This window comes from Coccinella septempunctata, chromosome 3 (assembly GCF_907165205.1).
Source record: "Coccinella septempunctata chromosome 3, icCocSept1.1, whole genome shotgun sequence".
Taxonomy (NCBI): domain Eukaryota; kingdom Metazoa; phylum Arthropoda; class Insecta; order Coleoptera; family Coccinellidae; genus Coccinella; species Coccinella septempunctata.
The window spans coordinates 6,383,549-6,671,906 of record NC_058191.1 but is presented as its reverse complement, the minus strand read 5'-3'; the positions used below and the strand labels follow the sequence as shown (position 1 = coordinate 6,671,906).

The 288,358-nt window shown below is 35.9% G+C and overlaps 2 protein-coding genes across 8 annotated transcripts in view; one reads left to right on the top strand and one right to left on the bottom strand.

Annotated features, from left to right (window-relative positions):
- LOC123310230 overlaps positions 1-3,645 on the bottom strand; it is a 6,893-nt gene extending 3,248 nt beyond the window's left edge. The window contains exons 1-2 of the mRNA XM_044893680.1: positions 3,324-3,645; positions 1-3,236 (exon numbers count right to left, since the gene is read on the bottom strand). The exon at positions 1-3,236 is cut by the window's left edge and continues 3,248 nt beyond it. Coding sequence (XP_044749615.1) covers positions 1-2,509 — 2,509 coding nt within the window. The 5' untranslated portion in view covers positions 2,510-3,236; positions 3,324-3,645. The remainder of the gene's footprint in view (positions 3,237-3,323) is intronic.
- Positions 3,646-78,444: 74,799 nt separating this feature from the next.
- Positions 78,445-277,549, top strand: LOC123310231 (leucine-rich repeats and immunoglobulin-like domains protein 1). Of its 7 annotated transcripts, none has more exons than XM_044893685.1 (6): positions 78,445-78,505; positions 145,100-145,117; positions 195,349-195,385; positions 210,319-210,375; positions 270,143-271,618; positions 275,777-277,549. In XM_044893685.1, exons 5-6 carry the CDS (start codon positions 270,154-270,156, stop codon positions 276,493-276,495), a joined length of 2,184 nt encoding a protein of 727 aa, XP_044749620.1. In that variant the 5' UTR covers positions 78,445-78,505; positions 145,100-145,117; positions 195,349-195,385; positions 210,319-210,375; positions 270,143-270,153; the 3' UTR covers positions 276,496-277,549. The 7 variants fall into 7 exon arrangements, with proteins under 7 accessions (XP_044749620.1, XP_044749622.1, XP_044749616.1 ...); XM_044893681.1 differs by lacking the exon at positions 78,445-78,505 and adding an exon at positions 92,946-93,293; XM_044893683.1 differs by lacking the exon at positions 78,445-78,505 and adding an exon at positions 139,070-139,156.
- The last annotated feature ends 10,809 nt before the right edge of the window (positions 277,550-288,358 follow it).

The window sequence follows — 288,358 nt, the reverse complement described above, 5'->3', positions numbered from 1 at the left end:
TTATTTTCTGAAATTGCCAAAACTCTTTATTTACATTGATTTGGCGGTACATTTGTTTGATATCGCAAGTAAAGCAGTAACGAAAGTAGCGAAAATTAAGTAGGAGACAAGATATATCTTTTTGAAGCTTGGGTCCAGTATACAGAGTATCATTCAGAGAAACACCTTGAACGTCACGTAAACTGGCGTCGAATACTACTCGAATTTTGTAAATAACGGAAGAATTTTCAATTTGTTCTTTGAAAATTGCATGATGTGAAATATAGTATGAAGTAGGGGATTTAAATTCTGATGTTGGGACTGGACTCATATGCTCTCTGTTGATATAATCTGTCATGAATTCCACGTATTTTCCTTTGAGGTTTGGATTTTTCAGGAATCGATTTTCAAGCATACAAAATCTTCTATAGGCCTGAGTGTAGGTATCACAGAAAGACGGATTCTGTATTCGGAAAGGAAGAGGAACTGAGAATCTGCCTGTAGGCTCCCGAAAAGTCAAGGAAGAATAAATTTTCTCGCAAATTTCATCCTCAGGTGATACACAAGGAGGTTGAGGGACATTTTCGACCTCCCAAAACCTTCGCAAAATATGATCCACATTTAAATCCACAGACGAATGAAGAGATGTCAAATGGCATTTTTGAGGAGATGTAGAGGTTCGTCCTTGAAGAACGTATCCATAGATGGTCTCCAAGGCTACCGGTTGATTGGGTCCACCAAAAATTCGTTTGGACCTCAAAAGGAAAGGAACTAACTCAGCTCCTATAAGCATATCTATAGGACCTGGTTGATAAAATTTAGGGTCCGCTAATTTGAGCCCATGAATATGAGTCAAATCTCGAGGATTAATATGAAATTTGGGTTGGTTCGAACAAACCTTGGGTATGATAATGGCTTCAAGAGAGAAAGTTGGACCAGACTGATCACAGGGCTTGATAAGGCAAGAAGTTGTACCCTGAGTGGTGGATGATGTCATCCCATTTAGCCCTTCCACAGGTATTGATATCCTTCTTCGAGGAAGTCCCAAACGTCTAACACAAGTGTCGGAAATAAAGTTTGCCATAGACCCTGTATCCAAAAGTATGCGAATTTTCTGGAAATTTCCGTTGAAATCCTTAACATGTATCACACAAGTAGATAATAAAATCGTTGTTAATGTTGAAGCCGTAGAAGAGTTTGTACTGACGAGAGATGTTGGAACAATAGATTGAGTTTCCCCCACCGAGTTGACGGGTTCACTCTGATTGGATGGCTGAAGTGAAGGACTTGAACCTTTTGATGATTTATCGAAATGCAGAGTAGTATGATGTGGTAATTTGCAAATTCTACATTTATGACTAGAACTACAATTTCTGACAGAATGAGGAGAAATCAAACAATTAACGCATAGATTATGTTGTTTGACCAAAGAAAAACGTTCTTGGGGAGTTTTGGCTAGAAATGATTGACATTTGTATAAGGGATGAGAAGACGAACATAAAAAACACTTAGTGCTTTGGCCAGATGGACCAGGCTGGGACTCGGAAGCAACGAAGCTAGCCACAGGCCCTCTACTAGGGGCTCGGGAAACCCGCTGAGGGATCCCACTGTTTGCATATTGCAAATTGGAAGTAGTGAATTGTACAGATTCCAAAGCTGTACATTGTCTCTCTAAAAAGGTAACCAACTGTCGATAAGTAGGAATCTCATGATTTACACTATTTTCTAACTCGAAGTCAGTACGTGTTTTAACATCTAATTTGTTCATAAGCATATTAAATAATAAGAAATCCCAATGATCGACAGGGAAATCGAGAACACGTAAAGCGGCAACATTTTCCGTAAATATATTTAAAAGATGTCTTAATTTCACAGATGTCGGTTTCTGTACTGGTTGGGCATTGAAAATATCATTATAATACTGACTGGCAAGTATTCTTTTATTTTGGTATCTTTTCTCTAAAATTTCGTATGCAATTTTATAATTTGCATCAATGAGAGGAATGCCTTTAATAAGTGCTAAAGGTTCGTGACTAAGGGATGTTAAAAGATAACGAAACTTTTCAACATCAGACAAATCAGTATTTTCATGAATGATGCTCTTGAATAAGTCGAAAAAGCTAGGCCAATCTCGAAAATTGCCTGAAAATGTTGGAATAGAAAGCTTGGGAATTCTGGCTGAAGGCTTGCAAGGTTGTAAACTAGTTTTTGATGAAGTGTTTGAAGAGGTTCCCGCAGAATTTTTCAATAACAAATCATGTTTAATTGATTTCACGTAGTAATATGCCTGATCAGCCGCGATTCTGAGTTTATCGTACTCTGAAAATTCTTCATCTGAAATTAAACCAATGATTGTATTGTGTGATGATCGAAAATCCTCATAAGCGCCTTCTATTTCATCAGCTCTGGCTAAAAACTGCGATTTATAAGATTCATTTGTTGATGCCTGAATGCCTATTTCTTGAGCTTCCTTTAAACGCGAATAGGCTGTTTGGCGCAGTAAATTAGCTCTAGTTAATTTGCTGGACATTATGAATCAATATAATATAATAATCTGATATAATAAATATCCGAGGTAATAAAAAACTGAACAATGTAAATCGATTGCTAGATTTATGAAACGTGTATTAATAAATGTGTGGAAAAGGAAAACTAGCGTTTACTTCAGAAGATATGGTCGACAGTTGAATAATACAATATGATCTACAAATTTTCAAAATGTACAATAGTAAATGAAATCTGGTGTAAGTACGTGATGAATTGCAGTAAATATGGGTCAATAATGAATGATATTCGAAAATTGTTACCCAGTAATTACGATTGATATCAAAAGCAAGTAATAATATTCGAAAGGAAGTAAAGATAAGTTGAAAAGTATGTAAATAATACACTTCAAACAGCTCCCGAAGGCAAAATACAGCGACCGCAACAAAATGTTGAACTGAATAATTGAAAATATTGAATTTGTCATCAAAATAGCATCCACTGTTTGAATGAAGAGATATTATAAAAGATGAAGACAAATTGAAAACATTCGTTTTATAATTCCCGTTGTAAACAAAGATGAAAATGCACCATGCGCGCTGTGACCCTGACCTTGAACCGGTCTGCCCGTGAAATGAAATGATTTTCACAAGAGACGTATGTCGCAAAAAATAAATGAAAAAAGGTAAATTTTGGCCAAATTAAATTATGAATGAATTTTTCTGAAGGAAACAATCCGGCTCGAAGGACCAATGTCAACGTAGGAATGAATGCTGGTTAAAAAAAAGAAAGAGAATAATTATGAAACAATATACGAGCAAGTACACCTCGAAGAGAAAAAAAATAGGGCAACTGCTTACCTCGTTATTTTCTTGATTCCTGGATGTTCGGAGTCGTGTAGCTATGGATCACAGCAATGGATCGTATTTTCTGATTGTCGTAGTAAATATTAATAATAATTTATCGAGCGAGAGTACTCTCTAGTTCGGCCGTAAGAACAATACTGATTCCACATATGTCCGAAAAAACAGCAGTTGCGGATGTTTTCGTGGTGTAACTTGCAATCACCGCGAAATTCGAAAATTATTGACGGAAAACAAATACTTCTTAATTTAATTTGGCCCATAAAAACAAATAACAAAATTTTATTGATAGTTTTATGAATTAGGAAATTTAGATTCCCAAACAGAGAGTTAGAAGATGATTGTGAACTTCAACAATTTGGTTTTACAAAAAAAAATCTCACTCAAATATTTATTTCGACCAACTGTATCGTAGCCAGAAGATAGCACCACTGTTGAGAAAAAGACTTCGAATAAATGAGACTTCTCTGTTGAATAGAAGAGTAGAAGTAGAAGATCAAGCTATGAAAACAATCAATCGACCCTAAAAAACTTTGGTAATCGATATGATTAGATTTCATTCAAAATCTTGACATGTAAAACGAATTCACCTTTTGAGTTCATTGAGGATAATTATTAGATGAAATACCGAGTGAAACACTGTGGATAGGCCGAATAATCCTGCCATATTCTCTTTGAAAAATGATTAAGCTCTGATCTTGCAATTCGAAGTTGCGTTACAAAAGTAGCCTTCCACAAAAAATAAAACTTTTATAGGGTGGTGAAACAATTATAAGACGTCATTGAAATATAAGTCTACCTCAACCGAGACACCAACGGTTTCAATCATTGTAACTTTGTCTAGCATGCAGTTCTCAATAGTGGAGTTCAATTTTTCAGTTTGCTACTCATTATATGAAATGCTCGGTAAAGCGGGTGTTTCACCTAGATAAATTACCTGAAACGCCATGGCTAAAAAAGCCGCGAGACTTCATCAGTAAAACTTAAAATAACAAAACATCCTCGAAAACATCTGTGATGATGAAGAAAGAAAGGATATAGGATCAAGACCCCGCCTAAGACTAAAAATATTCCCGAATTGAATTTGATGTTAATTTGCCTCGAAACGATTGAACTTTTATCGGAGTCGTTAAGAATGCAAGGAATTTAAAGCAAAAATTTGAATGTGAGATTTTCGTGCCCCCGAATTATCAAAGAGGTATATAAAGTTTGAATGCTACAATAATAATCCCTTTCAAATTTCGCATTCGGCAACAGCGTAAACACTGTCTGCAATCTCACCTTTCATGTCAAGGTTAATACTGCACGTGGAACAGGTTTAAATACTGAGTAGTTTTCAACAAACTGCATCATGCGAATAGCAGTAGACAACATGAAACTGAAAAGTTCGAAAATCAGTTGCTTTCCATCACATTTACTAGAAGGTTATTAAGACATGTGGACAATGGTTCTTGAAGACTAATAAGAGAACGTTTGTAATCGGGAGTGAGATCTTGAAATATATCTTGGAGCTTCTGATTACGAAATCTGTAGATGTGAACGTGAAAAGTGTTCTAACTTTTGGACGATACTCACTTGCTTCATATAATTTGATAAACAGTGAAGATACAATTTAAATTCCTTCATTTCCATATCTGCTTATTCGTTTTCGACCAATGTAACTTTAGAAATTAATTTATGTACGATTTGTTCGTGTAGATATTTGAAATGAAAAAAATTTCATTTTTCTTCTAATGAAGACGAAATGTGATATTGATGTTTGTTGAACAGAAAACGTTTTCATCACCACGGATCATCAGAAAACGAATAAAAATGTTGAAAATTACTTATTCAGCTTCTCGTTCAGCTTATTCAAACTATGTTTTATCAGTTTACTTTCATTCACAATTATTTCTTTATACAACAGAGAGCAAAATCGTGGTGACACTAATACTCACAAAGATGAAGTAAAAAAGAGTATGAACATGTGGACCAGTGAAAAGAAATAATAAGCTACATCAAACAAACAGAAATAATATACCAAAATAGTTCTGTAACATATGAATGCTTACTAAAAAACTAAAATGAGTATTCTAGAGACACCAACTGGAATGCCATGATTCCCTATAAGCTATGTGCTCGGAGGTGAGCATTCTTGTTCCTGTCGAGTAAAAACAGGAGTTATCCACTTCTGTATAATCACAAAGAATCTTGTATGTTGATATGATATCTCCTCGCAATCGTCCACGTTCAAAGCGTAGTGTGGAGTAGCCTACTTTCTACATCCAGGCTGACTCACTCTGCCCATCACCTTCTCTATAGCCTGCCGGAGTCCCTATAGAAAAAAGTATTTCAAACAGGTCCTTCTTATTCAAGGTTCCTTCTCCCTTGCACTTTTGGAGGTAGCTGGACGAGACAATCAAGGAGACACAAAGCTACCGGTGTGAAATTAGCAGACATCTTTAGTAGTTTGCAGCCAGTGTCTGCTAGAAAATCAGTGGTTCCACGATCGATCGACAACTTAACGATCATCTTTGGTACAAATTTTCAAACATTCGAGTTAAAGATAAGGCAGGGAAAAACGGGATTATTGTCGAATCGTGCGCTTGCGTGAGCTTGTGGTGGACTATTTGTACTGATCGGTAAACTGACAGCGGAAGTAGGTCTCGGAAATGAATAAATTGTTCAAAACTCGGTGTGTTCATGCATTGTTAAACGATATCACAGAGATTTTTTATTTGAAGAACGTTGAAGTGCGAAATGGATATCCGAAATACAAGATGTATTTAGATGGGGCTTTTTTCAACAGAAACAAGAACTGGTCAAAATAAAAAGGGTTTCACCAAAACAGAAAAAAATTGTAACTCGATGTTATGATCTATTTATCTCGCCAGCTATGGTACGAAATAATGCATTTATTTCTACTAGGTATGTGCATGCCTCACTCTCATTTAAATCAATCATTCGAGCCCTTTCACATTGTAAATGAAATCACAACATGGTGATAAGCTTTGAATTCTTGCTACTAACAAATATCATGGAAGTTTGACATTGGCAGTCATACTGATCATTGTATTATCTATTCTTCGTGAACATTCTATAGTAGGTAAACCTTCGTTTATAGGAGCGTGAAAATGATGGAAATCGGCAAAACGAGAATACTTCTAGGCCCACTGAGATTTTACTGAATCCTTATTACTATACTGAGAAGTATAATAACTTCTTTGGCCTTGTTTCACACCACAAATTCGAGTCGAGTTCAACATCAAACCTAGTTTTACCTGCCGAAATTGTACCGAATTATCAAAAGTTGAGCTGCGGGTTCAAACAAAGTCAGCTTGAACAACTAGGACTTAGTCTCTAGACTGACATTATTGAATTGTCAATTTCATATTCCTATATTTTCACTTACAGTATACCGAGCAGTATACAATACTGGTTAGAAGTCTGGAACATCCGAGGGAACATCCTTGTATTAATTGAAAACTAGAATGATTCTAGGTATCGCTCCGATCCAGCAGTTCTGTGAACTCATCGGCTATCAAACATCACAGAAATGTATTCATGTCAATGGAAAAATTATTGAATTCAGACAACATAACCTAATAATTACGAAAAAGCTTCATTACGAATTTAAATTCCATCGAAGTATGGGTGTATATTGATATTCGCGATGCATATTTTGGAACATGAAATAAATATAAATTACAAAAAGCCTTTTTATTCATTGACTTCCCAATTTCTATCGAGCCATAGACAAAGATTGCTAATATACTATTTTATAAACTCCGATATGAAGTATGTAGAGAACTATCAATATTCCATAGTTATCCATATTTTCTTCGCACTTCCACAGACTTATATTCGTGTAATGTAAAGGGCATGTTGTACAACAAAATTGTTTGTTCACTATCGATATTTCATATCGAAGTTGTTCTGCAATATCTTGAATGTTAATTATCGACATTGATTTATTTCATTATGTATTTTCTAAAAATAAGCAAGTTTCATTTCGTACACGCTGTATAAAACTCGTGAAAAACCTTTGTGGAGGCTTGTCCAGAAACATGAACATCAGAAAAATTTAAAATTGTTTAAGAAGCTTTCAATGAAGGTAATAATTAGTCCCGAAAATAACCGACTTATGACAGATATTTTTTGTATAAGAGATATCCTGCTTAAAGGTAAAGGCCACTGAATGGAGACCTGAAATTGATTCTCACTATACAGTAAGTTATTTAACCACTACCTTGTTAGTTATCACAATGCTATATATTCCATTCGATGAAGCTATACTTCACAGGATTGTATATACTACTGGAGAAGGATAGTTCTCTAACTATCTCCCCACCCCACGTGTATGCAAAATTACGTAATTCAGCTTAATCCACAGACACACCACCCCAATCATACGTGTGCCGTAAGGACCAGGTGTTAGTGGCATATGTTCCCTTCTCCGATCGATGGGGTTCGTCTAGTTTCTATCGAATGGTTTTGTAAATGGTTCTGTGTACATAAACGCCGAAAATCGAGGATGGGATAAGGTTTCTCAGCAGCTGGCTATCGAAGAATTCGATGATGCTGAATTGAATTGGGGGGATTCTATTGATATTGTTTTCCATTTCTATCGATATGGTTTCGAAATCCAATTACGGAGTGTCAATTGAACACATGATAGGATCGGAACTGAGCAGGCATATCATATTGTTTAAATTTCAATGCATGAAACACGGCGTGAAATGACTTCAACGCTTAGTCCGAAGAATTCATTTATTTATTCATTTTCCGAATAGAACATCCTCAGGTATGAAACTCAATTTGATGTCCAAATATTACAAAAGGAGAATAAGAAACATTCAGGTTGGTGATACAGCAAAAAAACGGGAAGAGGAAATATAAAAAATATAAGAATAAAGTATTTTGATACGAACACAAAACAGCATAGAAATTTTTGAAAATCAATAATTATTAATATCAGAACGCGCAAGATAAAACATTATGAAATATGTCACATGATTCAATTGAGTCTTCTGAAAGATTTGAGCGTGAGGTTGAAAATATCAACGTTGATTTTCCGTTCTTTGGTAACTCCAATATTCCTCAATGGTGGTGAAATATTGATTTGTGTTAGACACCACAAGCCCGGTAAATCAATCAAACCTTCCCAGTACAAGAAAATTACATCTGAATGCCTTCTTCGATCATCAGTCAACTAAAACCAAATCGAGTACCAAACATTCTTGTCACGCCTTTAATGCTCGCAATGAATCCATACATTTTCGATGTTGTTGCAAGTAAATAATTCGCACGTGAGACAAATGTGAATCTTTGATCGAAAACTGTGCCCAGATCCTTAAACTCTATTCATCTATTTATCTGCTCAACACAATACCCTTGAGCGTATATTCTTTCAAATAACAGGATGATAAAACAGGCATTGCAGTTTGGATTTAGATTTTAGATTTATTTAATTTCTCTCTGTATACAGGGTGATTTTTGAAGTGTTTCACTAGACGTATTCGAGGAAGGCATTGTGATACAGAATCAAGATTTCGGATTTGCGTTTTAGAGTACATGAACATGAATTGAAGAATTAATATTTTCAATCGGAAGCTACTTACGAATACAAAGTTACGAATGTAACTTTGTATATGTATACATATTCGAATTATTCGTTTAATTCTACATTGATTTGATGTATGATATGTGCAACCACTCCAGCGATTTTTGAATTAAAGCCTTATTATCAAATTAAAAAGAATGTCACAAATTAGTGTCCATATCTTCAAAGTTCCTCATTGTAAGAATTGATTTTTGCGGAAGTGGAATAAGTGAAAGTACGCTGATAGTGTTTCTTGTATAACTTATGAGGAAATATTATACTGAGGCAAACAGGGCTCTAAAGTGAGCCTCAATAAAGCTATACAATTCCTTCCTCGAATAAGTGTAATATAACACTCAAAAAATTACATGTATAGTGCCGCTTTATGTATCAAGCGAGGTATCAAGTTTCAAAAGTGATAACGCCTTGACAGCTCCCTTGACAGGGATACAATGATTACAATAATATATTAATAAAAGGATCTATGGTTTACTTCAAAATGCTTTATTGTCCAAACGATCGCACCAAATTGGACAATTCTTTTTTTGTTGTGTTTATTATTGATAGGGCAAGGTTTATATAACAAAATATTCCCGAAAAAATTGTACAGAACAGAAAAAAAGGCATTCCTTTTTCTTACGACCAATCGAGCAATCACGATGAGTTAGTTATTATTATCTACCCTAGAAATAATTTAAATGGCAAAACTAGGTTTGCCGGGTCAGCTAGTAAGAAATAATTCAGATGCATACCACTTGCTGATATGAATATTAACAATCCTGCCTCTAACAGAACCACTGAACGTGCTCCCATCTCCTCGATTCTTACACGCATGTTTATTTATTTATTTATTATACATTTAGGTTGCGAACAGTACCAATGTACCAATAAAGCAACCATGTTGTCTACATTAAGCAGGCAGCGTACTGAATTGGAAAATATGGGACATAGTGCCATTGTCTTCGTCTGGGTTTCGATCTGAGTGTGATTGAACCGGATCTCGTTTCATACTGGGTACTACTCAGAAGCTACTACCAGTATTTAATTAGGGTATGACCATTCCAAGCGTTTTCCACCTGAAAAGGAGCTATGCTTATGGTTCGTATATGCACATTTGGTTACCAAGAGTTACCCTCGGAGTTACCAGAGCGGTGAGTACGGTTTCTCTGGTGACAGATATTGCACCCAATTATTCGACATACACGGACCGCCCACTTACTAATCAAAGAAACCAAAGTGCATATACTGACCAACGGACCATATCCTATGTTGCTATGTTGATCCGGAATTATCTCAAAAATAGAAGATTTTACGTGAAAGTGGAAGGAGAATGCTCCACAACAAGAGATATAGATGCTGGAGTACCCCAAGGGTCAGTGCTTGGGCCACTTCTGTACAACATATACATTCACGATATTCCGAAGAATCCAAGAACCATGCTAACGTTATATGCTGACGACCCAGGCATAGCAACTCGACACCGCAACCCAGAAGTAATAGAACGAGTTCTACAAGAAACGATTGACGAAACAAATGACTGGTGCATAAAGTGGAAAATCAAACGCAATGGACAAAAGAACCAAGCAATATTACTACAGAAGAGAAGACTGCGACCCACAACGAATCTAGGAGTTGACGGCGAAGAAATGAAGTCAAATATTTAGGAAAAACGCTTGACAAAGGACTTACTTGGAAAAGTCATATCAAACAAGCAATCGACAAAACGAAAGCAGCGATGAATAGACTCTACCCTCTAATAGGAAGAAGAAGCCACATGTCGAAAGAGACAAAATTGAACATAATCAAAGCCGTTGCTAGGCCTCAACTGACTTATGGATCAGTTGCCTGGGGTTTCGCGGCAAAGAGCCACATCAAAAGATTTCAAGCCACTGAAAACAAGCTGCTACGATGTGCAATAGATGCACCTTGGTTTGTCAGGAATAGACAGACTTATAGGGACCTAAAATGGGAAACCATAACGGAATTCATGAACAGAAAAGCAGAGAAATTATTCGAAACAGCGAAAAACCATCCGAATCAAGAACTCAGGAGACTAGTGAACTACGACCCAGAGGAAGACAAAAGGAGAATGCGAATTTACCGAAGGAGACCAAGAGATCAATTAAGAAGAGATTAAAATAAGAACATAAACTTATTGAAGAATCCAATAAAGTGTTACCCTATAGAGGATAAATACATAAATCCCAGCATGATAGTGTCCGAGAAGAAAACCGACTAAAAGATGAACGGTTTATAGGCAAATGCCCGGAACCAATATTCCAGAAGCAGTTAAGGGTTTTTAGTTGGTCTCGAGCTCAGGAGAGTGAGAATCCCCACACTTGTTCCCCCTCAGGAGAGGGTGGTTCGTCTGACTTGCAGATTTTCCCCCTGCTACACCAAAAAAAAAATATCCTATGTTGCTCAGAGGAGGTCATCTGCATCTGCTCTTTTTCGGTGGAACGTTCTCCATTTAGTTGTCCTGATGATGGCAAATTGGCTAGCTCAGTTCAGATTGTAACACTTGTTGATATTTATATCAGCTCTAAATGACTCTGCAGAGTGAGGTCCTGAACATAGAAGAACTAATGCAAGATTTGTTTGTCTACGATAACGTAAGTGTCTTTCTGACAACGATTAGGCTTCATTCCTTCCATAGCATAAAACACAATATAATTATAATAGATATATGGAGACCGTAAACTTTATATGAATCATATAAGTCGAGTCTGTAATGTGGACCTCACGCTACGCTAACACATCTATCGGCGAATTCACCCGCGGTAGCCCTCATTGATACAGAATCTGCGTGTCATGAGTGTATCTGAAATCTATAGCATGTCTACAACCTTGATTTTAATGAATTGCATATATACTTAACATCAAAGTGCCCCAAACAAGACTCGAGGCGGTTCAAGAGTAGGTTGCCCACTCGGTTGCCCATAATAGTCTCGACATACTGATAACAGATTTGCAGATAGCTCTCGATTAGTTCGACGACAAATTCCGAGAAACCGATTTGAGACAATATTGCTAGTAGTAATTCATTAAATAGAGTCTGTTGAGAGCTAGAGTTATCCAATCTTGTCTACGTCTACACCATTTGTTATGTCACCAATAACCATCTAATACTGCTGCTCAATAGCCTTTAAAGAATACACATTGTCTTGGAGATATTATAGTACTACATTCAATAACATATTCTTCTCAGTGGCCGCATCATTTTCAAAAATTTAACAGCATGGTAATATAATTTAAATGGGATAGAAATCACCAAGTGCCCATGACAATTTAGGAAATTTTCCTTTCGTTTCTGCTGAAGTCTTCGAAGGGCTTATTGGTTTTTGACTTGGTAACCCTATATGATATGCGCCAATATTCGGAAACCGGGAGATTCACTTTGGATTATATCCTTTGAAACCACAGTACAGAGTATCCCAAATTGCTTGATTTCAGCTGTTTCTGGTATTTTTAGACTATACCCCATTCACATTTATTTAAGCAGTCGGTTGGCCATGAAATAATTTTCTCAAGTTTTTGTAACTACAACGGAGTAAGGTTGGCACTCATGAAATGTCGTTAATGTCATAACGCCGTTGCCACAACTAATATCAATTATTATTACGAAAATGCCGAAAGTGATTGAAACAAGAGACAGGGTTTCAGGAAGTGCTATTTAGAATTCAGGTCCGCTCATTCAAATAGTTATACCCTGATTTTATAAAATCCACAATACGTCAGACGCTAGCGAACATATTCAAAGTAAGAGAATTTATATAATGTTTCATCTGAATCTAAACGACTTCAAAATCTTTTGTTCCTAGGGTAGAAAAGAAACAACTTTTTTTCAATTACTAATGCGTCTAGTCTGTAAGTACCAGAAACAGCCCAAATGGATAACTGCCATGATATGTCAGGTTATTTTGTAAATATATATGAATGTTTAAATTCGAAACGGAGGGACGGGATTAAGGAATTTCGGATTTGTACCTCTCCAACGATTAAAGCAGAGTTGAATGCAATTACGTCCGGCACTACGTACGTTGGTTCGACTGGAAATAATTAACCTACAACCTGCCGTGTCTATTGAATAACCCGTTGATTACGAGAGTTATGCTGTGAAACACGTCGGTGTGTAGTTCAAAAATTAGTGTCCCACCTTCATGGGACTCCGGACTTTGTATCGATCGAATCATATGAGTGGAAATGAGGGAGGGGGTAGAAGCGGAATTTCTTGGTGATGAATAATTAAAAAAAGATAATTGCGAAAAATGAAGCATTGGCCTTATTATTACGAAGATGTATCAATATCTAGTTAGCCTAGACCAGTTCCATGCATAAAAAAATATTGCGTTACCGTAGCAACGAACAATAACTCATCAGAAGTGTCAATGTGAAGTTTGAGGTCAAAAAAGTAAACCAGAGTTACGCAATAAATAAAAAGAAAGAAGATGTCCACCGAAATTATGGAAATCGAAAAATTGGAGTATCGCGCCATCACCAAGTACCTGCATTTAAACGGGTTAAGAGGTAAGCAGATTTACGAAGATATGCTTAATACCCTTGGTAATCAATGTCCTTCGTATGCGACCGTGAAAAATTGGACAACAAGCTTCAAAAGAGGTAAATTTTCCATTGAAGATGATGACCGATCAAAAGGCCAGTTTCTGTGTCAGTCTCTGAAAATATCGATGCAGTTCATGACATGATTTGATAAGACCGTCGAATTGGGCTGAAACGGATATCTGAAGCTCTGATTATTATTAAATAATCGTATTCGTATTAGCGAACGCGTTCATCATATAGTTCACGTCAATTTGGACATGAGAAAAATTGCTCCAAAATGGATGCCCAAATGTTTGAATATTGACCAAAAGCGTGCAAGGGTAGAAGCATCGCGTTCGGTCAATGCTAGATTTGAAAACGATGTAGCCGAATTGTTACTATGGACGAGTCTTGGGTACATTTCTACGATCCAGAAAACAAAGCAACAATCGAAGGAATAACGACACTCTGATTCTCCAAGAACTAAGAAGTTTCGTGTCCAAAAATCTGCTGAAACAGTTCTTGCTTCAGTTTTTTGGGATTGCCATGATTGATTTTTTGGATAAGGGTAGTACCTCGTGTAGGACAGTAACCAGAGATTACTATTCGACATTACTGATCACTCTGCAGGAAAAAATGAAAGAGAAAAGACGCGGAAAGCTATCCAAAGGTATTTTGTTTTTGCAGGACAACGCCCCTGCACACAAATCTCATGTTGCCTTACCAGGACGACTTGATGATCAGTTTTACTTACACTTTCTAAAGAAAAGCTAAGTGGGTGAAGATGTGCCAATTGCATTGAAGAATCGAATATGGTACATACCTACACGATGGAGTCCCTGCCCATTTCAGCGTAATTGACCGAAACATACAGTTTGTCATAATCGTTAGATAGACCTCAGCGATCAGATATTTCAGCATTTTTTGAAACTTTTTAAGCTTTTCACTCCCAATCTCTGGAACAAAATGAATAAAAAAATTGAAATTACCTATCAGCTCCTGCGCAAATTCTTGCACTAATCTGTCAGAAGCAAATCAAGTAGAAAAATTGTTGCCTCATTCAAAAAACGATATTTCAGTTCTGATGAGAGTTCTGAATATTTCTCGGCGAGTTCTACAGAATATGTCAAGTGACTTTTATCGAAAAAACAAAACTTTTCAATTTATCAGCAATAATAAGGTCCGAAATTTGAAAACCAATATATCTCATGTCGACAAAACTTGATATCAGAAAAGCTCTGAATAGCGCTCGGAGACTGAATTTTATCAAAAAACCAAAACGTTACAATTTCATTCATTCATTGCTGAATCTCGTTACCGAGAATAAATCTACAAAAAGACCATCGGTGCGATCAAACTTATAATTTCTTAGGGCTAATTGCGACTGTGTGCCCTCCCTTGACTGGAGAGACCCAACCGTGACCTACAGATCCTTCCACACTCTGGGCATGGATAGTCACCAACCAGATCTGGCCGCCGCTGTATTCTTCTCGAGCCTCCATTGTAGCTGTGAACCAAAGACCTTCACTGTGATCTGTCTCACGCTAGTTGTTCCCAGTTATGTTTGGCATCAACTGATTTAATTTCAATTTATCAAATTGATAGCAGAAGAGTTCTGATGGGAGTTCTAAAAAGCGATGAAAAGTTTCGTTTTCTCGATTAAACTCTCTGGACATATTTTGTAGAACTCACGAAGCTCTGTTCATAACTCTTCTGAGGTCAATGTAATATTTGTTTTTCTAATTTCTGGCCTCATTATACCTGATAAATTCAAAAGTTTTACAATACTTCTATCCTCAATTTGTCCTACCCATCACTTTTAGCCACCGAAGTGATCGACTGGCTTAGTGCAGAGAATAGCGGAACTGTAACCTTGAATAAAAAATATTATATACAATTATGAATCTCTTATTCTATATGGCGTGCCTTTGGCAATCAAATAGTGTGAAGGCGGGGTGAATGATCATTTTGTTGTCTGCAGGCATGTGCACTATACTGTCGGAATAATATTATAGTATGTGCTCACCTCTGGTATTTAGCAGACACTGTTTTTCAATTGGGGTAATATCACAATCTGCAGCTTGGGTTTCTGGTCACTTTAACTTCAAAGCCCAGAAAGTTCGCAGAGATAATCTGTTTCACGACTCATCTCTGTGTTGAATTTCTAACGTGAAATATTTTTTGCTCGAGAATGGCCCACAAACGTACAGTATCATTTGCATCCTTAGCATCCTTCAAACTCCTTCATCTGCCTTTCCGTTTCATTCCTTCATTGATATTAAAGCATATTATTGAAAGTCTCTCGCGGTAGAATTGAGTAAATGAAACCCGCAGTTCCACCACATCATTCATTAGGGAAAACACGATCGTCGATAAACCACCATGTCGAAAATCATTCAGCTATCGAACAAACTCCCAGATAGACCTTTTATCTCGGCTGTAAAAGCTGCTGCGTCTATATTCCCCCGAAATTTCTTCTGTTTGTTGATGCGAAGGATCCCGATTTATGTGAGACTTAGGCTGTCATTACCCTTCACAATCATCCTGAAGGGGGGTTTGGGTAATGATGTCCCCTCCAGAAAGGCGGGGCCCGAACGACACAATAGAATACCTCATTAGATTCGTCTTACGACCCCATCGGTTTTCACATTTACGAAGTAGGTGAGCGCCCATTTCCCTCGATGTCTTGGTGAACCCGAAAATTCATGAGGCAGACAAATGTGAAATTCTCCCGGTATCGCGGAGTGGATCTGGGTAGAGGAATATCTGGATAGGGTCGTCAGCGATGTCGATTTCGACTCGAAATTATCGATATTGAGGTTGGCAGTTTCGAATTGGTTTTATTGATTGATGTATACGCCTCCTGTCGTAAAATCAAGTGGTTAATAGAAGGAAGTGTATGTATAACTAGAAAAGTAAACAAATATAACAAAATGGCGTTACGTGTTACACGGACACATTTTAGTTACCTTAACTATGTTGGTGAATTAACCAACAGGATAGAGCAAATAGGAGTAATTCATTTCAAAGCCGATCGGCAGGCGATGACTTGATAGGTGGCACGCTCTAAGGTCCTTGTCCCACCAAAGCAACGCAACAGCTACGCGACAACGATCCGATATCGCCAGCGTGTATCTTTCGTGTTCATCCCATGTTTTCTATACACTATATTACCACTGACGCTACAGAAAGCATCGTGTCACCTTGTTGTTGCCGAGCAACAGGCAGTTCAATTTCTAAACAACAAAATCGTGTCGCTGTTGCGTAGCTTTGGTAGGACAACGCCGTAACTGACTGACTGATGCAGTAGCGTAGCATAGACTATTGGTAATGTTATAATGAAGATAATTTAAAATTACTTTTTTCGTCGACCTAAACAAAATATTACATTTCACGTACTAATTTCCGTTTGAAGGCGAGTATTTTTCGCACCGATTTACTTTTCGTACGTGATTGAATCCATTTTGTGAATACAGAATTTGATGAAACCATAAGTGCCTGTGACAATAACTGATATGTGATGTCAAATTAATTCTTACGAAATTTTACCAGTGAATTAGATACGTGGTCTGAATGTTGGTGTTCAGTATAATCAAGAATGGATAGTAATAGCGATATGAATAACAGTAACACTTCACCAGAGCTCAGGGAATTGGCAATTATGGATACCTAGATGGGGCCATAAAACGGGTAACTTCCTACTTTCATAAAGGTATGTGAAGTCGAGGAAAAAATGTAATATGCACCTCGGGAAAAACTATCTATATTGTCTCGCCTGCTTGATATCCTCGGCTATCAGTTTGCAGGCTCGACTGTAATAGACAGTCCTGGGTGCATAAAAAACTATTGTGCTTAAAGTTTGTAAATCATTAACTAGGTCACTGGAATAAGTTATGACTAGTCTTTCTTGAGTTAGTCAACGTGGGTGATGAATAGTAAATTATTAAATTTATTTTTCGGCACTGCCTAGTTTAATGATAGCTACGGTAATGCGTGGTAGTGCACTTTCTTTGCAATATCATCTAGGGTTCAACCCCTCCACGATAATTGGAATTGGTTTTTGGTTTTTTTCTTTTCTTCCGGTTATTCTATTTTTCGTAGTGAACGATTGGTTACGCGGGATTTTGTATCTACTGCAGCGATGATATCAGCAGAAATTTCACTCTAAGATCGTTCTCTCTTTGATATCTTCGTATTGACAATATATTTATTGAAATTTCTGAAAATGCTACTGTGTTGACAGTGCGGAATTCTCCTCAATTTGGGTTATCACAGCATATGCAAGTGAAAACTTGATTATGAGTTTCTTTCATGATTTTTTCAAATTCACCGCGGAAACTATTCAAAATCATCCTTCAAATATGGGGTTTTAAAATTTAAATCGCTTTGTGCGGAGTTTAAGATTTGGCAACAGCGCATACAAGACAATGAAAAGAACAATGTCCGATCAGCTTGTTTATAAAATAACAGCTGTTGATCTACAGGCGCGTACTTACTGGCGAGCTTCAACTGCAACCGGCCATAAAAATCCCATGAAATTTTACGATCTTCCTCGTTCGTCGCAGACTTCATAGACAGCCATCTTTGTCTATCTCATCAAGGTAATGCATTTGTTGTCCTTTATTATCAAGGCATATTTCAGTAGATGTTGCCAGCTTGTACAATTCTCACAAAACTAAAGCGGGTACTTTAAATACCCATTGTTATTTTTCATTTTCAAGTGCTTAAAATAATTTTTTTTTGGGAAATGGTTCAAATAGTTATTTCAAAATGTTACGTTTCAAAGTTATTTCATGAAAAATACATCATTTTCGTCGAAAAGAGTATTCCCTATCGGACGTAGGTTTCGGATATACGCAAACAAGCTGATTCACAAACGATTTATTTCGGTACAGTTTCGGATCCAATTTGATACTTCTTCAGGCTGCAATAAAAATTCAACATATAAGGAAAACACATTATGAAATACAAGGGCAGACTCACCGAGACAAATCAAAGCTACAATATCTCTTTCATCAATCATGAATAATTAAAATTCAGATATTGCTGTCTGAGACAAATAGTCAAAATACAAAAAATCAATTAAGTGAAATGCGAGGTGCAATGTGTTATAAATAAGACTATGTATCGATTGTCGGATAAAATGAATAAATTAATGAATGAATAAATTATTATGAACATAGTCGAGGAGATAAAATATAATTAATTAAGTAAAAATATCTAGAACACCAACATAAGTGTTAGATCATTGAACATGACGAATTTCACATTCCTACATTAAATGATTTCACAGAAATCGAGTCATCACAATAAAATATATCAATCTGTTCCACCGTATGCTTCTTTTGAAATAATCATATACTGCATTCACATTTATTTTAGCAGTCGGTTGGCCATGGAAATTTGACACATTTCACTCTGTATAATACGAAAATGTGGGGTTATGACGCTTGTCAAAACATTTTTCGGATTTAAATCAACGCTATGTTGCCCGTTCTACGTAAAAGTTTCTGTTATTACGTTTTTATCACAATGTCGAATCTCTTCGGAAAATATGTGACGAACGTAATTGAAGTTTACACAAACTGATTGAAGGCATACCAAATCCACTTATTTATTACATGGAAAATACAAGAGATCAGTATAATATCATAATATGCACTAGCTTGAGGAGAGGTAATGTTCGTTATCTTCTTTGGCTAAAGTTTGAATACGTTACATCAGTAGTAGATCTCAAAAATTTTAACCCGAAGATGAAATGCATATGATGCAGTGGTTGTGAATAGGCACATCTTGAAGGAATTAACAGATAATCACAAAAATGGTAAATTCTTCAACAAAAATCATCTTGCATCAATTGAAGTAAAAGGAATTGAAGGAAGTTTCAAGTCAAGATGAACTTGACCTTTGAACAAAAATTTCGCATGAATAAAAAATTTACAGGACAACTGGCTCGTATTTGTTGCTGTTCATCTTAATACATTGATATAATAATAATAATTAGGTATTTATTGGTACAGCACCTTGAGACATTTACAATGTATGGGACAAGTCGAATGAAAAATAGAAAAATCAATTCTCAGAAACTTATTCTACGATGACATTAATCAAAAATCCTGTAGTAACGTTTCGCATCAATTCACCCAAACATAAAATTCTCAAATGCCACCACTTTTTTGGGTCTTCCAATAGAAGGAAATTTTTTGTCATCCTCTTCATTCACAATCTTTCTGATTGTGGAAATATTCAGCTGAAATATAAGTCGTTTAGATTCAGATGAAACATTATATAAATTCTCTTACATTGAATATGTTTGCTACCGTCTGACGTATTGTGGATCTTAGAATGTCGCGCGGGCTATAACTATTTGAATGAGCGGAACTGAATTCTAAATAGCACTTCCTGAAACCCTGTCTTCTCTCTCTTTCAAACACTTTCGGCATTTTCGTAATGAAAATTGATATTAGTTGTGGCAACGGCGTTATGACATTAACGACATTTTATGAGTGCCAACCTTACTCCGTTCTAGTTACAAAAACTTGAGAAAATTATTTCATGGCCAACCGACTGCTAAAATAAATATGAATACAGTATAGGTACCTACATATAGTTTTATTTCTTCAAAAGCGCCACTTAAAATTATTGTCATATAAACAGGGTGTTCGAAAAAAAAAGCTGTTGATTCAGCCCTCATAAGGCGCATACTCACTGGCGAGCCTCAAAAGCAACCGACCATAAAAATCCCATAAAATTTTACGACCTTATCCTCGTTCTTCGCAGACTTCATAAACAGCCATCTTTGTCTATCTCATCAAGATAGTGTATTTGTTGTCCTTTATTATCATGGCATATTTCAGTCGATGTTGCCAACTTGTGCAATAGAAACGAAACGCTAAATTTTAAATACCCTTTTTTATTTTTTATTTTAAGTTCTTAAAATATATTTTTTTTTTACGATTGAAATGGTTATTTCAAAATGTGACGTTTCAAAGATATTTCATAAAAAATACATCATTTTCGTCAGAAGGAGTATTTCCCGAGGTATTCCCTATTGGTTGTGTTTACAGAGCCCGTGAATGTGAGTACGATACCAGCTTTTGAGATTCTCTCTTGCTGAACTCTCCTCATTGGATCCGAATGTCTTTCCATGTGTAGTGAAGTATGGTAGATGTAACATCCCTTTCAACTATTAGCAAAGATTCATTATTTCAACTCGCACATCGGAACAGATTTCGAAAAAATATCAGAACTTGATCAGAACAATCAAACTTCAATGTTTGCTGCGAGGTTTGTAGACATATCGCCACAGAAAGTGATTATGAAAGTTGAATTTGATTTGTTTTATACGGTTGTCGAATTTTAGTACCTACCTAGTGATACCGCGTCAAATTTCTTCTTGCAATCACCCTTCGAGTAGAGAAAGTAGAGTGGAATGGTTTTCGAGAACCTTCTTTTGTCATAAAATTTCATGCACTTCACTGAATTATTTGTTAAAAGAAACCCCAGAAGTGACATAAAGACATGCTACTTGAAAGGGATGAGGCTCCTTTTGTGTGAGTCGAGGGATAACAGGTGGCTGTAACTTTCGATTTCAACTCTTACAGGTAGAAAAACTGAGACCACTATCCTTTGCAACTGAACTTCGCACTCTCAGCAATGGGAGATGATAGAACCCTACAAGATCGAAATGTTGCAGTGCAATTGTAGGCAGTCGGAACAGATGAATAGAAAATTTATGTGTTCGGTATTCACTATTTTGAAGATCATATTTTTTATTAAAGTTGTCCACTCAAACTCAATTGAGTACCTTCATAGAGGAACACGGGTACATATGGGTGAACACTTCATCCTGGTGAATATCATATAATACAGTTTGTTACGTTTATGCCTGAGTCTAATGATAACCTTTCATATTCGATCAAAAAATAATATAGATATATTCTCTGAATGATTCTGTACAATTTTTCGATCTATATTTCAATTTGCTATTGAAGTTCGTTTTGTTTTTCACCTATAATTTCCCTATTGTAGACTTTCATTTCCAAAACTTTCTTAGAAAAATGGTTTCTTATTCCGTACGAGGATGTATTGATATCTAGTTAGCCTAGACCAGTTCCATGAATCCATGCATACAAAAAATATTGCGTTACCATAGCAACGGACAATAACTCATTAGAAGTGTCAGTGTTGAAGTTTGAGGTCAAAAAAGTAAACCAGAGTTACGCAATAAATTGATGTCCACCGAAATTGTGAAAATCAAAATATAGTATCGAACTATCATCAAGTACCTGTATTTAAAAGGGTTAAGAGGTAAGCAGATTTACGAAGATATGCTTAATACCCTTTGTGATCAATGTCCTTCGTATGCTACCGTGAAAAATTGGACTGCAAGCTCCAAAAGGCGTAGCAGTCCCCGAAATTATCGATGCAGTTCATGACATGATTTTATCAGACCATCGAATTGGGCTTAAACGGATATCTGAAGCACTCAATACTTCATACGAACGCGTTCATCATATAGTTCACCTCAATTTGGACAATTGCTGCAAAATGGATCTCCAAATGTATGAATGTTGACCAAAAGCATGCAAGTGTAAATAAGCATCGCGTTCGATCTGTGCTCGATTTGAAAACGATGTAGACTTCTTAAACCGAATTTTTACTATGAATGGGGAGGTACATTTGGTACATTTCTACGATTCAGAAAGGAATCAACAATCGATGGAATGGCCACACTCTGGTTCTGCAAGACCTAAGAAATTGCGTGTCCAAAAATCTGCCGGAAAAGTTCTTGGGATTGCCATGGAGTAATCATGATTTATTTTTGGGATAAGGGTAGAATAATAACTGGAGATTACTATTCGACATTGCTGACCGCTCTACGGGAAAAAATTTAAGAGAAAAGACGCGGAAAGCGCAGGACAACGCCCTTCACACAGATTTCATGTTGCCATGCAAAAAATTCGTTATTTAGGGTTTGAATTATTAGAATACCCCCCTTATTCACCAGATTTGGCTCTATCCGACTACTATCTCTTTCGTCAACTGAAAAAAAGTTCAAAAGGTCGTAAATTTTCTTCCAACGAGGAGGTAATAAAAGCTGTGGAGGTCTGGTTTTGAGATCAAGAAGAAACTTTTTTTTGTGAGGTCTAGAGACGTTGCAGGTTCGCTGTAATAAATGTATCCAATTAAGAGGAGAATATGTTGAGTAATAAAATATTTTGAACTTGAAATTTTGTTTGGTTCTATAGTAGGCTGAGAATTTTTGAATATATCCTTGTATATCCAATTCCATCAGCATTTTTTTCATTAGTTTCAATATTTAGTATGAAATATTATTAATTCTATCAACGACAATACATTTCAGAGCGAATATATGACATTTCTTGAACCAAACTGAGGCAAAATACTCTTGATTCTAGTGCAGTTCCAGAAATGACCCGTAAATTTCAACCTGTCTGTATTATAAAATCGGTAGCCATATACCTTCCTCAGCGAAATGACCCTCAACCATCAAATTCGATCCCTTCCCATCTGAAAGCTCATTTTCTATCAATTTCAGTGAAAGTATCAAGAATTGACGCTTACACATTTCGGTATAACGAGAATGGACAGAAATGCCGAAAGTTGTTAGGGAACGGGAAATTGATGCTGATCGCATTACTGCATTATTAAATCATGTCCCCTGACTAATGTCATTCTATAAACAACGTCCTCGGGAACGCCGTCACATCATCCGACGATTGATCTAAAAAATGGGTTTTTCCTCTTTTGTGACACGCAATGCTCAGTGCACATCAGCGAACCGTGTTTCGGCGCCAATTTTCGCATGAACGATTTACCAATTTTTCATTTTGGACTGAATGATTTATTGCTTCCAATTTTGCTGGGTTGATTGGCGTTATCATCGAGTTTTCCATAATTTAAGTCAGCAGGGGATTCTAAAAAGTCAAGGAGGATCATCATTGATCTGATCATGATAATTTTTCTTTCACAACAAAATATGCCCAACGTGTCTCTGACAATAAATTCATGTTAATCTGACAGTTTGCGATGTAGGGGTGGTCCTCGGGGTGGTCGTACAAATAAGTTGGAAATGGAAAAAAAAACTTTTTTCGAACGTGTCAAATTTTTAGAGGATATGTTAATTGGACCCAAAGGAAGCTACTTTTCAAGAGACTGACAATTCGGACGTATCGCAAGGTCACAACGGTCCTTTGAAAATGCAAAAAAAATGTTACTTATACATACTCGGCGTGTCAGATTTTTATACAGATGATTAATCTCGGTGTTGTAGACGTGTTGACCCATTAATCTGACACTAATCAGGTGGGTTTTCTCAATCTGACACTTTGAAGATGCTCACAAGGTATTTTTTTCAAATATCTTTCGACCTGTACCTCTAATCATTTTTGTATTCATTGTGAAAGTTGTAGATAATAAAATTCTATACAACTCTTGTCGGGAGCAATTCTACATGCTTGTTTCGTTTTCGAACTAGAGAGTGATGAGGGTGAGGAGCTTAGCCATACACGCGAATGGGCAAGGACAATGTAGAATCCTAATTCCGAGCCTAATTCTAATATGTACAAGGCTCGGTACAAGGTAACCCAAATTGCTTGATTTTGGCTGTTTCCGGTACTTCTAGACTAGATAGGTAAAAACGTTGAAAGGAGTTCTGGGCTCGATTTTCGTGAAAAGTCCATAACTGAAAACCGTTTCACGATATCTTCATTTGTCTTGAAGATATGACCAAATTTTTATATTTTGTCGATTTCGAAAATGTGCCGTATCTTCTTTATTTACCAAAATATCTAAAAACGGTAAAATCTTTCTACAGGCACTTTTTCCTGGGAAATACGATACCATATTCATATTTCTTATCTCTTGTACTAAGAGTGGAAAAAAAAAACTTCGTTACTTTGAATACGAATGCATTCGTTTTTTGGCCTCATATCATCCGAAAAAAAATTAGGTTTTCAAAACTATATATATGTCGATATATTACTTTCTTACTCAAGGCAAAATCGCCATTTTATTGAAATTTTTATATTTGATACAATTCTATGAAACCATTGACCTCAAAATTCTCCACTCTGAATAAATCTCCATCTCTATGATACGAATTGAAACTTTCCGTTCATATAATTTCATTTGTTAGCTGAAACACCTATAACTTCAATAATATCATGTAATTCACTCAATTGGAATGTTGCGGTAACTCTTTAAATGTTAAGAAAAATGGACTGTATATCAAAAGAAAGTTAAATTATGGAAAGAAAAAAAAAAAAAACTGAAATCAAGGTACACTAGAAGACTCAGACTCACCACAGGATCCTCCTCACACACCTGAGAGCTCTCTTCGGTGGGTTTTCTCCAGCAGACTGAATCCTCTTGTGGTCTTCCTTCACAACACTTCTTCGACCAAAACAAGGCGAAGATGATGAAAAGTGAATAAACGTTCCACAGCGTAAAAATATTTAATATTTAGAAAAAGGCGGTTATTAGCGAAAATAAAGTTTAGCGTTTTTCGAATCTAGAGATATATTTCGAACTGAACTCGATCACACACAATGTGTCCAGATGAAGTCCTTCAGATGCCGTTCAACTGGTGATCTTCTGGTCAATCTAGTGTACACAAGTTCATAATAATCTAAATCAAAACTAAAAGCTAAATATTACGGCAACATGGAATAAATATCAAACAGAATTTCTATGATAAATTTTAGTATAATTTATGAAAAGTACTAAAATTGAGTTCCATTTTTCTGTGAACAAATTCTACTTCTTTTTCTAACAGAATTCACTGAATTCAAAAGCATAACTGCCCTGTTGGCGTTCCTAACTCTACTCTAAATCAGCCCTATTAATGACTGGAGTCTTGAAAATTTCATTTTTAACATATCCCCACACGAATAAATCTGAAGGATTGAGGTCTGGTGATCTTGCTGGCCAGGCAATACCACCATGCGTGCCCTCCACTTATTCTCAAATAAACTATTCAATTCGATTTTAGTTCGTTGCGAATTATGGGCAGGTGCACCATCCTGCTGTTGAAAAAGCAATCTCGATTCACTGAGAGGAATATTGTCAATAAACTCCTCAACAAAATTTTCTGAAATATTCAAATAAGCCAAATTTTCTTCATATATTTTAGGTCCCAGAAAACTTCCGTTCACAATGAGGGCTACCGCGTGTGAATTCGCCGCTAGATGCGCTAGTGTAGCGTGAGGTCCACATCATAGACTCAACTATATGATTAATCATAAGTTTATGGTCTCCATATATCTATAATACTTTTATTGATATTACATGTTTTATGCTATAAAAGAAGTGAAGCCAAATCATTGTCAGAAAGGGACTTACACACATGCGCGAATTAAAAATACAAAAATAACGAACATGATATTGATTAGTAACCAAATATTTCTATATTCAATTTCTCCAATATTATGATCTGTGAAATGACAAGTTCCCGTCATCGTAGACAAACAAATCTTGCATTAGTTTGTCTATGTTCAGGACCTCACGCTACAAAGGCGCCAACTGGTGAGCAAAAAAACGGTAGCCCTCATTGCAAGCCATACATTTGTTGAGTTCCAGAATTACATCTCGGAGGAAAGAGAGCGAGCAGACTTTGTTCTGATTCGTAGATAGACGTAGATCTACGCTCTGATTGGACGGTATTGACGTAACAGATGGAAAAGATGGAAAAAATGCGATTCTGGAACGAGGCACTTGAATCCAAACCGTCCTTGCCTGTTTATTTGTCTACAAATATTTTCATTTTAGTTGGACCAATAGTGTTCATTATGTCTATTGAATAGCCCATCACTACTGATCCCCACTTCATCTATTTAAACTTATATGAACGGAAAGTTTCAATTCGTATCATAGAGATATAGATATATTGGTAGTGGACAATTTTGTTTTCAATGGTTTTTCATATAGAATTCTATCAGAAATGCAAATTTCACTAAAATGGTGATGGCAAATTTTTTGTTGGATGATATTTGTCCAAAAAAAAGAATGCATTCGTATTCAAAATAACGAAGTTGTACATCCATTGCCATTTCTCTCAAAAACCTTTGAACGTATTATAGAAAAAATTGCAATTTGTGAAAAATGTAGAAATCTAGGTACACTTTTTATAATAAATGCTTGATGCATATTTCTTATGATCATTCCTTTTTTTCAGATGAACACATTTCTGAGAACATGTTGTCCTGATTTACGTAAGTATATCATACTTTCCATCTCATTTTTCAAGTCTTTTTGAGGAATTGGTTGAAGGATATTCTTTGAAGTGCTTGCATTTTTCTTGATATATTATGAGCTTTGTTTTTGTTGAGTGATCGCATCTATATTCAGTAAATTCAATAAATGATAACAGGAATTTAGAATTTTCGAACAGGTGTATACTTTTATTCTAAGACATCTACAACTTTGCCAACGTTTCAGACATTATTTTCCTTTCTCAAGGCTGCAACGATACAAATGTAATAAATCAGGTACTCATCTAGACGAACAGACCTAATTCCTTGCCTAACTCTCACCTCATTATAACTCTTAAAAACTATTCTATCTCTGCAATGAATTTTGGTTTTGTATTTCGATCAGAGGTTAATTTGTTCATTGTTTACGAGGATGAATTGATAGTTATGAATAGTTAGCCTAGACCAGTTCCATGCTCAAATAAAATATTGCGTTTCCATAACAACTCATTAGAAGTATTAGTGTGAAGTTTGAGGTCAAAAAAGTAATCCAGAGTTACGCAATTAATTAAAAGAAAGAAGATGTCCACCGAAATTGTGAAAATCGAAAAATTGTAGTATCGAGCCATCATCAAGCAGATTTTAAGATATGCTCAATACCCTTGGTGATCAATATCCTTCGTATGCGACCGTGAAAAATTGGACTGCAAGCTTCAAAAGAGGTAAATTTTCCATTGAAGATGATGATCGATCGGACAGGCTAGTTTCTGTGTCAGTCTCCGAAAATCAGCTGGAAAAGTTCTTGCTTCAGATTTTTGGGATTGCCATGGAGTAATCATGATTGATTTTCTACGGAAAAAAAAAGACGCGGAAAACTATCCAAAGGTGTTTTGCTTTTGCAGGACAACGCCCCTGCACACAAATCTCATGTTGCCATGCAAATAGTTCGTAATTTAAAGTTTGAAATACTAGAATACCCCTCCCCTTATTCACCAGATTTGGCTCCATCCGACTGTCATCTCTTTCCTCAACTGAAAAAAATTTTGAAAGATCGTAAATTTTCTTCCAAGGAGGAGGTAATAAAAGCTGTGGAGGTCTGGTTTGCAAAGCAAGAGGAAACATTTTTTTCAAAAGGTCTAGAGACGTTGCAGGTTCGCTTTAATAAATGTATCTAATTAAGAGGAGAATATGTTGAGTAATAAAATATTTTGACATTGAAATTTTGTTTGGTTCTATGGTAGGCTAAGAATTTTTCAAAAATATCCTCGTATCTCATCTGTCCTATCTCAGTAACAATAATCAGTGAGTTGGTAAATCTGTTCATTCCTAACAAGTGGTCTTAGCAGTTTACATCATATTAAAAAAATCTATACAAAAAATAACATTTCAAAAAACAACAGAAGTTGATGAAGCATATAATCTGATTCGAGAAGTTTGATCCTATGATCAAAAATGTAAGCAAAAATTGCAGGCTGAAAGTATCACCGGAATGAAATGGTAAAAAAAATGGTAAAAACAACTATAGTCTATTTTCGAATGAACTCCCCTCTAAGTAACCCTATCGTTCTCTATTAGATAGAGAACTATTAGATAAAGAACGATAGGGTGTGTGAAATTGTATTCGTTTCGAGGAAGAGTGTAGAACTTTCATTCCTTCAACAAGCCGTTCGGTCTCACACATGATCACATATTAGGCCTGCCGCAGACATGCAACTTTTCAGTTGCGCAACAGTTTGATTGCAAGCGGTTCGAGGGCGCACACAAAGGCAATCGTTGCAACTTTTCAGTTGCATGTCTGCGCGGCCCCATATAAATTCATTGTGCTCAATTCTGCAACTAAAAAGTTGCAAAACTGAAAAGTTGCATGTCTGCGGCAGGCCTTACTGTGATCATCGATCAACGCAGAACATAATGAAACGAGAGAGTATCATTGTACTTTCCTTTGTAGAACAAGGATGGAACGAACTAATGTAGCTCTGCTTCGAAGCAATGTGTGTCTGAGTTTGAAGTAGGATGAAAAATTTAATGAAACGGTCAGAAGAATAGGCCCCCGAAACAATACACTAATGAGCACTTCTTTTGCCAAAGACTCACCGTCCCTATCTATAAAAATACGAATACAGCAACAAAATTTTTCATCTCCGAAAAATTGGCGGTTTTCAGCACCTTCTTTCTATAGTTATGAATTTATTATGAAGTATGAGAGCATGAAGGCCACGCTAATCCAATATCCCCAGTTTTTCATGCGGTTGAGAACCATTTCAAACTCGCATTTTTCAGTTCCAGTCTGTTGTGTTATGAATTTATCCAATTTCTCCTTCTGTGCGTGATAGACCTCGTGAACATAAACCTTTCACTATTATCAGCATAAAGTCCATATTTCCATGTTCCTTCCAAAACAAAATTCATAAAAGATGATTTATAGGAAGTAGCACAAAATGCTCTGCTTTTGTGTCAGCATCTGGTCTATCGTCTGAAGGCAAATTACTCAGATTGATGGCAGATAAAGCGAATAGAAAATTTTCCAGTCGACGTGATACGTTCAATTTTAGCGGTTATGGTATAACCGATTGGCCTCCGAAAGAGATAGGGATGCTTGTGTTTATTATTAGACCCTGTTAGATAAACAACTAGGGGAAAGGGCTCTAGGAGTTGGAAACTAGGGCTGGAACTTTGTCGAGATGCGGAGGGGCAATTTCCAGACCCAGTCACGACAGCCTGGCTTAAAGATTCATCTTGAATTTGGAGTTTGGACTATTTTCTATACAGAATGAGCTTTGTCTACTATTTTAGGAGGATTTGTTATTTGCACCAATCCATATAAGTTTTCCGAACTAACTATTCTTATAGCATTAAAAATGTCCACAATACGAGGATATAATGAAAAATTCTTAGCCTACTATAGAACCGAACAAAATTTCAATGTCAAAATATTTTATTATTCAACATATTCTCCTCTTACTTGGATACATTTATTACAGCGAACCTGCAACGTCTCCAGACCTTTCAAAAAAAAATTTTTCTTCTTGCTCTCCAAACCAGACCTCCACAGCTTTTATTACCTCCTCGTTGAAAGAAAATTTACGACCTTTTAAACTTTTTTTCAGTTGAGGAAAGAGATGATAGTCGGATGACGCCAAATATGGTGAATAAGGGGGATGTTCTAGTAATTCAGACCCTAAATCAAAATTTTTTGCATGGCAACAAGAGATTTGTGTGCAGGGGTGTTGTCCTGTAAAAATAGAACACATTTGGATAGATTTCCGCGTCTTTTCTCTTCAATTTTTTTCCCGTAGACTGGTTAATAATGTCGAATAGCAATCTCCGGTTATTGTTCTACCGTTATCCAAAAAATCAATCATGATTACTCCATGGCAATCCCAAAAAACTGAAGCAAGAATTTTTCCAGCAGATTTTTGGACAAGAAACATCTTAGGTCTTGAAGAACCAGAGTGCCGCCATTCCATCGATTGTTGCTTTGTTTCTGGATCGTAGAAATGTACCCAAGTCTCATCTCATCGGTTTTAGGCTAATTCGACGGTCTGATAAAATCATGTCATGAACTGCATCGCTATTTTCGGGGACTGACACAAACTGGTCATCACCTTCAATGGAAAATATACCTCTTTTGAAGTTTGCAGTCCAATTTTTCACGGTTGCATACGAAGGACATTGATCACCAAGCCAAGGGCATTTAGCATATCCTCGTGAGTCTGCTTACCTCTTAACCTTTTTAAATACAGGTACTTGATGATGGCTCGATACTCCAATTTTTCGATTTTCACAATTTCGGTGGACATCTTCTTTCTTTTAATTTATTGATGAGTCTGGTTTATTTTTTTACCTCAAACATAACACTGACGCTTCTTATTAGTTATTGTTCGTTGCTATGGTGACGAAATAGTTTTTTTATGCGTGAAACTTGTCTAGGCTATCTTGATATCAATACATCCTCGTACGTACCATATTCTGATGATTCCTAAGCATTGTGATAATAAATTTGCGAATAAAGTCAGGAAAATAATGAAGCTACAGGAAGTAATATTTACATATAACAACAGCATCTTCAGATTAAATAGATAATGGACAAATAAATATATTTGATCTTTATCCACCTAACTTACTTCAGTGAAGATATTCAGTAGAATTCATGTAAGTTATTCCACATGACGATTTTGTCTTTCATGTATAGAGTAGAATAAATGATAATGAAATCCTATTTATCTGCAGTCGTGTATATAGTAGGTACATATTTTATTGAGCATTTATCCCCATTCATTTAAACATCCTGATTTATTTTGTATGTGTTAAAAAATCGAGGGTGTTATGATTTTGTAATTAAAGAGTAGTGGACTGTATTAAAAGATAATTGAGTTGGAGATGGTATAAAAACATTTATTGAGTATCGTTCACAATCATAAAATGAATATGTCACCTGCATGAAGCTAATACAGTAAAAGCAACTAATATTAACCACATCTATAAACTCAGAGAGACAATATCCAACTAAAAACAAGAGATGGTCCAGAGCAGGTCAAATGAGAAGTCACTTGATGTCAGACTTAGACGTTGAGGAGTTCAATAAATTCAATATCAACACAACGGTTACACAGTGATAGGGCAATCAATTGAAAATTGATTGCGAGAGCCTCCTTTTTCTATCAGAAAACGCGAAGGTTAGAATACTGAATTTTAAAGAGAAGACGCGAGAGTACAGAGAAATAGGCCCGAGGTAAAACTGCAGTGTCTGATCATCAACGAGAAATCGATACATTAAATTTGAGTTGATCAATAATGTTAATGTAAGTATGAGCAGAACAAGAGTAACACAAGTTAAATGAGAAGCACAGAATTAATGAATTTGAGAAGCACTAGAATATTAAAAATAATATGAAAAGGGCAATAAATTCTAATTAAATGAGAAGTTCGATAATAATTAATTAAATGAAAAGGACAATCATAATTAATATGAGAAGAACATAGTATAATTCATATACATTGAGATGATCTTGAAGAGTGCAAAAATTTATCAATGAATTCAGCATTTACAGAGACGAACTGCCTACAAGCAAGCACGATTAGAACGTTCATCAGAAAAATAGAAGAAACAATTGATAAATTAAGAGAAGTCATGAGAGTACTGAGTTGAATAAATCTCTAATCGTAGATTTTGAGATGTGCTGAAGGCTGAGAAAACTAACATGCATGTTGAGTCCGATGAATGAATATAGAAGAGAAACAATGAGAGTACATATTATAAAGAGTAGACCATACCAAGTGAGTAGACATGAGTGTTCGAGCAGACTTTCCAGGGTGGAGCCTAGGTCGAGGTGTATCGAGCATTATCACTGATCACTTAACGAAACTTGAGGTGTTCACATCCTGTTCTGAGGAAAACAGCTACATCCAGGGTCCACCCTGGAGAATATGAGGATTCATTCATCTGAAACTCAACACCATGAATTAGTCATATGTATAACGAGGTGATCATAAGAGTTGTTTTAAAAATGATATGATTAAACTGATTCTAATAATAAAGAATATTACGAGAAGACAATGAATCAGATATCAATTTTATGGAGATGAACTTGAGAAGTTTCAATCCTGGTGCTACATACCCATTTTCATGTGAGAAGATCTAGAGAAGTCTGAAAATCTATATAAATTATGAAATATAATAAAATATATAGGTTTGAGACGACAATGGTTCGAGTTGAGTTGAGTGGACATTTCAGGTGAGCGGTGCTAGCAAGGATTATGAATCTATTTCAAGATTCTACAATCTCTTGCACGTGGACTTATTTCAGCAGAGTGAAATTATCATGAAAATGGAGTAATTTATAATTTTGAGCAGTCTGAGAGTACTTTACCTTATGCGATGAACAATTTAGCACCAGGATTGTGCGAGAAGACTTAAAAATTGAGAACAACTAAAAGAGGTGAACTTAAATTGAGGTGTTACAAATCACATTGATAGCAGCGCGAAGTCAATTCAACGAAGCTAACAAAGAGAGTCTTAAGAAAAATGTGTAATTGTGTGGTTTTTCACTCCTGAAAAACACTGAAAGTGGGGCCGCTGCGTCGTTCAACCAGCGCACCGCCGAATCGGGGTACCATACGCGGCCACCGGATTGGTCAGGAGCGTAGACTAGAGAGAGGTCGGAGGAGGACTTCGCTCAATTTTTAACAGTATGCAACTGAACAGTGAATTTTACCGAAAGTGCGTTGTAACGGTAAAGAATTCACTGCGCATGAATTCTCGAGTAAATTCTCTAGAGAATTATCGCCTGTTGCAAACAGGCTTAAGACACGTGCAGTTTTCTACTAGTCTAGACATTAGAATTGGAAGTGACTAAAAGAGGGGGTTCTCTATTAAAACTGAAACCGAAAAAAGTTCAAGAAGAGTCTGATAAAAGCTCTCTGTTATAACAATATATCACATGATCAATAAAATCAACACTTCTGATTCAATAATAATGATTCATTTATCCATAAAATTACATATTTGCATGCACACAGATAAATACATTTCAGTAATACAATAAATAACCTTGATAAATTTATGGACATGGATGCGAAACATATTGAATACAGCATCAAATGAACAAACTGTCCAACGAATATAAAACGAATCTGGATTTTAAATATGTTCAATTTCAATTGGAAACGCATTTTATAATTGAATTCCCATATATTTAGGTTATTTTTTGTATCCAGCACGTCATCGGAACTAATAGAACATGTGATTCGTCTGTATAGCACCATTCATGGTTAAAATTCAAAGGTAATCATTCATCATGTTGGCTTTGATATATTTCTTTATTTCGAATATTTTTTTCCTTAATTATGTTATAAATATGAGTCCGTTTGTTTGTTTGTCTTTACATAACTACGGAACTAGATATCCTTTTTTGATGGAAAATTTACTCTCGATAAGTTCTATAAAAAAGTCCGCAATGACAAATACCTTACCTTCGAGGATAACCCACGGTAACCAATTTTTACATTTTTAATTAAATTCAAAATAATATTCCATTTGAAGAGCTCTTTTGAGTGACATGGAAATTAGTAATGTATAAATGAATGTGGTCCTTATCTGCGGCATTAATTCTTGATGAAAATGTCCTTCATAGCATAGTTTTTCAACCTATATTTCGCGATAAATGACAGGCTCAATAAATACGACTTTGGGCAAGAAATGAAATCTGTCCGGGATAGCAGTGTAACGTGACTGCTACTGAGGCGAACTCATAAAAAAAGCACGTATACAGGGTGTGGCGTAATGAATGGATAATATGGTGCCTGCGGGTAGAGGACCTTATGGCGGTTCAGAAACATATATTTTATGTTAAGTAAAAGTCCCTTGGTTTTCGAGATATTGCTGATTTTCGAAAATTCAAGAAAATCACACTCTTCGCCACTCGTTTTGCAGGCAAGGCTCCAAATGAAGGAATTTTTTCAAACTGTTTTTTGGATAGTATTCCTGGATAGATGCGATATCGAATGTAAATTATTATTTTTGGGGCGCATGAATAGTTTTTCATAAAAAAAAGATCTAACTCAAATTTTCCGTTTTGCTTATTTATTTTTTCAGTTAGTTCAACCCAGCGTGGTGTTAAAAATAATATGGTTACCTGAGTGCCAAAGCAAGAGGAAACATTCCTGTTTCACTGAGATTCTGAAATGGAATAACTCACTCTATTTCCAGCATTAAATACAAAATAAATTTCTATTACAATGAGACAAGACAGAGTTTGATGTAAGCCTTTTTCTTTAATTTTTAGTAACTGAAATGAGACTTGCAAGCAGAATGAAGTAATTATTCATAAGAAGTTGTAAAGCATCTAGTATAGCTCCTGATGCCCACTTTGAACACTTTTTGTAAAACTCGATTCAATTGAACGATATTTTGAAATTGGTTCTTTTCTCTCGTATTCTTTCATTATTGAAGTTATGAAGTTAATAGTTTTTCAAGTAACGAAGTGAATTTTAGCACTTTTGTAAATAAGAAAAAACTATTATATTGTGTCAAGACCTTTGTCGCAAAAGTGCTGAAATTTAATTCATAACTTGAAATTAACTTGAAAATATTGATTTCACAACGTTGGAGTTCAATAATAAAAGAAAACGAGAAAAAAATAACAATTTTAAAATATCGTTTCATTGAATTAAATTTCACAAAAGATGCTCTAAGAGGCCGCCATGAGCTTCAGTACATGCTCTATACCTTCTTATAGATGATTGCTTCATTCTGCTTGCATTTTCCATTTTAGCTGCTAAAAATTTTAGAAACACTGTTTACATTAAACTAGGCGCTATCAAAGCACTGTATCTTAAGGGCGTTCATCGCCAAAATAGGTAGCACTATGATATTTCGCATATCCTGAAACTTCTGTGTACCAAATTCAGTGATTCTCGTCTGACTGAAATGGAGATAAGAGAAAATATTATTTTTGGAGGCAAATTTCAGGGGGATGTAACTCCGAAAAAGGGGCCTCCTTTTAAAAAATCAAAAATAGTGGTTGCCTTATTTTGTCTCGAGAATCATTAACCAAATTTTGTTACATTAATTTCGGTCGTCATCAAAAAATTCTTACTTAGGTACCTACTTCAATTTTTGTTTCCACGAACAAATACATGTGTGGAAGTATATGATAGATATTCATTTTGAGAATGAAGCACTGACTAAGGTCATTAATGTGGAATGAAATCCCAAACTGAAAAGGAATATATTAGCCCATCACCAGACAGGCGAGTAGTTGATATTAAGTTAGCCTTGAATTCAACTTCATTTTCAACTGTTAAAAAGAAATAAAACAATACCTAAACCCCTGGAAAATAACATCGGCGTAGAGAAACGTATCAACTTTCCCGGGAAATAATACGCAATCTAAATGTGATATATTCAGTGTTCCATCCAACAGATAATAATCAATGGTAGGTGGAGTTCGGAGTTTCGTGATTGCGGGGCTAACTTCGAACAATTATTAACCTTTTACTTGGTCGGTCCATTAAAATAAGCCGCTAATCGCACATCGTTTGTGCTGGAACATGTCGTGGGGTCGAAATGGAAATTAATTCGTATGCCACTTGGAACATTCGTTCATTGATTTTGTGTTAACGGAAGGGTGAACGCAGAATTTAACTGGAAACGAAAATGGGGAAAGTATTAATGAGACAATAAAGTATGTCGGGTATTGATTTGATTCACGTAAAACGTAGTATTGAATACTGCCTCACTTTTGGAGTTTTTCTGTAAAAAATTTCTTTCTCCTAACAGCACGTCAATTTGAGGTTCCAGGTTAATTGTTAACCTCATTAAATTCAAATGTAGATTGCAGGGACATCATGATGACAGTTCGAAGTAAAAATTTAATGTCATTGTCATTCTTGGAGGGGCTTTTGAGATTTTCTTCGAATAAATCCTTTTTTCTCATTTTTACTTGTTTTCTCTCAATTTTGAAGATTGCTGGTCGAAACTCGATTCAAATGTTTTAAGTATTATTATTATAATTTTAGATCAATAAATGTCATGAAGTATTGGTATTTATGAAAAGAATTCCGCCTACTTATGTTCTGAATCAGATGATAAAAGAGAGCAATATTTTTTGAATCCGAACTTCTTGGCTCACGATCATAATAGAAGGAAATAGAGCCGCAACTATGATATCTTGGCTTCTCCATTATATACAATGGCTAAAATTGCAACATTGATGCTAAGAAAACTTGTCCAAGTTGAACTGGGGATCAGAAATGATTTTCTGAATGAATTTTGTGTGAAAGTTATCGAAATTCATATGTATATCAACTGACAAGGTGTAAAAAGTCCTCTCTGGGGTAGACTGATTTCTTTTTATGTAGATACTTTCATTTTGAGCTTATATATCCAGGTTAGTCAATTCAAATTTTCATCATAGAAATACCTTATCATTTTGACAATTGGATGAATGTAGATTAGACTTGGATTCTACATCGACCTTGTCCTTTCGCATGTGTTGCTAAGCTCCTCGCCCATATCGCCCTCTAACTCGAAAACGATTAAAAGTATGTAAAATTGCTTCAGACAAAAGTTGTGTAGAATTGTATTATCTACAACTTTCATAATGAATTAAAAAAAGATTAGAGGTACAGGCAGGGGAATATTCGAAAAAAAAGCATTTTCATCATCTTCAAAGTGTCAGATTAAGAAAACCCCCCTGATTAGTGTCAGATTAATGGGTCAACACGTCAACAACACCGAGATTAACCATCTGTATGAAAATCTGACACGCTCGAGTATGTACAAGTAACGATTTTTTTTTACATTTTCAAAGGACTGCTGTGACCTTCCGTCACGTCCAAATTGTCAGTCCCTTGAAAAGTAGCTTCCTTTGGGCCCAATTAAGATATTCTTCAGAAATCTGACACGCTGGAAATTTTTTTTTACCATTTTCGACTCTTCCGTACGGACAGTCCCACCGCGCAAACTGTCAGATAAGCATGAATTCATTATCAGAGACACGTAGGGCATATACAGTATCTTAATCTGACACGCTCGAGTATGCGAACCTCATGCGTCAGCCAGAAACTCTTACGTACGTGGTATCTTAAAATTTGAAAACCTCTGAATAGACCTTCTTGAATTTATAGATTCTTTAAATGTGTAACCCTGAATCAAACTGTAGGAAATTTTTAATAAATTTGATATTTCCTTTTATATATCACATACCACATAATATAGACGCTACTGTTTTTGATCATCTTCATTACAGAATATTCCTTGATTCCTGAAAGAAAAGAGCGATATATTTCCATAGCAACACAATGCATCGAGAAAATTACAAAAATGTCCCTAGGTAATGAACTAGCAATACATTTAACTTAAAAAAGTTTTTTTTAATGTTCTCACTGTTTCTGAATTCTCAGTGAAAAAATCTTAAAGTTTTGATTTTTTGTGATTCCAAATGTTACCATCGCAAATACTAAATCATAGTTAAACATTTAAGACCCTTTCAATCTAGCTACGGTCCTGTCGATGATATCGGTTATATTTCATGAATTGTTAATCCTCATCACAGACCGAAATAATATTTTACCTAGAGTAATTATTATCTGGAATGATGGATGCAATTAGCCAGTTAGGAAACGTACAACGGACATAAAACAAACGCCAGTGTGGCATGCTATGGCCATCGCCCACTCGACCGCCATTACGACCACATTTAAAACACTAATGGGGATTTATTAAAATTAACAACCATGCGAAGTTGGCCTGGGACATGATATAGAGCACTCGAGAGTCTACCATATACGCTCGTACTTGCACCGTACTTTTTGAAACGTTTTTAATGCCATCTCCACACTTCAACTGATGATGATATACGCCTTACAGCATGATACATAAATTCAGAGTGAAATTGTTGGGTGCCGTTGAAGTAATACTTTTACCCTCTTTCGGATATACTTCCCACAACCGTTTCACAGCCTCTGTTCATTTCGCATCATAAAATCGATTCGAGCTTCGTTTGATATGAGTAAAGAAATTATTTTCATTTATTCAAAGTGACGTGTGATATTGTCAACTGAGAGTCTATTTTATAAGTAGCTATCTATTAAAGTTAGAACGGTAAAAAAATGGAGTAGTTTCTTCCTTGACTTCTACTTGAATCGTTAAACTCGGGATTTTACTAGCTAATGATATATATACAGGGTGGGCCATCCATAACTTCCCACCCCGAATTTTGAGCTTGGGTATGGAATAACGAAAAAACGCTCAGACAGGTCAAATTTTGTTGAAACGGGTAAAAATAAGGGTGTTCAAATGAGTTTGATATCACTACCCCTCTAGCCGCAACCCCTAACAGCTCTCATTTTTGAATAGGGAAAAGGGGTCGAGCTGCACCTTGTTGCGAAGGCAATTCAATTTCCTTCCTGCATGAGTGTCTTTCTGTTTTCACCGCTTTATTATTATACAGGGTGATTCAGTATTCCATCAATAACTTTCACACGCCGAATTAGGATCTTTGAGATGCAACAAACGCTCTGACGGGTCAAAAAAGGAATTCGATATTACTACCCCACTAGCTTCTCAGCGATATGAGGTCAGGTCTATTGTGAGTTATCAGTAGAGCTTGTGATGATCATTTTCCAATAAAGCATCCGGATGGTAATTGTAATGGGCAACCTCTTTTGACGTTAGAAGTTGAAGAAGTGAAGAATCTTGGCAACAGCATCGTGTCTATTTTTGTACTCCGTGCTTGCGAAGATCCGACATCCTCCAGTGATGTGCTGGATAGTTTCATGTGTCGCACAGCCATAACGACAGCTATCGTCCTTCACTGAGGCATCCTTAGCGATATATTTCAAGTAGTTCCTTGTTGGATTCACCTGATCCTGGATTTCGATTATGAAGCCCTCTGTCGCGAAGAACAACCTTCCGGAAGTCAACCAGTAGTTCGACGCAGATATATCGACGTTCTCATGATTGACCTCATTCTGGTGCCTTCCCTGCAAAGTTTGCCAATAAGTTTCTGCATTTTGCTTTCTGCAGAGTGTTCGACAGTTTCCAAGTGGTCCTGCTGTAGCTTCAACGGAGTAGAACTATCAGCAACACAAACTACTCGATGGATTTCTGACGAAGCAGCCGAAATATTTTCGAAGTCCTTCAATTTTCTGGGACATGTGGTTGGACAAGTCAAAAATTCCTCTACCGCCGAGGTGTCATGGCAGCTCTGTCTGTTCTATGGAGCTTGTGGGGTGATGTTTATTATGTTTAGTCAGCATCTTCCTTATTCTTCATTGTAGGGGGCTAAATCTGTGTTGGTCCAAGAGATTATAACGAATGCGTAGCTCAGTGCTGAGCAAGCGTAGGTATTAATCGCTTTGATCAGATTCTTGCTGTTAAGACCAGTTCTCATTATCCTCCTCAATAATCGGGTGAACTCCTCCGTTAAGTAATTCTTTCTTCATCCGGCTCTGATTGATTTTTCTTGCCTGTTTTATTTCTAGATACTTGTGTGTGTCTCCTTCCTTTAATGCTTCAATTTCTGCAGTTTGAATTTACCATCTTCTATTTTGCCTCTTGTTACGTTCAGAAGTCTAAATATTTCCAGTTCACACTTCATTTTCATATCTTCCGAGAATCCTTCTACCATTTTCAGCATCCGTTGCATATGGTTCTCAGTAAATGCGAAGAGTTTCAAATCGTCCATATAAAGGAGATGATTCAGTTTCATCATAGTTCTGCTGTCGCTCTTGATGGCAAAGCCATCCCTAAAATTGAGTAAAATTCAATCTATGTGACAGAGGATTCAGGGCCATACAGAACCACAGACGACTCAGCGAGTCGCCTTGGAAAATTCCGCGTCTTATTTTAATAGGTCCTGTTGTAATGGAACCGAGAATGGAACCATCTGCTGCTTTCATTCGAAGACTAATACACCAGGTTGACATGGCGTCTGGACAACGCCAACAATATTGGTCTTGTAAATCGCAAGAGCCATTCGTGAGGTATGGAATCGAATGCTTTCTTCTAATCTAGTCTATGTACGCAGCGTAAAGATTCCTTCGCTTGGAGAACGCTTGATTGCAGATAACTGAATCAATTATTAGTTGTTCTTTGCACTGTAATGAATCCCAGTTTTCTGAGAAAATTGGAGTTCATTTTAGTGCATTCCTTTCATTTCACATTTCCGCCTTTGAAAATATTTAATTCTCAAATATTCAGTACATTCATTCTGATAGGCAGAGTAAATGTGAAAAACCGTTTATCTGTGATTAACGTTGTTTTTCTTGCATGCCGTTGAAGATTTTGACGTTTTTCTGATGTTAATATGCGATAAACCGGAGCCGACGTTTTTCACTCTTGTTGCATTCTAAAATTTTCAGATTTTTAACGTGTGGGGGGATTTGCCTATAAAAGCAAATTTTCCCCTGCGACGGCCTCTCTTTTACACTTTAGTCTCTTTTGTCATTTGACGCTCTTTACTCTCTTTTCTCTTGTCTCTGCGATTGTGTGCCCGAAGAGCCGATCAGCGAATTTTGAATAAATTTTGTGTTACGAAAGTAGTGCTCTTAGAAATTAATTTTTATTTTTCGTTTTTTTTTTTCCGCGAGTGCCTAAAGGAGGTAGGTCCCCGTCTATACCGTTCAGTTTCTTTATTAGACCTACACCGGTTATTTCTTTGACACTGCTGTACTGTATCGTTTTCTGTTATCTTGTGCCGTACTTTACCCTGTTTCGCGAGTCTGACTTTTCCCTTCGCTATCAGTCATGGCGCGTAAGCCCTTGGGGTAGTGAAGAGGAAGTCCCGTCAACCCCCCTGTTCGCGTTCCCGCGTCATAAGTGTTGAAATAGAAATCTCTTCTTTTCTATCAGTCATGGTGCGTAAGCCCTTGGGGTAGAGAATAAGAGATACCGCTCGTCGTCAGTGAAATCCCGTAGATGCGCTCACAATAGACCTTTTATTAGCTATCAGTCAAGGAACGTAGCCCTTGGGGTAGCGAATAAAAGTCTCGAGTAGATCCGCCCTGGTTGTGTTTCTTTCGTTTCTGGAGAAATACAATTAATTACATCCCGATACCGTATAGCAAGTCACTTCACTTCGCGAGATCATCCTTAGTATCCATTTCGTCAGTTCTGGTTGGCGCATTTTATTGAAAAACCTTCGATTTTTCACTGTACCCGGTATAAACTTTATGAAGTGCTCGTGATCGGATCGAATTTTCCGAATGTATGTTTGCTGATCGATTCGCTCATATTTCACACCTACACATATTTCCGTTGTTTATATAAACAGTTTCCGAAGGTGTGAATAAACTTGTACATAATTTGATTTTGACTACTTCGTTATCGCTACCACCCTAGATAACAGCGAACTCTGTCTCCGACTAGCAGCTACTCTTGTAGGTTTGCTATTCTTCCTAGTGAAAAGAATAGCTGGCGCTCGAGATAAATGTCTCCGAGGAAACCACGTTACAGCACCCTCGGCTGTCTTTGGTGCATCCTTTCTGTTGCATGGCGATGATGTTTTTCCTTTCGCAATGGTTGTGAATTCGGTTTGAAATGCACTATGTGATTAATTTGTACATCGTTGGAAGACATGCTATTGGTCGGTACTTGGATGCGTCTTCTGTATTCCTTTGATCTTTAGGTAACAGGTATGTTGTGCCATGTGTAAGGAATACTGGCATTCTTTCAGGATTTTCAATGACATCATTTATTGCGGAGGTCAATTTGTCATGAAGGATCCAAAGTTTCTTGATCCAGAAGTTCTGCAATCCATCAGGCCCAGGTGTTTTCCAGTTGTGTACTCTTCTGATAGCTGATTTTACTTCTTCAATTGTGATCATGTCATGCTGCATCGGCTCATATTTTATAGCTTCAGATTTTTCATCTTCAATCCATTGAAATGAGGTTTCGTTGATAATTGATCAGTCCAGAATTGTTCAATGGCTTCCTTTGGAGGTAACTTCCCATTTTCTTCATCAGAGTATGTGAGTGACCGGTAGAAAGTTTCTTCCGACCTTTCGAATGAATTATTGTCTCTTTTCCGGCTATAATTGCTTTTATATCTCCTCAAGCGTTCTACATACAGACTTAACTTTTGCTTCAGAGTGTCGAGGCAATGGTGAGCTGTAGCATTCTTTGTCTCTCGTTCGTGTGTGTCCTGTTTCTATCCATGATTTCTTTGATAGCTTTCACAACCTTTCTTCTTATTATTATTGAACTCAAACTTAGGATATATGATGGCTACTATTAGAAAACTACGAACTTGAAAACATTTCTAACCACTTTTCTTGACCTGAGTTTGTAATAGGATTTTTTTAATTGAAGCTACACAGGACATACCGTTTTCGGGAAACGGCCAATCGCAACCCATAACGAATCGCCCCGTATAAACTTGTTTGTGCGTATGTTTATTGATTTCGAAGTTGAAGATACTGCAAACATACAATTAAACAAATTCGAAACGTTGTTGTCTACGTCCGTGGAAACTTTAGTCACCGTAACACAGCGGGGAATATTTGTTTATCCCATGAACACCCACCCGTAGAACTGGGAAACACGTTAAATCCAAACGCGTGCGTCGATCTGTATCGCAGCACAAGCTACCCCGACATTAATCTAGGTTTACAATTCGCAGGGGAGATATAGATCCAAAAACATACACATTTGTAGACGTTCGTTGCCGTTTTCATTCTGCAAACGTAACACCGGTGTCGGATGGGGGGGGGTAGCGGGTGACGGAGCAGAGGCCGCTGACCGAATTCGCACAGATCTGACGTGGGGGGGGATACGGAATGAAGAATGGCAAACTGGCGGTTTCGCGTAAACAAAGCCCGGTACAAACCGAATTGGGTTCCAATTTTCAGCCTACATCGGGATTGAATTCAGGAAAACATTGTTCGGTTTGAAATTAGCGGTTGCGGCATTCCTGAAACGCTTATCTTTATGTCGAGTACGTCCTAAATCAACTGGTAGGCAGAGAAAAGGTCTAATGGCGGGATACTTTTCAACATTCCCTTTAACGGCATGGTTTATGTTTCACATTTGGAATTAACAGTAGAACATCGATATTTTAATGAACGATGAATGGATGTTACATTTCCGTTATGTCTTTCGGAAGCATTTTTTATAGTCTAGCTGTACTGCCCTGCACACCTGTAGTCAGAAACTTTGTAGAGTCCCCTTTTTTCCAACAGTCCATTTCCTGTGAAAATCGGTCATACAGAAAAATTTTAAGAAGAGAAAAAGTCAAAAAAGTGAGATATTCAAAAATTACACACAGACACACCAATTTTATTTTCAATATACGAGAATGTATTGTTATCTAGTTAGCCTAGACCAGTTCCATGCATATAAAAAAGTATTGCGTTACCATAGCACTCATACTCATTAGAAGTGTCAGTGTGAAGTTTGAGGTCAAAATAGTAAACCAGAGTTACGCAATAAATTAAAAGAAAGAAGATGTCACCGAAATGGTGAAAATCGAAAAATTGGAGTATCGAGCCATTATCAAGTGCCTGTATTTAAAAGGGTTAAGAGGTAATCAGATTTACTAAGATATGCTTAATACCCTCGGTGATCACTGTCCTTCGTATACGACCGTGAAAAATTGGACTGCAAGCTTCAAAAGAGGTAAATTTTCCATTGAAGATGATGACCCATCAGGAAGGCCTGTTTCTGTGTCAGTCACCGAAAATATCGATGCAGTTCATGACATGATTTTATCAGACCGTCGAATTGGGCTAAAACGAATATCTGAAGCACTGAATATTTCATACGAACGCGTTCATCATACGGTTCACGTCAATTCGGAAATGAGAAAAATTGCTGCAAAATGGATCCCCAAATTTTTGAATGTTGACCAAAAGCGTGCAAGGGTAGAAGCATCGCCTTCGATCTGTGCTCGATTTGAAAACGATGTAGACTTCTTAAACCAAATTGTTACTATGGATGAGACTTGGGAAAATTTCTACGATCCAGAAAGAAACAAAGCAACAATCGATGGAATGGCAACACTCTGGTGCTCTAAGACCTAAGGAGTTTCACGACCAAAAATCTGCTGGAAAAGTTCTTGTCTCAGTTTTTTGGGATTGCCATGGATTGATTTCTTGGATAAGGGTAGAATAATAACCGGAGATCACTATTGGACACAACTGACCATAATAGGGGAAAAAATTGAAGAGGAAAGACGCGAAAGGCTATCCAAAGGTGTTTTGTTTTTGCAGGACAACCTTCTGCCCGCAAATCTCATGTTGCCCTGCAAAAAATTCGTGATTTGGGGTTTGATTTACTAGAACACCCCCCCTTATTCACCAGATTTGGCTCCTTTCGACTATCATACTCATACTCTCATACTCATACTCTTTTATTTCCCTCAAAAATTTACAGGGTGAGTCAATAAAAATCTATATAATATAAAAATATCTTAACTGTATAGGCACGATAACAACATAATCATACACACATAAGTAAATTATTCACATAAATTGAAATACGAAACTTTTGAGAACTAGAACTGGTGATTCATAAATTCATCAATGGCATAAAAGGCGCCTTCTAGAAGCAGACTCTTCAAAATCTTTTTGAAGGCTACACCACGAAGGGATATCACGTGATCAGGAAGTCTATTGTACATCTTTATACCATTAAAAACGTACATATTTTGTGTTCTTTTTATGCAGTGGATGGGAGTCACAATTTTATTTCTATTTCGGGTGTTGTGATCATGTACACTCGACTGCCTGGAGAGTTCCTCCTTCCCCAAATGTACGTGGAGGAGACACTCAAGCATGTAGCAGCACGGAACAGTGAGAACTTTGTACTTCTTGAATAGGGGTCTACAACTGCTCACCTGATCCACCCCGGCCAACAACCGCATCGCCTTCTTCTGTTTAAGGAAAACCTTCATAGCATCCGACGACGCTCCCCAAAGTAAGATCCCGTATGTCATTTTACTATGGAACTGAGCGTAATAGGTGAGAATATTCTTTATCTGTCGAATGGCGAATAATGATGTGGAGAGTCTCTTACATAACCCACTCACATGCTCAGTCCAAGTCAAATCTCCACTGATGCACATACCGAGCAATGAAACACTCCCCATGGCATGCCTTTTAGTAGTTATCATTAGTTTCTGTGTTTTTTCAGAATTTACTTTCAAACTGTTTCCACAGAACCATTCAACGGCGTCCTTGACAGATCTTTCAGCCTTGTGTTGAAGTTCTCTTTCATCATTTGCTCGATTCAAAAACGATGCATCATCAGCGAAGATAGTCTTGTTATCCGCGGCAACGTTATGTACCAAGTCGTCTGTGTAAATTAAAAACAGCAACGGACCAAGTATAGACCCCTGTGGCACCCCGGTCGTGATGCTTCTCTTGGAAGATTTTTTTCCATCAATGTCCACGATCTGGTACCTACTCAGCAAATATGATTTCAGCAATTCGAAAGATGGACCTCTGATGCCTAAGTAGTCTATCTCTAAGAGGATCTCATGGTTGACGCAGTCGAAAGCCTTCGTAAGATCCATAACAGTAAGCAAGGCTTCCCCTGATTCATCCAATGTCTGCAGGATAAACTCCATCATCTGTAAAAGAGCTGATATGTAGTAGTGGATCTACTTCTCCTGAAACCATGCTGGCGATCACTCAGCAGCGAACTGCCCTCCAAGAAAGAGACCAACCTTCGTTTTATAAGGGACTCAAAATATCTTTGACATGGCAGGAAGAATGGATATAGGTCTAAAATTGTGGAACTGTTCATGATCTCCTTTTTTATGGACTGGTATAACTCTTGCCAGCTTCAGCTCATCCGGGAAATACCCCTCTTGAAAGCAAGCATTAATAATTTCTGATAGAGGATCTGCCAAGTATTCAATTACTCCCTTTAGCAAGCTTACTGAGAAGCCATAAATATCTTCTGTTGATTTCTTCTTCATTTCTGATACAGCCCTCTTGACCTCCTCTGGTGTTGTTGGAGTTAGGAAGAATGAGCTTGGATTTCTAATAGACTTCTTCATCACCATGATGGCACTTCGTTTAAGGTCGCTGTTTTGTCCACACAGCTTTTCCGCTATTGTTGAAAAAAATACATTGAAGTCCTCCTCTGATAACATTATGTTGTTTTTTGTTCTTTTTCTTCCTCTCTGTTTCGAATTGATGACTTTCCAAATGGCACGATTTTTATCATCAGACTCATTTATCATCTGAGCATTTTTTGTTTTCACTGTTTCCTGGATCAGACTCTTCAGTTTCAAATTTTATCATCTCTTTCCTCAACTGAAAAAAAGTTTAAAAGGTCCTAAATTTTTTTCCAACGAGGAGATAATAAAAGATGTGGAGGTCTGATTTGTAGGTCTGGTTTGAAAGGTCTAGAGACGTTGCAGGTTCGCTGTAATAAATGTATCCAATTAAGAGGAGAATATGTTGAGTAATAAAATATTTTGACATTGAAATTTTGTTTGGTTCTATAGTAGGCTAAGAATTTTTCAATATATTCACTTAATTTATTATAACGTACATAGTTTCAAGACGAAAACCCTCCGTGAAAGTGTTTTATGTTCGCTAGTGGGAAAATAACTAGTTTCTAATTTTGACATATAAAGTGACATTTTTAAAACTCATTGACATTTTGAAACGTTTCACTTTTCGCAACCAGTTACGGAAAGTAAAATATTTCGCAACTGATGAAACAATTAACGATACTTGCTTTTATTCATTCATTCATTGCTGTATCCCGTTGCCGGGAATTAATCTACAAAAAGACCAAAAAAAGGAAAAACAAAAAGAAAAAGAAAAGAAAAAAAATGCGAACAGACTTATAATTTTTCAGGGCTAATTGCGAATGTGTGCTCTCCTGTGACTGTAAAGACCCAACCGTGACCTACAGATCCTACCACTTGCTTTCATAGCAACGGAGTAAAAAATTGAATAATTTCCGTCACTAGACGATTCCAAAGGAATCTCCGAGAGAAGCTTTTAAAGACGTTTTCGGTACTTTTAATTCAAATTCATAGCAACATAGAAAAAATATTGTTTGAAAAACGTTGGGAAACACTCATTATGAAAAATAATGCTTTTCCCAACTGTTTGCATTTTCCGCACTCGACAGCTTGCAATTCAGTCAACTGCAGTCTCTTGCGGAAAAGTATCACTTTCTACACTTGTTAGGAAAATAACTATACCTAACGTTACATACAGGGTATCCCAAAACTAGTGAATCAAACGTCACACCACGACAGAGTAGGTCAAAGACTATCGAATGACACCAATTACCACCATTAGTTGAGCGAAAATGTAGCGTTTCTGAAAAAACCTAACCTAAAGTTGCTGATTTTCTAACTATTTTTTCAATCACAAGGCCAATTCTGAGTAATAAAAATCGTGTAGGAAAAACAATTATTTTCATTTACATTTACTTAGGTTATCGATTAGTTAATCGATAACTTATAATAATTTCAATTAGGGGAGATAAAACAATAATCTTAGTTCAATATAATTTAAAAATCGATATCCTTCTTCACAAACTGGCCCTGTGATCAAGAAAAGTAGTTCGAAAATCGGGAACTTTAGGTATTTCAGTAAAATTCTGATTATTTTGGAAACAGTACATTTTCGTTGAACTAATGTTGGTATCATTCGAAAATATTTGGTCTACTCTATCGTGGTGTGACGTTTGATTCACTAGTTTTGGGAAACCCTTCAGTACAGAAGGTTTTTCCATCCATATTTGAAAGCTGAAATATCGATGTTGCTAAAATATCCATATATCGTTTGCATCCCTTCAACTAGGAAGTTTGCTGAAAACATTTCCGTTACATCTCAGTATTGGGATTCCACTGAGTAACTCCTACTCTACTTATCCTTCACAAACATCAATCCGAGCGTCATTCTGACACAGCATTCTGGTGATCTGTTGGAAACATTCTTCCGTCACTCCGCGTTGTCCGATAAATTCGTCGAAATGCTTGTCCCATGTGATTGTAGCTCACGTAAACTTCAGATCTTGTTTACATCCACTCCAACCGCCATTTGTAGCACCGTTCCCAGAAAATAATAACGGAGTTATGCCGAAGAAACGAGCACGATAATCTCCAAGTTCTGATGGGTTCCGCGGAATATGGAACGCAATACGGCAATCTCTGATATCCTGAGAGTAGGACGGGCGATATCAAAGCGAAATAATTCAACGTTTGTCATTTCCTCCGACTCGCTATCTCTTCGTGCGATTTCCAGCGGCGCAATCACGGGGTGAAAATTATATTCCTCGTAGAGGGTTGGTACGGCAACTGGAGCATTTCGCCATAAATTTTCCGCGACCGGGGCTTCGCATACTTCCCACATAAATCTGTCTTCACGCTCAGGTAACTCACGAAGTGACCCGTCTATTAATTCTGACTGTAGACTCGTATAATGTGCCATTATCGAGCTTCAGGGACTTTTCATACAACTTACGCACTATATCAAGGACTACCTTGGCGTATCAAACTGCTCAGCAATAAAAGATCCGATGGTATGAGAGATGTTCCAAGTCACGCTTGGTATCGTTACTTTGAAATACTTCGAAAGATGATTTTAGGGCTATACATGCAGTTTCCGAATCTTTTTTTGAATTGGGTCAATTTTAGGTCGATCGACATTTTGAATCTAATTTTATTATTTTACGTTTTTCTGCTTTTGTTTTCTCTCTATTTCAGATATAAGTTTTTGGCATCTTGGAGAAGACTTACTGAAAAAAATCAATTTTTGCAGTGCGAGATGCCCTTCAATATGAAATGTTTCTGCATATTTCGTTAAAAAATCTCGAAAGATCTTCAATGGATCATGGATTTGCAATTAACCGAATGTTTTGTAGGATAGTATTATAGGGAATTGGACTAGTAATTCAAGCATTTATTTCGTCGACGATTCAGGATCATTGATTCCTTTTTCAAGACTGAAATATTTATTCGATAAGAATAAGGGAATACATGTAAACTCTACAATTATTCCCTCGTTATAGTCGTTATATTTGTGATAGTGAATCTTAGATAACTAAAAGCAGTTTGGGATCAAGATCAGAATATTAGATTTGTCAGGAATTAAAATGTTCTTTCTCAATGCATGTGGAAAAGTCACCGAATGTCAATCTTTCACAAACGTCAACGTCTTAGACACATAGACTTAAAGTAATCCGGTTCACAGAATTAATTTTAAAGGTAGAGTGGTCTCATGACATAACCAGTTAATTGGGTAAACAATACAATATACAAATATAAGTTTGCATCAGGTTTTCATAAAAAGCAAGTATGAAAACTTGATGCAAACTGTGTGAAGATGAGGAGACGTAGTACTGATCTCTTTTGCTTATGCAAATACCAAAAAGTAAGTGCAAGTCTCACTCACACTTTATGGAATGCCATGTCATTCAAATCAGATTCTCAAAGTTATGGTCTTAAGACATGCATTATAATCAATTTTAGTTTGTTGAAAAAAATTGTTCAGAACTGAGTTTCTTTGAAAAACCTTTTTTTGTTCAATCTAGGAAATAATATATTCACCCCCGGTTTCATAAAGCTCGATCGGGGAATCAACGCTTGATTGGCGAATAAACGTCAATTTGTTTTCAATCAATAATTCAGTCAGGAAAATTTGGAATAACATTCTCCCACCGAATTATGATCTATATACGTCCATTCAATGATTCTCAGTTGCTACTTCTTCAATATATGTAGGAATGAAAAAGTTTTAGTGACTTCGTTTTTGAAATCGAGTAACTGTCAAATCGTTGATCGGGCAATAAAAGTTTTATGAAACCCGCTGTAAGTGTTATACCATTTTAGAATACTTCTTAAATTGAACTTAAGTCAAAATTCGCTAAACTGATGTAGCACAATTTTTTTCCAGTACAGTCAATTAAGGTTGGGCGATATAAGTATTAATTTTGAATACTTGATTCTGCAAAAAGTCACTTGATCTTCCAAGCTGGAGTAGTTGGCTTGAAAATGAAGGTTACGAAAGCAGTATTCGGGATAATATAGGAAAACTAAAATTTTCTTGAATGAAAACGAATGAAAAATACAATTTGAAAAACACAGGCCAAATCAATATTTTTCTGATGAATATTTGACTCAGCATGTTGACTGATTCCGGCTTGAATTGGACTTCTGGGACATTCTGTACAACAATAAAAATAATTTTTCAGCTAGGAATTAAGAAACGAAATTATCAAGAGAAACTATCACACCATAAACAGGTTGAGAGTTTGTAGAAGAAAGAATCAGGCTTATTCATTGTCGAATCGATTTGGCCTTGTCGCTCTCCACTTGCTATCATTATATGTATTGAGGCTGACCCAGAAGGGGAAATCTTATTCTCAATTCATGAGAAGGGTTAGAGAGCCAACTGGAAAAAAGTCTGGGTAGGTGCCTCACTAATCTTTTCTCTAAAACGTTAGCTTTTCTGTTTTGACTTCCTTCGTAAGCACTCATACTGATCGCTGTCTTGGGGTTTTTCGAACAACGATCCTACCTCTTTCAGTGAAACATTATTGAAATATACACATCGGCAAAATTAGGTGAATGAAACAAATCTCAACGAAGTTTTTAGTTCATTTTCTCTTGGACCCGTTGATTATTTATTTTAACTTGATGAAACAAAACTATTGAATTGCCAAAAATAATGAAAATCAATCTTTAATTCAGAACACTCTTTGTTGGTGAATCGTCGACAGACCAGAATGTTTACTAACACCAAGACGTCTTTTCGGAACATTTTCACTCTTTATTCCTTGTGATATAATATATTTAATCAACGAAAAACGGAAGAAGAGTAGGTTATGCTATGTCGAATAACTACCGAGTTTCTCTGGTGAATAAACAATACAATCTACAAAATGCACCAAAATATCGCTCCTCAAATTCGATTTGAATGTCAAAGGCGTTGACAACCTTTGTTCAAGGTGGGGAGGAATTATGTAATCCTAACCCTTTGCTCAGAATCGGGGTTGTTCAGATTTTGTAAAAATTAAAATAGTGTGAAGTAGTTGTGAAAACATATTATATTATAGCCATATTTTGGCGATTAAGCGTCTTAATCGATGTCTTAAAGCGTCTTTAAGCGTGACGTCATTAATTTTGTTGTCGCAAAAATAGAATATCGCTGATGGTTGAGTCATCTGTCGTTGTCATTAGACAGCGAATCGAATTGTGAATTTTTCAATTTCTGTTCTTTGGCTATTATTTGAAAAATATTTATTTATTCTAAATGATAATTCAGAAACTGCATTATTGGCAATAAAAGCACTCTTCCCTAGTAGAAATTCAAATCAAATTCGATATAAACAACATATTCTCCCTTCTTCTTTATATAACCTCTTTCCGCTTAAGACGACACAGGCCAGAGACAAGATGACTCTATGACACAGGCGCTCTCCACAGACCGCCAGGTTCCGCTTAAAGCGTCTTAAAGACTGACGTCATGACTTATTCGCTCGAATAGCACCGCTTAAAGACGCTTCACGCGTCTTAATCGCGAAAATATGGCTTATATATCGTTTACAATCATAAAATGAATAAGTCACCTGCATAAAGCTCATTCTGTAATAAATACAAATACTAACATCTATAGACTCAAAGTGACAATATTCAATTAGAAACAGAGATAATTCAGAGTACTTAGTACAAATGAGAAGTCACTTGAAGTCAGACTCAGAATTTGAGAAAAATCGATAAAAAAATTAACACAACGTTTACAGTGACAGAGCATTTAATGATAACTGATTACAACACGTGAGCATGATTAGAACGTTCATCAGAAAAATGAGGATGCAATTGATAAATTATGAGAGGTACCAAATGAGAGTACTAAGGAGGGAAACCACTAATTGTTGGTTTCGAGAAAATCAGAATGTTGAGAACTGATCTGTATATCGATCAAGATAAATGAATAGAAGGATATATCTATGAGAGTACAAAGAATAATGAGCAGATTATACCAATCGAGAGACTACACAATTACCAGAGCAGACCTTCCAGGGTGAAACCAAGACGAGAAACTGTCAGACAGTATCATGACCGATGAACCATATTTGAAAAGTTCACATCACGTTCTGAAAGAAAACTACTACTTCCAGGGTCCACTCTGGAGAACAAGAGGATTCATTCATCTGAAACTCGACAACAGTAATTAGTCATATGTTCTTGAGGGGTAAACATCAGAGTTGACTTGAAATATGAAATAAACTGATTTAAATAAATTTGATGATCATCAGAGAACAATAAATCAGCATTCATTATCAATGAGAAAGATATGAGAAAGTTCTTTTATGGTGCTACATACCAATTTCCAGGTGAGAAAATTTAGACAGGTCGAAAATCTAGTTAAGGTGTAAAATATAATAAAATATTCATTCATGATTGGAATGACTCGAGAAAAAATGTTTTTTTTTCATTTTGGGAGACATTACAGCACTCTAAATATCAATTGAAAATAACGTTAAGAGCTTTGCCATTCGAAACAATAACACGACAATCATCAGAAAACAATACTCAATAACAATATTAGGTAGGTAATAAAATTTTCAGTTCTGCTCAATGTCAATAACACGAGTAACAGCAGCGATCCTCAAACCGAACCCTGTTAAGCTACACATTCATACCAACAATTTTCAACTAACTACAAAGAGCGAAATGCCATGATATCATGTTTGTAATGATATTAATCTTCTGTCCATAGTGATGAAAATTGGGCTGATGATTATTCGACCGAAACTCATTTTATTGTCTATCAGTTGCATCCATAGGTGAAAATAGTCAGGTATCACTAAATCATGATTCTGGTTGAAATTCAAAAGAATCTACATCAAAGCATCTTCGCTGATTAAACTTCCCATACATCTATTATTCCCATGAAAGAGCCATCATCTCCATAGAACGTTGACGGCAGTCCCACTATATCGCCAAAGAGGGGTCTTCTGCCGAAGACCACTCGTGTGATCGCGACAAAGCCACCTATTATATCCCGTCGAGTGGCGCAGACCACTCGAAAGCGTGCGAAAGTATCATTCGTCCATCATAATCGTCTCAGGAAGCCATTTCTCCAGCGGCACCCTTGCCTAATTCATTGAAATCAAACGGAGAATCAACAGAATAATACGCGATAAAATACACTAATGACTCTCTTTGTACGTCTGGGAGCTGGGCCTGTGAAAGCGCCACGATGCCTGGGACCACGTTGATTTTCTGCTCCATTTGCTTTTCATCTTAAATGCCGGAAGGAAACGATTTGTCTTCGGAAAAATATGAGAAATTCAACGTGGATTCCTATGGAGTCGGTTATGCTTTCGATGCAATTTGCTTGTATAGATGTCGGTCGATATTGCTGCAGATTTACTGCTCTGTCAGAGAAAATATACGTATTATGTGAAACCACAAAATTGCATTTCGGTTTTTCAATAAATTCTTCGCAAAGCCTTTATGATTTCATTTCTACCAATCAGATATTCACTTACGAGTCTGTAAAAATAAGAATTTCGATAAAGTTTGATACACTTCGGTTCATTTCTTGGTTTAACTTATGTACAGGGTGATCGTCAGGGTGGCTGGATGCGGACTGCTATTTCGAAAAGGGTAACACGGGGAGTAGTAATGGTATTGACCTCGGTTTTTAAAATTATTCTATTATGGAGATATACTAGTTACTGATTACTGGATGTGTTGGACGGATAAATCAAACCTGCCACTGCGACCAAGTGGTCTATTGTTGCACACAGGCAAGCTCGTAGAGCTAAACCTCTGCCTCCAGTTCCACCCTGCTCGAAAAGGAGATGATGTTGCAGGGGGAGTGGTTCTTGAGTTCCCCCAGGACCATCTTCGGAGAGCCAAAAACTCCAAGTGTGACCCTGTCTGCCACCGGTCAGTCGCAGAGGATGTGCTCAATCGTTTCGTCCTCCTCTAAGCAGACTCTGCAGAGCCGGTCATTGTCGATGAGTTTTTGAGGATGGGCTCTGAGTCAACTGTCCTGTGAAAATAGCCATTGATCTCAGATTGGTACAAGAAAATTCTAGCCAACGACTGGTGTATGAGCTGGAAGGCACTGAAATGGCCCTCTGTAAGTGACGCAGTCCAGGACGGTTGCGCCAGTATTCTAGGACATTTTGCCTTATCCAGCTGTTGTTCCGTTCCCTGCTTAAGGAATTGAAAATTCCTATACTTGGTTCCGGGCCAATAAGCGCTGATGTTGCACCTTCTCTGGCTAGAGCATCCGATACTTCCTTGCCTCTGAAGCCCGAGTGTCCAGGTACCCAAATCAGTTGCAATCTGTTTGAGCTTCCCAATTTGGAGAGTTTAGGTCTGCATTCAAATACCTGTGCCGAGTTGCATTTGTCTGCTGCGAGATATTTAATGGCAGCTTGACGATTCGTTAGGATTTTTATTGACCTACCTGTCCAACCCATGTCAAGCAAATGATTGCGCATAGATCAATTGCGAAGATTATTGCCTGAAATGCTATCGCCGACTTTCCCAGACTGAGTTCAGTCAGCGGTCTAAGACTGTAGACTCCGGCTCCAGATCCGTGACTGGTTCTGGAGCCATCAGTAAACCAACAAGGTCCTTGTAGAATTGTAGAGATATAGTGGTGACTTATTCTGTAGGACGGAATGGAGACTTTCAACTTATGGCTGATAGGCTCATATTTCTTGACTCTATAAATTAGTCGTAGGCAGGAGTTTTGAACCTTCTAGACTCTACCAATATCCAGGAAAGTAAGACAAGTACCATGAAAGCTGTCGCACAAATAAAATGGAAGGGCAAAAATCATTAGCAATCTTAAAGCAAAATCCTGAGCGGTACCAACAAAATATGGCGACTCTTCTTATTTTTTTCGTGTGGTGCCTCCACCGGGCTTATAGCCCTTTGAACGTCCGCATGGAAAGATGCGCACCCTGAAACATACGGGTAATAATGCCACAAGTCGACAGAATATCTAGTAGGTGGTGCGTTGTCCTTAACTCTGTAAGTTTATTACTGATGAACAGAATTTTTTCAACATTAATTCCCATTTTATTCAAATAGTCATAGAACAGGTGACCAGTTATTTTAGCAGTCACCAGACTCAGTTGTTGATTCGGAAAAAATGGTGAAGTGAGATAGTATTTTTTTTAATCTCAAGAATCTACTTTTGAAATATTTGTACGAGTCTAACCCTACAAATCACCAGGAAAACGAACCTGTAGGGCAGAAGCTGGTGCCCTACTGGTCCCTTCTATGGAGAAGGCGTGCATTTACATCCTTTACCATCGAGGAAGTCCTCGCGTGCTTCCAAAACATTTTCCGGTTTCAGACTCTCAGATCTGTCTTCACAGCCCTGCATAACTGCGTGGGGGTAAACATAGCAAACACTCCATCGCTGCCGTGGGGGTATTTCTCAGAGTAACCGTGATGCTTAGGCAGGTTCTCCTCTGGCATTCAGTCATAATGGAGCGGTTACAGCTTCCTCATGGAAGCTCATCACACTAGAGATGCGCGTAGGTTAGGATAGCTCTCACCACTGAACACACCACTAAAAAATACAGCCAGGACATAATGTGTACCGACTCTGGTAGATAGTCCTATAGATTATGCTCATATACGAATGAAAAAGGACCAAAACATATTTTCGAAATTCCTTAAGTCTCATCAATCATAATTTCAATTTTTTTTTCTACATTTCAACACGAATAGTGCGAATTATCGGATGGTTTTTCTACATATCTCAGTGAAAAATGAGCATTATTTAATCGTGTTTCAGTTTCCGAAATTAATTTTCGAAATTTCTCCAATTCACTTTGTTTGAGATGAATATGTTATGAAACTAATATGAAAAATATTCAGTACCCATAGCATAGCCTATATTCAACCTGAATTTTCAAAATCCTTCAGATAGTGAGTTTAAGTTTTATGTATAGGTTGGCAAAATTTGTTTTCTACTGAAGGTATCTAGCAGCTAAAAGGAAACGTATGGCACATTACAATTTGTTGAAGGAGATAGATATTACTTGAGGGATGCGGGGAAAAGAATGTGTATAAGTAGGATACAGCAAAAGTTTCTTGTATATATGGTAAAAAACTCAAGTGATTGACTTCCATTTATACACCAGATAGATTCTGCTTGCCCTTTTCAAAAGTTTCTTGTATATCGAACATACGGATTTATTTATTTTACAAAAAAAAGTGATGAGAATAATGAGTAGTCTTGGATACAATCAAACTTGCAGGGGCGCTTTCAAGGGTAACGGTCTACTTACCATATATACACTATATATACAAGAGTGTTTGCTATTCATGAGAAGAAACACCCAATTTTTTCATAAATTCGGAAAAAAGAAATTCATTCATGCAAGTAGAAGTCTTGACTACATATACCCCAAATTTACTTTAACAACTAGTCAAAAACAAGCAGAATATATGTGCCTGAAATTATACAATTCTATACCAGATCAAAAAGATAGAAAACCTAAAATGTTAAACGCAGTCTATATAGGTTTCTATTAAATTTGGAACCATATAGTTTATTGAATTATGTAAGATGAAGAATGACGGAATCATTGACACTATTTCACCTCATATTATGTTGTACATATTGATTTGACTTGAAATAATGAAATATTATTATTATTATTTTTATTATTATAATATGGTGAAAACATTAAGTGATTAAATTTCATTTACACACCAAATAGATTCTGCTTGCCCTTTTCAAGGGAAACAACAATTTTTGGAATAATGGCCTAAGGTACAGGGTGATCAGAATTCATTGTCTACTGGGAGAACTATAGCGGCTAGAAGAAAACTTATGACAAATTTTTGACCTCTTTTTTTCCTGACTAATCCAAATCTGAAAACAGAACCAGCCTTTCACTGCTAGATTTGGAGGTATGAAAGAAATTGGAGAAATTGCCATTTTCAATCATGCTTGTTTCGTCCTCGAAAATGATTTTCACATCCTATAGGTACTTTTAAACTCTTGTATAAGTCGAATATGATATTCAATTTTTCGATCCAGCGATTTTCAAGTTATGGAAGGGAATCTTTGAAAAGTAAACTATGGTCGAAAGTTTTCTCATCGTGCTACAAATTTGCTGATTTCAAAAATGTATTATAAAGAAAAAATATGATTATCCCGGTCATATTTTGAAAAGAAATTTATTTATAGAATAGAATATTCGAAATACCCATAAAAAGTTCCTGTTGAATGTAAAAATCATTTTCCAGTATTATTTGAAACAAGCGAGTAATTCGGCATTATTGAAAATGGCAATTTCCGATTTTTTTTCATAACACAAGATCTAGAAATGATAGACCGGTCCTGCTTTCAGATTTGGAAAAAAGAGCTAGAAACTGTATTAATCATTTTTTTCTCGAGTTCTCCTCACTAATTTTGCCTACCCTGAACCTCGGAACATTCGGACCAAAATTGTTCTCACCCTTGATAAGGGCAAGCACAATCCATCTAGTGTATAAATGAATGCGAATCACTAGATGTTTCCACCATATATACAATAAACTTTTGCTGTATCCTACTCCTACTCATTCTATTTCCAGTATCCCTCAAGGAATTCCTATCCTTTTCAACAAATTGGAAAATAGTTTATTCATTATACGAATAGGTCATAAACATTGCCTCCCATCCGAGTCTAAATTATTCAGCCGTTCCACAGGTCAAGTGCTTCTCTGTTTGAGCAAGTATTTGCTCAGTTTTCCACAGTTTTATCCTCCTCGATGGCATTGAGAGAGACTACGGGACAATTAGCTATCCATTAAGGAGATGTAATTGAGTTATGTTTGAGCTACTGGAGTTCACTTCAAGTTTCTCGGACGATTTTACGGAATTCAAACTTCTTCGAATAGATTCATCCATGACTAACGAAATTCTTTTGCTTCAAAGAGCTACCTTTTTGTAGCTAACATCGCAGAAATTGGAGGAAGAATTCAGAATGGAAAATTGCGAACATTGCTGCTCAAGTTATTGCTCCTTTTATTTTTTTTTGTGATTAAATTTTGATCTTCATAACAATAACAATAACAATTCCACTTGCATATTTAGTGACATTCTGCCAATCAAAATCTCAGTCAAAATACTCAAACAAATCAAGCACTATTCTTTTGGAGTTCTGGAACGATTTGAAAGAGTTGTGGAGTTCCTGATAAGAATTTCTAATATTTCCGGTAAATCGTGGATTCTGAAGAAAAAAACGAATCAATGGCGTCGTTACTTCAGCAAAAGGTATTTCTGATGGTATTTTTCTACTTGTTACCTGAAGCGCATCAGAGCAAAAATCCGTACAAAGTTTATCACCGAACTTATTTGCGGAACTGTGCACTTATGGCTAGCAGCTCAGAGGCTCTACAGATAATGTTGGACACCTATAAAAATATATACGAAGATTTAGGCCTTAGACTCAATATTGACAAAACCAAAATCCTTGTAAGTCCGTAAGTAAACCTTCAAACAGATATCAGCCTGGAGGATGAAACTCTGTGACAGGTCGAGCAGTTCAAATACTTGAGAAGCTTCATAAATACACAGCGCAAAAAAATTATCGCACATTATGGAAATCTCAAATTTATTCAACAACTGAAGGTGTTCTCAATGATAATTATTTTTATCAGAATTATGCATGCATATGTTATCCACTTTCAACGCTTTTCTTCAATACAGATGTTTCTTCCCAGCAGGAATAAAAAAAGATGATATTATCAGATTTTGAATGTATTGGCTCCATTCTAAAATCAGTTGTTCTCGATCAATTTTAGTGATCAATAGTTTTTCTTTCGTTTGATTTTCTACACTCGATCGCTATGCAACGCGAAACACGCAATTTGGCAAGAGGCCCAGCTCTTACCCCAGCCCATCGAAGGGCGCGTTTGGATTTTGCGAGAGAGCATATCCATTGGGAAGAGGCCGATTGGGAAAGAGTTCTCTTCACAGATTAGTCTAGATTCTGCCTCTACCATTGTGATCGACGTTCCCTTGTATACATACGTCCACATGAAAGATATGCTCAGTGCAATTTCCTGAATACTGCTGGTTTCGGGGGGAGGATCGATTATGGTATGGGGTGGAATATTTTTGACTGCTCGCACAGACCTAGTGGTCGTTGATAATGGACCTATGAATGGTGATAAGTATATAAGGAATATTCTTGAAGAGCATGTAGTGCCATTTGCCCCATACATTGGTGAAAATTTCCAGACCCCATCGTGCGCGCATCGTTCAGGAGTTCCTTGAAGATGTTGAAGTCTCTCGAATGGAATGGCCAGCAAGAAGTCCAGATCTCAATCCGATTGAGCAGGTTTGGGACAACCCCAATAGAAGGCTGAGAAGTTCAGAAAATCATCCAGCTATTCTTAATTACTTAGGAATCCAACTCGGAGAAATCTGGGAAGGATTAGATCAGAACATTGAGATCACTCATTTTGAGTAGGAACCGTCGTTGCCGAGCTGTAATTATCGCAAGGGGTGGAAATACCAAGTATTATATCACTTATCAGCATTTCAGTATTTTGAAAATTGTTCATTTCTCTTCTTTCACATAAGATTCGGTGAAATCCTGAATTTTTCTTCCATTTAATATGTCTTGTTTCGTTCAAAACCTTCCCGAGAGAACATAAAAAATAAGTTATAAAGTCAATGTAGAGTTAACATTCATTAAAATAGAGATTTTCAGAATGTACGTTAATTTTTTTGCGCAGTGTACTTGGGCTAACCTGGACACAGAAATACACAAACGTATCAATTCGGCATTATGGGCATTCTGGAAGATAAAGGACAGAGTGTTTCAAAAATCACGACCTCAATCTGAAGACCAAGACAGCTGTTCACAAAGTAGTGGTATTCCCAACGCTTCTTTACGGAAGCGAAAGCTGGAGGTCCTACAGGCGACATATTAAACAGCTTGAACAAACGCAACAACGTCATCTAAGACGAATAATACACATCAGGTGGTTCCACAAAGTTTAAAAAGCAGAAGTCTTGCAGCGCGCGAGTTGTATAACAATTGAGACTCAAGTAACTAGGGCCCGACTCAGATGAAGCGGCCACATTCTGAGGATGCAATTCACACGTCTGCCAAGAATAGCTCTTTATGGCGAATTCACAGAGGGAGGTCGGAAACCAGGAGGCCAATAAAAGCGGTTTAATGATATACTGCATCAATCCCTAAAAACAGTTAATGCCAATCATAACTGGGAACAACTAGCGTTAGACAGATCATAGTGGAGGTCTTTGGTCAACAGTTATAATGGAGACTTGAGAAGAATACAGTGGCGACCAGATCTTGTTGGTGACTATCCATGCCCGGAGTCTGGAAGCATATGTTGGTCACGGTTGGGTTTGATCGCACCGATGGTTTTGTTTTTGAGTCTTTTTGTAGATTTATTCTCGGTAACGGAATGCAGCAATTAATGAATGGATGAATGTTACGACTAAAGATATGTGTGAGCATAAACTTAAGATTAGCCGCTAAACTTTGGTTTATATTCGAGTACCGGATAAAGTTCGATAAAATATTTATTTGGGTCTGGAAATTTCATCTTTAGCCGGCGAAACGCAACAGATAAAAACTTATTCGATGCATACGCGGTGTATGGTGCACAAGCAATGAATGCTATTTGGCATAATTAGGTTACATAACGGCCATTGGTTTTCAATTCAAACATTTGCAGAGGGTTTCACAAAACTCTATTGCCCGATCAACTATATGACAGTCACTCGATTTCCAAAACGAAATCACTGAAACCTTTTCATTTTTGCATATACATTGAAGAAGTATCATTTGAGAATTATTGAATGGAGTTATATAGATTTACATTCGATGCGAGAATGATATTCTAAATGCTTATGATTGAATTATCGGTTGAAAACTAATAGACATTCATCCGTCAATTAAGCGCTTATTCTCTGATCAAGCTTCATGAAACCAAGTCTATATGTGTTATATTCATCTGTTGAGAAAGTTCTGAGTTCAACCCCCCCACAAATGAGCCTAAGTTTTTGTAATCAATTCACACATACAGAAGTTAGATACAGTGTTTTTTCTGCAAACAAAAGTAAATTTTCCCCACCCCTCAATAAATAGAAACGACAATTTTTAATGGTGCTAATTTTTTCCAACTTTAATACGAGTATTTTTTCTAGAAAAAAAAAACGTATATTGCAAAAGTACTATATTGCGCAATTAAAAAAAACTATGAATTTAATAATTACAAACTCTTTTACAAGCTGACTTTGTTAGAAGAACTTTTTCCGAGTCATAGGACTTACGGTTTCCGAAATACGGCCGGCCACGCTTTATGAATCATCCTGTACGAAGGAGTCAAGTGCAGTCAGTTATCGGTGCATATAGCTACAAATCAAATCGGTGACTTGGCTACTTATGCAGGGTGTTTCATTGGGAAACGGAAATACTTAACAGGCGGATAGGTGGCACCCCATTTATTGGCTCTTACTGTCTTCGTAGCCGAGATACAGGTTGTTTTATGAATTTTGCTGTTTCTTCCTGAGGCCATATCAGATGAACCACCCGGTATATTTTGTTCATATTTGGCAAACGTGTTTCTTATTTCACTTTTACGTGAAAAATGTGTGCAGAAGAATTATCTGAATTGACGTGATTGAAGCATTTTTCACATTTTCATTTTTAAGCCGGAAAATCGAGTTGTAAATTTTCTTTGGACCACACTGTATAAGTAGTAAACGTATTCCCTTCCAGGCAACAATATAATTAATACAACAATGGTTGAAATGACATGCCTGGTAACAGTCATATCAAAGGATTCTTTCTGTATGAGACCCATTTGCTTATCACCATTCATTATAAAATGAATGGAGAAATGCGAATTATCTATTTCTTTATGAGAAAAATTCAATTTGCATTTTCTGTGAGAAAATTATACGGGATCTGTCACTTTCGCGATATCTGCTAACGAAAATCTCTGGTTTAATCGGGAGCGCCCCAATTTCAGCTCGATTTTGCATTTTTCGCGGCGTAAAACGTCAAATGCAGCGAGTTGTTGATTAATTCTTTATTATTACTTCGGAACAAATATTCCACAAACCGTTTCACCTTCAACCAACCTCAATGCTGCTCCACTTATCTTTCCGTTTTATAAACAACGTCAATTACACTGCTCCAATTCTGCATAATTGAAAACAAAGTTAATGATAAATTGGCGGTAATGAGACATACTGTAATTAGCCTCGAGTTCCTGGGGCGCCTCTCTGCAGCTTCTGTTCGGTAAACATCTAGGCGTATGAGATAATTCGTGTAATCATAATTGCTGAACTTGGTCGCCTTCATCCTTGCCTGGAGCCTATGTGTGATAGTGAAGTCGGTTCATTGGAAAAAAAGTTTTGATCGTTTTGGAGACAATATTCTGATAAACAACGAGAAATTGCTTGATGAACGGAAATAGTTTCTACATGAATATGAAGGAACAGGCACAAAAACACTCAGAAATTCTTATTGTACATATCTTTAAAATATAAAAAAACAAAATCGTTTCGAACTAAGAATTAGAACTATAAAAAAGATTTCAATTTTATTATTATTAATCATCAAACAGGAGTATCTGAAACTCTTGAGCAATTTTAAATAAGTCGGTAAATAATAGTTATAAAAAACCAACCAAATTGGAATAAGAAAAATTACGCCAACAATCTTCTAAACCATATCAATTAACCTTACCTGACTTCAGAGCTGATATCGATACGCCACTGCTAACAGACCCGGTTCTGTCTATTCTAGGGAATACTCCTTCTTACGAAAATGATGTATTTTTAATGGAATATCTTTGAAACGTAACATTTTGAAATAACCATTTCAACCGTTTCTCAATAAAATTATCTTAAGTACTTAAAAATGAAAAATAAAAATGGGTATTTAAAATTTGAAACGATTCGTTTCCATTGCACAAGTTGGCAACATCGACTGAAATATCCGTTGATGATAAAGGACAACAAATACACTATCTTGATGAGATAGACAAAGAGGGCGGTCTATGTAGTCTGCGACGAACGAGGAAGGTCTTAAAATTTTATGGGATTTTTATTGTCGGTTGCTGTTGAGGCTCGCCAGTGAGTACGCGCACTATGAAGGTTGCAAATCAACATCTGTTATTTTATAAACAAGTCATTCTTCTTTTTATTTTTTAGTAGGCGCTGTTGCCCAATCGTAAATTAGAAACGAAGCGATTTAAATTTTAAAACCTCATATTTGAAGAATGATTTTAAATAGTTTCCGCGGTGCATTTGAAAAATTCATGAATGAAACTCACAATTCTTCAGTTAAAACTTGCATATGCTGTGATCACCCAAATTGAGGAGAATTATAATAATATAATAATAAAGGGCCTTTATTTTGTACTCTATGAATACAATCATGAGGCGAAGTTTAGCCTATAGCTATTCTACTTAACCTCTTACAATAATTTTATCGAAAACAAATAAGAAAAAAAAAATTCTGATATAACATAACAAAACAAGGTGAAAAAAATATTTTACACAAAACTACAACTATACTATACTACAAAAACAATAATCCTTACTATTCTGAGAAAGTAGCAAGTGTTTTCTCAAATGTTTCCTAACACCATTCACAGATTAACTATCGAATAGATACTTAAAGCTTTTATATATACTGACAGCACAAAACGTGAAGGATCGCTAAAACGTGGCTGATCTAAATCGGGGCAGCATAAGCCTATTCCTATGTCTTACAGAACATCTCCTCGAAAGATAAGCTTATCACGCAAATGGAGGGTTTGACGAAGTCAAAATTTTTTAAATTGAAACAGCAAGCTGCAATCTGTACAAGCCATTGAGTTTTAACCACTGGAGTTCCTTTATTTGACTAGAGATCCTGGAAAACTTGTGCAAACCGAATATGAATTCACAACATGCATTTTGAACTTTCTGAAGTCGGTACTTAGTTGTGGAGTTCAAGCAAGGATAGAACAGTATCAGGCCATAATTCAAAATAGACAGCACAAGGGACTCGCAAACCCAGAATACGCCGATTCCTATATAGATGTCTCAGTGCAAGGTAAGACTTCTTTACGAGCAGCGCAACATGCTCAGCGAATCTCAGTCTGCAGTCGAAAATGATGCCAAGATTCCTGCAGCTGTTAGCAAACGGAATTCGCCATCACCCTTCCAATCTGCTTTAAACTGAATTGCAACTTCTTTCTACTCATACTCTTAATAGTCACAAAGTGGTAGTCTTATTTTACCATAAATGACATTGACTATTCAGTAAACAAAACTTTTGCTGAGCCATTTGGCTCCGATTCTGACTCAGAATGCTCACTAACAAGCGATAGAGAGGAACGTAAGTTTCAGTAAAAATATAAAATGATCAATGAAACTGAATCGACGTCCACTTATGGGAGTGAAAATATTAAATCTGAATCTGAAACCGTAGCTGCGAAAGCGGCAGTAAAAGAAAAAAGCAGCAGCATTCACCAATGCAAGATGTAGGTAGGAAGTGGTAGGTACTGGTGGCAATACTGACTGAAAGAAATTCTGTTATTCTCTCGAAATTCAGGTGGACGTGGACACAAGTACCAACAGCGAAAATAATAAATAAGCCAAGAAATACACATACAAAAGTATGCCTAAGTGGGAGCGCCTACCAAAGTAGCGTAGCACTGACATGACACATACATGACAAAGGCAATGCATAAGTGGGAGCGCCCACCAAAGTAGCGTAGCACTGACTTGGCACATACATGACGAAGGAGATGCATAATTTTCAGATATGAACTGAGAATGACATATTTCACGCAATTGACACTTCACTCAGATGTGCGATATGTGAAAATTATGATTCACCTTTGTCATGTATGTGCCATGTCAGTGCTACGTTACTTTGGTGGGCACTCCCCCTAAAAGTAAAAATTGCTAATCTAGATTCCAATTGACGTTTCAACAAGATTATCATCAATTACTTTCAATTCACTTATTTCTAGCAAAATTGTGTGCAATGAATAGAAATAATTATTTCATGTTGAAATAATTATTAGATACATTTTAGCGTATTCATGGTTATACAAGATTTCTTGATTTCTTGACAAGAAATCTTGGTACTTCTTGTCTTGTCTTGGAATTCTGAAATTACTTCTTGTCTTGATCTTGTCTTGAAATCAAGAGAAGACAAAGACAAGATCTTAAAATTTTCAAGAATTTGGCGACCCCTAGCTGCCACTCCAAAAATTCCCTTTTTTCGTGGGGAAATTGATCGGAAATATTAGCCACACTCAGATATTTCGTCTGATTCGACGTCCCTGTTGAACTTTGTGATTTCTAAGACGCTTTTCGCCTCAATTTGCACTCTCAATCAGTGCCAATTTGGAATTCGCAACATTGATGGACTCCCTATTACCGAAGGAGTAGGCGTTTCACCGCTCCCACTCGGGGCATAATAATTCAGGACGCTGTCTGTCGATGAGGCGATAGTTCCTTAACCGCCCAGGAAACATCAAGTGGCATTTTCCAAACTGCCACGCTCTAAATCGGCCGCATTAAACCGATTGAACATGATGAAGTATTCAGTCCGAGGTCGATGAAAAGCAAGTGAAGAACACGCGATGCAGAGAGTCTTCCAAAGCCTCTTCCACTTCGGAACTGGATCGGCAACTGCTTTAATCTGTTATCACTTCAAGGTGGAACCGTCCATGCAAGTAAATTGCGGCGAATTGCTGGGGCGGTTTCTCCTATTCAAATTCGCTTCTCTCGTACGCGGACTAGCGGATAATACAGATTTATGTCGTAGATTCAATGGCCTAGACGAGTGAAATCTCTGGCTGGATCCAGGTGGAATTTGCCGGAAATCTCTTATAGGTGGCGCGATAATCCTGGGTCATTTTGAACTTACACTCGGATATTCTAGATTGGCATGTTACATATACTGAGAATTTTTTTTATTTGATTCAGTACAGACTGTTTCGATATTTTGATAGGGGATATTGTTGACTTTTTCACTTCACATCGAATGGTTCATTGTTTCATTCGCACGTATTTTCATTTACATTAAATATATACATATATATATATATATATATAAGTTGCAAAAAAATAATCTTTTGGCCAAAAAAGAATTGTTAAGTTGAAAAAATACTATACGGGATGAGTCTTTAACTCGTACAAATATTTTAACAGTAGATTCTTGAGGTCAAAAGTGAAAGTGATTGAACTAAAAACCCTTTCACAGTGATAACTTCTAAACACCAATTTCTAGCAAAAGAACAATAATATTTGAGAGCTTTGAAGAGTAGAAATCGCTCAAATACCATAAAGCAGAGCTTGTTCTTAGGAATGAATAGAAGCAGTTGTGTTGAAATTGTGTGAAAAATTTTGAATATATACAATGAAAAAATGCAGTCATGTTGGAATTTGGCGATTCTATATATATTTCGAGGAGGATGTTCGGTGACACCATATAGAATGCTTTGTATGACTATCAACGCAAAGGGAATATCGGATTTATGTTTCTGTCTTGAGTATTAATAAAAAAAAAAACTAGTACGGAACAATTTTATTTAGATGAATAGGTATTTCTTCCTATAGAAAGTAAGTTGAGTGAATTATTATCAATAGGAAATTGAATATTTGGGAAAAAAATATTGAACAATATATAGAAATCAGATATGATATTGATATGCTTGAGGAGAGTACTGAAAGTTGGTAATCGACATTAACACTTCACATAAAAACACTTCAACTGTTGTTGAAATATGCTTCAAGAGTGTTTCTCAATATAACATTCAATCCAAGAAAAAATATACCACTTTGTTCTATTCTCATCTTTCAATCTTCACATTATTTAAAAACATGAGCACATTCTGGAATACATCTTTTCTTCTCATGAATCTTTCCAACTCTTCATGTAATTCGAATTTATCTGAAGAAAGAAATATCTTATCTTATCTTATCTTATCATTTGGAATATTTCATATAAGTAACTCCCGAGGTAACTCCTTTTTCGATCTAACTTCTTTGTCAAGATTCTGCCAAGAATTTGGTGTGTACTGAACTTTATTATGAAATGAATTTGAAACATTTTTCGAAGATATCCACTTCCACATTCTGTTTTCAGATAGATCACATAATCCAGTGTTATGTAGGAGTGAATGTGTAGAACGGAGTACTATATATTCTTAAAAAGCCCATTTGTATTTTCTCTTTCCATGATTACTCGGATTTAAAAAACAGATACTTGCGTAATTTCTCTCAAAAAAATCAATATTTTTAACGTCAAACGAGCACAGATCCTTATGTAGTGGGAATACTGTTGAAATCTGATATGAAATACATTTCTTTTTAATGAATTACAGGGAAACAATGAATATAGGACACAGGACATTGGAATAATTCAGGAGAATATAAACGGAAATCTGTTTGCAAGGCATAAAAAATCGTGCGATTCGGTGAACCATTGCGTCTGTACCCTCGTAGCCGAATTTCGTAGCTACGAGCTCCTATACATTCCCTAGATAAGTATTCCTTAACAAAGTGTACCTTTGTACGGTGAAAACGAATTTATATGAAGGGTAGTGTTAGGTACTCCCTAAAGCCAAGGAATACTTAGATAGGGGCTTGTTTAGGGATCGTTGGTGAAAACGGGCATAATCCTTCATTTAGGGACTACAAAGAGTTTAGGAATATAATTTGATGTGCAATAAATGGAATAAGTGTTCCAATATCAGAACTCGGGAATTTTTCTGAAGTCTGGAATTCAATATGGTTATCCGAAATGAAATCGCCTAATTTATAGCAGAACACTACAGAAACCTTCGAATAAGCTTTGTTATTCTCCAATATAGATCTGAATAAAGGCAAACAGAGTTTGTTTGGTGTAAAGAAATCAAACCACGCAAAAAACTATGAGCTTGGTAGTCCTGTATAGAAATGAATTAAAAACACAATTATTACATGAATGTTATTCTGTTTTTAGTTCATTATGAATTTTCATAAAAATCGGCCACATCCATTCAAAAAAAGAAGTACCTTGTAAAGCTCTCATAGGTCATTTTTAATTGGGAAAGCTGGCGTCTTTTTTCTGTTACCGGTGTGTTTTAAATGTTATATCTACTATAAAGTTACTAGGATTAGGTAAAGGAAAGATGGAATTAGAAGATCAAATGACAATTCGATAAATCACAAATCAACATATCTTATAAAAATAATTTTTCTCTGACTCTGAATGAATTTCACTGATCACTCTACCACAAAACTATCTTTATTAACCGAGTAGAGAAATTGAAGTACTAGAGAGAGGACGAAAGACTTCGTTTTTAGGTTGTTAGTGTATGTTTGTGTATTTCAGTCAATTCTGAGACCGGTGTGAACTTAGCAGCCACTTTCCAGCAGCCACTTCAGATCTAGCGGCCGTTTGACCAGTGGCGTCGGGTACTTTTTTTTTCGCGTACTGTGCTTACTGAAATCGGTATTAGGTCTCGGAAATGAATGAATTCTTTCAAACCTAGAGTGTTTATTCATTAGAAGATGATAAATACTATTTGAAAGATTTTTTATTCCAAGAATGTTGAAGTGTCAGTACCAGCCATAACATGGATATCGAAATATAATCGAAATTAGGTCTAAAAAATGAATAAAGGGTTTGAAATTCGGTGTATGTATTTATAAACCCTCAACGAACGATATTCCGAGAGCTTTTTCATTTGCAGGACTTGGAAGGGTGAATTTCAACCCCTCTCCTCAGAGTCCACAGAAAAAATCGAAAATAGGTCTTAAAAATGAATAAAGGGTTTGAAATTCGGTGTATGTATTTATAAACCCTCAACGAACGATATTATAAGAGCTTTTTCATTTGCAGGACTTGGAAGGGTGAATTTCACCCCCTCTCCTCAGAGTCCACAGAATAAATCGAAAATAGGTCTTAAAAATGAATAAAGGGTTTGAAATTCGGTGTATGTATCAATAAACCCTCAAGGAACCATATTCCAAAAGCTTTTTCATTTGCAGGACTTGGAAGGGTGAATTTCAACCCCTCTCCTCAGAGTCCACAGAAAAAATCGAAAATAGGTCTTAAAAATGAATAAAGGGTTTGAAATTCGGTGTATGTATTTATAAACCCTCAACGAACGATATTATAAGAGCTTTTTCATTTGCAGGACTTGGAAGGGTGAATTTCACCCCCTCTCCTCAGAGTCCACAGAATAAATCGAAAATAGGTCTTAAAAATGAATAAAGGGTTTGTAATTCGGTGTATGTATTTATAAACACTCAAGGAACGATATTCCAAGAGCTTTTTCATTTGCAGGACTTGGAAGGGTGAATTTCACCCCCTCTCCACAGAGTCCACAGAATAAATCGAAAATAGGTCTTAAAAATGAATAAAGGGTTTGTAATTCGGTGTATGTATTTATAAACACTCAAGGAACGATATTCCGAGAGCTTTTTCATTTGCAGGACTTGGAAGGGTGAATTTCACCCCCTCTCCTCAGAGTCCACAGAATAAATCGAAAATAGGTCTTAAAAATGAATAAAGGGTTTGAAATTCGGTGTATGTATTTATAAACCCTCAACGAACGATATTCCGAGAGCTTTTTCATTTGCAGGACTTGGAAGGGTGAATTTCACCCCCTCTCCTCAGAGTCCACAGAATAAATCGAAAATAGGTCTTAAAAATGAATAAAGGGTTTGAAATTAGGTGTATGTATTTATGAACCCTCAAGGAACCATATTCCAAAAGCTTTTTTATTTGCAGGACTTGGAAGGGTGAATTTCACCCCCTCTCCTCAGAGTCCACAAAATAATTCGAAAATAGGTCTTAAAAATAAATAAAGGGTTTGAAATTCGGTGTATGTATTTATAAACCCTCAACGAACGATATTCCGAGAGCTTTTTCATTTGCAGGACTTGGAAGGGTGAATTTCACCCCTATTTCTAATAATAAAGAAAACATCGAAAATACGTCTCAAAAATGAATAAAGGGTTTGAAATTCGGTGTATGTATTTATAAACCCTCAAGGAACGATATTCTAAGAGCTTTTTCATTTGCAAGACTTGGAAGGGTGAATTTCACCCCCTCTCCTCAGAGTCCACAAAATAATTCGAAAATAGGTCTTGAAAATGAATAAAGGGTTTGAAATTCGGTGTATGTATTTATAAACCCTCAAGGAACGATATTCCAAGAGCTTTTTCATTTGCAGGACTTGGAAGGGTGAATTTCACCCCTATTTCTAATAATAAAGAAAACATCGAAAATACGTCTCAAAAATGAATAAAGGGTTTGAAATTCGGTGTATGTATTTATAAACCCTCAAGGAACGATATTCTAAGAGCTTTTTCATTTGCAAGACTTGGAAGGGTGAATTTCACCCCCTCTCCTCAGAGTCCACAAAATAATTCGAAAATAGGTCTTGAAAATGAATAAAGGGTTTGAAATTCGGTGTATGTATTTATAAACCCTCAAGGAACGATATTTCAAGAGCTTTTTCATTTGCAGGACTTGGAAGGGTGAATTTCACCCCCTCTCCTCAGAGTCCACAAAATAATTCGAAAATAGGTCTTAAAAATGAATAAAGGGTTTGAAATTCGGTGTATGTATCAATAAACCCTCAAGGAACCATATTCCAAAAGCTTTTTCATTTGCAGGACTTGGATGGGTGAATTTCAACCCCTCTCCTCAGAGTCCACAAAATAATTCGAAAATAGGTCTTGAAAATGAATAAAGGGTTTGAAATTCGGTGTATGTATTTATAAACCCTCAAGGAACGATATTCCAAGAGCTTTTTCATTTGCAGGACTTGGAAGGGTGAATTTCACCCCCTCTCCTCAGAGTCCACAAAATAATTCGAAAATAGGTCTTAAAAATGAATAAAGGGTTTGAAATTCGGTGTATGTATCAATAAACCCTCAAGGAACCATATTCCAAAAGCTTTTTCATTTGCAGGACTTGGAAGGGTGAATTTCAACCCCTCTCCTCAGAGTCCACAGAAAAAATCGAAAATAGGTCTTAAAAATGAATAAAGGGTTTGAAATTCGGTGTATGTATTTATAAACCCTCAACGAACGATATTATAAGAGCTCTTTCATTTGCAGGACTTGGAAGGGTGAATTTCACCCCCTCTCCTCAGAGTCCACAGAATAAATCGAAAATAGTTCTTAAAAATGAATAAAGGGTTTGAAATTCGGTGTATGTATTTATAAACCCTCAAGGAACGATATTCCAAGAGCTTTTTCATTTGCAGGACTTGGAAGGGTGAATTTCACCCCCTCTCCTCAGAGTCCACAGAATAAATCGAAAATAGGTCTTAAAAATGAATAAAGGGTTTGTAATTCGGTGTATGTATTTATAAACACTCAAGGAACGATATTCCAAGAGCTTTTTCATTTGCAGGACTTGGAAGGGTGAAATTCACCCTTCACATGGAATATCGTTCCTTGAGGGTTCATAAATACATACACCGAATTACAAACCCTTTATTCATTTTTGAGACGTATTTTCGATGTTTTTTTTATTATTAGAAATAGGGGTGAAATTCACCCTTCCAAGTCCTGCAAATGTAAAATCTCTTGGAATATCGTTCCTTGAGGGTTTATAAATACATACACCGAATTTCAAACCCTTTATTCATTTTTGAGACCTTTTTTCGATGTTTTCTTTATTATTAGAAATAGGGGTGAAATTCACTCTTCCAAGTCCTGCGAATGAAAAAGCTTTTGGAATATGGTTCCTTGAGGGTTTATTGATACATACACCGAATTTCAAACCCTTTATTCATTTTTAAGACCTATTTTCGAATTATTTTGTGGACTCTGAGGAGAGGGGGTGAAATTCACCCTTCCAAGTCCTGCAAATGAAAAAGCTCTTGGAATATCGTTCCTTGAGGGTTTATAAATACATACACCGAATTTCAAACCCTTTATTCATTTTTAAGACCTATTTTCGATTTATTCTGTGGACTCTGAGGAGAGGGGGTGAAATTCACCCTTCCAAGTCCTGCAAATGAAAAAGCTCTTAGAATATCGTTCCTTGAGGGTTTATAAATACATACACCGAATTTCAAACCCTTTATTCATTTTTGAGACGTATTTTCGATGTTTTCTTTATTATTAGAAATAGGGGTGAAATTCACCCTTCCAAGTCCTGCAAATGAAAAAGCTCTTGGAATATCGTTCCTTGAGGGTTTATAAATACATACACCGAATTTCAAACCCTTTATTCATTTTCAAGACCTATTTTCGAATTATTTTGTGGACTCTGAGGAGAGGGGGTGAAATTCACCCTTCCAAGTCTTGCAAATGAAAAAGCTCTTAGAATATCGTTCCTTGAGGGTTTATAAATACATACACCGAATTTCAAACCCTTTATTCATTTTTGAGACGTATTTTCGATGTTTTCTTTATTATTAGAAATAGGGGTGAAATTCACCCTTCCAAGTCCTGCAAATGAAAAAGCTCTCGGAATATCGTTCGTTGAGGGTTTATAAATACATACACCGAATTTCAAACCCTTTATTTATTTTTAAGACCTATTTTCGAATTATTTTGTGGACTCTGAGGAGAGGGGGTGAAATTCACCCTTCCAAGTCCTGCAAATAAAAAAGCTTTTGGAATATGGTTCCTTGAGGGTTCATAAATACATACACCTAATTTCAAACCCTTTATTCATTTTTAAGACCTATTTTCGATTTATTCTGTGGACTCTGAGGAGAGGGGGTGAAATTCACCCTTCCAAGTCCTGCAAATGAAAAAGCTCTTGGAATATCGTTCCTTGAGGGTTTATAAATACGTACACCGAATTTCAAACCCTTTATTCATTTTTAAGACCTATTTTCGAATTATTTTGTGGACTCTGAGGAGAGGGGGTGAAATTCACCCTTCCAAGTCCTGCAAATGAAAAAGCTCTTGGAATATCGTTCCTTGAGGGTTTATAAATACGTACACCGAATTTCAAACCCTTTATTCATTTTTAAGACCTATTTTCGATTTATTCTGTGGACTCTGAGGAGAGGGGGTGAAATTCACCCTTCCAAGTCCTGCAAATGAAAAAGCTCTTGGAATATCGTTCCTTGAGGGTTTATAAATACATACACCGAATTTCAAACCCTTTATTCATTTTTAAGACCTATTTTCGATGTTTTCTTTATTATTAGAAATAGGGGTGAAATTCACTCTTCCAAGTCCTGCGAATGAAAAAGCTTTTGGAATATGGTTCCTTGAGGGTTTATTGATACATACACCGAATTTCAAACCCTTTATTCATTTTTAAGACCTATTTTCGAATTATTTTGTGGACTCTGAGGAGAGGGGGTGAAATTCACCCTTCCAAGTCCTGCAAATGAAAAAGCTCTTGGAATATCGTTCCTTGAGGGTTTATAAATACGTACACCGAATTTCAAACCCTTTATTCATTTTTAAGACCTATTTTCGATTTATTCTGTGGACTCTGAGGAGAGGGGGTGAAATTAACCCTTCCAAGTCCTGCAAATGAAAAAGCTCTTAGAATATCGTTCCTTGAGGGTTTATAAATGCATACACCGAATTTCAAACCCTTTATTCATTTTTGAGACGTATTTTCGATGTTTTCTTTATTATTAGAAATAGGGGTGAAATTCACCCTTCCAAGTCCTGCAAATGAAAAAGCTCTTGTAATATCGTTCCTTGAGGGTTTATAAATACATACACCGAATTTCAAACCCTTTATTCATTTTTAAGACCTATTTTCGAATTATTTCGTGGACTCTGAGGAGAGGGGGTGAAATTCACCCTTCCAAGTCCTGCAAATGAAAAAGCTCTCGGAATATCGTTCGTTGAGGGTTTATAAATACATACACCGAATTTCAAACCCTTTATTCATTTTTTAGACCTAATTTCGATTATATTTCGATATCCATGTTATGGCTGGTACTGACACTTCAACATTCTTGGAATAAAAAATCTTTCAAATAGTATTTATCATCTTCTAATGAATAAACACTCTAGGTTTGAAAGAATTCATTCATTTCCGAGACCTAATACCGATTTCAGTAAGCACAGTACGCGAAAAAAAAAGTACCCGACGCCACTGGTCAAACGGCCGCTAGATCTGAAGTGGCTGCTGGAAAGTGGCTGCTAAGTTCACACCGGTAATTCTGAGTTTTGTAAAATTTTTTTCGGATGAAAAGCAGATTACCGAAGTGAAGCACTCTCTACAGGTGTTAAAAGGTTGGCTATTTATGTTGTTTTTCAGTACATGGCTTGTGAAATTGGGAAATAGAGTGGATATTGGACTGTAGGCCTATGAATCACTCTTTATGTTTCTACACTGGTTGTATTGAAGTTATTTGGCTCTAATTTCATTCTTATGCATCACAAAAACATTATATTCGAATACATATTTATGTATATTTCGATTCAAATGTTACAAGATATATATGAAAGTAATTTTCTTCCATTACTTCATTCACCTGCTATGTGACATTGTCAGAAATGCAGAAATATATTATCTATTCTGAATTTCCACTCGAGAGTTTATGTTCAATTTTCATCCACTATCACATAATTATGATAAACGTTTTAGTTTTAAGTGAGCGAGTTTATTAGACCAAAGACAGATTCCATAAAACTTTGATTGGCTCAACAACGATTTTACAGTCATTCGGTTTCCAACATAAAAACGGTGAAACATTTTTATATTCGAATATATTGAAGAAGACTATTGAACATCAATAAATCGGCTCATACAAATTATAATTTGATGCAAAAATATAATATCCCGAATGCTCATAACAAAACTAGGTACTCACTGATTGAAATAAATCAATATGGCATCCATCCAGCTCGATAAATCCGACCATCAAAAAGGCAACAATCACCAACTAGTTAGGCAGTGCTTTTAATAGGAAAAAAGTCTATGAGTGTATAATTGAAGACAGCTAAATAAAAGTTGTGCTACATTTGTGCTAACTTGTGCCTACTTTAACCATCAAGATTTTCAGAAGAAATTTTTCTATTTTTTCATCAAAATATATTTCAAGGGCACATCCATTCGACAAAAGTCAGCACAAATGTAGAACAACTATTTAACTGCCCCTTATTATAGGTGGATCCGTAGTAATATCGTGACCCTAGAAATGCAGCACAAATTTTCCCAATAATTTTCGGGCATCTTCCAATAAAGTGGGCAATTCATTTCGAAGAAATTCTGAATAGATCAATTCAGGATCAATTCATCCTTCCATTCGATATTCCTGTTCAATAATTATGTTGAACTAGTACTGAGATGTGTCTTCCTCATTAATGGTGGGTTCATGCAGAATTCCCAAGACCTAAGATAGAAGACAGATATCAATTTAATCGAGGAATAACTCCCAATGATACTCCTTTCTTAGCTCTTAGTTCTTAGCAACTCTCCGCAAACACCCTGAATGAGGATTCGAAGTTCGAAGTTTGCCAGCTGTGTAGGTTGTGCATGTTGCAGTTTCCATCTCTCTTCATTGTTGATTCTTCAGTTTTATGTTGAAACGTTCATCGTCAGGTACATATCAAGAGTAAAAACCATCGACTTCTCTGTATATTTTATGAAGTTGAATTCACCTGTTCTCTATTCTAATAGTAATGACTTCGAATCCACAAAAGTTATTACCAAGCATTTTACCATTTCGAAATCTGTATAAATGGCGCATATTTCTGAAATGATTGGCCACTCAGACTTTTACATATACACACATTTTCTCACAACAAATGCTCAAACATTGAGACTTGAACTTGCGAATTTTTTTTAATAACGATTACAGATATTGATATTATTATATTATTTATTCGTTACCGTGGTTTTCAGAAACATAACTAGGTATTCAAAAAATCGTTATTTTGGAAAAAAAAAATTTGCGCAGAAGATATATTTTTTTTTATTTTTTTCAGAGTGCTCTTTCATGTAGTGTTTCAGGATTATCCATTTAGGAGAGACTGGTGTGGGTTGATACATGGAGAGGCTTGATAAAAGCTTATATCCGCGGTCTGTAGCCGTTTTCAAAAGTTATACAGGGTGTTCCATGAGTCGTTGGCCATAGCCCGATAGTGAATGCAGCTCATCCAGGCCTTGCAGAAAACTTGCCTATTTTGTATCCTAAGGCTATTAGTTTCGTAGATACGATGTGATTCATGAATATTGACCTAAATTTGCGATAGCCATAACTCTGTAGTGCAAGGTCCGATTTCGATCAAATTTTATGGGTTTTGTTCATTTCAGAAAGCTCTATCAAACGGTTCATGAAATATCAATATTTTCAGGGCAGTACCCAGAATATCATGATTTTTCATTCAAGCCCCAAAATCTATATTTTTTACATCCCTTACAGAAATTTCGTTATTGCCATGAAAAACTACATAGTTTATTCAAAGGAATTCAATTTTCACTTTGCATGGCACACTTGTCTCTGCCGAGATTCTGAATTATTTTGAATTATTTTCAATTCTTTCTCATTTTAAACTCTCAGCAGTCTCAGAAAATACTGAGTGTTCGTAAAAAAGTTTTTAAAAGTATGCATAGTCGAGCAGTGAATTCCTTTGAAATTACATATTGAATTTAGATACAAATGATGTAAACCCTCTTGGAAAATGTAATCCGTAAATGTATTTGCTTCATAACACACATAACTATTAAAATTTATTCTTCCGAAAAACCTTAATCTTTTTATTTTCTTTCGTAAAACAACAATGAAGGAACCGGACGATTTCATGTTTCATGTCATTTATTCGAAATGCGGTCCTGTTTTGATTCCTTTGGTGATAATATTCATTGTCTTCGATCGAGATTTTAAATTTTTTTAAATTGTGTCCAACTCTTTTTCGTTTTAAACCCGTAGTTCCCACTGAGTGTGCGAGAAAAAGTGACAGACACTTCTGACTTCACTAGAGCATTTGCGGCAGAGGATAAAAGAAGCCTGTGTAGAAACAAAATCCCGATATGATAAGAAGAGCAATAAATAAGCTGATTTTAAGCGCTAGGAAATGCGTCGAGATGAAGGAACTCGATTTTGAACATCTCTTATGATACTACATTTTCATTGTTGAAGAATAAATTTCAATACTTATGTGAAGCAAATACACTTACGGATTACATTTTCCTTTGTATCTAAATTCAATTATTTCAAAATAATTCACAGCTCGACTTTGCATTCTTTTGAACACTTTTTTACGAACACTCAGTATGTGCTGAGGGTTCAAAATGAAGAAGAATTGAACAGAATTTAATTGAAAATAATTCAGAATCTCGGCAAAGAACAATGAATATTATCACCGAAGGAATAAAAAAGGACCGCATTTGACATAAAATATGAATTCGTCCGGTTCCTATTTCCTTGTGACAAGTGTGCCATGCAAAGTGAGAATTGAATTCCTAAGAATAAACTATGTAGTTTTTCATGGCAATAACGAAATTTCTGTAAGGGATGTAAAAAATATAGATTTTGGGACTTGAATGAAAATCATGATATTCTGAGTACTGCCCTGAAAATATTGATATTTCAGGAACCGTTTGGAAGAGCTTTTTGAAGTGGACAAACCCATAAAATTTGATAGAAATCGGACCTTGCAGTTTGCAATCCAGAGTTATGGCTATCGCAAATTTCGGCCAATATTCATGAATCACCCCGTATCTCCGAAACTAATACCCTTAGGATAAAAAACAAGCAAGTTTTCTGAAAGGCCTGGATGACCTGCATTCACCATTAGGCTATGGCCAACGACTCATGAAACCGTTGTGTAGTTTGTTTGTGAAATATTGATAGAAGCGATGTGGAAAATGCAAAACATCTAGACCTTTTCATACTCATAAACTTTGAGAAATATCCGTAATCCATTTTCGAAAAGAATTGTCCGAACTTCTCTATGGAATCTATGTCGACTTCCACTTTTAGTTTTTATAACATTACGTACCTCTCGAACACCCTGAATATCCGATTAGACGGAATATAATTCTCACAACTTCAGCATTCATGAATCCTAATCACATTCATTTCGTAATCAATGACAATGCGGGGTTATTCTTTATTTGCCTTCCTACCAATCCGAAAGAACACAATAGAAACTTACAACACGTGCCTGAAGATTCTCTCCATTCAGAAAGAGCTATCCTATTATTATTTGAACAGAACAAAAGTATATATATTTTGTTGCTGATGCTCACTACATGTGTCGCTTGGCCATTCTGCATGCAAATGACAACAGATAACAGATAATGGAGTCTAGATATTCACCGAATAATTTTCTTATGGTAATTCAATGGGCTGCCTACGACAAAAGTATTTATATTTTTTTCTCTTTTCAGATTGGGATGAGGATTATCCGTGGTAGTCCATTGGAATCGAGAACATAAATTCGAATATTCGGTGAGTGGACCACGGAATGCATAATTTATCGAACCAACAGGCTGCTTGTATAATCCCTGTTTCAATGGAGCATGCGAGTTTCTTGGACTCAATAAACATTGTGAAATGTTTCAGGAGATTAATGGTTGTTATTTTTCTGTATCAGAGAAAGCTTTTCTCGCTTATTCGAATACTTCCGAATACAATTCTCAGTGTGAATCTGGGTTAACTGATGATTAAGTTCACCTGTAAATTTATGCAATGAAAGCAAACTACTTCATGAAATAAGTTTTGAATAAAAAATTTCAGACCGTGCTTCCGTAGTTAAGCACACTCCTCCCGCCTTCAAGAACTGTTGTACTCCGGATGTGATGTACAACTTTTTCGGTTCGTTTTGTCTACGGTCTACCTTTCTTTGAGTCAAATTTAAAGTTCAAAATCACTACGGATTTATCGGTGGAAATCTACTGAACATGCAATAAAAAATTGAAGAAATGACAGGTGAACTGCATGATGAATCATTGTGATGACCTTTGATATGGTTAAGCTAAAGGTTAAGTTTATAGTTATGTAAAGGTCCCTATTTACATGATATCTTCCTCAGGGCTCTGAAATGATAAAAAATTGAACAATCAAAAATAAAGAAGAAACACATCAATTATTGAAAATATGGAAATCCAAGTAGAGATATTTTCAAAAGAACCAAATAACAGCCCTGACTGCACAATATTTTAGTACTTTAAACTATTAAGAGAATAAAAACATTAGTAAAAAAATATACTACCTGTAACTTTCAATTCTAAGCCAACTGCTCCAGCTTGGAAGATAAGGTCTGTTCAATAAATTCCATTCGAAGCTGAATATTGACAAAGCTATCGCAAATTCACAAGATTTTGTTGAAGAGGCTCTATATAGAGACCGTGAAGTGCATTTTAGGACCTAGGTTGATATGAAGTTTTCTTTCAATATCTTTATGTTCAGAGCCTCATTTGTCTATGATTCTGACCATGAAGTTTAATAGACCAATGAATAATGACTCATAAATCACAAATGATTAATGAATGTTTGATGGACGAACGGTAAATAGTGGTTCATTTATACCACGTGATTAATGATTATCAAAATGCTCAAGGAAACGCATAGATTATATGATCACTGCATGGTGGATCAAATAATTATTATAACTCATCCGTAAAATACCCTTGACTCTTCACCCCTCGTCAATAAAATAAATTTTTTTCGTGACCCCTTCACATACGAGATAACAAAAATAAAAAACAAAACCATTCCAACGTTTTTCCTTGTTCGCCAATGACCTTGGACATCATCATATTTGTGGATCATTGATTTCTCGGAATATTGATGGTTATTCGTGAAGAAGAACGGCATCTGTGTTCGAAATATAGAACTAACCGACGATTTGTCGTTTTCCATAAAAATTACCCCCAATTTTGACTAGAACCGAAGTTCAAGAAAAAACTATTTTCCGTGCTTATTTTAACGGTACGGCAACACTCCTTTCCATTGGATACATAATATACAGGATTAGTCTCTGACAAATATTTCAACAGTAGATCCTTGAGGTCAAAAGAAACACTTTTTTCCTATACCATTTTTTCCTATTCGTCCCTGATAGAAAAGTATAGCCATTTAAAGTTTCCATAATGACCTGTGCCACCCTAGGAAAAACAAAATTTCTTTCAAAATAACTATCTAAATCTGTACACTAGACATCTGTGGATCTTTTAAAAAGAGTTGCATTAGGTCAAAGTACCTACCCAATTTTTCGAATTTCACAGATATTTTTATTTTTGAACATCTAATTACTTATTCGAAAACTGGGCATTATACGAGAAAATATGAAGAATACTTTTATTTCGATTACAGGATTAGTCTCTGACAAATATTTCAACAGTAGATCCTTGAGGTCAAAAGAAACACTTTTTTCCTATACCATTTTTTCCTATTCGTCCCTGATAAAAAAGTATAGCCATTAAAAGTTTCCATAATGAACTGTGCCACCCTAGGAAAAACAAAATTACCTTCAAAATAACTACATATCTAAATCTGTGACACTAGACATCGGTGGATCTTTTAAAAAGAGTTGCATTAGGTCAAAGTACCTACCCAATTTTTCGAATTTCACAGATATTTTTTATTTTTGAACATCTAATTACTCGAAAACGGACATTACATGAGAAAATATTACTATTTTTTATTTCATAAAACTTTCAAATATTCATAAGATAGCGACCAAATTAGTTAAAATGTTGGGTTCTTTGAATCTTTGGTATTTTTATGGTTCGTAACTTTTTTATGGTGAAACTGGAAGACGTGTGTGGTATCTTGTGTTCGAAAAAGATTCATCAATACATTCTTGTACTAGTCAAAGACTCACCCTGTATATATCTGGAACTAATCCATGTAAACTATTGACTCTATTATGCAACCGAAATCGTATCTCGAATGCAATTTTACACCTATATTGAAATGGCACTCACTATACGTTGAAATCCCTCTTTCGATTCAAAATGACACATTAAATCCCATTGTAAATCACGTATGTTATCGCAATGTGGCCTTTATTTGCTTCGAACCATATTGATTCATGGTGTGAGTGGTATTTTTATCGCAATTGTTGAATGCATGATCGTCTGCTAATATTTGCACTGATTAGTTTGTGTCCGTTACATTATAGAGTTTGTGAAATAGATTGGGGTGTATTTCTCGTTCTGTTAATATATTTTTTATTGAATTGATGTGGCAGTCACTTGATGGAAATTCATTATCGATCTAAAAGCAGTATTATAATATGATTTTCACTTTCATGTGTTGTCCAACCATGCCACGTAGGTACTTAGCTATCTTCACCCACCTGAAGATGCTACTGTGATAGCGAAACAAGTGTCGTGATTGAACAATCCACATATGAGTGAGAATCATATGTATACGATTATTTTCCCTTAAACTTGTGTTTAAGGGAAACACTTTTGGTCAGTCAAAATTTTGTGTTATAGTTCGGTGGTTTTTGGATCTGTGTGACATCTGGGTGCGGTATTTACATTGTTTTCAAAGTGTCAAAATATTCTCCCACGCGTGTTAATAAAGAAGCGGGCACAGATACATATCGAAAAGTTGTGAAACATGCGGAATTTTTTCACGTCTGCGTTTTGAAAATTTTCAATCATCAGGCATTTCAGCCTGTCATAGAAATTTTCCTGTTTGGATTACAGGAGTATAAAAATGAATAAGACTTTGAAATATACCATGCAACAAAGCATGTTCATTATTTATAACAGTTTGGAATAATAAAAGACTATTGTTCCTCCGTGTAATTCAAACATAATTTGTTAATATTTCATAAAAGTATTTATTGATCGAAAATATATTCCGTTCAGAACACACCAAATAAATGGCTGGAAGCTATGAAAGTGTTCCTTATATCTATTTCAACCTGATTTCATAATGAGTTCATATTGTTATGATCTAATTTCAAGTACGACTCTGTTCGAAACAAAATAAAACGCTCTGACCTTATACTCAAGTCATTGGCACGCCAGCCATATTGTCTTGAACTTTGATAGTGTGAATTCCAACGCAATGTAAACTGATGTTTTATCAGACAAACAAAGATCGGAATTTGTGGAAGCTACGTCTTTTAGGTGCATGCCATAATTGTTCAACGATGTGTTTTCGGACCCCTCTTGAATTTCGTTAGAGATCTAATTGAAATGGGAGGTCTGTAATATTGAACTTTTCATACAGGGTAGCCCACATAAAACTGGGCATAAAACAGTACCCACAGATTAATATGCCTGTAAGTATGAGAGTATGAGATTTCTCGAAAATCGCCAAGAAATTACAATTTTATTTCGAGGGAAACATCTTTTGATTTAGAATTCGTGAGTCTACGATTATCCCCATTATAAATAATTGAATTTTTTGTTCCACATTTTCTCTCGTATTTTGTAATATCAATTGTTACATCTTAACTATCCATGTCCTCTGATCAAATCTTAATTGTTACAAAATGTTGACAAAAACAGTGAAAAGCGTTAACAGAAACATGAACATTTGATGCACATAGAGTTAGTACTTCCAACAACTTTTTTGAAACCGAAATGACGCCAAACAGAAGTTGGTCTGCGTGTTCATATAGAACTGCAAAAACTCCAGAAAGATATACCTTGTATATTATTCAGAAGAACACTCAATACTTTATGATGATTCAATACAATTGATATACTTTCTGAAATATATTCTGACTGAGATGTTGGGCACCAAAAATGCGGAAAAAATTCCAACTGAAATTAATATTGAAACTTGGCAGGGTTCATTAGTTTTGTGTCTTAATTTCATTAAGCCTTACATTCGTACTGTGGAGACAAATATAATATATATTATAAACATAATAAGTTATGATAAGAATTAAATCAGACGCATATCACCCGTTGATATACAGGCTGGGCTTTTTAAAACGAAACAGAGATGAGATAACGGGCGGAATAAATTTATTTTGAAAAAATGCTCGGACACGTTGATTTTTGTTTCGAGGGGGACAACTTTCAAGGTTAAATTCCCAATTATATCGCTTCAATCCTTAGTGTTAGAACAACAACCCCTAAATTTTCAATAAGGAAGAGGGGGTAATTTTCACCTCATTTAGAAGGTTTTTTCCTCCTGAGTTCAGCTTATTGGTTTTTTCTTTATTTGATTCTTGAAATATTGACATTTGAATTTGAAACAACGATGGAATTGTCGTCAAGCAAGCTGTCTGAATCAATCGAATTTATTATTCATTTATTCTGTAGATTTGATGAAACTCCATAACTGCCATACACCAGACATCAAAATAATGTTCATTTCTCTCATCAACAATGAGGGTAGAAAGGTTTACGGATTTTAATTATATGTTAGAAACAGTGAATGAAAAAAAAGTGAATACAAAGTTAAAATTTTAACAATGAATACTAGTCTAAAAAAAAATATATCAAAATAAATGTTCAAACGGTCCTCCTCCCTCGCCCATACACATGTAGAGATTATGCTCGAATTTAGTCCTTACGTTTTGCAGCATTATTGGGTCTGCCACATTCCTCTATAATTCGTCGTAACTCCTCCAATGATGATACCTGTATAGCGTAGATATTGCACTTTAGATGACCACAGAGAAAAAAATCGAGCGGTGTAAGATCTGGTGATCTTGGTGGCCATTCTTTAGCACCCCTTCGTTCTATCCATTTTCCAGGAAACACTCTGTCCAAGAATTCTCGCACTTCTCGTGCATGGTGAGGAGGTGCCACATCTTGTTGAAACATAAAATGATAATCCAAATAACAATAATCATTTTCGATAATATCCATAATTGAAGGATATATTATATTTTCCAGCATTTGTAAATATTCTTCACCTGTTCCATCGATAAAGATTGGCCCAATGAGTCGATCACCATAAATACCAATCCATACATTCATTTTTTCTGGTGTTTGAGTATGGACTATGATAAACCCTTGGATTCCCATCTGACCAATATCGAAAATTTTGGCGGTTAACAGTTGAATTGACGAAAAAGGTACATTCGTCAAAGAAACAGATGTTGAAAGGAAAGTTTTCATCGGCCGCTATAAGGTCAGCCATATTTTCACAAAATTCTTGGCGTCGATCAAAATCATATTCATTCAATTCATGTATCCGATGAATTTTAAGAGGGTAAAATTTTATACTTTTCAGAATTTTTCGAATAACCTTTCTACTAATATTTTTGATATCGGTCAGTTTTCTCATGCTCAATGTCGGATCAGCCGTAACTTGTCCTAGAATTTCATCATCCTCATTTCTTAGACGGTTTTCACGGTTGGGATTTTTCATCTTATTGGCCACATTAATGAAATTTTTTTACTAGTTCTAAAACGTACATTCTGGAGCCGTGCTTTTCTGAGAAAGAATAAACCATTTTCACCTTAATTGTTGAAGAAAGTAATTACCAATAATAATTATTTCGTTGTCTAATGTTGACAGTTAACGGTTACCATCGTAACCACAGAATGAATTATTCAAATAATTGTTGATTTCACGTTGCATGGTTAGCGGAATGACTACTGTACGAAATTCCAAATTGAATATCTCGAAAACGAATGCATTAAATGAGAAAAAAATTAATACGCTGAATTCAGGTTAAAAAGGCATTTCAAATGTGGTATCATTCACTCTATCTTTCCTATTCAAAATTTAGGGGTTGGTGTTCTAACAATAAGGGTTGCAGCGATATAGTTGTGAATTTGACCTAAAAAGTGGTCCCCCTGGAAACAAAAATCGACGTGTCCGAGCATTTTCTCGAAATAAATTTATTCTGTCCGTTATCTCGTCTGTTTCGTTTTAAAAAGCCCATCCCGTAGACATCACAAAGTGTTACGTTCTGAATCGAATAAGCCAAATTGCCATAGTTCAGGACCCCGACGGAAAGACCGTCTCATCAAAGAAGGATAGATGCTGACCATTCATGGAACTGTTTCAATTTTTTTATGATCAAAAACTCATAAAAACTTTTCTTATCACTACTAGATACTTACTACAAAAGCAACTAGTACTATGGGTATTTTTTCTTTATTTTGAAGCCTAGGGAGTAGAAAAATCATAAAATCTATTTGTATCGATGAGAATGACAAGGTAATAGTTATCAATTATTATCGCATTCATGCCTCACTATTGTCTTCTTAATAATATCATATTAATATAAACTCTAATTGAAATTTTATACTTTCAAAGTCAAAATCTTCATGCTTATATATTTATTTGCGTGTTCGTCCATTACATTGATGTCAGTTTAACTCATTTCTGGGTTAAAAAATTTTATATTTATATATTTAATCTAGTGTTCGTTTATGTTAGACTTGGGCTGTGCGAAATGGCAAATTGTAACATCGGGTTTACTCTGTCAAATGACATACCCACCTGTCGATTACTTTATCACTGATAGTTGCTGTATAGTTGGTGATAGCATATTTCCTTTCTTCGGAAACCCCTAATTTTGTTTCTTATTTGAATAAATAATTGTTTTCCAAATTTTTCAAATTTTATATAATAAGATAATCAATCTCCAAGCCACATTTGTCATCATTATCTTAGAAAACTTAATTTAAGCCTTGAAAAAGGAGCAACTCATTCAGAAACGTCGGCAATGTTATAGTTTGCAATTTGATAATAATTCTGTCCAATTCCCTGATATTTTTATATTGTTTATTAGAATTTACCCGTTTTAAAACTTTTTCTGAGATCCCGGTCATATCAACATTTTTTAAGGAAATAAATATTACATCAAAGAAAAAGCGGTCTACCTGGTTTGAAACCTATTTGCTTCAAGAGAACAGTCGAATCCATCCTAGGACTTGTTGCCAATAAGGAAAATTATAATACTGCAAATTCTACAGTTTCAAAGGTTATTTATGCGTAGTGGTAGTAGGAATAATTTTGATCTGAATGAATAAATAATTGTAGGATACTCCAAGCATGACTACCTATCCATATTTTTTGTATAACAAAGGAGAAGGAAGAACGTAGTATGATTGATAACTAGCAATCTGAAACGAGCATTGACCCCTGTCATTTCAATTAAATTAAAAGGGGCAGTCTATACGAGAACTAATTGGATATGCAGCAGTCGTTTCATTTAGGTATACTTGCTCTAGAACAGTAGTGATTGGGAGACTACATTCTTAATGTTGTCCGTATCAGCCAGACACTGGGGCGTCCGGACGCCAATACTTGGCGCCTGTCAGCTGCCTCGAATATTTGGAGAAGGGAAACGAGTGAAAAAGTTTGTAAATAAGGATATATGTGCAGCATGTTGCACTCAAACGGGTCACTGGATTTTGAGAGTCAATAAAAATTGAGCAAAATTGAAAAATAAATAATTAGTATTTTCATATCCATATCCAAATATGCTTCAGAAATATTTATAGCACATAAGCCATGGCAAGTTGCGCACATTCAACTGGTTTTCGAAATTAAATGGATAGAGACAAATTCTAACCATTGTTGTTCATTCTAACATTTTTCTTTGTCTATGGTCTATGCTTAATTAATTCTCCCTCCATTCGAATATTCGTATATAATAGTGGTTTTATATTCATTTCAAGCAATTTTATTTTCATTGAAAATTATTCTGATGAACAAGTATTCATTGAATCATAGACATCATGTATATTTTCGAATGTTGAGATTTTATTTGACCTGTGATATCCAGAGGGTATGAAAAAACAGTTTGTCACATATTGTAAACAATAGGAAAACCTTTATATTAAATTAGTACCATCGGAACTCCATTTACATGTTTCAGCGTCTTTTTTAGTTATTGGTTGAGAAGCTATTAATTTTATTTTTTTCCGGAGACATATGCCTGCACATGGCATGGGCGTAGGCAGGGTCGAGTTTCGGGGGGGTTTGAAATGAAATTTTTCTGATTTTGATATATAAAATGAGACCCTTTGAAACTGATATTATGTAGCTATATTATTTGATTGTTTGTTTGAACCCCCAAACCCCCCCCCTGGCTACCCCCGTGGCACATGGTATATGCTTCCATTTAGTGGATAGGTTTGCGGTTAAATGGTTTCAGAAAAACAATTAATTTTATTTTCAGAAATTGTATAGGAAATAAATTGACGAAATTTAGTGTTTTTATTTTGAGTTATTGGTTGAAGAAATATTAATTTCATTATTCCAGACTTATGCCCAATTAACCCTGTATAGTGTATAGGGTGTTTTATTTGTTTCGGAGATTCCACAAATTTTTAATTTATGATAAGCAACATTTTCATACGCTGTATATCACAGGTCGATTGACGATTTTAGATGAGTTATATTGAAGAGTGAGTAACAACAAATTTCAAATGAGTAGACAGACTATTGAATGCTATACTGAATAACAGTTAAATTTTTTTTCCATTGGCCCATTGAATTTTATTTCTAGCTCCTGGGACTTTTCTTAAAAAAATGATAGAAATAAGGAATTATACAGGGTGATTTATTGGGAAATGCTCATATAAAGACTGAAGATAGACGACATCGAAGTGCTTCTTCTAAATCACCCATATTTTATAGCTCTATTGTCCGCCTTTATTACAAAGATAAGGGTGATTTATTTATTTTGCTCATTAATTCAATTAATTTTAGCTGATGATACACATTTTTCTAATATTGGTTCCGTATATGTTTTGTCCACAGTGGAGTCTACAAAATAATAACGAAAGTCTTAGTTCATGTTCGGCCTTAAAAAAATTCGAAAATTCGATAAGTTTCGAGTCGAAACAGCAGCCTGTATGTCATTATTTTTAAATTTATTCATAAATTTGGAAACACCGAAAAAAATTTAAAACTCAACGTATTTCTTTTTCCCGCATCTTTTTCACTATTCGATCTGAGTCGAATCTCATTTTTCCGGTGGCAGAAAATTGAAAAACAGATTGTCAAATTTTACTTTTCAGAGTTTTTCCATAAAAACATCCACTTCTCCATATTCTCCTAATTACTGGATCCCAATTTCATTGACAAACTAAAGGACATGTGCGTTATAGGGAAAAATTATTATTATCAATAAGTCTCAAACACCCCTTATCCGTAAGAAAATTATCATAAAAATCCTTCATTGTACTACATCAAAGATAAAAATGGAAAATTAGAATGTTCATTCCGTAGAAACTATAACTTCATTTTAAAGGAAAATAATGTTGGGAGAAATCTACATTTTGAAGGATAAACCAAACATAAAATCGAAAAGCTAGATTTTTTTAAATCCACGTACTTTTTAGCTAGAGTATGATCATTTCCTGATTCTTCTGATGCATTTTCGCTCAAATTAATTATAAAATAGGATAATTCCTACGATTAATTTGGTTTATATTAATCTTAAATTTTATAATTATAATAGGTAATATAATATGGGATATCAAATGTAAAGTGTTCTCTTTACTCAATAAAGCGGTACGTACACAATACTTCATTTTATTTTCATCATCAAAAATAAATCAGAAGAGTTGAGAAATGATCATGCTCTTGTCTAGCTGAAAAAGTGTTTTACAAGATATTTAATCTCCAAATTTTGACATGAAGATTTGTTACAGCGACGTTATTTTTGTTTCAAATAAAGTTATGCTCCTTTCTAAATTAGAACATCTACTAATTTTCATATTTTTTCATTCAAATGTGGCCTAATGTGATTATTAATTATGTACGTGTACTAGGTGTCATTGATAATAATAATTTTTTCCCAAATACGGACATGCCATCCAGCTTTTCAATGAAGATAAGAAATAGTTGATGGTTCAAGCTGGAAAAGAAGTATTTGAGGAAGAAATAATAATTTTTTTAATTTTGTGCTACCGAATTTTCGTAACATCTCAATTTGACTCAAGCTAACAAGTGGGGAAGTATTATGCAGAAACACCAAATACATACATCTAGACTTACTTATTTTTTCTGCTTTCTCCAAATTTGTAAATGAAATTACAAAATATATACAGGGTGTTGTTAAGACTTTAAAGCCTCATTATCAATTTTTTTTGGAGCCAATATTATGACTTGTTTAATTATGTTAATCGACAGAACTCCGCACAAAGAACGTTCGAATCCAATATTACAAAAATTTTTAGGGTGGTTGATATGTTATGATCAATTGAAAAAATGAGGAAAATCAATAAATCACCCTGTAATAAGAAATGAAAGATCACTAAAATATTGGTTATTAAGAAGCACCTTGGTTTTCTCTATCTACCTTTATATTGTATGTGCATTTCCCAATGAATCACTCTGTATACGATTAGAAGCAGCCCTTACTGAACAGATGATTTCAATTTCTCCAATATGCAGGAAACCATAAAAAAAAAGTTTCAGAAATTTTGTATCAAGCACGTTTCGTGCGGACCTTAGCCTTGAGTAAAGCATAAGGTACGCTGTTGGTATACTACTATTATAACAGTTGTGCGAGTTGTCAAATACTTTTTGTTGAATTCTCAGAATCATAAATCATAAACTGTGAGCTTGAAGTTTAGGGGGTGTGCTAAAACTCTTTTGGTTGTGTTTATGGAACGCTTCAATACAAGTTTACAATATTTACAGTTATGAAGGCACCGTTTATGATGTGCGAAACGATTGCCTGAGGTCGATGGATACATTTGGCAAATGTTTTTCAACCAAAAAATTCTTGAGACAAAAATTATCATTCGAGCGAGCAGACATATGTGATTTGATTTTTGCCTGATAACCGTTGGCTAAATCATCTAGAGGTTTTTGTTTCTCTATACTGACCTTTATCAGAATGAAAAAAATGGATTGTGAAAAAGCTGCATCATACTTGCTTTCTCTTGATTTTTCTAGCACAGAAAATGCGTATGAAGTCAGGATAATTGCTGTGTAAAATAGCTAACGCAATCTGTTTTTTCATTAATTTTCTGTAAACTGTAGGTATATATTCTATTCTGTTATGTGCTGTAGAGTTCAAAGCTACCAGTGTTTTACCCGTCGGTTCGAAATGCAATTTCGAAATGACTACTTTTGGTTTAACATAGTTGTCTCCTCGAAGTGCAAGTTCGCCAAGAATTAGATGATCTCGAAATTCTCCATTTCTCCATTTGAAACCGAAGTTCAAAATACTAGACATCTGGGAATCCATCTGAATATTGAAATGCCTTCCCCAGCAATAAAATTGCTGAAGGAACGGATGTTATAGAATCATGAAAACCTACCTATCCGCCATATATAGGGTGTTTTTTAATTGAATGTCAATATTCTCTCACTTAGAATGAATTCAGTATATCAAAGACAGTTTTTTTGTTGTTGTGAATATGTTCGATTGTGAAATGTTATATAACGTCTCCCAAATTTGAGATATGACGTCATCGATACTTTTTTCAAGGGGAAATCCTCATTTTTTATGACTATTCTTAAAGTGTATACTATCACGTTACACACGTGTACCAAATATCGAAGTCTAATTCCTTGTCGTTAAAACGTAATTTAACAAACATCAACTAATTCTGAAATGAATTAATCTCATTCAAATCGATAAAATAATTCAGGCAGTTTGAAAATAGACTGTCAAGAGTTATTTTCCTATCATTTTTAGTCATTTGAGAAGCTCATCAATGACGTCGCTTGCTCAATGTTTCGGCTTGCTGAAACTGTCAAATTACATTACTTCCGTTATTCCTGAATCATTATAGAATAACGAAAGTGGTGGCTTTTTGTATTCATTAATTTATTTGTAACAGGAACATAAACAGGTAAATTAATACCTAAAAGGATGTCCACAAGTAGAAAATGTATACTGGTCAACATGTAATTAACCACACATATATCTTAATCTGACATGCTCGAGTTTGTACAGGTGGGCAAAATTGGTTATATCTGAACTACAACTTTTTCAACCCAACGAGATAGAGAAAAATGCATGGCATATTACGTTCGTTTCTTTTCGAGAAACTAATAATGCCATCAACTGCATTCCTCTGTCTTCTTTTGTTTTCGAGTTATAAGCCAAAATTAAAATTTCAACTTTGGTCATTATCTCCGTTTCTGTTTGAGCTAGGATGTTGAAATGAAAACATTATGCAGACATTTTTTTAATAGCAATCCCTTGGCGTACTACGATTTTTCTCAACAGGTATAATTACTGAGCTATGATATATAGATCTGTTTTTTCTTGAATACAGTAGTTTGAAATGACTTAGAAAGACTAAAAGCGATGTATGATATATTTCTGAAACGGTGAAAACATGGCGATTCTTCCTAAGTCATTTTAAACTACTGTTTTCATAAAAAAATAAGAAACTTTATGTTAAAGCTCAGCAAATAAACCTGTTGAAAAAAATCATAGTACGCCACTGGATTGCTATCAAAAAAGTGTCTTCATAATGTTTTCATGTCAACATCCTAGCTTTAACAGAAACGGAGATAATGATGAATGAGAACTTTGAAATCGCCCAAATTTCAATTTTGGCCTATAACTCGAAAACAAAAGAAGATGGAGGCATGTAGTTGATGGCATCCTTAGTTACTCGAAAAATTGTTGGGTTAAAAAGTTGTAGTTCGGGTATCACCGATTTTGCCCACCCTGTACACTGTACAGGATGGGCAAAATGATAGAGCTCTGAAATGAAAACATTATACAGGCACCTTTTTGAGTAGAATCCAGTGGCGTGCTTGCCTTTTTAGCAGGATTTTTAATTACGAAGCTATGATCCAAAGTTATGTTTTTGTAAAGGGGAACATTAGATTTCTATGCAATTTTTTCAAAGCTTAATTTTCACTGATTTCAAAAATATATAACATCATATGGTTTGTATCAATATAAATGATAAAAAATGGTCGAATACCTATTCTTTCAATATTTCTATGGTTTCAACTTTTGACGAACACAGAAAAATAGAACTGCAGTCTCCTTCCGGCGATGTCATTTTTTTTTTGCTTTTTACCAATTTCTACAAAATTTGAATTTTGGAGAAATTGAGTAGGTAAGAAGCATAGAAATGAAAGAACTAATAGAAGGAGACTGTGGTTATCATAAGATGCTACATTTTTCTATTCTCATCAAAAGTGGAAATATTGAGAAAATAAGTTTTTGACCATTTTCCATTATTTATATTGATAGAAACCATATGATGTTATATATTTTTAGAATCAGTAAAAATTAAGCTTTCAAAAAATTGTACAGAAATCTAGTGTTCCTATTTGAAAAACATAACTTTGGGTTATAGCTTCGTAATTAAAAATCCTGCTCAAAAGGCAAGCACGCCACTGGATTCTACTTAAAAAAGTGCCTGTATAATGTTTCTATGTCAGAGCTCTATCATAAGTATTAGCGGAGATATAAATTTATTTCGAAATCGCCATTTTTCCAATTTTCGCTTATAAACAAGAAAACAAAAGAAGGTGGCCCAAAAATGACTACTACTCTTGTTAGTTTCTCAGAAAAAGAGAACGAAATTGGCGTATCAGATTTTGTCTATCTCCTCTGGTTTGAAAGCTGTAGTGCTAAAACATCGAAATTTGCCCATCCTGTACAATGATCGTTTTTTTTACTATTCTGACAGGCAGTCCTAGACAATCCCCCCTTAATACAGGTCTAATTTTTGGTAGAAAAGATTAATCTGACACGCTCGAGTAAACCCCGAATTTCCCTCTTGGGCTCCCCAACTACTAGTCGAGTATCTAGTTCAATGTGCGTTGAACACTGTCGATTATCGCATGCATTAACCGTAGTGAGTAACATTGAGATCATCGACTTTTTTCCCTTTCCCATCTATAAATACACGAAATACCGTCATCGTTCTGTAAAGTTTAATCGCCTTATCTGGAACTGTCATAAGCATCGCCGCCTTTCGCACACGATCCAACAGATCGGTTCCTTATCTAATCAATGCTATCTCCGCAAGTTTACCTATCCGTAATCCTGTCAGAGTTTTTACTTTTTACCAGTACCAGTTTGCACGTTGGGCACTTCGCACGCCTACTGAGGCTCCAGGTGATTCACTATCCGTGCGCCCGCCATTGTAATCTTATGAATCACGTTCTTCCCATTCGATACCTATATCACAATGTGTTCTGTATCTCGGCGGAGAAACCGGTCTTCGGTCGGACTCTAGTTCACTCGAGGTTTCGAAGGAATTGGTATCGTAGAGCGTCGTCGTGAAGACAGAGATGTTGAAGCCGTTTTGTGCGGATGCGGTTGTTGAAAGACGTTTTCGGTTCGGAGTGTCTGTTGATTTAGTGGTGCACTGAAAGCGTTTTTTGGGATTTATACCAGTTTTTGTTGCAGGTAAGTTTTCTTTGTTTGTGCTACATCAGATCTGCTTCATGTGACGCTACTTATTATCATCACTGTTGATTATTATATCATTGCATCGAGTTGCACGGTATGCAGCTTGTTCATTACCGAAAAAAATTATGAGATCAATTATTATTTTTAGTTTTATGAATCAAATAGATGTCAGATAACTGCTCGATAGTTTCGTGATGTTTCTTAAAAAAACTCTGATAAATATCTAATCTGTCAAAATTCAAAAAACGAAACTAACAACTAAAACTCAGAGCAATCATAATGTCTCGACCAATTTGTTTGATAGTATACCTAATAACAATATAATTGACGGAAACATAAATTATACCATCAGAGATTATTTTTGAGCGTCTGTTGAAGACTCGATCGAAGCAGACTTGATTTGAAGTCGAAAAATTAGGAACGGACGTGTTAAACCTCATAACTTCGAATGTTTACATTGTTTACGACGGATATTCTGTCGTTCAGTCAGTATTAACTGACCTTTCTAATCATAAATAAACTCGTCATTTACTTTTGATATAGATTAATAACCTGAACGATGTCTGGCTTCTGGCTTGTGTGTGGTTCTGGAATATTACCAATTAAATAAATTTCAATCATAATTTTCAGTGAATATACTCGGAATATACATTTACATAATACCAATTCATCCTATTTACCTCTCGCTTTACCTTCACTTTGTTTATTTTCACTTGATCTGAGACAGATGGTTCGGTGAACCCTCTGATTTAAAATGGTTACTTTCAGTCGAAAATTGTTTATACAGGGTTTTCATTGAACTTCCCAACCAATTTTCTGTTCGAACATCACGGTTCCAATCGAAACTTTGTTTGAAAATTACTGAGCGATTATGGCAAATGCAGAAGTTTTTAATAGTGATTTCTTTATCGCGTTCTTTATTTACAAATTGTGAGAAATCGTGAGACAATTTAAAGCTCGAAAGAGTCGGTTTCTCTGACAACGCCAAACCCATCATTGTGATGAATGTTTGCTTCCATAAGTGAAGAAACATCTTCTTTTCACTTATGAAAGTGAAACCATCTTTGGTGTTTGCTCGGTTGTCGGGCGATAATTCAGAAGTTTTTTTTTTTACACCCTATATGAGAGGTCATCTATAATTTTTTAGCTGCATTTTCTCATTTTGTGCTCTTCTGAACTTGAAATTGAAGGTATATTCCGAGGTATATTCGCAAAATTCCATTGAATCGGATATTTGCTTAGATATATTCTTCTTCGTATTGATTGATAATTGAATTTAATAAGTATACTCCATTCACTTTTATTTTAGCACTAGGTTGGCCATGGAGCGAGCCATGGAGATTCGACACGTTTCACTCTGTATAGTACGAAAATGTGGGGTTAAGACGCTTGTCAAAACATTTTTGGGTTTTATTCCAACGCTATGTTGCCCGTCCTACGTAAAAGTTTCTGTTATTACGTATTCTATCACAATGTCGAATCTCTTCGGAAAATATGTGACGAACATAATTGAAATTTATACAAAACTGATTGAAGGCATACCAAATCCAGTTATTTGCATGGAAAATACAAGGGATCAGTATGATATCATAATATGCACTAGCTTGAGTAGAGTTAATGTTCGTTATCTTCTTTGGCTAAAGTTTGAATACGTTACATCAGTTGTAGATTTCAAAAATATTCACCCGAAGATTAAATGCATATAATGCAATGGTTGGGAATGGGTATCTCCCGAAGGAATTAACAGATAATTACAAGAATTTCAAATTCTTCAACAAAAATCATCTTGCATCAATATGAGTAAAAAGAATTAAACGAAGTCAAGATGAACTTCACCTTTGAACAAAAATTTCACATGAATAAACAATTAACAGGACAACTGGCGCGTATTTGTGTCTGTTCATCTCAATATATTGATATAATAATAATAATTAGGTATTTATTGGTACCTTGAGACATTTACAATGTATAGAGGACCAGTCAAATGAAAAATAGAAAAATCATTTATTTATTATGTTATTTTTAAATAACGGTGTAAACTTCCAGATATCGATTGCAATTGAATCTGGAAAAAATCTGCATTTTCTGAAATTCTTCAGGGTTTTACGAGGGGTTTTCACTACCAGTCTCCTGTGTAAATTCTTGCACGAGTTCTTGCACAAATTTGTCAGGAAAAAATCAAATGGAAAAAATTTTTGCCTGAGAATTAACGAAAAATCTCGAAAAATGGAACTATACGGTTAAAATTTCGGACTCCTTCATCGGTCGAATTTTCAAAAATCTTTAGAATTATAGTTTGTCAATACACGGAGACGTTGATTCATTTAATTTGTAAAGTAACGGATGTCAGTTCGTTCCTCAGTAAATTAATTCAAACTTTGTGCAAGAATTCACTCAGGAGCAAATCGATTATTTAAAATTTTTAATTCTTTTTGTCTCAGATCCTGGGAGGGAAAACTCTAAAGAATATCAGAAGAGGTGTGAACTTTTTTAGGTAATTTAAAATGGCTTGATAATTTTTTTATTCAATAAGTGTTTCGTATTTATGTTTGTTGGCTGCATAATTTTTTCAACTAAAATAAGTTTAATATAGTTACTTCTCGGACCCACACCACCCTCACTGGTAAAACAGAGGAAACATCGAGGCGTACTATAATTTGTAACATTTTAATTACAATTTATTACACCAGGTCCGAATTTTATTACACTTTCTCGAGTTATATCTAATGTAGGTTCACCCACTTGAAACATTTGAACCGAGTTTTGAACTAATTGGGATTGCGAAATGGTATGATATTTATTACAACTGAATCATCAATTTAAATTCCAATTTTGCTACATCATTCGTTTCGGTGTATGTATATTTGAAAATCTACGTTTTCAAAGTTAAATATTTAATTTAAAATCTTGCAGACAGAACATAGTCTTCGTTCGGACTCTTTTCATTAAGCTAATAGTTTACCGGTATATGCTAATTTCGCAAGCAAGGAGTGGGATAGGCAAGAAGGGGAGATGAAGGTTCGAAAAATGATCTATGCCTGCAAATCGCTGCGTCCGCCAGCCCTGAAAGAAACCAACGAAAGTCTCAATTGGACCGTGCCCAGGTAACAAAATCGACCGAAAAAGCCGAGGAAAAAGCTATAGAAAATTGAGATTTTTTACGTTTACCAAAAGCAAATGCAAATGCGACTTATTCATTTCATTAGGGTTCTTACGACAAATCGAATCCTATAGATGGATCGTCTAGCCTACAACTATACTCCATTCACTTTTATTTTAGCACTCGGTTGGCCATTTCACTCTGTATAGTACGAAAATGTGGGGTTATGATGCTTGTCAAAACATTTTTGGGTTTTAAATCAACGCTATGTTGCCAGATCTACGTAAAAGTTTCGCTTTTACGTATTTTATCACAATGTTGAATCTCTTCAGAAAATGTGTGACGAACATAATTGAAGTTTATACAAACTGATTGAAGGCATACCAAATCCAGTTATTTGCATTGAAAATACAAGAGATCAGTATAATATCATAATATGCACTAGCTTGAGGAGATTTAATGTTCGTTATCTTCTTTGACTAAAGTTTGAATACGTTACATCAGTTGTAGATTTCAAAAATATTAACCCGAAGATAAAATGCATATGATGCAGTGGTTTGGAATGAGTATATCCCGAAAGAATTAACAGATGATTACAAGAATGTTAAAGTCTTCAACAAAAATCATCTTGCATCAATGTAAGTAAAAGGAATTAAAGAAAGTTTCAAGTCAAGATGAACTTCACCTTTGAACAAAAATTTCACATGAATAAACGATTAACAGGACAACTGGCGCATATTTGAGGCAGTTCATCTTAATACATTGATAAAATAGTAATAATTAGGTATTTATTGGTACCTTAAGACATTTACAATGTATGGGACAAGTCAAATGAAAAATAGAAAAATCAATTTTATGGAACTTATTCTACGATGACATTCGTCGAAAATCCTGTAGTAAACTTTTCGCATTAATTCACTCAACATAAAATAAAATTCTCAAACGCCACCACTTTTTTGGGTCTCCCAATACATAGAAGGAAATTCTTTGTCATCCTTTTCATTCACAATCTTTCTGATTGTGGAAATATTCAGCTGAAATATAAGTCGTTTAGATTCGGATGAAACATTATATAAATTCTCTTACATTGAATATGTTCGCTACCGTCTGACGTATTGTGGATTTTAGAGTATCAGGTATAACTATTTGAATGAGCGGACCTGAATTCTAAATAGCACTTCCTGAAACCCTGTCCCTTTTTTTCAATCACTTTCGGCATTTTCGTAATAAAAATTGATATTAGTTGTGACAACGGCGTTATGACATTAACAACATTTTATGAGTGCCAACCTTACTCCGTTCTAGTTACAAAAACTTGAGAACATTATTCCATGGCCAACCGAATGCTAAAATAAATGTGAATGGAGTATAGTTATTTGTAAATTCAGGAATCTGATGTAAAAACAGTCTCGAGCGATAGCCCGGTTGCTAGTGTCATTTGTCAATGCTTAACAGCTTAACACCTTATATCCTATATAGGTGTCTGCCCTGAGTAAGGCAAAAGATCAAGTTGTTAAAGGTGCAAGGAGGATCATTTGAAGCCGAGTTTGAATCCCTTACGAACAGTGCTGCAATTGATTTCGTTGAAATTTCAGCGACTTATAGCTTCTGGTGACCTACATTCGAGAACCCCCCACAAAAGCCTCGTTTTTCACACGGGCGTTTCTGTTGATTATGAGTTGCTATGAATGACGCCTTAAACAATATTTATTATAAAGCGTTCATTTTACGATCTTTTCATGGTGAAAATTTATGACGAAGTCTTCTGGGGCACAATGAAGAAGTGTTTCTTTATATTTTAAAGTGAAATAGCTCCAACTCCCGTTGTTTGAAGACGTGCACAATGAAATATCGTCTCTGATTATTAAATTTCAGCCTTGCATATACATAACTAGCTGTGAAATATCTTCTGGAGAGAGAATATTCAGAAAATTTTTTGAGGGCTTATCTCGGGGCTTATCGGATGGGGTTTTTATTTCCAATAGAAAATTATTACATATACATATTTAATAAAAGGCGAGGTGAGAAGTGAACTCTCAAAATTCATATCTTCGTTACTTTCTATAATAATAATCAATAAAAAATAATCAATTTTTATTTAAAATTATGCAACTTTGTGTTTCACCTCTACCAGAGGTGAAGGGTATAGTTCAGGTTTTTTCAGTGACAATTATTTCTGCCAGAAATATACCCGAGGATAGATTATTTCGTGTTGAGGTCCTTGATGAATAATCAATAAAAAATAATCAATTTTTATTTAAAATTACGCAACTTTGTGTTTCACCTCTACGAGAGGTGGAGGGTATAGTTCAGGTTTTTTCAGTGACAATTATTTCTGCCCGAAATATACCCAAGGATAAATTATTTTGTGTTGAGGTCCTTGATGGGATTTTCAGGAGGATTTTCAGCCTGATCTGAAATACATGAAAAAAGTAAGAATTCCAATTCAATTACTTAGCTAAACCCTCGGCTAAACCACTTCATCCTCATAATGAAAAAAGTGATCATAAGAACACCCCGGAACACCCATCACACCAACTAGAAGAACATCCTCAGCTATAAATGGTCTGGCACAAAAAATTTGGGTTGCCATGAATATAACTCAAATACCTTACACATTTCGTACAGGCTGCATAAAAACTCCTTAATGGTATATGAATATTTTCGTTTTTTAAGGAAAAAATTGTCTGTTTGGGCAGTGTTCAAAAATTAGTGTATTCTGAAGATATTAATTTTGTTGAATATTCAACTATAAGTTATGCATCCAATATTTACTATTCTTACATTATTAGGAATAAATATATCTCGAAATATATACAGGGTGCCCACGGTGGGTTTTTTCCGAGGTGTTTTTCGCTTCTCTATTCCCATCTGAGTATTTTTCCCTAAAGAGCTATCTGATGCTGAAGCATGAAAAGTAGATTTTTTTAAATGGAATACCATTTGAAAAAATCAGGTTTTTGCTGTTTTTGTATCGAGTGACAAGACAAAGAATTTTGTATTTCACGAACCGAATTTTTTCTATACTTACGAAACTCATTAGGATGTATTTTCAAAATTTTAGCGTCCAAAAATATTAAATGCCTTTTCTGCGAGCTTTTCTATGCCTTTTTCTTTGGATCCATATTCGTGGCAATTTCTTGTGGAGAACCGTCATCATCTCGGGTAGTATCAGGAATAGGGATAGGGAAGTACTACACAAAAATACTCAGATGGTCATAGGGAACTTAAAAAAGTTTTAAAATAAATAGGGTGTCACCGAGGGTGTCCCATTTGGAATAACGGAATTTGTAGTAATTTCCCGTATAAGCGGCAACGTCGCAGCATTAAAAAAATTTGAGTACGATAGATCAGAAGCGTAAACCCTAGTACCTAAATTTTCAAAACAATCCCATGAGCCTCGATGAGTCGTTCTTCGTAAAAATCTACCTGTATATATTCATTCTTCCAGTAGGTCTTTATTTCGTCTTCTCTGAGTGTCGTGTGAATGATTGTTTCCCCGATGTAAACCTAACCGCAATCGCAATATTACTTTGTTTCTGAGGACTCGGTATGTATTTGGATTAACAAATCATTCTGCAGAAGGTTAATGCAATCTCCTCAGAATTGTAGACTTTTATTGCGTCCGCAGAATGAGAAATTAATTAAGATGCGACTGGGCTTTCAATTAAATCGTTATGTAACGCCAAAAAAGGCCCCAGTCATTTCCTATGCCTACCCCACTGGTGCTAATTAAGAACGCAAGTTTTATTCAGAAAAGGGCGAACGTTCCAGTAATTACATCAAGGAGGGAATATATTTCTACCGGAACACAGAATGGGGGATGATGAACTAATTAGAACTTCAAACCTCATAATCTTATAAACGAGTTCATAAATTTTTTTTGGAGTTGCGGCGAGCCTCATAAATATTCCAAATTGCGTAGAAACAGCCCATGAGGCAGCTGCTGTGTGGTTCGAAATATATTTCAAAGGTGATTGATGGGCTTGGAAAGCATGAGGAAGTTTCTGCGGGATTATTCCTTTTCCCGATTTTTTCTCGGACTTTTTCTGTTTGCCGACCTACATGCGACATACGGATTGAAACATTGAACTATACAATTTGGGTAGTAGAGCTACTAGCAGGCCAGAAGATCCACTTTTTCGGGCCGATTCGCCTAAAAAAAAACATAATAAAATGAATTTTACGAATACCTATTCACTCTCTGCTATCGATGCGTTGAATCAGTCATACCCACCCCAGTCTGCTATCGGTGCTAACCTCACTTCTGTCAGTTATGTCAACTGACGTGGATTTGTTTCTATTTGCGTTTGGTAAACGTCAAAAATCAGATGTTTTCTAGGGCTTTTTTAGGTTTTTCTATCTTGCTGCAGGGTCGGGAGTATTCGCTTCTTATGCTCCGGTTATTCGTTTGGCTCTTTTGGCGGACATAGACGTGCAGCAGAGAGATAGAGATTTCTCAAACCTCTAAATCAGCTGATGTTCCCCTCTTGCCTCTATCACTCGGTGCTTACGAAATATACCTACTTATTTCGACAGCAATCTGAAAAAAAATGTTTTGTTCTTGAGGTAATATTTTTCAATATTATAATACATTAATTTTGACCCCGGCTTCATCACATTTAGGTGCTCATTGGAGTCACGGCATTTTTGTTGAGAAATGTTTTTCTTGTTTCTAATGCGAGTTCTAATGACATCTCCTCGAAATTTAGCAGTCTTCGTATAAGTACTTCAAATTAACAAATTTGTTCATCCAGTTTGGATTTTCATTTAGTCCTCAGCACCTATTTCCTAGCTTTAGAGAGTTACAAGCTCTGTTACAAGATGCATGGCTGGATCGACTGACATAATTGGTTTTGAGCTCGATGTAAACCAATCTTTTGAGCTCAAAATTCGAATATATTAGACTTTTGTCAGAGTGATGACGATGATGTTTTATAATAGGAACAAGCTCACAAAAATGCTGCACTTTTTAAACATCGGTTTATAATTTTTTCTGTTTCACATTCGAAACACATCTATCTTCATTCGGAGGCTATAGGCAAGGGTCAAGTTGGACCCGTTACCTACCAGATGGCGCCGCGTTATTGTTATTACTTTAAAGCGCTCACTACATCTTGATAAAGGTTCCGTTTTCCAAAGAGGTGACAATTCTGTCGATCGGCGACGAGGTCACATCAGGCCGAAACCATGGTGAGCATCTAATCCAGGAAATTATCCTATATATTTCTTTCCGCTTTTTACTACAATTCAGGTCGAAGTTTTCGGATTAAATTAAATTCGTCTTTGATAGGTTAGACATTAGATATTCACTTAAATTCTTTATATTCAGTCCAATAATGGCCAACGTCCGAGGGGTCTTTCACTGGACGTTTTTTGTACACTAAAATTCCAATTTCGCGATTAATTCCACTAAATTCAGGAAAATTCCGTTCAATCCACCTAAATTCCATTCAATTCATCACAATTCCGTTAAATTCATCAAATCCGCTCAATTCCACTCAATTCCGTTCAATTTATCGCAGTAATTTTCAGTGAAAACTCAACATGAGTGTGCTGTCCACTATAAGTAATTAGGACAAATAAAAATTCGAATGAATAAATATCACCTATAAAGAACACCCTATAACTCAACATTAAAACCTATGACAAAAAAATAAATTTTTCTCTATTTTGTTGAAATCATCTTCACCCAGTTTTGTCGAACCCAACAGTGAATCATATCAAGTTGCCGTCAAATAAGTTCGAATTTTGATATGTTTCATGTTCCCCAGCTGTGATTTCGCGGCAAGCTTCGCTCGAAGTTTCGTCTTGTTCCATCTGAAGTATAATTTATCCTAGACTGGATCTACTAGTGCATCTAATCTGAGATCGAACCAAAAATCGAAATATCAGTAGAACTGTATTATTGGCAATACAGCCATTTATTCTCAATAAAATAATTTCAGCAAAAATTAACCAAAAGTAGGAATTTTTTCAAACCAAAAACACTGTTGAAAAAATTAGGGTGGCGAAATAGGTGAATGAACTTATGAACTAAAACAATTTTACCCTAAGACTCAATATATTTAGGAAAATGAATGGCATACTTTTTTGAGAAACTCATGACCTCAACTGCGTTCCTCTTTTGTTTTCGAGTCAAGTATGACTTAGAAAAAATCACTATTATTTTTCATTTCAAAAATATATTCAACATATTAAACCTACATTGTGGCTCGCGTAAAATATTCCAGCCGAACATTTCCGTAAATAAAAAGTTTTTTGGGAAAACGGCTAGAAGGCTCAATTTCCATTTGGACATTTATGACAAATTCATAAACTCGACCACTTAATGCATGTCACCCATCACTTCCTACTATATAGTTTTCGACATGAAAGCCATATTAATTTATAAATAAAATCAAAATCACGTTTTCCAGAAACACTCAAATATATGGAAATGTTCGACTATGGATTGTTTGACATGGCCACCTTGTATAATATATTAAATATCACTGGAATGATGATAGAGATTATCTACTTCGCTTGAGCATCATCGACTTCACACTAAAATAAGTACTTTTATAGGTTATATCAAAACGATTCTTAGGTGACACGATTATTCAAAAGCATCTTTCTGCGCATGTTCATTTCCATTCAATTCCTTTACAATTCCATTCAATTCCTTCAGAATGCCGTTCAATTCCATTGAATTCCTATAAAATGTCCTTCAATTCCATTCCAATGAATTCCAATATAATTCCGTGTAATTCCATAAAATTCCGTGCAATTCCGCCTCAATTCCATCATTTTGTACACTAAAATTCCGCAGTGAAAGACCCCTCGCCAACGTCGGTTCCAATATATTCGTTATAGTTATTAAATCATGCTATACAGGATGTTTACTTACGATGCGGCACAGAATGTTGCAAAAATGTCTCGAAAAATGTTACGGTGATTCCTTGTCCAAAAAAATTATTTCGTGAAGAAACGTGGGATCTAATATACAGGGTGCCTGCGCCATGGGGCAGCGGTCGATTACTCTAATTCTATTAACTTTACAAAGAAGAATTTCAACTTCAAACTTTCCTCCTTAAATCATTTAGAACTATACAAAGTGTTCCGTTTCTCCTGCACAGCTATCATCTCTGTTATTATGAATGGAACACCCTATATATTTCCACATTTTTGAATTCCTTGTTAAATTTGAATATAAGTTTGATAACAACTATGTCTGAATTCTCAACGGTTTTCTAGAAATTTAACTTTTTATTAATATTTTGAGCTCGATTTTGACAGTTTTTGGGTACTTTCATGAAAGATTACAGCTCCGTCCCTATTCCATGTAATTGATTCAAATTTGGACTGTGTCTAGTCAATAAATAAAACACTAAAAATTATTCTTTGTGAATAACCATATTATATACACTGTCCACGAAAATTTAGATCCATTATCAAAACAGAAATTATTATTATTATTATTATTATTACAATAATGTTTAGAGCTGAGGCAAAGCCTGTATAAGCTCAAAATACAAAAAGAAAAATCAATAGTATGCGAAACAGAACGTAAACAAGAATTGAACAATCATTAAAATTTCAATGTTTTTTAAATGGCAACCAATATTTTTTTGCAGTTTATTATTTGATCATTTTTTGTTCGCTTTCAGTTGTTTTATATAATGATCAGAAAAAAAATATGGGTTGCCATGTAAAAAAATGAAGATTTGATTAATTCTGTTTTGATAATGGATCTACGTTTTCGTGGACCCTGTATATAATATAGTTATTTACAAAAAAAAATTTTCACTGTTTCATTTATTGACTAATAACAATAACAATAACAATAATTTATTCATTTTGTTAAATCATTACAAGAATGAAACACAAACAAGTCAAAAAAAATATACATAAATAACAATGAAAACAGAATGTTAACTCTACAAACTGCTCCCAATCAACAAGAATTCGGTCACAGAATATGGTTCCGAATCCATTAAAAAATTGAATATTTTCCTTTTGAAGGTTTTGAAATCTTTTATTTTACGAATATTATTAGGAAGGCTGTTGTATAGTTTCACTGCCATGTATGAGCATCCCCTTTCGGTAGAAGATAGTCGATGCACTGGATACACCAGCATATTGTGACGGGTAGGATAAAGATCAGGGCGTATGAAGCTCCGAAAATATTGGGGATTTTTGTGGAAAAATTGCATCAACTTATAAATGTACAGACCAGGCAGTGAAAGTAGTCCATTCTTTCTGAAGAGGCCTCTACAGGATTGTCTATAAGCTAATCCGAATATTGTCCGAACCGCCATTTTCTGCAATTCGAATACTGAACTAGACACAGCTCAAATTCGAATCAATTACATAGAATAGGGACGGAGATATAAAAGTCCTTTATGTAGTTATGTACATCAAACTGTCAAAATATTAATAAAAAATCAAATTTCTCGAGAACCGTTGAGAATTCAGACATAGTTGTTTTATCAAACTTATAGTCAAATTTAACAAGGAATTCAAAAATGTAAAAATATATAGGGTGTTCTATTTAAACTAACGAAGTTGATAGCTGTGCAGAAAAAACGAAACAGTTTGTATAGTTCTAAATATTTTTAGGAGATGCTCTACTTAAAAAGAGGAAAGTTGATAGAATTAGGGTAAGCGACCGCTGCCCCATGCCGCGGACATCCTGTATCGAGACCTGTATGCTTCTTTTCTACGGTATGGAATGTTGAAAATAGGAATTTTTTCACGTCTTCTATGGTGAAATAGATATGGCACTCCTATTTTTCAACGAAATTATGTCGATAATATTTCGTTATCTTCAAACAAAAATGTAATCGCCTACTGTTTGATCCTGCGATATTTTTTGAGGATACCTCCGCTCAAAACCGACCTGACTTTTTACAGGAGGCAAATTTGCAGCTGGAAATCTCATTAAGGCCTGCCGCAGACATGCAACTTTTCATTTGCGCAACAGTTTGATTGCAAGCGGTTCGAGGGCGCACACAAAAGCAATCGCTGCAACTTTTCAGTTGCATGTCTGCGCGGTCCCATATAAATGCATTGTATTCACTTCTGCAACTAAACAGTTGCAAAACTAAAAATTGCATGTCTGCGGCAGGCCTAACTGAATCCTTGGAATGAAAGTGGTCGAAAAAAAGGTTCAATCCACTAAACTCAACTGTAGAAACTTCAAAGGGTTAAAAACACTGGATTCAACATCGTTTCTCTTCAGTTATGTTCATGATAGTTCATTTAAACATTCAGCAAAAATTTAGGAGCTGATAAAATGATGTCAACACATCATCACAAGTAGGTACGCATAAATAAATTTATTTATTCAAAAAGATTCGAACTCTGAGTCAAACTCGGAGTCAAATATGAATAATTTGTGGTATAATTTCAGCCCGAACTTCGATTATTGGTCTCATTCGATCGCATTCGACATTTCTATTCACATAGTAGGTTAGGAATTAGCTCAAAATCATTCGGCGCCCCTCCTCCAAACAAAATTTCTATAGATTAATCTATTTTCTACGTTTCAGAAGCGCAAACATAAATTCAAGCCAATTTTTAGAGCTACGATTTTTCGTAGAGCACAAATGAGCGTAAATAAAACTCATGTAATATTCATCGACGTCATTTTCATCATAACAATCATCATATCGAAGAACCATATGCAAATTAGTCTCTATATCCTACACCATTAGCATAAAAATAATCAATTAACTGTGTACGTTACGTTTGCACGCGGTTGATCATTTCCAATCTGTAAATTACTTAATCCAACTGGAGCAGTAAGTTTGGTGAATGAATACTAAAATAGCGTCCGAAACATCTGCTAATTCATTATTCTTGGCTTCCTTTCAATTGTTCATTGAGAAATTTTTAATGTATTTGGTCTATTTCGAGTTACTCGTAATCTCTTTTCGTCCATTGTATGTGTGAATGTTTTTCAATTATTGAAGGAATGACTTGGGGATTGTATCCACGCTTAGAACTCCCATTAACACTATGGTGATAACGGGCACCAATTTGCACATCCGAAAATACAAGAGACCGGTTTTGTTTCGGGCGAGGTTTCGGGTTTTGTACCTGACACTTAGCTTGACACTGGGTCGAATTTGATGCTGTCTTTGAGATGCTCCCGAAGATTTGTATTTACGATTGCCTATGAATTTCAGAAAGGAATGAATAGATTGTACATCATGAAATGTCATCGAGTTTTATGACTTGAGCCTTTCATTGGAACATTGCCTTGTCCCAGATATCTCGAATATCAAAAGCAAAAGGATTAAGCTCTGTTGAAGCTGTTTTCAGGCTTTGGGTGGTAGTTGGGACCGGGCTGTTCCTCGACTCCCTGATGTCTATCGTGTCCTGTTTCCTCCTCGACTTGGTGACTTTGGTGTCGGTTGGGTCCCGATCTTCCACATGGTTGTTCATGTAGTTGTAGATGGCGTCTTTTTGTTTTTCATCCTCTCCTGCATTTCCCATGCACTTGCGTATTGTTCTCGCCATCCTTGTAGATAGATATCTGTAGATATTTTCGTCATGTTGAAGTTTATTCAAATTCTTTGGTAGTTTCTTAGGTATCAAGATCAAGGCTGTATATGAAATGACGATAGGGATGGTTTCTCGGATGCTTTGTTCAATATCTTTCAAGTTCCATTGCTCGTTCCATTGTCCCCTGGTGTATTCGTAGGAAGTAGTTTCATAAAGGGAACTATTTTCTCGTATAATCCTTAGATGCTTCCCCCATCCCAGTTCTTTACCTTTGATATCTCTGAAGATATCCTTCCATTACATCCTTCGTTTTCGACGTCAAACCAACTGTATTTTAATTACTCATGACAACTTCCCTCGCATCAGCAACGTCATAAGTTTCTACAAGCAATCGACGCTCTGTTGCAAATTTCCCTAGATTTCTTCAAATGGAAGATTTAATTCAAAATTTCCTATTAATGTTTATTTGGCGCACAAACAAAAATTGTTAGATGTCCATGATATGTCACTAATGCTTCAAGTCTATATCGTCAGATATCCAAACTTAGGGTATTACGTTTTACTTCTCGCAATTCTGGAAATGGTCTGATGCGGACGACAAAAACATTCTTGTGGTTTCTTCTGATATGAGCAATTTGAAGATTGAATTGTCCATGATTATGGATCAAGTTCAAGAATGGTGTCTGGTGTCTTAGAAACTCTTTAGTTTTGAACAAAGATTTATCGGAATTTATGATATGCAAAACTCAAAACAGATAGGTCCACCCAACAATATCCTGAGAATTTTGACCATGATGATCACGTCACCAAAACATCCGGTTCAGTCTAGTTTCCAGGTCTGAAAATCAATGAATATTTTATTTTAAGGATAGTTTATCCTTTGGCTATTTTTGAGAAAGCGCTGTGGTAAGAAGATGTAAGACGAAACAAATTTTCAACAAATAAAAATTTATCCTTAAATTACATGTTATATTTCTTAACATACAACAATGAAGAATTCTCTTCAATTGGGGTTATCACTGCATATGCAAGTTTAAACTGAATTATTATGAGTTTCATTCGTAATTTTTTCAAATGCACCGCGGAAACTATTCTACTATTCGAAATCATTCTTCAAATATGAGGTTTTAAAATTTAAATCGCTTCGTTTCTAGTTTACGCTTTGGCAACAGCGCCTACTAGAAAATAAAAAGAACAATGTCCGATCATCTTGGTTATAAAATAACAGCTGTAAAATGAGCTGATGCCATACATAGACCACATTGCCTGTCTTGTAGCAAATGATACATCCTTCAGAAAGTGAGGTGGCGTTTGTTCCAAAAAGTTACGGTAGGTATACGTCGTTGGTCTTTCGTTTTCGCCCTATATCTTCGCAACAAAGCGAAGGAAAAACCTCTTCAATTTGTGCCGCATGTTTACCTAACAATCTGTATATTTATAGGTCGTTATTGTTTTTTCAAAATCACAGATCGTACTTCGCGCATTTAATAAATTTCAATAATACAAAGCAGAAAGTTCCCTATTTTTATCCGCATTACCACTTAAGTTCAGTAGATAAAAGCGGTCTTTACATGATAATAAAATTGTTTAATATGCACCCAAGATATTCGTAGTCAATATAATCAATAATAAAACTTTGAAGGCTGAAAATCATACATTGTGAACTAAAATTGAGACCTTTTCAATACAAGAATTTGAATTAGCTGGAAGTGGTGAATTCACATAACTTTGTTTGGAAATTTAATTTTTTTTTTTCTCTCTTTTACTTGTTTTCTCTCTATGGATATACAGGGTTGGCTTTTTAAAACGAAACAGACCAGATAACGGACGCAATAAATTTATTTCGAAAAAATGCTCGGACACGTCGATTTTTACTTCGAGGGGGACAACTTTTAAGGTCAAATTCACAACTATATCGCTTCAACCCTTAGTGTTAGAACACCAACCCCTAAATTTTGAATAGGACAGATAGGGTGAGTGATACCTCATTTGAAAGGCCTTTTTATCCTGAATTCAGTGTATTAATTTTTTTCTCATTTAATGCATTCGTTTTCGAGATATTCAATTTTGAATTCCGTACAGTATCAGTTATTCCGCTAACCATGCTATGTGAAATCATCAATTATTTGACTAATTCATTCTGTGGTTACGATGGTAACCGTTAATTGTCAACATTAGACAACGAAATAGTTATTATTGGTAATTACTTTCTTCAACAATTTGGGTGAAAATGGTTTATTCTTTTTCAGAAAGAATTGAAATTATTTCTTTTTTTTTCAAGAATAACGAATGCGGTTTCAAAACGAACTTTCTGCAGATGTGCTTTTTTGGGTGCAATCGATTGAATAAATCTGCTGTACGATTTCCGCATTCGTTATTCTTGAAAAATAAAGACATAATTTCAATTTTTTCTGAAAAAGAATAAACCATTTTCACCCAAATTGTTGAAGAAAGTAATTACCAATAATAATTATTTCGTTGTCTAATGTTGACAATTAACGGTTACCATCGTAACCACAGAATGAATTAGTCAAATAATTGATGATTTCACATAGCATGGTTAGCGGAATGACTGGTACTGTACGAAATTCAAAATTGAATATCTCGAAAACGAATGCATTAAATGAGAAAAAAATTAATACACTGAATTCAGGATAAAAAGGCCTTTCAAATGAGGTATCACTCACCCTATCTTTCTTATTCGAAATTTAGTGGTTGGTGTTCTAACACTAAGGGTTGAAGCGATATAGTTGTGAATTTGAACTTAAAAGTTGTCCCCCTCGAAGTAAAATTGACGTGTCCGAGCATTTTTTCGAAATAAATTTATTGCGCCCGTTATCTCGTCTGTTTCGTTCTAAAAAGCCCACCCTGTATGTGTGTATCGATAATTTGGAAAATTAAACCTCTTCTATTCTATTCTAGTCTTTGTAAATCATGAATGGGAGGTAAAAAGTGTAGAAGAATTGAGATACGGTATCGAATGTTCTTGTGAAAGTATTGGTCTCTGTTTTGGTATTCAGAATGATTTTTCAGCTATCTGACCGAGTTTTTAGGTCTGGTAAGATCGTGCGAACATCAAACTGATGGGAACGGCCTTAAATAATTTTTGTAGATAGTTTATATCGCTATTGATTAGTTCTGCAATTCATTTCCAGTTTTTCTCGAAATAGTTTTAATTTTCTGTGGAAAGTAGAATGCATCGAAAAGAACCATTTTTCGAAAAAATTGCTTAATTTGCAGGATGATGAGATGAATAGGTTGCCATGAATTCTTAGTGCCAGCCAAATACCTGCGCTGTAATTCAAACATTAGGTATGAAAATTGGAGAAGGAAATATCGAAAAGTATATTTTATTGGGAATCATAATCCAATGTATAGGTGAGGAAACTTGATTGGATGAAGGAGAAAGTCATATTGTATGTTCATAAGGAAGCCTAAAAATCCCCCTGAATTCACGTAAATCTCCGCTTACTAGGCTTTCACGGCGGCGCGGAAACTCCGGAAAATTTCGATGGAAATCCCTCCAGGAAGGCTTATAATTAAACGCGACTAAACGTCAGAGATAACGAAAGTCTAGGAAGTTCTTCGTTCCGTTCGCCTGTGTTGATGAATGTCGAAGATAATGCCATGGGCGGTTTTGGCCCAGCAGCCGTTTGAACGTTATTATTTCATTAACGTTCAATCTGGAAATGGAATCTTTCTTCATGTTCCTGATTCATCACGTGACAGTATGAACTCCGCTGTGAGTGAACGGTGAACTTGTTTTCAACAAGGGTCAACATCGATCAATAACGCACATTTGAATTGGTAATTCCATTTGACGAACATTTCAAAGCAGGCGGAATTAGATTTTTAAGAGAACTGAATAGCCATTATCAGAAACTGTGTCACTGTTGTTTTATAACTCTCGGTAATAAACAGTTGCATTCGAACACGAAACAAATATAACCTAGCCATGAAATTTCTTCGCTCATGTTTTGAAATATGTACCTAATACAGATTCCGAAGAAAAATTACAAAGTGTTTGTGTAGCAGTGGCGGCCCGTCAGGGACGGCAGGGTCGGCAGTGCCTACCCAAAATTTCGCGAGCAGCAAAAATGTGAATTCTCACTTGTGTAAAATAATAATGTATTAGAAAATCTCCAAACATTACATAGCTCTCAATAAATTTTATAAAAATATTAGGTATATGATATCTGATATCAATGGAATATGGAACTTCTTTGAAATACGCTGTTTCAATTTAAATCCCTACTCGGTCCGTAGACAAAATACGCTCATCTCCAATGGAGCTATGAAGACAGCGCCGCAGATGCCTTCTCTAACGACCGAGTGACCTACCGTTCGTTCCGTTCATTCAGGTACGGCATGCCGGATCTGGATTGTAAACATATCGAAGGAGCGCTAATATCAATGAGTCAAATTGCTTCAAACTTGAATAATTTTTGTTGGAATTTCATTCGGATAACAATTAAAATTAGATAAGCCTCTTATTTAATGTTTTTTCCGCCAATATCATGATAGTTTCAGTTTCACATAACAAATTACAAGAGAACGCTGTTATTTAAAACGAATTTTTATCGTATTCGTTAATTTTTATGAACGTCAGTGCTGAATATATAATACTAATGAAATTCCGACAATTTTTTAAGAACTTTTCAAAGAATAAAGACCAAAACTAATAAAACTATTATGAAAGTTGATATTATTGGCTCAATACTTCGCACGGTGTAGGACATATAGGTCCGGCAGGCAGCGACCCTGCCGACCCTCTCTTCGGTAACTCGAAGAATATCTCGATTCTATCTTTGCGCTCGAGGTGATGTTAATTTCTCGCAATTCTCAATTTCGTTAGAATGCACTTTTGTTTGTTTTTCCAATTTTATTTTATGGATAAGCATTTTTAGAGTATTTTTATTTGTTATATATATTTTCGGTTCTTATTTCCTATTTGTTCCGAAATTATGTTTATTTTTCAAGTGGTATGCAGGGCTAAAATAGTTATTTCTCAATCATTTTTTATTTTCCGGATAATCTTCAGAGATTATTGAAACAGAAACAAAAATTTTGGCGAAACTCCACTATGAAAAACTAACGCACCGAGTGCAGTACCCCATGGTGATGTGGAAACCTGCATAATACATAGGTATAGAAAATATTAAAAAAAATATATATATGTATGTAAATCGTCAAGTCTGGGGTACTTTTCAGTCGCTAAATGGTCAGTTTGGAGTCATTTGTCAACTTTGGGGTCGGCCCTCAAACTTTTCTCCTGGGAGTTGGTTAGTTTGGAGACCTGACCCCAAACTTTTTCAGAAATTGTTTAGATGGTTAGTTTGGGGACGTGACTCCGAACTTCTTTAAAAGATGTATATAAAATAAATTTCCGATAATTAATTCGTTCCGAGACTAGTGAAAGCATCTCTCCTGAGCGTATTGTTACCGTATTCTTTCGAATTATTCTACAAAGTGAATCTGTTGAACAATTTTGTACGGTTAAATGACTTTTTTTAACGACCAAACTGAAAGAGTCTTCGAAATATTTTTATCCCCAAACGGTTCATAAGATAACTACAAACAAGCTCAAACCTCGCAATTTTCACAACAGAAAAAGTTATGAAGTTCAGTAAAGTTCAATGACCAATAATGATTTAATGATCAATAATAATGTACGAAATCAGATGAATAGGGTTCGTGAAGAAATTTATCCTATATCCACTTCAAGAAATTCATATTATGATGGTTTACATGGTTAACTTGATATTACCATAACAAAAATTCACTTTTTTCTTAACATTTTGCTGATTCGTCAGTTATCAACAATAAATGTATTCTACCCGAAAATGATTCATTTATAGTAAATACTTGAGTCTAAAATTTTCCTTCTGTTGTAGACCTTTGACAAGATTTTTCATTCGCCGAAGGTGTCCCCAAAAATATAAAGCAATCACTTCCCTGCTGTATTACCAGTCATTGAATTTCCAAATTTATTTCCGAAAAATCTGAACGATTTATAAGTTTTCAATCACTTTTCATGGATCAGTTATGAAAAAAATTAAAAACAGTTCTTTTCAGACTTCATTTGATATACACTTCCGGTACGATCGAAAGACTCAAGTCGACACAAATATTTCGGAAAAGAAGTTGAATCTTTTTAACCTTTCTGTATAAAATGTGAAACGATCCAATGTATCTAAGTATACAGGGTAATTTCTGACAAATGACCCATCGGGCAGGTGGTAATAGGGGATCATATGAGGAGTCAGATATGGGCACTCAAACATCCAATTTCTGAGATACTTGGTGTTTTCCGAACATCACAGTATATTCAAACCTCTATAATTTCCAAACTATTGAATATTTCTGTCTTTAAAGCCCGTTTACAACAGTCGAAAATTCTCTAGATAATTACTAGTGAGTTCATGCACCGTGAATTCTCTGCAGTTACATACGTACTTTCACTACTTTCAGTAGAATTCACTGTTCAGTTGCATACTTTCTGCAATTTTCTTGCCAAAATTCTTTAAAGAAGGACCGTACTCTATTATAAACATTTTACGCCCATGTATCAAAACATAAATCTGTACTCGAAGAATTTTTTTCTGTCAGTTTCGTGAAGACAAGAAAAAATGCTATAGAAATCAATGATGAATTCAAAACTAACATATTCATGAAGACGAGAAGAAATGATTCGGCAACAATGTATTCAATTAGCACATTTTTTTTAATTGATTAGACACAGGTTTCGGGAAATTCATTCATAGACGAACAATTTATATTTGAATTGAACTTCTAACGAACACATAGGAAATATGATAACCTATTTATGAAATTTCATCAGTAAGATGCTTTGAATGACTATGCATTTTTCAGCTTTTTTCTATACATATAAAACTGATTTCCGTAACATTCGAGGGTTATACCGAAGATCAGCACATACTTCATCAAATCTCTGAAATAATTCAGCTCTAGTATTGATATTTTCCGGATAGACTATTTTTTTCTAATGACCCTATAAAAATCATCCGAAGGGATAAATCAGGAGATGGTGCTGGCCTTCTTTTAGGACTTCCCCCACTTATCCTGCGATTTGGATACTCTGAATGATGAGAAATAATTATTTCAGAAATATTTTTTCCCCTTTTCCGAATATGTGGATGATTAAAATGTGAATCATACGGAGTGGTCTTTTTGATATCTGATCATCAAAACTAGGGCACTAAATCAGTCTTTAATATCGAAATACATTTTTAACACCTGCTTCTCTCTCAAACATAGTTTTAAATATTATTGAAATCAGTCGATTATTTCGAGATTTGTAAAATAAAAATCCAGATATTTTGTTTTTCAGATGGTTCTACTATAAAAAATTTGTGCTATTCAGATTGATCATTGATTTCCATAGCATTTTTTCATGTCTACGAAATTGATAATTAAATTTTTTTGACTCATATACTGAGGGATGTTTTACTACTAGAACGTAAAAAGTTTATAATCTTGTACGGTCCTGTTTTTTTATTGTTTCGCAGTTTCGAAACTGTCGGGATTTCAATATAATGATTTTCAGGAAACACCCAGTATCTCAGAAACTAGTAGGCATAAAATATGATTGAGTGTCCATTTCTGACTCCTCATATTGTCCTCTATTATCCCCTTTCAATGGGTCATTGGTCAGAAATCACCCTGTATATATCCACCGAAGTTTTGCGTCTATAAGAATATCAAAAGTAAGAAATATTCCTTTCTTGCTATTGAGTTTCAAAGTCTCATTTGAGTTTCATTTCATTGTTATAGAAGATTTCCTGCTCAATATTGGGATATTTTTAATAGGTAAAAGTTAGCGAATTTCGTCATCAGGGAATTCCTACGGCTGTTGCTATGTGGATATATTTCATTCGTTAATTTCATAGACAGCAACGAACGGGGAAGAATATTCTAGAATTTTCAGGAGTTGATGAGCTTGTATATCCGAAATTTGTTCAGTTCGGGGTCAATTCATGAAAACGGGGGAATACTTTGTCTGTATTCAGTTAAGTACGGAAATTCTGATTTCAGAAGTTCTCTCTCACAAATATTCTACATCCTTTCCGCAATCTGGTAATACCTATTGAGTCAATAATTGTCATCAAAAATTCCTGATCGCTTTAGATGGATGGATATCGCACCGCATGGATTGGATTTATATTCAATCGTTTGAAACACGTAATTAATGAAAAAAATGGCTAATTACGTTTGAGATCTTTTACGTAGCAACACTTTCCAACCGGTGGAGGAGAAGTAGAATATTTCGATGATTCTGCAAGTTCAATATATCGTTGTTAATGTTATTTACGTATGCCCCTCGTAAAGTTTGGAACCTTTATGCTTTATGTTATAGTATGATGATCATGAGGATAATATTATCTTCAGAGTAGGTATCTCAATAATAGAACGGGTGGATTCAATGAGTTTTATTGAATTATGTCCATATATTTTTTTTTTATTGAATTTAGAAAGATTTACAATCTACTTTCAAAAGTATTAAGTAAATGTGTTGTATGTAGAGACTAAGAAAAAGTATTGAACATCAATTCTTAGTTAAGATTATCCAGTTAGGTCGTTCGGCCAGGTTCTTTTCAACCTCCGTGAGTTGAACGGATCTTCTGTCAGTTGGTCGATCAGTTGGTTAGCATGTCCTTCTAGCTTCTGATGATATTTTCTCGAGTAATTTTCTATTTCTGTGGCGACATATGGAACTCTTAAATCCTCATGGATGGTGTGGTTGGAGACATACCAAGGGGCATTAACCACTGAACGTAGTATTTCAGATTGGAGTCTTCGGATGATTTGAATATTTGATGGTTTTAACGCAACCCCCGAATTGGATGCCGTACGTCCATATTGGCTTGATGATTGCCTTGTAAATAAATTATTTATTTTGAAGGTCCAATTTGGACTTCCTGCCTATGAGCAGTTGAATATAAAAAATTTATATCTAACGCCCTTGATCTTCACATTAGATATTTATGCTCATGAAAATCGTGAAGTTTGGAACCTTTTTGTTATGGTATGGTAAGTTTAGGGTCAGTAATATTCCAAGTGTTCCTCAACGATGGAAAAAACGGTTACAACGAATTTTATCGACTCATTTGATATATTCCGTCTAACATGAATTAATTTATATCGGGCGGCAGTGGAGGCCCTTCAATCTTCCTATATTTATAACATATTCCTACCTACTTATGAGAATCGTAATGTTTCGAAAACTTTTTGTTATGGTAACAATTAAAATATTGTCACCTGTAAAAATACAGTATTTCAACAACAGAACGATTGGCTGCAGTAAATTTTATTGAATAATTTGATATTTCAGTTTCCCTCAATTAGCCCGACGGGAGGTTTTTCGACAGTCTTCTATAACTACTGAAGAATGAAAAATTAAAAGTCAGAATCGACTTGATATTATTATTAGAAGTTTTCTATTATTAGTGTTTATGATTTGACATATTGATACTGTGATTTCATTGTTCAATTCATGTTTTTCAATATACACGACACTTGACAGGTCAGTTTGTAAGTATGAGTTATATTGTAATTTGAAGAAACGATATAACTTCCTAACTTGAATAGATTATTGTGGACTCATTGTGTGTTGATATTACAGATGTTGGTTTCTTTCCCTTTCAATCTTTTTTTATAGATGCAGCTTTGTACCATGGACTTTTTTCAGCAATGAAATACTGAAATATTCATTTAACTTGCTGCATATAATAACCAGTTTGTCGGTTCGAATATTCAAATTCTCACGAATTGAAATGATCTCAATTAATATTTCTGCCATGGATTTCAGTCATAGTAGATAGATAAGTTGAAGTGCTGTAATCCGGTGGCGAGCATGCTATCCCGGATTTACTGTTCTTTACTCAGTAGATAAGATACGCCCACTAACCCACTATCATCTTTTATTTTGAGTAATTCGGCGCAATGTAATATCATGTGATATTTTGAATATTCTGCGTCTAAACTTTTTGATGCTTTATAAAATTTTCACAGATTTATTGATTCCATTAGAAAATTCTCTAAAAAAATATGTTCAGTTATTTTTTTTCAGTAATAATTGAAATGACCATTCCATATCGTTCTTGGTTTGAATCAGTTCAATGAAAATTCATAACATACATTATTTATACTCATGAAAATCGTAAAGTTTGGAACCTTTTTGTTATGGTATGGTAAGTTTGGAGTCAGTAATATTCCAAGTGTTCCTCAACGATGGAAAAAAAGGTTACAACGAATTTTATCGACTCATTTGATATATTCCGTCCAACATGAATTAATTTATATCGGGCGGCAGTGGCGGCACTTCAATCTTCCTATATTAATAACATATTCATACCTACTTATGAGAATCGTAATGTTTTGAAAACTTTTTGTTATGGTAACAATAAAAATATTGTCACCTGTAAAAATACAGTATTTCAACAACAGAACGATTGGCTGCAGTAAATTTTATTGAATAATTTGATATTTCAGTTTCCCTCAATTAGCCCGACGGGAGGTTTTTCGACAGTCTTCTATAACTACTGGAGAATTAAAAATTAAAAATCGGAATCGAATTGATATTATTATCAGAAGTTCTCTATTATTAGTGTTTATGATTTGACATATTGATACTGGAATTACATTGTTCAATTCATGTTTTTCAATATACTTGACAGGTCAGTTTGTAAGTATGAGTTATATTGTAATTTGAAGAAACCATATAACTTCTTAACTTGAATAGATTATTGTGGACTCATTATGTGTTGATATTACAGATGTTGGTTTCTTTCCCTTTCAATCATTTTTTATAGACGCAGCATTTGTACTATGGACTTTTTTCAGCAATGAACTACTGAAATATTCATTCAACTTGCTGCATATAATAACCAGTTTGTCGGTTCGAATATTCAAAATCTCACGAATTGAAATGATCTTAATCAATATTTCTGCCATAGATTTCAGTCATAGTAGATAGATAAGTTGAAGTGCAGTAATCCGTTGGTAAGCATGCTAACCAGGATTTACTGTTCTTTACTCAGTAGATAAGGTACGCCCACTGACCAACTATCATCTTGTATTTTGAGTAATTCGGCGAAATGAAATATCGTGATATTTTAAATATTCTGCGTCTAAACTTTTTGATGCTTTATATAATTTCCACAGATTCATTGATTCCATTAGAAAATTCTCTAAAAAATATGTTCAGTTATTTTTTTTTTTCAGTAATAATTGAAATGACTATTCCATATCATTCTCGGTTCAAATCAGTTCAATGAAAATTCATAACATACATTCAACTTGTATATATGCAATAGCCCATACAATCAGACTCAATAGAGTCTGTTTATTACTCACCTGAGTGTTTTCAGATGCAAAAAAATCTATGAAATTTCCATTTCAATAAAGTGAACACATATCATTACACGAGTGAATTGAACACTTTGTGCAAACGGAACGTGAAGATCCTGAAATAATGAATCAACAGAATTTAAGCAAATATTGAAAACAAACGTGTATAATAACCATTGATTTTTCATTGTTTGTGATTTTTCTGACTCCATTCACGGAATAACACATATGTATATCAGAATATCAGAAAAAAAATGAAATATAAGGATGACCCCAAACTTGAAAAAATGTTTTTTTCCTGGTTTTTTCCGGTCCAATAGGTCATATATACGAATGTATAGTAATGTATACAAAAAAAATGCCACCTTAAAAATGTCCCCAAACTTGACGATTCACATACATATATATATATATATATATATATATATATATCTGCCGACCCACGATAAACATGCTCGAGCCGCCACTGTTGTGTAGGTATACTGTTTTTTTGCAGTCAAATTTTGCAACTGTATTTCGACACAAATCTAATAGTCCTATTAAAATTTTGCGTGAGTTCATGTAGATCTCCTAAGAACTGAGACCTATCTAATCTGAAGATGGCAAAGACGTGAAAGCCATCTGCCAATTAGATTTTTCCATTTCTTAGGCCTTAGTTCTTATTAACGCTGCATGAACCTTGAACCCACCTGTCCGATCGTGAATGTTAATATTGCGCGAGGGGTTACCTGACTTGGTTTTGTCAGGCGGTTTTTGTCCCAGTTGTTAGCGACACCTTGCGGGCAGGAAACAAAACTTTTCTCCGATAATTTTTCTGTAAAACCCAAAGCAATCCTCTAATATATCGCCGCAATTATCGCACCATTCATCATATACAGGCTGATGCTGAGGCTTTGTCTCGTACGAATATTTTACCAGTAGATTCATGAGGTCAAAAGAAACACTTTTTTCCTTCACCATCTTTTCCGAATCGGCTCGTTTTAAAAGATACAGGCCGTTGAAAAACCATGAAAACATGGTATTTTTAATACTATCCCATTAACGGTTTTATCGAAGTGAAATGAATTTCGGAATATAGTTTTTTATTTGTTTGATGAATCTTTTTCGAACACAAGACATCACCCGCATCTTCCAGTTTTCTCATTATTGCATTTAGTACCTATCATGAAAATATCAACAATTCAAAGAACTACGTTGGACACCGAGTTGGACACTGTCTGGTGAATAATGTAAAAGTATTGTAAAAAAATTTTTGATTATTGTAGGGTGAACAAACACATGGCAATTTGATGTTTCATGTTTGATCTTTTTTGACATTACTTCTTGTATTCTTGAATACTCAGAGAAGAATAAATTCTACTCTATTCTATTCTCTTCTATTTAAACTTTTTTCAAAATAAAACTATTCTTCATATTTTCTCGTATAATGCGACGTTTTCGAGAAAATTAGTACTAAAGTATTTAAAAATACTAAATCATAGTATTTTCGGTTTGTGATTACATATGTTTGCAAGTTAAATAATTCGATATCTATTCTTTTCGTTTCGTTATGGCATGGTTACAGTTCAACTGAACTACTTCTAGAAATTCAAAAGTTATGAAGCTTTGTGTGATATTTGCAGCGTTCTTCTATACGTTGTTATGTTATGGCACCGTTAAAAAATTTTGGTAATTGCCTATAGTTTGAACCAATTGGAACTATCAAAGTTGTGATTTGTGAACAGTGGATAGGTCTATTAAAATGAAATAAAGCTTGACAACACAGGCAACAACAATTTCATGACTCCCAATTTTAGAAAAGTTGAAGGTTCAAGATTTATTTGTAGATGTTAGTTTTGACCTCGGTTTCCACATCATTAAAAAGGTAGGATTAATCTCGATTTTTCTTTCTCTTCTAATTAGTTTATTCTTTAAAAAAAAGGTTATGTATGCTGAATAGGCACCAAATTATCCAGTTAAAAATCAGCGAAAAGAAAACCCACATGAATTTCAGCAAATCTCCGTGGCGAAACGTATTTATGCATCGATGCGGTCTGTGGAGATATAAAAATATCTCGAGCAAATAAGGAGCAAAACAAACACCGCTGCGATAAGAGTCCATGCTCCGAAAATGAATATTCAAAACATGCAAAAAAAGCCGCACTGAATTAGGGGAGTTGCAGACATCAGCTTCGAGGATTGTGTACAAGGGAAAATAGTGCAATTCATGTTTGAACTGGTTGTCAGACGGGGTACGTCGAGGAATCGCATATGTTATCTGGAGATCAAAACCAGATACATGTAAGAACGGGCAATTGCCTAATGAGGCAATTTAATCGTATGATGATCCATGTGCAGGGTGTCCTAAATGTCCAGTGAGGAGATCTTAAAAACTAGAAAACTAGAGTAAAACAGATGCGTTATCTTTCGTTGTTGGTATACAGGGTGAGTTAAAAATGTGTACAGAGCTTTCTGGGGGTGATAGTAGGTACATTGAAAAATGAGTATAGTTTGATAAATAAACTCATGGTGCAAAATGCATATTAAGAGATATATCCTTCCAAAGTTGATAAAATTTAAAAAAATTCTCCGCATAACTTCTAAACCGAGTTCTAAACGGTCGACCAGATCGAAATTTCGTGTATGTTGTTGAACTACATTTTTTATTGCATTCCTATATTTCTCATATTGTTATAAACGGTATTTTTAGAGGGTGAGTCGTGATTTTTTTGGGCCAACTTCTTTCGTTGTTTTCGTTTCGGAGGAAAAAATAGGTGCATTCGATGGAGCCAATAAAATTACATGAAAAAGGTACAGAGTGGCCCGTTAAAAATTCTCTATCCCCTTATCTGTGAAAGTATAATAGCTACAAAAAAAAATTCATATAAAAGTTGTTCATGCTCTTTCGAACTTCATTTTTTTGATACATTTTTGAAAGAAACTCAATTATATACAGAGTGGTGTCAAAAAGTTATGTTGTGTTAAATTTAATACCCTTTATATTATTAGATATTTGAATAGAGCTTGAAAAGACATTCACAAAAGTATGAGTCAAAAAGGGCTGTGATTTTTTATTGACATGAGCATTTATCTGTCAAAAAGTATCCAACTTCAAAAGCCGGTAAAGTGTATTCTATTGGACCTAGAAAGTCGTACGTGGTGTCGAAAAACTTGTAATTTAGTATTCTACTTATTAATGCTTCAAATTTTGAATACTAGCAACAAGTTGTAGTTTTTCTCAAATTTTTTAAATGGAACACCCTATATATTAATACATTTTCAAATAGAGAATTTCAAGAGTTATTTAATAATGTACATATCATAGGTCTCTTGTGCTTAATTTAAGAGCTACTAATCAATTTATGTTCAAAAAATGTAATTCGATTTTCGATTCTTATTAGTGGATTTTTATATGGAAAATATTGCCAAAGCAACAAAAATTATCTCCACAATCTAGAGCTGACATTTCTAGCTTCGACACATATTTTTTTTTATGTTGCTATGGATTCGACTTTACTCATTCATTTCTGAATTATACCAATATTCTAGATTCACTAAAGTAAATTACTTGTTACTCTTAAGCTGTGACCAGGAGATCCATGATATGCTATATCATCAAATAGCTCTTGGAAAGCGTTATGCGAAAATGTATTAATGTATAGGATGTTCCATTTGAAAAAATTTAGAAAAACTGTTGGCGACACTGATTACGTGTTGGAGAATTTAAAAGTATTGAAAAGAAGAGACTAAATTCCATTTTATTGACACCTCGTAGGACTTTCTAGGTTCCATAGAATATATTTTACAGGCCTTTGAAGTTGAACACTATTTGATAGATAAATGCTTATAAGTCAAAAACAGAAAATCTTAGATCCTCCTTAATCTATGTTTTTGAAAATTTCTTTTCAAATACTATTCAAATATCTAATCATATTCATTGTGTTCCATTTAACAAAAGGTAACTTTTTGTTACCACCCTGTCTGTAATTGATTTTTTTAATTCAATTTTTTTTATAAAAAAAGTAAAGTTCGAAAGAGCATGAACAACTTTCATGCGAAACTATTTTTTGTAGCTTTTACGGGCCTTTTTTACTCCAATCTAAATAAGAAAAATTAATCGTTTTCGAGATATGTATTTGAGTTTCTGTAGTCAAATGATGTCAGCAGATTCATTCATCGCGAGATTCATCGATAACGATATTTTAGCAGGCCATGAACAATTATGTTCATAATGGGGTATTCTCCTCAATTTGGGTTATCACAGCATATGCAAGTTAAAACTGAATAATTAAGAGTTTCATTCATGAATTTTTCAAATGCACCGCAGAAAATATTCAAAATCATTCTTCATTTTAAAATTTAAATCACTTCGTTTTTAGTTTACGATTTGGCAACAGTGCCTACTAGAAAATAAAAAGAACAATGGTTTGTTTATAAAATAACAGCTGTTGATTTACAGCCATCATAAGTCGCGTACTCACTGGGGAGCCTCAACAGCAACCGGCCATAAAAATCCCATTAGATTTTACGACCTTCCTCGTTCGTCGCAGACTTCATGGACAGCCATCTTTGTCTATCTCATCAAGATAGTGTATTTGTTGTCCCTTATTACTAACGCATATTTCAGTCGATGTTGCCAACTTGTGCAATAGAAACGAAACGCTTTTGAAATACCCATTCTTATTGTTCATTTTTAAGTACTCTAAATAATTTTCTTTGGGAAACGGTTGAAATGGTTATTTCAAAATGTGACGTTTCAAAGATATTTCATAAAAAATACATCATTTTCGTCAGAAGGAGTATTCCCTATTCTGTCGATGATATAACCTTCCTGTGCCGCTGATAAACAATAAGTCTGCTCATACAGGGTGTCCCAATACTAGTTAATCAAACGTCACACGACGATAAAGTAGACCAAATATTATCGAATGTCACCAACATTAGTTCCACGAAATATGGTCTATCTGTTAATCTTTTCCAAAATAAGCAGAATTTCATTAAAATACCTAAAGTTGCCGATTTTCGAACTATTTTTCTTAATCACAGAGCCAGTTTGTGAAAAGGATATCGATTGTAAATTATATTGAACTACGATTATTGTTTTATCTCCCCTAATTGAAATTATTTTAAGTAGTTAATCGATAACGTAAGTAAATGTAAATAAAAACAATTGTTTTTTCTACATGATTTTTATAACTCACAATAAACCCCCTCTATAGGGGTGATAATATGGGAGAAAAACGCTATTCTAAATAACAAATTGGCCTTATGATTGGAGAAAGAGTTCGAAAATCAGCAACTTTAGGTTAGGTTTCTTCAGAAACGGTATATCGTGGTGTGACGTTTGATTCACTAGTTTTGGGACACCCTGTAAACTCATTTTTCCTGAACGTGAATATTGCAAAACCTAATGACTCAGTGCTTTCCTCATTTTTCCCATATGGAAAGTCCTCGGAAAGTACACCTCGTATGAATAAAACGTCAATACTCATTGCATGCAGTCTTGTCACTTTCGGGTCATTTCCTTCCCATTATGTAAATGGAAATAGTTCCTCCGATAGCTTGACTGTTTTTCCGGATAAAGTTGTTTGAACAAACCTGCAAGCGTACTGACTGCATCGCGAAGTTGCCAGAACTCGCAAATTGCGAAATAAACTCCGGTCCCCATAATCAATTATTGTCACGAATCCGCGGACGACGACATTATTCCAATTTACATCGTCGAAATTGAAAATATCAGCGTCGGCGAGGAAAACCCGCCGCGAAAACTTCTACGACCCTTCATCCCAGGCCTTGTCGGAACGTCAACAATGAGACGGAGCGATTTTCTGGCCGTATCTTGGGCGCCCCAGGCGCTCACTTACGACAATACCAATATTCATTTATTTAAATCAATTATCTACATAAAGAGGCGGTATCGTTCGTGAGCTTCAGGAAATTCAGGTATCCCGGAAAGTTAATGCAAGTTCCTCTCCTCCACGTCTTCGCAAACATCTGGTACGGTAACTTCGCGAGTTGTTGGAGTCTGTACATTCACTCTGACATGAAATACTCGATTAAATTGAGACGAAAATGAGTCGCCATTTGGGAGAGTGAGGAGCTGGGTGAGGAGTTGTTGAATTGTTTCTCAAGGTGGTATGTTTGTCTTCACGCCGCAACTGTCTGCTGTTCGAAGACGAGCGGGACCAACTCGGAATTGTTTATTCTTGCTTCGGCCATAATTTTATGATAATTCATCATCATATAACAAAATTTATTATCTTCAGTTTTGGGAGACATCACAGGTTCTACTAGCTCAACGTTGAAAAATCTCTAGCAGTCTAACTGAACCAAACAGATAAAATCATAATTCAAGAGCTAATTCAAGGCTCTCGTTTCAACCCTCTAGTAAAGATTATAGAGTAGAAAGATAGGAAACGCCCTCATATCTCTAGTACTAAAAACCGACTACATTTTGGCTAGTGAAAACACATTTGACGATGAGATGGCGCTGAAAACGTATTGTCAATACATTTTTTTCATTTTCATTGCTGTATCCCGTTACCGGAAATTAATCTACAAAAAGACATAAAAAAAGAACAGACTTATAATTTCTTGGGGCTAATTGCGACTGTGTGCCCTCCTGTGACTGACGAGACCCAATCGTGACCTATAGAAAAACTGTTTACTAACAGTTTTCTGTTTTACAATTGAAGGGCGCGAAATTCGAATTCTACTCCTTGTATTGGATTTCAATATCGAATTTGTTGAGACCAGAAAATAAACATCCTGAGCGACAAAACAAAATAATGGTTTTGTTCTGTGACTAGGATGTTAGCTTTCATCTGAACATTGTTTGGAATCAATTGATATCAATAAAATACTCTGTCGGATGTGCTATATTTTTATTTTCAATTTATAAACATTTACAAAAATTTTAAATAAATGACCACGAATAGAGCTTTGACTAGGACAACTCCTGTGATCTGCTATTCGTCAAAGGTGTTATTTTTGCGCAATACGTTATTTAGATATTATAAACTTAGTGGAATTTGTACAGTTTATATCAGAAATCAATATGAACCAATATTCAATATAGACAATATACCAGAACTACAATTAAAAAAATCTTACAGAGGTATAAGTATGAGTTTCCTAAGGTGTTATGTTTTCAATTTCAATAGATATATTTGACTCTGATAATTATTATCATTTTCATTCATACATCAATTTAATTCAACTCCACAAAAAAATTTCTGTTAATATTCCAAATTGATAGGTTATGTTTAACGTCTGACGTTTCATGATGGCAGCACTTCAACTCAAATTTCATCACAACACGTAAACCATCATGAAACGTCAGACGTTAAACATAACCTATCAATTTGATTTTGCTTTCGTTTCGCGTGAACTCTCTTTTATCTAATATTGAGCTTGGACAGCTGGAATAACATTTGGAATATTGATGTTCTAATGATTTATATGCCTAATAAAGAGAATTTTCAGCTTGGAAGTATTTTATTATCAATGAAACGTTCAAGTGTTAGAGACATGAGAATTGCAGTGTAGTTTCAGCCATTTCCTTATGTACTGAATGTAATCTGATAACACAGTAATTTAACTTAATCCTTTTGATAACTTTCAAATCACTGCTGATTTCCTATAATTTTCGTTCATTATGAGAAAATACACAGGAAATGTAGACAATGACAGTTTGAGGTTATCGAAAATTGCATTTAACAATCAAAATTCGGCCATTCGCAAGTCATCGGTGCTACTCGTTTAATGTTCGGTTAACGTACGTCGATGTTTAAGGTATACGTGGGAGACCGCTAGTTTACGTAGGCCGTAAAGCTGACGCTAACGTTAACGTTAAAAACGGACGAATGAGCATGCGTAGATGTCAATTATAACATTAACGTTTACGTTCATGACTGCACTTCAACTCTCTAATACAAAACTTTGTTTCCTTACCGCAATACGTTATATTACCGTACATCGGCGTTATACGCTTCACCCATATCTTTCTATTGATATTTCTTATAGTTTGAGATAGCTGTGGCGCAATAGGAGATCGGTAATACTCGGGGTGGCCTCAATCTACGTCAAGCTAGAGCGTGTTAGTGTAGCTAACATCAACTCAGGTGGTGCCATGAATTTAGATAATTTAATTCTTCCCCACTCACAGTTCTAACTTGTGAGAGTATCTGCACTTGTGATTTATTCATCAATTGAACATCGTTTTCGCATAAGAATTGAAGGTATTTTTACTTTTCTTCTTTCTTAATCTACCCATTGTCTATGTTATGCCACTGCTTACGATACGATTCTGTCAAAACCGCTGGACATTAACCTCCATCTACGTCATCACCTTTCTGACAATTTGTTGAATTGCACCTTGTTTGCTATATCTTCTTGGTTTGTTTATCGTGGCGTGGTCAAGTATTGAGTGTAAGACTTTGGGCTCGTGTTCAAGTGGTTTCGCACAAACAGTAAGGGTTGTCATATAAAAAATTCAACTGACCTCTGCCCGAGCCTCTACCCCTCGTAAAGGGTCCATGACAAACTCCTCAATTATACATGAAAAGTTACGTAATATGAAATAAAATTGACCTTTTCGATCATTTTTCGACAGAAAAGTCGATATCACAGATATCGTTATTTTTACCGAGCTCTGCTCACATTCCTGGGGTCGACCAAAACCCGAATAGAGTCATTATTGCTGATTAGAGTGGATATTTTGCTATATTTCTTTACCAAGGATATATCCCATTGTTCATCGGAGACGTGATTATTTTAATGGAGATGATGAATGAGTGTGGTCAGCAAAAAAAGACGCAATTCCATAATTTTCCCTTGAATCAGTTGTTGAACATATTTCGAAGGAAGAATAAGTTGAGTTCATTCAAGCTATAGTAGATCCTTGACATGCAAAAAACTCCCAAGCCTGGAACTTTTGGGAAAGACCTTGTATGATACCCGCATTCTGAAGACAATGATTCATTCATGTGTAACGAGTATGGAGAATGCATTCAACTCGTTATTAGAGGAGCACTGTCCATAAACATTATACTCAACGCGATGAATTAAACTCGAACCTGATTACCATTTGCTCGCATATAGGACTTACAATATAATCATTATCGCCTTCTCTGCATATAAAGAGACAAGTTATTAACATTACTATTACTAGATACTGATTATGTAACTCGTTGTTTTGAATGCAGACACGTCTCATCATTCAAGGTTTGTTCTGCATAAGACTGTACAAGGTCTCATAGAAAATGTTTTTCCCTAGATTTTCCATAGAAATTACCTCTGGCGAATTGTTTCGCTTGGAATGTTATGTGCATTTACGAGAACTCTTTTTTAGCTTCTGCCATAAGATCTTGATTGATGATTGAACATTATCTAATCAGAATATGAGATTGGCAATAACGTGTTTTGAATGTTCTGCTTCGCAAGCTTCTGAGGGAAAAGATAATTGCATAAAAAACGCTCAAATTTGAACACAAAGGTTCAGTCAGCATTTCCAAAATCATCGAACTCAAGTGAGTTCCAATTGTACTTATTTTTTGGGTTTCAGCGTTTTAATTTCAAGTTATTGGTTGAGAAACTAATTATCTTCTTATTTTATCTTTCTTTATAGAGACTTTTGTGCTTCTTCCGATAACCACAATGTGCTTTTATGTGATGGATTTTATGATTGATGACTGATGTTGCCTTTTAATTTATGATCAATGCTTTTTAAAAACTCTAATTTATAGAGGTAATTTTTTTACTATTGTTGTGTATAGTTGTGTAGTCATTCTTTATGTTTTCAGGCCTGATGAAGTAGATGAAAATCTACGAAACGTCGCCAAATATAGTCTAAGAGTTTTTCGTTGTTTGTTCTTGTTCCCACTTAAAGTTTTCTTTTTGGTTAAAGTTATAGCTCTAGTCAACTTAAGCCTTTTTAGCGAGCTTTTTACTTATATGTTCTTGCCTGCAGTATTAAAAAAAGAACAACTTTTGGCAATATCTCCAGTTGTTTTGTGTTTGAAAATTATCTGCGTATAATATCGTGTCCATCAATTTTTTCCGATATACTAATCCCACGGTTGTTTTGTTTTTCAGACCCACGCAATTTTTTTCACGAAGGTGGGCGAAATCTCCTGATCTAATTATTTCACCTAAGTCGAAAGTTCCATCACATGGCATTGTTCATCGGTCGATTGAATGAGGTCGGCACTGCTGTCGATATTCATCAAGAGGCAAAGTATAATTAATCAACATTGGATTTCATGTTCCGCATACAGATCTCTTTTGTTGGAATTCGTGTTAGTCATTCCTCTCTGGTCTCATTGACCGCACTCGAACGTTGGTTAGGCGGAAAATGCAGTTCAGTCCGACCAAATCACTCTGCTCCGACTGTAAAACGATGTAATTTACGGCAAGAATGTTTCGAGTCACTAGTAAGCACTCCTTCGCAAAAATTGAGTCGAATTATCATCGGTTAAGCCAAAATCTTGTTTTATGCCTGGTTTCACAAAACTTGATCAACGCCTGATTAACGGATATATCGATTTGTTTTCAATCAATAATTCATTTCTGAGCATTCAGAATATCTTTTTATGATGTACATACGTCCATTTAATAATTTTGAATTTCAGTCTCAGTAATACGACTTACGTTCGAAAAAAATCATCCTTCAGTAGGCTATGGAATTTGGACGTTCATATCCTCGTTGATATCCTTTATTTTAACGTAACTTTAAGTTTCTATTGTAACATATTGTTGTTATCTTTTAGATTTCATAGAAATTTTAAATGAGCGTTTCGGATTCTGGAGAGATTCTGCTAGGAATTTTCCATACCAGAAATTACGCTAGTACTTGATAGCAATAAATTATTAACTTCCACTTTGCGAATAATGTGGTAGTAAAAGCAAACCGCTACTTTCAGATCTTACAAATTTCGAAGACAAATTTTTTGAACGCGCGGTATTCAGAAATGAATCGTTTTAGTCTCGTCTCCAGTAGGTACACATCGCCTTTTCAAATATCAGTACAGTTATTGAATGCTGCCCACTAACTTGAAATGTTTCATAAAAAATAATGAGAATAATGGTGGGTTTCTAAGAATCAAGACCTAACTCTCAAGAATCTCATTGTCAGATCATAACATTTCTCCGATAATTTCTCTTACAGTCAAACGAAAGAGATTCAGAACGCAAGAATATTTTCACCCCATATGTTCACTGTAAAGCCCGTTTGTAACAGCCGAGAATTCTCTGGAGAATTCTCTACCAAATTTTGATAATAAAACGGCAAAGATCATTTTGTATGCAACTGAACAGTGAATTCTACCAAAAGTGCGTATGTAACGGTAAAGAATTCACGGCGCATTAATTCTCGAGTAAATTCTCTAAAGAATTCTCGGCTGTTGCAAACGGGCTTAAGACTCACAAATGAGTTCACACAGAAAAACTGAAATGGAATTTTCAGATGATTGCGAAACACACACAACATTTTCAACAGATTACGATATATTTTTTATGAAAACTCTTATTGAAAAACCAAAATATTCTCCGTTCCTCAATGTAAACAAACAAGAGTGCATTAACTTTTTATTCAATTAAAAATTGACACGAGGGGGCGTATCGGTTGTTTTTTTTCCTTATTGGTGAGCCGGATTAACAAGTAGTCCACCCGAACCCATTTTTATTCGATACCGACCTCGGTATCGACTCAAACTTCATTATAAAAATAGAATATACAGGGTCTTTCACGAGGAACCTCACCCATATTTATACGGGAAACTACTGAACGTATTTTCATGAAATTCAGCACTTATAAGTATTTCACAATGCTGATGAAATCTGAAATATTTTCAAGGCATGAGCACCTCCGGTTTTTCCGGAAATGACGTCAACTTCCGTTTTTCAAATAAGAACACCATTTTTTTATTGCAGAAATAGATTCCTTAGAAAATTTCAAGTTATTTTAATGTAACATTTTTCAGTTTTGGTTGGAAAATTCTTTCTGAGCGGGAAAATTCGAAAAAAAAATCGAAAATAGAGCTCCGCTGAAACAAGAATAACTTCGAGGTTTTTGGATGGAAAATTTTCATTTTTGGGATTTTTCAAGATGTAAGATTGATGTATCCACTTTAAAAATCGAAATCGCGATTCATGATACAGGGGGTGAAAAAATCGCTTTCAAAGTTAGGGATGACAAAATCGTGAAAAATCAATTTTTTCAAATTAGAACCCCATTTTTTTATGGCATATATTGAATCTACGTTAAAAAATAATGTGAGTGTATGCATCACACCCTTGCCCTAAAGTGCATATTTTCTGAGTTATTCACAAAAAACTGTTTTTCGTCTTGAATTTTCAGCTATTTCTTTTCCCTTCACGCCAAAAAGATGAAATTTTCAGGAACTGTTATTTGAACCATGCTGTAGATGTTTTCCTAACGAAAGATCCGACATTTCTCAAGTTTGTCATGGTTCTGTTAATGGTATCTCTCGTTGGTCTGGGTCGGTCAGGAAACCTCTCAATGAACAGTCGAATCGTTCTATCTACAACTTTATTACATTCTCCATGAAGTAGAATGAGATTTAAATAATCTTCATTGGTAAAATTAGGCATAGTGATCGATTTTATAACTTAATACGAATTATCACCAAATTAATAGTAAACACAAAATGCTACTGAATAAAGAGGAATTTGGCAGATGTAATTAATGATATCTATCATTAAAAAAAAAGAATGTAAAACATGGTAAGTTTTTGCATATGGTTCATAAGGAATTACTTATTTATCACTGGAGAGAAAACCGATGGCCGATTAGTTGAAATAAAGAGGTTTCTGATACAAATTCGAATCAAAATTCGCCATCTATTTAGGAACAACCTGTAACTTTTTTCTCTTGCATATAAGGGTAGTAAAATCTAAAACATGGTTTAAGTAACAGTTCCTGAAAATTTCATCTTTTTGGCGTGAAGGGAAAAGAAATAGCTGAAAATTCAAGACGAAAAAAAGGTTATTGTGAATAACTCAGAAAATATCCACTTTAGGGCAAGGGTGTGATGCATACACTCACATTATTTTTTAACGTAGATTCAATATCTGCCATAAAAAAATGGGTTTCTAATTTGAAAAAATTGATTTTTCACGATTTTGTCATCCCTAACTTTGAAAGCGATTTTTTCACCCCCTGTATCATGAATCGCGATTCCGATTTTTAAAGTGGATACATCAATCTTACATCTTGAAAAATCCCAAAAATGAAAATTTTCCATCCAAAAACCTCGAAGTTATTCTTGTTTCAGCGGAGCTCTATTTTCGATTTTTTTTTCGAATTTTCCCGCTCAGAGAGAATTTTCCAACCAAAACTGAAAAATGTTACATCAAAATAACTTGAAATTTTCTAATGAATCTATTTCTGCAATAAAAAAATGGTGTTCTAATTTGAAAAACGGAAGTTGATGTCATTTCCGGAAAAACCGGAGGTGCTCATGCCTTGAAAATATTTTAGATTTCATCAGCATCGTGAAGTACTTATAAGTGCTGAATTTCATGAAAATACGTTCAGTAGTTTCCCGTATAAATATGGGTGAGGTTCCTCGTGAAAGACCCTGTATACATATACTCATACTCATGCTGCTGTTTTCAATACTCGTTCCATGAAGTTCGAATCCAGTTGCATGGTACGAGTTGTTATTTGATTCAATTAAACAATGCTTGTATATTGAAAATTATCGAAAAGTAGTGAAATATTCAATAGATTGCTCTATGATTCTATTCAAAACATTCAGTTCCATAACTACCACACTAAACGAAAAATTCTCCATCCTAATTATTTGGAATACACTGGTGTATAATGCTTAATTCATGAATATTTTATGATGAATATTACGCGTATATTCACAACAATAAAATTGTGCAACAATCCGTCATGATAATTTGATTGTGTGCTTTCTATTCACGTATTTATCAGAACACAATTGAAATATTTCCGCTTCATGTTAATTGAGATATGCATCTATTTACCTGCATACCGAGCTGCATACTATGCTGAGCATATTCATTCTGATCTCTTTCTTCTGTCATCGAGGATGCTTCAATATATGATATTTTTATTGGTCTTTGTAGGAAAAGTTTTTTCCCTTTCATTTTCTGACAGGTCCACAGCCACATTGATGTGGCGGAAGTTATCATATGAAAAGGATAAAAAAGTTATTTTTTGTGTTGGCCTAGTTACTCAATTGATCATTTGTTCTGCTGAAAAGATTTTTTTTAAGCCTGCGCGTTCTACCCTTTTCCTGCACGCATTTTAAGTTGCAAAGTGTCACTTTCCTAAACAATGCAAATTCGTGCGGAAAAGAAATAGCAATAGTTTTACCCGCACGCAAATGAGAATAGGAACGTATCTTGCCCACACTGAACTACTTGTAGTTGGGGAGCCCAAGAGGATAATTTGGGATTTACTCGAGCGTGTCGAATTAATATAAGAGGACATACCTTGGATCCTGTAGATTACCTCCACCAAGAATTAGACCTGTATATAGGGGGAATTGTCTCTGACAAGTCAGAATAGTAAAAAAAACGAACATTGTACATTCTCGATTAAGATATAATTACATGTAGAAGAGTATATATTCTCTCAATCTGAGAATTTAAGAGTGACGAAAATGTGTGGGAGGGCGCCAAACTTGCAGAAAAAAAGTCACGTGTACATTCTCGAGCGCGATGGGTTTTCCATATTTTGAAGCTAATGAATCAATAATAACGAAAAAAATATAATCTGATAGTTTCAGCAAGCCGAAACAATAAAAATTGACCCTAAAGATCAGAAAATCCGTTTTTTTTTTATTTTCCCCTCTCCTGAGAGTCGAATTGTTTTCGCATTCATTATAAAAGTTGAAGAACATAACATTCTCTACAAATTTTCTCCGAAGCAATTTTTTCTACGTTTGAGCGTTTTTGAGATATATGGCGATGAATGTACATACAGACTGGGTTTCTACATTGACCTTGGCCTTTCGCATGTGTGGCTAAGCTCCTACCCTTATAACTCTCTAGCTCGAAAACGGTTAAGCGTATAAAAAATTGTGTGTGCCTTGTCTCGAAGACATATGTTTGCTTTTTTAATCTGATAATAAATGAATAAAACTTGTTGATTAAATTCACTGCTGAGAATAAGCACATGTATAATGCATTGAAAACACAAGAAATGTGTCGAATTTTCTAGAAAACGCTAGAAAACGATGACAGAATCTTGACCACTTCGGAAAATACAACTGAAAGCGCATAGGTTATGTTATGGGTTCTGACGAAAACATCTCTTTCTACTACACTACTTATTTGTATTTATATCTGTGTTTCAAACAATTAGTTCTATCTACTGTCTACTGAGAGTCGGAACCACAGTTAGCATCCTGAAAGGCGGTGGACCGAGATGAGAGATAAATTTCATTCATCTCAATTCAGAAAATCCTATCTATAAATTAATTGTGATAGTGAACATAGTAAAGTTCGACAAATTGTTTGATAAATGAACTATCGAGAAAAAATGACTTCATCTATTGATTCATTAAACCACTTATGAATTCAGTTATCCATCTGGTATCATTCGATCAATCTAAATTGTCGTATACATTATTCCGATAACAAGCAAACATTCAAAATTGTTGGGAGTTTTCGGGGTCGAAAATGATCTCGATAATGTTTTTCTTGTGTTTCGATATCATTATCGCATCATCAGTGTATCATTACGATGATTACTCCAGCTCGGCGAACTTTTAGATAGAATTGGGTAGTTTTCGGGAATATCGACGAAAAAGCTGTTTTCGGCTGTTTTAGAGTTTTGACGGTAGAAACCATTCGGAAAAATTGCCTGGGAAACTGGGGAAACCAGAAAACTGGACGAAATATAAATTTCGCTCTCAAGTGTAAATTACCCAACTTACACTCGACGGAGAAGTGATTGAACGTGCTGGCGATTGACAGTTGACAAATGAACTAAATGAACAACGCGATCTCAATATTGACTTAACCTAACCGAGGATTTAATATTTTGAAAGTTCAGTATTTAGGTTAAAATTTATTTCTTTCACTTCTCCTGTTACTTCCGATAACTTATTAATTCCTCGCTATGGCAGGACGATATCTGCTAGGTCAGCTAGTTTATAAACTAAAAAGGAGACTGTTTTGCTCCATCGCATCAATCGAAAACGGCTAAACCGATTCTATTCATATTTTCTTTGAAACACGGTCAATTTTATGTAGCCTATTGCTTTGTTGACAGAGCGGGCATTTTATTTTTTATGCAGTAGGCAAAACAAAAAATGTTGCTTACAAAGAGGCGTGCAATGAAAACGCGATGCTCACTTTAAGTAAGCAATGAATAATAATATTCGCCCAATATTTTCTTGATCAATTTTTTCAATAAAAAGTTTGATATAAAAACTCTATTACCGTTGCATAATATTGTGACTTATTTTTTTTATTCCATTTTGTCGATCAAAGACGACATTATTCGACGAATAGCAACAATGACAAGTTGACGTTTGTTGAGGTAAAATTGTTTTAATTCACAAGTGAAATACAATAAGCGATACTATCTCTTCGATTGATTGTAACATTTCATAAATTAGATAGTTCTCTGGAAAGTGTCATCATTGAAACCCTAATCGAAATGGAATTAAATTTTGTATATAACAAGTGAGTTATAAATGTTTATTCATGTACATCATTTACCTCACTTGTTGTGTAAATAACAAATAACTATCCCTTCTCTATTTAGCAATTTTATATCTTTCGATTGACGACAGACCAATTTCCGAACAGCCTAAACCGCAAAAGCGAATTTTAGCGGATGCAAAATTGACTGAGTGATTACATCTACTCTAATGCCTCGGATTATGCGGAAAATAAAATTTCATCGCATTATATGAGATCATTCGCTACATTATTACAGAATACGGCAGGAAACATCGTGCCCGTATTTCCGAACCAAGTTTTAATAATGAATTATAACAGCCTTCTATTGTGATGGGTCGTTAAACCCAACAACTTGCTCCATCTCGGCAACGTTCTAACGTAATACGCCAGCAGCTCCTTTGTACATTTTCCAAACAGCTTAACAGAAAGACTATAGATCATGAGTTCCCAACGAGATATTATTAAACGGTCGTAACAAAGTTTTCCTATTGTTCAAAGTTGAAAGTGTCGTAAAAGCTGAACATCGTAATGCGGATCTCCGTTTTGGGTATTTTCTAGATCGTCCCCGATATTTTGAATATTCACCGGAAAGGCCAACATAGTTAGGAATATCAATTCTTGAAGACGATGATAGAACTGTTACATTTTCATTTCATTTTCATTGCTGTATACCGTTACCGGAAATAAATCTACAAAGAGACAAAAAAAAACGGTACGAGCAGGCTTATAATTTCTTAGGGCTACTAGGGAATACTCCTTCTAACGAAAATGTTGTATTTTTTATGAAATATCTTTGAAACGTCACATTTTGAAATATCCATTTCAACCGTTTCCCAAAGAAAATTATTTGAAGTACTTAAAAATGAAAAATAAAAATGGGTATTGAAAGTTTGAAGCGTTTTGTGAGAATTGTTTAAGCTGGCAACATCGACTGAAATATGCCTTGATAATAAAGGACAACAAATGCATTATCTTGATGAGATAGACTAAGATGGCTGTCTATGAAGCCTGCGACGAACGAGGAAGGTCATAAAATTTTATGGGATTTTTATGGCAGGTTGCAGTTGAAGCTCGCCAGTAAGTACGCGCCTGTAGATCAACAGCTGATATTTTATAAACAAGCTGATCGGACATTGTTCTTTTCATTGTCTTGTATGCACTGTTGCCAAATCGTAAACTCCGCACAAAGCGATTTAAATTTTGAAACCCCATATTTGAAGGATGATTTTGAATACATACTTATTCAGTTTAAACTTGCATACAGGTCAATTGTCATCTGTGATTGAGGTGTTTGTCAGGCACCCTGAGAGAGGGGAGGAGGATAGTTGCGTTTTTCCTAGTGGCAACCCTGAGTTTCTATGTCAGCAACGGATAATCCTTTTGTTGCTGAGGATGATTTGGTCGTTGATGTTTTTTTATAAGCCTTTTTTCATTTAGAAACGAAATTGAAACTTTCACTTTTTATGTGTTTCGATGTTAATGGCATACATTTCAAGACTTTTATGAGTGTTGCCGAAAATATGGCTTTTTCATATGGTAATACTTGAAGAATTATCTGAAATGACACCCAGGACGAAAAACAGTCTATTACAGTCCAGCCTGCAAATTGATATCCGAGGCGAAGCAGTAGATATCAAGCAGGCGAGACAATATAAACTTGTTTTTGCCGAGGTGCATATTAAATTTTTTCGTCGACCTCAAATACCTTTATAAAAGTTAGAAGTAACTGAGGGCCATAGCCTCATCTAGGTGTCCGTAATTGCCAATACCCTGAGCTCTGGTGAAGTGTTACTGTTATCCATATCGCTATCACTATCCATTATTGATTACACTGAACACTAACATTCACGCCACGTACCTAATTCACTGGTAAAATCTAGCCCATTTCGTAAAGAATTAATTTGACAAACAGATAACAGTTATTGTCATAGATACTACTCATGTTTTTGTCGAATTTTGTATTGACATAATTCATTCAATGGCCCCCGAGAACTAATATTGCCTAGTGACGAAAAACACGGACGAAAAGTTAATCAGGACGAAAAGTACTTGCCTTCAAAAATAGTCGACTTTTCGGAAATCAGTACGTAAAATGTAATTTTTTGTTCAGGTTGACGAGAAAAAATATTTACGACAATACCTACTTAAATAACATCAATCACTTGGAAAGTATGTCATTGATCTCAAAATACATAAATATTGCAATTCAATGGGCAATTCTCCTCAATTTGAGTTATCACTACATATGCAAGTTTAAACTGAATAATTAGGAGTTTCGTTAATGATTTTTTCAAATTCACTGCGGAAAATATTCAAAATCATCCTTCAAATATGGGGTTTTAAAATTTAAATCGCTTTGTGCGGAGTTTGCGATTACAAGACAATGAAAAGAACAATGTCCGATCAGCTTGTTTATAAAATAACAGCTGTTGATCTACAGGCGCGTACTTACTGGCGAGCTTCAACTGCAACCGGCCATAAAAATCCCATAAAATTTTACGACCTTCCTCGTTCGTCGCAGACTTCATAGACAGCCATCTTTGTCTATCTCAATCAAGATAATGCATTTGTTGTCCTTTATTATCAAGGCATATTTCAGTCGATGTTGCCAGCTTGTACAATTCTCACAAAACGCTTTAAACTTCCAATACCCATTTTTATTTTTTATTTTTAAGTGCTTAAAATAATTTTTTTTGGGAAACGGTTGAAATGGATATTTCAAAATGTGACGTTTTAAAGATATTTCATAAAAATACATCATTTTCGTCAGAAGGAGTATTCCCTATTCTGTTGATATTTCACAGGGTGAGTTTTGGACATGTACATTGATTTTAAGGGTAGAGTCGAAGGAAACATATTTTTCTTTTACTAATTTTCCCGATTCGGCCTGGAAAAAAGATACGTAGAGCCATGAAAAAACTTGAAAAACTGCATTTGTAAGAATCAACATCCTTTGTCATTGTTAAGCAGAAATAATAGCTCAATAATTTTCAACCTTTCAACAAAGTATTTCGACGCAATTACTCTCAACATGCGCGGATTCCAAATTGTACTCAACATACTATAAATCTGTAATCTTGGGGATTCAAAATGAAATCGCCCATAAACTTTCGTCTTCTACCATCCAGTGGCAATGTTTTTCACCTAATAAATTTCAATTTACTTCATTCGCCTTATTTTCCTCCGGCACTCTCTGATGGAAAGTTCTCGTATATGAAGCCAATTCTCTGAAATATTTGTCCAAGACAGAAACAGGAGAGAAAAATTACTTCGGACCGGCCTAATCCTGTCTGTGGAGCATCATTCTGTTTTTTTTTTCCGCGCGGAAAAGAAGCAAGAAAATTGGCCGATGTGTCGTCTGCTTAGAGTGACATCGCATGGCCTCCAGTAATTATTCTGAGGGACATCGCCTGGAGAGTCGCAAAATCCATGTTATCTTCTGGCAACTCCCTCTTTCTTAACGTTTTCGGACAATTCGATCAGATTCTGCAGTTTTTTGAGAGACTCTAGACTAATTGCTCGATCTGTAAGCTTATTAAAACGATTTAGTTTACTTTTTTTTCTAAAGATGCTTCACGAATTACGAGTTGCAAATTTGACATTTTTTTTATCAATCTGCGAAAACGAGAATTTGACATTTTTTTATCAATCTGCGAAAACCAGATGATGCTAACTGCTATGATATATAGCTTTTAGTAGTCCAGATAAATTTTACAAATTATTGCGTTTGTAGAACCTCTTTTGAAGAATCGATAAGTTGACTCATTCGAACGAATGCACAACTGATTTTGCGTTCGTAGTTTTGAGGTGAAAGATTAAATTTTCGAAATTTAGTTCGTAAACAAAAGATTCCTTGTACATGGAAAATGCTGATCTGTTCATGTTGAAATATCCATTCTACGAATGATTGCACCTTGACCAAGACCTTGGGAATTCCATTCAATAACATATGAATTTCATCAAGTTGCGTTTTAATCTATTCAGTTTTATAAATACTCCCATGTTGAATGGGTTACGAATTATGAACGTTTCATGTGGGTTTACTTATTGATCGATTCGGTTATAAATGAGATCGAGAACTAAACAGGAGTGTGACGTGAGTTTTCTTGTCCTTTCATGAACGATTGACTACGAATTTATTAAATTATTGGGTTATGCTAAGCCATTTTTGTTCGATAGAAGAGAGGGACTCTCCATTCTGCACTTATGTCTTGGAATAGTTTGGATTTACGTTAGTATTATTAATTTGTGGATTGACTATAATTGATGCGAAAAGCTGACCAAATGAATATTCTTCTAAGGTGGGTGCATTTAGCGAATAGAATAAATAAGTGAAAAATACCTATTGCAATCACTGAATTTAACACAAAAATTAAAATTTTCCGGTCTGCAAAAGTTTTCACAATCATTTTATTGAATTTATTAGTTAAATTTGAGGAACACTGTGGAATTTAAGCAGAATACAACTAAAACAACTGTTTGCATAACTTGAATAGATATCTTAGTTATGGTCAGGTTTGAGCGAGGGTTTGAATATTTGAGACTCGTCAAGGTAGAATAAAAACTTACTGCTTCTAAGGGTACGTTCATACCGAAGATGCATGGATGAGCGCGGTGGAGGTCGCGGTCGCGGTCGAGGTTTACATCGATGCCTGGCAGTACATGTCGAAGATGCTTTCCTTTCAGTCAAAGCTCATAAACGAACTGAAAAATAAATACGTTACCCTGGTGAATGTCACGTGATTTGAAGAGCGCCAATAAGCGTGCAAGGTACCTCGCGGCAACAGCCCGATCGCCATATAAAATCAAACTATTTTGTTCTGCGATCGACATCGCTGTAAACCGCGATGATAAGCAGCGAGGGTGAACGGGTGAAACATCCTTGGTATGTACGGTCTCATTAGAATATGAAGGTTTGTTTTGACATCGATGTAAAGATCGCGACCGCGACCTCCACCGCGCTCATCCAGGCATCTTCGGTATGAACGTACCCTAAAGAATACTCGAGAGAATATTTCAGTGAAATAATCTATTTATATAAAAATGAAAGGATAAATGGATTACTGTTAAATCTGGTGGTATAAATGTAGAAGAAAATAGGAAACATAAATTCTAAAATTTCTATGAAAGTAATATTCACAATGGGAAGAAAATACAAGCAAACATTTGTTACCAAAATAATTACACAAAGCAAATTTTGCATTTAAATATACAAATTTTTTTTTTCTCTTAGACCAGTAATCAGACTATTTATGTATGTATGTATTATCTCCTAAGGAATCTACTGGGAATGGTTTTTATTTAAACTCTTCATTCACTGCCTAGCTTTCGAAATTTATTTCATTCTTTCCTTAGGGCTTCTATAAAAGAACATGGAGAGGTTAGCTAACTTAATAACAAAAACAAAAATTCAACACTATAAACCTTACAGTGATAATAAAAAGCTTTGTGTGCCCCACGGCAACGAACGGTCAGCTGATTTTGACAAATCGTTAGAGTTCTCTATAAGACAGCTCGCCCGGTGATCACAGAGTAACACTGTCACAGTACCTTTTCATTGCAAGGAACAGTAAATAAGTACATATAGTCCATTCAAGAATGATTGACATCCCAGTATGCCTTGAAAGTCCAGGCGCAGCTTAATATCTGGTCACAAAAGATATTCAATAATTCCTATAGTTTCAATCACAGAAGTGGAATATATAAATATATCCTAGAATAGTATTTGAAAAGAAGAAAAATTGAAACACAGAGCATATTAATCAGCATCCAAAATTGTTACAATTATTTTTTCAATTTGTACGATTAAATTAAGAACATATAAAGTAGTACAAAATTCAAATTATCGTAGGTCAGTGCAAAGATTCACATATAGATCACTGTTTATTCAAAATATCAACCTAAATTCCGCAACACAAAATATCAACTAATGGGCTGAACTTAAATTCAATTTTCCATAGCCACCCAAGATGTCAATCATTATTGAATGGACTATGGACTATATAAGTATATATGTATATATTGCTCAAATTTTGAACATCAGATTTGTTGTTTATGATGTCATCATTATTTTTGATGTGAATTATCTCTAAAATTAATATTTTATTATATTTATGTATTTTATCCAAAATTCTTACTTTGTCCAGATCAATCCCGTGGTATTCGTTGAAGACAATGATAACCTAGATTACCTTTGCTATTTTTTTTTGGTTTCAACACTCCAAATGGAGGAATTTTTTCAATCGATTTTTTTAATTCTATCCTGGCAATGCCGAAAATACAATCAGTTATAAAATTTCGGAATCTCATTGAAAGAGGCGTTATTTTTTTTTCTTTGGCAATTAGGTAACCACCACTTTGGGTTAAATTTAAGGGTTTGAAGGAAAAACTATGCATGCATCCAAAAATACTGGCAAAGGGTGTAATTTTTTTTAATTTTCGAAAATATCGAATACCATGGGATTTTTAGTAAACATAAAACATAGCTTTCTGTATCGCCACACCCTGTACACAAATAACTCCGATAGCAGGATTGAGTAGCAAAAAGCTTAGTTTGTTATTTTTTCTTTCAGCTTTTTCGTGAAGCTAGAAACACTAAGAACATTTTCGAAGAAAGCACTAAAATAGTTTTTGCTAGTCTGTGATAGTCTGTCTTGACCTAGTGTGAAACGAGTGATGTACTCCATATGAGATACCTATTTCTGTTTTTGTATAGGTGCAACTTTCAATAATCCGAAGACCAGGAAGCGTGGGAATATTCAATTGCCTAAATATCACCCTTCACGAAACTCGACCAGATACGCCCCTCATTACTCCTAAAATTCGCCTCTGAGCCCGAAAAACATCATTAAAATCCACATAGCCACCCCATAGGAAATTCTGTACTTAAGTCTAGACATGACCTGTGCATGAATTGAAGCGACCAAACTGCCCCCCCTCAGAACACACCCCCTGAAGCATAAAGGGTGTAATTTGGTAACGAGCCCTCTACAATGTGGCCTCATCAAGGGAAACTCCCAAAAAGGAGAGCTGTCGCACTCAATCTATCTCTACACCACCCACGCTCAAGTCGCCCTACAATATGGTTATGAAAAATTATTAATTAAGTTTTGCATGCGTTCATAAATAGCGTATTTGTGCTTGACCAGCTCATCAGCACCGGAAGATCTCACAAAAAGTGAGATTCGACATTATCGCCAATATCATCAATATGAATGAAATAAACGAAGATAAATGATTACAAATTGGGGATGAATATCAGAGCTAATATGGGTGATTGCAAGCTGAATTCGTTATTATAATCTGAAATAAAATAGAAATCGGGAAAATATTCTCGAGTTTTTTAATATTGTACCTCTTTTCCAAGGTAAAAACCGCATATTCAATACTTGGAGAAATTTCAGTTTCAGGTTTCCATGGGTGTCATTTCTCATTTTGAAAATGCCGAATCGAAAAAAAAAAATAAGGAAAAAGGTTTTTTTTTTTGACATCAAGAATCTACTATTGAAATACATATACAACTCAAAGACTCACTCTGTATATTCGCCTAACGAGACCTATGATGAATTTGTTGACATCTCGAACTCCACTAGACGTACGTACCTACATTATTTGAAAAATTCAGAAACTGTATTTTACCTCGTATTTTACTCACCTCTGCATACATGGTTAGTCTTTGACTCGTACAAATATCTTAACAGTAGATTCTTGAGGACAAAAGAAATACTTTTTTCTATGCCTTTTTATCCTATTCTGCCCTGAGAAAAGATGTAGTTTTTTTAATGAGTTATGCCATCCCTTTATAAACAAAAGTTCCTTCAGAATAACAAGCTACACATCTACACTACATATCTGTGGATCTTTTAAACAGAGTTGCATTCAGTACCCAATTTTCCGAATATCACAGATATTTTTTATTTTTGAACGGCGTATTATACAAGAAATAGATGGTGGAAGTTTTATCGGGCAGAGGAGTCTTAAAGGCCTTTAACAGTTTCTTTTACTCTTTACTGAAAAATTCCTAAGCTTTCGCTACCATTCTGTGCAGTTGCTTTTCAAAAAAAAGTGTAAAAGAATCTGTTAAAGGCCTTTAACCTTCAACATTAGTAATCTATGAGTCGATAACCAATCAAACACTATACAGTTATAAGAAAATATGAAGAATACTTTTACAAAACGTTCAAATATTCATGAGATAGCGTCCAACTTTTTCAAGAGTTGGGTTTTTGAATTTTTGGTATTTTTATGGTAAGTAAAGGTCATAATGAGAAAACTGGAAGACGTGGGTGATATTATTGTGTTCGAAAAAGATTCATCAAATAAATGAAAAACTGTATTCCGAAATTCATTTCATTCGATAAAACCGTGTGAAATAGAACTAAAAATAACATTTGATAGTTTTTCAACAGCCTGTACCTTTTAAACAGAGCCGATTCAGAAAAAATAGTAAAGGAAAAAAGTGTTTCTTTTGACCTCAAGAATCTAATGTTTAAAAATTTTTGTACAAGTCAAAGACTCACCCTTAATATAAAATTACTCTTCGACCTTCTCAATATCAAAGACTATTTGATACATTCTTATGACATGTTTCACCTATCATTAACAAAATAAAAACGGGGTATCAACATACCTCCGTTTTCGAATCAACATGTATGAAGAAATAATGTCCAATAAGTTTCCTTCGAGATGAGCAAAATTAAATGTTCAATTCTCATCAGAAAATTCCGAGAGAAATTCCTAGGAGAACTCACTCACCTGCGTTTTCAAATTAATTGAAGAGGATTGCTCTTTATTCACCCGGTTTTAGAGCACAAAAAGTAGGAGTATAATGGATATCAGATCATCGTGTGATGATGGCGTTTTTTCAATTCTTATAATGATAAAAAATTCTTGGCAGAGTGCTTCACTATTCAATTTCTCCAGAACTAGTCGTACCAAGCAGCGAGCGAGTTCATCACCTGGATGAGTGACCGCTGTAGTTTCGAAATTGAGCAAGCGCTCAAAAGCTTCTGACTCTCTTGATTCAAACGAGGTTTTTTCCATGTTTTTCTGTAACGAATCACGATTCTCATTGCACTGAATTGCATTAATATTATCTCATACAACCAACAGAATTTTTGTGACCTTCCAGTGAACTCAGACAAGATACGTGCCGTACCATATTCGATATCATATCATTAATCATAGTGTGTTTGCTCGTAACCTCTATCTATTTCCAGAAATTACACTTCTATTTACTCTGCTCTTTACTTCACCCACTTCTGCCTGAATCATACCCTTTCTATCATGTGTGCCATATTCAGCATTTATTCATGCATTTTATCTTTTAATTTGTGTCAGTACGGTAGACCACACAGTGGAAACCTTGACTTATTGAAACGGTTACCCGTTACGGAGAAAGAGTGCTTTGTCAGTACGAATTTTATTTCAGCTTTACTCATCTCTCCCAAGGTCCCCAAGGATGCGCATAATGGAAGCCATTCATTCGTTTATCAGGTTGGAAAATCGATTTATTTTAATGTTATTTTTCTTGCTCTTTTTTATCACTCGATTCGCTTCGGTGCAAATATCACACCAACGATAAAAATACTCATTATCTTCGGTGTTCAAGCTTCAATGAATGCTTTATGTAGGATTGAAATGTTGGCAGTTTAAAATCACGAAAATGATCCCATTAATGATAGATAAAACGAGTAGTCAATATACTTTCTGTCGTTTTATTTTAATAATTCACCATTGACTTTCAATTCAAGAATTATGCCCATTTTTTGGAATATGTACTGAATAATTTCTCATCTCATTGATGACTTTCCTGATATCGACAATGTTGCTTTTATTCGAAAAACTCATCAAAAGTCATCATTAAAAGAGTGTAAATACTCTATTTTTTAGTATCAACAGAGATACCGAAAAACCAGGGAATTTTCTTTGTGGATAAATGAATTATATCACCCCAATTTATGATCAAAAATTGCTCCTCAGATACGAATCTTCAGGAATTCAATACCTTCCAGAAATTTAGTATCTGTACCATTAGACTTCCAGCAGTGCTCTCAATTTTCGAATTATTACATATTTTCCCCAGTGAAAATACGCTCGCTTATTCAAATCCACACGAATTTTCATAGATAAAAGTAAATAACATAATTTTCTGATTTTATTTTCTCTGTTCCAGATAATCATTCATTGGAAGGTGAGTAAGCAGAAGCAGCAATTTATCGAAGAGTAAGCAAACCCTTGACACCACTCCTTTCAAGAACATAATGAATTCAATTAGATAGAAGCAATTGTTTGGGTCACCAAGTAAAGAAATAAATGCTCTTTTTCTAATGAACTCAAGTCTGAACTGCACATTAAGGGTGCTACAACCTTCGGAAAGGACCTAAGGATTATCGGTCATCAAATCGTCTATATAACGATGCAGAGATATACTAGGTGTGCCTTTTGAAAAAAGGAAGTAGTGGGGTGGTATAACCATTTGTTGCTGAAAACAATTTGGGAAGAAAGTTCATTGTTGTGCTTAGTTTTTCAAAATCGTCAAATATGCCATCGCAGTGTCTCACCTTGTATAATAGGCACTGTGAAAAAATGAAATACCGATGGCGCTCAAATTCTTAGTGAGAAGATAGAAAACCTACCGACAAAAATTCGTTAATTTTATTTGTGAGCATACAATAATCGGTTTCTGATACTTCCAAGAAATTATGTACATACAGGGTGACAATTTAAAAACTTTTCAGGCCAATTATGTCACTACAAGGATATTTTCAGAGAAAATGCCGGAACAGGTCAATTTTTATTCGGAGGAGGTCATATTTTGAGCAGAATTGTAAGCCGAAATCTTCTCAACCTTAGGTGTAGGGGCTATCACCCCTAAATTCTTAATAGGGGGTGAGATTTCCCTCAATTGAAAGATCACTTGTCCCTCTACATGAATACTATGGTTTGCAAATTTTTATTGATTCCTTGAAGTTGTTACAGGAGGTGTCAATTTGAAAACTTGCCAGGCCAATTATGTCTCGACAAGGATATTAGCAAAGAAAGAGCTGAAACAGGAAAATTGTAAGCCGATATCACCTCAAACCTCGTTGTAGGGGCTATCACCTCTAAATTCTTCATAGGGAATAGAGGGTTAGCTAAACCTCAATTGGAACACATTATGTTCCTCTACATAATACTACACATTGTCTTGCAATAGGAAATACTCCTTCTGACGAAAATGATGTATTTTTTATGAAATATCTTTGAAACGTGAAACGTCATATTCTGAAATAACCATTTCAACCGTTTCCCAAAAAAACTTATATTAAGCACTTAAAAATGAAAAATAAAAATGGGTATTTTCATGTGGATTGCACAAGTTGGCAACATCGACTGAAATATGCCTTGATAATGAAGGACAACTGTTACAAAGCTCAAAATTGGTGCTTTAAGAACTTTAAGTTGTTAAAGGCCGGAGAGAATTAAAGTGGACTGATTGGACCTCAATCCTCGAGATTTCCGTTGAAAATTCAATAATAGCGAATAGGACCCCTCACAAATCAATAAATTAAATAAATATTGAAACAAAACCAACGATTTACGACTTACCCTTAAAGGGATGGTTCTGCTGCTGCTTGAAGGGCCCTTCTTTCTGGAGATGAACACAACACTATGTCCTTTGGTGTGTATTCACGAACTATAGCGGCTTGATTAAGTTTGATCAAGTTAAATAGTTGAAATGCGTCCAAACTTTTGGAAAATAGCGAAAATAGAAAAAATAGAATTTAACTGCGTGGCGGTTTCTCAAGAAATTGTCTCTTCCTGTTTTCTGCTTAACCACTACGCACATGCGCCAACAAAAGAGGTAGCTGTACGCAACTCGTTGGCAGAATATTCAAAACTTGAATTTAAAAATAAAGAAAAACTTGTGAGAAGTCCCCCCATAATGAAAAACAAACAATATATTTTGGTATATATTTCGTGATTACGATACAACAACAAATACATTATCTTGATGAGATAGACTTATGGCTGTACCTGAAGTCTGCGACGAACGAGGAAGGTCGTAAAATTTTAAGCTCGCCAGTAAGTAGGCGCCTGTAGACCAACAGCTGTTATTTTATAAACAAGCTGATCGGACATTGTTCTTTTCATTGTCTTGTATGCGCTGTTGCCAAATCGTAAACTCCGCACAAAGCGATTTAAATTTTAAAACCTCATATTTGAAGGATGATTTTGAATAGTTTCCGCGGTGAATTTGAAAAAATCATGAATGAAACTCATAATTAATCAGTTTAAACTTGCATATGCAGTGATAACCCAAATTGAGGAGAATTCCCCATTGAGGTATAGCTCACCCGCTATTCCCTATTAAGAATTTAGGGGTAACAAACCCTACATCTAAGATTGAGGAGATTTGGCTTAGAATTCTGCTAGAAACATGTCCCCCTCCGAATACAAATTGACGTATTCCGGCATTTTTTCTGAAAACATCCTTGTCGAGACATAATTGGCCTGACAAGTTTTCAAATTGTCAGCCCCTGTAACTACTTCAAGGACTCAATAAAAATTTGCAAACCATAGTATTCATGTAGGGGGTCAAGTAATCTTTCAATTGAGGTATAGCTCACCCCCTATTCCCTATTGAGAATTTAAGGGTGACAGCACCTACACCTAGGGTTGAGGAGATTTCGGCTTACAATTCTGCTCAAAATATGTCCCCCCACGAAAAGAAATTGACCGATATTTTCTCTAAAAACATCCTTATCGTGACATAATTGGACTGGCAAGTTTTCAAATTGTCACCCTGTATATTCTATGCACTGTGGAGAATACAAATTAACTAATACTTCGAAGAAAAGACATTAACCAATGTGAAAACTCTGCCGCATTTCTTATTTCCAAGAATAACTTCACTTTTCCGTCGGCTTAGATGGAGCTGCACGCCCGAACAAATTTCCATTATTTTCTCGGGTTGAACGCAGGAATCTGTAGTCTGGAAAAACGAAACAAAGAGTCCATAATCCCGGGTTGTTAATTCGAGGAACTGTTGCGTCGTCCTGAATATTTCCAAAAGAAGTCCCGTAGGAAGCGGAGCCTGAAGAATTCAAGAATCGATTTTGCGTCAAAGAAAGCCGATTCAAAGAGCTGAATGGATCGTTTTTCCTACGCCATCTTCGGCGCCCGCTTTTTCCAACAGTTTTTTTCATTTGAGCCTCCCTAATTGACAAATTGATTGAGATTTTTCAGCCCGCCTTGGCTGTGATTGAGGGGAGAGAGCTGGAGATGGGAGTATTCTTGAGTAGTTGGAGCTGGGATGTACTTCTGGAAAGTTCGAGCTTGCGTCAGTTAATTGGGTGTTTATTCGATGTTAATCTGATTGATGAGTGCGATGGAGTTGGTTTAATGAGTTTCAAATGAATAAATACTCTCAGATATGTATGTTATGTAAAGCAGGAAAATGCCAGAGGGAAATTAATCATCTAATGTGATGAGGAGATAATCTATAATTTTCTCTGCAAATAGTTTGTGCAGATTACATGAAAAATATCATAGTAATCAAATATGTATTTTGCCGTCGTACTGTTTGTCCAAAAACTGAAAAAACCGTTCAGTCAAACTATGACGACATAGTCATCTTCACTTTTTCTATCTAATCTCTGGATGTTTTAAGAAAACATTTTAATACTGGAGAGGGAAAGTCATCACATGATAATAAGGTCAGCATTAGCAATTATGCATGATCGATACAAATTTAATTTGATCAGATTTTTATCGATAACTCGCGGAACTGAGCAACAAGTGAAGTGACTTCAATTTTTGAAAACCCGCCCTGTATGCAAATTTATAACTAAGGTTCGCCGAGTTCTCTGAAATTTCGATCTTGTCATCATCTTGTCAAGACCAGATATTTCAGATCTCAAGACAAGACACAAATTTTTATGTAAGTACTAAGATTTCAAGAAAACAAGAAACCTTGAAATATCTTTACTAACAATGAAAACCCATTCTCTTATTTCTCTAAAGATTCTCTTATTTCTCTGAAGAAGATTCAGAACCCAGGTACAAGCAAAAATTGTATGGATAAAGAAATATCAAAAATGGGGGCTACAATTAAGTTTACAGAAAACTGAATACCTAGCGGTTAATACTGACGCACAGTTTGAAGTGCTTCTCACTGAAGAAATAACAATCAATCAGTTAAAAGAGTTCAAATATCTTGGAGTTATTGTGGATCAGAGTGGAATAGGAGAAAAGGAAATAAAGAACAGAATCCAGAAAAGCAGGAGAATTATTGGATGCCTCAATTCGTTATGGTGGGATAAGAACATCTCTAAACGCGTCAAAAAGAGAATTGGCGAAACAATGGTGGAATCTGTTCTCTGTTATGGAAGTGAAGTGTGGACACTCAATGCTGAAATGAGGCGTAGGTTGCTGGCGGTAGAAATGGATTATGTAAGACGTGGAGCCAGAATATCTAAGCTACAGCATATTCCCAATGATGTCATCCGAAGACAAATGAATGCCGAAAAAACAATTGTGGAAAGGATCGAAGAACGAAGTCTACGCTGGTTTGGACATCTTATGAGAATGCCTGAAGAGAGATGGCCTAAGACACTTTTCAACTGGAAACCACTAGGAAAGAGAAAACGAGGAAGGCCGAGAAGATCATGGAATGAGGGCGTCAGGAAAGCTATGGAGGAACGAGGCCTAGATGAGGGAATCACACAGGACAGGAACGCTTGGAGGAAGGGATTGAGCAGACGGCAACTAGCTGTATAAGATAAAATATTCATTGTATTTTTTCTGGCTCAATATATATATATATATATATATATATATATATATATAGATTTGTTCGACCGCATATACAGACCCAAAACGGTATACTCGACCGACTTTTCAGTCCAAAAGTGACGTTGTCAGACCCGGCTCCGGGTCTGGTAACGTTCGACCATAGAATCGTTATAAGGGGGGTTAGGGGATGCTAGGGGTGAATTTTCAGGTGGGTCTGAAAAGTCGGTTATACTCGTTATTATATACAGAAAACTTCAGAGTTTGGCCAGTGCGAGGGCGCTTCGAGCGACATGAACTTGATGTATATAATCCGCATAGTTGACCGACGCATCTAGTCCGAAAATTTGGCAACGCTGCAGTTGAAGAGCTTGAGAATTTATTTTGTCATCTTTTCGATTTATACACCTCAAATGTACTATAAGAAAACTTATACGATCCCGGTATGATGAACAGTCGTCATGAGAAATATTCAATGACAATATTTTGAATTGAATTGAAGTGGTGTTATTGGATTCTTTTCGTATACGAACTATAATAGCACACGTATGGAAACTTATACAAGCCCGATTAAGTGAAGTGAGTCGACCTAATTTCAGGAGCACTGGCATGTTTAGGATCCTATGCACAAAAATTGTATTTTCACCACACCCTACTTGACCCTCTGTCGTGTTTACGAATTTACGAATTTCCTGAACATCATTGTAGTTATATTTGGTTGACTTGACAGGAGCTCTTTTCCAGAAATTTTTCAGAAGATCAATATACAAAAGCAATGGAGATTTTTTACTCCTACCACAGTGATAAAAAGGTTTTTTCAGTATGAATTCCTTAAATTCTTGAAAAACTATTCCTGAAAAACTATTCTTGAAAACTCTATCTCTGGTACAAGTATTCTTCAGCAACTTCATTTTTGTTTGAATCATAGAGATGAAATATTGGAAATTACTGGAGTATCCCGAACTAACAATTGGAAATTTTCAGTTCAGGAGGTGGAAGGGTATTCCTCAGTCAAACTTTCAATTTAATCATTTATAAAAATACACATAAAAATCATCATCAATTCTGAGGACTTTCAGTTACACGATTGGTTTTCGCCTATAGGTACAAGTTAATTTACAGAGTGATGTGATACCTAATATAAGTTTAATATAGATATTTGAATTAGCTTGAGCTGAAATGAACAGATGATATAATATACCAAAATAAATCAAAACACCTAAAAACTGTCTCTCACCAATTTATTCTACAAGAACCACCAGTTTCGGGATGTTTAATCGCATCCCATCTTCAGGTTTCAACACGCTGTTATGAGCCTCTGGACTTTAAAAACCTACTGGGATGTCAATAATTCTGGAAAAGACTATAGTGATTTTTCAAATTTTGACATTTGAATTGACATTTTCTGGAACTCATCTATGTCTTGAAATTTTTACTTCTCGTAACTGGTAAATTATTTCGCAACTGCTGCGATAAACTAAAATTAAATACCTTCAGTGACGACTGAGACGATTTAAAAGGAATCTGCGATTCCTCGCAGATGACTATTGACGTTTGACTATTGACGGCAGAGGGTAGAGTAGGGTAAAAAAAATTATTTTTTTTTTTGGCGAAGATCCTGAAGTTGACACACACCATCGGACTTTTATAATTTTCCGTACGTGTGATAATCTAGTTTGTATACGGAAAGAATTCAATAACACCACTCAGATTCTATTCAAAATATTGTCATTACTTTTTCTTTCAAGGTGTTCCAGACATAAAAATCCAAAAGTGTAAGGTCGGGGCTTCTTGTTGGCCATCTTACCGGACTGTACCTTCCAATCCATTGCACCCCAAAATATTGATTGATTTGGTCAGTACATTCCGGCTATTATGAGCTGGACAGCCATTCATTGGAAACCAGACATTTTCTCCAATATGTCTGTCAAGATGCTTTGGATCAATCGGATCGGGAAATATTACTCGTCCGAAAAGTTCACCTCTCATGACTGCCAACCACACGTTGACCCTCAACCCATGTATGGAAAAGAGAAAACCCCCATGCGAACATGGTTTCTCATTTTCAACATGAGTTGAGGGTCAACGTAAGATGGCCACAAAGAGGCTCCGACCTTACGCCTTTGGATTTTTATGTCTGGAACACCTTGAAAGAAAAAGTTTATTAAATTAGCGTTCAGACTCGAGAGGTCCTGATCGAAAGAATAACATTGTGTTATGCTGAAATGCGTCAGAAACTTCGCAGGGTGGCAGATTCACTACAAAATGTATTGAACAAGGCGGAGGACATTTCGAGCAATTATTACGAGTATAAGTACCAGTAGTAATTTGTTTTCTTTACATGTTTTCATAAAATCTATATCACTAAAATTTAGTTTATTCATTTGGGTTATTTGATTCTGCAGATAAATTCATGATTTCCATGTGAATTATTTTAATATTCAATCATAAGGAGCTTCAAAATAAATCAAATTAAGGTTTGGAATGTGTCGAGTTTTCCGTTGGTATCTTGTTAGCCATTATATTCATATGTTAACACTTTCTTCTTATATTTCACAACTGTAACCATCTCCCTGAATGCGTAGTGCGATCGACCTCGGTAAACGGTTTCAAAAACAGTTATGACAGGTAGAAGTCCTCTCTGTGAGGAACTGTGGTGTTATATCTAATTTTTTTTTCTTTTTTGTATATGACATTTCAGTTTTGTATTTTTCGCTTTCATTTTCGTTTATCCACATGTATGCATGTATGTTAATCTATAACCTTCGAGTTTATAGGCTTGTCCTCTACTGGAAACAATTATGTAATAAATAAATATAATGGAAGAAGTAAAGCAGCAAGACTAAAAGCTTATATGTCATTTGGAAGCAATCTAAATGGGGTATTTTTTGTTGAAAAGAAAACATATCCATAATTAATAATTTTTCATTGATAAAACCATTAGAAAAATAGGTTTAATTTTGTTCAATTCAGAATCGTTATATTCATCCCATCCCCTTACCAAACCCGCAATAAGAAATTTTTTCGTACACACGAATTCTCATCATGAAGCAGATTTATTGCTGTTTCCAGATATGTGGTCAAATTCAATTAGGCTACAAGATAACTGTAGTGTGATTGATACCATTAGAAAAACTTGGAATATTTCGTGAAATCAAAAAATGTTATATTAAAGAATAACCGATAACATTTCGATGTTGTGTTATATGACATTTTTCGTTCCAAATCACTTGTATGATCTCATCATGAAGTTTGGCTCTTTTAAAAGTGGGCATGCGACACGCTGCATAAACAAATAATCAATTAGATTTCAACCTTGACAGTCGAAAATTAATTTTTCACCAGTATTCAATTGTAAAGCGCAGTATACTAGAGTTTCCTCTCCACATGCAGTATGTAGAATGTTTAGAACTTGGAGATAATAGGAACATAGGAACTACCCCTGCTTTTTTTCATCGAGGAATCATCTCCCTTAGTTCTTCGCATTTGTATAATATTAACTTTCCACAAAATATTTCTCCTGTCATGCCACAGGGCATAAAAATCGGAGAAACACAGTTTCAAAGTAAGGAATGGCCTGGACAATACCTATCCAATTAAATGAATTGGTCCAGGAGGCCCAACTGGGAACCATGACCTTATAGATTACCAGATCTGAACCTTCTATACAATTCTTTGTGGGTAAAATTGAAGGAGGTTTATGAGGAGAATATCCAGACGACGAGAAACCAATTGAATGCATTCAATTGAATGATGAATTTTTGTGATCTATTAAGAAATAATGGCAAAATGGATCGGAAGGCTTCATCTCATCGGAGAATTCAACGTGACAGATGTGTACAAACAAACGGTTCCCATTTCGCAAAACTTTCAAAATAATATTGACGGAATTTGAACGTCAGTAATCAATTTTTTCATTTTTGTTTGTGTTATTTCATTTCAGTGTTTCACATTAATGAATGATTGTACCTATCGAGCAAAGCTATTGCGATTACTCTGGTCGTTTTAGTTTGTTATGGAATATTTCAAATCTCATACCTATTCATTGACGGGATATTTATAGGAATGAATTAGATTTTTCTGTTTTTTATTTTAATTTGGAAAATACATTAGAGGAGGAATTCTGGGCTTGGCACGAACTTCTCTTGTCTAACTCTGGAATATTAAAATAATTCATATTTCTCTCTCTAGATCTCAATTTTTGTCAACAGTGTTTCAATAAATTTTGTTGATTTTTGTCTCATTTTTAAGATAGTTGGAGTACTTGCACGAATTTCAGGAACCCCCTTGTAGATTTCAGAAGGAAGCTAAAAATTAATTTTTCATATTTTATTACAATCATTTTATGTATACAGGCCTCTCGAGGTTATGTTATTAATGGATCAAAATTTGAGAAGAATCTGTTAAAAAGGAATTCGCTTCATGAGAATATTGAGACAATACAAACTCACACATATATGAATTTCGACTACTTTTTCGCGTCATTTTATACATCGAAATTGTCGGCTCCAGTCCCGTCAAACTGGCAACAGCGCCGGGATCGTGAACGTTGGCCATATTTACCGCTGGAGTATATGTGGGATTGTAAAGTTGGTGCAATGTCTCGGGTTTGGAAAATATTATCGATTATGCTACTTTTTTAAATGAAGGAATTCTTTTCCCCTCTAAGTGTGCCTAAGGAGTTATAATTCTCATTAACGTTATTTCATCATATATACTCGAAGAAAACATTCGGATCATGTGGGTCACAGGTCGCCTTAGAAACGTATCGGGACTGGAAACGTCTATTGGACAAATATATATATATATATATATATATATATATATATATATATATATATATATATATATATATATATATTTACATCTGGCATACTTTATTGCGTCCTTTCAAAAAGCAACCTTATTGCGTCTCCCAGAAATACGCTACCTAGGTGGAATCTGATCGAAGTATATTAATCTACGCAAAAAATTACGTAGTTTGGTCGTTTCAGATCTCAAATATCTCTATTAATAAAGAAGTTGATATACGCACATTATTGCGTCCTTTCATGGTCCTACCATTAGTGCGTCCGGCGTATATTTTGTTTTCATATGTAGCACAATGCTGCCTCCGAATTTTATTCAATCTTTCACCATTAGCATGTTGTTGCGTCCAGCTTAGTTGCCACATATGTTTTAGAATCTGGTACAGTAGGATTATTCGAACTCGATGACGTGATCGCATTATAACATTGGCTCCAGTTATTACAACTTTCATCTTCCAAAACACCTCTATATTTATGATGGCTATAATCCTTAGCTTGTGGACTGCTGACTTGGGGAATCGTATTTCAGAATGTTTCAAACACTCTTTAAGTGTCTTTTTGTCAAGAAGAGCTTTAGTGATTATGTAATAATTTTAAAAACGTTATATATCTCATTTTCGTTTTTTTTTAATAACAAATGAATGTGAGAGAGTGGTGCTCTGGAGATAACATAAATTAGGAATGCATAAACTGCACAGTTGTTAGTTAGTTTATCCTACGTTTATCCTACGAACAATTTGGCAGTCTAGAGAGTCAACTACTCTCTCAGGGTAGTTAAATGGACGGCGAATGAAATTCTCGAGTTCGATAGAATCGTAGCCTGCATCCTAGCTCTTCGATATACAAGGACTCTCTTTGCTTATAGGAGGACGAAACCATTGAACATATCCTCAGTGACTGCCCAGCGGCAGACAAGGTTCGCTCAGGCTGGTTCTAGGGGAACTCATGAACTACTCCTCTTCTGTTATCACCTCTTCCCTTTGGAAGAAGGCACTGGAGGTAGGAGTTTAGCTCTTTGAGCTTGTTTGTGTGCCACAATAGACCGCTTTGGTCGCGGTAGTAGGTCTGGGGGATTCGACAGATGCGCCGAACAAACTGTAACTGTAACTCTTCGATACAAAGGATATACTTTCCTCGAATGCAGGAAGACAGGGGTTTCAAAGTTTGCAATACCAACATTATACACAAAAGTTGGAAATGGAATAAGATTATTGAGAGGTCAAGACCCACTCAAGGGAATAGTAGCTCATCATTAAATCAAAGTCAAAGAGCTGGAGTGCTTTGGAGAAGCTAATATCCGACATATGAATGGATCTTAAGCTAGTAGGAAAATCTATCACTCCAGCAGAACAAAAGATATTAGAAAGCCAGATTAGACAAGCAAAACTGAAGTTTTCATTCGAATATCATTTGAGTAAACATATACTTTATATATTTCAAGAGATTGAAAGACCATGACTTGCTGTAAAAATCATCTTCTGCTTTTCTGGAGTCGGCTGAGCTGATGTCGGAAACGAGAGGATTTGTTCATCAAGATGGAGTGATACTAGATACTAGAATATCAGGTAGTATAAGAAGAATATAATGCAAGTGGTCACCTCAACATCTTGCAGGGCTAGCCGTGATCGACGAAAACTCTTATGCACATCTTGTCCGCTTGCAGAATTCATACTTTATCAGGGTATATAGAGAGACACAATGCGAATTCCTTACTTTCATCTGAGAGAAGTTTATGGCATAGACAAATAATCAAAACTCTCATTTGTACCTTCAAAGACCAAAGCAGTTTTTGAGAATGATAAAGCTCGCATATATTGCAATAAGGCTTTTTCAACAACTTGGCATATATGTATATATACGGAATAAAGCTCCATAAAGTTCTGCCAGAAAAAGAACTCAAAGAATTTCTTGTGTTGTATTCCCTTCGCTGCCAAAAATAATGTGATAGTGAACGAAGAACAGAAAAGTGAAAAATATTATACAAAGGATCAATGTTCGAACAGGGGGCTTAATACCCAGGGCATAAAGTTTGAATGGTAAATTGAAGAATTTTTAGATCTGAGAACTAATAACGTTACTGAATTGGAGATTATTCTGGCCTGCAGAACTCTGGCAGAATGAAGAACTATCTCAAGAACGTGGGGACAACACCTGGTTCTGTCACTAGGGCAAGAAAAAAGGTTCTGGACGTGACAATGGTCAACGCAGCTTCCAGAAGAAGTGTTATTAAAGCTTGGGAAATGGTGACCAAACCATCAATCTCTGACCATAGGATAATCAAATATAAAATAACAGAAGAGGAACTGATCCACCATTAAGATCCATCTGAAGCAAAACTTACAACAGTTCGAAACTAATTGTCCAAACCTCTCGCATTACGATCTGGAACAAAAAGTCGGAATTTTAGAGGCCTTCCACTCCACTTATCCACTCCCGGAAGTTTGAACAAGTGAGGATGCATCTAATTAATCCTATTCGTGCATGGGCTCATGCCGACGATTTTAAAATCTTTGGTGATATAGGCTTTATTGAAGACTGCGTTTCCTGCAGCGTGCTTTGTGGACTCATTCTTGATTTGGTGTGGCAGAAATCAACTACCATTGAGCATTTTTGAGTGCAATGTCGCCACGTACACCAGGAAAAAGAACTATTTATTGTATAGTTATAGTCTTGTTAGCAGCGTCCTGAGCAAAAAAACGGAGATAAAAGATCTTGGCGTTGTTTTGATCAAAGTTTTACATTTGTTCCTCATGTTAATCATTTACTTGGTACGAGGCCAAGACTGTATGAATTCATCGTGCGTAATAGCAGATATTTTCTGATATGGATACCATGATTTTGCTGTTCAATACATTTGTGACGAGCAAACTGGAGTTTGGATGCATTGCTTGGAACCCAATATACGATTGCCATACACATCACAATGACATATATTCTGAGAGCTGGCGACGAAAATCGGCAAAAGATTTGTAATGGATCATAATTAAATATGAGTTAGTTTTGATCGTGTATATGAATCAGCACCCACGCTAAAAGGTCAGGTAGTGGAACATATGACGGCGACGCTCTTTGATTTATATAAAATTACACTATCCGTACTTTGGGGTGACTGCTGACTGTCTCTCTTCAATTGATATGTGGTCTGAATATTTTATTCACAAATAATATATGATATTTGAGCAGTAAATGCAGTTTCAGCCAATACAATTCTTTTGAAACAACATCGTCAAGGCAGCAACTTATTTGGTGTACTGACACACCGCGTTCCACTAAAATGAGATCTGAACACTTTTTCAAGTTTTCTGTTCTATGAACTAGTGACAATTTTCAATCATTACAAAATACTTCTAGAATGTGTTGTAATTTTATATACCTAGATTAAAGCGCGTCGCCGCTAGGTGTTCCACTACCTGACCTTGAGAGTGGGTGCTGACTTATGTACACCCTCAATACTAAATCATATTAAATTATGCGCCAGTACAAAACTTTTGCCGAATTTCGTTGCCAGCTCTCGGACTAATGGAGGCTGTTCAGAGAAGTTTTTTCGAGTAAGATCATGCTGTTTTGTTGAATAAATTCGGTGCAGTTAAGCTTGATGTCAGGAAGGGCGTTGTTTGTTTGAGGTTCCTTCATGGACCCTAGAATGGCACATCTACTCGCTAGAGTAGGATTTCATGTAGGACGCCCAAGTTCTAGAACCGTACGCTTGTTCAACCTTACTACGCCCAGAACAGATATATTGTTTCAGTCATCTGTGTACAATATGATTTGTTCTAAATTCAATCAGATCTCGCATCTCTGTGATATACACTTTGACAGACAGTGCTTATTAACACGTTGACTGTCCCATGCATCACATATGATTCATAAAGATTTTCGCCAGGAGTCCATGAGTCGTATGTGATTCATTGATTCAGTTGACGTTCGAGATAAATATGGTTACTTTTCATGAACGCTGCAGTGTGGTCGGTTCATATGGGCTGAACGTCTTGTAGAAATATGTTTTGATAACCTCAATCATAATTAATCATACATGATTCAAGAAACATCAGCATCAAGCATTCCATTGGACTTGAAAATTTTGAACATGAACAGTTCCTTAAATGGCTGCAGAATTAATTTCTTCATAGAATATATTTTATCACTCAGAAGCAACCCTTATCTTGGGATAAATGTGTTGGAGGTGGGGGGGTGAAAAAAAAAATTAGAATGGGGACAGTCAACGTGTTGATTAATATATTACAAGGACATTACATATATACAAGAGTTTACATCATTTGTAGAACTTTTTGATTTTTGTAGTGATGTCACTTCTAATCCCACAGCACTCAGAATACAAAAGGTCATGGCAAAATGAGTAATCAACCCCACAATATCGCTCAATAAGCCAGACGGATAATTCACCGAAGGAGAACAGGAACGATCTTTCAGTTTTCCCAGAACAACCTCCACAGGTAGTAAACCCATAACTAGAATCGATACAGCAATATAGACCAAGAATCCTCGTAAGGAAGATTGGGATATTTAAAAGACGATGTTTGGAGTGGGCAATGAACACCTTCAATCTATATAGATCACCAGAAGTGTAAAGAAAAATCCTAGGAGAGATTCGTTTTCATCTTCTGAAGATAACCAGAAGCTGCTTAGAATGTGTCATATACACAGAAAATGGAGAAGGACAAAAGTTCCCTTCACACCAAAATGGGGACCCATAATCTTCAAGAACAATTAATTCAACATCGTTTCTATTGAAGACGATGAAGAAAGTGGTAGATAACAACATAAGAACATAGAATCTGGAGAATACACCAATTCACAAATGCCAGATGGCCTACAGGACGACTGATCAACAAAAACTGCTCTGTATGACCGTATGACTCTATAGCTAGTTTCCTGGTCCCTTGGGAACTAAAGGAAATGAAGAGGCAAATACACTTGCCTCTAGCAACAAGGGAAGTTGACGTTTATTCGTCCAGTGGAATAAAAAATTTTTAATTCACAAGTGAAATGAGATGACATAAGCATAAGCGGATTAAGCGATACCTTTCATGTCAATTTATAAATCCGATAATTCTCTGGAAAGTGTTATCGTTTGATTTCTAATTGAAGTGGAATAAAATTCAGGTGAGTTATAATTTTTTTTTCATTCGAAAAAATAATAATGACAATATCAGTTAAAAGAACACCATAAGGGCACTTCAATCGGACCTGCTATTGCTCTAGAGACAGAATCCAATTCTTCACCTAACAGACTTTCGGGATGACCTTGGAGCCTAGGAAGCTAAATCATTTCAGTTGTGCAAATACAACTTGGTTTACTTGTATACACAGTTGCCAGATTTAGGACGCAACATTATGCGTCGTGTGAAAGATGTATATTGACTGTATATCAGTTTTCATCATTTGAAGCGCCCCCGATGCGGAATTTGCGTGAACTAAAAATATACTTTAGGTTTCATGAGAAGCACTTTACTGCGTCTGGAGATATGTTTTTCAACATAGAATAACTTTTTTATCAAAAGATGAATGAAATCTATAGTTGTTCCAAAGATAGCTCTCGACGTCCTCAACGATTTGCGACCACCCCTGTCGTTAAATCCCTCGAAATACCAGGGAAAACTTTGAAAAACAATGCTGCGTCCGGTATACGGACGCAGTATTATTCAGGACGCAATAGTGTATGGCCCAAAGACAATGTATGGACGCAACATAGTATATAAGAAAATTGACAAAACCATGAGATATATGGACACCAGCAGTGGAGTGAGAGGAAAAGTAATTATTGTTGACAAAGCAGCAAATATAGCAAGCATCGAGAAAGCACATCTACAGGGTGTATTTGAAGGTGGGGCTTTTTCTTAACAGAATGTTTTTTTTTTTTTTGTGTAGCAGGGGGAAAATCTGCAAGACAGACGAACCACCCTCATCTCCTGAGGGGGAACAGTGTGGGGTTTCTCACTCTCCTGAGCTCGAGACCCACTAAAAACCCTACTGCTTCTTGAATTTTGGTTCCGGGCATTTGCCTATAAACCGTTCATCTCTTGGTCGGTTTTCTTCTCGCACACTATCGTGCTGGGATTTATGTGTTACTCCTCTATTGGATTAACACTTTATTGAATTTTTCAATAAGTTGTTATTTTAATCTCTTTTTAATTGATCTCTTGGTCTCCTTCGGTAAATTCGCATTCTCCTTTTGTCTTCCTCTGGGTCGTAGTCCACTAGTCTCCTGAGTTCTTGATTCGGATGGTTTTTCGCTGTTTCGAATAATTTCTCTGCTTTTCTGTTCATGAATTCCGTTATGGTTTCCCATTTCAGGTCCTTATAAATCTGTCTATTCCTGACAAATCAAGGTGCATCTATTGCACATCGTAGCAGCTTGTTTTCAGTGGCCTGAATTCTTTTGATATGGCTCTTTGCCGCGAAACCCCAGGCAACTGATCCATAAGTCAGTTGAGGCCTAGCAACGGCTTTAATTATCTTCAATTTTGTCTCTTTCGACATGTGGCTTCTTCTTCCTATCAGAGGATAGAGTCTATTCATCGCTGCTTTCGTTTTGTCGATTGCTTGTTTGATATGACTTTTCCAAGTAAGTCCTTTGTCAAGTGTTATTCCTAAATATTTGGCTTCATTTTTCCAGTCGATTTCTTCGCCGTCAACATCCAGTTTCGTTGTGGGTCGCAGTCTTCTCTTCTGTAGTAATATTGCTTGGCTCTTTAACAGAATGTAGAACTGGTCAAAATGAAGCGTTTCACCAAAAAGCACCAATAGAAAACTTTCAAAATGACAAAGTTTCGAAAACAATTGGAAATGATTACTGAAATAGATCCTAATACGATCCTAGACCGTTTGTTAGCTGAATTATCGTAAAGCAGTGGGAAAAAACTTATCTCCTGATTCGACCATGTGGTTTCGTTTAGGATATTGGCTCGTTCTATATTTACGTGGTTATGAAAATGGAAACTTGAGATTGCCGAATTGGTCTCATTATTTTCTAGTAACTTGAATGATTTTATGAAATGGCTCATTTCGATACCAATTGACAGAAGAGACTTAGGACTCTTAGGAGACAAGTGTGAAGAATAGAATAATACTTCAAAATCTCCCAAATAAAATTTGTCTACATTATTCACGAATTTTTTCACAATGGGCATCACAATGTTCTTGTTCGAACATTCCCACAATTGTCATAAAAATGGGAAAACATCATAGCACTTTTTCAACATAACTAACATAAGCACTTTCAAGAAACTGCCTCGATTTCCTACAATTTTTGGACCCTAAATTGCACGATACAACAATTATGATTCTATCAAAAGTGGCCTGATGCCTATGAACTTGGTACTGAACCATTCATTGTCCAGCCATATGTTTGTGTTGTTTCTTTTCTGCGATGCCGGAGTCACCTTCCACAGTTCCGTACCTGAAATTCAATGAAATTTTGTCGAACTTCTAGGGGTTGTATCTCAGCCATCTTGTATATTTTATATGGACAATTTTTGGTTAAAGGACTTATATTGATGAGTTCTACCTTCTGCCAAAAAAAAGTCTCCCCTTTGAAAACGCCTTAGTCAAGGACTCTTACAAATATATTAACAGTAGATTCTTGACTCTTGAGGTCAAAAGAAATACTTTTTTTTTACCATTTTCTCCGAATCGGCTCAGTTTAAAAGTTACAGGCTGTTGAAAAAACATAACAAAAGTTATTGTGAGTTCTATATCACAAACGGTTTCATCGAATGAAATGAATTTCGGAATGTAGTTTTTCATTTATTTGTTGGTTAATCTTTTTCGTCTTCCAGTTTTCTCATTATGACCATTGCGTACCATAAAAATACCAAAAATTTCAAGAGCCCAACTCTTGAAACTAAGTTGGACGCTATCTAATGAATATTTGAACGTTAGTAAAACAAAAGTATTCTTGATGTTTTCTCGTATAATGCGCCGTTATTTGAAAATTAAACATTACCTGTAAGCTAGCCAGCAAGTCATTCTGAAGGTAATTTTGTTTTTCCAGGGGTGGCACAGCTCATTATGAAAACTTAGAATGACTCTTATGTTTTATCTGGGCCGAATCGAGAAAAATGATATGGGTAAAAAGAATCTACTGTTAAAATATTTGTACGAGTAAAAAACTGATCCTTATTTAAGAGAAATGAAAAAGCAGATAGAGTATCCTCAAACATATTCTGGTGGAATGTCCACAATTTCTTGAAATTCAAGAAGAATTAGAAATCGAAAAATAACTCACTTAATATAGGTATCCTTAAATAAGAAGCTGAATTCGAAAGAGACTATGACCGTTATTTATCAATAAGAAAATATACCGTTAAAAGGTAACATTAATGGGTGATTTCGTGTACGTTAAACAGAGCTATTATTATGAGGTCGGCGGAAAGAATAATTAATGATAATGTTGTTGAAACTTGAATTGCAAACAAGCTTTGCAGGTACCTAAACATTTTTTTATGTTTATGAAAACATGGTATGAATTTGGCTCATTTACTATTTTTGTTTTCGCCGACAAGAGACAGGTACGGTTTCATTTCAGTCTTTTCATTAGCCTGATCAACTAAGATATGGGAGTACATAGTTCAAGCATTTTTCTATAAATCGCCCTATATGTCTGAAATCAATATCTTTATGGGACATTTAAATCCCTAATCCTCATTAATCTCAGTCCTCTATCTCCATTGAGCCGTTGTCCATTACGTTACCAATCACCCTTTATATTTAAATGCAATATGAATCAGAAGTATTTTTTGTATTCGAAGACTTATCTAAATCATGGTACATATTTCCTTTTCAAGAGATAATTATTCAACTTTACATTGAAGGAAAGAGATATAGGGAAGTTTACCATGAAGCCCGTTTGTAACAGCCGAGAATTCTCTACCAAATTTTGGTAAGAAAACGGCAGAGATTATTTTGTATGCAACTGAACAGAAAATTCTACCGAAAGTGCGTATGTAACGGTAAAGAATTCACGGCGAATGAAATCTCGAGTAAATTTTCTAGAGAATTCTCGGCTGTTGCAAACGGGCTTAAGAAATGATCAGTTGCTAGAACATCTGAATCCTATCTTTAAGTACTTTCGGAAGGATTTATTGGATATTACCGGCTATAGTTGGAACCACGTGAAGTTAGCTTAATCCCAAAAATTCTATAATTTCTTCTGTTGACCTAACGAATATAACCCAATTTTTTATATTTTCCATAATTCATAATTGCGCCTGTTAGTCTGAAATTGAAACTAAAGACATCTTATGCCAATTATAAGAATCAGACATTTAGGGTCCAGAATAATTCTAGAAGTTCCTTTTATCGTACTAAGGTCAAAGGTTAACTTTTATCCGTGCAGCCCACCGTATCTGCGAAACAAAATAAAAAGGATATCGAAAAATGCAGCAGCTTCTTCCGAACTATCAGGTGTGGTCGTGAAATTCGCAATCAGTTCATAGGAGATTCGGTATCGAAGGTCAATCTGAGCATCCTCGAATTCGGGTCGAGCAAACACCAATTGAAAACCCTTCATCACGGCTCAGATGAATCGGTATTTGGCTTTCGGGGGATCTCATCTCGAAGGTCAAGAAAGGCAATTCGCAGAACTCCAACCACCGGAAGCGCTCGAGCCGGGGATACGATATAGCCTCATATCGCCGGAGAACAGGGGTTCGGATTAACGCAGAATTCTTGCATCAGAATTGAATTCTGATGTTCCAGTCGAAACAGGAAATACCTCTCAACCGAACGCCATACGATATCCTTTTTTCAACCTCTCGCAATACGGTAGATTGACGGACGTCCTCGTCTTTCTGCTACGAACTTGTACGGTGTAATGAAAAATTGATTTTATACCCAATGTTCTTCGGAATTGGTCCTCTAGGAGGTTTTGGAATTTTGTGTGCATCTTACTCATCTAGCATTATACAACTTTTCGATATACAGGGTGTTATTGTAGGTGGAAGTTTTTAATTAGGTACTTGAACAATAAAACGATTCACATGCACGAAACATTTGAAAAGAATTATAAAAAGTTCAAATATACGAGGATATATTGAAAAATTCTTAGTCTTCTATAGAACCCAACAAAATTTCGATGTTAAAATCTTTTATTATTCAACATATTCTCCTCTTAATTGGATACATTTATTACAGCGAACCTGCAACGTCTCTAGACCTTTCAAAAAAAATGTTTCTTCTTGCTCTGCAAACCAGACCTCCACAGCTTTCATTACCTCCTCGTTGGAACAAAATTTACGACTTTTTTACACTTGAGGAAAGAGATGATAGTCAGATGGAGCCAAATCTAATGAATAAGGGGGGTGTTCTAGTAATTCAAATCCTAAATCACGAATTTTTCGCATGGCAACATGAGATTTGTGTGCAGGGGCGTTGTCCTGCATAAACAAAACACCTTTGGATAGCTTTCCGCGTCTTTTCTCTTTAATTTGTTCCCGTAGAGTGGTCAGTAATGTCGAATAGTAGTCTCCGGTTATTGTTCTACCCATATCCAAAAAATCAATCATGGCAATCCCAAACAAATGAAGCAAGAACTTTTCCAACACATTTTTGGACACGAAACTTCTTAGGTCTTGAAGAACTGGAGTGTCGCCATTCCATCGATTGTTTCTTTGTTTCTGGATCATAGAATTGTTCCCAAGTCTCATCCATAGTAACAATGCGGAAGTCTACATCGTTTTCAAATCGAGCACAGATCGAATGCGATGCTTCTACCCTTGCACGCTTTTGGTCCACATTCAAACATTTGGGGATCCATTTTGCAGCAATTTTTCTCATGTCCCAAATTGACGTGAACTATATGATGAACACGTTCGTATGAAATATTCAGTGCTTCAGCTATCCGTTTCTGCCCAACTGGACGGTCTGATAAAATTATGTCATGAACTTCATCGATATTTTCGGGGACTGACACAGAAACTGGCCTTCCCGATCGGTCATCATCTTCAATGGAAAATTGACCTTTTTTGAAGAAGGGTATTAAGCATATCTTCGTAAATCTGCTTACCTCTTAACCCTTTCAAATGCAGTTCGATACTCCAATTTTCTATTTTCACAATTTCGGTGGACATTTTCTTCTTTTTTAATTTATTGCGTAACTCTGGTTTACTTTTTTGACCTCAAACTTCACACTGACACTAAGACCGAATCAATCAAATATTCACTCTGACACTTCTAATGAGTTATTGTTCGTTGCTATGGTAACGCAATATGTTTTTTATGGATGGAAATTGTAGTTTTTTTTACAGGAGGGTTGCGCGAATTTTTTGGTAATTAGAGTTTGTTTTAGGTCTCTTCATCGTGAAGGTTTTCGTTCCATACTTATTAATTTTATTATGTTGATTATTTTGTTGATTATCAATTATTATTCCTTTCTGATTTTATTTTCAGTAGTGAGGTTTGTTGATTTTTTGTTCATGTTAATCTTTCTTGAAATATTCTAATTACTTAACTAGAGTTACACTACGAAACATTGCGCAAGCGAATTCGAGGGTTGAAGCTAGTATCAAATATTGATATGTTAAAATATGTATGGTTCAAGAATCCAAGATTTTGGTACCGAAGAATCGACAGTCACGCCAAGAAAAGGCATGGACTTCCTTGGCTGAAGTACCTGATCCTTCATAATTAAATCAGAAATCACAAATTGGGCTTTTCTACTAAAATTGATTGTTTGCTGCCATCTATTGACGTGAGATTTGATGGTGCTCGGAGGTGTGTCTTTGGAGAGTGGAGATTACAACGCGGACTGTCATCCGCGTAACTGACGATGTGGGCCTCGTCAGAAATCATAAGGTTATTTATATGGATCAGGAAGAGAGCGCTGAGGCTTTTAACCCCTTGACCGGCATTTCACCCTTACAAATTGACAGTTGTGCAATAGTTACAGTTTACGACTGACCTTCCCACATGAGCTGAAGCACCTTTTGAACAAAATTATAACCTCTTTATCTAAATGTCTGATGAAGCTGTTTTCCATCTGAACGGTGCATGTGAACCAGCTGAACTGCCGTTATCGACACATGAAAATGGAAATTGGAAACCGACGCAATCGACAAATTGATGTTCGAGAGAGTGGTGGCCAGATTCCAAGAACAACTTCAGCGGTGCATTGCTGATCGTGGCGACCACATGTCTGATGTTTTCGACTATTTGGAATCGTGAATGCTATGAACTGGCATAGTGGAAAATATAATTAGGAGAAAAAGAAATTGAACGAGGAATTATCATATAATTAAGAGTTTTTTATCCTGAAAATTTGCAATTCTACTTCTACTTTTCATTCTATGTATATATGTCCATCTTTCACAGCTTATTTACTCCGAATCTGCTGAGTGAAATATTTTGTTCATCTACATTTGGGTATATGTACATGAGAAATAATTTTTAGGGGTTTATTCTCTGAGAAACATGACTAGTTGTATAAAATGGTACAGTTTATGACACGGATAGAGGACAAAAAAGCTTTTCAATTCATTAACCTGTCACAAATGATCGCGCAAATGATCCAATATGATCTGTAAAAAATAGTAGGAGAAGTTCTTACCTTAGTAACAGCTCAGCCTTGTGGAAATGTAAAATTAGTTTACAATTTCTTCTTAAATTATTCACTTACTTCCATTACCAACCCAATTCATTCAGATACAAAAAATGCTCTTGCTTCATTGGGATCAATTAAATAGAGTGAGGTTTTCCTGAATAGTATTAACTGTCTGAACTCGGTGATTAATCGTTTGGAAACTCGACATTTTCATTAACGATTGGGTGGAGTTAGATCAATATTCCCAGAAGATTTCCCTTGTGGATTTTCAAGTATTGGGAAATGTTTAAGTCTTACATATATTATGTAAGCATCGCATTATGTATGTGGAATACACTGAAATAAATTTCGAAGAAGTGTAAGATAAAAAATATTCAATTCAATTGAGGGTAAAAGTATGTAGGTATGTAGGAATAGTTATAGTACTTGCACGAGCAGAAAGTGATACTTTCTAGATAACCCAACCTGCAGTGTAGTGCTCATTGCACGGAATATTTGTTTTCTGGATGTAAAAAAATTATGGTATTGTTCTACGATAGTATAGGTTTGCCATAAGAGAATCAGGATGGAATTTTTATGACGGACAATTGATGAAAATTCAATATTAGACTAAAAGACTGAATAACATTATTTTTCACTAACACTAAGATTTTCATCACTGCATGTGTTTCGAAATCTATTTGTGCTCTCATACCTAGTTATCCTTGATAAACAATCCCTGGTCAGGATTTTTGTCTCCCGAAGGTAAAGAGAGCATGGTAAAGATTTAGAGACATTTCTCAGTTTCGGAATCATTAGCATATAAATTCATTTTTCCAATATTTGAAAAACCTGCCATCCAACTGAATTGAAACTCTGTAAGTTGTTGTACAAAGCCAAGCAGCAGCGTTGTTCGAGTTCAATTTGTGTATGGGTGATCACCCTGTTATTGATTTTGTTGATGACTTTTATAAACCATAGTTTCTCACCTTATTTTGCCCCGTCATACTAATTTAAAACAGTTATCGCCACTATTACAATAAAGCAGAGAATAAGACGTGCACCTACATAATATCATTTTGCAGTCGTAAGATATGATATTTGTGAGTTTAAAATGAAGAGAAGGAAAGAATGCCTCAATGAGAGCAATTTCGCATCCTTAATTAAGTATATTGGGAAATGGGTATTTTCATTCAAAGGAATGTATTTTAGGGAGTTTGTGTATTCATATTTAGCTAAATAAGAAGTTTGAAATGCTATCAGTAATTTATTGAGGAAACGGCAAGCAGACAAATGAGGTAATTGCATCTAATAAAGGCCAGGTTTTCGGAAATCCTTATAAATCAATTTTGGGACAAGTGTCAACTTGTAAGACATCATGATCAAATGAACTGTTCATATTCAAATAGAAATAGTATACAAAAATAAGGCACCGATGCCAGTTACTTATAAAAAAAGTTTTTTAAAATTTCGTCTTTAGTCCCTATTGGGAACTAGGGCTCTAAATAAGGTCCATAATTGAACTGCAAGATTTAAGACGTTTCAAACTAGAAAAATCATATCCTTGGAAAGCAATGATTTTAGACTACTTTCAAGTTTGTGTTGTTCGAATATGAATTCGTATAAATTAGTATCGTGGCCCTTATAAAGTCTTAGGAAATGTATATAGGTTATAACTTATCTATTTTCTAGATATAAATGAAAAAATTGTAGTTTCAAGATGATGTTCATCAACTCAAATAAAGAAAATTCGCAAATGTTTCAAATAAGTCATTTTTTTAGTCTTGGTCCTTGGACCTTATTAGGTATTACACTTTTCGAATCATAGTCTGGACCTTATGAAGTATTTGAAAATAACAAACATAGTTTATAAACATTTATAAACATATATTTTCTGTTCAACACAGTAATCAACATAAATATAATGAATTATATTAATGCATAAGAATTTTGTTCAGAAGCGTTCTGTTCAAAACTTCCTACCCTTAATAAGGTCCGGCCCTTATTTGGAGACGACAGAGTGGACCTTGTTTGGTACTTAGGTATGTCCTGGGCAAATCAAACAAAATCAAAATAATGAATCAATAATTTTGGTAACTTAATCCGTCAAGCTTCAACAGTGTTTTAACACTGTTACTGCAGAATTACTGCACAATAATTGTGTTTTATTAATAAAAACTACGCAAAACAGAAGGAAGATATTTTATAAATTGGGTCACGTCCAGCGACCCTGAGGCAACATACAGAGCTACTCAAAAAATGACCATCGCAAGCAATGAATGTCGATGCAGTTTTTTGATTGGTAACTGCGGAGGGTCCAGGTAGCATCAGTTTTATTTCAAGTAAAAAGTGCGGGAAGTTTGAAAAGATGGACCTTATTTGGAACCGGCCCTTTTTAGGCCCAACCACCTTAGTTGAATTCCGAAAAAGTATCCTTCCTGGCAGGAATAGAACCCGCGACTACTTGATTACCGGTCAAGTGCTCTTACCACTGAGCCGTCATAGGACAGATGCTCTTCAAGAATCCAACATTAATTGGGTCGCAATGGTTTCTAAGACGAAGACAGTAACTAAGACGGATAAAGAAACAACATTCAATTTCAATGAAATCTTACCTTGGCATCGACGACATTTTGCGTTATCGCCCAAGTTGAGGACCTATGTTGTAAACCAATCTAATCATTTTAATTTTAATAGATCTGCTCTGCGTGAATGGATATCCATTAGTAATTTACTTTCAACATTTGTTATAAGCGATATAAATGATATTACTATATGATATCTCGTTAAATTAACATGGAAGTTGAGAAGGGCGTTATATTATGTTACAATTATTTGATGAGACATCGTAAAGAAGGTAATTTTCATCACTTATAACAAATGTTAAGACCATACCTATTCGAAGAATGAAGATAGCCACCTCATTAAGAATCGCAAGAACGCAAATATTGGCCTAACCACAGATTGCCTAGTCTTAGTTTCATACCCCCGGGAAATGACGGGATCTACTATTAATCCACCAGCCCGCAGTTCAGAAATATAGCAAAATATTAGGGAGAAACGCGCGTGACTGTGTCCCTTCGCAGGCTCCCCGCTTTCGTTGGCAACTATCGGGAATACCGAATTTGATACACGTATTATTCGGTCAATTTCGATTGATAAGGGTGTGATAAATGGGGATGATGATGGAGTGCACACGTGGAATCGGCTATTTTTCGACCCAATTCGTGTTTAGAGTTTGGAGTGCTACGATTGATATGTACGACTGCATTTCATGTCGAAAATGTATCGGTTTTATTGATTTATTGACGTTTGAAGGTGGTAGGGAAAATTATGGTTTATTTCCGAACGGAATTTTTCGTATGGAATGTTATGAATTATTTGGAGCTATTATCAAGATCGCTGTCATGCTTCGTGTCAATGAACGCCGCAAATATTACCCATTTACGACCAGAGCCAGAGTGAAACCTCAAAAGTATAACTCTCTACAATAACACCGTCTATGAAACCTCCTTATTATAGCTTAAATCAAATTCCTATACCATTACAATATTTCTGAGTGGTTCGTTGTCGATTGAGTCAAAATATCTTCGTTATTTACCATTTTGTAGATAAACGCTCGGACAGGTCAACGTTTGGGGATGATTTGTGCATTGATGGTTGTTTTTCTCAACTCTTTTTCATTGAAAGGATGAAATATGAAATGAGTAACATTTTAACAATCCGCATTGTGAAAAATTAATAAAAAAACTGTTCGTCCCCTCTACATGCTATCAAATTGCAGACCCGTTTGTTCCAGTCATAGACTTAATAATATATGGACTGGCCGTCACGTGACCTTCGTAAAGAAATGCATGTTCGAAGCATTAAAGAGAGAATCACAGAGAGGAATAGACATACATTGGGGAAAATAAGGACTTTCTCTGTCATTCTGAAAGAAAATGATTAATAATTTATAAAAATATTGCAGAATCTTCAGAAAGTAGTTTGTTGTGATGATTATTTTTCATTTCTGTACAAATAAACGAATTTGATTGGAAATCTATTTGAGGGAAAATGATTTTCATTTCTATTTTCAGGTTCTTTCAGTGTAGAATTGTAGGAAAAATCGTTGGTCTATTCAATGGAAATATTTAATTCATGTAAGACAACTACTATTATAGTTTCTTCAGAAATTTTTGGGGAAAAAGACTCTCAAACCGAGTAGCTATTCGCAGCTAGTAAATCTGCGTAAAAACTGGAGTATCGAGCCATCATCAAGTACTTGTATTTAGAAGGGCTAAGAAGTAAGCAGATTTACGAAGATATGCTTAATACAGAGAGTATATAGTCGAGAATTTCCGTGATTTTCAGACTGTTCTTGCGGTGTAAATGGGGTTCAGTGACTGTTGGTCTTGATTTTGCCCTCGCTTCGTTCTTTCATCCTATATGGGACTCTCTCATTTTGGCAAAGAGTATTTGATTTTGTTGCAGACATTGGGAATTTTTCAGCTTGCTTAGACTGCATATCTTTGCATCCTTGTTTCATTGTAATTCTCACACTAGATGTATAAGATTTTTGATGATGAATAAATTGAATTGAAATTGAAATTGAATATTTTTGGTGATCGATGTCCTTCTTATGCGACCGTGAAAATTGGACTGCAAGCTTGAAAAGAGGTAAATTTTCCATTGAAGATGATGACTGATCGGGAAGGCCAGTTTCTGTGTCAGTCCCCGAAAATATCGATGCATGATGCATGACATTATTTTATCAGACCGTCGAATTAGGCTAAAACAGATATCTGAAGCACTAACACCGGGTTTCATGAAGCTTGATCGGGGAATCAACGCTTGATTGACGAATAGACGTCAATTTGTTTTCAACCGATAATTCAGTCATGATCATTCAGAATATCATACTTACATCAAATTATGATGTTCATACGTCCATTCAATCATTCCCAATTACTACTTCTTGAATATATTAGGAAATAGAAAGGTTTCAGTGATTTCGTTTTAGAAATCGAGTGACTGTCAAATCGTTGATCAAACAATTAAAGTTTTATGGAACCGGCTGTGAATTTATCATACGAACGCGTTCATCATATAGTTCACGTCAATTTGGACATGAGAAAAATTGCTGCAAAATGGATCCTGAAATGTTTGAATGTTGACCAAAACCGTGCAAGGGTAGAAGCATCGCGTTCGATCTGTGCTCGATTTGAAAACAATGTAGACTTCTTAAACCGAATTTTTACTATGGATGAGACTTGGGTACATTTCTACGATCCAGAAACAAAGCAACAATCGATGGAATGGCGACACTCTAGTTCTCCAAGACCTAAGAAGTTTCGTGTCCAAAAATATGCTGGAAAAGTTCTTGCTCCAGTTTTTTGGGATTGCCATGGAGTAATCATGATTGATTTTTTGGATAAGGGTAAGACAATAACCGGAGATTTCTATTCGACATTACTGACCACTATACGAGAAAAAATTGTAGAGAAAAGACGCGGAAAGCTATCGAAAGCTATTTTGTTTTTGCAGGACAATGCTCCTGCACACAAATCTCATGTTGCCATGCAAAAAATTCATGATTTAGGGTTTGAATTACTAGAACACCCCCCTTATTCGCCAGATTAGGCTCCATCCGACTATCATCTCTTTCCTCAACTGAAAAAAAGTTAAAAAGGTCTTAAATTTTCTTTCAACGAGGAGGTAATAAAAGCTGCGGAGGTCTGGTTGGCAGAGCAAGAAGCAACATTTTTTTTGAAAGGTCTAGAGACGTTGCAGGTTTGCTGTAATGAATGTATCCAATTAAGAGGAGCATATGTTGAGTAATAAAATATTTTGACATTGAAATTTTGTTTGGTTCTATAGTAGGATAAGAATTTTTCAATATATTCTCGTATATCTAAATACAAAATATACAGTGTGACAAAAAAAACCTCGGACCAACAATCTTCTTCATTTAACTTTATTGAACAAAAGGAAATAAACAAAACAATAACGAATAATAATAACATAAACATCTGGTGATAATATCTCTTCCTTAGGCGGCGATACATACCTAGCTTCAGATGCTTCTTGAAATTCTCGGCAATGGGCCGCATCTCCTCGGGCCTTAATCCGTCATGTATAGTCATGTTATTGAGTTTTCATTAACAGAAAATTGTATCCACTAATGACGAAAATCCCCAGAAGCTGTTAAAATCTTTCAAATCCAGACTTGACATTTTTTCATGATATCTATAATAATTGAAACAAAAAACTAGACGACATCGACAGTTGATTATTATTACTGTTTATTAATACTTTCACAAGTAGAAATTTCATCTTTTTCTCTGGGGAGTTAGTCCCCACATCGGCATCGTTTCAAAAAGAGTCCCACTTTCCGATATTTACACACTTGCACACTTTGAAGATAAGGTCGCTTCGGTTCAAAGGACCTAATTTCGTGCAGCATTAAATGAGTCGGATATTCTTCCTGCCCCCTTGCATCTCGTTAAATATTTTTCGCCGCTATAACTTTCAAAGGTTCAGATTCCGTCTTACGTTTAACATCTCGTTACCAGTCGAGGACGCACTGACTGAACCTTTCGTGCACGACAGAAGATGTGAATTAGTTATGTCATTCGACGGGCCCGGTTCTGAGCAATTTACTTTTGACATATCTCGAATTTAGAATCCGGATAATGCGAATGAATGTTGGAAGTGCGGATTTTGAGGCGTAGCACAGTTGAATGTAAATTACTTATTTGTTGTGGAAGAGTTTCTCATTGTAGACTAAAACTTGGGGGTTGTACCGGATAAGTTCTTTTTCTTTTTAATTATACAAAACTTGGGATAAAACCTGGGGATATTTTTTAACTCTGGAGCGGTGAAGGTAAATTAATAAATGTTCTTCTTCTTTATACTCAGCACACAAACGCTCTAAGAGTAACTTAAGATCCAGAATGGTTAGGTTACATTATGTTGGTAATAGCCAACCCAATCACAGTGAGATTTTCAGTTTCAGAAGTTAGGTTGGTTTTGGGAATACATACTGACCCACTGACTACAGGGGTTTTTGAAAACTTTTTATTTGCATATCTCTTTTAGTTATAAAAACTATTATGCTCATTTCGGAATGTACGGGACTGAATGGGGAATACTCCTTCTGACGAAAATTATGTATTTTTTATGAAATATCTTTGAAACGGCATATTTTGAAATAACCATTTCAACCGTTTCCCAAAAAAAAAAATATTTGAAGAACTTGACAATGAAAAATAAAAATGGTTATTCAAAATTTAAAGCGTTTCGTTTCTGTTGCACAAGTTGGCAACATCGACTGAAATATGCGTTGATAACAAAGGACAACAAATCAACTATCTTGATGAGATAGACAAAGATGGCTGTTTATGAAGTCTGTGGAGAACGAGGATAAGGTCGTAAAATTTTATAGGATTTTTATGGCCGGTTGCTGTTGAGGCTCGCCAGTGAGTACGCGCCTTATGACGGCTGTAAATCAACAGCTGTTATTTTATAAACAAGACATTGTTCTTTTTATTTTCTAGTATGTGTTGCCAAATCGTAAACTAGAAACGAAGAGATTTAAATTTTGAAACCGTATGTTTGAAGAATGATTTTGAATAGTTTCCGCGGTGCATTTGAAAATTTCATGAATGAAACTCATCATTATTCAGTTTAAACTTGCATATGCTGTGATAACCCAAATTGAGGAGAATTTTCCATTAGTAATATGGAATTTGAATGTTTTTTTTTCTTTTTCTGGTCAGCGTACAGGTTAGCAATGAAAGATGTTCATCAGAGGAAGACATTTTCATAACTGATGAAGCATCTGCACTTAAAACCACAGAAAAAAATTCCAATGTTGCATCGATTATTTGGATCATTTTGTTATGTATTTGTAACCTATTTGATCTAGCTTCTTACCTGATGTTGAGTGTGCAGAAATTTCAATTGAATTTGATGGTATACAGGGTAAAACCGACGGTAGAAATGAAACTGCAATTTCCTGTAGATTTCAGAACACCCTGTAAAGGTAATAAGTGACTCAATGATGGGTCTTTGAATAAGTTTTTGAAGCCTGATCATTTCTCAACATTTTCCTGTTTAATTCACGTCAACAACTCTTCTCTGAAAGGAAACTTTGTAGCTTATAACATTAAGAACCTACTTTTTGATCAAGGAACACGGTTATCCTGTTGCGTAGCAACGTTATGCATTACATTCAGCAAGTAATTTTTTTTATCATGCGGTCAGAAGAAGTTGCTCGAGCTAATCCATCGATTAGACTGGCCTCCATGTAGCCCCGATCTAAATTCAATTGAACATGTGTGGGATATATTACGGAGGCTTATTTGCAACCGTCAACCAGTAACCATTCCAGCTCTCAGCTTGAAGAAAGGTAAAACGTCCCACAACAGGCAATTGCCAATTGTATTGGAAGCTTACCCCGCAGCATGGAAGCAGTGATAAGAGCACGTAGAGGCAATACTCAATTTTAGAATGGAAATTTTAACTTGAAAACCGTTGAAAGTGATACCTTCAACGCGAGAAACGTTCCAATCTCGCCAACACCAACACAAACATCCCTTCGATGTATCCCGTCTCAACTGAATCGCCCTCGAACCGTAGGAAAACGTTCGGTTGGATTAGGCAATGCGGTCCACACCAATCTCAACATATCCGTGTATTTTTACACGAGATATGGCATAATGTTGAAATTGACATCAACTTAGTTATCAATTTAAAGATATACACGGTGTTTCTGAATTGATGCGAAAAATGTCAATATGTGTGATTCTTTAGCAAAAATTAAGGGGTTTTTTCATACAACTTTTTTTCAACACCCTTTTCCCTGCAAGATAAAGCCCTTTAAGATTAGGTAAAAAAATATCGAGAAAAATATTTTTATTCAATATATCCATTTTAGAAAAATTCAGAAGAATTAAATTCGGTAGATAACTTATGCTTATGAAATAGCAGTTTTGAGTGTTTTGTTACCCTAAAACGTGATCACAAGGGGTTGAAAATAACGACCCCTATTATATTTCGCATCAGAACTTTTAAATGCGCCTATATTTTCCTATTTAAAAAATGGATTTGAAAAGACAGACTCAATCTGTTGACACAAACTTGTTAGTTTGATCACAAATAAATAAAATACTGCTCAGGCTATTTTCCCATAAATTCAAAGAGAGGTTATCATTTATTGAAAAAAATTAAGTAAGCTGCTGTCAAATGAATTCATATGACAAATAGTTTGTCTTGATTTTCTCTAATTTTCAAAGTGGATATAAAATAATAAAACTGCCAGAAGCAGAGAGTACTGGCTTCTGGCAGTTGGAGCTGAGATTGTTGCATGGCCGTATGTTGCTATGTTTATGCACGACTTCCTAGTTTTCTTTACAAACGCACGTGGACATGTCTTATTTCCGCTCTTAAGACAGAAGATTCATGTTTTATAGATATGGAGAACCAATCTAGATTGTTGAAATAACTTTGTGTCGCGACAGAATTCTGTCATAACGTAACTTCCAGAGGAGTTAGCATTTCTTGTAGCTACTCCAAAACTTTCTTATGGAAATTAATAAACCAAGATTTCATTATGTACAAAAGGTATTGTTAACTCCTTCGAGACACAAACGGACGATATTAACAGGTTTCGATGTTCATCCTGTTATTCCGGTCACAAATTGATACAATCTCACAACCGCGCAATCTTATTCGTTTCAGAGTGCCATTTGTCAGCGGGAAAATATCCTCCAGCGGCCCAGATGGAAATGTGGAAACAAAATGTTATTTCACTATTTTCCGTACATCTGTGCACCCTGAAATATTTGCCAGGTTTGCGGCGCTTGATTTGTGTTTTCAATTTCGGATTCAATGAAAGAAGTTACCATATATCTGGAATTTACTTGGACCAAAAAGTTGGTTGATTTATTCGTCCACTTTGCATGTTCCTCCGCATGCTGTTCGGAAATCTCCACGGTCTGGTCCTGGTGGATTAAACCGTGTTATTTCGCGTTCCTGAATAAGAGACGAGGTCCAGCGTACGTTGAATACGTGTACAGAGTATGACCTGTGCACTTTGATCCGTGTGCAGTAATATCCCTCCCGTATTGTGATGTAGAACGTTGCATAGGGTCGATGCCGTACTTCATTTTAGTTGTTGAATATTAATCCGCACTATAAAGCAGAATTTCGAAGTTTTAACGAGGTGGAATTCGTTCGCCAAAAGTACTGAATAATTATTAGATTCGTGCGTTAATTGGATTCCGCCCATTCAGGGTTCTGTATTTCCAACGAATGCCAATAGATTTTTATTTTAGTTCTAGAAAATATTTCCACCCAGAATCGCCTATTTCACAAGATTTCGAAGGTGGATGGACAGAACATCGATAGAAAAGATCCTAAAACGTCCTAGAAGCCTGTTCAGTGCCCGTTCACACGCTGAAGCCGTTTGCGCAAACTGGCAATTAATTTGGCTGGCGCAAACTACGCTTCTGCGTTCACACGTTCAATTCAGCTCGTACAAGTCGTACACACTGACAGCAAATGGCTCGAGCGTGTAAACTGAATCGTGCAAAATATTGATCAGTTGTCCACTGAACTGACAACCAATGGCAACTTGGTATGTCCGTAATTTTATCAACATCTTGTAACTCATAGTTGGGGAGCCCAAGAGGGAAATTCGGAAATTACTCGAGCGTGTCAGACTGATCGAAGGGATATCCCTTTACCTTGGACCCTGTAAAAAACCTCTACCAAAAATTAGACCTGTATGTTGGGGGGAAAAGTGTAGGACAGCCTGTCAGAATAGTGAAAAAAACGATCATTGTACAAACTCAAGCGTGTCAGATTAAGATATATGTGGTTGATTACATGTTGAAAAGCATATATTCTTTTAATCTGACAATTTAAGCGTGACGAAAATGTGTAGGAGGGCGCGAAACTTGCAAAAAAACGTCATATTCTCGGGCGCGGTGGCTTTTTTTCTTAATTTGAAGGTAATGATTTCATCAAGCCGAAACAATAAAAATTGGCCATTGGTGACAAAAATCAGTTTTTTTGAATTATCTCCTCTCCTGAGCTTCAAATTGTTGTGGTATTCATTATAGGAGTTGTGGAGCTTAACATTTTCTACAACTTTTATCTGAAGCAATTTTTTCTACGTTCTACGTTTTTGGAATATATGGCGATGAAAGTACATTAGACTGGGTTTGTAGCTTGACCTTGTTGGCCTTTCGCATGTGTGGCTAAGCTCTTTGAACTTATCACCCTCTAGCTCGAAAACGGTTGGAATATGTAAAATTGCTTCAGACAAAAGTTGTATAAAATTTTATCATCTACACCTTTCATGATGAATACAGAAACGATTGGAGGTACAGGAAGGGAGATATTAAAAAAAAAATCCTTGTTATCATCTTCAAACTGGTTAAGAAAACCCCTAGATTAGTGTCAGATTGATGGGTCAACACGTCTGCAACACCGAGATTAACCATCTGTATAGAAATCTGACACGCTCGAGTATATGAAATTGACGATTTTTTTTTTACATTTTCAAAAGACCGCTGCAACCTTGCGTCACGTCCGAACTGTCAGTTTCTCAAAAGTAGCTTCCTTTGGGTCCAATTAACATATCCTCTAAAAATCCGACACGCTCGAGAAAATTTCTTTTTACCATTTTCAACTCTTCCGTACGGCCAGACCCACTACGCAAACTGTCAGATTAACATGAATTTTTTATCAGAGACACGTAGGGCATATACAGTGTCTTAATCTGACATGCTCGAGTATGTACACCTGACGATTTTTTCTTACATCTTTGAAAACCTGCATACGCTTTCCCCACCGCTAAAAGTGCACACATCATAGAACCTTTTTTTCTTTCTACCATCTCATATTCAAAATCTACTAGGTCTTCACGACGCTCGAGCAAATCCTGATTCAGCATCGTCAGCTCCCCAACTATCAGATGATTTTCAATAAAATTTTGTAATGAATCCCAGTTTTCTGAGGAAAATTGGAGTTCATTTTAGTGCATTTCTTTCGTTTTACGTTTCCGCCTTTGAAAATATTTTAATTCTCAAATATTCAGTACATTCATTCCGATAGGCAGAGTAAATGTAAAAAACCGTTCATCTGTGTTTAACGTTGTTTTTCTTGCATGCCGTTGAAGATTTCGACGTTTTTCTGATTTTGATATGCGATAAACCGGAGCTGACGACGTTTTTCATTCTTGTCGCATTCTGGAATTTTCAGATTTTTAACGTGTGGGGGGATTTGCCTATAAAAGCAGATTTTCCCCCGCGACGGCTCTTTTACTTTTTGATTTCTGCTCTTTCACGCTCCGTACTTTTCTGCGATTCGACGTTAATTGTGTGCACGACAAGCCGTTCAACAATTTTAAAAATAATTTTGTGTTGCGAGTATTAGTGCTCTTAGGAATTAATTTTTAGTTTTCGTTTGTCTTTCGCGAGTGCCTGAAATAAAGGAGGTAGGTCCCCGTCTTTACCGTTCAGTTTCTTCATTAGACCTACACCGGTTACTTCTTTGACACTGCTGTACTGTATCGCTTTCTGTTATATTTTATCGTACTTTTCCCTGTTTCGCGAGTCTGACTTTTCCCTTCGCTATCAGTCATGGCGCGTAAGCCCTTGGGGTACTGAAGGGAAAGTCCCGTCAACCTCCCTGTCCGCGTTCCGCGTCATAAGTGTTGAATCCGAAATCTCTTCTTTTCTATCAGTCATGGCGCGTAAGCCCTTGGGGTAGAAAATAAGAGATACCGCTCGTCGTCAGTGAAATACCGTAGTTGCGCTAAAAATAGACCTTTTCTTCGCTATCACTCATGGAGCGTTAGCCCTTGGGGTAGCGAGTAGAAGTCTCGAATAGATCCGCCCTTGTGTTTCTTTTCATTTCTGGAGAAATACAATTAATTACATCCCGATACCGTATAGCAAGTCAGTTCACTTCGCGAGGTCATCCTTAGTATCCATTTCGACAGTTCTGGTTGGCGCATTTTATTGAACAACCTTTGATTTTTCACTGTACCCGGTATAAACTTTACGAAGTGCTCGTGACCGGACAGAATTTCCCGAATGTATGTTTGCTGATAGATTCGCTCATATTTCATACTTACACATATCTCCGTTGTACATATAATCAGTTTCCGAAGGTGTGAATAAACTAGTACATAATTTGATTTTGACTACTTCGTTATCGCTACCACCCTAGATAACAGCGAACTCCATCTCCGACTAGCTGCTACTCTGGTAGGTTTGCTATTCTTCCTAGTGAAAAGAAAAGCTGGCGCTCGAGATAAGTTTTCTCCGAGGTAACCACCTTACAATTTTGTACTGAAACTTCTACCCCAAGCTCTACGCCAGTACCATTGGTCTGCATAATTCGTTAAAATTGTTCAATGTTGCCCCAATTTGGTGTTCGCACAGTCTTGCCCGAAGTGAACCGAAAGAGACTCTCTGAAAAGACATAGAGGGTTTTAAGCCGGAAATGGTATTGTCGGGTATTGTGGTCATGCACAGCGTTAGTGCGTACCATTCTCACCTATGCATCCCTATCACTATGGACAAGAACCGAAGATCCAGTCTCAGAAATCACAACGGCTGGCCTATATTAGAGTTACGGAGGAAACTCCCACAGTAAAGTTTGAGGTCATACTCGATTTACCTCTAGGAAATGCAGACCGCTGAAATCAATAAGAATATTACTCAGCGGCAATTGGCAACTGGGCGGGAAATTGGATCAACTTGATTCAAATCTCTCGATATAATGAATTCTACACTGAAAAATGTCTTAAATGTTACCCTAACCGGAGCCCTAATCTAAAGTGGTGCACATCCGTATTACAACGGACAGTCTGGCCCTGGAATCCCCTGAATATCGAGGCATTGTGGTGTTGAAGGAAATAATAGAGCCGGTGTACTTAAGAAAAGGGCATCAGGGCATCCAGCTTAACACTTGATGGACCTGGGCCATTTTCTAGGAATGAACAATATAAAGCAGCGGTCCGTTCGTGGTAGGTTTACAATATTACAACCCTCTGGAGAAACCCTCATGTACTTACACAGTCGAAAATATGGGTGGTGAAAACCGACTCACCCTTGAGCTTCGTGGGGCTGCTGACTCTAACTTTTTCGATGCAAATATCTTTGTGGATCGGAAGAAGATACAGCTAAACACAGTATCGCCGAGTACCGATATTGCTAGTGCTACTGGCCACATTCAAAGCTCTGGTGTGTCTGGGAACGCTGGCAGTACTGTTCGAGAATATCAGATCTACCCTTGTATGCTTGTGTCCAGTACTGCGTGACCCACGAAACATACATATGGGAAGGCCAGTTCTGGATTTGTCAGTACTATTAACAGCATTCTTTGGGTTGAGTAATTCTAAGCCAAATCGTAACAACCCCGATTTCATAAGTTCAAGTTTCAGTGCTTCTTCATTTATTTATTCATTAAAATAATCGACGTAAGTTCAACCTAAAAAAAGGGGGCAAACGTGTATCAGTGGAGTGAATAAAGTTTGTTAATGTGGGACTTAAAAGAAAGTGTCATGTGGCAGGGGGTACCAAAATCTGGATGTCCTATTCATAAAAGAGCCGTTTTAGATACAGCTAGACTGTATGTATACCGTCGAGATTCAGCTGCTTAGCGTGGTCTTCACAAGTGTCTCTCAAGCCGTGAAATAATATAGGTCAGATTCATAGAACATTTGCTTGCTGGCCCTAAATTTTTATTAGGTATTTAATATTTTATTTGGTTTGATGATGTCGAAAATAGCCAGCCTCTGTATTAATTTGCAGCATTTTTAATGTTGGAGTCGAATTGTTTTCTTTAATTTTATCCACTTAACATCTCATAACAGTTAGAGGCTTCACCACTTGCTTACTTGTCTGCTGTAATTTACCCAAGCTTTTAGTCTAGCTCTAGCTACGTCATTGCCCGTTACTTGATTGCTTTTCGATGCACACCGCCTTGTCCAAGCGAGCTCATAGCTGGATCCTCGGAAGATCGATCGACCCAGGTTTTTATTCCATAAAACTTAGGAATGAGTACGGACCGACCTGACAGCACTAAAACATTCCATAATTCCCCCGCTTCACGCTCTAACGGACGGTATCCACAGCAATAATCCTAACCGATGAAAATTTGATATTCTCTTTCGATTAACCGTGCAGGGTCTACCGCACATGAAGAAACATAAAACAAAATGACTCCAAGTTAGCCAATAATGCCGACATACGGCTTTGCCGTCCACTTCCGTTCTGTTGCATTATCTAACAAGGCTTATTTTAAATCTCACTCGCAGTGACAGCGGAACTGACGGCTTAATTTGGCAACAAAGGATCGAGAGTAAAGGCAAAGGGGGTTTTTTGAATGAGGCAAAAGATTTCTATGGACTGTAATTTGGGTGTTGCATGCAGGCTCTCATTTTCATTCTTCAGATATGAAAAAGGCAATTAAATGTTAAATGTTCAAGTCATTAATTGATGCAACACTTTTAATTATTGTATAAAATGATCGAGATTCCAAATCGTTCATATATTTTCACCTTTGAACCTGAGATTGAAATGATATTTACCATCAGAAGGTATTGGGTATGGTCATCAGTAAAATCGTTTATTGGATGTTTTGGTACCGAAATAGCGAATTTATATGTGTAGTCAAAACAACTAACTAACTAACTAATAAAGTTTTTCGAACAACCTTGGGAAATTTTGGAATATGTTCGGTTTATTTGACCCGACCAGTGGAGTTTTTCGGAAGATCATACTGTTTTTAGAAATAAGAAATTGAACAATTAGCTGCCTCATTGCCGCGCCAAACCAATACCTACGAAGAGGCATATACAGGGTGAGTCTTCGAATTTTGCGCATTCAGTCCCCAGCCAAACGAGCTGATTCGAAAATCTTGGACTGGATCGATTATTTATTTATCATATTCTTTGAGGAATTGTGCGGTTCTGCACTGGTGTTTCTCTTGAGCCGAAATTCCGTTAACTATATTAACACAAATGTTCTATTGTTTCTCTTATTGCGAGGCACCTACGGAGGCACCAATTAGGCTGTTCTACTATGAATTTTATTCGACGAAATATTTCCAAATCTGACCCATCCTTGAAGGCTCATTTTTGAAATTCTCCAATAATGGGGAATGCATATGCAAGTTTAAACTGAATAATTATGAGTTTCATTCATAGTTTTTTCAAATTCACCGCGGAAACTAGTCAAAATCATCCTTCAAATATGGGGTTTTAAAATTTAAATCGCTTTGTGCGGAGTTTACGATTTGGCAACAGCGCATACAAGACAATGATAAGAACAATGTCCGATCAGCTTGTTTATAAAATAACAGCTGTTGATCTACAGGCGCCTACTTACTGGCGAGCTTCAACTGCAACCGGCCATAAGAATCCCATAAAATTTTACGACCTTCCTCGTTCGTCCCAGACTTCAAAGACAGTCATCTTTATCTATCTCATCAAGATAATGTATTTGTTGTCCTTTATTATCAAGGCATATTTCAGTCGATGTTGCCAACTTATGCAATCCACATGAAACGCTTTTAATTTTAAATACTCATTTTTATTTTTCATTTTTAAGTGCTTAAAATAATTTTTTTTTGGGAAACGGTTGAAATGGTTTTTTTAGAAATGTGACGTTTCAAAGATATTTCATAAAAAATACATCAGTTTCGTCAGAAGGAGTATTCCCCATTGTATATGTATTCTTCACGTATGTATGCAAATATTCATTTGCCGAACTATTTTGAATTTGAAAAATGTACAAATTTTATCATTCAGAAATTTTTTTTTGTGCACTCAAGAATGGATAAATTGAATATTAATTCTTCGAAATTGATATAGATCAATTTCAATACAGATAGCTGTATGGAAAAAAAATGTCTGATACATTTTGGAGATTCAGTTGTTGCATTGTCACAATTCATATCAATATTTTTACAGAAGGTAATTCAACTTTCGTGTAGTTTAATTTAATTTTCTTATATTTATTTTATATACCTATCTGTTGAATTGTCGCAACGTAAGACCAGAATTGTTTGACATTTTGAAATCTGAATCTGGTAATTCTGGTACTAAATTTGCGAGAATTCTGCTGATGTATACATCGAAATAACGACCGGTAATCTACAACAATAGTTCAATATTTATTTTAGTTCATTTATTTTATAGTTACTTAGCTATTCGTTTTTTCCACTCAAATTCATCCATTCATCTACGGCAGAAATGATTCTTCTGTTCATCCAAATGCCAAAGATGAAAATTTCCTTAGGATCTTATGTTCATATCGACAAAACGCGTACATAAACCGTTGGTAAGGCAAATAATTCTCATCAGTGTTTTTTGCATTAGAACGTGGATACTAAGCCTGACTCGACGTCGCTGCGGCAAAGGTTGGAACATTTGCATTATAAAAGACACTCCGATATCTTGATGTTTGGAATAAGCGAATGCTATGGAAACTGAACAATTCCATTTCTTGTGGAGTTTCCAGAGGAATTTATGCGCCCTCAAACATTAATTCCGCCCGGCTTTTATTGTTCATTCAATTAAAATTTCTGGGAGGGGATATTACTCCCCCTTTTAATACGTTTTTACTGCCAACGGGGAATGTTTACGGACACATTAGTTGAGAATTAGCACACGTTGATCAAATTTGCCGACGTGATGTGGTGGGATAGGATTTGAATTGTGAATGATCTCAGTTAAGTTCCAAGAATGTAGGCGGATCATCAGTGGTCTTCCCCCTTCGAAAGGAGATAATGTGGTTCGAATTTTATGTTTATTAAAGTAGAAGTTAGATAAGATTCCTATTGATTTTAATTTCATCGAATGCTCCTGAGATTTAGAACGATTTTTTGGTGCCTTTTGGCTAAAAAAAAATTCAAATAAAATAATTCATTTTACCCATCTCGAACGCGCTCCCACCTCTACGATTTTGACACGCATGTTGAATTTCATTTAATTTTTCTTCGTCACTGTTATTTGGAGATTTTGGAAATTTGCGTGTGCAAGTGCCTGTACCGAAACCATAGATAGGACGACACTCCGCCTTTTTTTATATCATTGGAACTTCAGCCTTCCTTCATCCCTTACTACCCCGGTTTAAGTTCCACTCCTACTGCTGAAGCACCCCACTGGCGTGGATACTCAGGGGGTGCCAACGCACTTTGGAGTGGCGAAAAACTTCCTTCATCCGTTCCTACCCCGGTTTAAGTTCCACTCCTACTGCTGAAGCATCCCGCTGGCGTGGATACTCAGGGGGTAAAGAACGCACCTAGGGGTGAGCTGTCGGAAATCTGTGCCGTCTCGTTTCATCCCCACACCTGTCTGAGGTCCGATACCTGTCCGTTAAGTGAGCGTCTTAGGTTTTGGCTGGCCAACACGTTTGAGATCGGATCCTGTTTCATTCCGTCCGTTTTGCCCTGTAAATTCACTGATCTCGAGTCTTCACTGTACGAATTTTATAATAGTGCCATTTGTGTTTCCTTGTACTAGTCGACAAATATAATTTGTGTACGTTGATTTTGACTTTCACTGGTTGTCGCTAACACCCCAGAAACCGAGGAACCTTGTTTTCGTCTCGTAGCTACCAGGGTAGGTTTGCTATTTTCCCTTTAAAGAATAGTTGGCGCTCGAGTACCCCGAGAAAAAGGCGTTACCAATTAAATTAATTACGAAAACGCCACTCAAACAAGCGATTCCTAAATCTCTGAATCTGTATATGTAACATATTCATCAGGTCCGTCAAATTGGAGACCCGCCTATGGCATTCTGACAAGAAAAAAAATAGAATTTTATGCTACAAAAATTTTTGTGCCCATGCAAAAATTTTGTGCCCGTATATTTCCCGAGATATTACGACCTTTCCGATAGACCCCAACTTGACGCTGAGACCCGCCTATGGAAACTCGAAAAAAAAATATGATGATAATTTTGTGAAGTAAAAAGAAAATTTTGTGCCCGTATATTTTCCGGGATGTTTAGACTTTCCTGATGGGTCTACTACTTGACGCTGAGACCAGTTATGGAATTTCGAGAAATCAATATTGGAAAAATTTTGTGCCAATTTTTCCGAGATATCCCGACATTTTCGATGGGTCCCGAACTTGAAGCAGAGTTCCGTCTATGGAATTTTAACAAATAAGTATCGGAAAAATTTTGTGCCCATTTTGAGCCGTAAAAAAATGTTGTGCCGGTATATTTTCCGAGATATTCTGTATCTCTAAAACTATTCGTCATATGACTCTCAGATTCTGCACTTCAGAATGACTCTGAATTTGAACAATCTCGCTGAAGCTCCCGACATCCCGACAATGCTATCCTCATTTTTATTTTTCATTCCATCACTTGGCGAAATTCCTTCTGATGAAAAATTGATCCGATAAAAAGGCTCTTCTGCTTCCACTGTTGATGTAACAAGATTATTATCGGAAATCCACATACCGCCCCGGCGAACACGATTCAACTGGCTTTGTTGAAATAGTCATCAGGCCAGCTTGAAATGCCTCCATCAGAAAAGGGCTCAAGGGGACGTTCCACAAATAACCTTTTTATATTCATTCGCGACAACAAACTCGTCCGCGGACGTGAGAAAAACTCGGCCGACCCAACGTTACTCGCTACGTGTGAACGTGCGCCTGCCTGGTGGCAGAAGTTTTTAATTTTGAACGTTCACCTTAATTTATCTCATTGTCGATTCTCTTTGCATGTTTGCGCTGGTCGGATAAAATGGGTTTGCGGGATGATTAATTGAAGACAATTCGTTAACAGATGCTTCGGTGGGACCGCAAAAAAATATCCGGCGGTTTTCAGAATAATTTCACTGCGAGTCTAGTGTGCTCATCCCGAGGTTCATACACACATTTTTTTGCAACTGGTCAAAATAAACTGTTTCACCAAAAATCTCCTATGGCCTCTTGCACCATTTCATCAATAGGGAATACTCCTTCTGACGAAAATGACATTTTGAAATAACCATTTCAACCGTTTGCAAAAAAAATTATTTTAAGCACTTAAAAATGAAAAATAAAAAAGGGTATTTCAAATTTGAAGCTTTTCATGTCAATTGCACAAGTTGGCAACATCGACTGAAATATGCCTTGATAATAAAGGACAACAAATACATCATCTTGATGAGCTAGACAAAGATGGCTGTCTATGAAGTCTGCGACGAACGAGGAAGGTCGTAAAATTTTATGGGATTTTTATGGACGGTTGCAATTGAAGCTCGCCAGTAAGTAGGCGCCTGTAAATCAACAGCTGTTATTTTATAAACAAGCTGATCGGCCATTGTTCTTTTCATTGTCTGGTAGACGTTGTTGCCAAATCGTAAACTCGGAACCAAGCGATTTAAATTTTAAAACCCCATATTTGAAGAATGATTTTGAATAGTTTCCGCGGTGCATTTGAAAAAATCATGAATGAAACTCATAATTAGCCAGTTTAAACTTGCATATGCAGTGATAACCCAAATTGAGGAGAATTCCCCATTGCTTAAACCAAAGACATAGAGAGATTGACTGAGCATTCCCTTTCCATCTGTGCATGAAATACGATCAAAAAAAGTGGCAGGTAGAAACTGAACATCAGGTCTTTTTCTCGAATTTTCATTGGTTCACACTTACGTCTGTGTCAACAGAAAAGAGACAGGTAATGGCCTGACGATCTGTCTTTCTATAAAAAAGTCAATTTCATGCTGGTATTGCTCAGTCCATGTCTCTATGTCTATTGCTTAAACCATATGACATAAAAAGTCTATGGAATAATCGTGGTTTTAGAATCATTGTTCACTTGAACGGTGGAAACAACCAGAAACCAAGTGACAACTGACCATGTGTGTAAAAAATGCATTTATAAGTTTAAAAACACACCTATGAAATTGATCTAAATTATTCACATAATTTGGTCCAAGTGGCCACTGGTGGTTTAGTGGAGTAGCGAGTAATGGGGAATTCTCCTCATTTTAGGTTATCACAGCATATGCAAATTTGAACTGAATAATTATGAGTTTCATTCATGAATTTTTCAAACACACCGCGGAAACTATTCAAAATCATTCTTCAAATATGAGGTTTTAAAATTTGAATAGCTTCGTTTCTAGTTTACGATTTGGCAATAGCGCCTACTTAAAAATAAAAAGAACAATGGCTTGTTTATCAAATAATAGCTGTTCATTTACAGCCATCATAAGGCGCGTACTCACTGGCAAGCCTCAACAGCAACCGGCCATAAAAATCCCATAAAATTTTTCGACCTTCCTCGTTCGTCCCAGACTTCAAAGATAGCCATCTTTGTCTATCTCATAAAGATAGTGTATTTGTTGTTCTTTATTATCAAAGCATATTTCAGTCGATGTTGCCAACTTGTGCAGTAGAAACAAAACGCTTTAAATTTTAAATACCAATTTTTATTTTTCATTTTTGAGTACTTAAAATAATGTTTTTTTGGTAAACGGTTGAAATGGTTATTTTAAAATATGACGTTTCAAAGATATTTCATAAAAAATACATCATTTTCGTCAGAAGAAGTATTCCCTATTCAGTACCTTAAACCGACGCTTAAACACCTATTGACCTACTCGACTGAATTCTTGAGTGTTCACACCCTCTTGAGTGGACCGGATACATTACCGAACTTTAAAAAAAAATGAACAAGGTAGTATACACTCTGCGATGACAGAGGCGAGTACTAAGATCTGAGTTCACTTTGGAATTTCGATAAATGGATACCCACACAAAAATTTTATTTTTCGGGAAGCTGAGTATGCTTTCGAGGAAGTAGATGCTAACCATTGTTTCGGTCTTATTTGACCTAGCATTTAGCAATACAACTCTACTTTCTTTTTGTTGCTTTAATATGAAGACATTGTAATTTTTTGATATTTTATAATTAAAATGTGTTTACAGAATTAGTTTTAGGTATGTCTTAATAATCTCGGAAGACAGCTTGTGATTTTTATAGATTTTGGTGTGCAAGGATCTTGTGATATGGCCAATATTTTGGTGATATGTATTCAGATTGTTGTCAGATATTTCCTTTCTCCGGAATGATAATGGACTTTGTTATTTCAAATGGGTTTGTATTTTTGTGGATTCAGAGCTGGAAGATCTTGCACGGACAATGTGTTCTGTATGAAACAGATAATTGAAAAAAGAAGTTCAGTTAACCTAGCAACGCATATTTTATTCGTAGATCTAACCAAGGCTTATGATTCAATACCTTGGTGTATGCTATGGGAAACACTACAGAACACAAATATAAACCAGACTTTGATTGGGGCATTGAAGAATCTATATTATGGCTCAACATCTAGAATTAAAATAGGAAATAAATTGTCAAGTCCATTTTATGTCAATAAGGGCTTACGACAGGGATGCACCATATCAACCACTTTATTTAAAGTATATATAAAAAATGCTTTAATGCAATGGAAGCGAAAATGTTCTGGGATGGGTATACCCCTGAATGATACAAACATTTACACCTTACAGTTTGCGGATGATCAGGTAATAGTCGCAGGAGACAAGGAAGATCTGGAATATATGACACGCAAACTGAAAGAAACATATGAATATTGGGGATTAGAAATGAACCTAGAAAAAACCAAATACCTTTGTATAGGAGACGATAAGAGTGTACTGGATATTGGGGGTGTAGAAGGCATACAACCTTGCGAGGAGTACAAGTATTTGGGAGTGAAGTTCGACACAAGCGGCACAGATGACAATGAGATAAGATCTAGAGTAACAGCGGCAAGAAAAGTGATTGGCTGTTTGAATGGAATATTGTGGAGCAAAAACATAACTAGATCACGAAAGTACAACATCTACAATACAATGATCAAAAGCCAATTAACATATGGGTCCGAGACATGGAGACTGACAGAAAGAAATAAGAAGAGGATAGAAGCTGCAGAGATGGACGCGTTGAGGAGATCGGCTAGAATATCAAGAATGCAAAGAATAAGAAACCAGGAAGTACGTAATCAAATGGGAGTAGAAGGCACAATCATGGATGATATAGAGAGAAAACAACTGATCTGGTATGGACATGTTCAACGGATGGGACAAACACGATTACCGAAACAAATAATGGAGTGGATACCAAATATAAAAAGACGAAGAGGAAGACCAAAGAAAAACTGGTTGGAGGGAATACGAAAAGCAATGAGCGATCGAAACTTACAAATAGGACAATGGGAAGATCGCAAACAATGGAATCTAGGCATCGGACAACGTCGTCGCGCGTTTTAAACCGATATATATATATATATATATATATATATATATATTTGTCCAATAGACGTTTCCAGTCCCGATACGTTTGTAAGGCGACCTGAGACCCACATGATCCGAATGTTTTCTTCGAGTATATATGATGAAATAACGTTATTGAGAATTATAACTCCTTAGGCACACTTAGAGGGGAAAAGAATTCCTTCATTTAAAAAAGTAGCATAATCGATAATATTTTCCAAACCCGAGACATTGCACCAACTTTACAATCCCACATATACTCCAGCGGTAAATATTGCCAACGTTCACGATCCCGGCGCTGTTGCCAGTCTGACGGGACTGAAGCAGACAATTTCGATGCATATAATGACGCGAAAAAGTAGGTGTTACGGCAGAAATTCATATATGTGTGAGTTTGTTGAGAAAGAAGTATTGTCTCAATATTCTCATGAAGCAAATTCCTTTTTAACAGATTCTTCCCAAATTTTGATCCATTAATAACATACCTAACCTTGAGAGGCTGTATACATAAAATGATTTTAATAAAATATGGAAAATTTATTTTTAGCTTCCTTCTGAAATCTACAAGGGGGTTCCTGAAATTCGTGCAAGTACTCAAACTATCATAAAAATGAGACAAAAATCAACAAAATATATTGAAACACTGTTTACAAAAATTGAGATCTAGAGAGCGAAATATGAATTATTTTAATATTCCAGAGCCAGACTCATCACACCTAATTCAACGTGTTCAGTTTCATCATATTATCTTGTATGTCGAATTGAAAATAATTGTTTCACTTTCCAAGAAGTCCGTGCCAAGCCCAGAATTCCTCCTCTAATGTATTTTCCAAATTGAAATAAAAAACAGAAAAATCTAATTCATTCCTATAAATATCGCGTCAATGACTAGGTATGAGATGTGAAATATTCCAAAACAAACTTTAAAACGACCAGAATAATCGTAATAGCTTTCCTCGATAGGTACAATCATTCATTAATGCGAAAGACTGAAATGAAATAACACGAACAAAAATGAGAAAATTGATTACTGACGTTCAAATTCCGTTAATATTATTTTGAAAGTTTTGCGAAATGAGAACCGAAACACATCTATCACGTTGAATTCTCCGATGAGATAAAGCCTTCCGATCCATTTTGCCATTGTTTCTTAATAGATCACAAAAATTCATCATTCAATTGAATGCATTCAATTGGTTTCTCGTCTGGATATCCTCCTTATAAACCTCCTTCAATTTTACCCACAAAGAATTGTATAGAAGGTTCAGATCTGGTAATCCATAAGGTCATGGTTCCCAGTTGGGCATCCTGGACCAATTCATTAAATTGGATAGGTATTGTCCAGGCCATTCCTTACTTTGAAAATGTATTTCTCCGATTTTTATGCTCTGTGGTATGCCAGGAGAAATATTTTGTGGAAAGTTAATATTATACAAATGCGAAGGACTAAGGGAGATGATTCCTCGATGAAAATAAGCAGGGGTAGTTCCTAAAAATTTTTTTTGAAATGGACCTCCCATCAAAGATACAGCCTTTGGAAGGCGATGCCGAGTTTATAGTTTTTGATTTTTTTACGGGTTCTAAAAAACACTGAGTCATAAACTATACATAATATGAAGCACTAAGTATATATTGTTACTCACACAATTTTTTAGATCTAATAACTTCATTATGAAGGGTTGAACATAACAACCTATGCCTAACTAAATTTGACCACATATCTGGAAACAGCAATAAATCTGCTACATGATGAGAATTCGTGTGTACGAAAAAATTTCTTATTGCGGGCTTGGTAAGGGGATGGGATGAATATCACGATTCTGAAGTGAATAAAATTAAGCCTATTTTTCCAATGGTTTTATCAATGAAAAATTATTAATTATGGATATGTTTTCTTTTCAACAAAAAATACCCCATTTAGATTGCTTCCGAATCACATATAAGCTTTTATTCTTGCTGCTAGTCTTCTTCCATTATATTTATTTATTACATAATTTTGTTTCCAGTAGAGGACAAGCCTATAAACTCGAAGGTTATAGATTACATACATGCATACATAAACTGTGTGGATAAACGAAAATGAAAGCGAAAAATACAAAACTGAAATATCATATACAAAAAAGAAAAAAAAATTAGATATAACACCACAGTTCCTCACAGAGAGGACTTCTACCTGTCATAACTGTTTTTGAAACCGTTTACCGAGGTCGATTGCACTACGCATTCAAGGAGACGGTTCCAGTTGTGAAATATACGGTTAACGAGAAACATATGAATATAATGGCTAACAAGATAACAACGAAAAACTCGACACATTCCAAACCTTAATTTGATTGAATGATTGAATATTAAAATTTATCAGATGGAAATCATGAATTTATCTGCAAAATCAAATAACCCAAATGAATAAACTAAATTTTAATGATATAGATTTTATGAAAACATGTAAAGAAAACAAATTACTACTAGTACTTATACTCGTAATGATTGCTCGAAATGCCACCGCCTTGTTCAATACATTTTATACATCGTTTTTGTAGTGAATCTGTAACCCTGCGAAGTTTCTGACGCATTTCAGCATAACACAATGTTATTCTTTTGATCAGGACCTCTCGAGTCTGAACGCTAATTTAATAAACTTTTTCTTTCAAGGTGTTCCAGGCATAAAAATCCAAAGGCGTAAGGTCGGTGCCTCTTTGTGGCCATCTTACGTTGACCCTCAACTCATGTTGAAAATGAGAAACCATGGTCGCATGGGAGTTTTCTCTTTTCCATACATGGGTTGAGGGTCAACGTGTGGTTGGCAGTCATGAGAGGTGAACTTTTCGGACGAGTAATATTTCCCGATCCGCTTGATCCAAAGCATCTTGACAGACATATTGGAGAAAATGTCTGGTTTCAAATAAATGGCTGCCCAGCTCATAATAGCCGGAATGTACGGCACTAAATAAATCAATATTTTGGGGTGCAATGGATTGGAAGGTACATTCCGGTAAGATGGCCAACAAGAAGCCCCGACCTTACGCTTTTGGATTTTTATGTCTGGAACACCTTGAAAGAAAGAGTTATCACAATATTTTGAATAGAATCTGAGTGGTGTTATTGAATTCTTTTCGTATGCAAACTAGATTATCACACGTCAGCTCAAGCTAATTCAAATATCTATATTAAACTTATATTAGGTATCACATCACTCTGTAAATTAACTTGTACCTATAGGCGAAAACCAATCGTGTAACTGAAAGTCCTCTGATTTTATAATGATTTTTATGTGTATTTTTATAAATGATTAAATTGAAAGTTTGACTGAGGAATACCCTTCCACCTCCTGAACTGAAAATTTCGAATTGTTAGTTCGGGATACTCGGGTAATTTCCAATATTTCATCTCTATGATTCAAACAAAAATGAAGTTGCTGAAAAATACTTGTACCAGAGATAGAGTTTTCAAGAATAGTTTTTCAAGAATATAAGGACTTCATACTGAAAAAAACCTTTTTATCACTGTGGTAGGAGTAAAAAATCTCCATTGCTTTTGTATATTGATCTTCTGAAAAATTTCTGGAAAAGAGCTCCTGTCAAGTCAACCAAATATAACTACAATGATGTTCAGGAAATTCGTAAATTCGTAAACACGACAGAGGGTCAAGTAGGGTGTGGTGAAAATACAATTTTTGTGCATAGGATCCTAAACGTGCCAGTGCTCCTGAAATTAGGTCGACTCACTTCACTTAATCGGGCTTGTATAAGTTTCCATACGTGTGCTATTATAGTTCGTATACGAAAAGAATCCAATAACACCACTTCAATTCAATTCAAAATATTGTCATTGAATATATCTCATGACGACTGTTCATCATACCGGGATCGTATAAGTTTTCTTATAGTACATTTGAGGTGTATAAATCGAAAAGATGACAAAATAAATTCTCAAGCTCTTCAACTGCAGCGTTGTCAAATTTTCGGACTAGATGCGTCGGTCAACTATGCGGATTATATACATCAAGTTCATGTCGCTCGAAGCGCCCTCGCACTGGCCAAACCCTGAAGTTTTCTGTATATAATAACGAGTATAACCGACTTTTCAGACCCACCTGAAAATTCACCCCTAGCATCCCCTAACCCCCCTTATAACGATTCTATGGTCGAACGTTACCAGACCCGGAGCCGGGTCTGACAACGTCACTTTTGGACTGAAAAGTCGGTCGAGTATACCGTTTTGGGTCTGTATATGCGGTCGAACAAATCTATATATATATATATATATATATATATATTGTATTTTTGCCTTTTGAAATCCTTAAGTACTATTTGATATTTTTCACATAACGTTCCCTATACCTAAATACCATAATTTCGTAGTTATAGCTACATTGACATTACCCTTGCCGAAGTTGAAATAATACATTTGGAGCATCTCCTCTAATCTTATTCATTGTATATGTATTATTTAACATACCTAGTTTTTCTACTACTCAAATATGAACATACCTAAATATTTGTGGATTATTCAAATTAAACGAGTTTATATTTTAACTTCGGTAAAACTTATAAAAATGTAGTTATGACTACGAAATTATGGCAGTTAGGTGCAGGGGACATTATATGAAAAAATATTGAGTTCTTCTAAAGGATTTAGAAAGACAAGAGGTACGAACGTAAATGGTTATAGATATGCGCATTTAGCGGCATACTTCTGATTCAAAACCGACAGAAACCTACTCTCAAATATTGTTGACAGAATCCTTATCATTACCACGGATCAATTGAAAAAAAAACTGTTAAACTAATTTTAAAGCAACAAGCTGTACTCTTCTGACACTAACTCGGCCCATTTTACGTGCCTTTCCTGCACTTGCCACACTTCAAAGGACAGAACTTTTCATTCGATTAATTTTATCCAACCCGGTATCAACAGTCAATGGTGTTTCATTTAACACCTCTTACCTCAGACAAATTGACCGCCAATGGTCTGCATTCGACTCTATTGAACCTTTTCTTTCTTTCTTTCCAGATATTGACTGCTATGCACTTCAACGAAATTCAATTTGGTGAGTACGAAGAACGTTCTTTTGTGAGGGGTTCTCCAATTTCCAGTTTACGTCGAGATATACGGCCTCGTAAAAGCCACGGACTTTGTCATTATGGACGTTATAGTCGTTATACATTTACCGTGTCGAAATGTGTTTCAGTGCTATTTTATTCTAGTTTTATTGACCTCGGAAACCTTCACCTTTCTTCAAAGGAGCCCAGAATAGGACGTGAATAAATTTGCAATGCATCCTGTCGAATTTTGAATGAAATAAGTTATAACATGCATTCAAAAAAAATGCGTCGTCAAGTAGGTTATGTTATTTTGTCGTTAATTCGTGTCTGAACGTAATTCTTGGCTTCTGCTGTACGATGTCACAGATAAATTGTCATGTTAGCGTTCTGGATTGTTGCATTAAGGCCATTAAGGCAAGTAATACCTCAAGAATCCCCATTCAAAAACGGCATTCACTAGTTCTCAATTTCGCTTTCCATTTTATACGTAAAGCTTTGCTTTTTTTCACATTGAAGTTAAAGGACGTCTTGATGTCAACCCGTCTCTTTTTTTCCAATTTATTTGGTTTTTTATGAGAAGAAAAACTTGAACTTTGGTGTCTATAAAACTTGTTTTCTCAATAATTTTTCGACGGTTTTTCAACATATTTCCATAAAAATAGCGGCAGGGTGATATATACCAAACTTAGGCTGAAATTCAGAAATAACTGAAAATTATTCATCAGTGTCAGTTCGTAATTCAGGCTATTGCTCAAAGATGTGGCACATTTCCTTATTTGGGGTAGCATCCGTAAAGCAACCAATGTCGATCGTCTTAATCCCGAATCGTATGCTACTTTCTCTTACCTTCTTGTCAGCATCCTTGACAATCAAATGATGAAAAAGAATAAACAGCAAAAATTAAACGTGAAACGTAAGAAGTCAGAAGATATTTATCTTGACGTCTATTATGCCTGCGAAGACTCTCACTGCTCATTAAAAATGATTTGTTTTCATTTAATTACTTCATCAATATGAATGTTTTCGCATCTGTTGTTCAGGTTTTATTTTAATTCATTAAATTTTCTACGCTGAAAAAACTTATGTTTATTTATTTTCAATTGTTGCATTCAATTTTAGAACGAAAAATTTTTGAGAAAAAATGAAAAGATTGATAAGACCTTTCATCACTAGCCTGCAATTCTTCTCATGCCTGCCTAGATATTGATGGTACTCTTCTTATTCCCCATATTTCTTTTGACGTTGTTCCCTGACAGCCATAAAGACGTCACACTTCCATGTGTTCAGTAGAATTAAAACAGAAGTGTGATGAAACAATTACATGCAGGAAATAGGTATCAGTTCGCAGCCAAGATATCCGATACGCCAAATGTCTTGCCTCAAGAAGTGGGTGTTCAAGCTAACCTTGAAGTTTTTATGACCATTTACTAGAGCTCATATGTTCATTCGAATTTCTTCTTTATTCGGGAGTAATGAAGTGAAAATAGCTACCTGGATATTTTCTACTGATTTGGTCATTGCTCAATATCAATTAATGTTGACGATTGTTTCTTGTCAAGTCTGTCAATGAAATTGTATTTTTTGTCTCAATTTAAGAATAAATGGACCATTTCTATTCCATCAAGATAACATTCTACATATTGTTTTGATCGAGGTTTAGATTGAAAGCTTATAGAAGGGTACGTCCATTTCTTATATTCATTATTCAGCGAGTCTCATCTCAAGGGATATACCAGTCAAACTATAACGCGTGGTTTCTTCATTTTCTCAATCCTAACATTTCAGAAAATTTATTTCTTTCTTGTATGACTTGACCGATGGAGAGAATTACGCTAAATTTTGAAAACTAGGTATTGATCATCGCTTTTTGTTTGTGAATTTTTCCAATTATAATAAATGCGAGGAAACACTTAAAAAAAAAAACACCTGTACGAGTATTCACTAGAAAGACTGAAAACTAGTACTCATTATTTGCCTGAGACCCACTTTTCTGGCAGATTTGCCTTAAAAAACCACAGTGAAATGAATTTCATTAATACCGAGGTGAAAATCACTATTTTTCGCTACCGATGAGTTGAATCGATACTATCCACCTCTGGCCAGTGTTCGTGGCTAACCCTACTTCACCTCAGACTGACTGGATTAGTTTACATTTACCTTTGGTAAACATGTAAAATCATAATTTTCTCTGCACATGAGGATAACATTGGAGGATCTTAAAATTTCATGGGAACACTCTGTAAGGGAAAAAAAATATACCTAAGCATTTTTCATTATAAATTTAGAACAAATGAAGGTATCGAGAATCGAGCGATGTTGTGTTGGAGGACTTGCAAGAGCAGAACTTTTTTTACAATAAACCGAATTTCTATCTGGTATAGTTTGGAAGATAGTGATGAGCATCGAATTTGTCACCACCCTATATTGATGAAGCCTCTCGCAGTCCGATACTATTCAGAAACAAAGGTAATCTTAGGATTGATCTTCTGACTCTATTAATTATGGCAGAAATACTTCACCCATGTGTAAAACTCGAGGAGTTTTTCAGACAACTGTGGTTTCATCTCTTTCGGATTCAAAAATGAACCTTGCGAATTTCGGATCCTTTGTGAGTTAGTTTAGCATGAAAAACTTGGTAAGGTCAAAGCGGAAACGGTGCAAGAGGGGTGATGCTACAATTTCCAGATACCTGCATAAATTCTTGCTATGATCGGAGCTCCAAGGAGAGCGTTCCAGAAGGAAATTGCTCACATTCGGATCGAGCCCTTATATGTGTTGCATTGGAATTTGAACGTTCACTTCAATCGGTTTGAAACGGTATCATGTTGCAACTTCGAAAGCTTGTCGCGGAAATTGGTGTTTCTGTGGAAATACAGCGTATCAAGAACTGCCAACATACGTACTAGATGATTTCAGATGCTGCATCGTAAAGTTAGACAAACTTACCTACACAAAACTGAATTTGAAATAATTCGATATTAAAAAAAAAATAGGTTTCATGTTTTTGAGGGTGAGTATTTTTTGCTTACGGTATTTGGTACTCGAAATGAATAATTCTGGAAAAGGTGGACATATCATTATATGAAATGTTCTAGACGAAATTGACAGAATCATCAAAAAATACGTTGTGAAGTTGATATTTTTTAGGCTATCGGCCTCCATGATTAATATGATATAGGTATTTTGTAGGATAAGGACAAAAATACCAAGCTGGATTTTGTCTACTTTATATTCAGCAAAGTTTCGCTGAGGTTTCTCACCTGCTCCTTCAGGCCTACAAAATGTTTCAAAGCATAAAACACCAGACAACAATAACAGACTTCTATTTTTATCTCTTATAACAATCAAATATCTCAATCTATAATTCATCCAAAATTAAAATTACTAGTAGGTAGGTACTTATTCATTTCAAATTCAACTGACAGTGATAGGTAATATAAGAAATGACGAATAATAACCTCACTTTATTCTAACAACTTTGGATTTTCTTCTTGTCAGCAAAAAATCTCAAGCAACAACACAATAACAATAATCTCATTTCAATCTTTTATTCTCTTCGTGTGTTCATATTTTATTAAAATACTGTTATTCAATTTGCCAAGGTGTTCGGTATCTCTAGTATATTTGGTTTCCTGTGATCTTTTTCTATATCATTTTTATATTTGCAAAATCTATTTTGTTCCTGGTTTTTGTACATATATAAGTTATTTTCATGTTGTTTAGTTCTAGTTTCTAATTATTGTTTTGTGTGTCCCACATATACCGCACCCAAGATCAGGTGTTGCAGATAAATTGGTATGTGGAACCGAAAAATTCAGTCAGATGTCTTTCGACTCTCTTATGAAGTACAAAATAAGTGCTTCAACAACATATTATTTAAATCAATTAAATTAAGTGTCCCCTGTTACCATCAAGATGATATCATGAGGATCACTGAGTTTTTAGATTTAGATCTAGAGCATTCACTACACGAATAATTCACGAACTCCTTCAAAAGATTTCAGAGTCTAGTGCAGAAACAGAAGATTATAAAACCATACGAAAAAAAAAAGCAGAAAAGAAATCCTACAAAGACCCTGACCTTTCTCATATAATAAGATGGGAGATAAAAATTGAAAATACAGAGCAAGTGTTTTACACTTTGAAGACGGTGAAAAATCTTTTAGCGATTTGAAAGATGAAGTAGGTTAGAAACAATAAAGCAAACAAGACCCAGCTTGCAATTTTTGTCCTGTAAGTATCCCACATACCTATGTAATACTTTGTAATGTTCAATAATCTCTTTAAAAAACAAGGCACTTGAAAACTATATGTTCCTAATAGGAAGTCTGCTATGGTTTAGGTACAGCGAATTTTTTTTAATATGGTTGTTTTCAAGTAATTCTATGCATATTTCAGTGGAAAACTCAATATCATATTTTGCTAGGCGAATCATTTGAATACCCAATGAAGGCAACAATTAAACGTCTACGAACTTGTCATCAAATTACTCATATTCGAAATATTTTATCACTTGTTTGTTCGATTGAGACAGAAACAAAAGCTGAACGCTTCGAGATACACAGCAATATCTAAAACGAGTTCAACTATCATTCAACACGTGTCACTGATAAATCTAATTTGTCATTAGTGTTACAAAGAAGGTACTATTGAGATACCTGTGCTGCCGTCCGAACAGCAAATCCAAGAACGTATCTACATAAATTTAGGTTTTGACATTTTTGGTTTTATTGGATTCTTGGAAGGGTAGTCACATTCTGCAGCCACTGCATGCATCCGACCCACTACCGAAACCATATCTTTATGCGTAGGCTTGTGTCGGCGAACGGTCAGTATACTGGAAGCCGTCAGAGTTAGCTTATGATTTTTCTTTCAAAAATGCCTCACGTTTGCCCAAACAATAAACTTGTTGACATGATTTTAATTTATGGTGAATCCAAAAAAGTGTCAGTGCGGCGTACAGGTTGTACAGAAGACAACTTCCGTTATGAAATCACCCAACACCTCGGATGTTCATAAACTTGGTGCAGAGATACTGGACGTTTGCACGAATCCTGGGGAGCAAATGTTGCCATGCCTGCCACATCGCAAATGGCAGAAATCGAGGAGCAGATTCTGGACATAGGAGGAACAACCGACAGCAAGTACAAGGCTCGTCGGAGTGAGCCACAGTAGAGTTTGGAAGACACTAAGACAGGAGCAATTGTACCCCTACCATTTCCAGAAAATTCAAGCACTCCAACCAGAAGACCATCCTCGAAGAAAAGAATTCTGCCTGTGGCTTTTAAATCACCAATATCTAACAACATCCATCCTATTTACTAACGAAGCCACTTTCACAAGAAATGGATTAAACAATTTTCACAATACCCATGTATGGTCTACAGAAAATCCTCACGCTATCAGAAGAACAGATTACAACAAAGGTTTTCCTTGAAAGTCTGGATCGGACTCATGTGTGGGATGCTTATTGGGTCATTTTTTCTACCACCACTACTGTCAAGTGAAGACTTACTCCATTTTCTCCAGAACCATTTGCCAGGATTACTAGAAAATGTTCCTCTCAATATTCGACAGAGAATGTGGTTGTTACTAGATGGAGCACCAACCCACTTTCGAAGAAAAGTTCGAAATTATTTAAATAATGTGTTCCCGAATAGGTGGATAGGACGTGGTGGATCCATTTTTTGGCATACACACTCCTCGGATCTGTACCCTTGTGATTTCATCCTTTGGAGTAATTTGAAAACGTTAGTGTACAGTGACGGTGAGGTGAATAGTGCGGACGAACTAAGACAACGCATTGAAAATGCTTGTGAAATTATTCGTGGGCAAACTGATGTGATAGTTGCTGCATGTAACCATACGTTATTGCGCCGGGCAAGACTTTGTGTCCATCAAAAGAATAGTGATCACTTCGAACACATTTCTGTGAAGAAGTCGGAGCAATTTTATCGGTGAGCTTATGAACTCTTTGTTTTCTTATACGGCCTTTCCATTGAGGTATTTTTCCTATGCTTTGTTCTAACTTTCATAATTATACCTTTCAGAAAAAATCGCCTTATAAATTTTTAAAAAGAATTTGCTATTAAGTCTTGTGCCAAGAAGAAATCGCAAAGGAAGCCGAGCACTTCATTTATTTGGTAAAAACATTCTGACTATATAAATCCATATGACATTGTGATTCATCACAGGTAATGTATCCTAACAGACAAATTCTACGATCCAGAGTCGTATTAAGATATTGATGCCCAAGGCTTTTGAATGTTTTTTATATTGAATATTTTATATGAGCAACTGTCGGCGAAATGATCTCTTTTAATGAGTTCTACCTTCTATCACCTGTCAAAAAAAGCCTCGCCTTAAAAAACACCCTGTATAAGAAAAAGAGACGATTGAATAGAAACCCAGATACTGATATGATTTCTCATTTAAATTTATAAACTTTTTCATATCTCGATCACTTCATACCCCTTTCATAAAATTTGCAGCATTATTCCCATTCTTTTGGACGTTTTCTGTCGAAATTTCGTGAGTGTTTGTTTTGCTTGAATCATTGATTCATTATTGGAAATAACGAACCGAAACGCTCGTGCCCTCTGTGCGTTGGATGCACAACAAAGAACCTGAACCTGACTGAACAGACTACGACTTATATCTGGCAGCCTCTGGCATCCAATAGATATTTCCATTGCAAAATGCAGAACGTAGCCATAATAATGGTTCGTAGAGTAGAGGGCGAGCAACAAAAGATAACATTGGCCGCCTATCGAGAAGTGTAGGATAATGGCACGACTAGAATCCCCCCTGAAACGAGGTAACGAAGAAAAATCGAACACGAGCATAGATACAATAGAGCGCCGGCAAAAGTGAAAAATAGATATTCGAAACCGGCTTTCAAGGGGGAAGCGATATTTTCGAGCACGGCGAGTGCATTGAATAATTTTCATCGGATACAACGCCTTATCGGTGTTGCATATTGCAGCTTTCAGAAAGTATTTGCGACGTTGTATGTTTCCAGGGCTCAATGGAAAATTGTGGGAAATATGTATTGTGGAAACGAGCGTGGGACTTCGAGGGTTTTCCCGTCAGGTATTGTTGTTTGGAGAGCGGTTGAACAAAGAATATTGGAATTTTATATCATGAGCGTACCAACTGCTAGTGTTCCTTTTTTGATATTTTATTTATTTAAGAGGGGAAATATTTTTAAGAGAAATGTTCTACATTTACCTAATGTAGACTAGGAAATCGTTCATATCACCGAATGTTGAGGAATTTGAAATGAAGGTGAGAAGCTTATATTCACTCGAGTGGTGAAACTCTAGCAACAATTCCGGAATTGGTCCAGGACATAAGTACAAGTTCGACAGCAAGTAAAGTAGGAGGTGTAGGAGTTGAGTGGGGATTCCAATAATTCAAGAATAATTTCACCTCTCCCATTACCTACGAGGATATGTTATAAAATTCTTAGCCTACTATAGAACCAAACGAAATGTCAAAATATTTTATTACTCAACATATTCTCCTCTTAATTGAATACATTTATTACAACGAACCTGCAACGTCTCTAGAACTTTCAAAAACAATGTTTTTTCTTGCTCTGCAAACCAGACCTCCACAGAGCTTTTATTACCACCTCGTTGGAAGAAAATTTACAATCTTTTGAACTTTTTTGCAGTTGAGGAAAGAGATGATAGTCGGATGGAGCCAAATCTGGTGAATAAGAGGGCTGTTCTAGTAATTCAAACCCTAAATCACGAATTATTTCCATGGCAACATGAGATTTCTGTACAGGGGCGTTGTCCTGCAAAAACAACACACCTTTGGTTAGCTTTCCGCGTCTTTTCTCTTTAATTTTTTTCCGTAAAGTGGTCAGTAACGTCGAATAGTAATCTCCGGTCACTGTTCCACCCTTATCCAAAACATCAATCATGATTGCTCCATGGCAATCACAAAAACTGAAGCACGAACTTTTCCAGCAGACTTTTGGACACGAAACTTCTTAGGTCTTGGAGAACCAGAGTGTCGCCATTCCATCGATTGTTGCTTTGTTTCTGGATCGTAGAAATGTACCCAAGTCACATCCATAGTAACAATTGGGTTTAAGAAGTCTACATCGTTTTCAAATCAAGCACAGATCGAACGCTAGGCTTCTACCCTTGCACACTTTTGGTCAACATTCAAACATTTGGGGATCTATTTTGCAGTAATTTTTCTCATGTCGAAATTGACGTGAACTAAATGATGAACGCGTTCGTATGAAATATTCAGTGCTTCAGATATCCGTTTTAGACCAATTCGACGGTCTGATAAAATCATGTCATGAACTGCATCGATATTTTCGGGGACTGACACAGAAACTGACCTACCCGACGATCATCATCTTCAATGGAAAATTTACCTCTTTTGAAGCTTCTAATGAGTTATTGTTCGCTGCTATGGTAACGCAATATTTTTGTATGCAAGGAACTGGTCTAGGCTAACTAGATATCAATACATCCTCGTATTTCTGATGAAAAATGTTCTTCAAGGCATAGTTTTCTAACGGATATTTCACGAGCTAGGAGAGGTTAAAGAAATACGAATTTAGGCTAGAAACGTGAGGGCTACTTCCAGGCTAGGTCATAAAAGGGGCACGATCACTTCGATTTGGAGTAGGATCGTAATAAGTGATAAGATCGTAGTCCGTGGGGAATTATAGGCTTTTCTTCCAGTAGGTTGCGTGAATCTTTCGTTAATTGGAGTTTATTTTTAGTTTTCTTCATCGTGAGGTTTTTTGTGACACGGGTTTAAGCTAGTATGATGCTTAAATGGACAAAAAAATAATAATGTTTGTAGGTGGTACTGTAATGTTTTGTTTTTTTTTTGCATTGATGAAAATAACGGTTGTTCCATACCAGTAGGAAGTTCTGGGGTGAATGATCGAAGTTCGAAGTACCAGTCATCGTAGTCTTCATTTGATAACATTGTTTACTGAACTGAATGCAGAAAACTCGTCGAAAGACTTGTATCGTGTCGAAATCGTATCGCTGTTGCGCAGGTGTGTTGAGACACCACTTCTAAAGTCACTGAATATGTAACACTACTACATTGTGTTCGCGCATACCGCTAGACATTCCATAGCGAACTGACCTACAGTACTAACAATAGAAGCATAGGTTGGGGACTCCCTCCCATTAATATTCATTCCTGTCACGGTTTCTTCATGAATATCCGTCCTGAAATGATCCTCACTAAACCCCGCAATAAATATTAGAACGAGATTCTCGACGATCTAGCTTTGAACATATTGTATTCCCTAGTGGTTATTGATATTTATATAGCACTGGATGGAGTCCATGCAAATTTCATGCCATTGTGTGAGGCAACCCCTAGGATTAAATTTACGATAGAGAAACATTTGGTGTGCCACGACTGGAGCTCGTTATGTAATATCCATAGCCTTCTGATATTAATGTTAATTTTTGGACGAAAGTGATCGCTCGTATGAACGAAATTTCCTTCGCATTTCATGAATATTCAGGGGTTACCGCAAAAAGCCAGGATTGTAATAGTTTCTGGATGATGGGAATTTAAAATTAATCCGAACTTTAGGTGCCCCTAAGCTCGCATTACGTCCCTCAGTGAGCCGGATGTATTTGTTGAATGCATAAAGTGTATTATTCATATGAAGTTCTCTCAGTTTACTTCCAATGTCATTGGCTCATTTGAAATTTCATTGGGAAATTGCCAAAGGAACACCTTCGTAATTTCCAGCCGAAAATGCTCTACTGGTAGATGAAGAATTATGTCCTTCTGGCAGGCTGTGGATCCTGGAGAAATGAGCAAGAGAAATGAACAAATCTGTTATCCATCCTGTTCATTGGAGTTTGATAGATAATGAAAAAGAAGAAATTTTCGTGTCTGCTCCAAATTCTTTATTTAAAATTGCAACATATGTTTCGGCCCTTACAAAATTAGGGCCATCTGCAGACAAATACAAAGATGTACGAAAACAGTAATAAAATAAAAGATAGCAACAGAAAAGTACATGGAAAGAGAAAACAACAGTACAAAAACAAAACAGTAAATCAACATATATTGAGAGTCGAATTGTAAAAAGAAATTTAAGGAAAATAACTTACATGTTTAGAATTATAACCGAAATTATCTGTCAAGAAAAGATGAGAGCAAATATGTCACATTATCAGGGACACAGAAAAACACAGAAATGACTGAGTTTCTGTTGACTGTCGAATACCGGCCCTAATTTTGTAAGGGCCGAAACATATGTAGCAATTTTAAATAAAGAATTTGGAGCAGACACGAAAATTTCTTCTTTTTCATTATCAAGAGAAATGAAACTTTCAGGATTGAGCCCAAATTCGTCTCTTTTGTTTTTGGACTGCAGCCTGTTTTCATCAACAATCCTGAGCCCATTTCAGTGAAACTTATCTACGACTTCGTTTTCACAATCATTTGAGGGACATTTGACCAGCAAAAGAGATAGGTTCCGCACATTATAGGCCTGAAAGTCTATGATCAGACTCTTTTTGACACACCTTCACGGTACGCAGAAAGAATTGTTCTGAGAAATATCAAGTGATAATATACCAGGTGGCCCGCCCCAGACGCGCTCATTTTGGGGGAGTAAATAAAGATATTTTGAAAATCTTTTCTTGTGGTGTATATAGGATGTCCGAAAGCACAATTTAAAATTATTGTCATATACAGGACTATGTACAGGGTCTTCGAAAACAAAGATATAGACCAAAGTTACACTTTTTTGAATGTAACACTCTGTATTTGAACTCAAAAATGGAATGGCAAGCTCAAATTATGATGATTTTCTTCAGATCACTTTATAGCTCCGAAGGACCATTTACGAGATAACGTCGAAAATGGTCTATTAGTTTTGAATTAAAAATCGAAAATTGCTCAGATACTATCAGGTTTAGATGTAGAAGAATTTTATGAAGATAGTTTCGAAATTAATTTTTACGTTCAACGAGATATAGATTTACCGGGTGTGTCATTCGAAATAAGAAAGTTTTCGACGATTATTTGTAGTTGATGTTTGAGAATTAATTATGATCACTCAGTATATTCCAGAGTTGAAATTTTCTTTTATATGTAGGAGTAGCCAACTTATCTACTCGAAAAAACTCTGTCTGTGTCGCTGGCTTAACTAGTTTCTTCATGAATTGCTATTTAAAAAAACGCCATATTTTCGACTTTTTGCCATTATCTCGTAAAGGGTGCTTCTGAGCTATAAAGTAATCTGAAGAAACTCATCATAAATTGAGCTTGCCATTCCATTTTTGAGGTCAAATATGGGGTGTTACATTTAAAATGTTCAACTTTGGTCTATAACTTTGTTTTCGAACACCCCCTATATATGACAATAATTTTAAATTATCCTACACATACCACAACAAAAGATTTTCAAAATATCTTCATTTACTCCCTCAAAATGAGCGCCGCGTCTGGTTTGGGCCACCCGGTATAATGTTCGTTTGATTATATACAATACAAAAAACGCAGCCTAGCTCTAGAAAACATATTGCAATAAAATGAAACCTGATCCCTCACTATAGTTCGAGTAAGGCATATTTGGGTCCTCAGAATTGCTTCAACTGTCCGATCCTGCATTCAATCACGATAAAATAGATAATGTGGTATGGGGGTACGATACATTATTCCGAAACGACAATGAATTTGTCACTGGCACATTCTATAATTATTTCATGTCCATCGCTCGTATTGTGCATGTTCGAATCCATTTTTCCATTTCGTTATTGAATTATTCATATAGTCCCAGCTTTTTGTAGAGAGCTTTTGAACAGAAGGAAGTGATAATTATTCGTAGGCCATATAATACGAACAAAGTGATATCGAGGTTTTCTATTGATGAAATTAATGATTGTCGTTCAAACGAAATAGTTCGAAATTTCTCATAAGCTTCGTTTTCGATGGCATCAATTATTTCCATGAACAACTTGATTCTAAAGCCGATTATACCCCTGCCGAGACCTCTGCTCAATCATTAAGCACACCAACTTCTCAAGTTCTACCATCCAAAAAGAGTATTCATAAAAAGTATGAAAGTGAGCTATCATAAAAAAAAATAGTATAATGATTCAACTGGCAAAAAAATACGATTTTCACAAAAATGAATTTTTGAACCACGACTCGTGTTTCGATATCACAATAGGTATCTTCAGGCGGATGAATGTAAACTTGTCATGGTTGTTTTGAAGCTCAAAATGTCGATTTTTCACAAAAAAACACTACAAGTGCCATGAAAATACCACTTCATTTTCAAATACTTAGTTAAGAATATTTCGAGAACTAATGCATAAAATGAAAAAACAATTACTGTGCTGAAATCAGTATAAAAATACCTTTCAAATGAGGTATCACTCACCCCATCTTCCCTATTCAAAAATTGGGGGTGAGGGTTGTAGTAGCAAGGCTTGAAGCGCTATGCGTCCGTAACCTACATCTTAAGTTGTCCCCCTCGAAACAGAAATCGACCTGTCCGAGCATTTCTATCGAAAAAATTTATTTCGTCTGTAATCTCGTCTGTTTCGTTTTCAAATGGCCACCCTGTATTGTAGATATTAGAATATCAAGGTTACCTATTAGTTGAATAAGCTCACCTGAATTCTGAATAGCACTTCTTGAAACCCTGTCATCTCTCTATTCCAATCAGTCTCGGCATTTTTGTAATATTTTTATATTAGTTGTGGCAACGGCGTTATGACATTAACGACATTTCATGATTGCTAACCTCACTCCGTTCGAGTTACAAACACTTGAGAAAATTATTTCATGGCCAACCGAGTGCTAAAATAAAAGGGAATGGAATATGGATACAATCGGGATATGAGAGACAGAGTAGGAAAACAACTAAGTTTTCCTCAACAACGATAAAGCAATGGTAAATCTTATCTGTTTCTCAGTAACGTAATTATAACAATACCTCTTGTTATGAATAATTGGACAATTAAAAGATTTAAGCTCTAGTACCAGAAGTTCTGTATAAAATAACCTTCTAAAACTGCGAAAAACAACAGATACTGTCGAGAATATTTTCGAGAGTTGTAAGATTGTTCGAATCCTATAAATGATCTAATATTTCCATTTGTAGTTCAGATCTGACATAAGTGCCGTGTCGCTCAATTCAATACTGAAGGGAAATCATTCTCCCGAACAGAAATCCAGGCACGTAATTGCACAATGTATTTCAATATTATAGGTAGATGTTTTATTTAGTTATTTTCCCGGTTATTCCGTAGGATAAATGAATCAGATTATTTAGGAATTGATGTTGCCATGGGATTTATAAACGGAGATACCAGCTGCGTGGGAATATCTGTGCTTAGACAGCTGGGAAACTCCAAAACGTTTCCAAATAGTGATCATTCTGTTCGCAGAGTTCAAAGAGCTCTTCGTCCATTTTATGGTCTTGTAATCCTGCCTAATGAGCAGGCAACTCGTGCAGTTATGGTTCGTCTTCTAAATAATTATAATACTTTCCTTGCTTCAAATCCTCCATCAAGAATTGCTCCACACGGTGGAGGCATCATCAGTCCTTATTATCATCGATGATATCAGGAAAGAGCTGCCGTTTCTGTAAATTACGAGTTCTAAAATGAATTTTCAAAAATTCATCAGCTAACAACATTCGATTCCAACAGAATGAGGATACATGTCATAAGTAATCAATATGTTACTTCTGACTAAAGAGAGGTGAGAATATGAACTTCCATTCTTCCCGGAGAAGCCTCCACAGGATTTTTTATAAGCTAATCCAAATACTGTCCGAACCGCCATTTTTGCAATTTAAAAACCGATTCCGCATGCATACTACCACCCCAGTAAATCAATCCGTATCACAGGATGGACTGAAAATTTGCGTAGTAAACAGCCTTCCTAAAGGGATTTTGAAGAGTCAGTTCTCAATATCCTCAAACTATAGATCACCGATCTGAGTCTGGCAATTACATTCTCCGTGTGTGGCTGCTGAGAGTCAAGAGTCAGGTACAAAAAAATTTTTTAAACTTGAATTTCTTTGCATTCTGTGCGTATTTTTAATTCTTCATCAGCTCGGGGCTATGTTTCATACACACCCGACTTCGATTGTTTCCAGAGGAAAATATCTGAAGGTTTCAAGTCTGGGTAGCGTAGTGATCATTCACAATCGATCCACATTTACCAATCCATTTCTCCTGGTAGGTTTGGAGTGCACATAAAAATGGACATTTTCTGTAACCAAGAATGATCACGCCTAAACGGATGCATACCACCCGCTGATATGAATATCAACAAGTGTTACGATCTGAACTGAACTAGCCAAAGAAAAGCAGATGCTGACCATGGTTTCGGTCTCCTTTGACCTATTCAGAGCATCATAGCTTCTCCTCCGATGGAGAACGTTTGGAATTGATGGACTCTTATTCAATCTACTATCCAGTAAACAGAGCACTACTGACTACTATACAGTAACAGATGTTAGTAGTGTCAGTAGTGCTCTGTTATCCAGTAAACAGAGCACTACTGACTACTATACAGTAACAGATGTTAGTAGTGTCAGTAGTGCTCTGTTTACTGGATATTACTCAAAACCGCTTGCCAGCATTTTTGAAAAGTCTAGTTACCTTCAAAACTATAGGTGTCACTCAACCCCGCATTCCATTTAAGGTTTTAGGGGTTGCTCTCATCACGCTAACAGGGTTAATGCAAATTTATTGGAACCAACCTTATGACTCTTTACGAACCAAATTTTCACTCTTTTTACATTTTGTCTGATTTGGCATGGGTACCGAGATATTAAAAAATACTCCATGGCTAACCGATTGTTTTTGTGAAATTGTATCGGCTATATGTATGTATATAATTCGTTCATGTTCGTTGTCTTTCTATCTTAAATACTAAAACTGTTTTCTATTTTCAGACCAGAACTCATCTCTCTGAAGGAAGCAAGTGTTATGATATTATTTTGATGATTATGGTAAGAATCTCTTTTCATTCATTATATTTTTATGCTTATAACTCTACTATATATACTTTCCTCATTTAGACCTCCCTACCCTTACAAATGTAATGATCAATATTTTTGTCAAAAATCTTGAAATCATACATCTTATTAGTACCTAGATATTTTACGTTAGAATAAAGTGTAAATATCCGCTCATAACGGTAATACGATTTGCTTGCTTTCGCTATACACAAAAAAGTAAAGAAGTACGAGAATATATTGAAAAATTCTTAGCTTACTAAGAACCAAACAAAATTTCAATGTCAAAATATTTTATTACTCAACATGTTCTCGTCGTTGAAAGAAAATCACTAATTTTTTGCATGGCAATATGAGATTTGTGTGCAGAGGCGTTGTCCCGCAAAAACAAAACGCCTTTGGATAGCTTATCGCATCTTTTCTCTTTAATTTTTTCCCGTACAGTGGTCAGTAATGTCGAATAGTCTTCGGTCATTGTTCTACCCTTATCCAAAAAATCAATCATGATTGCTCTATGGCAATCCCAAAAACTGAAGCAAGAACTTTTCCAGCAGATTTTTGAACACGAAACTTCTTAGGTCTTGGAGAACCAGAGTGTCGCCATTCCATCGATTGTTGCTTTGTTTCTGGATCGTAAAAATGTTCCCAAGTCTCATCCATAGTAACAATTCGGTTTCGTTTTCAAATCTAGCACAGATCGAACTTGATGCTTCTACCCTTGCACGCTTTTGGTCAACATTCAAACATTTGGGGGATCCATTTTGCAGTATAAAATATTTAGTGCTTCAGATATCCGTTTTAACCCAATTCGACGGTCTGATAAAATCATGTCATGAACTGCATCGATATTTTTCGGGGACTGACACAGAAACTGGCCTTCACGATCGGTCATCATCTTCAATGGAAAATTTACCTCTTTTGAAGCTTGCAGTCCAATTTTTCACGGTCGCATACGAAGGACATAGGTCACCAAGGGTATCAAGCATATCTTCGTAAATCTGCCTCGTTCACCCTTTTAAATACTTGATGATGGCTCGATACTCCAATTTTTCAATTTTCACAATTTCGGTGGACATCTTCTTTCTTTTTATTTATTGCGTAACTTTGGTTTCCTTTTTTCACCTAAAACTTCACACTGACACTTCTAATGAGTTATTGTTCGTTGCAATGTAACGCAATATTTTTTTATGCATGGAACTGGTCTAGGATAACTAGATATCAATACATCCTCGTACACGGATTCAAGAATGTACCTTTGCCCAAAACTTGAAATAAAGCATTTTCATTCAGGTTACCAATAAGGTGAAGAGTTTTTTTTTACCGGGTGAAAAATTAGTATAAAATACATATTAAAATCATACTTTTTACCATTTAATTTCATCGCCTTCATTGCTCTGACAGTTTTCTCATGCCAACGTTTTCTCCCGAAAAAAAAGTACTAATAATGATACAGAAATAGTTTCGTGAATCGTGAGCAGCGAGGAGTTCCAAGCATGCGCGTTCAAAAATACCAACTCTTCTAAATTGTTGGGACAGTGTCTCCAAAAGTGTCATGTATACCATAAAATCCATGGACAAATTAGAAAAGTTGTTATATCATAATGAATATGAAAAGCGCTATAACACACAAATTATACTTCATTGTATCTTAAGCTGTTGCCGGTCCACCCCTCACCATATCAAGTTCAACTTCCCTTCTAAATTGGAAAAAGTCGAATTTCCCTTACCGGAAGTGTAGGTTCGTAAAATAAAAGCAGTTGCATTATTTATTGCGTCCCAAATGGAAACGATTCACAACCACTTCGTCATACGTATTTTCCCAGTCAATTTAGCCAAGCACTCGGCATGAGCAAGGAACATTAAAAAGTCGGGCGGAAAACCAATAATGGATTGCAGCAGTTACTTATCGAACAAGCTTTTCAAAGAGTCATATCGAAGTTCGTGCTATTAGGGTGATTAAATCATCTACCGCGTTTCAAGCTCCAATACGGTTTTCTCTTGCTGAGATGCAGATTCTGGTGCATTTCATTTCGGATTACTTTTGTCGGAGTGAGCTTGAAAAAATTCATAAATCTCCTTCCGGGGATCCCGTAAAGTAACGTAGTCAAATAGCATTTGAAATGAGATACTACGTTGATCTTTCCATAAAGCTCGCTATAAAGTATATCAGGAAATTAAACTAACCGGAGAACCAGAGAAAAAGTTTTTCTAGAAAAATGGATTCAAATAATGATGAGGATCGAAATTTGTTCTCAAAACCTCTACATTTTCATCCGAATGAAAGACTATTCTCCGAAACCATTTAGTTTCGAATTAGTTTAAAAGTTTCAAATCACCATGGTCAGACTTGAAGAGGGTAGTGATTCGAGACTTTGGTCGAATAGCAAAATGGTTACAACTGAATAAACTTACTCTCAATCAAGCCAAAACAAAATACATACCGTTCAAATCGAGTAAAGCAGTGGCAGAAGATATTGGTGACATGCACTTGGACGATGAGTTAGCGATTCCGAAAACATCCTCAAGTTCCTTGGCATATTGATCCATGATGATGTTCACATGATATATTTTTACAAAAAAAGTTGAGGGGAATTTTATATAAATTCAGATTTATGAGGAAAACAATTGACAGCTTGAAACATCTTAACATCGCTCTGGTACGGTCATATGGAATAATTGGTTGGGATGGTGTACTAGACTGCCCTAAAAAAAGATTGGATGTCATTCAAAAATATAAAAAGAAGATATCCTTCCCCACCAAGGCACTTTATAAGTTGGCCGGAGTACCCGATGTCAGGCAACTCTTTGCACACAGAATCATTTTGAATGTTGTTGAGGTAAAAATAAGTGTCAAAAAAAAACAGCATCAACACCAAACAAGAGCAATGGCACGTGCTTTTGAACGTCCAAGACCAATCAAGAAAATAGGCTGCAGGTACATTGCCCCCAGAATATTTGATTTAGTGTCCCAAGAATTAGAGACTAAAAGGATAAAATTTCCTTCAAAACAGCACTAAAAGAATGGGTAATGAATTATGACAAAATTATGGTGCACAGGATAATAAGTAACTGTTAAAAAAATATGTATCTAATTACAAAATGCTCGGATTTGACAAAAAAAATTCCAATGTAGAATATGTAACGATTAAGTTCTATAGAATTCGAAATGTACATGGCTATACGATACAGATTGTACTCGTGTCATTAGAGTTTTCTTTTTTTTCTGATTGTCCATTCATCACCATCTTATGTTCATGAAATTTTTCTGTGGTTGTATTTTTTGAGTAGGTTGTGCTGATAAAATTTAAGGGTACTCTTTGTGGTACATTAAGAGAATAAAATTAGTCTGTACGAATTGTGCACAGTTGATATTTAATATCGGACTCAACAGTTGTACTGAGTTTATATTGTGATTCGCGAAAAACTCTATTATATTCAATTATAAATGTATGTACACGTTTGGCAAAATTGGTGATACCTGAACTACAACTTTTTAACCCAACGAGATAGAGGAAAATGAATGTACCATTCATGTCTTCTTTTTTTGAGCAACTAATAATGCCATCAACTGCATTCCTCTATCTTCTTTTGTTTTTGAGTTATAAACCAAAATTTAAATTTGGGCGATTTCGACTTTGGTCATTATCTCCGTTTCTGTTTGTGCTAGGATGTTGAAATGAAGACATTATATAAACACTCTTTTGATAGCAATCCAGTGGCGTACTATGATTCTCTCCTACAGGTTTATTTTCTGAACTATAACATAAAGGTGTGTTTAACAGTAGCTTAAAATTACTCAAAAGAATTGCCATTTTTTTACCGTTCCAGAAATATATCATACATCGCCCTCAGTCTTTCTAAGTCATCTTAATCTACTGTTTTCATAAGAAAAATACATCTTTATGTTATGGCTCAGCAAATAAACCTGTTTCAAAAAGTCATAGTACGCCACTGGAATGCTATCAAAAAAGTGTCTGTATAATGTTTTCATTTCAACATCCTAGCTCAAACAGAAACGGAGATAATGACCAAAGTTGAAATTTTAATTTTGACCTATAATTCGAAAACAAAAGAAGATAGAGTAATGCAGTTGATGGCATTATTAGTTTCTCGAAAAAAGACGACCGTAATGTTACATGCATTTTCCTCTATCTCGTTGGGTTGAAAAAGATGTAATTCAGGTATCACCAATTTTGCCCACCCTGTACAAGGGGGTCAGTTAAACTTTTTTGGGAATGAAATCGTTCGATATCATTCGCATTGAAAATCCATTATATTCGTCATAAATCTTCCAATGAACAAACTGATCCTAGAGAAAAAATCCCTTTTATTCCATTCATCTTGGAAATTGGTTAGATGTCACTTTCGAAAATTTATTTATTTCCATATCTCGTCGATATTTTCACGTCAATTTTCACCCCTGAACAAACTTCCAATATGTTTGAAAAAAGAAGAGCGCCAGCCTTATCAGATTTGCTTCTGATTTTCATGAGGAAATAATAGCCTTCGACCGCGCTAGTCACCTTCTTGATAATTTGGTGGTTTGTAAGGTGGACAAGAATCCCTACTTGAGTGCAAATCCACCCTCTGCAATTCAGCAACTCATTTTAGGACACCCAGTCATCAGAGGCAAACTCTCCTAGTCAACCCAATTTACGGCTTGACTGACTACGGTTCGTCAGGCGTTTTTGACCCAGTTGCGAGCGACACTTAACGGGCAGGAAACAAAACTCTTCGTTTATCAATGACGACAATAACAATAGTATCGTCGCCGTGCCCGCCAGAAGTTTTCAAAAACCCAAAGTTATCATCTAATTATAATATTCCGACATCGGGGTGGGATGATGAAAAGTTCAATCTTTGCTCAGTTCAGGGCACTAGATGCTGTATTTGTGAAACTTACTCTTTGAATATAAACCAAATTAATAAGGTACCTTATAGCAGGAGGATATTTTTTGGCCTGGTTTTTGCTTATATCGATGGTATTTCTGTGAGCATGTTTCGGAGCAATCATCTCCTGACTGGAAAAAAAACTTTGAAAGTGGTTGGAGGGCCTAAAAATTGAATATTCTGAAAAAAATCTATTTCTGATATGATCGATTTGTTTGTTCTTTCTATTCTCAATACATAAAAAGAAATCCTCCTTGTAGTACTATCAGGTGATTAGAATCTGAAGTAAAGTGAAATAAATTCAACTCAACTTCCATCAACTTTCACTGCGAACGTCTGTATCCATCTGCAAATGCAAACAATCTGTTGTTATATGAAATAACATCTTCTGCCCCCATCCTTAACAATGCTAATCAAATTAGGCACATATTGCAAACAACCCTACAATGGGCCTGATATGTAAGCCGAAGAACACGAGCAGGTATTATGAGCGGCTATTGTTACTGTTAGTCACCTTGAAACGTTAAATGACGTCCGTGGAAGCGTGAATTGTCGAGGACTAACGACATAATCCGTAATATGTTTGTAGTCAAATAAGGATTAATTCATGTTAAACGTTACCTTAGGCAAAGATAAGGATGAACTACTAAAAAAATTCCTTGAAATGAGGATGTTTTAGCATTTTCACTCCAAGTAAGAATTGTAACTTTGTTTCTTGTTAATTAATCAATCATAAATCATCATTACTTAATACTAACGATATCATCAGCTGTGGTTGTTTTGAACTACATTATACGAAAGCTCTATAGGGCCACCAAATTTCTATCTCGAATTTTCCGACTCCAAATTTGATTTGTCAGACTTCAAACTAAGGAATTTCTTCTATAAACTTGTAAATTCCGACTTCAACCTAGGAATTTCATTTTTCGACATCAAACTCAGAATTTTCGAGTTGAAAGTTTGATTTCAAAATCGAGCTTGAAGTCAGAAATTCTCAGTTTGAAATCAGAATTCTCCTCCCTAGCTTGTAATGAGAATTTGCACAACATAGACACTCGAGATCATTACAGATCTCTTCCCTCTACCTCGCCCTACACATCTAGTGATCGATAGGGTAGCCCATGACGCCATCCTAAGAATATCTAGAGAAGGTACAGGTAATGAGAGTACATCGCATCAGCACACACATCATGATAATACATTAAAAAGAAAGCAAATACCTACTATGAAATGGTACCCAGATGGTACTACTAGGGCTAACCTAGACACGGAAATACACAACCGTATCAATTCGGCATCACGGGCATTCTGGAAGCTAAAGGACAGAGTGTTTCAAAATCACGACCTCGATCTGAAGACCAAGACAGCTGTTTACAAAGCAGTCGTCCTCCCAACGCTTCTTTACGGAAGCGAAAGCTGGACGCCCTACAGGTGACATATTAAACAGCTTGAACAAATGCAATAACGAATCTAAGACAGATAATGCACATCAGATGGTTCCACAAAGTTTCTAATGCAGAAGTATTGCAACGCGCGAGTTGTATAACAATTGAGACTCGAAATAACGAGGGCCCGACTCAGATGGAGCGGCCACATTCTGAGGATGCAAGCCACAAGACTCCCCAAAATAGCTCTGAATGGCGAATTCACTGAGGGAGCCCGGAAACCAGGAGGTCAGTACAAGCGGTTTGAGGATGTACTACATCAATCCCTAAAATCAGTTAATGCCAATCATAACTGGGAACTACTAGCGTTAGACAGGTCACAGTGGAGGTCTTTGGTACACAGTTATAATGGAGACTCGAGAAGGATACAGCGGCGGCCAGATCTGGTTGGTGACTATCCATGCTCGGAGTCTGGAAGGATCTGTAGGTCACGGTTGGGTCTCTTCAGTCACAGGAGGACACACAGTCGCAATTAGCCCTAAGAAATTATAAGTCTGTTGGCACCTTCATTTTTTTTGTCTTTTTGTAGCCTCCTGTTTTAGTATCTTTCAGATAAAAATACTCGCAATCGAAAGATCTATAGACCTGAACCTGGAAAGAAATTATCAAAGATGTGACATAGTGATCCATTCCGATTTTGAAGCTGCTATCGAAGCATTTAACTCCTATGTCATCTACTCAAAGTTGATGTGGGAGTGGGAGGAGAATTCAACGAAGTAAGCAAGAACAAGATCTTTCTAGTCTGGCTCCAGGAATCAAAATAAAGGGAGAGGCCAACACACTAGCCAGAAAGGAAATACAGACGCCACTCTCCTGGACCAGATCCTTTCTCTAATATAGGAGAATACACCAATATGAGAAAGAGTTTTCGGAGAAGGAGGAAATCGAAAGAGAATCTCTGGTGAAATCTTCCAGGAATGGATCCTTGGATACCCAAAAAATTCCTTCTGAATTTTAAAACTGTAAGATCCCAAAAGTTGTTCAATGTCTGAAGGAAAAAGTTACTCCTTCCCTTCCCATCGGAGCTCTTAAGCTTGAGGGCGAGCTGTAGATGGCGCAGAAGACAGCTCTGATGGGGAGCACTATAGACCTCAAGGTCGCAAAGAACTGTAACCGCCTTTTTGAATAATAGCTGAGAATAAGAATTAATTCAGATGCATACCACCCGCTGATATGAATATCAACAAGTGTTGCAATCTGTTTCCAACTAGCCAATTTCTCATCGACAACGAAAGTGAGAACGTTCCACCGAAGGAGAGTAGATGCTGACCCTGGTTGCGGTCTCATTTGACCTCGTTAGAGCAACACAACTTTTTCTCCCATGGAAAACGATGGAATACACCAAGCTACTACTAGTATTCAATGGGGAATTCTCTTCAATGTGGGTTATCACAGCATACGCAAGTTTAAACTGAATAATTATGAATTTCATTCATGAATTTATCAAATGCACCGCGGAAAATATTCAAAATCATTCTCCAAATATGAGGTTTTAAAATTTAAATCGCTTCGTTTCTAGTTTACGCTTTGGCAACAGCGCCTACTGGAAAATAAAAGGAACAATGGCTCATTTATAAAGTAACAGCTGTTGATTTACAGCCATCCTAAGGCGCGTACTCACTATCGATCCTCAACAGCAACCAGCCATAAAAATCCCATAAAATTTTACGACCTTCTTCGTTCGTCGCAGACTTCATAGACATCCATCTTTGTCTATCTCATCAAGACAGTGTATTTGTTGTCCTTTATTATGAACGCTTATTTCAGTGGATGTTGCCAACTTGTGCAACGAAACGCTTTAAATTTTAAATACCAATTTTTATTTTTAATTTTTACCTACCTAAAATATTTTTTTTTTGGGGACGGTTGAAATGGTTATTTCAAACTGTGACGTTTTAAAGATATTTCATAAAAAATACATCATTTTCGTCCGAAGGAGTATTCCCTATTAGGGTCCGTCCATTCAAAGCGTTTTCCATCGGAGGAGCTGTGTTGCTCTGACGAGGTCAAATGAGACCGAAACCATGGTCAACATCTGCTTTTCTCCGGTAGTTTTTCTATTTAGTTGTCCTGACGATGGCAAATTGGCTACCTCAATTCAGATCGTAACACTTGTTATTCGTATCGGCGGGTGGCATCCATCTGAACTGAGTCTCATTGGGAACTATGATTTCACTCACTAGATTGTGCCTTCCACGCAGTCCTCTAATTTTTGGAGCAGGGTAATAGGATTGCTACAAAAGCAATAATAGGAAGAAGGTTGGTGAAGAAAGTGGTGATCCAAAAAAATTTACTTCAACATGATTAGTTTGGTGTAGGATCAGAGAGATAATAATAGATAATAATAATAATAAAAGGAACTCTCATTTCATTCATTATTGAAAAATTTACAATTCTCTTCATTCTGTATCTACTGAAATGCCACAAATAAGTTTTCGTGCATTTCAACTTTATTCCTTTTCGGTGGCTACTGGCACGCAAAATTTACTTGCATGCAAGCTATTTTCCCATTTCAATGGCATATATTATGGCATTATATTATAGATTATAGTTTAACCAATGCTAGTAAATTGTAGACATTTCAAGGTATTGGAAAACTGCAACTGCTGCTCAACGGTATTCCTCTGGCAAGATATTTCTCGACTTCCACCAACTGAATAATACTCTTTTTAAATTCAAGTGTAGTACCTACAAAGTCTTTGCAAATTATTGTAACATCGCATCGGGCGTCAATGTCGAAATTCCATATAATTTCGTTCGAAGAAGAAGCTCGGACTAATTGGATGCCAACTGCAATGTTAAAATCATTTATAAATACCCCTTATCTACATAATTTTCTCCATATATGAAAAACAAGCATTAATTGAAATATCAGGAAGTCACATTTCGTTTTTCAACATCTCACAGCCTATGCTAATTTTTTGTCCCGCTATAACTTAGACTGGAAAATAACGTGTCATTTTTTTTCACCTATGAAGCTACGCAATGCTCAAGCTCTCATTAGAGCACTTGTTGCTCGAAAAAACAGTTACGCTCTACGTGAATCATGATAAATGCTTCAACGTTCATACTCGCAGTATGACAGTCCCCGTTTTTTTTTTCAGTGGTACGGCAAATCCGTTGGGAATCGAAATGAAACATGCGGCGTGATGAACTCGTACTATAATCGAAAGCTCCAACCTTTCGAAAAATAAACGGTCGCACGTGTTACCTACCGATACGAAAGAAAAACGGAAGTGAATGTTGAATTTGTGCGCTGATACTGAGGCAGTTTATATCGATATTTTCGAGCCAAAATAAACGCGTCGTTGTTTGCATAGTGAATGATGTGACACGATTTTGTGCTTTGGAAAACACATTCGTTAAATTTTATGATGAAGAGATAAAACTATGAAACGGAGGAAAATCTCCGTCATGAAGAATTCGCGAGGTACAGGACAGCTTCGATCAAACTAGGCAACTAGGGTGAATCTTTTAGGTGTATGCTGCATTCACATTTATTTTAGCAGTCGGTTGGCCATGAAATTTCCTCAAGTTTTTGTAACTAGAACGGAGTAAGGTTGGCACACATAAAATGTCGTTAATGTCATAACGCCTTTGCCACAACTTATATCAATTAATATTACGAAAATGCCGAAAGTGATTGAAAAAGGGACAGGGTTTCAGATAGTGCTATTTAGAATTCAGGTCCGCTCATACAAATAGTTATACCCTGATATTCTAAAATCCACAATACGTCAGACGGTAGCGAACATATTCAATGTAGAATTTATATAATTTTTCATCTGAACCTAAACGACTTATATTTCAGCTGAATATTTCCACAATCAGAAAGATTGTGAATGAAGAGGATGACAAAGAATTTCCTTCTATTGGGAGATCCAAAAAAGTGGAGGCATTTGAGAATTTTATGTTTGAGTGAATTAATGCGATATTATGATGATTAAATGTCTTAAGGTACCAATAAATACCTAATTATTATTATTATCTCAATGCATTGAGATGAACAGCCACAAATAAGCGCCAGATGTCCTGCTAATTGTTTATTCATGTGAAATTTTTGTTCAAAGGTGAAGTTCATCTTGATAGAAACTTCCGTTAATTCTTTTTACTTATATCGATACAAGATGATTTTTGTTGAAGAATTTAACATTCTTGTAATTATCTGTTAACAATTCCTTCGGGAGATACCCATTCCCAACCACTGCAACATATACATTTCATCTTCGTGTTAATATTTTTGAAATCTACAACTGATGTAACGTATTTTAACTTTAGCCAAAGAAGATAACGAACATTAACTCTTCTCAAGCTAGTGCATATTATGATATTATACTGATCTCTTGTATTTTCCATGCAAATAACTGGATTTGGTATGCCTTCAATCAGTTTGTATAAACTTCAATTATGTTCGTCACATATTTTCCGAAGAGATTCGATATTGTGATAAAGTACGTAAGAACAGAAACTTTCACGTAGAACGGGCAACATAACGTTGATTTAAAACCCAAAAATGCTTTGACAAGCGTCATATCCCCACATTTTCGTACTATATAGAGTGAAATGTGTCAAATTTCCCTGGCCAACCGACTTCTAAAATAATAGTGAATGAAGTATAGGTATTCAGAGGCGTAGGCAACGTGGGCTATCATACCTGAACTGGGTAATTGAAAAAAAATCGATTGAGAATCGTATAGGCGTAGGTATACATGCAGGGTGTATTTGAAGGTGAAGCTTTTTTTTCAACAGAAGGTAGAACTGTTCAAAATGAAGCATTTCACCAAAAATCACCTATACAAAACTTTCAAAATGACAAAGTTGAAAAAAAAATTGAAAATGATTACTGAAATAGATCCTTCTCTAGGATAGTTACATCTTCAAAATCAAATCTATATCCTTCTTTGTATGTGTGTGTTGTGTGAGGGCAGTTTTGTTTTTAGATTCTAATTTTTTTGCTATCATTTTTATGTTCTCGAATTGTTGTTCCATTGTTTTTATTTTATTGTTCATTCATTGCTGTATCCCGTTACCGAGAATAAACCTACAAAAATATTGAAAAAAAAATCGGTGCTATCAAACACTAATTTCCTAGGGCTGTATCCTTCTCGAGTCTCCATTATAACTGTGGACCAAAGACCTCCACTGTGACCTGTCTAACGCTAGTTGTTTTAGGGATTGATGCAGTATATCCTTAAACAGCTTATACTGGCCACCTGGTTTCCAAGCTCTCTCTGTGAATTCACCATACAGAGCCTTTTTGGTGAGTCTTGTGTCTTGCATCCTCAGAATGTGGCCGCGCCATCTGCTTCCGGCTCTTGTTACTTGAGTCTCAATTGTTGTACAACTCGCGCGCTGCAAGACTTCTGCATTTGAAACTTTGTTAGACCTGATGTGCATTATTTGTCTCAGATGACGTTGTTGCATTTGTTCAAGCTGTTTAATATGTCTCATGTAGGGTGTCCAGCTTTCGCTTCCGTAAAGAAGCGTTGGGAGGACCACCGCTTTTATTTCATTGACCGTCATACGTTGGGCCTTTTATTTATTCTTCACTTCAGCTAACTATTTTAAATGTATATTTTATTAATATTACTATGAGGTATAGTATTCAGTGTTATATGTTTTTGTGAACCTTCTTTTTAGCCTTGAGAAAGGAACAGTGGTCTGTTTTTGGAAACTCCCTGTGCTAGACTAGCAGAAACTGTGCGACCCTGAAAAAAGCAAACGAACGTCCATTTTTCTTGTTTCAATAACAGAAGTTCGATATAGTTTTTCTCGCCTTTCTATAATTATGACTCAATTCCTTGGGCATCCCTTCATGTAATATGTATATAGGAAACCATATCATACAATATTAAAAAACCTCAGCACGCAAGGAAGCAATCTACATGGAGCGTGGAAGTGCAATTCATCCTTCGCTGCATCTCCTTTGTGACGCGTTGTCTCCACATCGTTTTTCATCAACACGTTTTAATTTCCTTAGTTGGACAGGCGGACAATTTCCTTGTTTCCCAATTCATACATCGCTGATGAATTTGGGCCAAGGATTTGGGGTGGTTTGATTGGATCCGACGTTAAATAAGCCGGAAATTCGTTTGAAAGTGTCATTTTACCCCTACGTAATTTGTGTTTCAGAATGACGACGTCCGTTCTAATTTTACCATTCAAGTTCGTTCTTTCAAATGGATACTGAATAGGTGTTGGAAATCATACTTTGGCTCAGTTGTGTGAACTCGTTCTTAGCACGTGGCCATATAAAAGTTCTGAAAAAACAACTGATAAGTCAGATTCATCACACTAATATAATAATATCATTCACATCAACCCTAATATTGTTATTATAACGTAATATGTACCTCAACTCCTCACTTTCATAATTATAATATGATGAAGGTTGATGAAATAATTACATTTTAACTCTAATGGATCTGAGAATTTTTTTGAATTTTGCATTGTTATAATCCTCAGAATTTTGCGGAATTTTTGGTATTTTAGAGCTATCTATTCATGAGTTTCAATTCAATTGGTATTTTGAAAAAATATTGATAAATAAACATTGAACAAAACCTACCCTGTTTATTTCAAGTCCCTGTTTTATTTGGTAGTTTTTAAAGAAGAAAAAGGAAGGTACTGGCGCATACACCATTTTGCAATTCCGCCTACTACGTTTTATTTAAAATTTGTTTGTCTACATTGTTTTATCATATACAGGCTGCTGACAAATTCGATGCTCAATACTACTACTGTAGATAGAAATTTCATTCCTCGATAAAAAGTTTTGTCTTCGCAAGATGATGTTTTTCAATTTCTGATATATTTTCTATTCTCGGAAATTTCGTATTCCAAAATAATTTATAATATATCCTTATATTTTTTGAAGCTTTCGATGAAATCCCAAAAACTTCCAATTTTTCCTCATTTTATGAGATAATACTATGTTTTTTCAAATCACTTCACAGATTTAATCACCCTGTATCTCCAAAACATATTTCATACCTGAAATATTTTTAGTTTTTAAGTTAACAGAATATGTCCTTCACTGAATCAAAGCTGACTAGTTGTGGGAACACCTGTGTGCACAAATTCACATATACAGACTGTCTCAGAATAAGTGCATAATCCTAAAATACTTTTAGATGGAGCTCTAGAATTTCGAAAATAACGAAAAAAATCCATTTCCTTTAGAAATGTCTTTTTTCAAATAATTATTTCTACCACACCACTTTGGTGGAAATCATTCCCATACCTAAGTGCCAAAATCCCACGAGTCCATGGGACTTTAGACCCATTTCCATACTTCCTACTCTATCTAAAATTTTTGAAAAGATCATTAAAGGTCAAATTCTTAACTATTTGAATAAAAATAATCTTCATAATTGCTACCAGTCGGGGTTTCGCCGAAACGCAGCACGACAACTGCCCTTACTAAAATAACTGATGATATCAGCGTGGCCATGGATAATAAACTACTCACTGTTTTAGTTCTCTTAGACTTTAGTAAGGCCTTCGACTCTCTCGACTTCGATATACTTTTGGCCAGGCTGCGTCTGCTGGGTTTTGCTGAGCATACCATAGCCTTCTTCTACTCTTATCTGAAGGATCGCGAAATATCCGTTGAGATAGGTGGCAGCTCCTCTGATTGGGTGACTATGTTTTCAGGTGTTCCGCAGGGGAGCGTGTTGGGTCCTCTTTTATTCTCTATTTACGTCTCCTCACTGACTGATTCCTTGGACATTAAATTCCACCTTTTCGCAGATGACCTACAAATATATATCCACACTTCCGTTGAAGATTTCTCGGCTAGTATCGAAAATTTAAACAGGAATCTCTTACGACTGTCTGTCGTCGCTGAGAGCATAGGTCTGACTCTAAATACTACCAAAACTAAGTCGATCATTATCGGTACTAAAAGAAACTTGGGTTTGATCGACAAAGTAAATAATAAAATTGTCCTCAACGATGCTGTTGTTCCCTACTCCAATGAGGTTAGAAACCTTGGTATCTTATTGGACGAAACTCTATCCTGGAATAATCAGATTGCTTCTATCAGTTCAAGAGTCTTCTGTATCTTGCATCAACTCCGACTTTTAAAGAACTTCTTGCCCTTCGAAACCAGGAAAACATTATTCTTCTCTCTCGTACTTCCTGTACTCGATTATGCTGACGTAGCCTATATGGGTCTCACAAACACACAGCTGGTGAAACTGGAGCGGTTACAAAATGCAGGTGTACGATTTGTCTACAACTTAAGGAAATTTGATCATATAAGTCAATTCAGGCAAAATATGGGATTGCTACCCACCAAACAACGTCGAATTTGGCATCTTCTTTTACTGGGGTTCAAGGTGTTGAGGTCCCGCGAGCCTGAATACCTGTATGATGGTCTTAGTCTTCTGGGAGATGGGGTCCGTCAGACAAGGGCACTCTATAACTTTACCTTGAGGATACCACTCTACTCGACTAGTGTTTGCTCGAATAGCTTCACAGTTCTGTTTCCCCGGCTCTGGAATCGCCTCCCTCCGGATATCGTTCGGAAGGTAACTAACCTTTCATTTAGGTTTTTCCTCAGGAGAAATTTAAGTGCTTCACCCATCACACTTACTTGATTCCCATGTTTAATATGGTCCCTTTCTTCGGCGACGTCTATCCTTCTCCCTTCCATCTCCCTTTCTCCCTATTTTGGAGCAGGTTGAACTTAATTTAAGTTAGGTCAGGTATTCTTGTTTTTAGATATAAGTTTCTTTAATAGATTACTTCTGGTTGGCAGGAAGAAATTGCATTGCGATATGTCCACCTTTTGCACAATTCTATAAAAATGTATGAAACTTGTCTTAATGCAATAAAGAGTTCAATAATAATAATAATAATAAGTATACGAATAGATATGCAGAAAATCGTATGGATAGCTCTTGTCATTTTTGGCTCTTCAAATTTCGAGGGATAGATAATAGCGCCTCAATGAAATGTTTCAGGATAAAGAATTCATTCTGGGACACCCTGTGTACACAATAAGTATCTGTAAAATTTTGAAAGTTCAGTACGTAAGGTCTGACTCTCGGTATAACTGGTTGTTTCAACTGAATCTGGTATAGCAGTTGCATTTGGCCACTTTAACGAATTTCATTCACAGATTTCTTTTTATTTTTTAATATTAAATTATTCGAGTACGTCTAGAAAATGTTAATAATACTTTTAAATTTCCAATGTGGTCGAATATTCTTCAATTACAGTTGAACTATCTTAAGATTTGGGCTATTTGAATTTCTGGTATTTTTATGGTATGTAATGGTCCTAATGCTGAAAGATTTGGGTGGAATTTCATACCCGGAGAAGATACATCACATCAATGAAAAACTATATTCCGAAAAGCATTCCATTGGAATTGTATAAAATCGTTTGTGAGATATAACAAAATCACATTTTTTATGGATTTTCAACAGCCTGTATCTTCCAAATGGAGGCGAATTGGAAAAAATATTAAAGCAATAAAAGTTGATTTTTATCTCACGATCTTGTGTCGAAATATATGTACAAGTCAAAGACTCATCCTGCGTTGAATAGGGTATGAAATAAATCATCACGTAGTAATCCACTTCTCCACAGAAAAACTAGCAAATCAAACTTATACCAGATCCAGATTTTCCACTATGCCTTCAGTCGGAATTTCTGGAACTGAATTCGAGAGTTTGCGAACATCGAAAATTTCATGAATATTCGATATTACGAGCAGAGTAGTTCAAGATATACATTTCAAAGTTCACGGGGTCAGGGAACTGAAATATGAACGCTTGGAGATGTTTTAATGCGTCCTGAGAATAAGCTAAACTCACTCCCTCTCAGAATCAATGAAGACATCGAATCAATAACTAATGCTGACTTCGCGTTAACTTCCATTTTATTGGCCTTGAAAGTGGAGTGAATCAGCCTCTGTAAAAACAACATCATTGGAGTGAATGAGCCTCCAACAAGGGAAGGCGGGCCTATGGCTTTTCCCCCTTTATATGGCTTTTGTTGGATTTGTCGGATAATGCAGTTCGAAGCCTATGGGGAAAGTGGATGTGCTTTTTAAGGTTGTACAATACTTCCATTCGCCCTATGCTTCACAATGCTATTTATTTCCATCCTAATTCAAAAACGGATCGATGAATTCATCTGATTTTCAACATATACAATCAGAAGGAAGGAACAAAGAGACTCTCGTTTCGTTTTTGAAAAAAAAATGAATATTTTTCTGTTAAACTCAGTTTGAAAATGGTGGTATTTATATATGAGTATAAATTCGAATGCAGAAGTGATGGTTCGAAATGATCAACGAGAGTATTTTCTTAAAGAGACCTTCTTCATGATAACAAAAAAAAAATTTAATTTTTTTTCAATTTTCCTTGATTTTTGAAGGAAATAAGATTAATTCACCCGCCTCTCATCAAACTCCACCCTCCTTTTTCTGAGTAGCCAATTACAATTTACTTTGCTCTTGCATTGAGATTTATGGCCAAACAGTCGACCAGCTTTTATGAGGGTTAATTTTATGATAACAAAAAGACGGGTGGTACTCGACTCTTGCAGAAAATTCAAAACAGACAAGATTTATAACATCCTCATAAATTTTACATGAAAATAACGTTTTGGTGTCCGACTATGGGCCTGTTCCGATATTGCTGTTAGTACTGGCCCGCAATCGAATAACAATAGAACTCGAACGATTGGGCCAATAGGCATCGTTTCTGAAATACTGACAGTACTGTTCAGCAATATCGGAACAGGCCCTATATGTACCATTCTATGTACCATCATGTGAATTCTAAAAGAACTTTTAGAGTTCAATGATATGTACCTATATAAAACATATAAAATTCGAAAATTCGTTATTTTTACGAGTCATCGAAAGTTTCGGCTGATATTGTAAGTAAGAGGGTGAATTTTAGGGAGTCCGTTTCATAGACAGTTCGGGCTTACGGAGCAGCCCTTTCCCATGCTGCTATGTCCTGCCTGGCACCTACACACTTGCAGAGGTCCTTCCGGGCTGAACACAGTTCGTTAGGAGGAGGAAAATTCATGAAAGGAGAAGAGAGAAATTATTGACCTTTTCAAGAAAGAGAAAAGAAAACTCTCTCCAATGGCCCGGATTTCAATTACGGACCAGATGCTGCCCAACCTGACATCACTGAGGAAGAAATGTCCTCCAAGAAGTCAGAATTTTCAGATATTCTCAGAAATAGAAAATCTGACTCGTCAAAGTTTTAAAAGAAATAACCCATGGGCAGCATGACAATGCACTTTGGAGGCAATGCAGGCAGGACTATCTAACATCCTCGAACTTTGGTTCAGTGGTGAAAAAAAAATCAACCACTCCTTGCCAAAGTAAGGCGATAACACTGTAAGAACATCAAATAAAATATAGGGGTAACCCGGTGCGGATAATTTATTGACCCTGAGTATCCATTCCTGGGAGCCTCTCCTTATGGATTGGTTGGGGACGATGGTTTGATAGAGGTCAAATGTCTCCAATCAATCAAAGGAAAGCTAAGGGACTACAAGAAACCGCACTGCGTCACCATCGAGGATGGCAGAATGAGGTAATTCTAAGCTAATTGGTTATCTTCGAAGAAATATCATTTTCTATCATTTTTAGGCTGAAAAAAATTCATAAAAATTTTTACCAAGTGCAAAGACAATTGAATATCTGTAAACAAATTTTTGGCGATTTCGTTCTATATTCAGATGATGATTTTCAAATAGAAAGAATAGAATGTGACGAGGCACTATGGAAAAATATCATCTTGCCAAAGCTGGAGCAGTTCTATATGAATTGCATTCTTCCTGAATCAATAGATGGTAGAATACCAAGAGGAATGCGGGCACGGGATAAAAATGAAACACGGCAATAATTTTCAAAATAAAATATTTCGAATTTCATACAGTTGTTTGTTCCCAGATCATCAGTTTCTAAATAATTATACTTATTCATTATCATCAAAGCTATAATCATTAATTCAAGGCCTGTTAATTTGTATACTGCAAGATATTTCAGTTCTTTCTCGATCCTGAAGCACCATTAGCTGATGCAATGAAATGTCTACATATTTTTGTGCTCGTTTCAGGTGCTTTCATACCAAAGCTCGATTGAGAATTTTTCGATTTTCAACAATATTTTTTTTCGCGTCTCTGTTATATCATCGCGATGAAACTCCTATAAGTGGAAGTGATTCGAAATAAACCAAATCTTTAGTAGACCCTTTTATTAGGGATAATAAACACATAAACTCAACTATCCTTCGCTTGCTGTCCCCTCAGGCAAAATGTCTTGTAGCGAAAAAAGTGGGTGGAGCTATTGTCTTGGTGGGACGAAAATATGTTCAGTTAAAGAAATTTTCATATAGTGCCATCTAGCGGAATTCACGTTTCGGGAGAACGGGTATAACACCCTTAATGCTATTGAGTCATTATATAGCAATAACGTTTAAATGCTTTTTTTTTTCAATTGTGCTGAAGTATAATATGGATTTCATAGTATGATATTTTCAGTCGATCGAAAAACACAAGTGTCCATTACATTTATAACTCTTTGTCAAATTACTCCGACTGAATTGCCTATTATTTTCCAACAAAAAGTTCTGATCAATCTTTAGTTATTGTACTACAGTCCTTGCTGTTGTTCGCTCAACAACCTGTATAAATTACCTGCCCTCAGATCTTGCCTTTATGTATTCTTAGTACCTAATTGCGAATAACCTGCGTTCAACTAATTCCGTCGTCGAGTAGACTATGTAACTTTGGAGGTTGATGTGGTGTGACTGAACGTAATTCTTTCCTGGAATCATTTCATGTTGATTCAGGTTATCAATACATTGAAAACCATTATTAGAAGGCCATCCTACGAGGGCAATCAAAATCCAATTTTCTGAAAACTCGTCAATTTACAGGGTGAGTCTTTGACTCCTACAAATATTTCAACGGTAGATGCTTGAGGTCAAAAGAAACACTTTTTTCCTACACCATTTTTTTCGATTCGGACCTGATAAAAAGATATAGGTAGCCATTTTGAGTTTTCATAATGAGCTGTGCCACCCCTGCAAAAACAAAATTACCTTCAGAATAACAAGCTAAATCTGTGACACATCTGTGGATATTTTGAAAAGGTCAAAGTACCCAATTTTTCGTATTTCACAGATATTTTTTAATTTTTGAAAATCAAATTACTCGAAAACGGCACATTATTCGAGAAAATATGAGGAATACTTAATAAAACTTCCAAATATTCATTAGATGGCGTCCAACTTAATTTCAGGAGTTGGGTTCTTTGAATTTTGGGTATTTTTATGGTACGTTATGGTCATAATGTAAAATCTGGAAAACGTGGGTGCTATCTTGTGTTCCAAAAAGATTCATCAAATAAATGAAAAACTATATGAAATAGATGGATGTGAGATAGAACTATCAAAACATTTTTTTATTGTTTTTCTTCAGCCTGTATCTTTTAAACCAAGCTGATTCGGAAAAAATGGTAATGGAAAGTTGATGTTACTAGAATTCAAATTTCGAAGATTCGTTCTGCTGGTTTTACTGTTCATTCTTATTCGTTTATTTTTGGTGGATAATTCTTGAAATGGATGAGGTACCGGTGCAAAAGTGTATATATTTTGTTTTTCGAAAAAATTTGGAAAATAATTGTGTTTTGGCTGAAGGACTTGGGTCGTAAATACAGTTATGACTTTAGCCTTGCGGCTTTCACACTCCTCTCCAGATGAAAATTCACTTATCCCAGATATCAAAAAGGTTAAGCTCTGTTGGAGCCCTTTCCAGGTTTTCAGGCTCGTGATGGTGGTCGTGTTCGGGTCACTCCACGGCTCCTTGCTGTCGGTTGGATTCCTGCTCCACCCTCACTTCCTGTCAGAGCAGACGGTGTTCCTCTGCATTCCCCATGTACTTGCGTACAGTTCTCGCCGTTCCGAGCAGTACCGCCTTCTGCATGACTCTATAGATATTTTCGTCCAACTGAAGTTTCCTCAAGTTCTCTAGAAGTTTCTTCGGTATCATGCCTGTAGATGAAATGACAATAATAATGGTCTTGATATCTTTCAGCTTCCACTGTCTCCTGGTTTGTTCCTCGAGATCTCTGTATTTTGAAATTTTTTTCAGTGTGCCTATCCAGAAGATTGTTATTATTTGGATTCGCCACGTCGATGGATAGTGCTCTGTCCTCATCCTTATTGAGCAATATGAGGTCTGGTCTATTGTGGGTTATTTTCCGGTCTGTGAGAACCGTGCGATCCCAGTAGAGCTTGTGATGATCATTCTCCAATACAGCATCCGGATGATTATTGTAATGGGGGACCTTTTATGACGTTAGAAGTTGGCATTTTATTGCCAATTCTTGGTGAAAAAACTTGGCAACAGCATCATGTCTATTTTTGTACTCCGTGCCCACGAACTTTTGACATCCCCCGGTGATGTGCTGGATAGTTTCATGTGTCGCACAGCCATAACGACAGATATCGTCTGGCACTGAGGCATCCTTGACGATATATTTCATGTAGTTCCTTGTTGAAATCACCTGATCCTGGATGGCGAGCATGAAGCCCTCTGTCTTAGGAAGCAACCTTCCGGAAGTCAACCAGTAGTTCTTCGCAGATATGTCGACGTAATCATGGCTGACCTCGTTCTGGTGCCTTCCATATAAAGGTTTGCCAATCAGTTTCTGCATTTTACTTTCTGCAGTGTGTTCGACGGTTTCCAAGTGGTCCTGTTGTAGCTTTAACGGAGTAGAACTATCAGCAACACAAACTACTGGATGGAGTTCTGACGAAGCGCCTTGCTCAGGAAATATTTGCGAAGTCCTTTAATTTTCTGAGACATACGGTTGCACAAATCAACAATTCCTCCACCCCCAAGATGTCGTGGGAGCTCTGTCCGTTCTATCGAGCTTTTGGGGTGATGTTTATTGCGTTTATTATTATAATTATTATTAATTCTGTTTTTCGTTTACGACTGTAACATGCTTTGCTTTACCCAATGTACTAGATTTCTCATGAAATATCCTTGAAAACCGCATATCAATAGGAGGTCTGTAGCGGGAGAAAAATGTCATTCAAATTTGAATGGGGGTGTAATTCACTGTTAATTTATTATTATCGACGTTAAGTATCATCCATCTACAGACAAAGTAGCTATCAAAGTACTCCTTACATTAATTCAAATTTGGAAAGTATGTAATTTCTTATAAAGGACACAGCAGACATATAAAGCTAGTGAATGTTCCTTCCTCTTTCATCATGCAGTCGGAATTTGGAATAGATTCCAAATCACACTTATTTTACTCGCACTGTCTTTCCGAAGTATCGAGAATTTGAATAATTAAACTCAAGGAATCTGATGCCTTCAATATGGCATTCAAACTCGAAAATCAATCTTATAGTTTCAGCGTTATAATTCTCCTCCGACGAAAGGTAAATTATTCAGGAAGCCCGTTGAATTTTTCATTTATTTCGATTATTTGTCCAGGAGAGTTCATGTCTAGTGTGGAACAAACGGCCAAGAGCTACTACGGTATGCATGGAACGTAGTAGGGGTCCAGTATGGTTTCTTCACATTCGTTAGAGTGAAGTTACATTATTCAGACCCTTGCTTATAACAACCCGCTCATGATTTCCGAGCGAGACCCACCTGTTTCTCCTACCAGTTCATTGAAATTCAAAAGTGCCTAGGCGTAATTGTATTTAGCGCAGTGGTGACAGACCTCAGATTCTTACAAACGAATGCGGGTTTCTGTGGAGAGTGAGAGGTCGAAAATTTGCATCGTGATAGTATTTTCTGAGTTACTTCAAAAGGCTAATCACCTTTTTAATTACTCTTTAGCTTTTATACTCGTATTATGTTCAGCCAATCTCTTTGTTCGGGGGTCAAGCGAAAATTTGTTCCCCAGTCTGGTCTGTGCTTAATACAGAAGGATAAGTAGGCCAGGAGATCTTTAAACGTAAAATCAGCTCTCCCAGCCGACTCCCCATGAAAAAGTATTGAAATTAAATTAAAAAACAGTTCACCCTTCATAAGTGGAACCAATGTCACCTCCTGCGCTCTATGATCGGTGTAAATTTGTCAAACTGATGTCAATCGATGTCAGATCTGTTGTCAACCTTTCCTGACCGAAGTCCGCTGTCAATTTATTGACCCGCAGCCATGTTGGTTAGTCTGGCGATAAGGATCTTGCTCGTTTTCAAATGACTTAAGGCTACAGCAGCCATAACGAAAGCATTATACAGGGTGATTCTTTGACTCTTACAAATATTTTAACAGTAGAATTTTGTGGTCAAAAGAAACGCTTTTTTCCTATACTATTTTATCCGATTCGGCCCTGATAAAAATATATAGCCATTTTGAGTTTTCATAATGAGCTGTGCCACCTCTGGAAAAACGAAATTGCCTTCAGAATAGCTAGCTAAACCTGTGACACTAAACATCTGTGGATCTTTAAAACAGAGTTGCATTCAGCCAAAGTACCCAATTTTTCAAATTTCACAATTTTCAAAAATCAATTTTTTTAACATCAAATTACTCGAAAACAGCTCATTATACGGGAAAATACGAAGAATGCTGTTATTGTACGATACGTTCAAATATTTATTAGATGGCTTCCAACCTCGCTTCCAACTGAGTTTCAAGAGCTAGGTTCTTTGAATTTTTGGTATTTTTTGGTACGTAATGGTCATAATGAGAAAACTGGAAGGCGTGGGTGATATCTTGTAATTGAAAAAGATCCTTCAAATAAATGAAAAACCATATTCCGAAATTCATCTCATTTGATGAAACTATTTGTAAGATAGAACTAAAAATAACAGTTTTTATGGTTTTTCAACAGCCTGTATCTTTTAAACTGAGTCGATTCGGAATAAATGGTAGAGGAAAAAAGTGTTTCTTTGGACCTCAAGAATCTACTGTTAAATTATTTGTACGAGTCGAAGACTCACCGTGTATAGTTTATTACAATTTTGTTACACGTCCCAATAACGGTTTATACCTCGTTAATTGTAGGTTTTATCTCGAGCTACACCACCCACGTGTAATTTCTGAAGTAATTGTGATAGCGGAATGGGACTTGGACTAGAATTTATAATATACAGGGTGGTACAGATCGTAACCAAGATATTTTTACCACGTATTCTACATCGAAAATAAGCCCTAGTTTGTCATACAAACATATGTCGAGAAATGTTTCCTCTCCGAGATACGGGGTGTGTTAAAATTATAGAAAAAAATGTTTTATATTAATCACTCTCACACTGCTTGAAATATTTTTATGAAATTTGAGAAATAGGTTTTGAGCGTCAAGGAGCACTTTTTGCATAATATCATTTCATTTCTATTCTACCAGTGGCGTCCGTACGCCATGCATGAGAATGCAATTTTATTTTTTTAACCGGAAACGGTGCCTCGTACAGCAAAAAGTCAAGAGACCAAATTTGCCCCAAATTAAATAAAGATTTGAATAGTAATTTTTATTGTCGGAAAAACCAGTGGCGTATCATTTTTTTATCTGAAAATATTCAGTCTCGCTGCAGTACGGACGCCACTGGTGAATTAAAAATGAAATGTTATTATGCAAAAAGTGCTCCTTGACGCTCAAAACCTATTTCTCAAATTCATGAAAATATTTCAAGCAGTGTGAGAGTTATTAATAAAAAACATTTTTTTTTCTGTAATTTTAACACCCCGTATCTCGGAGAGGAAACATTTCTCGACATATGTTTGTATGACAAACTAGGGCTTATTTTTGATGTAGAATACGTGTTTAAAATTTCTTGGTTACGATCTGGACCACCCTGTATTATTTATTTCAACTAACCCATCTATTGTAACCCAGTTAAACAAAATCGAATCGGTTCTCACACCATTGGTTTTGACATCTCAAGATCATAAGTGTTTCGAAAACAACAAAGAGAAAATTCCTGCCAAAAGTTGGTTGATGCTTTCCCCAACGTTTGAGAGAATATCATCCGTCAAAGTTACATTTTGAAAAAATTGTTCTCCTCTGAAATGAATGCGAACCCTTTTGGATTAAACAAAAGGTATTTGTATTTCAATATATTCTAGACATTCGCAATTTGTATTTTGCATTTCTCCTACTCTTATTGAATCAAGGGCAGAATAATATTTCCAACAAACCAGGAATGGGGAGAAAGAAGTACTTATCTATATCTAGAAACTTTTTCTGACGAAATTCCGTAGTTATATTGGGCACTGTGAAATCCTCCCTTATCTCCTAGCTTCCCTAGATAAAATTCCAATCGCCCGCGCAGATGTGTCTGTTAATCAATCAGAGACGAAATGGCTTTATGGTTCCCTCGAAAGAACCAGATAACGTATAAATGACTGACATAAATGATGTGCTTTGCCACAATTTAATTGCTGGGTCTGTCAGTGCTGAAACCCTCAACAGGGCTTAATGAAGAAAGATTGCTGATAAGCTTTCAACCCCACAATACGTGAGATGTATATTCCAAGTACGATTACAGTACATTCTCGATAAGGAAATAGGCCATAGAAATCACCCTGCTTTATATGGATGTTGCGTTCCTTTATGAAAAAAATGATTTATGCCGGCAATGTGTCATGTGTCCCAAGACGAAATTCAAGTTGTTTCCTTCTGGAAATTACTTATAGTGTTAACGTGTGATCTGGAATGGTATGTACTATTTTTTTATATATGTACATACTTTGTGATAGGAGGCTTGCGAGCTAAATAATGAATAGTTATATAGTGAGTTTATGCAGGTCTCCTGTGAATTAGGTTCTTTGGTCTTGGTTCTTATCAACTTTACATGAGCCCACTCTTATTTAATGATACCGATTGATATTTCAAGCCTCAAATAATTGGACGTGCAATAAAATTTCAACATATAAGGAAAACAGATTATGAAATACAGGAGCAGACTCACCGAGACAAATCAAAGCTAAAATCTCTCTTTCATCGATCATGAATAATTAAAATTCCTTACAGATATTGCTGTCTTAGACAAATAGTCAAAATACAAAAAAAATTAATTAAGTGAAATGTGTCATAAATAAGACTATGTATCGATTGTCAGATAAAATGAATAAATTAGTGAATGAATAAATTAAATGGATAATTATAAACATAATCGAGGAGATAAAATATAGTAAAAATATCTAAAACACCAATAAAAGTGTTACATCATTGAACATGAAACTAGTTACGCCAGCGATACAGACAGTATTTTTTCGAGAAGATCAGTTGGCTACTTAATTCCCAAACATCAACTACAAATAATCGTCAAAAAGTGCTGAGTGCCTATCAAGTTTGGGTGTAGGAAAACCTTATGAAGATACTTTCGAAATTTTCACGTTCAACGAGATACATGAATACCGGGTGTGCCATTTGAAATGAGAAAATTTTTGACGATTATTCGTAATTGATGTTTGGGAATTAAGTAGCCAAATTGTCTTCTCAAAAAAATTCTGTCTGTATCGCTGGCGTAACTAGTTTCTTCTTTCATTGCTATTTAAAAAATTTTAAATTTTTCGCCATTATTTCGTAAAGAGTTCCAGGTTATAAAGTGATCTGAAGAAACTCATCATAATTTGAGCTTGCCATTTCATTTACTAGGTCAAATACAGGGTGTTACATTTAAAAAAGGGTAACTTTGGTCTATATCTTTGTTTTCGAACACCCTCTATACAGGGTGTTCCTAAATTGAACGTACAAAGAAAAGGGGAGATTCCTTAAGTGAGTTTAAGAAAAAAAAGTTCCATAAACATGGGGTCGCAAAGGTTTCGTTTTCGAGATACAGAGTGTTGAAGTTTGAATTTTTTCAAGTTTTTTTCTCATAGTATCTACACTTCACAAGATATTCAACTGAAATTTGGCATAGATATTACATTTTAGAGTTCTCACCACGTGACATGGCAATTTCGATAGAAGATCTACAGGGTGATATTTTTTCTGGAACACTGCCACCTGTTCTTCTGCAGAACTTTTTTTTGGTGAGCAACTGTTAATTTGAAAAAATGTATTATAAAAAGAAGCTTTGTTCTTATACTAAACCATTCGGTTTCTTGTAGTTTTGTCATATCTACCAACGATTTCGAGAAAAAAAAATTTGAACGATTCTCTCGAAATTCTCGTGAAAATCCAAATTATGATGGGAAGGCAACTTTGTAAGGCCTGGTGAATGATTACAAACTGGCCTTTCTATCATAGTTACGAGAATTCCAAGAGAATCGTTCAAAATTTTTTTTCTCGAAATCGTTGGTAGATACGACAAAACTACAAAAGACCGAAAAGTTTAGTATAAAAAAAAGCTTCTTTTTACATTTTTTCGAATCAACAGTTGCTAACCAAAAAAAAAGTTCTGCAGAAGAACAGGTGGCAGTGTTCCAAAAAAAATATCACCCTGTAGATCTTCTATCGAAATTGCCATGTCACGTGGTGAGAACTCTAAAATGTAATATCTATGCCAAATTTCAGTTGAATATCTTGTGAAGTATAGATACTATGAGAAAAAACTTGAAAAAAATTCAAACTTCAATACTCTGTATCTCGAAAACGAAACGTTTGCGACCTCATGTTTATGGGACTTTTTTTTCTTAAACTCACTTAAGGAATCTCCCCTTTTCGTTTGTACGTTCAATTCAGGAACACCCTGTATATGACAATAATTTTAAATTGTGCTTTTTAAGAAATAAAATTATATGTACGTATGATCATTTCAAAAGAAGCATACGGTGGAACAGATTGATATACGAGTATTTTATTGTGATTCTCGATTCCTGTGAAATCATTAATGTAAGAATGTGAAATTCGTCATGTTCAATATTTTTAATGTGTTTAATTTTTCAGCCTTGATAAAGGTCCGATTTAAGACAGAAACGTCGGTGTTTTTGATGTGAAAAAGAAAGGAGTATCGATCAATATACAAACTAACCAAATACTTGAAAGAGTTTTTCATTGATACATAACATGGATGATAATATGAACTGTAACAAGACTTTATGTTACAGCTCAAAGTACACCACTGGATTGCTATCAAAAAGTGTTTTTATTTCAACATCCTGGCACAAACAGAAACGGAGATAATTACCAATGTTGAAAACGACCAAATTTAAAATTTGGCCTAAGGCCTAAAACTCAAAAACTGAAGAAGATAGACGAATGCAGTTGATGACAGTATCAGCTTCTCGAAAAAAAAACCGCAATGTTCAAAAGTTGTAGTTCAGATATCACCATTTTTGCCGACACTACGCATGAAATTCGAATCAACGAATCTCCTGTATAAAATACACCGAAATTATCCATCCATTTTAATTTCAAATATCCGTACACCAAATTCAAATAAAACCATCTAATATCATAAAATCGGAGGGAATGAAACGTCAGATGCCGCAGTGAAGAGATTCATTAAGACACGCCTCGCATGTAGGTAAGCCAAAGAAGAACAAAAAAAAATCATCGTGAAAATATAAAAACATCACGGGCGTACGAACGGTGAACGTGGGAAGCGAAATAATGACCGTACAACAATTCATTTTCTCCGGCAAAACCTTTTTTGTGGAAATACGCGGGGTTTTCCAGGTGGGCAACGCGGAAACCTTAACTGCCGGAGAATATGCGCCGCTCAAATCGCGAATTATTCATCGAATTCGCCCAGGAATTGCGGCCTTCGTTGCACGAGCCGCACAATGGAACATATCCGGACGACAATGTTTATATTGAATTCTGCAGGACTGGCGGAATTTCATTTTTAGCACGGCTCCCGATAGGGCTTCAGCTTCGGCGACGGTCTATGGGGTAGAATTGCGGCCTCGTTGGTTTAGCGATTTCAATTAGGATCGTGTTGACTCAATCGATAAGTTCCTCTACTTCGAACATTTGGAGCCCACTCGAGATAGGGCTGAAGAACCGTTTTGACCTATGGTTTTTGCGAATAATTAATGTTAATCAAAATTCGACTGGGTGAAATTTGTTTTTGAAAGATCTGAACACATTAGCTATGGGTTGTTGTGGTCTGAGCGAATAACCTTTGTTCAAGTAATGCCAGTGTTTTGTAATCTATATTTTGCCGCTTTCTAGTGAATTGAGAAGCGTCTATTCAACGTCTGATATTTACAAAACTCTATCAAAATACAATCTATCTATACTCCATTCACTATTATTTAAGTACTCGGTTGGCCATGAAATAATTTACTTAAGTTTTTGTAACCAGAACGGAGTAAGGTAACGGAGTAAGGTTGGCACTAAGACCCGTTTGCACCAAACGTACTTAGTGTTAATTGTCCCTTAAAATGATCCCTCAACTTAAATAACGTTGCACCAACTGTTAGGTGACATTTGAATGGCTAAAGCTAACCTTAAATTTAAGCGCTCCTGTAATGACCACTCAGGTTGGCACTAAGACCCGTTTGCACCAAACGCACTTAGTGTTAAGTGTCCCTTAAAATGAACCCTCAACTTAAATTACGTTGCACCAACTGTTAGGTGACATTTAAATGGCTAAAGCTAACCTTAAATTTAAGCGCTCCTGTAATGACCACTCAGGTATTTAAGGGCGGGATTCTAACCAAAAATAATTTGTTGAACTCATAAACTGGCTGCGGAACTGCTGTGGTTTTTCTAATAACGTCAAGTACCTTTTATTTGACAATTCATTTCATTATCAGTTATAATGCTAATTCAGCAACAAAAAGTTGTCACTCTTTGATAATAATGTAATAGTTTACTTGACACTGACTGACAGGACAATAAAGTTAGGTTAATGAAATGACAACGATCATCGGCAACCGGCAAACCAATGAAAAGGCTTTATTGAACTAGAATGAAGTTGCACCAAAATAAAAAACTGAAATGCCACTAGATATCAAAATTTAAGGATTCCTTACTTAAGATTCTGTTAAGACGCAGTCGTGCAACAGGCACGATAATTAAAATTAAGCGTCCATTAACTTTAAACGAGGCTTAGTTAAGTACTCATTTTAAGGTGGATTGGTGCAAACGGGCCTAAGATGTTTAAAACGCTGGTGTGTGCACTTGTCATGTTTTTGCAAGCATCAACATTTCAGCAAGTCGGGGATATGGGATCAGTTTCGTGGCGGCGCCACTATGTCATTTGCTTCGTTCTATCCTTGTTCTGCCAAAGGCAGTCCAAAGATACTCTCTCGTTTTATTTTGTTTTGCGTTGATATCGAATATCGATCAATGAATTCAGAATATGAACTGAACCATTTTGTCAGCTGTTAAGGAATATTTGTGATTTACAGTTTAATTTTCGCTGTAAAAACAAATTTGCCAATATTTCAACACTGTCGAAGGGTTCGAATGAGTATTCACTATTCTTCTTCAAGATAACTTCAAGAGTAACTTGATAGTTACTCAGCACTTTTTGACGATTATTTGCAGTTGATGTTTGAGATGTAATTATGATCATTCTGTATATTCCAGAGTTGAAATCTTTTGTGTAGAAGTAGCCAACTTTTGTAACTAGAACGGAGTAAGGTTGGCACTCCTGAAATGTCGTTAATGTTGGTTAATGTCATAAAGCCGTTGCCACAGCTAATATCAATTTTTATTACAAAAATGCCGAAATGATTGAAAAAAGAGACAGGGTTTCAGGAAGTGCTATTTAGAATTCAGGTCCGCTTGTTATATTCTGATATTCTAAAATCCACAATACGTCAGACGGTAGCGAACATATTCAATGTAAGAGAATAGAGAATTTATATAATGTTTCATCTGAATCTAAACGACTTATATTTCAGCTGAATATTTCCGCAATCAGAAAGATTGTGAATGATGAGGATGAAAAAGAATTTTCTTCTATTGAGAGACCCAAAAATGTGATGGCATTTGAGAATTTCGTGTTTGAGTGAATTAATGCGAAAAGTTTTCTACAGGATTTTCGATTAATGTCATCGTAGAATACTTATTCTACTAGCAGTCGGTTGGCCATGGAACTTTGACACATTTCAGTCTGTAAACATAGACATATAAACATGTCTCTATGTCTATGTCTGTAAAGTACGAAAATGTGGGGTTATGCCGCTTGTCAAAACATTTTTGGGTTTTAAATCAACGCTATGTTGCCCGTTCTACATAAAAGTTTCTGTTATTACGTATTTCGTCACAATGTCGAATCTCTTCGGAAAATATGTGACGAAGATAATTGAAGTTTATACAAACTGATTGAAGGCATACCAAATCCAGTTATTTGCATGGAAAATACAAGAGATCAATATAATATCATAATATGCACTAGCTTGAGGAGAGTTAATGTTCGTTATCTTCTTTGGCTAAAGTTTGAATACGTTACATCAGTTGTAGATTTCAAAAATATTAACCCGAAGATGAAATGCATATGTTGCAGTAGTTGGGAATGGGTATCTCCCGAAGGAATTAACAAATAATTACTAGAATGTTAAATTGTTCAACAAAAATCATATTGCATCAATATAAGTGAAAGGAATTAAAGGAAGTTTCAATCAAGATGAACTTCACCTTTGAACAAAAATTTCACATGAATAAACAATTAGCGCGTATTTGTGGCTGTTCATCTTAATGCATTGATATAATAATAATAATTAGGTATTCATTGGTACCATAAGACATTTACAATGTATAGGACAAGTCAAATGAAAAATAGAAAAATCAATTTTCGGGAACTTATTCTACGATGACATTCATCGAAAATCATGTAGTAAACTTTTCGCATTAATTCACTCAAACATAAAATTCTCAAATGCCACCACTTTTTTGGGTCTCCCAATAAAAGGAAATTCTTTGTCATCCTCATCAGTTACAATCTTTCTGATTGTGGAAATATTCAGCTGAAATATAAGTCGTTTCGATTCAGATGAAACATTATATAAATTCTCTATTCTCTTACATTGAATATGTTCGCTACCGTCTGACGTATTGTGGATTTTAGAATATCAGGGTATAACTATTTGAATGAGTGGACCGTGGACCTGAATTCTATATAGCACTTTCTGAAACCCTGTCACTTTTTTCAATCACTTTCGGCATTTTCGTAATATTAATTGATATAAGTTGTGGCAACGGCGTTATGACACTAACGACATTTCATGAGTGCCAACCTTACTCCGTTCTAGTTACAAAAACTTGAGAAAATTATTTCATGGCCAACCGACTGCTGAAATAAATGTGAATGCAGTATAGACTAACGTCTGTCAAATTTTGAATGAACTGTCATTAGCCGTTTGACGAATGCAGCAGGTTGAAGTTGGTAACACACTTAGAGCCAGCAGCTTGGTAGTTCTTCTTATGAAAATGAATTAAAACTTATGATGTTAACACAACCTTGCTTAATATACCCACATAAAAACAAAATTCAGCATCGTTCGTCCATTTTTTTCTCTGTGTCGTCTAGCTCCAAGTTAGCAGGTGACAACGCGAAATGGAACTAAAAACTGACAGGTCTCAAGATGGCGAAAAGACGTATAAAATAGCGGCAATAACCCACAACGCCGTTACTTTTCCATAAATTGACACTTATTCGCCGAATGATTGATAGCGTGTTCTCGTTTCACGAAAAGCGTCCCGGACTTGCATTTGCGCGTTTTTTTTTTTTTCATCCCTTAACCACTGATACATCGGTGAAAACGTCGGTGGATGTCTCCGATGCCTGAAAGCAATCGAAAATTCCATTTTCTCCTCGGCCATCGATTGCAAGAAGTCGGTTTTACTTCGTTTATTTTGCAGTGTCACGGTACGGATTTGAGGAGCATTCGATTTCGCGCTGGAACTGTCGAGATCAAAAAATATCGAGGGCTGATTAGGTGGTTTTAGGTTGGAGGCCTAATTGGCGGACTGGTGGAAAACTCGTCGGACGGACTGTTTTTCCATGAAAATTGCGGCCGCTCCGAAATGACAAATCATTCCTGATGGCAGCGAAAGCGCAATATGGAACGAAATTCGTGGATTGGAATGAAGCGTTTCCGACCTTTACCACTAATGAGATTCGGTTAAATTATTGTCAAGATTTCCTTGCTAGCAATGCTAATTAGAGGGAGAGAGAAAGAGTTTCCTTCTCCTGTCGATACAATTCTGATGAATAATACATCAGGAAACCTCCTTGCTTCTACAAATTCAGTTCTTTAGTAATGAAGGCGGGAACAAAAATAAACGATTTTCCAACATTTCGGATTTTCCCGGAAGATATTTTGGCGGTATGTGCTGGGGTGAGTTCACGCTATTTGAGGAAATGCGTGCTCTTGGGGTGATTGTTTCGTCCCACTGCTAGGGTCGGACTCATCAGGTAGGTTAATGAACCCTAGCAGCTACCTACGACAATCGCCGAAGCAGCGTAGTTTGTGCCTGCTATAAACGCCGGTTACGTCGAGGGTAGAGAGTGTTGCGTCGCCGGTGGCGCCATCGTTTGGCGTATGCTGCACCGCAATAGACGTATAATCTACCCTGTGATCGCAACCGTCGTGCGCAGTGATGCCATCGTTTGGCTACCCTTGGTACCATCATGGTGAGATGAAGTATTCCTCTACCATGGGTACAACTACGCCGCCACAATATCACCGGAACTGCAAGGAGTTTTGAAGTTTTCTGATCGGCATCCCCTCATTTATAATAAGCAAAATTTTTCTGTCTTGCCACCTAATGCTATCAGATTGTTACGTGTATTAGTGTATATCATGACTAATTCGAAAATAATTTTTCACATTTTCATCTTCTGAAAAGCAAAAACAAAAGTTTTTCAACAAGAACTTTGTTTTTCACTATGGTCCCACCGGAACTACATGAAAGTTTTGACATTTGATTTTTGACATATCTATAGTAGAAACTTGGGCAATTGTTACAATGAATTCCATTTCACTCAAAAATCGTTCCAAAATAATAAAAATTCACTATGAAAATGGTGGATCTGTAAAAGTTTTACAGATCGGTCAACATAATCGAGAGATTAAACTAAATTTCGGCCTATTGTTGAAGATATGGATATCACAAATATGTGGTTTCAACAAGACGGTGCCACAAGTCACACATCTACCGAAGCAATGGATTCATTGCAAACCAAATTTCCTGATCGCCTAATTTCACGAAATTTAGCCGCTATATGGCCAGCTCGATCATGCGATTTAACACCGCTGGATAATTTTTTATGGGGTTATGTTGAAGACAGAGTCTATACGGAGCCAATGGAATCGATTGTAGCCTTAAAACTCAAAATTCGTGAAGTGGTTATCGAAGTAGACCCACCATTTTGTCGAAAAGTGATTAAAAACTTTGATGGAAGAATCTGTAACCGTCGTCGTGGTGGACATTTATAAGATATCATTTTCCATAAACAACAACAATAAAAATTTGAATTTATTGTTTCATTTTGATTTACAAAACAAAGTTCTTGTCGAAAAACCCTTTACTTTAGCAGACCTTGAGGTCCGCTAAAATTATTTTCGACTCTGTAGATTGTTCGAATGTTATGAAACACGATCTCACTCTGCTTTTTCAAATTAGAATACCCAATTTTCATATCATTCCGAATCTACATGAAATTCTCGTTTCGAAATACACCGCTTTTCATTATTCATCCGTGTGTTTTTCAGACAAATTTCATGGATATGATTTTTTTTTACTAGGCAAGGTGAGTCTTTGACTCGTACAAATATTTCAACAGTAATTTTTAGGGGTCAAAAAAAACCCTTTTTTCCAATAACATTTTTTCAGATTTGGCTCTTCTGAAAAGATATTCCTGGAAAAAAAAATTTCCTTCAAAATAACTAGCTTAATATGTGGAACTACACATCTGTGGATCTTTTAAATAGAGTTTTTTAAATAGAGTTTTATTCAGCCAAAGTACCCAAGTTTTCAAATTTCACATCGAATTACTCGAAAACGGCGGATTATGCGAGAAAATATGAAGAATGCTTTTTTTACAATACGTTCGAATATTTTTCAGACAATATCCGACTGAGTTTCAAGAGTTGGGTTCTTTGAATTTCTGGTATTTTTATGGAACGTACTGGTCATAATGAGAAAACTGGAAGACGTGACATCTTGAGTTCGAAAAAGATTCTTCAAATAAATGAAAAACCATATTCCGAAATTCATTTCATTCGATGAAACCGTTTGTGAGATTAAACTAAAAATAACATTTTCTTATGGATTCGGAAAAAATGGTAAGGGTAAAAGTGTTTCTTTTTACTTCAAGAATGTTCTTTTAAAATACTTGTACGAGTCAAAGACTCCCAATTCGAGATAAATGTATGATTTTTTTTTGAAGAGTTTTCAAGTCTCCTGCAGTTCTTTGGAGCATTCTATAGTAAGTCCGAAAGGCACTGCCATTTTTCGATAATGGCCTTTAAAAAAATATCAATAACACAATTTTTTCAAGGTCTTCATTTTTAGCCTAGAATGGGTACTCTTTATTTTTATAGAAACATCTGAGGCCTAAAATTGAATTTTAGCCTGAAATGTTTCCATAAAAATGAAAACAACCCACTAGGGCATCCAACAAACAAAAACATACCCTTTGAAAAAATTGAGTTATTGATATTTTTGAAGACCGTTTTCAAAAATTGCAGTGTCCTTCAGATCAACTGTATTGTGATCCGAAGAACTTCAGAAAACTTGAAATCTCTTCGGAAATTCAATTAAAAATCATATAAGTATGATCACTTTTATAAAAAGCAGTCGGCTGACCATAGAAATTTGACACATTCCACATAGACTACGTTCGGGCAGTAAACACCGGTACAGAGCGAGTAGAACTAGAGTTTTATCACAGATCAGCTAGGGCTAATGGAGTCTGTACAAATTGGCAATTTTTGAATGAGCGAATGACAAATGTCGACCACAAAAATCATGGGAAAAATTTGAATTTGAATGCAATTTGTTCGAAAATGTATATGAATAGATAATTCTTAGTGTGGATTAAACGGAAATTCTACAGTTTTATGAATAGTTTGTTTATAAGTTGTTTTTTTATGGTTTGTCTCGTTTCATAACCCTACTTCTACACAAACTCCTTTCGCGCCCCACCTTGGGAGCTGGGGCTCATAGAGTTGATTCCGAAAACTCCACTCCGTCTAGAACGAACGACAACTACTGACACTTTTTGTTCTGAAACTGCGTGCCCGAACGACACGGAACAAAAAGTGCTTATAGAGTCTACTGGCCGAACGCGACTATTATATATGTAGTATGAAAATGGGAGGTTATGTCGTTTATCAGAAAATTTCGAAGCTATGTTGTCCGTTCTAAAAATATGAATTCGAAAGTTATATGCGTTTATATAAACGAATTTTTATCTACTCATTTGCGTAGAAAGTACAAGAGATCAGTGTTTAATTATCTTTATTTTTGCCCTGAAAGAATATTGAAAAATTGACACATAACTTCCAGATGCTTGAGAAGAGTTTATGTTGGTTATCCTCTTGGACTAATAGTTGAAGAGGTTACTTAGTTTCATCTAAGAACGCGAAACTCGGATCAAAATGACCATTGAATCTTCTTTTTTAGTCCCATAATTCTAGTTCGGAACAATATTCAACTAACAAGAATAGAGAAGCTTTCATTCAATATGATATTACTGCTGGAGACTATCAGATTAATCTTTTTTTCAAATAATTTCACTCGGAATAATTCGAGGACTTTTGTTCTCTCTGAAAAAAGAATACTCTGAAAATTCGACATTTTTGAAAGGAAGCTTCTTCTCGTCGGCACTCTCATCGGTCATGCAAGTATAGGTATATGTTTTTTTATAAAAAAGAAAACTCCAAGTCGCATTGAGAGCAGAAGTGATTATTCCGAGGTTCACAATACAAGGCGAGGTGCATAAAACGAATTAAAGGCGTCTTGTTTGTTCACCTTTTCTGCAATACATCAAAAGAGGCGCGCGGTGTGAAAAAGAACTGTAGTCCTTTGGGGATATCTCCAGAATTGTTCGTTCGAAAGTCCGAGAGCGGGGGCTTTTGTCAGATTTGAAAGGACCTTCGGGAGGTTTTACTATAGATTATTACGTTGTCCTGAAATATTCCTCTTTGTTGGGAATGTGAGATTTTCAGTATGCTCCAAAATTTTTTTAAATAGGTACGACCACTAAATGTGGTTTTGAACACAACATAAAAGACTAGCGTCTGTCAAATTTTAAATGTGCTGTCATTAGCCACTTGAAAAATACAGCAGGATGAAGTTGGTGACAGCAGCCCGGTATATATAAAATTATTTTGTTTTGCTTGCTGGGCGTATGCCATATTGGTTATTGATTATACTGAATATACTCGATAGTTCGTTGATACTCTTAGGATTGCCTGATACGAACTGTCACAAAACGAATAAAATGAGGATTGAACCGATTCATCAGGATAAAATTCAATAGCTTGACGGAAACTCCAACGAACATTTTGTTCATAATGAAGTCGCTAATATATGGTCAGGTCTTTTCACTTAGATGTTCTATAGTCATCTTCAACCTATTTTTTTATCTGTAAAAATGTAGGTAACAGTTTTTTCCCTACCAACATAGGAAAAACAAAGTGTTATGATAATTCTCAAAAAAAAAAAATGCAAACACTCGACATCTCCTTCGCAATTAATACTTTTTCGAGTCGTATGTCCGGCAATCCATCAAAATACATAGTGTTTAATCAAAAGCCGAGCTTTTTTCATTTCTGAGTATTTGGAAGAAGAAGCAATGGATTATAACCAATGAATGGACCATAATTTGACGAAAGTATGATGTCCAAATGCCGAGTATTAAAATATCGATTGCAAACCAGTCAATGTGGTTTCATTATATTCACCAATCAAGCGTTGATTTCCCGATCTAGCTTCGTGAAACCGGGCATTAGTCTAAATAAGTATAGTATGATGTGAGAAAACTTCGGTATTGCATATTTGAGACTTACAGCGGGTTTCATAAAACTTTGATTTTCCGATCAACACTTTGACAGTCACTCAATTTCTAAAACGAAATTACTAAAATCTTTTCATTTCTGAATATATTGAAGAAGTAGCGATTGAGAATAATAGAATGGACCTATAAAAATCATAATTTGATGCGAGGTATTCTGAATGTTCATGATTGAATTATCGATTGAAAACAAATTGATTCGTCAATCAAGCGTTGATTCCTTGATCAAGCTTCATGAAACCCGGGGTTACTCTGGAATATCAATTGCCATGAATTTTATTTAATTGTGTTGAATTGTATCGAATTGTTTTGAATTTTCATGAATTGTCCGTGAATTGTCAGGAATTGCTATGAATTTTATTGAATTGTTGGAATTGTCTGAATTGTTTCATATGTTATCATAGGAATTGCGTGAATTGTCTGAATTGTGGTGTACAACATTTTCATGACCGGTTCACGTCTGTCAAAACCTACTTAGACATAGATTCTAAATTTGACTCTAGAATATACATAGGTTCATTTCCAGAAACACTTTAATACAAGCTGAAAGACTTAGTTTGATATGATTTAAAAAAAAATGCAGATGCTATAGTCTGTTAGCTAATCCATATTACCTTTATTGTTTTTTATAATATTAGAATGAGTGGAAATGTGAGATTTCTCTTCTGCAGTCGTACAGTGTGTTTTACCTACGCGAAACGCCACTTTTGAGACTTATCTAATGAGGAAACTCAAAAATGCAGCTCCAATTTTTCACCAGCTATCCAAATCGTTTTCGAAAAAAAAGTTCTTGCAGACTCGACTGGTTTTCAACATCAAATGGTATATTTCCAAATGCTCTATCAACTCTTCATTAAAGGATAGTTTTATTGTCAGTAGAAGCAATTCCATCAAGGAATACCCTGAGAAAATTTGAAATCAACATTCGGGATATAGCGGATGTAAGTAGGTAAATGAATAGTTGTTAAAAAATTTAAGGAGTGACTCCTTGTCGAAAAAAAATGTGGGTCTGTTTTTGGGTGGCCTCTGCTCACATACAGTTCCCTAAAGGTGACACCGGAAAAGCAATTTTCTATTTTTTCCTTATAGAAACTAGAAATCTGACAAAAATGAAATTGAGCAAACATTATGGGAGCGGGAACTACAGGTAGGCAGTCGAAAAAAAAATTTGGTGATGTTTCCTGGAGATTGCTTTTTAAGTGCCTTTCAAAGAAACTATGTCTTAAAAAAAGAAAAAATATGTATATGAAAGACCCACACAATTTTTTGACAGGGAATTGCTCCTTAAATTTTTCGCACCTATTTATTCATATACCTATCCTGTATATCTATGTTGTCTAGGGTTCATTGAATATTTGATGTAAAAATGGATAAAACTCCAAAATTTGACACCAAATATTTTTTGAACAATCTAACATGGCTGTAGTATTTTCCGAAGATTGATTTCGAATTTCCCAATTCCTTAAAATGAATATTAAACTACCATTATTTATATTCATTATGTTTTCGAATCGAGAACTGATTGAGCGTACAGAAAATTTTTGAGACATTTTTCTTATATCATTGTGCAAAAAAGTTTTGCCGTTCTCGGTAAAACTGGAAGTTCAAAAGTTCAACTGAAATTATCTCTATACGAGTTTTGAGATGCAGTTGAATCTGTAGACCTTAAATATATTTTTTCTCGAAAAACAGTTTGAAAACACGAGTTTTCTTGATAGAATATTCAGTGGCCTGTGAAGAACTATAGTGAGTTTTATTTGTTTAATTTTGCTCAATAAATAAAATCACAAAAACTGAGCTTCGTGAATTAGACTGTACAATTTGTTCAGTGTAGCATCCGATATGGCAAGGAATCAGAATCATTGAATTCACTTTGTTTCATAATCAAACCTAAAGTCGCTTTAATTTTAAAGCTTCCTTCAACCCTACTAAAAATGACACTGAAGGAAGCTTTAAGCTTAAAGTGACTTCTAATTTGATTATGAAACTAGACGTAAAAATGACAGTGAAGGAAGCTTTAATCTTGAAGTGACTTCAAATTTGATTATGAAACTGAACCTATTTAACGTTTTGAAACTTTACTCTCATACTTTCCGTAACCAGTTACGAAAAGTAAAATACGGATGATGAGAGATACTCGCTTCCATAGTAACGCAGTGAAAAATTAAATATTTCTATCATAAAACAATTTAAAAACAATCTGCAAGAGACGATTGAATAGACGTTTTTGGTACTTTCAATTTGAATTCATAGCAACTTCCTATTAAAAATTTAAAAAAATATTGTGTGATGTGGCCTATACTCAATTTGTGAAAATTGTATAATCTCTTCTAAGTTCACTATTGTTCGTATTTCGTGTTCTTTTGCGAAAAATACGGCTTTTCCCAACTAGTTGCACAGATAACTATTTCGATTTAACAGGCTGTAAATAAATCTCGACATGAATATGGTTGCGAAAACATTTAAGGGCAAATTCCTTGTCAAAAAGTAGTGTGGGTCTTTCATATAATTTTTTTTATCTGCACCTGCTTATATACAGCTCCTCTTGAGAGCGATTTCTATTTTTTTTTCTCAAAAACCATAAATGTCTGTTAAATTTCATCCCTGTCAGTTTTCTGATTAAAAAAAAGATAGAAATTGCATTTTCAGGAGTTGAATTTAGGCAAGGGATGCTCGAAAAAATATATAAAAACCCACAGTACTTTTTTGACCCTCCTTAATTTTTTTTCGCAACTATTGACTCAACCCCTGGTGATGTGATCACACGTCTCATCTTCCTCATTCAAATTCCACTCATACGACTTGAATGAAAGTCATTATAAACCACCAGACTTACTTCCGCAATATTTTAATCCTGTTCCGATCCAGCTCGTTTTGTGCACTTCGTTTTCCTTTTTGGTCATTTATTCCCCCTCGGACCATCGCACTGCCGCACACGAAATATCGAACTTTTATTGCTTCTCTCTCCCACATAACTTATTCGACATACTCTGGGTGTCGCACCGCGGCCCATAACAATTCGAAAGTTTTATAGTCTAGTTATTAATTTTTATCAGTATTTCATCGGCCGAACAAATTAGGATCGATGTGGTTTCCGGTCTGCGTGCGCGTCTCGAAATGGATGCCAGGAAAATTTATGGAGCGTGGGACTTTTTTTTAACGCCGATATATGTGGTATCGTCCTGTTCGGAATAATACATCAATACCCCGGGATGAAATAAAAGAAAATGGGGTTCGGCTTATTCTCTTTTCAATTTTTCTGAATCCTGAATGAAAAAAAAAGGTAAAAAGCGTAAAAACAATAGGAGTCCATTTAAATATAACTTTTTCATACTTCATTGCATGAGTCCGGAGGCATTTTCTCTCTTGCTCAAAAGTATAATAAAAGCCTTTCTTATTTAGTCGATCTTAAATTAAGAATACTGTCAGTGGTTTTGATAATTTAATGTCTTTTGGCTTTCATCTCGTGAGCATCCCGAACTGGCTTCCACATATGCATGGTTCTTAGGCCAGTCCGTTCTGCACACTGGCACTCTATGTGCTGTTTCTTTTGCCGATCCCAGAGTCGCATGCCTCATATTCTGCCTTCCCCATATGTTACATATGTTACTCACATTGGGGTAGCTTTTTGGTGTAGGTAGGTGAAAACAACACGAATATTTTTACCTGTGTAAGTCCAGGACTATTGCTTCATAGAATTTTTCTATTGATTATATGGCATTTTTACCGCTGTCTTCCAAGCTCACAAACGGCTTCAGGTGAAGCTGATGTTAATCTTGATGCTCTTGTTGAACCCCTTTTCACTCTTAAGCCACTTGAGTTGTGTCTGTAAATGGTAGCTTATTTTTTTTTGCGTCAAGATATCATGCCCAAATAGGTTACGATAGATAATATTGTTCTTTTTTTTAGACCGAAAATTTGCTCATGTCACCCTAACCCATGGGTGAGTTGAACAGGGGGGCGAGAGACTCTAGACTTGAGTTTGTTCATCACGAAAAACATTGAAAAAAAACAATTTTCAACTACCAACGATTGTCCATGTCAAGGTTTTCATCATCAGATATATTAGCGTATGAAATACATATTTTTTATTTCAGAGTCACTCTCATACTTTCCGAGATGTTTTTTTACTTTTTTGGACCTCTGTATGTTTTTTATAGTTACTTCTATTATTCAATTTCCCTTTTTTGAAGCAAGTTATTATCTAAGCTCAGTGCGGGAAACTTGGACACTGAATATGTCTCCCGACCATACATTGGGTCCAGTTTCCCGCACTCCCTTTTAGTCTTTTCAACAGATGTTTTCTTGAAACTTTTAGAACTAAAAACAATATTAATCAATGAAAGCAAGAAAACTAAATAACACCACGCACTTATCAAACTTTTTAGACAGTGTAACAAACAAAAATTATTCAATTTCTTACTTCCTAACAACAAAATCACGTTCAACCCTCTCACTCCCGAACTGTTCTGATGGTGACCAAAATGGTGCCGCCACTAGTTGTGCTTTGTTACGAGTATGTCGCAAGCTATTTACGATAACGGTAGCGCCAAATTTGAATTAAAATATCTGAGGTGGTTCAAGTCTCCTACCTGAACAAGTGTCCCCTTATGACAAAAATTAGTTTTCAAACCACAACGCGTTTTCTATATCATAATAACATCTGCAGGTGGGTAAATTTTAGTTTTTCATCAAGTATCGACCACATTGATCCAATATTTTTTCTTCAATGCCAAAATACCCTGACACCCGTAGGAGAGTCATCATATTGTCTCCAGTCAGTTGCTGTCATCAGAAAACCAGGTCCCTCAGTATGACCTGAATGTTTGTTGTGATGTAGATATGCCCACACTTAAGATCCACATATCCGAATACCTCTCGTTTTCACCATGCTTTCCATAAGAATACTAATAACTCATAAACTATTGAGTTTTTATCCAAAGCATGCTCTTGAAATTGTGTCATCAAATCAGCTATCCAACGATGCAAAGTTAAAGGGTTAATTAAATTCTCGGCAGTTTCGTGAGCAAGTACCACTCATCACCACCTCATCTGAAAGGAAAATAACTATTTTGATGAGCATTTTCAACTCGTAAAAAATCAATATCTCTGATATAATATTTATGGGAATCATTCATATCATTTTTCTAAATTCACTTAGAAAGTAACAAAAGTATGTAAATAAGGAATATACGGGTTGAGCTTTTTAAAACGAAACAGACGAGATAACGGGCGGAATAAATTTATTTCGAAAAAATGCTCGGACACGTCGAATTTTGTTTCGAGGGGGACAACTTTTGAGGTCAACTTCACAACTATATCGCTTCAACCCTTGGTGTTAGAACAACAACCCCTAAATTTTGAATAGGAAAGATAGGGTGAGTGATACCTCATTTGAAAGGCCTCTTCATTCTTAATTGAGCGTATTAATTTTTTTCTCATTTATCGCATTCGTTTTCGAGATATTTAATTTTGAATTTCGTACAGTACCAGTCATTCCGCTAACCATGCTATGTGAAATCATCAATTATTTGACTAATTCATTCTGTGGTTACGATGGTAACCGTTAATTAGACAACGAAATAATCATTATTGGTAATTACTTTCTTCAACAAATAAGGTGGTTGTCTTGTTTGTTTCGTTTTCAAAAGCCCATCCTGTATATCAAAATCCATTCATTATAATATTCATAGTGGTTTCGCCAAATTTCCAATTATTGATCAACGATTTGACTGAAACTTTTAATTCCTGAATATGTATATGGAAGGAGTGAGGATTGAGAATCATCAAATGGACGTATCTATATAGAACATAATTTGATGCAAGGATATCATACTGAATACTCATAGCTGTATTGTCGATTAAAAACGGTATTCATTGAACGATTCCGTACAGGTCTCTTCGATAAATCTTCCACCAGGGCCGTAAATAGATCAAATTGGATGATTGTTTATTTTCACGCTGTTCCAACTATCTATCATCCAGTCAACGTTGTTTATTCTTCTACGAATTGTAGACAAGTCAAACAAGCGAGTCCCCTGCATTTATTTTTTTAACCGTTTCATTAATCTACAGGCGTGTCAGAATGTAATATTCATTTAGACTCGCCAATGTGGTGAGTTTTGTACATAATGTTTCCTGAAGTTGAGGGGGGATCGTATAGTCAACCCACAACTAGTTATTTTCTTGTTGATAGGAAAAGGTAAGCACCAGCTAGCTTTTTATGAACTCCACATAATTTTTTAATAATTTTCACCCTCACCAGATTCTAGATAGAAGGTAAATAAAATCCCGAATTCTTAATTGAAAAATATCTGTTATATTTAATTACAGTGATCGGTTATTGTATTATGTATAATCTTCCACCTTTGCTTTCCCAAATATTCAACCTGTATGAATTAGTTTAAAGCAGAGACATGTGAGTTAATGGACTAATAGATAGCAGCATTTTCATTGCTTCTAGTTGAACCTAAAATGGGTTCATTACGCGTTCATTACCATCTGGTGTACCCCTCGGCTCTAATCTTTGGACACTAATTCTACAGGGTGTTTCACGAATCGTTAGCCACAGGCTAAGTGGTGAATGCAGCTCATCTAGGCCTTTGAGGAAAGTTGCCTCTTTTGTGCTTGAGGCCATTAGTTTCGGAGATACAGGGTGATTTATGGATTTTGGCCTTAATTTTCGATATCTATTACGTGAGAATGAGTGGTCCGATTTTAATGAAATTTTGTGGACTCGATGACAGCCCTCACAATATTGAGATTTAATATAGCACTTAGATCCTGAATTGGTATTCTTCTAATTATTTTCAGCTATTTTGAAATCATATAGATTGTCATCAATGTTTGTCCCCTTGTCGATTTTAGATAAGCTTATCAGAATAAACGGCAATGGCGAGAAAAGCTCTGATGTGGGGCACAATAACCTTAAGATCGCATTGCAATAAAACTCTCCCCTAAATCTACAATATTCAATCCGAATTATCTGATTCTATTAATGCTACACCCCAAGGAAACAATATTGATTTAGTGTACTGGGTGGGCAAAATTCGTCTTCTGAGGGGATCTCGAGAACTATTAGAGCTTGAAGAAAACGGATGACACATTTCCTACGAGTTATTAGCAAAAATTAGATTTTGACGATTTCGAAAAGTTCCCATAACTTTTTTGTCTATGAAGTTACAAATCAGAAACTTGAACCTTCTACAGGCACTTTTTCCACGTAGTATCCACTGACGAGCTCGAAATATTTTTTCATTTTTCACATTTATTGAATTTGTTATTTTTGAATTGAATAGAATCTCTTGTCAGTAGATTCTACGTATAACATTGCCTAAGAAGGTTCAAGTTTCAAACTGTAATCAAAGACAAAAATATTATGACAACTTTTCGAAATCTTCAAAATCTCATGTTTTGCTGATAACACAAAAACGAAGAATCGTAGGAGGCTACGGTTTTCACCATTCTTTGCTTCGCTGAAAAAAAGCTCGGAAATGAGTCATCCGTTTTCTATCTCTCATAGTTCTCGAGGTCCCCTCAGTAGATAACGGATTTTGCCCATCTTGTACTTAAATAAGTGGTTTACGACAATATTTCCAATAACGAACAAAAAACTATCCACTCACATAAAAAATTTCAAAATCTATTCAAACCGACAACGCGATACCCAAAGTTGAAAAATCATCACACGAAATGTTATTTGAAACTTAGAACATAAATACATGGAATGAACATTGACGTGCTATGGATGCATTTGTTGTGGTACAAACATTCGATGCTTGATGCTTCTCTGTCTAGCGCGACACTAAGGCAGTGGCGTAAAATAAATAAATTTATATAGCTCCTACCTTTTTGTACGGAAAATTGACGTGACAATGATGTCACATTGAATGATCTCTATTGTATTTGGCGACACTAAGCAACTATCTCACTCCAGTCTTTGGACAACAACAAATGTTTATTTTCCATTCCTTGTATCTATGTTCCAAGGTTTGAACTTACCCAGAACTCACAAATAATTATAATCATCTATTCGTAGTATCACTGATGGTGTTGAAATTCACATTCCTCAAAAATGACAACTAATCATAGGCTAGTTTCAGAGCCTCCATTGAGAATCTTTCGATTATTTATCGGTTGTGAGTACAGGGTGTTCGAGTTAAAGTGTCCCTATACCTTATTCTGGGAACTAAAGGAGCTAGAAGAAAACGTTGAATACAAAACTTGTCTGTAATCGATTGAACTTTTATTTTTTATGACTCACCTTAATACAGGGTGCTCCGTTTTGTCCCTGTTGGTATCAACTTCTTATTTTAAATGGAGCACCCTGTATATTATTGCATTTTAGAATTCCTTTACAAATTTTATGGTAACTGTGGTTTGACAATCATGGTCCTATATAGACCGTTTCTTAGATATTCAACTTTTTCCTAAAATTTTGACAGTTATAGGTGCTCACTAAAATAGCCGATACCTACTAGTTTTCTAATGACTGTATCAAAACCAAATTTTACCCAGTTCTTGTCAACATATTGGATCATACGTTACATCTCTATTTTCAGCAATCTGATATGCAGGGTCTTCAAAAATTGAAGTTAAAAATTCAAATAGGAGTTCAATCAGAACAACATTTTTTCAAATGGCAAGCTATATTTTTTTCTTGTTCATAATGTAGAGCAGATTGAAATGAGCAAAAACTGTATCCATACTTTTTCTGTAAAGTGAACAGTTTCAGAAATATGGACGAAAAAGTGCATTTTCTCGTAAGAACCAATTATTAATTAGTGTTACTGCTATATAGTTGGCTTTGATTTTTTTGATAAACTTAATTAACTAGATTGACTAATGAAAGACAAAAAGACTTTTTTACTCATAATCAGTACTCACTCTCAATAAAATATTATTTCAATTTTAAAGGTAGACTCATCTAACAGATACATTTTTCTCAAAATAATCGAGTAGTTCTCTGACAACACAAGAAAAAAGTCTAAAATACACAATTAGATAAGTGCTAGTTTCCATAGTTACCATATGCCCTCAGCTTAATTAATTAATTATTGTTGGTTCTTACGGGAAAATGCACTTTTTCCTTCATATTTCTGAAACTATTCACTTTACAGAAAAAGTTTGAATATAGTTTTTGTTCATTTTAACCTGCTCCACATGACGAACACGAAAAAAATATAGGTTGCCATTCGAAAAAATTAGGTTTTGATTGAACTTCTATTTGAATTTTTAACTTTAATTTTTGAAGACCCTGTATATCAGATTAGAAAAAAAAGAGATGTATGTATGGTCCAACATGTTGACAAGAGCTAGGCACAATTTATTTTTGATGCATTCAATAGAAAACTAGTAGTAGTTATTTTAGTGAGCACCTACAGCTGTCAAAATTTCAGGAAAAAACCGAATATCTCAGAATCGGTGCTATATAGAACCATGATTGTCATACCAAAGTTACCTTAAAATTTCACAAGGAATTAAAAAATGCAATGATATACAGGGTGTTCCATTCAAAATAAGAAAGTTGATACCAACAGGGAAAAAGCGAAGCAACCTGTATTAATGTGGGTTATGAAAAATAAAAGTTCAATCGATTACAGACAAGTTTTGTGTTCAACGTTTCCTTCTAGTTCTATTAGTTTCCTCAATAAGGTATAGGGGACACTTTAACTCGGACTCCCTGTACCTATATCATACGATTTCTAGACCAAAAACAGGCGAGAACATATACCTTCAATGAACTATTCCTTTCACTAAATTGAACTAGTGCATAACAGAAAAACCATCCCAAAAATCATTGTTATATTTCCGATTTAAAGCAGTTCGGAATCATCCTAATATACAAAAAGTATCAAAATAAATGCCTTATTTGGAATGGCGACATCCATCCTGAGGTTTCAATCGATTACTTATCTGAGAGCTTCATCGCCTGGCGCCCGCACAAATCGCAGACTGATTGTCGCCCCCTATCAGGACACGTCCGATTTATTTTCGATACAAGTCCGCCACATGTCCGGTCCTATCGGCGGTCAAACTTTCATGATTGACCTCCGATCTTGCGAGTCCTATTATCGGGACCGCTACGTCTGTGACCCCAGCTGTGCATCGATATTGGACACGACCTGTCAGTTTTCGAAACTTCCATGAAGCCGTCAAACCCCATTCCGCGTCCCTCGGACGTGGCGAAGAGGGTCGGCATAAATGGTTCACGAAGTTAGGGGGGATGGGCCCCCGTAAAAACGCAGGACAATAACGGCGAAATGTTTCCGATACAAAGTGAAGCTTTTACCCGGATTTGTCCCTAAATATCTTGATGGGAGGGAAATGAGGTGGGCTTTTTCCACCTTCCATGCAGTTCTGATGTAGGCAGTGGCGAGTCCAGAGATCGTGGAACATATCAATTCTACGAAAATTGTACTCTCGAAGAATCACCCTTGTAACGGCGTTTCCTCGGATGTCTCGAGGGCTAGCTGTTCTTGAGAGGAGAAATAGCAAACCTACCCTGATAGCTTCGAGTCGAAGACAAGGTTCCTTGTTATCTAGGGTGTTGGCGATAACTATTGAAGGTCAAAATCCGAGTTCACAAATTTCATTCCATGTTTTCGAACTTTGAAATGCACCGATTCACGGGAATTTACATTTATCAGTCAAATGAAAAGTACAGCCACTATACACTATACACAAATAAAAGGTGATCATTTCACGGAGTTAATTGAACGGAAAGAAAAGAAGATTCCAGCCAAGAATCGGACTCAAAGCAGAATTGGAACTCTAGACAGGACGGGAACAAATCACGGCGGTTCACCTGCTCCCAACGGGCTTGCGCGCCAGCCGATAATCGTACTCATAGTAGGGGTAGAACTCGGGCAGGACGGGGTGTTACTCTAAACAGAGTTTACTCAAAACAGCATGAATACTCAATACAGAATGATTACTCGATACAGAATGATAGACCGACAAGAAACATCTTTTGTAACCACCTGCGGGGTGCGGAAACGGAATATCCCACATGTGCTGAAATCGGTGAAATTCGCGTCGATCAAATTTCTCATCGTTACTGAAGAAAAAAACCCGGTTATCTCCAAATTCAGGATGTGTGTGAGTTGCTTCATCGAGATTCAATATCAATTTCCCACAACACGAACAGTCAACAGACAATGTGGGGAGAACAAGTCAACAAAAGGAGTATAAATCAAATCAAAACATCATTATGATTTTATTTCTTAAATTCAGGGATAGCTTGAGCATCAAGTTATGTGAGATACATAAGCTGGTTTTCAAATGATTTATATTCCAGACAGAATAAAAAAAAGTTTGAGCTCACTTCATTCACTTTTATAAAAGCAGTTGGCCGTCCATGGACATTCGATACATTCCACACTGTACAGGGTATCCCAAATTGCTTGAATTTGGCTGGCCAGATAGGTGAAAACGTTGAAAGGAGTCCTGGGCTCGATTTTCGTGAAAAGTCCATAACTGAAAACCGTTTCACGATATCTTCATTTTTCTAGAAAATATGACCATATGCAAACCATTCATTGAATCCAATTATTTTTTTTTTAATACCAGGGGGAATCTGCGACCGTGAAAACACGGGGCTCTATCTCTCGCCCAGAGGAACCCATTTCTAGGGAACACTGTGGGGTTACTCACTCTTACGAGTTCGCGACCCACTAAACCTAACCTGCTTTTTATTGTTTCCGGGCATTTGCCTATAAACCATTTATCCCTTGATCGGTTAATTTCTTCTTGCACATTGTCGTGCTAGGGTTTTCATGTTCGTCCATTTCGGATATCTCTCATTGGTATAGTTTTAATAAGTTTCCGTACTCATTTCAATCTCTCCTCAATTGATCTCGCGGTCTCCTTTTGTAAATTCTCATTCTTCCTCTGTCTTCCTCCGAATCGTAGTCCACTAGTCTCCTGAGTTCTTCGTTTGGATGTTCCTTCGCTGTTTCGAATTGAATCCAAACCGTCCTTGCCTGTTTATTTGTCTACAAATATTTTCATTTAGGTTTAACCAATAGTTCTTCATAAACTTTTTAGGGTTTTCACTCCCAATCTCTGAAACAAAATCAATTAAAAATGAAATCAACGGTTTGCTCCTGAGTAAATTCTTGCAGAATCCTCCCAGAATAAATTTCAATCGTTAACCAATAGTGTTCATTATAATGAAAGGGATAACGCCTTAAGAGGAAGGCAATGAATCACCACCAGAGTTATGATCTGAATGAGCTAGCAAATATGCCATCGTCTGGGCCACCAAATAGAGCACGCTCGATCGAAGAAGAGCAGATGCTGACCATGGTTTCGGTCCCGATTGACCTCATCAAAGCAACATAGCTTCTACTCCGACCCTTATTCAATACTGGCACGCGCTACTGAGTACTATACAGTAACTCAGAGCACCACCCACTATTGAACGGGAACCGATTCAATCCCCTTGAATAAGAGGAAATATGGGACATATGCTATTGTCTTCGTCTGGGTTCCAAACTGGAGTGGATTGAATCGGTTCCCGTTCTATACTGAGTTACTGCATAGTACTCAGTAGCGCGGGCCAGTATTGTAGTATTAATTTACTTACTTGGAATATGTGCGATACTGTCTGATGAACCATCAATTAAAATATCAGGCTAGTATAAGAAATATAAATGAGCAGATTTCAATTCAAAATAGCACGTCCTGATAATTTTTCGCAAGCACTTTCGGCATTTTTGCAGATCGGTTACCTCACACGAACCTATTGATGACCTGAAAGGATTCAATCTTCGTTCAAGAAGATCTGAATATGCTCGAAATTTATGAGTGAATACCATTAAAAAACAAAAAATATGAAATGTTCGTGCAAGTATATTTCTTAAATGATTTTCATTAATGAAATGATGAAACGTCACCTAATTTTACTCAATCAACACATTTTCGTTATTATTATTGTAATTATTTCAACTAATAATAGTAGTGTATGAAGGCAGGTTTTGACGTTTATGTGATACGCCTCGTTTTCAAAAGAGTATCGAATGTCATGAAAAATTCAATCACGTATTTCTCGGCGCTGAAGTCGATATGCCACGGCTAAAGATAGGTGGGAGCATAAACTTAAGATTAGCCGGCTTAACTTAGGTTTAGCTTCAGGTATTTGCTAATGTTAGGTTCTTCTATCTTTAGCCAGCTAAACTTAAGTGTAACCACAGCCCATCGGTTAAAAATGTAGAAGCTAATAGAAAAGAAGAAGAATATTGGCTAGAGGGGAGCAAATTTTCGGCCATTAAAAAAATGTAATAGGTATAATCAATTCAGTAATGCAATGCATTTTTTGTATGAATTTCACATATTTTTAATAGCAGAAAATTATTCTGTAAAGCAGTTGATAAATTGAGAATGACCATATATTTGATTCTACTGTGTCCCAACGCATTCTTAGTAGAGCGTCTAAAAATCTAAACGCCTGACGACAAAATTCGACACGAACATGCTATCTTGAGTGTGAGGGAAAACTGTAGAGTTATCCTTCGCATCTTGTTATTATTCATAGTTTGTGAGGGAAATGAATGACCAAAACGAGAGAATGAAGACAAGAATGATGCCGCGAATTTCTTCATCAAATTCTTGAGAAATATAAGTAGCAGTGCCGAATCTTGTTTGTAGCTAACCGGACTATTTGGCTGATAAGCTTCAATTGAATCCTCCGGGATGATTCATCAAGCAAGGGTTGTGACAGGCTGTATTCTGGAATCCGTATGTTCAATGACTATAGAGGAAATTTTTAACAAAACAGCTAGAAAAAGTGTTTTCAACTATTTTCATGTTCATAGTTTATTTTTGTTCAGTATTAAGGTTGGAAAGAAATTGCAACATTGTGTGGAAAATTTTTCCATAAACCCAATTATTGAATGGTAGGGAAAATATGCTTTTGTTCATAGAAAAAATACTTTGATCTAATATCTGATATTTAATTTCCTTGTGAGGTCATATTCTGGATAATTGACCTTCCAGGTTCTTTTGGTCCTGTAGAAAACTGTACATCTAACTTCAGAATGTGAATTGATTTTACAAGACTTAGGCCCGGTACTTTCACCTTCGAATAAATTTTATTCAACCAATAATGACGTACCGACATTCGATCTATGACAAATAAACTCTTCTAATTAAGTTTCAATGACAGATTTATTCGATGAATAACACTATCTGAAAGTGAAAAGACTGCATTTTTACTAATCTTACGAATAAGACTTAATATAAATGCGAATAAATTTATTTATTCGCATGAAAGTACCGGGCCTAAGTCTATCTGAAGAGCATTTAGGTATCTCCTAAACAGATGAAAACTCATTGAATGTTATATTGAAAACCAATAGGAGTTATGTCACAAAACCTCAATACAATAATATACCATTCGATACTTTTTTGCATATTTCAATTCTAAAAATTGAAACAAAAACGTGGTAACTTGCGTTCGTTTTCTCCCATCCGACCATTCAAAAAACATCACTCCTCCGCGTGTCCTCCGAATACATTTTTAGCCGTTCCGTTTTGGGTAATGTGCACATTAGCCGGCTAAAGATGAAATTTCCTGACGCAGACGAATATTTTATCGAACTTTAGCCGGTCCCCGAATATAAACCTAAGTTTAGCCGGCTAATCTTAAGTTTATGCTCACCCCTATCTTTAGCCGTAACAGATATACCATGTATCTGAATGATGGAGAGGGACCAGAAAGGATAAAAGGCAGTAAGGGTAGCCGGCTAAATACCAATTAGGGGACCTTAAATGTCCTTTGGGTCATCCTGGCTTATGTGAGCGATAGCATATTTAATCCGCTAATTTTTTTTTATTGCGGTATTGCTAAAAGTCCATTATTTAACGAGGTGGATGTATGCATGTTTCAGAGAGTCAGTTGAGGAAGTAGATGAAAAGGATAGGATTGTTTTTTGTTGTTAAAGTATGTATATACAGACTCCAGTTGGGACTTTTTATCCCACGTAGGTCGTCTCATGAAAATATAGAGATTCACAATTTGGTATAAAAAAGTCATAATTCCTTTTAGCGATTTTGAGTTCATGCTTTCAGACATGTATTAAAAAAAAAAAGAACTAAAAATCTTTTTCTGCTTTTCTTCGGAATTAAGCGAAGATAGGTTCATTTATTAATTTCCATATGGTTCACATATATGCTATAACGTCCAAAAAAGTGCCCACAGATAAAAAAAATCTGTGTATTTCTTTAAATCGAAAAAACAATTAGATTGAGGGAAACAATACTTGGTAAAGTCCTTCAACATGAAGTTAAAAATTAAAGCCAAGTTTTCAATTGAAAAATTGCGAGAGCATAATATGAATTAGTAAATTCAGTTTTTATAGATTAGAGATTCAGTAAATGATGGTAGGTGGCTAGTCCGATTCAGATCGTAATATTCGTTAATATTTACAAAGACGATATTTGTTAGAGATTAGCATTGCAAATCATATAATCATAGTGAAATCACAAAAGTATATGAATAGTTTCCACTTTCGTCCAAAAGGTGGCAGGACTTAACAAACGTCTTCTTTCAATTTCACTGGAATACGAATTGTAGCCAATGGCGAGACTTTTCAAGAAATTTTTTCAGGCGGAAATTCGTAAAAAAGATAATTTCACCTCGGAAAGTGAATAACATGAATGAATATTTGCTCATCAATAAAAAAAAATCCGTTTGACGAATAAAAAAATTTCTGACTGTCCGAGATGACGAACTTATTGAATTGAATTTTAATTAAAACCCCAAATAAATTAGTGGTTTGTGACGAAATTAGTTGAACTGACCACTAAACCCTCTTAAGTTGTTTTATCATATCCTTTTTTACTTTATCAAGCTCTTGTCTTCTGAAATCTATTCATTGTAGTGAGCTGCAGATGGTGGCATAAAAATCCATGTGGTATTTATTTCTAAATCTGCTTTTTTCGTTTGAATGCCTCAGTTCGATTCGAATTGACAATAATTGAAGATAACGAAGCAATATCAATGCATCTGTTATGCCGAAAAGACGTTTTTCTCCTGTGCAACTTGATCAAATCATATGGTAGATATGATATTTCCTCCGTATTATGTAATTTACGATTGTTTTCATATGTTCTATTTCATGTTACATTCGAAATGCGAATTAGTAAAAAAATACCCAGTGGAATGAAAAGCGTTGAATATCAAAATGACATAAAGAACAATATGCCTTTTCGAGTTAGCGGTGGATCTTTCACCACGTCCATCCAATTTTGTCTAATGCGCCAACTGAAGATGTTCTCCGAGAACTTTATCAACTTTTAAAACCAATCAGCGAACAACAGGGTTTCCGCATAAGGAAATATTTCACTGAATTTTGTACTCACAACAGATTTCGACATTATGAACATCCTTTGAATATTCATTTCCTTTATTTCCATGCTTTCTCCTTTCATCTGCGTATCTGCAACGCGGATCACAACCGGCATATTTTCCATAATAATCCTCTATAATGTACCAGATTGTTTTGTTTTAATTTACATACCCTGTTTGATGTATTTTTAATGGTATGTTCGGCATTGTTTCGAGGAGTCGAATCCAGAAATGAATACGAGTCTCCTGAATGTAAAACCGCTAGAGATTGGAAAGCTCTGAATAGCGATGTCACCAGTCATCCTGGATGTAGATTTTTATCTATAGTTGGTACGTATCCAAAAAGATTCCCCTGTGTGGATATGTTTTCGCTTTATCGGCAGAGACGTCCCTTTCTTTTGTAGAAAGGGAGAATAGATTTTTCTCATTAAACATTGTTCAGGTGGAATATGAGATTTTTGTTGGTAATGGGTGCTCTATAAGAAATGGATATTTTTTGGTATTGTGCTGCAGCCATCAAAAGAGCTGTCGTCGGGCTTATTCCAACAGTGACAGATGATTTTCTGGGTTTACGAGTAATACCCACATCTACTGATTCCACATTGAAAATATCTGTATCTAACCTTTGTCGTCCATACAAGTGACTTTTTATCAAAAATACGGATTTCAACAGGTAAAAGTACTTTCATTCAGATAGGTAGAAGCGTAGAAATCTTGTGAGATTTTTCAATAGAATTCAATAGAATATGAAATGTTCGTGCAAGTATATTTCTTAAATGATTTTCATTAATGAAATGATGAAACGTCACCTAATTTTACTCAATCAACACATTTTCGTTATTATTATTGTAATTATTTCAACTAATAATAGTAGTGTATGAAGGCAGGTTTTGACGTTTATGTGATACGCCTCGTTTTCAAAAGAGTATCGAATGTCATGAAAAATTCAATCACGTATTTCTCGGCGCTGAAGTCGATATGCCACGGCTAAAGATAGGTGGGAGCATAAACTTAAGATTAGCCGGCTTAACTTAGGTTTAGCTTCAGGTATTTGCTAATGTTAGGTTCTTCTATCTTTAGCCAGCTAAACTTAAGTGTAACCACAGCCCATCGGTTAAAAATGTAGAAGCTAATAGAAAAGAAGAAGAATATTGGCTAGAGGGGAGCAAATTTTCGGCCATTAAAAAAATGTAATAGGTATAATCAATTCAGTAATGCAATGCATTTTTTGTATGAATTTCACATATTTTTAATAGCAGAAAATTATTCTGTAAAGCAGTTGATAAATTGAGAATGACCATATATTTGATTCTACTGTGTCCCAACGCATTCTTAGTAGAGCGTCTAAAAATCTAAACGCCTGACGACAAAATTCGACACGAACATGCTATCTTGAGTGTGAGGGAAAACTGTAGAGTTATCCTTCGCATCTTGTTATTATTCATAGTTTGTGAGGGAAATGAATGACCAAAACGAGAGAATGAAGACAAGAATGATGCCGCGAATTTCTTCATCAAATTCTTGAGAAATATAAGTAGCAGTGCCGAATCTTGTTTGTAGCTAACCGGACTATTTGGCTGATAAGCTTCAATTGAATCCTCCGGGATGATTCATCAAGCAAGGGTTGTGACAGGCTGTATTCTGGAATCCGTATGTTCAATGACTATAGAGGAAATTTTTAACAAAACAGCTAGAAAAAGTGTTTTCAACTATTTTCATGTTCATAGTTTATTTTTGTTCAGTATTAAGGTTGGAAAGAAATTGCAACATTGTGTGGAAAATTTTTCCATAAACCCAATTATTGAATGGTAGGGAAAATATGCTTTTGTTCATAGAAAAAATACTTTGATCTAATATCTGATATTTAATTTCCTTGTGAGGTCATATTCTGGATAATTGACCTTCCAGGTTCTTTTGGTCCTGTAGAAAACTGTACATCTAACTTCAGAATGTGAATTGATTTTACAAGACTTAGGCCCGGTACTTTCACCTTCGAATAAATTTTATTCAACCAATAATGACGTACCGACATTCGATCTATGACAAATAAACTCTTCTAATTAAGTTTCAATGACAGATTTATTCGATGAATAACACTATCTGAAAGTGAAAAGACTGCATTTTTACTAATCTTACGAATAAGACTTAATATAAATGCGAATAAATTTATTTATTCGCATGAAAGTACCGGGCCTAAGTCTATCTGAAGAGCATTTAGGTATCTCCTAAACAGATGAAAACTCATTGAATGTTATATTGAAAACCAATAGGAGTTATGTCACAAAACCTCAATACAATAATATACCATTCGATACTTTTTTGCATATTTCAATTCTAAAAATTGAAACAAAAACGTGGTAACTTGCGTTCGTTTTCTCCCATCCGACCATTCAAAAAACATCACTCCTCCGCGTGTCCTCCGAATACATTTTTAGCCGTTCCGTTTTGGGTAATGTGCACATTAGCCGGCTAAAGATGAAATTTCCTGACGCAGACGAATATTTTATCGAACTTTAGCCGGTCCCCGAATATAAACCTAAGTTTAGCCGGCTAATCTTAAGTTTATGCTCACCCCTATCTTTAGCCGTAACAGATATACCATGTATCTGAATGATGGAGAGGGACCAGAAAGGATAAAAGGCAGTAAGGGTAGCCGGCTAAATACCAATTAGGGGACCTTAAATGTCCTTTGGGTCATCCTGGCTTATGTGAGCGATAGCATATTTAATCCGCTAATTTTTTTTTATTGCGGTATTGCTAAAAGTCCATTATTTAACGAGGTGGATGTATGCATGTTTCAGAGAGTCAGTTGAGGAAGTAGATGAAAAGGATAGGATTGTTTTTTGTTGTTAAAGTATGTATATACAGACTCCAGTTGGGACTTTTTATCCCACGTAGGTCGTCTCATGAAAATATAGAGATTCACAATTTGGTATAAAAAAGTCATAATTCCTTTTAGCGATTTTGAGTTCATGCTTTCAGACATGTATTAAAAAAAAAAAGAACTAAAAATCTTTTTCTGCTTTTCTTCGGAATTAAGCGAAGATAGGTTCATTTATTAATTTCCATATGGTTCACATATATGCTATAACGTCCAAAAAAGTGCCCACAGATAAAAAAAATCTGTGTATTTCTTTAAATCGAAAAAACAATTAGATTGAGGGAAACAATACTTGGTAAAGTCCTTCAACATGAAGTTAAAAATTAAAGCCAAGTTTTCAATTGAAAAATTGCGAGAGCATAATATGAATTAGTAAATTCAGTTTTTATAGATTAGAGATTCAGTAAATGATGGTAGGTGGCTAGTCCGATTCAGATCGTAATATTCGTTAATATTTACAAAGACGATATTTGTTAGAGATTAGCATTGCAAATCATATAATCATAGTGAAATCACAAAAGTATATGAATAGTTTCCACTTTCGTCCAAAAGGTGGCAGGACTTAACAAACGTCTTCTTTCAATTTCACTGGAATACGAATTGTAGCCAATGGCGAGACTTTTCAAGAAATTTTTTCAGGCGGAAATTCGTAAAAAAGATAATTTCACCTCGGAAAGTGAATAACATGAATGAATATTTGCTCATCAATAAAAAAAAATCCGTTTGACGAATAAAAAAATTTCTGACTGTCCGAGATGACGAACTTATTGAATTGAATTTTAATTAAAACCCCAAATAAATTAGTGGTTTGTGACGAAATTAGTTGAACTGACCACTAAACCCTCTTAAGTTGTTTTATCATATCCTTTTTTACTTTATCAAGCTCTTGTCTTCTGAAATCTATTCATTGTAGTGAGCTGCAGATGGTGGCATAAAAATCCATGTGGTATTTATTTCTAAATCTGCTTTTTTCGTTTGAATGCCTCAGTTCGATTCGAATTGACAATAATTGAAGATAACGAAGCAATATCAATGCATCTGTTATGCCGAAAAGACGTTTTTCTCCTGTGCAACTTGATCAAATCATATGGTAGATATGATATTTCCTCCGTATTATGTAATTTACGATTGTTTTCATATGTTCTATTTCATGTTACATTCGAAATGCGAATTAGTAAAAAAATACCCAGTGGAATGAAAAGCGTTGAATATCAAAATGACATAAAGAACAATATGCCTTTTCGAGTTAGCGGTGGATCTTTCACCACGTCCATCCAATTTTGTCTAATGCGCCAACTGAAGATGTTCTCCGAGAACTTTATCAACTTTTAAAACCAATCAGCGAACAACAGGGTTTCCGCATAAGGAAATATTTCACTGAATTTTGTACTCACAACAGATTTCGACATTATGAACATCCTTTGAATATTCATTTCCTTTATTTCCATGCTTTCTCCTTTCATCTGCGTATCTGCAACGCGGATCACAACCGGCATATTTTCCATAATAATCCTCTATAATGTACCAGATTGTTTTGTTTTAATTTACATACCCTGTTTGATGTATTTTTAATGGTATGTTCGGCATTGTTTCGAGGAGTCGAATCCAGAAATGAATACGAGTCTCCTGAATGTAAAACCGCTAGAGATTGGAAAGCTCTGAATAGCGATGTCACCAGTCATCCTGGATGTAGATTTTTATCTATAGTTGGTACGTATCCAAAAAGATTCCCCTGTGTGGATATGTTTTCGCTTTATCGGCAGAGACGTCCCTTTCTTTTGTAGAAAGGGAGAATAGATTTTTCTCATTAAACATTGTTCAGGTGGAATATGAGATTTTTGTTGGTAATGGGTGCTCTATAAGAAATGGATATTTTTTGGTATTGTGCTGCAGCCATCAAAAGAGCTGTCGTCGGGCTTATTCCAACAGTGACAGATGATTTTCTGGGTTTACGAGTAATACCCACATCTACTGATTCCACATTGAAAATATCTGTATCTAACCTTTGTCGTCCATACAAGTGACTTTTTATCAAAAATACGGATTTCAACAGGTAAAAGTACTTTCATTCAGATAGGTAGAAGCGTAGAAATCTTGTGAGATTTTTCAATAGAATTCTAATAACACCACGTGGTTATTTTAATCCCCAATTTACTCAGAATGAGGTCAAACAAATATGAAACTGAAACAATAAAGCTAAATCGGATACCGTTCCATGTTGGATGGCGCTGTGGGTAAATAATACCCACCAGAACATGACAACATTGAATTAAGTTCCATCAATTCCAAACGTTCTCCACCGTGGAAAAATGCTATGTTGCTCTGATGAGGCCAAATGAGGCCGAAACCATGGTCAGCATCTGCTTTTCTTCGGTGGAGCGTACTCCATTTGGGGGCCTTGACGATGACAAATTGGCTAGCTCAATTCGGATCGTAACACTTGTCGATATATATCCACCCGACATATCGTCGGGTGGTATGCATCTGAATTTATCCTCATTATTGATAAAGCTTACCTTTTGTAGTTCAGAAAGAATAGGTTATCACTGAAATAAGAAGTCCAAAAATAAAAGGAAATTGTTCATTTACACCAACACTACAGTTTTCCAAAATAATATATAATATAGAATGAAGAACGAACGATAAAAACACCATCAGCACTATTCGAATTTCTCTCAGATTCTTATGTTATTAAATGAATATGAGCAATATTTGGAAGTGCCAAAAAATGGTCTTGCACTTTGCACTCTCTCTCGACACCACATCGACTCTGGCATGTAGGTACCTAGATTCCAAAGGGATGCCGAAAACTTTATTGCCACCGTTACACCGTTGTTTATTTGAAGTACTAACAAAGAAGTTCAAGTGCATGTTTAATAAGGGAATCCAATTATCTTTAAAACAAGATGTCACTGAACCATTTAAGATTTTAGGGGTCACCAAGCTCACAGAGTTGGTACAAATTTATTGGAACCAACCGTATAAAATGTCTTCGAACTAACCAAAGTGTACCCTTTTTTCATCGAGGCGGAGATATAAAGGATATAGTACCTGTATACCTGTATACTGTATACTCATTTCGTAAGCGCGGAGTGGGATTGGGAAGGGGCAAGATGAGCGTATTTAAAGTGTTCGGAAAACATTTAGCCTTGGGGCGATATCTTCATGTTATGTCGAATAATAACTAGCCCGCAACTTACACTTCAATAGTTGGACTAGTTCAAAATTCTCACCTTTATTTAATAAAATCGTGCATACAACTTCATAAAAATGAGGACATTATCACTAATATTTGTTTTCTTTACAGATGGGTGAAAAATGGTGATAACAATGGCCAAATTAGCAGTTGTGTCCCTGTTCCTTCTCACAGCTTCGAAATGCCTATCCCAAGAAGTGGACGACTGGACCAGAAATTGCAACAAATGCAAATGCCTCTGGTCGAGCGGCAAGAAGACAGCAGATTGTACAGATATAAACCTCAACGCCATACCTTCAGACCTCAGTACGCAAATCCGTGAAATGGACTTCTCCCTGAACCCAATCTACGAGTTGGGCATGAAAGTTTTCATCAAAAATAAAATACGAGACGTACATAAACTAAGATTTCAAAATTGTAGCTTAGAATCTGTCGACAAGACTGCCTTTCAGGAACTTTGTTTGCTCATCGAATTAGATTTGTCGAGGAATAACCTGAAGAAGATCGACAAAGAAACATTCAGGGATAACCTGAAAATGAGGATACTCAATCTAAGTTTCAACAAGTTGACAAGACTGGAGAGTGGCCTATTTTATAACATGACGCATCTACAGAGGATAATCCTGAACGACAATCAGATAAGTTGGATGGGCCAATCGGTGTTCGAGAAATTACCAGCACTGCAACACATCAACTTGGGAAACAACCAACTCAAAACCGTCATCAACGATTTTACGAAAAATTTAGAGAAGTTGAACAGTTTAAATGTTGAAGGAAATCCTTGGGTTTGTGACTGTCACCTGGAGGAGTTTCGCAGGAAAACGTTAAGGGAGAATTGGATCACGACCCCCACCAGCTGCGCTGAGCCTCCAAGGCTGAGAGGTAGGTTGTGGTCAGGCTCGGATGTTTTCGCTTGCGCCCCTACGATATTGGAACCTCAGGGTATGACTTCTTTGGAAGTTTCAACAACGAACGTTACACTTACTTGTAAAGTTACCGGCCAGCCTCTCCCAGACGTCGACTGGGTGATAAACGGAAGAATAATGGCTAAAGATCCCAGACAGACCAATCAGAGATATTATTTGGCTAAGAGCATCGAAGGTAACTTCACCTGGAACAATTTGACTATCGTCAACGTTAACTACAGAGATAGAGGAGAGTATAGATGCCTCGCTAAAAATCCGGGCGGCATTGACGAGCACAACGTAACAGTGATCATTTCGAGTGAGCTCACTCACACTGCCGGAGTGTCGAACATAATGAAGCCTATGGTTGATTATCTACCGTTGTTCATTGGTGTAGGACTAGCTGTGCTATTCTTGCTCATTTTGATCGCGTTTTTGATGTGCCGGGCTAGAAGACCTAATCCTAGGAACGGAACGGACAGAAAGGGGGGCGATAACGAGTCTTCCAGCGAATACATCAACCTGCACGGACAACCGGACCTGGAAAAGTCACTTATCACGGACGTCAATCCGGTTGTCAAGCCGCCAAGATTCGTGATGCCGACTCCCATGAGCATGAGCGGAGGTGGGACCGAAGTGAGCGACGCCAAGAGGAATCTATTGGACAGTGACAGTGTTTACAGTGAGTATTCTAGAAGTTTCAATTGACGGATTTTTTCTTTATGTCACTAACGTCAGCAGGTTCTTCGTCGTGATTCAATAGTAGTAGTTATACAGAACTTCGTCTCGCAACAATTATATTAGGTATCGGAGACACGAAGCTCTGCTGAATACACTCGTGACTTTGCTACGTTACGAAGCTCCGTTGCATGTTTGTACCTAGCTTGAATCTTGGTTATTAAAGTTGGTTTGCGAATTAATCATATTAACTAAACCAAAGATTATAGAGTAGAAAGATAGGAAACGAAGCGACTAGAGTGATGTGAGCGCCATCTGTGTTTCAAATGTGTTTTTAAGGCCCTAAGACTGGTTAAAATTTTAATTCGAGGGACATATGAAATTTTGCGAGATGTCAGAGTCAAATGGCCATTTTGATCAAACCGGTTTTGAATGTTGTGATTCTCGTATCCTTAGACAACCTCGTATCGCCTTTTGCATAGATAAACACTATAGATGGGAAACTCTCAGATAAAATTTTGTTACGAAGAAAAGCGCCATCTCTTAAACGCCAGCAAACTAATCTCGATTAATTTGTCGAGAGCGCCCTTTACGCTTTGATAAGGTAATTTTATTTTATTTTATTTGAAGACAACTATGTAACAAATAATACTCTGAGTTCATACATACAATTTATTAGATGAAATGTTCACATATGATAATTGAAAAACAATAGAATATATGATTGACAAACAGACAAAAATCAGTTAAATGAAACTTATCCATCTTTTATGAGCTGAAATACCTCAAATTTGGACAAGATATCAAGCGCTTCATGAGAAAATCATACCTCTTCTTTGGTACTACATCCTACGTAATCAGAAAGGAATTATTCTTCGAATTCCTAATAGTCCGGCTTCTGAAGAATTATGCCAATCATAACTCTATAAGGAACCATAAGAACAAACAATTTTTTCTCTCTTCTTTCACTTTTACTCGTTGCTCTTGAATTTAGGTACACAACAATATTTCTTCCCAACAAAAACTTGTAATAAAATGAACAAACAAACTTGAAATCGAATGTTGATCATTTGACTATCACACACAAGCGCAGAATCAAAGATTAACTTAGTCTATGCTACAAAGTCACTCTAGTTTATGCGCAGAATTATCAGCGTAGGAAACTAACATTTTTTCATATTAATTCGCTGACCTTTCAGAGATGGCAGCAGTTCATTCGGTTCACGTCATTACTGAGGGAGTTTCACTCCCCTGGCCTTTTGTTTTCCGAGCCCGTTCTAGTTGCTGATTATTGAAATTTTTGTCTAATTTCTTGGCGAAAACCTCAGAATATCGTTCGAAAATTATTGTATGGTGAAGAACTGTGGATCAAATAAAACGAATTTTACTAAGGAAAATGGGAATGTAAGTATTAACTGGTAAGATGTGACTCGGTCATTCATTGATTTTTGTTTTCAGTGCTACGAAGTGGATAAAATTTTCAGGGCGTAAAGGCCTGCAAACACTACTGACTACACCATGTGCAATGAACATTTTACTGCAAGTCGATTGAGAACTGTTTATCCACGTGAATTGTTGTATGCAGGAAGCATCCCTTACATGAAGGGCTCATTTAGGGGAAATTATGACTTTTACACCAATTAACCTTACCTTCCATTCAAAGATTCTCAATATTGCCTTCAATATATTCAGAAATGCAAAATTTTATGGATTTCGATTTGGGAATCGGATGACTGTCAAATTGTTGTTTGGAAAGTCAAAGTTTTATGAAACCTTCTGTGAGTGTTCATTCGTCAATCAATTTGTATATTGTGTCGTGACCATACTATGAAGAAATCATGAAAAAGCATGAAGAAATTATACTGACGGACTTGAATACAAGGCTTGTATACCTCTGTAAGGTTTTTTTCATTTGTGGTTCTGAAAATTTTGTGAATAATATGTAAGTAACGGAAATATGTATCCTCTGACGGTAAATTGAATATTGGTTCATATCAATTTCTGATATAAATTGTAAAAATTCAACTCAGTTTATTAATTCGAAACTTTTTCACAGAAAAACACCTTTCACGTAACTATAGCAGATAACCATGTACTCTTGTCTCCTAGTCAAAGCTCTATTCGTTGTCCATAATTTCAAATTTTTGTAAATTTTTTATAGATTGCAAATAAAAATTTATCACATCCAACAGCGTATTTCATTGATACCAATCGATTCCAAACAATGTTCAGATGAAAACTAACATCCTGGTCACAAAACAGAACCATCCTTTTGTTTTGTCGCTCAGGATGTTTGTTTTCTGGTCTCAACAACGTCAATATTGAAATTGAATACAAGGAATAGAATTCGAATTTCGCGCCCCTCAATTATAAAAGAGAAAACTGTTATTAGACAGTTTTTCTGTATTGATAATACGTTTTCAGCGCCATCTCATTGTCAAATGTGTTTTCACTGGCCAAAATGTAGTCGGTTTTTAGTACTAGCGATATGAGGGCGTTTCCTATCTTTCTACTCTATAATCTTTGAACTAAACTTAACTAAATTAAGCTAGGTACAGACGCGCAACAATTTCCATCTGTTGCATACTCTCCACACTATATTGTTGCTCTACGGTGTTGCCTCAGTTTGACTGTGACTGTACCCAGCTTCGGCATATATCTCAGATATTGCCGTTCGGAAACATTTCAAATCATTAAGACGAAAATTACAACATTTTATTTTATTTTAGACATTACCTCAGAGAATTTCGTTCATTGGGTATGAGAAACACTCTGGTTATGCTATTTTTGTTGCCGGGTTTTATAGGATGTCACTTGTAATGAAGATTCATTTTTTAGCAAAAATGCACCCTCATTTTAGAAGAATTCTAATTTTTATTTCTTGTTAATTTGTGTTAAGGGAATATTTTCAGTTTCCAATTCAGGTTCCGACATCGTTCGGGACTGTAAACATTCCGCACTGTTTTTAATCTGTTTTCAGTTCTGAAAAACGATGTCGCACCGTATAAAACATCCTGAATTGGGTAATCAATTCGATTAATTCTGATTGATTCTCCATACGCTACTTCTGTTAATGCTGTTTATACTCATCTCGAGTTAGCTGGTGCCGAAGTTGTTTAGAAATAAGTGTTTTAGTTTTTTTTTTTTTTGAAGAATAATTTTTGTTTCTCATCTTCGAAGTTAATTTTTCTTCTTCCGGAAATTCAGCCGAACCGTTCAGAATCCACTCTCACCCATCCTGTGCCACATTTTGAGTTCCACCCCTACTGTTAGTACGATACCCTGCTGGTGTGGATACCCGGGGTCTATTTTTGCTGGTATAGTAAAATATAATCAAAAATTATACAAGGAGTATTGCTGTATCTTCCAAAATTTTGAGGTTATAGGTTCTCGGCCTGTTTAGAGCTTGTTGAAACAAACACAACTATTGTTGTTCTTTGTCTATATTTCGGACCTTTATTGAGTCCTTCTTCAGGATACTTAAACACGTTAAAATTGACACAATAAAGACCGAAAGAAACAATCAAGGAAACAACTTACTGATCAACTTGTTCGTAATAAACCAGCTGAAACGAAAACCATCCAAAACAAAATGATTCAGCACACTTCGTTGTATCATTCGCATATTTACGAAAACTGAAACCTTGGAATTATTCAAAAGGCGGCAGAAACCACCTGGATAACCTTGCACAAGTTGAAAATAGGTGGTTCCTGCCGCCTTTCAAATGATTCCAAGTTTTTAGTATTCGTAAATATGCGAATGAAACAACGAGAGAAAGGTTATTTATTACCAACAAGTTGATCAGTAAGTTCCTTGATTGTTTCTCTTGCTCTTTATTACGTCAATTTCAAAGTGTTCTAGTGTTCTGAAGAAAGACTCAATAAGGGTCCGAAATACAGACAGAACAACAATGGTTGCGTTTCTTTCACCAAGGCCTTAACAACCCGAGAACCTAAAATATCAATATTTTGAAAAAATAACCTTCTTCTCGAACCTACTGAAGTCTCTGCCAATATTTTTTTTAATCCCCAATTTTCAACATATTTTTTTTTTTTTTTACATATTGAACTCACAGTTCAAGCATACGGCTGCGTTTTTTTTTTCGATAAGTCTCTTTATCACTGTCGAATTTTCATTATTTAAACATATTTTTTGTTTTAGTTGGAGATGATGAATCCCGTTCGCTCGACTTCGATATACAATCAAGGAAGACTGACATGTTGGACATGCGGCATCCATACCCGCCAGATCTGCTGCCTCCATTCCCTCACAGAGCATCCCAGGTGTCTCCAGCGGGTAGCTCTGCTTCAACTGTCGCAGATACTTCAAGATTGCCGGCGCTTCATGGTCCCCAATCGCCCCTGCACAGTCCATTTTATGACCACATCTACAGAACGCTGCCACATTCGAGGTCTCATTCTCCGTTCACCCCCGTGTCTGCACCTTTCGTGCCTAGGCAGGGTTACGTCACTATTCCGAGACGCCCAAGGCAACAGAGCTGGAGCAGCGAACCACCCGAGGTTGCTGAACCGCTGTACGACAATTTGGGACGACGCACAACAGCAACGGGGAGTTTAGTGAACAGACTAGCATTGAGCCCCACCAGTTGTGATCCTATCGCGGAAAACGATACTCCTCCCGCAGTGTCTGCCACGCTTCCAAGAAACTTGAACCAAAAATTGTCCCCTTCGAGGACTAATTGGGCCAAAGCGAATGCCGAGGCGTTCCAAAGTCCAGACAGGAGAAACTCCCTGTCTGTGTTTCCGCCCACCGATCAAAAACCCTCCAAAATTCCTCCTAGACCCCCGCCGAAACCCAAGAAGAAGACCTCCACTGGTCCCCTGTTCGAAGACGAAGGCGAAGACGGTACGGAAGTGTGAGAATGGCTTAAACTGGTGCTGCCGGCACTGGTTGCATGTAGTTAAGATTCAAGTGTGGACCAATGGACTTATGTACACAGGGTTTTCATAAGAAAAACAAAACAAATTGACGTTTGATAATGTTGAATTGAACAGTGCCTTCCCGTCGAAATAGATTAGTGACTAAATAAATCATATTTATTCGTTCGTGCTTAAATCGTGATCGATGAATTGTGCATAATTGTAATTTTTCATACGGGCTTCCATACGACTGATGTAAGAAAAAACAACGACCCATTTTAGGTAAAACGAAGTTTCTTTTCTGAGATAAGAGGAAAGACATGTAGCTAAACGAACAAAAGCTGTTTATGGTGATGACCCAGAACGTTAAGTGAAATGGAAATCACGCTATCTCGCCAAGCGGGTGTATGCCGAATTTCTTCCCTAACCTCTTCGCGGTCTGATGAATAAACTTGCCGACCGTGATTGATGAGAACGAGTCCGCTCCATCAGTATTATTAATTTAAGATAAGCAGTGCGAGAACATGGGAGCCGTCTCTATCATCATCCCTGATCTCAGTAAATCGTTGTAGTGTATGAACTCGACTGTGATCTTATGACAGTTACAAATCGTGCGGAGCCAGCCAAATGTAAAGCTCGCTTGTACGGCAACGCCAGTCTAAATTAGCTTGCATATGATGTCATTGTTTATACATCATTATGTATCACCAGTAAACCACCTGTTCCTCTAAGGACTCATAACAATTAATACAGTGGAAGACATGTCTTGCCTTGTATATCGTCTGTCATCTTGAGAATTATTGCTTTTCGATGTTCACAACCCCTCCACACGATACGAAATTACATACACTCCCCTCTAATGTAGTTTATAAGACTTAAACGATGCATTGGTTGCTTGTATCATTCATTTCAAATGATTGTTCTATATATAAATAAATTATATATAAATTGTATATAAATATTTTCTATGACTGTATTCTATATTCTTTTCCAATATAGATTGCTAAATGTAATTGAAATGAATTCGATTTGAATTAAATCTATTTAAAGATGATCTTTCACTCTATTTCCTGCTTATCATTCATAACTCCTGTCCTGTCCAAAAAAAAAATTTAAATGATTCCAATGTGCAATTGCAGCAACCATATTCTTGTGACCTAAGGTGGAATGTCAAACGATACTCTACCGAAAATTATTGAAAAATATCTAGCTATACGTGATGAGGAGAGTTATTCTCAATCTCAACTAGCAAACACTGAAATGTTTTATTCGATTTCAATTTCGAACAGAGAATGAGACCATTGTCGTTTTTCCTGAGATAATCGGAAATAAAAATCTGCTCGGAATAAGGATAAAACATTATAATTATATCACGTCATGAAACACGTGAATGAGCAGTTGTGACGCTATAGCCGCTTCAGTCATGTGATTGGCACTCCACCGAGTCACTGGATTATGTGGCTTATTCACTGTGCAGAATTGAGATGTGAACTTACTAATAAGCCCAGCGATCTACCCTGTCTGTGAATCCATATTTGACAACAATTACGATTGAAAAATCACAACAACAAATCACAAAAATCAATTAATCCAATCATTTATACACCGTAGTGATGTTGGGTCCCAGCCGGCTAGCTCCAAGAACGTATATTCCACCACGGTCAACATCGTATGTTTGATATCAATGCTGCAGTCGGTTGATTTTTTTCCCTTATTTAGAATAAGATGCCGAAGCGAATAATTAGCTATATGCAAGGAGGAATGAATTGATTTCACGCCAAGGATTATAGATTATGTTTGATAATCCTTGATTATACAATTTTTGTTACTCAATATTTGAAGGATTTCTACTCCGAGAGAAATATCAGTTCAAATTATCCGACCAGGGATATTGAAGGATTCACGTTAATTTTCTTGCTATTTTGTTCTTCTCAGTTTGTTTCTTCCAATATTGTTTCTATATCTTCTTGTTGTAAATTACTCTTGGTTTATGAATATTTTCTCAGAACTCTTCCCGTTTTCTCCTAGCCATTTCCACTCTCGACATTATACTGAACCAATCCTCTAGTGGAAATTCTCTTTATATTCAAAATGAAAAGCGCTCGACGAACTCAACTGCTAGAGAATATCGCCAACAGTAATCAACCAGAAATGAACAGAAAGTTTTTTAATCATTCAGAACATGATGGGTTAAATTTTTTAACCCTATCTACAATAAGGTCAAGAAGGGCGAATTAATATAATTGAAAAAATTTGAAATTATACCTCAAGAATACTACATAGTCAGAGAAAAATATGATAAATAATAAATGAAAGGAATTGATGATGAAGCTTTTTGCATAACCACAATTTATTCATTCCTCAGTATTCATTCAAATATAAGGAAATAATATCAAAATTAAAAAATTTTACAATTTCAAATAACTAGATGCTTGATCACCTCACAATATTTCGAATACATATTTTAGAATTTTACACACTCTATTGTAAACTCGAACAGCATGCTTGAAGAATTCTTTTGCCAACTTGGATTATAAATTGTATAGGTAAGGAGTTGCACCATTTAATACACATTAAAGCTGTAATCGTAATCAATTCGCGCCATTCGCGGGCCGAAGTGCACTTTGGCACGAAAGCTGAACAGATGGCTGTTACCTTTCATAAAGAAATTCAAGTCTAGCACGGAATTCGCAAAATTTCTTGCAAGATGCAAACTATCACTTCGGCAAGGAATTTCGTGCTGGCTATGGATCATGCCAATGGTGATGTTTTGATCAGTTTCATGTTGCATATATTCGAGTATTTGGTCCGAAGTTTATTGCGAATGATAAACTTTCGTGCCGAAGTGCACTTCGGCCTGCGAATTGATTACGAATGCAGCTAATCTGGCTTTATGTTGCGTCGGTGTTAAATTGTTTTTATGACTTCAGCCTTGCAGGTTTCACACTTCTCTCCATAGGAATATTCAGTTATCCCAGATATTAAAAGGATTAAGCTCTGTTGCAGCCTGGATTTTCGGGTCTGGGGTGCTCCTCGGCTACCTGATGTCGATTGGTTTCTTGTTGTCGGTTGGATTCCTGATCTACTCGACTACTTGTCAGTGTAGATCACAGAACACGAATATACAGTGTAGATGTTGTTCTTCTGCATCTGCATTTCCCATGTACTTGCGTCCGTTCTCGCCGTCTCCAGCAGTACCGCTTTATGCATGACTTTGTAGATATTTTCGTTGTGTAGTTTCTTCATTTTCTCTTAGTTTCTTCGTTATCAGGCTTGTAGCTAAAATGACAATAAGGATCGTCTTGATCTTGATATCTTTCAACTTCCTCTGTTTCCTGGTTTGTTCCTCAAGATCTCCCTAATTTGATGTCTTTTCAATGTGCCTATCGCGTAGATTGTTTTTATTTGGAATCGCCACGTCGACGAATGATGATCTGTTCTCATCCTTAGCAATATGAAATCAGGTTTATTATGAGTTATTTTCCTGTCTGTGAGAACCGTGCAATCCCTGTAGAGCTTGTGATGATCATTTTACAAAACAGCATCCGGATGGTTATTGTAATAGGAACCTTTTTTGAACTTAGAAGTTATTACCAATGCTTGGTGTAAAATCTTGGCAACAACATCATGTCTATTCTTATACTCCGTGCATCCACTGGTGATGGTTTCATGTGTCGCACACCCGAAAGGCCAGATGTCCTCGGGTACTGAAGCATCGTTGGCGATGTATTTCATGTAGATTTTTGTTGGAATCACCTGACCCTGGATAGCAAGGATGAAGCGCTCTGTCTCGGGAACAATCTTCCGGAAGTCAACCAGTAGTTCGACGCAGATATGTCGACGCAATCATGACTGATCTCGTTCTGGTGCCTTCCATGCAAAGGTTTGCCAATCAGTTTTTGCATTTTGTTTTCTGCAGAGTGTTCGACGGTTTCCAAGTAGTCCTGCTGCAGCTTCAACAGGGTAGAACTATCAGCATAACAGACTACTCGATGAAGTTTTGATGAAGCAGCCTTGTTCAAGAAAGTCCTTCAATTTTCTGAGACAAACGGTTGAGAAAATCAATAATTCCTCGATCCTTGAAATGTCGTGGCAACTCTGTTCGTTCTATCGAGCTTTAAAAGTGATTTTCAAGAGGTTTTGTCAGTATTGTTCTTAATTTTCTCTGTGAGGCTGTTAAATCGGTGTTAATCAGATAATAGCGAATGAGAAGCTCAGTGCTGCTGAGCAAGCATAGGTATTAATTGCTTTGGTCAGATTCTTGGTGTTAAGACAAGTTCTCATTATTATCTTCTGTTATTATTAATATTTATTGAGAAGAGTTTAGATTTACACCTATAGACTCAAATAGAAACAATGAAAAAATTATGAGGACATTCGAAAACAAATGTGTTCTTGATCGCATTGTCCATTGACCACAGCAGACACTGTGTTGGACAAGAAGTTCCTTCGTTGGTTTGTCCTAAAACTTTCGTTATGTATCCTATATAAATATTTATCCTGTTTGGCACAAAACTATTCAATTGAAATGGGCTAGCTCATACAATAGATGGAAAGATTGAAAGAATATATTAAAGGGTACAATAGGTTGGAGAAAGTGTCACTCACTACTATTCTGCTACTCTTCAGCAGTTCAGATGTTCGGTTGCTACCACCAAGTTGAGCACTTTTCTAACAAAGTACATAGTTAATCCTATTTTCCCGACGTTAAATTAAATTCGTTTTTCACGTTCGTTCACAATCCGTTTTTTTTTTGGCACCTCACACCGTTCTCTCTCGTTAATCTTCTCATTTTATTTGTATGTCATCATCATCATTGCTGTATCCCGTTACCGAGAATAAATCTGCAAAAGACTCAAAAACAAAACTATCGCCCTCCGGATACAAATTTTGTCATGTTCGACTGATCCATCTTTTCGTAGGAGCTGCGTTAGAAGGTGCAGAGACAGTTTGCAGAGAGAGTTTGTCTCTGGAAGGTGTTTAAAAGCTGTACTGGTAACGCTCGCTGTCAGTGCAACTTTGGTTGCGGTTTCGACTAGATTATCTTGTGGCACAGCTACCCTGAGACGACAAGGTCTAAGACGTAACTTAAGCAATGCAGAAAGCCATTTCCTGCTCAAGCCAATATTTAGGCTAAGTAATTGTAGGAAACAGATTTATACCGCTCATGTTCGGTCGCCAGAGCCTCGTTCGTAACGTTATAAGAACAGGTTGCACCGCGAATAGATGAGGTTGGCATTTTAGAGGAGAGGCTATAAAACGGATACTTTTCCCCCTACACCTCCATTTTTGTATGTGACATTAGGATGTAAGGCTCGAAAAAAGAGAAGGAAATCCGAACAAGCGCATCTCGTTTTGAAAAAAAAAGAAAGCAAAATTATTAACAAGTATTGGACATATCCACTTGTCTAGTAGTATCGTTCTTGTTCTCAAATTCTTCGAATAATTCAATATTTTTGTTATGATTGTTTTTCTAATATAGAAGCTTAGAAGGTTGAAATGGTATTATATATTTTATGTTTGGAGGTGTCAGGCTTTCAGATGTGGAATAACTGATCATAAAAGCTCGAAATGGCTATATATTTTTATCTAGGCCGAATCGGAAAAAATGGCGAAGAAAAAAGTTTTTCTTTCGACCTCAAGAATCTAAAATGTACAAGTCAAAGACTCACCCTGTATGGTAAGTCTAAAAAACCTAGAGTGAAAGCTCCGTCAATACCTGAAATTCTTTCGGGATTCACAGAAACAATAAGTTCTTATATTTGATTTTTCAATTCGAACCCTTTCAACTCGTGAAACACGACTATTCGGATACATCCAAGGGCGGAATAAAACTGCGAAAGTATTTTATCGCCCCATCCACAAGCAACGTAGGACCTAGAAACGTGGAAACGCAATATATATATCCACATCGAATTTCATGCTATTCCCGATTCCCCGATAAAAACCCCATTGAAAGTCTGAAGATGTGTCAGATCGATCCAGCGTCAAAGTTCACGTTGCTCTGAGAGTTTAAAGTAGGTAGGACAACTGAGTTTGAATTGATTAATTATGAAGTGACGGACTCCTTATCTCATAATACATATATGGTTCATCTAAATTATTCGAAAAAATTGTCATTTAGTAGGCTACAGAATTTTGAAGATTGATTTTCTGTTTCTGAACGTAATTTCTCACTCGAATGAAAAAATAATTATTAGGAGAATTCACAAGAACCTTTAGTGAGTTATGACTTTCAGTCAAGAGATCAATTTTGGAAGGGCATGAGGCAATATTCATATCGTGTCGACTAATGTACTGGGAATGGTTAGCTAATGTGTCGCCATGACGACTTAATTCAGACGAGTGTTTTCTAAGGTATAGATTTACACTCAGTCAGGTCATACTATAGTGTAGAATCAGTTGGGTGGCCTTGATCAATCAGCTATGCCATGAATAAACAAGAGAAGAGGAAGTGGATGTACAACGAAGAGACCGTCCATCACCCTTACAGAAGTTACACAACCAACATGCATCAGGCAAGTTTAGTTCCTCATGCGATAAATATAGGCTGTCTAAATGAAAGGCATTTTGCACAGCAGTTAGCATAACGAGTAGAAGTGGTTTGTTTCGAATATATACAGGGTGTCCGAGCCAGGGGGCAGCGGTCGATTACTATAATACTATTAACTTTACAAAAAAGAGTTTGAAATGAAGCTTTTCTCTTTTTAAATAGAGTAGAGGCAGAATCTAGATTCATCTGTGAAGAGAACTCTTTTCCAATCGGCCTCTTCCCAATGGATATGCTCTCTCGCAAAATCCAAACCCGCCCTTCGATGGGCTGGAGTAAGAGCTGGGCCTCTTGCCGCGACACGAGGCCTTAAATCATATTCTCTGAGGCGATTTCTTATTGTCTGAGTGCTAATTTGCACCTCATGAGTTTGCTCAAGCTGAATTTGAAGGAGGCGAGCGGTTGCAAACCGTTGTCTCAACGAAGAAACTCTCAAGTAACGTTCTTGAATGGCAGTTGTCTACCCTGTCCTGGTCTTCGGACATTCATACCTGTCTCCCTGAATCGCTGCAACATTCTGGACCCACTTGTATGGGAAACTCCAAACCTTTCTGCAATTTTTGTGTATGTCCACCCTTCTTCTCGCAAAACTACCGCTTGGGCACATTCCTTTTGCGTGTTTCGCGTTGCATAGCGATCGAGTGTAGAAAATCAAACGAAAGAAAAACTATTGATCAGTAGAATCGAGAACAACTGCTTTTAGAATGGAGCCAATACATTCAAAATCTGATAATATTCTTTTTTTATTCCTGCTGGGAAAAAACATTTGTACTGAAGAAAACCGTTGAAAGTGGATAACATATGCATGCATAATTCTGATAAAAATAATTATCATTGAGAACACCTTCAGTTGTAGAATAAATTTGAGATTTCCATAATGTGCGTTAATTTTTTTGCGCAGTGTATTTTGACAGTTTGAGGTACTTACATAAAGGGCTATAGCTCCGTCCCTATTATATATAATTGATTCAAATTTGGACTGTGTCTAGTCAATAAATGCAACACTAAAAATTTCCTTTGTAAATAACCATATTATATATATATATATATATATATATATCTATATATATATATATATATATATATATTATATATTTACAGGGTCCACGAAAACCTAGATCCATTATCAAAACAGAAAATCTTTATTTTTTTAAATGGCATCCCATATTTTTTTTCTGTTTATTATCTTAACATTTTTTATTCGCTTTTAGTTGTTTTAAATAAACAACTTTTTAAATGAACAGAAAAAAAATATGGGTTGACATTTAAAAAAATGCTACGTTCTCGTGGACCCTGTATATAACATGTATGTAAATATCTATCATTTATTGACTAGGCACAGTCCAAATTTGAATCAATTACATAGAATAGGGACGGAGCTATAGTCCTTTATGTAAGTTCCTCAAACTGTCAAAATATTAATAAAAAGTCGAATTTCTCGAAAACCTTTGAGAATTCAGCCATATAGTTGTGTTATCAAACTTATATTCAAATTTAACAAGGAATTAAAAAATATATATTATATTAATTATATTAATATTTAAAATAACGAAGTTGATAGCTGTGCAGAAGAAACGAAACACTTTTTATAGTTCTGAATAATTTCAGGAGATGCTCTACTTAAAAAAAGGAACGTTTTATTTGAAACTCTTTTGTAAAGTTAATAGAATTAGAGTCATCGACCGCTGCCCCATGGCGCGGACACGGACACCCTGTATAACACTTAGCCATTTGTGAATAATAAGTGCTGAAGGCGTTGATGATAGAAATTGCAGATTTGTATATGTGTATCAGGAAATAAGAAATTTCACTCTCCTGGGTCAAAAAGAGAGACAAAGATAGTGCAGGCAGCAGGCCACGGAAATGAAAAGGAAGACAAATGAATACAAGGAATAAAAAAGAAGGAAAAGACACAATCTGAAACATTGATGAGAAAAAAGGCTACCAAGAAATCACTACGCAATAGCCGTCATGAAATAATCATCATAAATAACCTCTCCTAGGAATTCAGTACTCACTGATCGAAAAACCAATGAATAAGTCAATATGAATGAGTGTGACAATAAATCACAGAGCGCAGATGTAAAGGACATGTACCTATTAGTCGCGTGAGCGGAGTTATAAACTGAGGCAAATTAATCGGGAGAGAAAAAAAAATGCTCATTTGAAGACTCAAACTACCATTTTAAATGTGAAAATTCACCGTTTCAAGAATTCATAATTTCCACAGTTTTGAGTGTTAATACCTACACAGAGAGAATGTGAATACAAAGGTTACATTCATTTTTCAATCACTGATGCTGCTAAATGAGAATAAAATTGAATCAATTCTAAAGTGATATCATTTTTTTCGCGTTCTCACATCTCCCAAGCGCAAAGACTAACTCACTTCGTCTTCCCGAACTAATGAGAAGTCAAACAAAACAAGTCAACCAAGTCGTAATGCTCAGACATTCACCAAACTGCTTAGTGTCGACAGCGAATTGTTAAGGGAGCAGCTTCAGTAAATTGGGTTTAAGTAAATTGGATGCAAAAAGAGTCCAGTTCGCCTCTCGAATGCCTTACGACTTGAGGAGCACTTAATTGCCTGGCCCAATTATGGAACGACTTGAATTTTTACGAGTTTGGAGGGACAGGACGAAACTAATCGAATTGAATTTCTGTGGATGAAATACTGAGGAAGTATTTGTATCATCTGATGAAACTTTTTTGTTTTGTTCGAAAGAAACAGATCATTTGAATAAATTACCCAAACTTTTTTGGTTATTATCCCTTGAGTTGGAATACGGGGAAGTCATTTCATTTGCTGCGTAGGCGCAACAATGAAGCAATCGAATAAGAACTGGAAGAAAAAGTTAGAGTAAATAAGGACGAATCAAATATTCTCAGATTTTTCATTGATGGATTTATGAACAACATATGTTTCAAATTGAACATGTGGACTGTAATTTTGAATGGAAGAGTCATAGAACCTGTTGAGTTACCAGGGGTCAACATTCAATCTCACTAGAAAACTTGCCATTTAGTATTTTCAGAGAAAGTGGTTTCAACATTCATTCATTGCTGTATCCCGTTACCGGGAATAAATCTACAAAAAGAAGAAGACAAAAAAAAAATTCGAACAGACTTGTAACTTCTTAGTGCTAGTTGCGACTGTGTGCCCTCCTATGACTAAAGAGACCCAACCGTGACCTGCAGATCCTTCCACACTCAGGGCATGGATAGTCTCCAACCAGATCTGGCCGCCGCTGTATCCTTCTCGATTCTCCATTACAACTGTGGACCAAAGACCTCCACTGTGACCTGTCTAACGCTAGTTGTTCCCAGTTATGATTAGCATTAACTGATTTTAGGGATTGATGTAGTGTATCCTTAAACCGCTTATACTGGCCTCCTGGTTTCCGGGCTCCCTCAGTGAGTTCGCCGTATAGAGCTATTTTGGGGATTCTTGTGTCTTGCATCCTCAGAATGTGGCCGCTCCATCTGAGTCGGGCCCTCGTTACTTGAGTCTCAATTGTAGTACAACTCGCGCGCTGCAAGACTTCTGCATTCGAAACTTTGTGGAACCATCTGATGTGCATTATCTGTCTTAGATGACGTTGCTGCGTCTGTTCAAGCTGTTTAATATGTCGCCTGTAGGGAGTCCAGCTTTCGCTTCCGTAAAGAAGCGTTGGGAGGACCACTGCTCTGTAAACAGCTGTCTTGGTCTTCAGATTGAGGTCGTGATTTTGGAACACTCTGTCCTTCAGCTTCCAGAATGCCCGTGATGCCGAATTGATACGGTTGTGTATTTCCGTGTCAAGGTTAGCCCTAGTATTTATGAAGCTTCCCAAGTATTTGAACTGCTCGACCTGTTCTAGAGTTTCATTGTCCAGGCTGATATCTGTTTGAAGGCTTTCTGGCAGACTTACCAGGATTTTGGTCTTGTCAAGATTGAGTCTAAGGCCTAAAGCTTCGTATATATGTTTATAGGTGTCCATCATTATCTGTAGATCCTCTGAGCTGCTAGCGATGAGTGAACAGTCGTCTGTATATTGAAGTTCCGTGATAAACTTGGTACGGGTTTTTGCTCTGAGGCGCTTCAGGGTTTCAACAAGAAGGCTGCCCAACGCACTACGCCTTCTTAGGGGATTTAGAAAATAAGAAATATCTAAATGAATCAGTTGAATTCGTCTATAACGCCCGTCTGCATCCGATTCGCCTTGTGTATGAGATGGACAAAGGGTTTTTTATTCATTTTGAATTATTAATTTAGTATCGTTAACTTTTGCATTGAACTATGTACTAAGAAAAATTCCTTTGTCGTGTTTGTCGACATATTGCGGCTGTTTTTCTCACGCCGTACGAAATAAAAATATAGCGAATATAATGTAAGTGAGGAATAAGGAAAACTATATTTAAACTTTGACTATACATCTTTTCATTGTGTGCCAATAGATGGAGATAATAGGGCTTATATACATTGCCCTTCCGGCGTTCATCCGAACTCCGAAACGGCACCTTCATCTAATTTCTTGTCAAAATTCTCAATATGTCAGCCTACCATATTTCGTGAAATATTCGTTGAAAGAATATGCTGTAATGGTTATTTTTCATCAGGAATAAATTCCGGAGATTAAATAAACATTTATTTGTATATTAATTCATTTTATTATACTTACTCAAAAGACCTGTTCAAATAATACCATATTTTGAATTGAACTTACAATTCTAAAACTGATCCTCGGGAGCTAGTTATGTTCAAGCTTAATGCACTAACAGCCGTTTTCAATAAACCTATCTATTCATCGTTTCACTTACTGACGATTGGTAACCATTCTAAAATATATCTACAGATAGATCATAGAAACGAAATCAGATGTTTTTTCTATCTTCAGTAAGTGAAACAATAGATAGATGGGTTCATTTAAAACGGCCATAGGTGTACCTCAAAGGTTTAACTTTTTGTCCGCCTCAAGAGCTAAACCTAGCGGTATGTGCCACTACATCCGATGGAACTCCAAAGTTGTGTGGGCTCCAAGTTCTCAAGATGAACAAATGCTACCGTGTGTGGGCGGCTTTATATTGCCAAGTGGTAGGGTGTCGCAGTGAGACTCACGCTTCAATTAATTTCTTGCCAAAATATGTAACTTTTCAACCTGCAACATCTCGCGGACTATTCCTTTGAAGGAAAATGCTGCAAAGAGCATTTTTCGTCAGGAATAAATGCCGAAGGTCATTTTCATTTGTATATTGATTTATTTGAAGAAAATCAAAAGACCTCTTCAATTGGAGCCTATTTTCGAATCAAATTTACAACGTTAAACCCGACTG

What these genes read in the sequence shown, in the direction of transcription:
- LOC123310231 (XM_044893685.1), top strand. Translation starts at nt 270,154, where the DNA reads ATGGTGATAACAATGGCCAAATTAGCAGTTGTGTCCCTGTTCCTTCTC. An exon ending in GGACAGTGACAGTGTTTACA is followed by an intron (nt 271,619 to 275,776) that starts GTGAGTATTCTA and finishes TTTTTGTTTTAG; the next exon opens with TTGGAGATGATGAATCCCGT.